A 288,358-nucleotide genomic window follows, 5' to 3' on the forward strand; every position below is an offset into this window, starting at 1 on the left:
CACTGAGACTTATAAAAGTGGCTTCAAACAATGTACATTTGTGATTTCTAGATATACAAATACAATGATTTATTGATAGCTTTGAAACGAGGTCTAGTTGCGGCCACAACCTGACTATATTGTGTACGACTCTTGGAGGAATGCCCTCGGCTTGACTGCCGCAAAGGAGATTAGCGCAATATCGTTCGCGAACTGCAGCATCCCCCCCAAACGATTTGTTCTCGAGTTCGAGTGTTTGTGTTTGTTTTGGTTCTACAAAGCTGTGTCAATCAAAAACATTCAATAAATAAATTAATTGCATTAATTCTTGTACCATTCAATTAATTATGAGTTCTAAACATGCATTTTTCTTGGTCGAAATGTTCAAACTATTGCATTCCATGCCTTAGAAGGATATTAAGCAAAAGTGTTAGGCTACATGTGCCTATTTATGTGTTGTACACAAAAAACATGATCGACATGTTCGTAAAAAAGGTGTTGTCTGTTCTAACAGTATTGCAAACATAAGCACGACACAAACAGGCAGGTCAGTCAAGCGATTTCATGTTATTCTTAGCTGCTGAGTTACATGCAGCTATTTAGGCAAGCAGATCAAATGCAAGCAAGACACAGACAGGCAGTCAAAATAGCGATTTACTGTTCTTTTCTCATACTCAATGCAAACATTGGCTAAGCAGGAGGCAGACAGGCAGTCAAAGTAGTAGTGTTCTTTTTTCAGGAACACTGGCTAGTGGCTACGATATAGCAGCAACTATAATTCCATTTTTTCAGAGGGGACCCCATTTTTTCAACCACAATTTCTAGGGACCACATTTTTTCTCCATAGTTTCTCGTGACCCCACCCCAAATATAATGACACTACCATAAAATCTCTACATTTCGATTTTTACATGAACAAATAACATTACATTCATTACATTTTCATCTCTTATCAAAATGAAAAGAAATCAATAAATATATTTACTCAATTACTTTGTAATTATTATTATATTTCTCAAAAAAGTTTGTATATTGTCGCATACAATAATATGTACTCTTAATTTTTTGTTCCAAAAGCAAACAAAAAACAATATCTAAAAAAATGAAATAATAATTGACCCCACTGCAGTTTGGTCGCGACCCCGACATTCAATACCACTGGCCTACATCATCACACAAAACACTGATTGTTTTTGTGCATAAAATAACACATGCACAGAACGGATCAGATGCTAAGCTACAGGACTGTTTTGCTAGCACAGACTGGAATATATTCCGCGATTCTTCCGATGGCATTGAGGAGTACACCACATCAGTCACTGGCTTCATCAATAAGTGCATCGATGACGTCCCCCCCACAGTGACTGTACGTACATACCCCAACCAGAAGCCATGGATTACTGGCAACATCCGCACTGAGCTAAAGGGTAGAGCTGCCGCTTTCAAGGAGCGGGACTCTAACCCGGAAGCTTAGAAGAAATCCCGCTATGCCCTCCGACGAAACATCTAAAAGGGAAAGTGTCAATACAGGACTAAGATCGAATCTTACAACTGGCAAGTATCTTCACTGACATTTTCAACCTCTCCCTGTCTGAGTCTGTAATACCAACATGTTTCAAGCAGACCACCATAGTCCCTGTGCCCAAGAACACTAAGGTAACCTGCCTAAATGACTACCGACCCGTAGCACTCACGTCGGTAGCCATGAAGTGCTTTGAAAGGCTGGTCATGGCTCACATCAACACCATTATCACAGAAACCCTAGACCCACCAATTGCATACTGCCCCTCAGGGGTGCGTGCTCAGTCCCCTCCTGTACTCCATGTTCACCTATGACTGCATGGCCAGCCACGACTCCAACACCAACATTAAGTTTGCCGATGACACAACAGTGGTAGGCCTGATCACCGACAACGACGAGACAGCCTATTGGGAGGAGGTAAGAGACCTGGCCGTGTGGTGCCAGGACAACAACCTCTCCCTCAACGTGATCAAGACAAAGGAGATGATTGTGGACTACAGGAAAAAGAAGAGGACCGAGCATGCTCCCATTCTCATCGACGGGCTGTAGTGGAGCATGTTGAGAGCTTCAAGTTCCTTGTTGTCCACATCACCAACAAAATAACTTGTTCCAAGCACATCAAGACAGTCGTGAAGAGGGCACGACAAAACCTATTCCCCCTAAGGAGACTGAAAAGATTCTACTGCTGCACCATCGAGAGCATCCTGACTGGTTAAATAACTGCCTGGTATGGCAACTGCTCGGCCTCCGACCACAAGGCACTACAGAGGGTAGTGCGTACGGCCCAGTACATCACTGGTGCCAAGCTTCCTGCCATCCAAGACCTCTATACCAGGCGGTGTCAGAGGAAGGCCCTAAAAATTGTCAAAGACTCCAACCACCCTACTCATAGACTGTTCTCTCTGCTACCGCACGGCAAGCAGCACCGGAGTGCCAAGTCTAGGTCCAAAAGGCTTCTAAACAGCTTCTACACATTGACTCAGTGCCGGTATCCCCAGTACTGTATCCTGCAAGATGATCAGGACAGACGCATCCCCCGAGGGTGGACAGTGGTGCAGAGCGCATTACATGTCAATTACCTGGAGCTCCTAACGTTGTATCTGGCGCTCAGGCGCTTCTTCCTGCTTTTGTCAGGGTGGCTTGTGCTGGTCAGAACCGACAGTATGTCAGTGGTGGCGTACATCAACCGACGGGGAGAGACTCTCTCTCTCTCCTGACCTTGGCTCGCTCCCTATTGTTGGGGAGCAGTGCACGCATACTTTCGCTTCGGGCCACGCATGGCCCCGGTTGCCTCAAATGGGCCTGGACCCTGAGAGGGCGAATCTGATGGCTAGAGGTTTACCTCAGAACAATATTGCTACTGTTCCGTCCACAAGGGTGCCCTCAATGAGAGGGCTGTATGCGTATAAGTGGCAGGTGTTTGAGCTCTGGTGCCAAGATAAAGGACTTGTTCCTTTTCAGGGCTCTGTAAGAGACATCCTAATGTTCCTACAGGAGCTTTTTGAGCAGGGTAAGGCATTCACCACTTGGGGCATGATTTCCTTTCCCCATAGTTGTGTTGTACAGAGAGTACAAACTGAAAGGGAACGTAACGTTATGACTATAAATACTGTTTCCTGAAGGAGGAAAATGAGGTACAATACCTGGGCTGCGTTCAGTAAATGTTTACGTTCTGGAATGGTCAATTGAACGGAAACGGTGCTGTACTGAACAAACAGTTGAAAAATGGAAGGGGGTTAGTTTGTGGGTTGGGGAACACTGTCAGCATGGCCACTGCCCTTTAAACATGTCACTCATTGCTTCAAGCCACACCTCGCATCACACCTGTATTTTCAAATGTCCATGTTGACATTACTCTGCCATGCCTCATGACTTTAAATAGAGGACAAATGAACAAATGCACAAATTGATGATTGACATGTGAAATAAAGAAAATGGATACAAAATAAGCTACAGGGATGAGCAAAACATGTTGATTAGCCACATCTATTTATCTAAACAGCCTTTTTATTTGTTTTTATTCATATCCATAAGAGATCATCTTAAAATCACTTGAACAAATCCACTTTCTAGCTGCTCTCTTTTAGACCCCACCCCCGTTTGCCTTATTAGGCTTTGACCAAAGAGACACATGAAACAAAGTGTCATTGGAGAGGACCATGGGGGGACACATGGGAGCTGTATCACCCAGGTGGAGGTGAGGTCTCTCACTGAGGCTGAATGGAGTGGGTGGCGGGGTTGTCATCCACCCAGGTAGGAGAAGACATGGGCGGGTGGGGGCTGCAGGATCCAGGGGGAGCCAGTCAGGATGGGAGCGCCACATCACCTCTAGTGCCTCCTGATCATTTGTGATTGATTAGTAAGAGCGGACTAGCAGAGCTCCCAATGTCAGTCTCCAATTAAATAACTCTCACCACTGAACTGCTGCCGCCCCCTCTCCTGATCAACCTTCTCCTCTATCTCTCGCACTCTTCCTCTCTTTCCGACTTGGATTCTCTCTTACTATCAGTACATCCTCCCACTCTTGCACTAGCTAACGCCTTTGTTTCTCATTTAACTTATTACCCATCTGTCTATCCATAATATATCCATCAACTATTTCTCTCCATCCCTCTCTTCCACTCAACCTTATTTTTCTGCCTTCCTCCCCAGTTTCTATTTTTTCCACCAACCCTCTCTCATTTAAAGGTCATGAACAGTCAAAATCATGTTTTTCATGAAATTGAATGAGATTTGGATGAAACCAGATCAAAGTATGATGACCAAAGTATGAAAAATAACTGTTGCTTCTATATTTATAAAGCTTGATCATAAAGTTACTGGTCCCCTCCCCCATGTCAAACACTTGGATTCAGGAGCAGGATTATTAAGGGGATAGGGTGATATCACCCTAACTCTCATTTTAATACACCAATGGTAACATGATATTCTCTTACCTAATTTAAATAAGTACTGCCTTGTAACCAACATCGGGGAAGGTGTGTTTGTATAGGGACGTGGTTTATAAAGCTACATAGCTACTCTACTGGTGCCAAAATGACTGTGGGTGTCAGTAAATATAATTAAAATGTACACTATTGTAGCTCTCTTCACGACAACAGACACAGGTTGGTTCCTTGAAACGGACGTTTATTGCCTTGCACGTCTTTTTCTTCGATGCATTCACGTCACGCCGTGATAACTATATATTGAATGAACACAGTAACATTAATACATTATACAGTACTGAAACAAAAGAATACAAATGGCGCTCGGCGCGACAATACAAATGGCACTTGGCGCGACAATACAAATGGCACTTGGCGCCAATATAAACAAAGTTCTACAGGTTGAACAAAATACCTCGTTGGCTGCTTGTCCTGAAAATAGGTTATTGAATCCTTAAAGTCCCTTGAAAGTCCCTTTACTGTCTTTCTTGGCCTCTGCCATCAACAATTATAAAAAATAAATAAATAAATAAATAAAATAAATAAATAAATTATAACTCAGACTAAGATCTGCTTAAGTTAGATTGCACACAGTCAATTAACAAATTCCGTAGCAGTAAAACAACAGAGAACGTTAGTTCCGGGATGGAACATAAAAACACAAACAATGGCCTAACGTTAATTTTACCTGTTACATCACATTAACATTCTTACCTATACATTAATAAATCATTTATTTATTTACTACATCAAATAAACCATAATTATGTATTAATCATGCATCGTGAACACAGCATCTATGTAACACCACTTACACTCCCACCAAATCACTCATTAACTTGGAATGTGGGATTTTCTTTTAAACAGAAATTATGAAAATAATTAATAAAATGTTTTAAGTCTGAATGAACGTGATGAACGTATGTGATTTAGTTAGCCTCTAGTAAGGTAACTACCTTGTGAATAGGCCTTTCAAGGTGGACTGATCTAGTGTGTGGTTTTCCTTTACCAAGTGTAGTGTCACTGACTAGTAGCTTCAGCTTTCGCACCATGCTGTCTGCACTAGGATGAGCTTCTACAACCCTGGCACGCTTCCACTCGTTTCTTTGTGAGCTGTCATCTTGTAGAATCACAATATCATCTACTTGTGAGTTTTGTGATTTTCTTTGCCATTTCTGTCGTTGTTGGAGGTTTATCAGGCATTCTCGTTTCCATCTTCGCCAGAATTCATTGGCTAGGAACTGCACTCTTCTCCACCTTTTGCACAGATAGAGGTCTTCTTTGCAGAATTGTCCAGGAGGGGGCAGAATAATTGAAGATTTCATAGTTAGTATGTGGTTAGGAGTGAGAGGTTCTGGACCGGTGGGATCGTGAAGATGTTCAACACTTAGTGGCCTGCTGTTGATTATAGCCATTGTTTCGTAAAGGAATGTTCTCAGAGTTGTGGTGTCGAGTCTGCTTGCGGACTTGTCGAGCATGGTAGTCAGAATGCTCCGAATCGCTTGAATTTGGCGCTCCCAGACTCTACCCATGTGACTTGCTGATGGGACGTTCATAACGAATTCACAACCAATTGCTCGTTGATGTTCTTGATCCATTCCCTTGAACAACAAAAAAAAAACACTCTTTTAGCACCCATGAAATTTGTTCCCTGATCTCATCTCAATTGGCGTACAGGTCCTCTGATAGCTACAAACATTCGAAGTGCATTTATGAATGCGTCTGTTGTCAAGTCATCTAGTGTTTCAATATGCAGTGCTCTGGAGCATAGGCAGGTAAACAACAATCCATATCGTTTTAATTCCTTTCTTCCTTCCTTTACGATGAAGGGGCCAAAACAATCAAGACCGCAGTAAGTAAAGGGAGGGGATGTCTCTGTTCTCTCACCCGGCAGATCCGCCATTTGTTGAACTTCTGTAGTTCTTCTGTATCTCCTACATTGTGCTCTCACCACTGGTGTCCCCCAGGGCTCAGTTCTAGGCCCTCTCCTATTCTCGCTATACACCAAGTCACTTGGCTCTGTCATATCCTCACATGGCCTCTCCTATCATTGCTACGCTGACGACACACAACTAATCTTCTCCTTTCCCCCTTCTGATAACCAGGTGGCGAATCGCATCTCTGCATGTCTGGCAGACATATCAGTATGGATGACGGATCACCACCTCAAGCTGAACCTTGGCAAGACGGAGCTGCTCTTCCTCCCGGGGAAGGACTGCCTGTTCCATGATCTCGCCATCACGGTTGACAACTCCATTGTGTCCTCCTCCCAGACTGCGAAGAGCCTTGGCGTGACCCTGGACAACACCCTGTCGTTCTCCGCTAACATCAAGGCGGTGGCCCGATCCTGTAGGTTCATGCTCTACAACATTCGGAGAGTACGACCCTGCCTTACACAGGAAGCGGCACAGGTCCTAATCCAGGCACTTGTCACCCCCCGTCTGGATTACTGCAACTCGCTGTTGGCTGGGCTCCCTGCATGTGCCATTAAACCCCTACAACTCATCCAGAATGCCGCAGCCCGTCTGGTGTTCAACCTTCCCAAGTTCTCTCACGTCACCCCGCTCCTCCGCACACTCCACTGGCTTCCAGTTGAAGCTCGCATCTGCTACAAGACCATGGTGCTTGCCTACGGAGCTGTGTGGGGAACGGCACCTCCGTACCTTCAGGCTCTGATCAGTCCCTACACCCAAACGAGGGCATTGCGTTCATCCACCTCTGGCCTGCTGGCTCCCCTACCTCTGCGGAAGCACAGTTCCCGCTCAGCCCAGTCAAAACTGTTCGCTGCTCTGGCACCCCAATGGTGGAACAAGCTCCCTCACAACGCCAGGACAGCGGAGTCACTCACCACCTTCCGGAGACATTTGAAACCCCACCTCTTTAAGGAATACCTGGGATAGGATAAAGTAATCCTTCTATCCCCCCCCTTACCCCAAGTCCCCCCCCCCCCAAAAAAAAAAAAAAAAATTTAAAAAAAAAAATTGTAAAGTGGTTGTCCCACTGGCTATAAGGTGAATGCACCTATTTGTATGTCGCTCTGGATAAGAGCGTCTGCTAAATGACGTAAATGTAAATGTAATTGTACGCACTGTGAGGAGACCACATTTTCGCATCCCAAGATCCATATTCCGTTTGCACGCAACTTGTTCATAGTCATGCCTCTTCCTTGGTGGTGTACACGCACATGATGATGTTTGACGAGCAGGGCTGACACATGAGATTTCTTCGGAAGTATTGCGGGATGTTTTACGTCATGGTGCAATGCTGACTGGGATAATCGTCCTCCCACCCTGAGGACATTGTTCTTGTCCAAGAAGGCATTCAACTGGTGTAACTTGTTGCGCTTGTTCATGGTGTGTTCTTTCTGGAGCTTGATTTTACGGATGTCTTCAGCGAAGGCTTCTTCTTGCACCAGCTTGATAATGAAAATTTCCGCTTTTTCTTCTTTCTTCAAGGCTAGTTGCTTCATTTGTTCTTGGTTGTAGTCCTTTGAATTCCCTGATAAATTTCTGGAGCCTGGCGATGGCTCTCACTGCTCTGGACCAGTCAGAAAACTTAATGAAGCGATTCGCTATTGAATTCACTTATTTCGTATTGACTGCATGGACATGGGCCTTGCGAAACTCAGGGTCTGTTGTTTCTACTTCTCCCACCATTTCCTCTTCACGTGGAAGACTCCGCTGCCAAAGAAAGTCGGGTCCTTTCAGCCAGTTAGACTCTTTCAGCTGAACTGCACTCAGCCCTCTTGAGGCGTAGTTGGCTGGGAGATTAGGTTTGTCCGTCTTGAAAGGAAGTGGGAGTTCATAGTGGCCGTCTTCCTTCTGCCTTATACTTTCTTTCACTTTAAACAAGAAGAGAAGGTCTTCCTGAGAAACTGGGTTGTCATCTGCAGTGTGATCTGTGAAATCAGATTCGAGGACCTTGATTATGTCTGTTGGATTGATCTCTTTGACTTGAGTTTTGCACACAAAGTGTACTTCTCTCTTCAGCTCAACTGATGGCTGTACGGCAGGTGTCACTTGTCGCACTATGATTCTGTGACTGGTTCCTATTGCATCACCGTAGTCACTTGCTTGAGTCGAGCTGCCAACAATGCTCCAGCCGAGATCAGTTCGCTGTGCATATGGATGATTTTCTTCACCGGACAGGATCTCCCTTGGAAGAAGGGCTTGTTGACACTTATAGCCGATCAGAAGGCCTACTTCGCAATCCAGTGGTGGTGGAATCTTGTCTGCCAATTGTTCTAGATAAGGCCATTTTAGAGCTGTTTCAGCAGTTGGAATGTGCGACCTGTCTGCTGGAATGAATTCTCGTGTGAAAAGTGGTGGCAATGGGATCCTTTTCTCTAAGTTGTACCCTCTCACTTGTAGACTTGTCAGTTTCTGGCAGGGTATGACTGTTGACCTTGTAGACATTGTGGACAGCCGCAAACTGACATTCTCTTTGTTTGTGTTGAGGTCTTGAGCCACTTAATCTAGGATGAAAGTCGTATCGCTTTGCGCGTCTAAGAGCGCGTAGATGAGAACTTCTTAATCTGGCTGTTTTGTGGACGAGACCCAGACTGGTATGATTGAGGACGTTTGTGTGCTTAGGCCTTCTTGTATGACTCTGTTGGTAATTGCTGCTGCAGCTATTTCTTTGGTGTCTGCTCTGTGCTTTGAGTAGTCATTTACATTTACATTTACGTCATTTAGCAGACGCTCTTATCCAGAGCGACTTACAAATTGGTACATTCACCTTATAGCCAGTGGGATAACCACTTTACCATTTTTTTTTTTTTTTTGGTGGGGTGGGGTAAGGAGGGGGGTTAGAATGATTACTTTATCCTATCCCATGTGTTCCTTAAAGAGGTGGGGTTTCAAATGTCTCCGGAAGGTGGTGAGTGACTCCGCTGTCCTGGCGTCGTGAGGGAGCTTGTTCCACCATTGGGGTGCCAGAGCAGCGAACAGTTTTGACTGGGCTGAGCGGGAACTGTGCTTCAGCAGAGGTAGGGGAGCCAGCAGGCCAGAGGTGGATGAACGCAAAGCCCTCGTTTGGGTGTAGGGACTGATCAGAGCCTGAAGGTACGGAGGTGCCGTTCCCCTCACAGCTCTGTAGGCAAGCACCATGGTCTTGTAGCAGATGCGAGCTTCAACTGGAAGCCAGTGTAGTGTGCGGAGGAGCGGGGTGACGTGAGAGAACTTGGGAAGGTTGAACACCAGATGGGCTGCGGCATTCTGGATGAGTTGTAGGGGTTTAATGGCACAGGTAGGGAGCCCAGCCAACAGCGAGTTGCAGTAATCCAGACGGGAGATGACAAGTGCCTGGATTAGGACCTGTGCCGCTTCCTGTGTAAGGCAGGGTCGTACTCTCCGAATGTTGTAGAGCATGAACCTACAGGATCGGGTCACCGCCTTGATGTTAGCGGAGAACGACACACAACTAATCTTCTCCTTTCCCCCTTCTGATAACCAGGTGGCGAATCGCATCTCTGCATGTCTGGCAGACATATCAGTATGGATGACGGATCACCACCTCAAGCTGAACCTTGGCAAGACGGAGCTGCTCTTCCTCCCGGGGAAGGACTGCCTGTTCCATGATCTCGCCATCACGGTTGACAACTCCATTGTGTCCTCCTCCCAGACTGCGAAGAGCCTTGGCGTGACCCTGGACAACACCCTGTCGTTCTCCGCTAACATCAAGGCGGTGACCCGATCCTGTAGGTTCATGCTCTACAACATTCGGAGAGTACGACCCTGCCTTACACAGGAAGCGGCACAGGTCCTAATCCAGGCACTTGTCACCCCCCGTCTGGATTACTGCAACTCGCTGTTGGCTGGGCTCCCTGCATGTGCCATTAAACCCTTACAACTCATCCTGAATGCCGCAGCCCGTCTGGTGTTCAACCTTCCCAAGTTCTCTCACGTCACCCCGCTCCTCCGCACACTCCACTGGCTTCCAGTTGAAGCTCGCATCTGCTACAAGACCATGGTGCTTGCCTACGGAGCTGTGTGGGGAACGGCACCTCCGTACCTTCAGGCTCTGATCAGTCCCTACACCCAAACGAGGGCATTGCGTTCATCCACCTCTGGCCTGCTGGCTCCCCTACCTCTGCGGAAGCACAGTTCCTGCTCAGCCCAGTCAAAACTGTTCGCTGCTCTGGCACCCCAATGGTGGAACAAGCTCCCTCACGACGCCAGGACAGCGGAGTCACTCACCACCTTCCGGAGACATTTGAAACCCCACCTCTTTAAGGAACACATGGGATAGGATAAAGTAATCATTCTAACCCCCCTCCTTACCCCACCCCACCAAAAATAAAAAATAAAAATAAAAAATTGTAAAGTGGTTATCCCACTGGCTATAAGGTGAATGTACCAATTTGTAAGTCGCTCTGGATAAGAGCGTCTGCTAAATGACGTAAATGTAAATGTAATTGTACGCACTGTGAGGAGACCACATTTTCGCATCCCAAGATCCATATTCCGTTTGCACGCAACTTGTTCATAGTCATGCCTCTTCCTTGGTGGTGTACACGCACATGATGATGTTTGACGAGCAGGGCTGACACATGAGATTTCTTCGGAAGTATTGCGGGATGTTTTACGTCATGGTGCAATGCTGACTGGGATAATCGTCCTCCCACCCTGAGGACATTGTTCTTGTCCAAGAAGGCATTCAACTGGTGTAACTTGTTGCGCTTGTTCATGGTGTGTTCTTTCTGGAGCTTGATTTTACGGATGTCTTCAGCGAAGGCTTCTTCTTGCACCAGCTTGATAATGAAAATTTCCGCTTTTCTTCTTTCTTCAAGGCTAGTTGCTTCATTTGTTCTTGGTTGTAGTCCTTTGAATTCCCTGATAAATTTCTGGAGCCTGGCGATGGCTCTCACTGCTCTGGACCAGTCAGAAAACTTAATGAAGCGATTCGCTATTGAATTCACTTATTTCGTATTGACTGCATGGACATGGGCCTTGCGAAACTCAGGGTCTGTTGTTTCTACTTCTCCCACCATTTCCTCTTCACGTGGAAGACTCCGCTGCCAAAGAAAGTCGGGTCCTTTCAGCCAGTTAGACTCTTTCAGCTGAACTGCACTCAGCCCTCTTGAGGCGTAGTTGGCTGGGAGATTAGGTTTGTCCGTCTTGAAAGGAAGTGGGAGTTCATAGTGGCCGTCTTCCTTCTGCCTTATACTTTCTTTCACTTTAAACAAGAAGAGAAGGTCTTCCTGAGAAACTGGGTTGTCATCTGCAGTGTGATCTGTGAAATCAGATTCGAGGACCTTGATTATGTCTGTTGGATTGATCTCTTTGACTTGAGTTTTGCACACAAAGTGTACTTCTCTCTTCAGCTCAACTGATGGCTGTACGGCAGGTGTCACTTGTCGCACTATGATTCTGTGACTGGTTCCTATTGCATCACCGTAGTCACTTGCTTGAGTCGAGCAGCCAACAATGCTCCAGCCGAGATCAGTTCGCTGTGCATATGGATGATTTTCTTCACCGGACAGGATCTCCCTTGGAAGAAGGGCTTGTTGACACTTATAGCCGATCAGAAGGCCTACTTCGCAATCCAGTGGTGGTGGAATCTTGTCTGCCAATTGTTCTAGATAAGGCCATTTTAGAGCTGTTTCAGCAGTTGGAATGTGCGACCTGTCTGCTGGAATGAATTCTCGTGTGAAAAGTGGTGGCAATGGGATCCTTTTCTCTAAGTTGTACCCTCTCACTTGTAGACTTGTCAGTTTCTGGCAGGGTATGACTGTTGACCTTGTAGACATTGTGGACAGCCGCAAACTGACATTCTCTTTGTTTGTGTTGAGGTCTTGAGCCACTTAATCTAGGATGAAAGTCGTATCGCTTTGCGTGTCTAAGAGCGCGTAGATGAGAACTTCTTAATCTGGCTGTTTTGTGGACGAGACCCAGACTGGTATGATTGAGGACGTTTGTGTGCTTAGGCCTTCTTGTATGACTCTGTTGGTAATTGCTGCTGCAGCTATTTCTTTGGTGTCTGCTCTGTGCTTTGAGTAGTCATTTACATTTACATTTACGTCATTTAGCAGACGCTCTTATCCAGAGCGACTTACAAATTGGTACATTCACCTTATAGCCAGTGGGATAACCACTTTACAATTTTTTATTTTTATTTTTTATTTTTGGTGGGGTGGGGTAAGGAGGGGGGTTAGAATGATTACTTTATCCTATCCCAGGTGTTCCTTAAAGAGGTGGGGTTTCAAATGTCTCCGGAAGGTGGTGAGTGACTCCGCTGTCCTGGCGTCGTGAGGGAGCTTGTTCCACCATTGGGGTGCCAGAGCAGCGAACAGTTTTGACTGGGCTGAGCGGGAACTGTGCTTCAGCAGAGGTAGGGGAGCCAGCAGGCCAGAGGTGGATGAACGCAATGCCCTCGTTTGGGTGTAGGGACTGATCAGAGCCTGAAGGTACGGAGGTGCCGTTCCCCTCACAGCTCTGTAGGCAAGCACCATGGTCTTGTAGCAGATGCGAGCTTCAACTGGAAGCCAGTGTAGTGTGCTGGGAGGAGCGGGGTGACGTGAGAGAACTTGGGAAGGTTGAACACCAGACGGGCTGCGGCATTCTGGATGAGTTGTAGGGGTTTAATGGCACAGGTAGGGAGCCCAGCCAACAGCGAGTTGCAGTAATCCAGACGGGAGATGACAAGTGCCTGGATTAGGACCTGTGCCGCTTCCTGTGTAAGGCAGGGTCGTACTCTCCGAATGTTGTAGAGCATGAACCTACAGGATCGGGTCACCGCCTTGATGTTAGCGGAGAACGACAGGGTGTTGTCCAGGGTCACGCCAAGGCTCTTCGCACTCTGGGAGGAGGACACAACGGAGTTGTCAACCGTGATGGCGAGATCATGGAACGGGCAGTCCTTCCCCGGGAGGAGGAGCAGCTCCGTCTTGCCAAGGTTCAGCTTGAGGTGGTGATCCTTCATCCATACTGATATGTCTGCCAGACATGCAGAGATGCGATTCGCCACCTGGTTATCAGAAGGGGGAAAAGAGAAGATTGGTTGTGTGTCGTCAGCATAGCAATGATAGGAGAGGCCATGTGAGGATATGACAGAGCCAAGTGACTTGGTGTATAGCGAGAATAGGAGAGGGCCTAGAACTGAGCCCTGGGGGACACCAGTGGTGAGAGCACGTGGTGCGGAGACAGCTTCTCGCCACGCCACTTGGTAGGAACGACCGGTCAGGTAGGACGCAATCCAAGAGTGAGCCGCGCCGGAGATGCCCAGCTCGGAGAGGGTGGAGAGGAGGATCTGATGGTTCACAGTATCAAAGGCAGCAGACAGGTCTAGAAGGACAAGAGCAGAGGAGAGAGAGTTAGCTACCTTTGGAGGTGTTGACCTTTGATGTTCCTTGAACTTGTCATCATGCAAACATGTCGGGTGTCTCTTCTGACATCTTGTTATCACACATTCTTGAGTGATGACCAGTCTTCAAACATCCAAAGCAAAACTTTTCTGCTTGCACAAACTTGACACGATCTTGAACCGTCTGTTCACTGAACTTTCTGCACTTGACGAGGACATGTCCTGTTCTTTTGCAAAAAATGCATGATGGGATGTTGCTCTGTGTTGTGTTTGTGGACAGTGTCTTTGCTTGAATGGTTTGACTTCGTGGATGCTTTGGTTTCTCGCTTTTCACACTCTTGAGCGCTTGTATTGAGGATATAGGATTGCAAGCGAGATCTGCTTCCTTTGACAGAAAGTCTACAAACACTTTGAATGGTGGGTACCCAGCGTTTGCTTGTCTGACTTCCATCGTTTTGTGGTTCCAACTGGATACCAGCCAATCTGGCAACTTCAGCAGAATCTTTTGACTCTCATTGCAGTCATTGAGAACTTCCAATGTCTTAATGTGGGGCATTGCAGCCTCGCAGCTCTTGAGGAAGTCTGCAAAGTGTCTTAGTTCACAACCATCCTTAGAGCTTATCTTTGGCCATCCATGCAGCTTGTCTCTGAAGGACTTCCCAATTATGAATGGGTCTCCGAAACGTTTTTGCAAAAGCTGCCAGGCTGAGTCGTATGCTGCTTCAGTGCCTAGTAGGAAAAATTACTTTCTTAGGTAATACAGTTTTTCATTCTTTGGAATGTTTTTCTTGTATATTAATGTTTCGAAAGATAGCTGCCAGTCTTAGAATTTCAAAGGATCTCCAGTGAATAATGCAGGCTCTGGTGTTGGGAGACGATTGGCACTTATAGCTTCTGCTAGCATGTTGACCAGATCAGAGCTGCTCTGCACTTGATGCATGGACACTGAAGTTGGTGGAGCTTGAGGTACCAATTGTGGACTTTGGGGACTAGGAGCTTGACTTGTAACTGGTAGAGGTTGAGGAATGAATGAGGGACTTGAGGCATAGAGGGCTTGCGTTGTGACTGGTGGAGATTGAGGGCGGTCTGGAGGAACTGTGAGGTTAAGAACTTGAAGTTCTCCTGCTGGTTCAACATCATGCAGAAAGTCAGTTGTCTCAAAATTGTCTTCGACTTGATTGTAGACCTTTACTCAAGCTCTTGCAGCGTTCAACTTCTTCACTTCCTCTAGACGTTCAAGCTTTCTACGCTTGTCTTGCATTGCCTGTTGTCTGGCTAGGTTCTCAGATTCAAATTGTGTCAGCCGCTGTTTTCCTTCAGCCTCTAGCCTTTGAAGTTATATCGCTTCCCTTTCTTTTTCATCCAACACTGCCAAAATCTCCTTGGATGCGGCAGCTTCAGCTGCAGCCTCATTTCTTTTGACTGAGTGGATGCTAGAGTGGATAGAACCACATTTTGATCAACGAGACGGTGGCCTTGATAGAGAACCTGTTGAGTCTAGAATCGAGCCAACATCAGGCCAAGGTACTTCCTCCTCATCTGCTGTATGCCCTTTAAGTTGCCTTTCTGCCTTTTGAATGATAAATCATGAAAGCGAAATGCACTTGTCAACTCTGCGTCGCAGGTTTGGTTCAGGAGTTTGCATTCTACGTAACTCTTCATAAATGACCTGTACATCAGAACAGGTGCTTTTCATGTTCTCAATCAGCTCATTTAATTCGTCCTTGGAGGCCGAATCAGTCAATATTTCCTTGCCTATTCTTGCATGATACTTCCACTTCTCATGGATGATCCTGTACCGACGTTGTACACTCTTCAGCCTTTCTTCTTGAAGTTATTTTCCTTTCTCTGTTAGGGATCGGGTTCTTTCACTTCTTCGTAGCCTTTCCACTTATTCTGCAGACTCTGTGTCTGTCGCGTCGGGTTGAGCAGGTGATTTGGTAATTTCACGGCATGTCTCAGTGCTTGTGTCTGACATTTTGAGATGGATGTGGTATATGTGTCTCAACTTTTGAGCTTGAATTTGATTTATATTAGGCTATGGGTGAATGTAAGCTACAGTAGGCCTAAATGGGATTAGCCAGGAAGGTTAATAACTGTATGAATTCCTTAACTGTGTGAAGACTAGGTGGGTAGCCTAACTTCTAAATATAAACTTCAATATTGCATCAAGATAACTATCAGCATTTAAACTTAGCTAGACTTCAAGTTGACTTCGATTTCAAAATAAGACTGAAAATTACTTTTATTACAAATAAACTTAGTATAAACCTTAATCACAGAATGAATATGCGTATAATGCATTAAATCACGTATCACTTCACATAATAAAATAATTTCACATCAGTGGAGGTACCCTTTAAACTTTGCTTAAATTGCCCTTTAAGCTTGGCACCACTTTTCATAAAACACTAATCTTAATTTCAATTTATGATTATCTTTTATCTTTACTCAAAACGTGTTCACTTGCTTATGGAGTTAAGTTTCCCTTTAAATCTCGTAACATGTAACAACCACTAACACCAGCACATTCGATTTATCCCCAAAACATGTAGGCTAAGCACAGTATGTAAGATTCATAGAGCTGAGTCCTTAGTTGCAATTTCCAAGTTGAACCACTTCTCATCCCACCTTAACTTGAATGTTGTGGTAGAGTGCTTTTGGCCTGAAAAGTTGTGCTTTCAACACAGTCCAATCACCGTTGCTTGCAGTCGCTATGCCGACAATGTAATGGGCTTTGCTTATCTGATCTGCTGGATCTTCGTTGCGTCATTACCCGCGGTAGTCTTGTTGTCTCTCCTACCCGTGTTGAGCAGGCGAATTCTCACTGTACCTCTCTTCACGACAACAGACACAGGTTGGTTCCTTGAAACGGGTGTTTATTGCCTTGCACGTGTTTTTCTTCGATGCATCCACGTCACGCCGTGAGAACTATATATTGAATGAACACAGTAACATTAATACATTATACAGTACTGAAACAAAAGAATACAAATGGCGTGACAATACAAATGGCGCTTGGCGCGACAATACAAATGGCACTTGGCGCCAATATAAACAAATTTCTACAGGTTGAACAAAATACCTCGTTGGCTGCTTGTCCTGAAAAGAGGTTCTTGAATCCTTAAAGTCCCTTGAAAGTCCCTTTACTGTCTTTCTTGGCCTCTGCCATCAACAATTATAACTCAGACTAAGATCTGCTTAAGTTAGATTGCACACAGTCAATTAACAAATTCCGTAGCAGTAACACAACAGAGAACGTTAGTTCCGGGATGGAACATAAAAACACAAACAATGGCCTAACGTTAATTTTACCTGTTACATCACATTAACATTCTTACCTATACATTAATAAATCATTTATTTATTTACTACATCAAATAAACCATAATTATGTATTAATCATGCATCGTGAACACAGCATCTACGTAACACCACTTACAACTATTCATCTATGAAAATATATTTATATGTTTCCCCTTTCATCTACTGTATTTCTGGTGTTAGCTAATTACTGCCTAGCTAGGTCTTCAGCCAGCATGGAACAAAAGGGGGGGAAGGGTCGTTCAAAACTCTGTGAACCGCATGACAAGAGACATGCCAAACAGGAGATGTATAAAAAATAAATTGATATCATTGATGCAATTTCAATGTTGTTTGAGTTGCTTGAGATTATTTTATTACAACACTACTCACTGCATCCAAGTTTCTTGACATAGGTGTTTCAAAGAGCTGTCAGTCAAGGCGAGCTCATGAATATAAGCTCCCCGCCCACTCAGCCTGTTTTTTCAAACTTCCTGGTAGTTAGCCATGAGAGAAAAAGTACATTCTCTCAGATTTTCAGCATTTCTATCCCCAAAAAATATTATGAGTGATATTTTAATCACTCAAAAGGCTATTTTACCTGGGAATCTGAATGGCTGTTAGGGACATTTACGCTCTCTCACCTGCTTTTCCAATTCTGGCAGACAGAGGCTGCTCTTTCTATTGGTTTGGGTCACTTCTTCAGCTCTGTGCACTACGGTACACCTCAGAGGAGACAAGGATGGAGAGAATACCTAGATTCTAGCATGACAATTAATAAAGAAGCAAGCTTGTCCAATAATGCAAAAGGTAAAGAATAATAAGCACAGAACAAAAGACACAAGCATATAATTACCTAAAACGTCCTCTTTCTCATGTTTCTCTTTCTCAGGTTTCTGTCTTCAACTATAGTCTAAAGGGAGAATTTCAATAAGCATTTACGGCTGACCATGCTTTCCACCTGGCTACCCCTACCCCGGCCACCAGCTCTGCACCCTTCGCTACAACTTGCCCATGCCCCCCCCCCCTGCTTCTCCTTCACCCAAATTCAGATAGCTGATGTCCTGAAAGAGCTGCAAAATCTGGACCCCTACAAATCAGATGGGCTAGAAAATCTGGACCCTTTCTTTCTAAAATTAGCCGCCGAAATTGTCGCAAGCCCTATTACTAGCCTGTTCAACCTCTCTTTCGTATCGTCTGAGATCCCCAGAGATTGGAAAGCTGCCGCGGTCATCCCCCTCTTCAAAGGGGGTGACACTCTAGATCCAAACTGTTACAGACCTATATCCATCCTCTCCTGCCTTTCAAAAGTATTTGAAAGCCAAGTTAACAAACAGATCACCGACCATTTCGAATCCCACCATACCTTCTCCGCTATGCAATCTGGTTTCCGAGCTGGTCATGGGTGCACCTCAGCCACGCTCAAGGTCCTAAACGATATAATAACCACGATCGATAAAAGACAGTACTGTGCAGCCGTTTTTATCGACCTGGCCAATGCTTTTGACTCTGTCAATCACCGCATTCTTATTGGCAGACTAAATAGCCTTGGTTTCTCAAATGACTGCCTCGCCTGGTTCACCAACTACTTCTCAGATAGAGTTCAATGTGTCAAATCGGAGGGCCTGTTGTCTGGACCTCTGGCAGACTCTATGGGGGTGCCACAGGGTTCAATTCTCTGTGTATATCAATGATGTTGCTCTTGCTGCTGGTGACTCTCAGATCCACCTCTACGCAGACGACACCATTTTGTATACATCTGGCCATTCATTGGACACTGTGTTAACAAACCTCCAAACGAGCTTCAATGCAATACAACACTCCTTCCGTGGCCTCCAACTGCTCTTAAACGCTAGTAAAACTAAATGCATGCTCTTCAATCGAACACTGCTGGCACCCCGCCCACCCGACTAGAGTCACTACTCTCGGCGGGTCTGACTTAGAATATGTGGACAACTACAAAAACCTAGGTGTCTGGTTAGACCGTAAACTCTCCTTCCAGACTCACATTAAGCATCTTGAATCCAAAGTTAAATCTAGAATCGGCTTCCTATTTCGCATCAATGCCTCCTTCACTCATGCTGCTAAACATGCCCTCGTAAAACTAACTATCCTACCGATCCTTGACTTCGGCGATGTCATTTACAAAATAGCTTCCAACACTCTACTCAGCATATTGGATGTAGCCTATCACAGTGCCATCCGTTTTGTCACCAAAGCCCCATATACTACCCACCATTGTGACCTGTACGCTCTCGTTGGCTGGCCCTCACTACATATTCGTCGCCAAGCCCACTGGCTTCAGGTCATCTAGAACTCTCTTCTAGGCAAATCCCCGCCTTATCTTAGCTCATTGGTCACGATAGCAACACCCACCCGTAGTATCCGTTCCAGCAGGTATTTCTCACTGGTCATCCCCAAAGCCAACACCTCCTTTGGCCGCCATTCCTTCCAGTTCTCTGCCGCAAATGACTGGAACGAACTGCAAAAAATCTCTGAAGCTGGAGACACTTATCTCCTTCACTATCTTTAAGCATCAGTTGTCAGAGCATCTTACCGATCACTGCACCTGTACACAGCCCATCTGTAATTAGCCCACCCAACTACCTCATCCCCATATTGTTATTTACATTGTTATTTATTTTGCTCATTTGCACCCCAGTATCTCTATTTGCACATCATCTTCTGCACATCTATCACTCTAGTGTTAATACTAAATTGTAATTATTTTGCACTATGGCCTATTTATTGCCTTACCTACATAACTTACTACATTTGCACACACTGTATAGATTTTCTATTGTGTTATTGACTGTATGTTTTGTTTATTCCATATGTAACTCTGTGTTGTTGTTGTTTTTATCGCACTGCTTTGCTTTATCTTGGCCAGGTCGCAGTTGTAAATTAGAACTTGTTCTCAACTGGCTTACCTGGTTAAGTAAAGGTGAAATAAAATAATAATTGTTGTGTAAGTACATATAACTTTACATATTCCTTATTAACTTCCTCTCAGTTACAATGTTAGTCTCTAGTACAAGTGACACTACCAATCCCTAACACGAACATGCACAGTCCTCCCCTCACTTAATTGGACATGGCATGTGCGCATATATACAGTAGCTGCCCTCTCTGAGAAAGAACAATGTTCTGGATTTACCCAGCTAATAGCATTGTGATATGAAGAAACGACCAACCCTGATACACAGACACCATCGTCTTGGACTATTAGTCTACATCTGTGGGTTTGATAAGGGTGGTCTCATAACACAGCTTTAATTAGAGTCACTGACTACATCCCAAATGGCACATTGTTCCCTATATAGTGCACTACTTTCGACCAGAGCCCTATATAAGGAATAGGGTGCCATTTGGGATGCAACCATTGTGTAGCTAAAGAGCTGTGGAACAAATGGGTAATAACCTATTGGTTTGCTCCAGAGGTCTGTCAACATAGCATAGACAAGCAGTATGACTGTATTGGGTCAGTCTTTTACTGCACTCTTTGTTGCCTAAGGAGCTCAGTTAGTGGCTAATTGGATGAAAAACCTAACTTTCTGTAGATGGGAACCAAAATATGTATAGGTCATTGCGAAAAATGTGGATGAACGGTAAAACGATCAATTTAAAATCTTTGGAAATTGCACTGCAGGCCAAATTGGAGCAGCAATTAAGGCAAATATTTAAATAATGTAAAAACATATTGCACTGTTATGATTTTTTGGGGCTTACACATTACTGGCAGACAATTCAATATTTCAAGACCATAATTAAAATTCAGATTGAATGAACTATTCTAAATTTGATTCCCTTTTCTGTCCAATTATTTATTCATCTTCGAAACAAACCAAAACCAAATGCTCAATAGTGGGTTCAAAGTGAACCACAAGACGTCTAAAAGCTCATTTCAAATAAGCCTAGACAGAAAACATCTGAAAACATAGGCCTCAAAAAAGTACTGACAGACAATCAATATGAATAGCTACTGTACTGAAGTCTAAAAAAAGCTATTTGCGAGTTTAGGCCACCTGGATGGCTTGAAATGACATCAATTCCATGAGTCATCATAGCCCTATCTCCCTGTATCAGTGAGTGAACATATTTCTTTTAAGTTAGCTCAGAGTCCCATCAAAACCACAAACATTTAAAACACTTTAGATGGTGCCATCTGCCGCCACTATAAAACTGGTCAGTTAGCAGCACTGTAAGACTTTTCTGTAATTTCAACAGTAAAACACTGTAGAATACACAGTACAATACCGTCAATTTGTTTTACAGCACACTGTAAGACTTTTCTGTAATTTCAACATAAACCACTGTAGAATTGACATTAAAGGTCATGAACAGTCAAAATCAGGTTTTTAATTAAATGGATGATATTGGGATGAAACCAAATCAAAGTATGATGACCAAAGTATAACAAATGACTGTTGCTTCTACATTGATCAAGTTTGATCATAAAGTTACTGGTCCCTTCCCCCATGTCAAACATTTGGATTCAGTATGCAGGAATATTAAGGGGATAAGGTAACATCACCCTAACTCTCATTTTAATATACCAATGGTAACATGATATTCTCTTACCTAATTTAAATAAGTACCGCCTTGTAACCAACAGTGATAACCAACAAAGGCGTGTTTGCGGAGGGGCTACTCTACTAGTGCCAAAGTTTGACTGTAGGGTGTCAGCAAATATAATTAAAAGTTTACACTATTCATCTATGGGAAAGATACTCACATGTCTCCTCTTTCATCTCTGTCTGGTGTTAGCTAGTTACTGGCTAGCTAGGTCTTCAGCCAGCATGGAACAAAAAGGGGGGAAGGGTCGTTCAAAACTCTGACGCAGTTGTCATGTCAACACATCCGTCACCGCTGCTGTCAACCGCATCACAAGAGACATACCAAACGGGAGCTGTATGAAAAAACGGACATCACTAGCTAGGTTTCCATCCAATTTGCGACAGATTTGAATGTGAATATCCTAAAATGTGCATAAAATATGCACATTTTCCCACCAAAGATGTTTCCATCAAACTGACTTATTTTGGATAAAAGTCTGTGCGTGTTGACGTAGTGCACATAGAAATAACTTTTGCGGTAAAATTCTTACGTACTGAATGAAAATACAAGTTAAATGGGTTTCCATCGCATTTTCAAAGATGCTGATGGTTTTGACACACAAACTGTTGCGTTATATAGCAAACGTGCCCACTATGGTCTTGGCATATGCGCTCTAGCCAACAGCTCCCAGATACAGTGCGGGTAGGCTACTTACATGATGAGATTATCATGGATAAGTATGGAGGACTAAAAGTGCCACAATTAAATAAATAAATACACCATTAAATAATTACTTAAATGTGTCATTAATTAATTCAAATTAGAATTAAATACATAAATGTGTAATTAAATGTATCATTAATTAATTCAAATACCGATTCATTTTATGTAAAATACATATATAATTATTTCACTATTTACATTTACATTTCATGATCCTGCATTGCAGTGATTCATGAATTACTTAAAACTGTCAAACTGACCCATCAAAGTCAGTGGGCGGGGCTAACGCGAATCTAGTCTGATCCATTGCTTTGGTCTGAAGTAGAGTAGGCCAACCTGGATAGAGACAATGGAGGATCTCCGTGAACTTTCCAGGGAGTTGGTTAGAGACATTTTAAACTTAGCAGAGGATGTAGAAGCAGGACCTGCTGACATTATCCGGAATTGATTTGTCTTGGCTTGATGCAGAGGGTAACCAATCAGGCGTTAGGTTCCGCCTACCAACTTTTGATGGGTCAGTTTGACAGTTTTAAGTAATTCAGGAAGCACTCCAACGCAGGACCATGAAATGTAAATGTAAATAGTGAAATTATTATATATGTATTTTACATAAAATGAATCGGTATTTGAATTAATTAATGACACATTTAATAACACATTTATGTATTTAATTCTAATTTTAATTAATTAATGACACATTTAAGTAATTATTTAATGGTGTATTTATTTATTTAATTGTGGCACTTTTAGTCCTCCATAGATAAGAGCGATATTGTTTTTATTTGTCAAACGGCAGCCAAGTATCGATCATCATGTCACCAGAATAAGACCCTCGATATTTAAAGGACCATCAAGCATCAAGCTCATCAAGTGCACTTTCACCACCCTGTGAAGTTCATCATAATTTATATAATCTGTAGCTTAATAAACTGCATGGTTTCCCGAGTCTTAGTAGGACGACCACACAACATATCGCGTGACTCCAAGTTTACGTCGATATGATGGTTATTATATCAATAGTTGCAATTTCTTAATTATTATTTTCCCGACACAAAAAGATCTCACCATGTCGAACAAACAAATTGTCTGTATACATTGGATAAGAGCGTCTGCTAAATGACTAAAATGTAAATGTAAAAGTATTGCAAGGCAAGGATAAAACTGATTACTAATATATTGATCCACTATTGTTCCTACATTATCTTCTTCACACCACTGTTTATTTTCTTAGATCAGGCTAAGATCAACATGTGGTCTTCTATAAAACCACGGTGGCACATTTCCTATTGCCACAGATGGCCCTATAACAAGGTCCCTGAGTCTATATTCATCAACCCTTTACCCAGTCTCGGGACCAAAACCCCTCTTTTGATATCGTTCATATTCCCAGCAGTCTTCCAATACTGTCAGTGTAGGAGGATCTACCGTACTACCCTACAGTCTTGCCCAGTATACCAGGGCTAGCTTAACTTGTTTAAGGGATAGTGGCATTTCCCCAGTATCTACTTGTAAAGCCTCAACCGGTGTGGTTTTAAATGCACCATCGCACATCCTGAGTGCCCTCGCTGGTATCCTATCAAGGCGCAACAGTGATGTAAAAACCGCAGAACCATATACACCCATAATCTGTGGACGATCTCATCAAAGTACAATAAATAATCAGTAAAGATTGACTATCTGCCCCCCAATCATGCCCAAATATTGTCCTCATAAGATTGAATACTTTCTTACATTTAGTCTCAATGCATGTAATGTGACATCTCCATGTAAGCTTTTCATCAAACCGCAGCCCCAAATACTTAAATTCTGTTCACCTTTCCATTCGTTCTCCATGTAATCTTCCTTAATCTTTTTGTTAGTGAACAACATGTGGCAAGATTTAGATAAAGATAACTAGAAACCCCATGATAAGGAACATTCCTCTACTGCTACAACAGCACCTTGCATTTTCTCTATTACATAAGGAATATTCCTTCCCCTTTTCCAAATGGCACCTTTATCTGGATATAAGGCCGCCCCTTTACCCTTCTGATATCCCCTTCTGATATCATCAATCATCAACATGAGTAAGATAGGACTAATAGCACTACCCTGTGGAGTTCCATTTTCCACCTCATTCGCTTGATAACTCCGATCCTGGAAGGTTCGGTCAAACAAGAAATCCATAATCCAGTTGTACATTCTCCCACTAATACCCATTCCATTCCATTCAATTCAATTTCATTTAATCAGTAGACCTTCCCTCCACATTGTAATATATGCTTTTTGGGTGTCTTGCTTGGTTTACAGCAGCACTGACCGATGTGTTGACATGACAACTTTGTCAGAGTTTTGAACAACCCTTCCCCCCTTTTTGTTCTGTGCTGGCTGAAGACCTAGCAAGCCAGTAACTAGCTAACACCAGATATAGATGAAAGGGGAGACATATAAGTATCTTTGCCATAGATGAATAGTGTAAACTTTTAACAATATTGGCTGACACCCTACAGTTAACTTTTGGCACCAGTAGAATAGCTATGTAAGTATTCATGGGTTGCATGTTTCCTCACAATATTGTTTTGAATGTTTGTTTTGTACTGATGCCCAACTGAGCATTCTACTCAATGCATCGTCAATGAGCGCTGATGAAGATTTAATCTAAAGTCTAGTGGTTAGCGTTGGGCCAGAAACCAAAAGTTCGCTGGTTTGAATCCCCGAGCAAACTATGTGAAAAATATGTCAATGTGCCATTGAGCAAGGCGCTTAACCCTTATTGCTCTGGAAAAGAGCATCTGCAAAATATAAAATGAGGCAAATAATTTGTTGGAAAACCTTTCGTCATCATTTTGATGTATCCAGATTGACTTTAGATGCAGTATAACGTTACCTAGTTAGCTAAGATTGAGGGGAGGTCACCTGATTTTAGCTAGCTAACATTAGCAATGCTAGCTATTTTTGACTAACTTTGCTAGCTAATGACAACATTGCCATTTGCCTAAAGTAAATTTGATGACATGATAATGCTGGCAAAGTTGTTTCCTACTAAACATTTGACTGCTTTAGCAATGTCAATGTATTTCCAGGCACTATAGTGTCATTTACACTAAACAGTCATTAGCCTCTGTCCAGAATGACTGGGTTTATCACAACTTTAGGGCACCAGTATTGCGCCACCGGTAGAGTACGGCTTGAGAACGTTCATAACAATGGCATGACGCGACCGAGTGACGGAGGTGCAACCTATGAATATAAACCATGCCCCTCCGCAAACACACCTTCTCCGATGTTGGTTACAAGGTGGTACTTATTTAAATTAGGTAAGAGAATATCATGTTACCATTGGTGTATTCAAATGAGAGTTAGGGTGATGTAACCCTAGCCCCTTAATAATCCCACCTCCTGAATCCAAGTATTTGACATGGGGGAGGGGACTGGTAACTTTATGATCAAACTATATCGATTTAGAAGCAATAGTAATTTTTCATACTTTGGTCATCATACTTTGATCTGGTTTCATCCAAATATCATCAAATTGAATGAAAAACCAGATTTTCATGACCTTTAATTGATATATGGTAGTGGTTCCGTAACATTTTAATTTATATAGGGTATCAGAGTGGCAGCAAGTCCCAAGCCTTTAATGGTTGAGTGGCTAGCCATGTCTTTTTGATCTGTTTTTCCCTGTAGTCACTGTCAGTTTAGAAGCCTTTGTTAAGGCCTAAAGTGCAAGTGATGTAAACACCAAATATCAGTTGGTATGCTGTAATATATAATTGCATATTCACTATTTGCAATTGCTGAATAGCTTTTTTCATTACAATTCAACAATAAAGTACTGTTTTGCTGTATATTCACTGCAGCATACTGTAAATTGTAGAAATTGTAGATATTGTGGTATCACTGGCTCATTAACATACACAAATTAAATGTATATAGGAGACAGATCAGAGTGGTAGCGGGTCTTAAACCTTTAATTGATGAATATTTAACCCTGTCCATTTGATCTGATTTGTCCTGTAATCACAACCAGTTTGGAAGCCTTTGTTTAGGCCTCTAGAAGTACAAGTGATATAAAATACCTAGTATTCATTAATAATCTGTTAAATACAAATGCCTAGCAGCCAATCCCTTGTAAAAAAAAATATTACAGTTTAATAGTCACTTTTACAGTGTTGTACTGTGTTTCATTGCATTGAACTTATAGTAATTTACAGGAAGCTGGCATCAAGTTACCGGGATAATCTCAGTAATGTATTGGCATTATCCAGAGATAGTCAGAGATACAGTATATCATAAGATATCTTGTTGTAATTATAATTATTTTGAAGTCCAGTGTATGCTTAAATACAACAACCTGTTCAGCAGGCTAATGGGTACAGAAACGTTTTACTTGCTATGACTGTCATATGTGTTTTTTTTAAATCAACCTTGGTTGAATGCATCTACTAGTAAGTTGCTATGGACAAGAGCGCCCGCTACATGACCCAAATGTAGGCCTAAATGTAAATGTCAAAATGAAAACTTGCAAAGAACACTGAGTAATATGTCACTGGGTAATTAAAGTATAATGCTGTAATTGTAATTGGTACTGTAAATTAGATTACAGTGACTGACTTGGTACTGTATATAAGACTACAGTAACAGTTTTGGTACCGTAAAATGATTACAGTAGCTGTACTGTAAACTATTTTATTAGCTGTCAAAATCTGTTGAAAACCTGTCTCCATTTGGATAAGTAAAGAATGGGCAGATCTTAGTGGTCTGGTAGTCTTGCCCCAGCTCACGCCTGGCAGTGTACCTTGCGCCTGTTTGTGGGAGTACGCAAAACCCTTCGCAGCTGGCGAATCTCGAACGGAGCCAGCTCTGTTGCAGCCAGAGAGAAGGAGTAATAATCTGAATAATTTTCAGTCAGCGAAGGCACTTTCGTCTCTGTGCACGTGTGTGTGTGTGTGTGTGTGTGAAGAGAGAGAGAGAGAGAGAGAGAGAGAGAGAGAGAGAGAGAGAGAGAGAGAGAGAGAGAGAGAGAGAGAGAGAGAGAGAGAGAGAGAGAGAGAGAGAGAGAGAGAGCGAGAGCGAGAGAGAAGGGATTCGGGAATCGGAGTTGTACTGAGTTCCTCCGCCGCATCTCTTCCATGGTTCACCAGTGCGCATTTACGCGTTATGGTAGAGTTATTCTATTCACCTGTGCACGATCAGGAATACGTTTGTCTTACAAACTTTTCATATATTTTTTGTCATCATCACCTCTAGTGGTAGACAACACGGAAAGAGCTCAACTTTTATAACTTTCAACCTGCCAATACGAGGTGCGTTTTATCGAATCATTGAAGTTGTGAGTAAATTCAAACCTATTTTACATACATTTTCACCAGACTTGTTGCTTACATCAGTTGTGAACGATTCCACTGGGACCCGATGTTGGCTTATGGTTAATGCATGAAATTAAGTTATATGCCGCTAATTCTGTAATCAGTATGCAGTGGACACAGCTTTCCTGCAGCGGCTGTTCACTGAGATGTTTGTTGACCAAGGGTTTTGTGGTGAATGGTGCGTCATGGACATTTTAATGCCAGACATTTTCATCATTTGATTGAGATATCTCGTTTCCCCCGTTCCTGTCTCATTTCTCTCAACACAGTTGGAGGTGAGCGCTATAGGTGTCAGATCTATTTATGATATGCTATGGGATGTTTTTGGTCTTTAGCCTTCATCAGTTCAATGTTGGCTCATTGTAGCTATGAATGATGCGGCGCTGCATTTTGGCACGGATTTTGGAACAAGTGCATGCGCGGTGTTGTTTCAAAATAACTTTATTTGTGTAGCCTATTGCATGTGCGCATTTAACAGATTAATGTTAGGATTCGTTTTGGGAACGTATGGTATTTAAATATGAATAGCACGCCACGAACTACGGTATGTATACCGTGGTCACTTATGGGGTATTTGACAGAATGTACATTATAATATAAAAGGTAATATAAAAGTTATAACAATTAAGGCTATCAGCCTGCTTGTCTTGACAGTGTCCGGAATTAGAAATACACACATCATGCATTAAAACTTCTCAAGCATGAAATGCATCCTACTAATTGATAAAATGAAAAGTTATGATTGGCATGCATACCATGATGACAAGAACGTATTGGTCGTTTGTCACTGCACAGTCGAAACACCTATGTATGGTACTTTATAATATGGTAGATGGGCTATACAGAGCAACCTGAATAACGCTCGGACGATTCTGTCAGACTTCTCCTAGACCTTGCTAAGGTGGGGACTGATCGTGAATATTTCTATGGTGGGTGTTCCACATGGAATTCATACTTTAGATGTAATATTCATTTATATTATTTTCAGGTTCTCCACACTGTAATTTATGAAATTCTCATTCAATACAGGAGCGAATTAATAAGCAATGCTTTCATAATTTGAAAATTAATTTTATTAATTAATGTTGCTTGAGATTGGATTTGTTTTATTGCTATGAATCAGCCGTTTTCTTGCACAACACAAATTAATCAGCTAATCATAATTGGAGTGATGCAATTAATCCATTAGCTCTCTAATCAAATTGACTTTCGAAAAGTTTGTCTGCTGTTGCAGGTGGATACATTTTGCAATGCAGAAGACTGATTCATTAATTAAAACCTCTGATTAGGTCTGCCTAGACAGTTTTCGCAAAACAAGCCTATGCTTTCTTAGGTTTGTGGCCCCTCCCCATCTCAGACAGTAATACTAATATGGACTCCTTACATTGTCTCTACCCCACTATGGAGAAGTACTCTTACACTCTCCTCCTGTGATAGTGCATATTACAAACCTATAACCCACCCTATTTGATGGATTGCCTTGGCTATATTAAGGCTAAGAGGTGTGGAGCCAAGCAATTGGAGGCTGAGGCTTCATAAAACCCATAGAGATTTGAAAGGATATCTGCTCTCAGCCACTGGCAGGCTTACATAAATGAGAAGTCCTTACATTCCCTAGAAAAACACTTTTATGTGACCAAGTCACTGACTCACCTACATACAGTATCATGATTGCCCCATATGAGACCCATATTATGGGTATTTTTGAGGTACAGGCTCCTTTACTAATAATGTTGACAACTATGCTGTATGAAATTAAAGATAGTTGGGAACAGATTTTCTATGTCCCAATACCATGGCATTGGGTTTATGAACTAATATACAAAACAACAATTGACGCATCAATTCGTTCTTTTCAATTGAAGCTATTATATACAAATCTCGCTACAAAAATAATGCTCAGTATATGGGGTATTGAACAGTCAGACCGGTGCAGACTCTGCCATGTGGAAACAGAATCAATAGAGCATCTCTTTTGGTACTGTCCATTGGTGGATTGTTTTTGGAGTCAGGTCCAGGAATGGTTGTTATGCTATAATATCAGGGTGCGGTTGGACCTGCAAACAGTATTGCTGAGGGATTTGAAGGACCACAGTCGGTCAGTAGTAAATATCATTGTGCTCTTGGGTAAAATGTTTATTTTCTGGGCAATTTCGGCAGAAATGTTGTAGATGGGGAGGTTCAAGTCCCTAGTGAGACACCATGGAAGAATGGAAGGATGTATTGTCAGAGGAAATGGAAGAATGATTATTTACTGGGAAAGATGGACGATCTGTGGCTGTCTGAAGGTTGGAATTGATGAGTGTTGGAATAAATATATACACAAATGTACAGTATAAATGTTTGAGGTCTTCCAATCAGGGGTGAGGGTGGGGATGGGATTATTGTTTTGCGTTTCGCAATGGGCCTCAGGATCTCGTCACGGTATTTTTGTGCATTCAAATTGCTATCGATAAAATGCAATTGTGTTCGTTGTCCGTAGCTGATGCCTGCCCATACCATAACCCCACTGCCACCATGGGGCACTCTGTTTACAACGGTGACATCAGCAAACCGCCTACCCACACGACGCCATGCACATGGTTTGCGGTTGCGAGGCCGGTTGGATATACTGTCAAATTCTCTAAAACGACATTGAAGGCGGCTTATGGTAGAGAAATTAACATTCAATTGACTGGCAACAGCTCTGTTGGACATTCCTGCAGTCAGCATGCCAATTGCACGCTCCCTCAAAACTTGACACATCTGTGGCATTGTGTTGTGTGACAAAACTGCACATTTTAGAGTGGCCTTTTATTGTCCCCAGCACAAGGTCCGCCTGTGTAATGATCATGCTGTTGAATCAGCTTCTTGATATGCCACACCTGTCAGGTGGATGGATTATCTTGGCAAAAGAGAAATGCTCACTAACAGGGAAGTAAACGAATTTCTACACTAAATGTGCGAGAAATAAGCTTTTTGTACATATGGAAAACTTCTGGGATATTTTATTTCAGCTCATGAAACATGGGACCAACACTTTACATGTTGTGTTTATATTTGTGTTCTGTGTATGTTTTGGTTTCATGCTGTGAGAGGTGTGTGTGCTGGACCTGGTAGTTATGGGTGAGCTCGCTTCCATACCCGCCCAGGCATCGGGCGGGGCTTGGTTCTTCCCGCCCTTGGAAAATCCCTGCCAGCGTCTCGGGGTGGGTGGGGGCGAGCGCGCTCACTGACCAGAGCACCCACGGTGGGAGCGGCCATTCGTATTGTCTTTGTATTGTAGTTTTTAAGAAAATAGTATATACGGTCCAAATGGCCCTCCACACTGAACCCTTTCTGTGGGTTGTTCCACTTGGGTACACTCTTAAAAAAAAGGATTCATTGAGAAGGGGTAGGGTTCTACCAATAACCTATAGATGGGTCCATTATGCAGTGTTTATCACCAGAACCTTACAGTCCATTCTATGGCGATACGTGATTGGACATTGTGTTATCGGAGTGCTGCAGTGCAACTGGTTCCCCACAATTCACAGTGATTGGTTGAAAATCACTCCAAATCAGGTGAAAAACAAGCGTCTGTACTGTACTCCTTAGGGCTCCCTCGGTTTCAGTAAAACATCAGGATTATAAGATTCTGTTATTCTGTGAATATGGAGTTGTCTCAGTGGTTGCTTTGAACCCCCTCTCTCTGTTTACATATCGGAAAGCCAGTGCCTATATTAACCTTACTGAGCTTATACGAGGCCATAGCAATCAGACATGGGGTCCAAGATGGAGTAGTGAAATGCAAATGTGTACGGATTTTAACTACACAGAAAGCTGGCCAGTGTTGACTTTTCAGTGTTACATTTCTAGTGTTGATTCAGGAGTTAATTTCACTATGTAAGAGTGAAATTAACACTCAGTGGTGTAAAAGAAGCCCCAGTGTTGGTGTTAATGAGCATAGTTATTGTTTTACACTGTGGTGAGTAAAATAGTCCCATCAAAACCACACCCATCATTATCATATTTCCCAGCATGCTCTACTGCGGGTAGATTATTTTTCTAAACTAATCCAATCCGTTAGTTCGATTTATTGCACCCGTTACTGAAATGGTTGTTCCAGTTTAAATAGTTTAGGTAGTCTCCGTAAACCAGGAGATTCCTGACACCACTGAGTTAGGGTACATCAAAATAAGATCTTATGATATGTAGCGTATATTGTCATAATTTCTTTTTAATTATAACAGTTGCCTAAGAACTCGCTTGGTGAAATCCACAGGCCTTTAAACAACAATGTCTGTGTCACTAACAAATACATTAATGAGTGGTAACTCTATAATACGAGACTCTTGGGATGTCCTTACCCTTAACCCTAACCTTAACCTTAACCTTAACCCCTACCCTTACCCTAAACCTAACCTTAACCATAACCCTTACCTTAACCATTTAAAATGTTAACTTCAATGGGGTAGTGAAGTCCCAAGGATCCCAGATAGCATGGACCACTCTAAAATTCACTCAAAAAGAAAAGGCACCCTGGGAATTATGCAAATTAGGCTTTAAACCATTTAATTATATTTCAGTCCACTGTAGATGGAAATTGTGTGATTTTTTTACCCCACAGTAGAGAGACTGCATTTTATATTTCATTCCAGATTAGAATGAAATACTAATTAGTTCACTCCAGTGCATAGTGAAATGCCTATTACTTTACTCCAGTGTATAGTGAAATCCTTAATATTTCCCTCCAGTATATTGTGATTTTCACACAGCCAGTGTTAATTTTCTACTCAGTATAGGGTTATAGAAACACTGTCTAAATGTTAACAATTTTGAAAGTGTTAAAGTAACTCTGTTGAGAGTGGATGCATATACACACAGCAACCATGTTTAAATTAACACTACAGCGAGTTAGTTTAACACTACCGATTTTGCTGTGTACTTGTTGTGCCCCGGTAGACACTGTGAAACGTACAAGCTGCTCGCAGAGTATATGAAAGGGCGGAAATGAGTGATTGGTTACTAAGCACTTGTAATCCCATTGTGAGGCGGGCAAATGGGATTAGAGACCTCAGAGAGAGAGAGAGAGAGACAGAGAGACCGATACCCTTGGTACATAATGCAGATGAATATTTACTTATCACTGTCTCTCCAACACTCAAATTTCTCCCTTTTACTACTGGTCTTGTAAAGTAACTAAACACCTTCCAAGACAGTGATGTGTAAGGTGAGGCTTTTGTTATATCCTTTTGTTATATCATGAAGTGCAAATGCTGGAAAGACAACTTCATTCTACAAGCAAAACAAAACAGACATTTCTCCTGTACACTGAAGGTTGTAAACAGCTGCTCTTCCTCTCTCCATCCCTCTCTCTCTTGCTCCTTCTGTTTCTAATTGATGCACATAGCATAAGCGAGCCCTTGACTCTCACTACAATTCATTCCCAGTTCTGTTCTGTGGGGCTCTGGGTTAAGCACAATAAGAAGCATTAATTTGTCTGCTCGCCTCAGCCTGACCCTGCGCTGGGAAGATCCTCTCCAACACAATACCACAGTCTCAACCTGCCTGCTTCTGCCTCCACGGCTCTCTTGGTTCTGTCTGCCCTCCAGCCAGATATGTTCCGCTTTCCACCACTGCCTGCCATTAAATCGGATGCAGGAACTTTGTATTTACTTTCTCCCTCTGTGTGTGTCTGTGTGTGTGTGTGTGTGTGTGTATTCCATTCCCTACATCATTAGGATTTTCACATTCAGAACACAAACAGGTCACCTTGAGATGCTTGTCTGTTGGAGGGTCAAGTACTCTGTGTACTTTACACTCTAAAAAAGGGTTCTTGGGAGTTTCTTAGAAGTGAGCAATGGTTCTATGTAGCACAATTTCTACTCAAAGATTCCTTTCTCTTGGAAAGGGCTTTTCACTAGGTTATTCGCTGTCTGAATGGTTGCAAAGAACCTTCTTGCTAAAGGATGACTCCACTGAAACAACCATTGATGTAGCTAAATATGAGTTATCAGCAATTTCATCTATTTAATCTTCTCTTCTCTATCTCAGTTTATACCAGGTTTGAGCAGGACTAGCATAACCGTGTGAAGGTGCAAACAGGCTGATTTAAATTCTGTGAAGTGTCACTGCACTTTTTGCCTCCCCAAATAAAGCCGGAGCTGTGTAATGAAAACACTTCTGAAGCAGTGAATGATACCATCATTTATCTCTGTGTGTTAATTATCAGCACTTGATAATGACTTCGTTAAGGCACGAGTGGAGCGGAGCAAATGACTTCCAACAGGATGTGGTGTTAGCTGTTTTTATTTGGCTCCCGGGGAGGAAGAGGAGAAAACACAATGAGTGCTAGAGACTGTGTGGGAAGAGAGAGGTCATTGCATGCCAAGGAAATTATCTCCATTGGCCAAGTCATCTGCCTATAGTCTATGTATGGAGGAGAGAAAAGGGAAGGTCAGACATGAAACAGATGAACGCATGGTCAAGATTCTAGGTTTCTGTTTCTTAAGAGCTCGGTTTCAGTTTCAGCAGCCCTCTTGGAATGCTTTGTGGGATTTCTTCTGACTGACTTGAATTTGTAAGGCAAGTGATATCTGGTCATGTACCATTCTATACTAGTGAATGGACTGACTTTTGAGTGTTTTCACGCTCTCATTACAGCCTTTTATGGCTAAGCATGCTCAGCTCTCAACTTGATAACAAGTCACAGTATACTGCTCAGTTAATTCTCCAATGGTGGTGTCACTGGGATGTGGTGTGACATAGGCTTAGACAACAATATATCATAATAAGTCGATTTCACTACTTCCACTAGTTCCTAATGGCATGATTGGTAGTTGGTAGTCAGTCCCATGCAGCAGCATGATGGTGGCTGAGTGACTGAGGCAGAGATTGCGTTACATGCTCATATGGCGCTCCGTAGTCCTCACACACACAAACAGACTGCTGGGAGTAGAGGTCAGAACGCGAGCCGGTCCGTCATGTTGCTGACAGCTCAGATTTATTTTTAATCTTGTGGATGACGGCTTGCCAAACAGATCATGTGCCTTGTTAGAGTTGTGTGGAGAGCCATAGCGGTATTACTTTGTGCCCTTCTACAAAGAAAATGTGACAAAATAACGACCTTGGAAAAGGTACATCTGCAGTAATGTGAATTCAGCACGAAAGAAGGCTGAACGACACTTAATTGTTATTCCGACCACCCGCTATTGTTTCCCTGTATGTGGAAATCACTTTGTTTGTGTACGTTGATAAGCCAGGTTATTTTGCTTCAATATTCTTGTTAACATTTGACCTCACTCAATTTGGTTTTGATGGGAATGGGAATGTACAGTGTAGGTTAGTATGTAGAACTGTATGGGCCCCTGATGGATATTATGTTGATTGTATTTACCATATTTACTGTTTATTCATTTTTGGTCCATTTCTTTATCAGTGGTTGAAAAATGTAATTATCATTGCATCAGCAAGCACATTACTTAGTGTCTAAAGTGACTGCGGTCACTGAAGCAATTTCGCTGATGGCAGTTTCTCCCTCTCTCTCTCTCTCTCTCTCTCTCTCTCTCTCTCTCTGTCTCTTGCTCTCCTCATCCCTTTGTTCTGATAGGTGCCAATTACTCCACCCCTGTGGTGAAGAAGCAAGCTTCCCCGTCGCCATTGACCCTCAATCTACCCTCAATGTCAACCCTCTGTCTCCAAAGTGGAGGGAACTACCACAGCTTTTGTCTACAATCAAGACCAACGAACAGCAGCACCACTCCAATACCCAGAGCTTGACTTTTTCCATTTTCTTCAATCCAAGTACTCTCTTCTTCAGGGTTATATCCTCTGTCTTCTTCTTTTTCTTTTTGGCAAAACATTGGGTCAGGAGGACAGTGGGGATCAGGCCCTGAGGGTTTTGACATTTCTCCGCTGTGTGATTTTTCTCTCTCTCCTGGGCTTGTTGCTTGTTGGAGGGGGTCTAAATGAGGTGGTGTGGCTCAGGAAGTGTGTGGAGAGCAGGGGCTGTCCTGGCTCTGCTGCTTCCCCTCTGGGAGCTGGGCTGCTGTGGGTTGATATCCGCCTCTGGGGCCTCTGGGACACAGAACCAGGCCCAGCACACTGCTGGAGGCCCATGGGAGCTGCTTCACAGGCACAAACGCAGCTGGGTATGGAACCAATTCTTTGTCCTGGAGGAGTACACAGGCGAAGAACCGCTGTATGTTGGCAAGGTAAGTGTTTGGACTTCATGTATATTTATATAGCAGTTTCGATGAAAAACAAACAAGAGCTATTGTTTAACTGCACCATGTTTTTAGATAACAATTTACAAGATTTCATCACTCGGATCACTAGGAAAGAATTTAGAACATATCTAGATAATTCACTCTAATTGTTTATTTGTTTTGTTAAACACATCCATATCTATTTACAGAATTTGTCATTTTAAGCTCATGTTACAGAAATGTGTTGCTTGTCACTCAAGTTTATTGATCCAAACAGGTTGAGAAAAATAAACATAATTTTTTCAATAAGTAGCATAAGTGATCATTTGAACCATTAAACACACAATGCTGTTATTTTTTATTTTATATTTTATTCCATTCCTCTTTGGTTGTTCAGTGTTGAACTGAATGTTGCACTCTCTTGTTTAAACGGTATTAGTGTATCAGCAACTCACAACAGGTGCAAGTAACCATAGCTCATTTCAGCACCACATTTAAGCAGACAGCTCCCTTTCAGTGAGGGCCTGAGCTCAAATCGGCCAGATATGCCTCATTTGCGTTTCCTGGATTTCTGTTTTCTTTAGGAATTTTCTGGTCTTATAATCAAATCAGGTTTCAGCTTTCCGCTCATCTGCAGGATAATTGCTCTGGTCTGCATGTGTTTGCAGGCTCTGCACTCACAAACACACTTCGTGACAGTCTCTGAACTAGATTAATGGCTCCAGAAGCAGGAATTAGGATAGTTTTGACTCTCCTATTATCTCCCATTGAGTGCTGGAGTAATGTTATGGATAGGAAGCCAAATCACAATGTGTATCCTTAGTGTCAGTGAAACATTTATGCAGTATACTGCATATACTGGCCTCAGTGATTGTGTATTTACTATGGTTGTGACATGCATTTTATTTTTCTTTATTTGTAGTCTTTGTTAGTCATTTTATTGGTTTCTTTGTACAATGTTGACCTTTTAAAGTTGGAACAACGGCGGTGCAGAAGATCAATCTGGGCTACTGAGTTGATCCTGAGATTTGTGTGCGTAAAGTCAAAGTTCCTTCTCTGACTCATACAACTCCAGTACGATAAAGTTATGTGAATAAAAACACCTTTTTTATTCTACTCCAAGCACTCACAAAAAAACTGTCTTTCATACAATCAAGTGGTTAAGAAATACAAATGGTTTATAGCCTTAATATTGATTGAGGATAAGGGCCTATGGAGAATATTTTTTGTGGAATTCCAGCATTTTTTTAAATGCTTTGTTTAGGCAGATTAGAAACAGGAGGAGACAGAGAAGGAGTCAAAGTGGGACAGGCAGAAGCGGGAATTGAACCCCCGACTTCTGGGGCAGTAAGATGGTACATTTCATTGGAGTCTCATTGGAATATTACACACTCAACGACACAGCCACAATGTAAAAAAAAAATCTGGGGTGAATTGAAATTGACAACAACAACAACAACAACAACAAAAAACATACACTTAATAAAAATGAATACAAGTTGTTTCAATGATTTGTTAATTTCATTCATTTTCCGGTAGTGCTCCCAGTCCCTGACAAGGTGTCACACAACACTTAAGAGGTGTTACAACACACCATGTAATGTTTCAAAACATCTCAGGTTGATGTGTTTCAATACTCCAGCAAAGTTAAGGTTTTGTCTCCTTCGCATTGGTGGCAGCTCAGTTGCCACTAGTTTTGGTTTTACAAAGCACTTCATTTTAACAGTGTACAGTGTCAACGGATTCAAGGTCCACAGCTTTTAATAGGAATCTTTTGTAGGTATTTAAGAAGCATGGGCAATTATTCATCCATTTGAGTAATCTTTCAGGATACAAGAGGGTCTGAGATTTTTGCCTGCCTTATGCCTTGTATCCTCCCAAACCTTAACCTCTCACCCCCTCGCATGGCTGACCAATCAGATCTGTTGATTCCTAGAGGTGACGCATGTTGCCCAGGAGCAAAAGGGCCTGTCACGTTAGGTGTCATGATGCTGTGTCTGACATGACAGGAAGTTCTGACCTCGTGACTGAGGTCAGAACTTTGCATTCATTCGTTTTTTGACTTATGGACTTCACCAAGTGAGAACGTAAGTGAATATGTTATCATAAATAATATATACAGTATATATATATTTAACGCAATACCGTATGTATTTCATAAGGCCTTAGTTTGAGGGCCTAGTTTTACCATAATACAGGGTCCTGAAACTCATACGCATCACTTTTGAACCAAAACCATGACCATCATTATCATACTTCCAAGCATGCTCTACTGCAGGTTGATTTCCATATATTTTTTTATGTGTTTTTGCTTGTACATTGATTGATTAATCTTATGCTAAAAAATGATAAATAACATACATTTTTCTAAACTAATCCAATCAGTTAGATACACATTTTTGAACCCTGTTACTGAAATGGTTGTTTCGGTTTGAATGGCTTAGGTAGTCTCCTCACAATGTTACTAACCCTGGCAGTCATTCTGAATACAAGTTGTAGGTTAATAAGAGCGGCAACTGTTTGATAGCCACCACTGGGTGGATTCCGATAGGATTTACACATCACTTTGCAAGACAGCAAATATTCTGGGAACTTTCCTACAATTCCCAGGTTTTCCAGAACTCCTGGTTGGAAGATACAGTGGGTTGCGAAAGTATTCACCCCCCTTGGCATTTTTCCTATTTTGTTGCCTTACAACCTGGAATTAAAATGGATTTTTGGGGGGGTTGTATCATTTGATTTACACAACATGCCTACCACTTTGAAGATGCAAAATATTTTTTATTGTGAAACAAAAAAGAAATAAGACAAAACTATTCACCCCCCCCAAAGTCAATACTTTGTAGAGCCACTTTTTGCAGCAATTACAGCTGAAAGTCTCTTGGGGTATGTCTCTATAAGCTTGGCAAATCTAGAAACTGAGATTTTTTCCCATTCTTCAAGGCAAAACTGCTCCAGCTCCTTCAAGTTGGATGGGTTCCGCTGGTGTACAGCAATCTTTAAGTCATACCACAGATTCTCAATTGGATTGAGGTCTGGGCTTTGACTAGGCCATTCCAAGACATTTAAATGTTTCCCCTTAAACCACTCGAGTGTTGCTTTAGCAGTATGCTTGGGTCATTGTCCTGCTGGAAGGTGAACCTCCGTCCCAGTCTCAAATCTCTGGAAGACTTAAACAGGTTTCCCTCAAGAATTTCCCTGTATTTAGCGCCATCCATCATTCCTTCAATTCTGACCAGTTTCCCAGTCCCTGCCAATGAAAAACATCCCCTCAGTATGATGCTGCCACCACCATGCTTCACTGTGGGGATGGTGTTCTCGGGGTGATGAGAGGTGTTGGGTTTGCGCCAGACATAGCGTTTTCCTTGATGGCTAAAAAGCTCAATTTTAGTCTCATCTGACCAGAGTACCTTCTTCCATATGTTTGGGGAGTCTCCCACATGCCTTTTGGCGAACACCAAACGTGTTTGCTTATTTTTTTCTTTATGCAATGACTTTTTTCTGGCCACTCTTCCATAAAGCCCAGCTCTGTGGAGTGTATGGCTTAAAGTGGTCCTATGGACAGATACTCCAATCTCCGCTGTGGAGCTTTGCAGCTCCTTCAGGGTTATCTTTGGTCTCTTTGTTGCCTCTCTGATTAATGCCCTCCTTGCCTGGTCCGTGAGTTTTGGTGGGCGGCCCTCTCTTAGCAGGTTTGTTGTGGTGCCATATTCTTTCAATTTTTTAATAATGGATTTAATGGTGCTCTGTGGGATGTTCAAAGTTTCTGATATTTTTTGTTATAACCCAACCCTGATCTGTACTTCTCCACAACTTTGTCCCTGACCTGTTTGGGGAGCTCCTTGATCTTCATGGTGCCGCTTGCTTGGTGGTGCCCCTTGCTTAGTGGTGTTGCAGACTCTGGGGCCTTTCAGAACAGGTGTATATATACTGAGATCATGTGACACTTAGATTGCACACAGGTGGACTTTATTTAACTGATTATGTGACTTCTGAAGGTAATTGGTTTGGGCCAGATCTTATTTAGGGGTTTCATAGCAAAGGGGGTGAATACATATGCACGCACCACTTTTCGTTATTTATTTTTAATACTTTTTTGAAACAAGTTATTTTTTTCATTTCATTTCCATTACATGAAATCCAAATAAAAATACATTTAAATTACAGGTTGTAATGCAACAAAATAGGAAAAACGCCATGTGGGATGAATACTTTTGCAAAGGCACTGTACCTCGAAACGGGAGCGAATTATCAGGAAATCCAGAGTCCTTCAACCAGGATATCTGGGAAGTTTTGATAAGTTACTGGAAATTTGCAAACTCTACTTGCAGGCCTGATATGGCCTGTAAACAATCAGTGTGTGATATGTCATTTATTGTCATAAGTTTAATTTTAATGATAACATTCACCTAGAAACTAAATTTTTGAAGGCCACAGGATTGGAAAGGAATGAATTCAACAACCATGTCTCTGTCACAAAAAAATATAGTCATGGGTGGTAACTCTAGAATTCACTCAAAAGGTAAGGCACTCTGGAAAATATTTGAGTAGGTTTTTACACTAAGTAGTGTATTCATTTAACACTGGTTCCAATGTGTATATTGTCCCACACTTTCAGTGTTGATTTAACACTCTGTGTTAATTTAATACTGGAGAATTTGCTGTGATAGTCCTCCTAGTCATGTAATGAAGAAGAACTTACTGTGTCTCCATATTGATATGTATACATGCTCTCAAAGAAAAAAAGTGGCCACTACTAGATGCAACATATTTTGATTGATTGGTGGAATTGCATTTTATCAGTCTGTATGTGAATTGACTAAATGAATAACAGCGATAATCCCAAAATAATGTAGTGTGATTTACATAATCATCTTAATCATCATCATTTTGGACATTTCTGTACCTGCAATGCTTGAGTAAGAATATCTCTACACTGGTCGGCTGTTGGTTATTACACAGTAAGTCCCTCTTAATAATGATGTATACTGAGTCAATAGTGCCACTGTGCCAGCCATGGATAGCCGTAATTTGGCATCTGTGTGCAAACAATCCGACAGACCCCCCTAGTTGGATCTGGTCATTTGTCTAAGCAGAAGCAGGGGGATATATGATATAATGTGGGGGAAATGGGAAGTCATCACTTTGGCCTGGCTGATCCCGCCGCCGCTGCATCTGCTTGGCTTTAATGAATTCTGTCAGATTGTGAAATTCAGAACCAAATGTCTCATTATGCCTTGGCACTGTGCCTGGGGTAAGTGCACTGGCCTAGAATCAGCTGCAGACACAGCAAGCCGGCGAAAAGCATACATTAAAGACTCAAAACTACACTGTGTCGACTGAAAATTGGTGACGCATATTTAAGCAAGTGGGAATGGCGTCGTCGGAGTAGCGCTTACACTTAACAGATGCTCGGCGGTAAACATGACATAATTGCAGTGATTATGCGCGGTGATTATCGTTTTGTGCACAGGGTGTTTGAGTGACTAAATATTTGCAAGTACCAGTGTGGAGTCTGGGCTGAATTAGTGATCTAAGTAGGCATGCAATTTGCTATCACTTTTATTCCTAATTAGTTGAGTCAACTTTTATGTGTAAGCTTTCGTTTTGTGTCTTGCCTGCGTTTACCAGAACGTGTACAGAAATAATAGTTTTGGAGCAATTTTACAAACTTCTGAAAAACTTTATACTGACTCTGTTGACGAGCTCCTGCCACGGCAATGTCCTCCTTTCCCATAGGTCTGTTCACGTTTCAGTGGCTACAGTGCTTTTCCCATCAACCCTCAGGGCATGCAGAGCGCCCACTCACATCAAATGGACCATCGTACTGCACAACAGACAGGACCGTTGTGCTGCGGCTCGCTTATTTTTAGAGCCTGTTTCCAAAAACTGAAAGCCTGAATAACCATCCAATTAATGGATGGACTTATTTCCCTTTTCTTCCATTAATGGCTGCTTTCATGGCAGTATTATGAAGCCTTTTTCCTGCCAAACACCCAACTATGGCCCTTTGTCCATGTGAATAGAGAAGCACAAGGAGAGGCAGGAGATCGGGAAACATCTGTGGATGAGCAGCTGGAAATTTGAGCTAAAGCAGACTTGGACTGAGTTCACGAAGTACAACGTACACATGCTCTATCAACATGTAGTCTGTAACTTGAAAACAAGTGGAACTGCAACTTGGGTTTTACTGATCACCACCAGTTGCGAGATGTTTTTCCCTCTTTAGTTCTTGGCTGAATCATTCCTACTCTGGTGACAAATAAACTTCAATAACTAAGCCTATAGCAACAGTCATTACATTTTTGAAGAAAACTCACACTCACTAAGACACACGTACACACGCACACACGCACACACGCACACACGCACACACACACATACTCAGGATCATGTGTCAGGGGAATTAAGAGCAGCCCTGTGGATGATGATATGAGAACAGACTGATCATGGAGCCATGCTATCTCCCTCATTAGCATTCTGTTAGAGGTTCCCTTTCAAATGGATTAGTGTCATAGAGCCCAGCGTGCTACGCCATGCCTCCACTGAGGGGTCAGTCCCAATCTTATCTACTCACTAGCTCCACTCATTTACCACAAACAGGGAGGCAAAGCTGGCTAGTGGAAGGGGCAGCATGGGCTAGCTAAAGAGGAGGGGAGAGGAGGGAATTCGAGCTGATGGGGGGGGGTCATCATACCCTAGGAACTACCCCAGGGAGAGGGTCTGGGAGTGGGGGAGCTCATCGTGGAGCCTGGGGCCTCTGGGATTGTTGTGGTGGTGGTGGTTTGGAAGGCAACACTATGCTATGATCCAGGGAATCAAAATAGATGACAATAGTGGTGTATCTTCTAAAGGACTAGTTGTGGCAGAAAAATTATATTCTGTTAGGACTTGTTTAGATAGTCTTTTCTCCAACGGTGCAACATCCAGTATAAAATGCAGATACTCTTTCACTTCACCCTTTATTTGTGACTGATGTGTCAGTGTACACACTATAAGAAACGATTTAACTTCTATTTGTCTTGAGAGATGGGGCAGAAGAACTAGTCAGACCTTGAATTTTTGATAAGGTATCCTCAGCCTTTTGTTGAAAGTATTGTATGACAACAAAGACAAAGGGAATGTACATTATGCTTCGATTCAAGTTCACACACACACACACACACACACACACACGCACACACACACACAACCTGTACCTTGTACATGGTCTTGCCTGTTTTCTTCCGAAAAATTGACAATGTTGGCTCAGGAGAGACTTTGGATCAATCAGCTTGAACAGTTATGATTTTTTCTATAGCTGTTGGGCCGCAAGAAAATAAGTTATTTGAATGATTAAAATATACAACATTGTGGCTGACTGGTTCGATTCAGTCTTATGTAGCAACATTTGAAATTGTGTTTTTTACGTTGGATAGAAAGTAATTTTGCTTTGAAAGTCGATAAACTTCTAATCCCACTTTTGAGAAAATGGCCTTGAATGTTTTAAGTACAGCTACTGGAGAGCTCTTCTTTGTCTACAACCATTCAGCATCGTTCACACCCTCTTAAGCTTTAGCCCCACCCATCTCTTTAAAGATTCACATGTGAGGCCATGTGCTAAACAGAGTGAGTACGGGAGTGTACTAAACAACCAAAGATATCAAGGCAAAAGGCTGGTTTATACTACGTCTACTCACATGTCGGTATACAGTTGTCGCAGTGACATCATGAACATTCTATAGTCGTCCGACATCAAACTGTCGTTTTGAAAATGTATGAACACAAAAACAACAGAATGCATGACATCAGCAGCTTGGTGGTCAAAAATAGCATAACTGGTGTATTTTACACAAATAAACTCAATCAGGCCTTTATGGTAGAGTGGCCAGACAGAAGCCACTCCTCAGTAAAAGGTACATGAGTTTGCCAAAAGGCACCTAAAAGACTCGCAGACCACGAGAAACAAGATTCTCTGGTCTAATGAAACCAAGATTGAACTCTTTGGTCTGAATGCCAAGCGTCACGTCTGGAGGAAACCTGGCACCATCCCTACGGTGAAGCATGTTGGTGGCAGCATCATACTGTGGGCAGTGGCGGCTCCTGAAAAAATTCTCAGGAGGGGCAATTTTTCTGATGATTTAGGTGACCTACACACATTTTTAAAAAAGATATGTCCAGCAACAACATGAAGACAGGGGCAGCATATAAGTCAATACCAGAAGCATTTATTGACTGATCTCAAAAGTGTTGGCTTACCAGGGTTGGTGGAGCCCTCAGTTTCATCTTTGCCTCGCAAAGCTAACTCAAACACTCCGCAAAACTTCACACACTGGATTAGCCGGCTGAGGATGTGGCGGTTCTTGCTAATGTCGTAGTAAATATATTTGTTATAGTGAATATGGAATATGATATGTTGAGTAAAATGTTGTGCTAAGATCTATTTAGGTCAGGAGCTGGTTATAAGTTCTGTTCCTATCCAATAACAATGGACAAAAGGGTCCTATCTTGTCAGCCTTGTCAGCAGGTGGCCAAGGACAACACCCACGCCATAGGCCTCTCAGTTCTTCCAACTCACGAGTTCTTGCTCTGAGGACACACACACACACAAACACACACACACACACATCATCACTGTTAAACACACACACACACACACACACACACACACACACACATCATCACTGTTAAACACACACACACACACACACACACACAAAAATCCCTCTCTTAGGCTGAACATTTGAAGACAGAGAACCCGACTCAGAGCCAATGCAACAGTGACAGTAGCCTGGAGGGGACCTCGCCCAACTCATCAGGACCAATCAGAAGATCAGAACTACTAGATTCAACCTACTTCATTTATTGCATAAAATGTCTGCACACAATGTTTCGGGGCTCTCTTCAGATAATAATAATAATATGCCATTTAGCAGACGCTTTTATCCAAAGCGACTTACAGTCATGCGTGCATACATTTTTGTGTATGGGTGGTCCCGGGGATCGAACCCACTACCTTGGCGTTACAAGCACCATGCTCTACCAGCTGAGCTACAGAAAGTGGATACTCATGGATGCGCATCGCAATTGTAAAATGTCAACACAATTGGAGACACCACGTCATTTTTGGAGACATGTTATTGACAGTAAACTATTGTAGATGCGACTGCTAACTAAATAAAACATTTTAGCTGGCTAGCTAATCATCTTAGCTAAATGTGGGGCAAACAATTCAGTTATTTACCGTTAATTTGAGGGATTGGGGTGAAAGAAATCGAGTTACATAGTGATACTTTACGATATACTGTATTGACAATATCGCAATATTTTAGCGCTAGTTGGCTGTACCTGCACCAAAACACCATTATTGTTCCTTCATAGCTTGTTCTCAATCTTTTCACATTGGGAGCCAATTTGTTTTCAGCACTTTTATTTCCATGACTGATCAAAACTCGTTCTCATGGCTTTCTGATCCCTCTGCAACAGACATATGGTGCGCAATAAAATCACAGTATCGAATCGCAATACGTATAGAATCATGAGACTCGCAATGCTGATGCATATATCTTATCATGAGGTTCCTGGCAATTCCCAGCCCAAGTTCATTTGCCACAACAAATCTCTTCGCTAGCAAACGCGATGTCTTCTCCAAAACGGCAATGTGTCTCCAGCAATGTTTACTTTTTTTGACGTTCTATGGCATCTCCACTTTCCAAGCATATATGACCACATGTAATATTTTGGTAAGTGATGCAAATAGTGAACTATGTAGGGCCAGGATGTAAAATATATGTAGCTGCAGCAATTTCTCTTATCTGATATGGTAAGTAATGGGGCTTAATTTATAGCTCCCTAAGAGTTTGACGAACGGGTCCGTGAACGCGATTCCAGATATCTTTACCTCTGAATAAACTGCCTTTATTATACCATATCCACCCTGTCCAAAGTCTCTACTTGGTCTCAGTTCTCCAGTAAACTTGTGATTATCAACACTAACCTCATCGTTGTGGCGGCGGACAGCTAGCCTGTATCCCTCATCCAGTTGAGTGAGTGGCAATGTCTTTTTTCGTTCGTACCAATTTTTGGAAAATCCTCGGGTGTAGGACTTTCCGCCTTTAGTAGAAACCTGTTGAATTATTAAATTTGGTCTGGGAGGTCCTAATTGTTTCGTTGCCAATTTATCTTCATTTGTTCGCCGACAAAAAGGAACTTCTTTCAAACAATCCGCTCTTTTCTCAGTTACGTTCATGGTTACGTAACGTATGACGAAAGCGCGTAAGTGCAAGCCCACAGACACCCATTGAGATTGTATTGAAGGCTCTGAAATTTGAAAAAATAGATTTTACATGGGAGTCTATGACAGACTTCTGGGCGATTTTCAACCTGACTGAAATCGCCCCAAAAGGGGGGGGGAGCCATTTGAAGCACGACTTTAGCCTGATTCGACATTTAGTGGCAGTGTGGCACTGTGGCAGATCAGACGTATAGATTACAACACTGATAACTACTGTTGCCGTGATATAATTGATTAGAAAAAAAATCCCTTCCTTTTCCCGTTTGGCAGTGCGTCGCCCATATCGCCCTATTGAACAGGCCGCCCCTGACTGTGGGGATGTTTTACAGCGGCAGGGACTGGGAGACTAGTCAGGATCGAGGGAAAGATGAATGGAGCAAAGTACAGAGCGATCCATGATGAAAACCTGCTCAAGAGCGCTCAGGACCTCAGGCTGGGGCAAAGGTTCACCTTCCAACAGGAAAACGACCCTAAGCACACAGCCAAGACAACGCAGGAGTGGCTTCGGAACAATCTCTGAATGTCCTTGAGTGGCCCAGCCAGAGCCCAGACTTGAACCCTATTGAACATCTCTGGAGAGACCTGAAAATAGCTGTGCAGCGATGCTCACCATCCAACCTGACAGAGCTTGAGAGCGTCATACCCAAGAAGACTCAAGGCTGTAATCGCTGCCAAAGGTGCTTCAATAAAGTACTGAGTAAAGGGTCTGAATACTTGTGTAAATGTGATATTTCCTATTTTTTTTCATGTCTAAAAACCAGTTTTTGCTTTGTCATTATTGGTTATTGTGTGTAGATTGATGAGGGGGAAAAAAAACTATTTAATCCATTATAGAATAAGGCTGTAACGTAACAAAATGTTGAAAAGGTCAAGGGGTCTGAATACTTGTAGCTGGCAACGTCTTAACTCTAGCTAATTCGTATTCATTATTACAGGAAAATAAACTCACAACAAGATCATTATTATTACAGAAAATACCTTATGGTTATGAGTGTGACGAAATAAAAGCAGGGTATTCTATCAAAGAATATTAGAACATGAACACTGTCTTGTTGGCCTAACATTATATCCTAATTTGACTTTGGTGCAGGTCATATTGTCCTTCACATTACCATCTCTGGTAGACACACACTATATCAAATAAAATCTAAGTTAATTTGTCACATGCAACAGTACAGTGAAATGTTTACTTGCATAGTGGAGTCTTTTGTTTAGACATGTAGCTAGCTAAACAATGAACCATAATCCTAACTCATAATATTACTTCCCTGCATGAATCTACAGGTAGCTAAAGCTAACCAACTAGGTTCATTGTTAGCTAGCTAACATTAGGCTATAACTAGCAATGCAAATGGCTCTGAGATACAAATAATATTACTACACAGATGATACACGTAACGTTATCGAGCCAGCCAGCTAACATTAGCTAGCTGGCTAACAGTACGCTTTAACTTGCAATGAAAATGACTTTCTGACAAAATTAGAAACGTATAAATGAAAATGTAGCTAGCTAGACACTCTTACCCGCATACATGGATGAACGCTTCTCCCTCTCTGTCACGGATGCCATGGTTGCCCTTAGCTTGAAGATGTAATCTGGAGGCAAGTGTTTTATGCAACAGCCTTCTGTGTGTTCTCTTATCTACTCCCTCCGCATATTTGCAATGAAACGCCTGAATTTTCTCCATCTCGTTAGCTATCATACTCTGCTTCCACCGAGCATTCCACTGATTTCAAAACTCGGTCCTCCAGAAAGTGGAGAGCATTAGCAACACTTTTGCAGTTCTTTGTGATATCTTTCAAAAATAGAAAGCTGCGTTAGAAAGGATTACCTAGACGTACTGAGCAGCTCAAGTTATAGAGAGAAGCTTGCTACATGGCAGACCAATCCGAACTCATCTCTCGGCATGTCCAGCCCATCCATTTTCTCAGCCATGGCTAGCGGGAAGGTTCCTGTCTTTTTCCGTGGCCAAACCAAACCAAGTGATCCTCTGTAGCTCAATTGGTAGAGCATGGCGCTTGTAAAGCCAGGGTAGTGGGTTCGATCCCCGGGACCACCCATATGTAAAAATGTATGCGCACATGACTGTAAGTCACTTTGGATAAAAGCGTCTGCTAAATGGCATATTATTATAACTAGGCTCATAATTTAACAATTGTATTCATATTTACAGATGGCATACATCTGTTATGAAGGCACATGAAAGTTCACATGTTCCAGAAGGCATTTCTGCCACAATTTATTTTAAACAAATGTCTACGTTCAAATGCCTCTCCTGTGAAGTAGTGACGCGTGACATACGCCTCGTTTCCTGAAACGAGTCACAATTACACTATAGCTTGAGGTGAATAGGAGTCAATTTGCCCTGTCATTAGCTTTTTTCCCTCTAAATAGAATTAGACAATGAATGCGGGGCGGTCATTTTTCATGGAATGACTAATCAGATTACGGTATCGACATTCATTTTCAGACGAGTGTCTGTTTGTAATTAAACAAGTTTGATCTGGGTGTATCATATGCCAGACCACAAAGCCATATTGTCTAATGCACTATTAAATAGAAACCATTTTGGAAATTGATCTACATCGTCAGTGAGTCTTTCAGGTATATGCTGGCAGCCTGTCACATAATATTTTCTCTCTTTAAAATTCACAAGTTGTGAATACTTTGCTATGGTTTTGACAGTTCTGTGTTGTTTTGCTTTGATATTGCGGTGATATAAGGTCAGACTATTTATTTCATTTCACTGTCAATAGGTATTATCCTAGTTGTGTCCTGAAGTGGTTTGTTGGAAAGAGTTTGTGTGAAGTCATCCTATTCTTGGAATGAGGCCCATTCATTTTCAGTGGAGGTGATGAGTCCATTCTCTGGCAGTAGTAAATTATGCCCTGGGCTGCAGCTAGCTATGCAAAGCAAAGACTATGGGATGATTCAGAAATGGATTGGGCTATGATCTAAGGTTCTTGTTGAGTTCTGTGTGATTGTTCCTGATATCCCACAGAAGGGATGTTTAAGTCGATAGAATGATTTACTGTGTTTCTTGGGCAGGGGATAAATGCATTCACTTCTGCAGGGAATGTGTTCCCTCCCAAAGGACAAGGCCGTCTCATGTTGAGGTTTAAGGTATTTTATTGTTTGAAGTGGTACTGCTTGTTTGAGTTGGTTATAATCCCCTTGGATTGTAGTGGTATGGTAGACTATGTAAATGAACATTTAATTAATATCCCCTATGTTCTCTTTCAGTCACAGGTATCAAGTTTCACTCACACATTTTTTTTGTAACAATGAGAGTGAGTCACAGAAGTCATATTCACTTTAATGCCTGAGCTATCCACATCCACAGAGAATATTACTCAGGTATTTTGTGTATGCTGAATGGTTCCTTGAGCCCTTTTCAATGGAAAACAGGTAACCGAGATAAAAAATACCATTCTTCCAACAGCGAGAAGCAAGTTTGAATTTAAATGTGGTTGGCGTTCCAATTGTTTCACACTGCCATTCTTCTGTTCAGGACATGATTCCAAACATACACTCTTGAACCCCAAGAAATACAACGTCTTTCACACATGCTTGCGTTCAGTATATGGGGATAGATTTCTGCCAAAACCTACAGTTGAAGTCGGAAGTTTACATACACCTTAGCCAAATACATTTAAACTCAGTTTTTCACAATTCCTGACATTTAATCCTAGTAAAAATACCCTGTCTAGGTCAGTTAGGATCATCACTTTATTTTAAGAATGTGAAATGTCAGAATAATAGTAGAGAGAATTATTTATTTCAGCTTTTATTTCTTTCATCACATTCCCAGTGGGTCAGAAGTTTACATACACTCAATTAGTATTTGGTAGCATTGCCTTTAAATTGTTTAACTTGGGTCAAATGTTTCGGGTAGCCTTCCACAAGCTTCCCACACAAAGTAGATGTCCTAACCGACTTGCCAAAACTATAGTTTGTTAACAAGAAATGTGTGGAGTAGTTGAAAAACAAGTTTTAATGACTCCAACCTAAGTGTATGTAAACTTCCGACTTCAACTCTACATATAAACTCAGTTTTTCACAATTCCTGACATTTAATCCTAGTAGAAATTCCCTGTCTTAGGTCAGTTAGGATCACCACTGTATTTTAAGAATGTGAAATGTCAGAATAATAGTAGAGAGAATTATTTATTTCAGCATTTATTTCTTTCATCACATTCCCAGTGGGTCAGAAGTTTACAAACACTCAATTAGTATTTGGTAGCATTGCCTTTAAATTGTTTAACTTGGGTCAAATGTTTCGGGTAGCCTTCCACAAGCTTCCCATAATAAGTTTGGTGAATTTTGGCCCATTCCTCCTGACAGAGCTGGTGTAACTGAGTCAGGTTTGTTGGCCTCCTTGCTCGCACACGCTTTTTCAGTTCTGCCCACAAATGTTCTATAGGATTGAGGTCAGGGCTTTGTGATGGCCACTCCAATAGCCTCGGCTATGACTTTTAGCACTGATCACATTTCAGAGTGGGTGATATACATATTAAAGGGGAATTTCACCCTGGCTCTGACACGGCATATAGTCGTTACTATATTAACAACATTATGTTTTTATCATAAACATCACAATTATCCAAACCACAAGCTAGAACTAGCACATTTTCATTTCACTTGTAGAATCAGGAAGTTTCGACTCCCTGTGTATTTATCTGCTGAAAGTGAACCACAAAGTCCAGCATTCATAGCGAATGCTGATACCGCCCGCTAGGTAGATGGGGCGTGGCCACAAACTAGAATAATGCCGCTGTTTACTTAGAACGACCAACACACATTCATTTCAGAATTTCTATAGGCAAGATTTTTTTGAAAACGTTTGTTTTTTACTGTTTGTCATCATGCCTGTGTGGTGTTCTGTGCCTGGTTGTGCTAATTACAAACAAGCACAAAAAATAGCTGTCTTTTACCATTCTGCCTACCAGAGAATCACCCTGATTCTGCCAGTGGGTTGCGGCTATCAAGAATGATGCGGTGACCAAAGATTATCGGAAGGATTTTCAGGCTGAACTGATTAGGAATACATTTCGACGACAGCTGAGAAGTGATGCGATACCATCATTTTTTTTCTTCACAACAAAATGGAAGATTCTCAATTAGAGGTAACCTAACATTAGCTAGGTTGATAGCCTAGCTGGGTAATTTAGCTAGCTAGCTAAAGTTACAGTCCTGTATTGAACTCTGAAAGACATCAGCTAAATCATATAGCTAGCTATCTTTTGGTATACACACTGTCAATCAATTTCGCCCATGCCATGGTTGTCACTGCTTGTCTGGTAGCTACCTTCAGCAGAGTAAACATGTTTGTTTGTTCGTTCTATCTTTGACTGATGTTAGCAAAAGTAAGCTAGCTAATGTTACCAAATAAGAGTTCTAAATTTGGTAGACCATCTATTCCACCCTTCTCTGGAAAACAATCCGTTACTAAAAATATAATTGTTGATATAGCTAACTCACTCTCTGTGTGTGTTGGTAGCAATGATGAATGTGTATAACTCGTCTGGTTGGTTTGTTGGTTCTCAGCCAGTCTCAGCTGGCTAGCAATCTTGCTTCCAATTTAGAAACTAGTTAGCTAACAGCAAGCTGATGACAATATTGAAATGTCCATGTTAGGTATGCTTAGCTAGCCTGTCTAATAGAGATCAATACAATTAGTTGGGTGATTAAATTGTGTATTGTTGTGTAATTTGTTGTAGGTGGTACAGAATCTGATTCCACCAACATACAATTCCTACCCCTAGCTCTGCACAAGGTGAAAGTAAGTTGGCCAAAATATTTCAAGCTGATGGCTAAGATAGCTAAATTTACAGTAAGCATGGTATAAACAAATTGGGTAGTGTTTGTATTGTTTGTGTTTGTGTTATGGGGTTACCGGTGATTAGAGGTAGCTTGAGGACCACAGAGTACCTTCCAGACCATGTCATCAATTTAGTCTACCCCTCTTCTCTTTTTACATTTTCTTTTTGTAAAACTCAGGTTATCTGGAGTCATTCCACAGTGCACTGCTGAGAAATACCCCAAAGCGGGGGCATTTTGGGTACACAAGCATGAGGAAGCGGACACACCTTGCGGTTATGGAACACATAAAGATTGTGGGACAGAAACCAGCAAGGGACACTGAAAGGTATACAATCAAGACTACAACAGTCATGACACAACCACCTCATTCTTCTCTGCAGATTTTCAAAACACAATGCAAAGACATGTCTACAACATTCCCTTACAAAGGGCAACTGTTGACAAGAACGATCTGTCAAAGTCAATGGGCTGTACTTTGAGATGAAGAAGGGGTTTTTGGTTGTGCTTAGACAGTAAAAGTAAATGTATTCTGTATGAGAGCAATTGAGGTGCCTTTTCTCCTCATGGCACCTCATGGTACCTTCCACAAAAAGTGTAAAATGCTAACACCACAACCATGTCGTTCCAGGAGACATGCAGTACCAGCAAATCTTCTGCAGGAGGACCAAACAGTTGGTGGTTAAGAAGCCCTACACCACTTTCGGCAGAGTCTTATCCAGCTGGACATTCACTGCAGATTGGACACGCCCATCGCCATAAGCAAAAATAGTCTCAGCTTCCCCAGCCCACCATTGCCAGCGTACCGAAGCCAGATAAAGGACTATGGCTGCGTTTACACAGGTAGCCTAATTCTGATATTGTTTTCACTAATCAGATCAGTTCTAAAAAATATCTGATGTAATTAAGACCAGTAAGTGGAAAAAATATAATAATTGGGCTGCCTGTGTAAACAGAGCCAGAATGGCTCAGCATAAGACTATGTAGAACAGGGGTCTCCAACCCTGTTCCTGGAGAGCTACCCTCCTGTAGGTTTTCGCTCCAACCCCAGTTGTAACTAACCTGGTTCAGCTTATCACCTAGCTAATCATTCGAATCAGGTGTGCTAGATTAGGGTTGGAGTGAAAACCTACAGGACGGTAGCTCTCCAACAACAGGGTTGGAGAGCCCTAAATAAATATGGATATTTCTATCAATCGAAATTTTTCTGGCCTTATGGATTCACAGAATATATTTATATAAGCTGTATATGGCTCTGTAGCATCAAACAGATGCTAGACATTTAGATATCCAAAGAATGTTTGTTTATTTGTAAAAATCATGTATACGGGAGAGTGTACACTATTTAATGCTAACTCAAGAGAACTGGGTATTCAACAACAATGTTATATGGTAAAAGTAACATACCAAAAAAAAAATTATGAACAGTGTAGTACAGTTCAGTGTGTCCGAATGTGTCTCAGGTGTAGAGACACACAAGTGCAGAGAACTATACTTACAGATTGTTACACCAGATAATGTGATATACCCAAAGAATTTTCCCGACATCTTGTCTACTTCAAGTCTTCTCTCTTTGACCGAGACAGGTGGGTGTCCACCCCAACGTGCTGCATGTCATGATGACAGAGATCTGTCTTGATCAGAGAGTGAGAAGACATTAAATAGATATGATGGCGGCACACATATTGTTGGATTACTTTATGGAGCAAAAAAGTATAACGGAGCATTTTCTAAATTTAAACTGACCCCCTGCAACTGGACACAGACATTTTATGAGACTCTTGTTTCCCCGAATTGAGGACGAAGATGGCATCGCTAAGGTTGGTCAAAAAATATCAGTGCTACACCAAACAGTACCTATCCTGTAACACCCAGTAACAGATACCAAAAATCTTTGGTTAAATCACATTATCTGGTGTAACAATCTGTAGCTAAGAGACCTGGTGATCAGCAGATGATGGGAGTCGTGGTCATGATGAAATGGCCATTCCAAGAAACATACAGTAAGTTCAGGGAATACTTGTAAAGCTGTGGGAGGAGTGTTGTCATGATCAAACTGCCATTCAGCTCCTCATGAGTCATCTGCTTGAAATCCAGCACAATGTCTAATACCTCGAGAGGGATACAGTTCACAGGATACAGTTCTGCTACAATGACACACGCAGGCAAAGGAATTATGTTTCTGTAACTAGAATACACTCCAGGAAGAAGCCCAGGCACCACACGGTATTGTCTGTAAGACAAAAAAACTAAAAATGATACAGTTTGAACAACAGTTGAACCGTGCCAACATAACAGCAACATTAGGGTAGACTAGTTGAACATGCATACATATGCACAGGTACAGAGATGACATGTACAACAATATCTAGCCTAATAGAAAGATCAGACCGCACTAATGAGCCTAGGTAGGTAGGCAGACAGTATCTACCTACAGTCATGTCTATCAGACATGCTTAGGCCCATTTTTTATAGTAAAACTAGCTTCAGTTTTAGAGATTTACGACAGTAAATTGTTGTATTATTGTTTCTCCTCACTGTTTGCTATGCTAGCTTGCTGGATATGCAATACTTGCTATTTACATCTGTTTGGAATCCTATCTTGTTTCATGCTTATAATTTTGTGAGATTGAAATGCACCCAAGGTCATAATCATAACCAATGTCAACACTCGTTAGTAAAATTATTTACAGTTGCTAACAAGTTACAAATGCAAGGTGTGGCGCATAACAAGTTAGCAGGCACCAGACTAACTAGCTAGCCAACCCCAGCCATGTGCTAATGTTTGCTGGTAAACTTAGCTTTAGGTAGCTGGTTGTAACATTGTAGCTTGCTGTTTAGTAGCTAGCCATGTCTACGACTAAAAAGAGAAGAGGTTTTACAATCGAGATACAAAAGATCTTGGATTGTAAAATCTCTTCTATTTTTAGTCATAGATATGGCTATTTATAGTTGTTTAGCTAGCTAAGTTAGCAAACATAAAAACTATTTTGATTTCCCCCCACTGTAACACAGTAGTATGCTAGCCAGCAATACACAATATGGGTTTCAGTCGATAAAATAAAGTTAGCTAGGTGGCTTGCAGGAAAAATAACTTACTTAGCTAGGCACCGTATTTGTCATCTGCCCTCTTGGTGCTGGCATCAGCTGTATGTTTCGAATCCTCTTTGCTGTATTCCGGTTTAAACATGTATGGCTGAATGTCACCATGTAGCTAATAGATGCTCCATTGTCGAATTCGTGTTGATGAGAGGAATCACTTGAAGGCATTTTGTCTGGTCAGTTCTTTCAGTTTTGCCCTAAGGATTGTTGTTAGTGCCTGCCTCCTTTTCAAAAAAGGCCACCTTGGGGGAGGGATGGGCCAGAGTACGAAGCACCACCCCAACACAAGTTGTAGTCTTTCAAAGGCTGGATTTTTTTTTTCTGCTTGTATATTTAGCAATGAATCCGCCGATAGGAACATTGCTGAAAGACGTCCAATGGCTCTATCGAACAAGGACAACCATATCTACACCCACAAAAACGTACAGTGCGATCAGTATAACATAGAACCTTCGCAAAATGCCACAAAGCAGGACTGTATTTTTAGATCTCGCTTCCACCATCAATACACCGGAAGCCATCATACGGTGTATCATTCAGCGCACAAAGCCCTGACCTGCCTTCCTGCTGGGCAATTATGTGTGAAACACATCTCACTGTCCTAGAAATGCCTCAGACATGATGAAAGCAAGCCCAGATTCCCCCAGGGTGAAATTCCCCTTTAAGGTTGCCATTACCCTAGAATTACCAAGGGGGACGATTTGGAAGGTGTTTCAAACAAACGGAGTGTATCCCCAGTTACCCAATATGTTCATTCAGTCGGGCCTAGTTTTCTGTAGCTGAGATTTCTGTCTTGGGTTGTGTGCACATTTCTGCCCAGCAAGTTTGTGATAATGTGTATACTGCGTAGATCTGACTTCATGATGAATTCCAGTATGATCAATAAATTATGATATTGCTGTGTTGTAGTCTGAACTTTGAGACTCCATGTCAGTGACTGAATGAATATGTTTTGTACCTCTACTCCTTGTGACTCCGAGGCTGTCCTAATATGGACACCGTACAGAGGGCCTGTTTATTTACCTCGTGATAAGTCACAGTGGTTATTTTCCATCCTTTGACTGGAATGGATCAGTATTTCAGGCTCTATGGCAGCTGCAGTCACATCACTGGGGATCCTCTAGTCATAGCCTTCTCAACTAAACAAATAGAGACACTTAGCTCCACACTCTTCTGCACTGTTAGCATAGTCTTATAGGTTTTCATTGTGATGGGCTCTTGGCGGTGGTGGAGTGTGTGTGGATTTACATGTGGACAGTAGATGTATATCATAACTCAAGGCTGTCTGTTGTAAGAGGTTATTTGTCTCTTTTAATCTCTGACTCAGCCTGTGTCCCAAATGGCACCCTATTCCAGAGCCAGCTCTAGCCTTTTGGGGGCCCTAAGCAATAGCTGAGTGAGAGTGACTAGCAAAATCAATGGGGGCCCACTGGAGGTCAGCTCAGTTTTAAAGCTAATTTCCTGCAATTCTACACATTTTGCCATGACTTATGCCATGTTAATGATATCTGAGTGAGAGTGACAAACAAAATCAATGGGGGCCCCTGGGCACGTGCTCTGCGTGCCTGGTTCGGCCATGATTACAATGAGTTTAGATACCTGGCAACACTAACTTACCAATCTAAAATTTTTTAGCTGGCATGGCTAATTGAGTGACTGACATAACAAGAGAAAACTGCTGATGCACAACCAAATCTCGAAGTTGCACCCTTTGTATTCTACTACTCTAACTCTCAACAGTAAGTTGAGACCCTGACTGAGTTCCAAAAAATGAAAAAAATGTAATGTTGCAGTTTTAACCCTTTGACACGTACCAACAAGCGGGTGTGATCATTCTACAGTGGTCCCTGGAGCGTATGCTCAAACCAGTGTGATTAGAACGCTTATTTAGAATGTCCAGTTTCGATTGACGCAACAGTCAGCGTTTGAGCTGTTTTTTCACAGAAACAGTTTGCACAAACACAGTCAAAGTTATGTCCTGTTCAGACATTCACAGAAGTAGCGACAGCATAACACAATCATCCAAACCGGAAAATGTAGGCTACATTAGTCCAAGTGCTAACTGAGCAAAGATTGACGTAACACAAGCAGTCATATTTAGCTAACTCTGATAGAAACCACAATATAAATTAGCTAATAGCAATTACTATTTACAATTCATCACATCACGGGTGTGCTCACCATTGATCAAAATAATTGAGTAAAACACTTTCTAAATATCGAAAGTAATCCAAAGATGGGTAGGTTGTTCGCGCCACCATGTTTGTTTTTTCACGTCAACCAAAGATAAGAAGAGGAGACAAGATGAGTTTGGTATGTTTGCAGTATGCATGTTGAAGGGGGTGAGTTGTCTACGATCATTCACTTCCATTCATTCACTTCCGGAAGTTTACTCGAAAGATGAGTGAACCTCATTATAACATCTTTGGTCTGATAGACGTTTACTTGACACCCAGAATGCATTGTATAATGACAACAAACATGGCTAAATATGGGGAAAAATGCACAAAATTATTTTTTAATCTTCAACATAGGAATGCTACCAAAAAGAACTTAATGAAACTGGTTACAATTGACGGAGTCACCCATAATTCACCAAATGATATTTTGAAGGAAGAAATAAAGTACTTTAAGTATATGTTTTCTTTTCAGTCGCCTCCATCTCCTCTAACTGAAGCTAATTGTAGAGATTTTTTTTCTATTGATAATGTCAAATTAACAGCCACACAGAAAGACTCATGTGAAGGTGAAATTACAGCGGAGGAACTTCTGGATGCAATTAAAGACTTTAAGTCCGGGAAAACTCCAGGGTTGGATGGCATACCAGTCGAGGTATACCAAACCTTTTTTGATATACTAAGAGGATCGTTATTAGCATGTTTTAACCACTCCTATGTAAATGGTAGATTATCTGACACTCAAGAAGAAGGTCTGATCTCATGATTACTGAAACAGGATACAAGTGGAAAATATAAAGATCCACTCCATTTACAAAATTGGAGGCCCCTTACACTTCAGTGTTGTGATGCAAAAATCCTAGCAAAATGTATAGCGCATAGAATTAAAAAGGTATTGTCGGATATTATTCATTCTAATCAGACAGGTTTTTTACATGGAAGATACATTGGAGATAATATAAGGCAAGTATTGGAAACAATAGAACACTATGGAAAATATGGGAAACCAGGCCTGCTATTCATAGCAGACTTCAAAAGGCATTTGATAAAGTTCGACTGGGGTTTATATATAAATGCCTGGAGCATTTCAATTTTGGAGAATCTCTTATAAAAATGGGTCAAAATCATGTATAGTAACCCTAGGTGTAAAATAGTAAATAATGGCTATTTCTCAGAAAGTTTTAAACTGTCAAGAGGAGTGAAACAAGGTTGTCCACTATCGGCATATCTATTTATTGTGGCCATCGAGATGTTAGCTATTAAAATCAGATCCAATAATAATATCAGAGGATTAGAAATACAGGGCTTAAAAACAAAGGTGTCATTGTACGCTGATGATTCATGTTTTCTTTTAAATCCACAACTAGAATCCCTCCACAGCCTCATAGAGGATCTAGATACATTTTCTAACCTCTCTGGATTACAACCAAATTATGACAAATGTACTATATTACGTATTGGATCACTAAAAAAATACAATTTTTACATTACCATGTAGTTTACCAATAAAATGGTCTGATGGTGATGTGGATATACTCGGAATACATATCCCAAAGGAAATAAATGATCTCACTTCAATAAATGTTAATTGAAAGTTAGCAAAAATAGATAAGATCTTACTACCATGGAAAGGAAAATACCTGTCAATTTGTGGAAAAATCACCCTGATTAACTCTTTAGTATTATCCCAGTTTACCTATTTGCTTATGGTCTTGCCTACGCCTAGCGAACAGTTTTTTAAATTATATGAGAAAAAAATATTCAATTTTATTTGGAACGGCAAGCCAGACAAAATTAAAAGGGCATATTTATGTAATGAATATGAATTCGGAGGACAGAAATTATTAAATATTAAAGCATTAGACCTATCACTAAAAGCTTCAGTCATACAAAAGTTATACTTAAATCCGAACTGGTTCTCAAGCAAATTAGTAAGATTGTCTCACCCAATGTTCAAGAAAGGCCTTTTTCCCTTTATTCAGATTACAACCTCTCACTTTCAGTTATTTGAAAAGGAAATAATCTCCCAAATATCACTATTTCTAAAACAAGCCATAGAAAGTTGGTTGCAATTTCAATTTAATCCTCCAGAAACGACAGAACAAATAATGCAACAAATATTGTGGTTAAATTCAAATATACTAATTGACAAAAAAACTTTATTTTTTGACAGAATGTTTAAAAAAGGTATAATCTTCGTAAATGATATCATCGGTAGGACTGGTGGAGTTATGTCGCACATGCAGCTAACAAAAACATATGGAAATGTCTACCCAAAATTACAACCAAATAATTGCAGCCTTACCGCAAAAGTGGAAGAGGAAAGTAGAAGGGGGAGAAAGTAAGGAACTTGTCTGTCGGCCTAAATAAAAAAGTATATCAGTTTCACTTAAGGACCAAAGGATTGACAGCCGTCCCATATAGATTGCAAAATAGTTGGGAAGAGATCTTTGACATACCGATCCCATGGCATAGTGTTTATGAACTGACACGCAAAACGACACCGGATTCAAAAATTTGAATCTTTCAATTTAAATTATTATATAAAATTCTTGCTACCAATAGAATGTTATTTATATGGGGGATACAATCTTCCCAGCTCTGCAGATTTTGCTGTGAAGAGACAGAATCATTAGCTCATTTGTTTTGGTTCTGTCCATTTGTAGCTTGTTTTTGGACACAGGTCCAGGAATGGCTAAAGGATTGCAATATTTACCTGGAGCTAACCTTGCAGATAGCATTACTGGGTGATCTGAAAAGTCATAGTCAATCAATCAATAATATAATAATACTTTTAGCAAAAATGTTTATTTTTAATTCACAATCTGTAGAAGCAATGAGAATAGAAAGGTTCAGAACTTATGTAAAACATCACAGTACGGTTGAAATATATTTGGCAAATAGAAATCCTATATGGATGGTGTTAAGAGATAGATGGGAGGTATTGAATAGAGTTGAAGGATGGGACTAATAACAAATAACAACAAAAAATAACAAAGATAGCTAATAATGTAAGCATACTGTGTCCATAATAAGTATATAGGTTGTATGTTGGGAGCTTTTGGGAAAGAGCACAGTTAGAAAGATATGGCATATAGAAGCAAACCGGATGGACATCATGAAAATGATCGGAGAGGTTGAGAGTAGAAGAAGTTCAGGAGCAAAAAAAAAATATATATATATATAATAGAATTATTGTAAAATTAACTCTGTCCATAAGGTGTAGATAGTAAGTATAGACCGGAAGTAGAGGCCTGGGCATTGTTGTTCACTAATTTACTCCAAGTAGGGAAAGGATGGTGGGGTTGAAAAGTAATAAAGGGGAGTATATATATAAATAAAAAAAACATGGGGGATTGGAAGTGATGCAGACAATTACATTGATAGAAGATACAATCTATCTGCAATAAGCTGATCCATTCCCCCCCCCCCAAAAAAAACAACAACAAACAAAACAAAAAAAACACTGGGGAAGTGCTTGGGCTCTCCTCGAAGAGAGAACTTTGTCCGGCTCAGTAAAGCCTCAAACATAAATTGTCCACAACAGTGAAATGGGCTACTTCTATGTGAATTAACACACCTCAATTCAAACTGTTGTTAGAAAAAAAAACGTATTAGAAAATAATTTTAAATTGACAAGTTGAAACATAGCCAATAGATAATTAGCAGGCAGAGCGGGTTTACTATCCTGTTGCGTAACAATCACATTTTGGAACAGTGAGTGCATTCTGACATCACGTGCATAAAACAACTCACGCTGGGGCGACCGTTAGAGATATTTGAAACTCATGCATGAAAAGGTTAAAGTACGTTTTCTGCAGTTCTACACATTTTGCCATGGGGCGGAGAGAAAATTGTGCAATTTTATAAAACTTTTCCTGCAATTCTACCCATTTTACCATGGGGTGGAGAGATTTTTTGTTTGTTTTAAAGCTCATTTGGAGGTCAGGGCCGCTGGGCACTTGCCCTGCGTGACTGGTTTGTATTCGGCCATGATTACTACAAGTTTAGATAGCTGGCTAGACTAATTTACCAATCTAAAAATTGAAAGCTGAAATGGCTAATTGAGTGATGTCAGTGACTGACATAACAAAATAAAAATTGCTGATGCACAATCACATTTCGAACTTGCACCTTGTGTATTCTACTATTCTAACTCTCAACAGTATGTTGAAACCCCAACTGAGTTCCTTTTGGGTTGTGGGCCCCCTAGTGGCCTGGGGCCCTAAGCGACTGCTTATGTTGCTTATGCCTGGAGCCGGCCCTGCCCTATTCCCTATGTATATGGTTCCTGGTCAAACATAATGCACTATATAGGGAATAGGGTGCCATTTAGGATGGTGACTCAGTTTTCTGCTGACCTCTCTCACCAGGGCCTCTTTGACAGTCTCCATCCAAGTATATTAAGTGAATACGTCCTAAGTAAGAACTATTGATATCATCTTTGTGAAGTGGCCACTTGAAAGTGCTCGAAGTGATGAGCACCCTTAAACCAACAGGTTTTTAATCAAAATAATGTATGTCAAGCTCTACTATTTAAACACTTTAGTATTCATGAGGGCTCGAGTGTGTTTGTGACAACAAGTGTAAACAAATTCGAGCAATTATATTTTTCCAGTGTAACCCCTAGTAGACTAGTGGGACGCGTACTAATATCACATTTATTTATGACATTCAATTATTTATTTAAATCACAAAGGCTTCAGTACATATTCTTGAAACAATCAGTAATGACATATACACACAATATTTCGAGAACTTGGGACTATAAGGTTCTATGTTCTCTACCTACAGTGGGGAGAACAAGTATTTGATACACTGCCGATTTTGCAGGTTGTCCTACTTACAAAGCATGTAGAGGTCTGTCATTTTTATCATAGGTACACTTCAACTGTGAGAGAAGGAATCTAAAACAAAAATCCAGAAAATCACATTGTATGATTTTTAAGTAATTAATTTGCATTTTATTGCATGACATAAGTATTTGATCACCTACCAACCAGTAAGAATTCCGGCTCTCACAGACCTGTTAGTTTTTCTTTAAGAAGCCCTCCTGTTCTCCACTCATTACCTGTATTAACTGCACCTGTTTGAACTCGTTACCTGTATAAAAGACACATGTCCACACACTCAATAAAACAGACTCCAACCTCTCCACAATGGCCAAGACCAGAGCGCTGTGTAAGGACATCAGGGTTAAAATTGTAGACCTGCACAAGGCTGGGATGGGCTACAGGACAATAGGCAAGCAGCTTGGTGAGAAGGCAACTGTTGGCGCAATTATTAGAAAATGGAAGAAGTTCAAGATGACGGTCAATCACCCTCGGTCTGGGGCTCCATGCAAGATCTCACCTCGTGGGGCATCAATGACCATGAGGAAGGTGAGGGATCAGCCCAGAACTACACGGCAGGACCTGGTCAATGACCTGAAGAGAGCTGGGACCACAGTCTCAAAGAAAACCATTAGTAACACACTACGCCGTCATGGATTAAAATCCTGCAGCGCACGCAAGGTCCCCCTGCTCAAACCAGCGCATGTCCAGGCCCGTCTGAAGTTTGCCAATGACCATCTGGATGATCCAGAGGAGGAATGGGAGAAGGTCATGTGGTCTGATGAGACAAAAATAGAGCTTTTTGGTCTAAACTCCACTTGCCGTGTTTGGAGGAAGAAGAAGGATGAGTACAACCCCAAGAACACCATCCCAACCGTGAAGCATGGAGGTGGAAAAATCATTATTTGGGGATGCTTTTCTGCAAAGGGGACAGGACGACTGCACTGTATTGAGGGGAGGATGGAAGGGGCCATGTATCGCGAGATCTTGGCCAACAACCTCCTTCCCTCAGTAAGAGCATTGAAGATGGGTCGTGGCTGGGTCTTCCAGCATGACAATGACCCGAAACACACAGCCAGGGCAACTAAGGAGTGGCTCCGTAAGAAGCATCTCAAGGTCCTGGAGTGGCCTAGCCAGTCTCCAGACCTGAACCCAATAGAAAATCTTTGGAGGGAGCTGAAAGTCCGTATTGCCTAGCGACAGCCCCGAAACCTGAAGGATCTGGAGAAGGTCTGTATGGAGGAGTGGGCCAAAATCCCTGTGCAAACCTGGTCAAGACCTACAGGAAACGTATGATCTTTGTAATTGCAAACAAAGGTTTCTGTACCAAATATTAAGTTCTGCTTTTCTGATGTATCAAATACTTCTGTCATGCAATAAAATGCAAATTAATTACTTAAAAATCATACAATGTGCTTTTCTGGATTTTTGTTTTAGATTCCGTCTCTCACAGTTGAAGTGTACCTATGATAAAAATTACAGACCTCTACATGCTTTGTAAGTAGGAAAACCTGCAAAATCGGCAGTGTATCAAATACTTGTTCTCTCCACTGTATATAGTGCTCTAAATACCCAATTCATGTTGTTAAGTTTAAAAGAACACTAGTGTGTATCTGTGTGTGTGTAAATGTAAATGTAAAATGTGTGTGTATGTGTGTGTGTGTGTGTGTGTGCCCATGTGTGTATATATGTGTACTTAGTACAATCCCCTCTCTATTGCTCGTCCAACAACCTTCAAATACAGAAATTACATTTAATCGAATTGCTCATGTAATTCACTTTGGCATCATCAGGCTCTCTTTGGAGTCGCCCTTGACATGTGTTTGTTAATTAAAGACATGCAGGAGTACCTCCCAGGCCTGTTTTGTCAGCCTTGCCACCATGGCAATTTGTCATCGACTCAGATGAAAGTCATCAAGCTGGTAATCAGGACAGCCTTTTCGCATTTTTCTCCCCCCATCCCATCCCATCCCAGAGATGCACAGCACACAGAATGGCAGCATGAATAGGCATCCCCCTTTCAAAGAATTATGGGGGAGGGAATCAAAGCTCTTTTCCCCACTAACAGGTTCCTTAGATACAATCGCTGGGTGACCTTTTTTTCCTCTGGGAAGTAATACAGCCCACCACTGACAGCTCACAGCTCACTGACAGTCACTTTGGACTAAAATAAACCCTGTAACGACACCGCGAGAGAGCGGACATGCATTTTCCATGAGTCGGAAATACAATACAAGAAGATAGAATTTGCATTTATATAATTTCCTTCCATTGACTAGCCTCCATGCTAGCCCCAACAGCAGCAGGGTGGTGTCATAGTGTTGAAGTGTATTAGGTAGAACTGTGTTGAGCCAAACAGTGAGCTTGACACACATCACCAAACATCCAACAAACCATTCATACTAATTAGATTAACAGCTAGACCTGGTGACATATGGCTAATTCAAAACCCTGGGCTTCGTTTTTATGGCGGTCATTTCTGTCACAAACTGTTTAGCGGATTCATATGTCGTTGTTGGTTAATCCTCAGGCATTTGGGTAAGTGGGCAACTCGTCTCATATACTACCAACGCTTTTAGTCGTGCTAATGTTAATGGGTCGGTAGAGTAAGATGTAGGTGCTCTAATTAAGGTGGAGAATGTTCTAGTTGTTCCCATCCAATTTTCTTCCCCTGTGGTAATTGGGATTGATTTCCGAGGCATTAGAATGACTTGGCGGGCAGGTGCAGATATGAAGTCTCCCTGACGTTGAAGAAAGACAGAATTCCGAAAATCATTTCTGACTTTGATGGGAAGATGATTCGCTCATGTGCGCACCCAGAGAGCAGCAAGGCTTGCTTTATCCTCGCCGAGGCTGTCTCTGTGTAATTTTTTAATTGGTCTGAATCTAAAAAGGGAAATGTTATCTCCTATACACCCTTACAACCAAGCAAGAGACACTTTTCTAGACCCGCTATAAAGCTTTCAATATTTCTCTCCTCGCACCAAGTAATTTGATTTGAGAGTCTAATCAGTATTTGCCACCATTCAGTCATGATAGGGGAAACAGACAGATTAACTGTAAATGAGTTGGAAATAAAACCACCTGCTCATATCCTGTAGTGTTTTGGCGGCAGAACTGGGTACAAATACTATTTAACATTTTTGGTTCAGTTGCGCCAGGCAAGCTCAAGCCCAGATACAGTATTTGAAATGGTTTCAAATTGTATTTGAACCCCCTATTTAGTTATTGGCTGCCTCAAAGAGCTCTAGACAAACGGCACATCTCTGAAACAGCGACCTAATAGCACTTCCATTAATTTACTTTATATATCACAGGGCAATGTGTTCTCCATGATAACCTTGATGTTACCACGGTGATGGATATGGCCAGCACCTGGCACTACCATTCTCGCACATTGTGGCATCTCAAATAACCTTACCTGATTGTCTCCTATGACAGGTCACTTTATTATGGTATTAAGCTAATTTACCATGAGATTCTATGGGATGATCAGTCAACATTAGAGAGAAAGCCCACGTTGCTCACTGTCACCCAGATATTGATGTGAAAATACCAGGGGGGAACGACTGCCCCCTCTCATTGAATACAGGATGATGGCGCTGCAGTGGATAGCAGCCGGCTCCTGACCAATTCTGCTATTTTTTGATTATTTTTTTTACACTGATCTTAAAATGTTTTGTACATAATGTCTCCGCCATCATTTCCTATGACTAAATAACCTCGATTTGGACGAACATTTCCACTTCAATGAGTCGGCAGCTCTGGAAGTTCTGCTTACTCTGGACCAGGCCCTAATCCCCTGGACTCAAAAGAGGAAGCGGCGGCAAAAGAGATGTAGGTGATGCGGCCTCTTGACGAGACTACTTCGATGAGCAAATAGACCACCATTGCCCTCTGTTCTATTGGCGAACCTGCAATCACTGGAGAACAAACTGGATGAGCTCCGTTCGAGACTATCCTATCAACGGGACCTGAAAAACTGTAATATCCTATGTTTCTCAGAGTCGTGGTTGAATGAGGACATGGATATATACTGTACATGATCGCTGGTTTTTCTAAGCATCGTCAAGACCGGACGGCAGTCTTGGGTAAGACGAAGTGGAGGGTTGTGTCTCTTTGTTAACAACAGCTGGTGCGTGATCTGTAATGTTAAGTCTTGAGTTTTTGCTTGCCTGAGTTAGAATACCTTGTGATAAACTGCAGACAATACTATTGACCAAGAGAGTTGGCATCTAGATTTTTCGTAGGAATCTATTTACCACCACAAAACAATGCTGGCACTAAGACTGCACTCAATGAGCTGTATAAGGCTGTAAGCAAACAAGAAACGGACATTTGTTTTACCTCATTTCAAGGTGACAAAACTCTAGCTTACCTTTACTCACACAGAAACTCATACAAGGCCCTCCCTCGCCCTCCCATTGACAAATCAGACCATAACTCTATCCTCCTGCTTACAAGCAAAAAATCTAACAGGAAGTACCAGTGATGCGCTCAATACGGAAATGGTCTGATGAAGCGGATGCAGGACTGTTTCACTAGCACAGACGTTGAGGAGTTTACCACATCAGTCTCTGGCTTCATTAACCTCCTAGAGTCGATTAACGCATCGGTGCGCAAGTTACATAACAAATCTCCATTAAAATCTGTCAGTTTAAGCTAGCGATATCTGTTTTTTGCATTGGATGCGTCTCAATCCATTGCATCCGCCAGTGTGACACTTCCACATCTGCGGTGAAAGGTGACAGAGCTAGAGCGGTGTTTGTCATACCATGAGAACTCCCAAAAATCGGTCTTCTCATATAAACGTCTGTAGCCTACGAATGGTTGGACCTACAATCTACACTGAACAAAAATATAAACGCAACATGTAAAGTGTTGGTCCCATGTTTCATGAGCTGAAATAAAAGATCCAAGAAATGTTCCATAGCTTATTTCTCCCAATTCTTTTGCACACATTTTATTTTACATCCCTGTTAGTGAGCATTTCTCCATTACCAAGATAATCCATCCACCTATCAGGTGTGGCATATTAAGAAATGGATTAATTAGCATGATCATTACACAGGTGCACCTTGTGCTGGGGAAAATAAAAGGCCACTCTAAAATATGCAGTTTTGTCAAACAACACAATGCCACAGATGTCTCAAGTTTTGAGGGAGCGTGCAATTGGCCTAATGACTGCAGGAATGTCCACCAGAGCTGTTGCCAGATAATTTAATGTTCATTTCTCTACCATAAGCCGCCTCCAATATCGTTTTCGAGAATTTGGCAGTATGTCCAACCGGCCTCACAACTGCAGACCACATGTAACCACACCAGCCCAGGACCTCCACATCCGGCTTCTTCACCTGCGGGATCGTCTGAGACCAGCCACCCAGACGAAACTGTGGGTTTGTCCAACCAAAGAAGTTCTGCACAAACCAGAGTCTTGACCTGACTGCAGTTTGGTGTCGTAACCGACTTCAGTGGGCAAATGCTCACCTTCGATGGCCACTGGCATGCTGGAGAAGAGTGCTCTTCACAGATGAATCCCGGTTTCATCTTTACAGGGTAGATGGCAGACAGCTTGTGTGGGCGAGCGGTTTGCTGATGTCAACGTTGTGAACAGAGTGTCCCATGGTTGCGGTGGGGTTATGGTATGGGCAGGCATAAGCTACGGACAATGAACACAATTTCATTTCATCAATGGCAAATTGAATGCACAGAGATACAATGACGAGATTCTGAGGCCCACTGTCGTGCCAATCTTCAGCCGACATCACCTCATGTTTCAGCATGATAATGCATGTCCCCATGTCGCAAGGATCTGTACACAATTCCAGGAAGCTGAACATTTCCTAATTTTTCCATGGCCTGCATACTCACCAGACATGTCACCCATTGAGCATGTTTGGGATGCTCTGGGTCGACGTGTAAACAGCGCGTTCCAGTTCCCGCCAATATCCAGTAACTTCGAAAAGTCATTAAAGAGGAGTGGGACAACATTCCACAGGCCACAGTCAACAGCCTCACTAAGGAATTAACATGGTCAACAGATGCCAACACAGTTGTGAAGAGGGCACGACAGCACCTCTTCCCCCTAAGGAGGCTGAAAACATTTGGCATGGGCCCTCAGATCCTCAAGAAGTTATACAGCTGGACCATTGAGAGCATCTTGACTGGCTGCATCCCTGCTTGGTAAAGCAACTGCCAGGCGGTGTCAGAGGAAGTACGTGTAAACAGCGCGTTCCAGTTCCCGCCAATATCCAGTAACTTCGAAAAGCCATTAAAGAGGAGTGGGACAACATTCCACAGGCCACAGTCAACAGCCTGATGAACTCTATGTGAAGAAGATGTGTTGCGATGCATGAGGAAAATGGTGCTCACACCAGATACTGACTGGTTTTCTGATCCCCTCCCCTACCTTATTTTTAAGGTATCTGTGACCAACAGATGCATATCTGTATTTCCAGTCATGTGAAATCCATAGATTAGGGCCTACTGAATTTATTTCATCTGACGGATTCCCTTATATGAACTGTAACTCTGTAAAATCTTTGAACATGTTGCGTTTATATTTTTGTTCAGCTTATTATCATCACTCTAAGGTGAGACTCTCACGAACACAATGGTGCTCTCCGTTTTGCTCTACGATGACGTTGTCCCCACAGTGACAGTATGTACGTACCCAACAAGAAGCAATGGATTACAGGCAACACCTGCACTGAGCTAAGGGCTAGAACTGCCGCTTTGAAGGAGCAGGACACTAATCCGGACGCTTATAAGAAATCCTGCTATGACATCCGACGAGTCATCAAACAGGCAAAGCATCAATACAGGGCTAAGATCGAATCCTACTACGCCGGCTCTGACACTCGACGGATGTGGGGTGGGCTAGTAAACTATCATGGATTACAAAGGGAAACACAGCCGCAAGCTTCCCAGCGACGCAAGCCTACCAGACAAGCTAAAAAAACGTCAATGCTCACTTCGAGGCAAGCAACACTGAACCATGTATGAGAGCACCAGTTGTTCCCGACGACTGTGTAATCTGGCTCTCAGTAGCCAATGTGAGTAAGACCTTCAAACAGGTTAACATTCGCAACAGACGCGTACTAGAGCATGCGCTGACTAGTTGGCATGTGTCTATCATCGACATTTTCAACCTATCCCTGACCCTGTCTGTAATACAAACTTGTTTCAAGCAGACCACTATAGTTCCCATGCCCAAGAACGCCAAGGTAACCTGCCTAAATGACTATCGGCCTGTAGCACTCACATCTATAACCATGAAATGCTTTGAAAGGCTGGTCATAAACACCATCATCCCAGACACCCTGGACCCACTCCAATTCGCATACCGCACCAACAGAACCACAGATGACGCAATCTCTATTGCACTCCACACTGCCCTCACCCACCTGGACAAAATGAATATCTACAGTGGGGAAAAAAAGTATTTAGACAGCCACCAATTGTGCAAGTTCTCCCAATTAAAAAGATGAGAGAGGCCTGTAATTTTCATCATAGGTACACGTCAACTATGACAGCCAAAATCAGAATTTTTTTCCCAGAAAACCACATTGTAGGATTTTTAATGAATTTATTTGCAAATTATGGTGGAAAATAAGTATTTGGTCAATAACAAAAGTTTCTCAATACTTTGTTATATACCCTTTGTTGGCAATGACACAGGTCAAACGTTTTCTGTAAGTCTTCACACGGTTTTCACACACTGTTGCTGGTATTTTGGCCCATTCCTCCATGCAGATCTCCTCTAGAGCAGTGATGTTTTGGGGCTGTCGCTGGGCAACACGGACTTTCAACTCCCTCCAAAGATTTTCTATGGGGTTGAGATCTGGAGACTGGCTAGGCCACTCCAGGACCTTGAAATGCTTCTTACGAAGCCACTCCTTCGTTGCCCGGGCGGTGTGTTTGGGATCATTGTCATGCTGAAAGACCCAGCCACGTTTCATCTTCAATGCCCTTGCTGATGGAAGGAGGTTTTCACTCAAAATATCACGATACATGGCCCTTTTCATTCTTTCCTTTACACGGATCAGTCATCCTGGTCCCTTTGCAGAAAAACAGCCCCAAAGCATGATGTTTCCACCCCCATGCTTCACAGTAGGTATGGTGTTCTTTGGATGCAAATCTTCAATGCCCTTGTTTTATCACCAATCTACACACCCCATAATGACCAAGCAAAAACAGGTTTTTAGAAATTGTAGCAAAATTCTTAAAATTAAAAAACAGAAATACCTTATTTACATAAGTATTCAGACCCTTTGCTATGAGACTCTAAATTGAGCTGAGGTGCATCCTGTTTCCATTGATCATCCTTGAGATGATTCTACAACTTGATTGGAGTCCACCTGTGGTAAATTCAATTGATTGGACATGTCTATATAAGGTCCCACAGTTGACAGTGCATGTCAGAACAAAACCCAAGCCATGAGGTCGAAGGGATTTTCCGTAGAGCTCCGAGACAGGATTGTGTCGAGGCACAGATCTGGGGAAGGGTACCAAAAAATGTCTGCAGCATTGAAGGTCCCCAAGAACACTGTGACCTCCATCATTCTTAAATGGAAGAAGTTTGGAACCACCAAGACTCTTTCTAGAGCTGGCTGCCTGGCCAGGAAGTGACCAAGAACCCGATAATCACTCTGGCAGAGCTCCTGAGTTCCTCTATGGAGATGGAAGAACCTTCCAGAAAGGCAACCATCTCTGCAGCACTCCACCAATCAGGCCTTTATGGTAGAGTGGCCAGACGGAAGCCACTACTCAGTAAATGGCACATGACAGCCCGCTTGGAGTTTGCCAAAAGGCACCAAAAGACTCTCAGACTATGAGAAACAAGGTTATCTGGTCTGATGAAAGATTGAACTGTTTGGCCTGAATGCCAAGCGTCACGTTTGGAGGAAACCTGGCACCACCCCTACGGTGAAGCATGGTGGTGGCAGCATCATGCTGTGAGGATGTTTTTCAGCAGCAGGGACAGGGAGATTAGTCAGGATCGAGGGAAAGATGAATGGAGCAAAGTACAGAGAGTTCCTTGATGAAAACCTGCTCCACAGCGCTCAGGACCTCAGACTGGGGCGAAGATTCACCTTCCAACAGGACAACAACCCTAAGCACACAGGCAAGATAATGCAGGAGTCGCTTCGGGACAAGTCTCTGAATGTCCTTGAGTGGCCCAGCCAGAGCCCGGATTTGAACCCGATCAAACATCTCTGGAGAGACCTGCAAATAGCTGTGCAGCGACACTCCCGATCCAAACTGACAGAGCAAACTGACAGATCTGCAGAGAAGAATGGGAAAACCTCCCCAAATACAGGTGTGCCAAGCTTGTAGCATCATACCCAAGAAGACTAAATGCTGTAATTGCTGCCAAAGGTGCTTCAACAAGGTACTGAATAAAGGGTCTGAATACTTATGTAAATGTAATATTTCATTTTTTTTTTATACATTTGCAAACATTTCTAAAAACCTGTATTTGCTTTGTCATTGTGGGGTATTGTGTGTAGATTGATGAGGGGAAAAAACAATTTCATCCATTTTAGAATAAGGCTGTAACGTGGAAAAAGTCAAGGGGTCTGAATACTTTCCGAAATGCACTGTATATACAAAGGTATGTGGACACCCCTTCAAATGAGTGGATTTGGCTATTTCATCCACATCCGTTGCTAACAGGTGTATAAAATCAAGCACACAGCCATGCAATCTCCATTGAGAAACATTGGCAGTAGAATGGCTTTACTGAAGAGCTCAGTGACTTTCAACGTGGCACCGTTATAGGATGCCACCTTTCCAACAAGTCAGTTTGTAAAATTTCTGCCCCGCTAGAGCTGCCACGGTCAACTGTAAGTGCTGTTATTGTGAAGTCGGAATGTCTTGGAGCAACAACTGCTCAGCCGTGAAGTGGTAGGCCACACAAGCTCACAGAACTGGACTGCCGAGTGCTGAAGCGCGTAGCGAGTAAAACTAGTCTGTTCTCGGTTGCAACACTCACTACTGAATTCCAAACTGCCTCTGGAAGCAATGTCAGCACAATAACAGTTTGTCGGGAGCTTCATGAAATGGGTTTCCATGGCTGAGCAGCCGCACACAAGCCTAAGATCACCATGCGCAATTCCAAGCATCGGCTGGAGTGGTGTAAAGCTCGCCGCCATTGGACTCTTGCGCAATGGAAACGCGTTCTCTTGAGTGATTAATCACGCTTCACCATCTGGCAGTCCGACAGACTAATCTGGGTTTGCAGTATGCCAGGAGAACGCTACCTGCCCAAATGCATAGTGCCAACTCTAAAGTTTGGTAGAGGAGGAATAATGGTCTGGTGCTGTTTTTCATGGTTTGGGCTATGCCCCTTAGTTCCGGTGAAGGGAAATCTTAACGCTACATTATACAATGATATTCTAGACAATTCTGTGCTTCCAACTTTGTGGTAACAGTTTGGGGAAGGCCCTTTCCTGTTTCAGCATGACAATGCCCCTGTGCACAAAGCGAGGTCCATACAGAAATGGTTTGTCGAGATCGGTGTGGAAGAACTTGACTGGCCTACACAGAGCCCTGACCTCAACCCCATCGAACACCTTTGGGGGGAATTTGAACAACGACTGCGAGTGAGGCCTAATTGCCCAACATCAGTGCCCGACCTCACTAATGCTCTTGTGGCTGAATGGAAGCAAGTCCCCGCAGCAATGTTCCGACATCTAGTGGAAAGCCTTCCCAGAAGAGTGGAGGCTGTTATAGAAGCAAAGGGGTGACCAACTCTATATTAATGCCCATGATTTTGGAATGAGATGTTTGATGAGCAGGTGTCCACATACTTTTGGTCATGTACTGTATCTCATTTACATAATTATTCACACCCCTGAGTCAATAGTTTGTAGAAGTACCTTCGGCAGCGATTACAGCTGTGAGTTTTTCTGGTAAGTCTCTAAGAGCTTTCCACACCTGGATTGTGCAACATTTGCCCATTATTCTTTTCATAATTCTTCAAGTTCTATCAAATTGCTTGTTGATTATTGCTAGACAAACATTTTCAGGTGTAGATTTAAGTCAAAACTGTAACTAGACCACTCAGAAACATTCACCATCTTCTTGATAAACAACTACAGTGTAGATTTGGCCTTATGTTTTATGTTATTGTCCTGCTGAAAGGTAAATTAATCTCCCAGTGTCTGGTGGAAAGCAGACTGTACCAGGTTTTCCTCTAGGATTTTGCCTGTGCTTAGCTCCAGTCCGTAACGAATACAAGCATACCACCACTATGCTTGAAAATATGGAGAGTGGTACTCAGTAATGTCTTGTATTGTATTTGCCCTAAACATAACACTTTGTATTCAGGACAAAAAGTTAATTGCTTTCCACATTTTCTGCAGTATAACTTTAGTGCCATGTTGAAAACGTGATGCATGTTTTGAAAAATGTGGATTGGGTACAGGCTTCCTTCTTTTCAATCTTTCAATTATGTTAGTATTGTGAAGTAACTACAATGTGGTTGACCCATCTTCAGTTTTCTCCTATCACAGCCATTAAACTCTGTAACTGTTTTATTGTCACCATTGGCCTCATGGTGAATTCCCTGAGTGGTTTCCATCCTCTCTGGCAACTGAGTTAGGAAGGACACCTGTATCTTTAGAAAGGGTTTCTTCTTTGTCTGAAAGCAATGGCTAGCTAGTATGCTAACTATTCTAGCTAACTAACTGGCTGAATAAGTTGACGACGGACTCGCTCAAGCTGTCGGGACTAACTCACAACGTTAGACACGGACACGAATGATCTGCTAAGAGCGTCTGCTAAATGACGTAAATGTAATATATGTAATGTGACTGGGTGTATTGATACACCATCCAAAGTGTAATTAATAATTTCACCATGCTCAAAGGGATATTCAATGTCAGCTTTTTTTATTTTTGTACCCATCTACCAATAGGTGCCCTTTTTTGCGGGCATTGGAAAACCTCCCTGGTCTTTGATGTTGAATCTGTGTCTGAAATTCACTTCCTCGACTGAGGAATAATTGTATGTGTGGGGTACAGAGATGAGGTAGTCATTCAAAAATCAATCATGTTAACCACTATTATTGCACACATAGTGACTTGTTAAGCAAATGTACAGTGGGGAAAAAAAGTATTTAGTCAGCCACCAATTGTGCAAGTTCTCCCACTTAAAAAGATGAGAGAGGCCTGTAATTTTCATCATAGGTACACGTCAACTATGACAGACAAATTGAGAAAATCACATTGTAGCATTTTTTATGAATTTATTTGCAAATTATGGTGGAAAATAAGTATTTGGTCACCTACAAACAAGCAAGATTTCTGGCTCTCACAGACCTGTAACTTCTTCTTTAAGAGGCTCCTCTGTCCTCCACTCGTTACCTGTATTAATGGCACCTGTTTGAACTTGTTATCAGTATAAAAGACACCTGTCCACAACCTCAAACAGTCACACTCCAAACTCCACTATGGCCAAGACCAAAGAGCTGTCAAAGGACACCAGAAACAAAATTGTAGACCTGCACCAGGCTGGGAAGACTGAATCTGCAATAGGTAAGCAGCTTGGTGTCACGGATTCGGCCGAGGCTGCTCCTCCTCCTTGCTCGGGCAGGCTTCGGCGTTCGTCGTCCCCGGAGTACTAGCTGCCACCGTTGAATGTTATCGATGTTTGTTTGGTTTTGTCTTCCTTGTACACCTGTTTCCATTTAGTGTTCATTATGTCCCCTATAAGTTTCTCGTTTTGTTTGTAGTTAGTTGTGTGTTATTGTTCCGCCTGTCCGTTGGTGCTTTTTATTTTGCTCTTGTATTTAGAGTACGGACTCACTATTATCGTATCCTTTTGTATTTTGTGTATTTGCGCACTGTTTGCGTAATCGCTCGCCTCCGTTGGTTTTGAGGCCCGTTACTTTGTATTGACGTGTTTCTCCAATGTAAAGTCTGTTGGACTAAGCCTCTGTGTCCTGCGCCTGACTCCAACACCACATCCACATCAGCCCTTGACAGAATAACACACCACTATGGAGTCAGCAGGAGCAGCAGCAGCACCCGAGTCGCTGGAGGATCGAGTCAGCGGTCAAGACGCAAGGATCCATCAACTCGGATCCGCCCTGCAGGAGGTGATCAACACTCTGCGCCGATGGGAGACCGGAGGAGTGCGCACACCTTCTCCAACCTTACCACCACCATCGGTCAGTCCTCCCATCCCAGCTCCGGAATCCAGTGGGGTTCGGTTCTCGCTCCCGAGGGCGTATGATGGCGCCACAGCCGGGTGTCAGGGGTTCCTCCTGCAGGTGGAATGCTACCTGGCCACCATACACCCGGCACCCTCGGGATACGAGAGCGTTTCCGCCCTCATCTCCTGTCTCTCCGGCAAGGCGTTGGAGTGGGCCAACGCCGAATGGAGGGGAATAGACGCCACCACCATCACCTACGCGGAGTTCTCCCGCCGCTTCAGGGCAGTGTTCGACCATCCACCTGAGGGGAAAGCGGCGGGGGAGCGTCTATTCCACCTCCGACAGGGGAAGAGGAGCGCACAGGAGTTCACCCTGGAATTCCGGACTCTAGCGGCGGATGCGGGGTGGAATGAGCGGGCCCTCATCGACCACTATCGATGCAGTCTACGGGAGGACGTTCGTCGAGAGCTGGCCTGCAGGGACACCAACCTATCGTTCGACCAGTTGGTGGACATGTCCATCCGTCTCGACACCCTGCTGGCCACCCGCGGACGTCCCGAGTGGGGGCCGTCCATTCCACCCTCCAGCACCTCCGAGCCGAGCCCTATGGAGCTCGGGGGTGCTGGCGCTAGAGAGAGGAGGAGAGGCACCAACTGTGGCCGTGGAGGGCACACTGCGGCTAGGTGCTGGGGAGGGTCTCCAGGGGGAGGGGACAACAGGCCACGCACTGGGGAGTCATTTCAGGTGAGTAGGCGCCCCACTTACCCAGAGCTCTCTGTTGTTCACTTATGTATACCTGTAAGATTTCCTCAGGTTGCACCTCATTCCCAGCATAAGGCGCTAGTCGATTCAGGTGCAGCTGGGAATTTTGTTGATCTGAATTTTTGTGTAAGGTTAGGGATTCCCCTCCTTCCTGTTGATGCTCCCTTCCCTGTCCATGCACTAGATAGCCGCCCGTTGGGATCGGGGTTGATTAGAGAGGTCACAGCGCCACTGAAGATGAATACGCAGGGGGGTCATGAGGAAACTATTCAGTTATATCTGATCGACTCTCCTGCGTATCCTGTGGTGCTGGGGCTTCCCTGGTTAAATACTCATAATCCCTCCAACAGAGGGCTCTCAAGGAGTGGTCTGCCCAGTGTGTAGGGCGACGTCTAGGTGTTTCCGTGGGGGCGACCTCGGTGGAGAGTCCGAACCAAGTGCCCGCAATGCACATTCCCCCTGAGTATGAGGATTTAGCACTCGTGTTTAGCAAGACGAGGGCGACGCGGTTGCCTCCTCATAGACAGGGGGATTGTGCGATAGACCTCCAGACAGGAGCAGCGCTTCCGCGGAGCCATGTGTATCCTCTGTCTCAAGAGGAGAAGATGGCTATGGAGACATACATAGCCGAGTCTCTGAGACAGGGATACATACGGCCCTCCACTTCCCCTGCGTCCTCGAGTTTCTTTTTTGTGAAGAAGAAGGATGGAGGGTTGCGCCCGTGTATTGATTACCGTAGTCTCAATCAGATCACTGTGAAATACAGTTATCCACTCCCTCTGATTGCGAGTATGACGGAATCATTACACGGATCGCGTTTCTTGACAAAACTGGATCTCAGGAGCGCCTACAACATGGTGCGCATTAGGGAGGGAGATGAATGGAAAACCGCATTTAGTACCACCTCGGGTCATTATGAGTATCTCGTCATGCCATACGGGTTAATGAATCCTCCTTCAGTCTTCCAATCCTTTGTGGACGAGATCTTCCGGGACATGCATGGGCAAGGTGTGGTGGTGTACATTGACGACATTCTAGTGTACTCTTCTACCCGAGCCGAGCATGTAGCCCTGGTGCGCCGAGTGTTGTGGAGGCTGTTGGAGCACGACTTGTATGTCAAGGCAGAGAAATGTCTGTTTTTCCAGGAGTCTGTCTCCTTTTTGGGTTATCGGTTGTCCGCGTCAGGGGTGAAGATGGAGGTTGACCGTGTGTCAGCCGTGCGTAATTGGCAAACCCCAACCACGGTTAAAGAGGTGCAGCAGTTTTTGGGTTTTGCCAATTACTACCGGAGGTTTATCCGGGGTTTTGGACAGGTGGCAGCTCCCATAACTTCCCTGCTGAAGGGGGGCCCGGTGCGTTTGCAGTCAGCTGAGGCGGACAGGGAATTTGGGAAACTGAAGGACCTGTTCACTTCGGCTCCGGTGCTGGCGCATCCGGACCCCGCTTTACCATTCCAGGTAGAGGTGGACGCGTCAGAGGCCGGTATTGGGGCCGTACTGTCGCAAAGGTCCGGCACGCCACCTAAACTACGCCCCTGTGCTTTTTATTCCAAGAAGCTCAGCCCAGCGGAGCGAAATTATGACGTAGGGGACAGGGAGCTGTTAGCCGTGGTACAGGCCCTAAAGGTGTGGAGGCATTGGCTTGAGGGGGCTCAACACCCTTTTCTCATTTTGACTGACCACCGTAACTTGGAGTACATCCGGGCAGCTAGGAGATTGAACCCTCGTCAGGCCCGGTGGAACATGTTTCTAACCCGGTTCGTATTGAAAATAACTTACATCCCTGGGTCCCAGAACGGTAAGGCAGACGCCCTGTCCCGGCGGTATGACACAGAGGAGAGGTCCATTGAGCCCACTCCCATACTGCCGGAGTCTTGTCTGGTGGCACCGGTGGTATGGGAGGTCGATGCAGAAATCGAGCGGGCGTTGCGTACCGACCCTAGTCCCCCAGAGTGTCCTGTGGGTCGGACGTACGTTCCGCTTGAGGTTCGGGATCGTCTGATTTATTGGGCTCATACGTCCCCCTCCTCTGGACATCCAGGTATTGGCCGGACAGTGCACTGCCTTAGCGCTAAGTACTGGTGGCCAACGTTAGCTAGGGATGTGAGGGTTTATGTCTCCTCCTGCTCGGTGTGCGCCCAGTGTAAGGTGCCTAGACACCTGCCCAGGGGGAAGTTACAACCCCTGCCCGTTCCACAACGGCCATGGTCTCACCTCTCGGTGGATTTCGTTACAGACCTTCCCTCCTCTCAGGGGAATACCACTATACTGGTCGTTGTGGATCGGTTCTCTAAGGCCTGTCGTCTCCTCCCAATGCCGGGTCTCCCTACTGCCCTACAGACCGCTGAGGCACTGTTCACCCACGTCTTTTGGCACTACGGGGTGCCCGAGGATATAGTGTCTGATCGAGGTCCCCAGTTCACCTCCAGAGTCTGGAGGGTGTTCATGGAGCGCTTGGGGGTCTCGGTGAGCCTTACCTCGGGGTACCACCCAGAGAGCAATGGGCAGGTAGAAAGAGTGAACCAGGATGTGGGTAGGTTTCTGAGATCTTATTGCCAGGGCCGGCCGGAGGAGTGCGCGAGGTATATCCCCTGGGCAGAGATGGCACAGAACTCTCTCCGCCACTCCTCCACCAACCTAACCCCTTTCCAGTGTGTGTTAGGGTATCAGCCGGTTCTGGCACCATGGCATCAGAGCCAGATCGAAGCTCCTGCGGTGGATGAGTGGGTGCGGCGCTCGGAGGAGACGTGGAACGATGCACACGTCCATCTGCAGCGGGCCATCCGTCGACAAAAGGCGAGCGCCGATCTCCACCGCAGTGAGGGTCCGGTGTACGCACCTGGAGATCGAGTCTGGCTCTCGACTCGAAACCTGCCCCTCCGCCTGCCCTGCCGGAAGCTGGGTCGGCGGTTTGTGGGGCCATTTAAAGTCCTGAGGAGATTGAACGAGGTGTGTTACAGGTTACAACTGCCTATTGATTATCACATTAACCCCTCGTTCCATGTGTCTCTTCTCAGGCCGGTGGTAGCTGGTCCACTCCAGGACGATGAGATAAGAGAGACTTCTCCGCCCCATTTATATTTACATTTACGTCATTTAGCAGACGCTCTTATCCAGAGCGACTTACAAATAGGTGCATTCACCTTATAGCCAGTGGGATAACCACTTTACAATGTTTTTTTTTAAATGTTTTAATTTTTTTTTTTTTGGGGGGGTAGAAGGATTACTTTATCCTATCCCAGGTATTCCCCCACTGGACATCGAGGGGGCTCCGGCGTACACAGTTCGGTCCATCTTGGATTCGAGACGTCGGATGGGGGGTCTCCAATATCTCGTGGAGTGGGAGGGGTACGGCCCGGAGGAACGGTGCTGGGTGCCGAGGAGGGACATCTTAGATCCATCTCTCCTGACTGAGTTCCACCGTGGTCATCCCACGCGCCCTGCTCCGCGTCCTCCTGGTCGTCCCCGAGGCCGGGGTGGCGCACGGCTGGAGCCGCGCGTCAAGGGGGGGGTACTGTCACGGATTCGGCTGAGGCTGCTCCTCCTCCTTGCTCGGGCAGGCTTCGGCGTTCGTCGTCCCCGGAGTACTAGCTGCCACCGTTGAATGTTATCGATGTTTGTTTGGTTTTGTCTTCCTTGTACACCTGTTTCCATTTAGTGTTCATTATGTCCCCTATAAGTTTCTTGTTTTGTTTGTAGTTAGTTGTGTGTAATTGTTCCGCCTGTCCGTTGGTGCTTTGTATTTTGCTCTTGTATTTAGAGTACGGACGCACTATTTGCGTATCCTTTTGTATTTTGTGTATTTGCGTAATCGCTCGCCTCCATTGATTTTGAGGCCCGTTACTTTGTATTGACGTGTTTCTCCAAGTAAAGTCTGTTGGACTAAGCCTCTGTGTCCTGCGCCTGACTCCAACACCACATCCACATCAGCCCTTGACACTTGGTTTGAAGAAATCAACTGTGGGAGCAATTATTAGGAAATGGAAGAAATACAAGACCACTGATAATCTCCCTCGATCTGGGGCTCCACGCAAGATCTCACCCCGTGGGGTCAAAATGATCACAAGAACGGTGAGCAAAAATCCCAGAACCACACGGGGGGACCTAGTGATTGACCTGCAGAGAGCTGGGACCAAAGTAACAAAGCCTACCATCAGTAACACACTACGCCGCCAGGGACTCAAATCCTGCAGTGCCAGACGTGTCCCCCTGCTTAAGCCAGTTCATGTCCAGGCCCGGCTGAAGTTTGCTAGAGTGCATTTGGATGATCCAGAAGAGGATTGGGAGAATGTCATATGGTCAGATGAAACCAAAATATAACTTTTTGGTAAAAACTCAACTCGTCGTGTTTGGAGGACAAAGAATGCTGAGTTGCATCCAAAGAACACCATACCTACTGTGAAGCATGGGGGTGGAAACATCATGCTTTGGGGCTGTTTTTCTGCAAAGGGACCAGGATGACTGATCCGTGTAAAGGAAAGAATGAATGGGGCCATGTATGGTGAGATTTTGAGTGAAAACCTCCTTCCATCAGCAAGGGCATTGAAGATGAAACGTGGCTGGGTCTTTCAGCATGACAATGATCCCAAACACACCGCCCGGAGTGGCTTCGTAAGAAGCATTTCAAGGTCCTGGAGTGGCCTAGCCAGTCTCCAGATCTCAACCCCATAGAAAATCTTTGGAGGGAGTTGAAAGTCCGTGTTGCCCAGCGACAGCCCCAAAACATCACTGCTCTAGAGGAGATCTGCATGGAGGAATGGGCCAAAATACCAGCAACAGTATGTGAAAACCTTGTGAAGACTTACAGAAAACGTTTGACCTGTGGCATTGCCAACAAAGGGTATATAACAAAGTATTGAGAAACTTTTGTTATTGTCCAAATACTTATTTTCCACCATAATTTGCAAATAAATTCATAAAAAATCCTACAATGTGATTTTCTGGATTTTTTTTCCTCATTTTGTCTGTCATAGTTGACGTGTACCTATGATGACAATTACAGGCCTCTCTCATCTTTTTAAGTGGGAGAACTTGCACAATTGGTGGCTGACTAAATACTTTTTTCCCCCACTGTATACTCCTGAACCTATTTAGGCTTGCCATAACAAATGGGTTGAATACTTATTGACTCAAGACATTTCAGCTTATCATTTCAAAAAAGATAATTTCACTTTTACATTATGGGGTATTGTGTGTAGGCCAGTGACAAAAACATCTCAATTTAATAAATGTTATATTCAGGCTGTAACACAACAAAATGTGGAAAACGTCAAGGGGTGTGAATAATTTCTGAATTGTAATTTGTTATCGACTGTGTATTTATTCCACTTGTCACTATTTAAATGTTTTATTGATTTTTTAAAATGTTTAACTCTGCATTGTTGGGAAATGACCGGTAAGTAGGCATTTCACTGTAAGTCTACACCTGATGTTTACGAAGCATGTGACAGATTTGATTTGATTTGATTGAAGCCACAGAAGCTCAAGGCCGACCGTGGTACTGCAGGCATTGTTAGCAGAAAACAGGATCCCCATTATAGTGAATGGTAAAATGGCAATCTTCGTCATCAATCTTCTTGTAAACAAAACCATTTTTGGAAGACAGTCATGGTACCAATTATTGCTTCTAATACACCAGATATATGCCCTTGAACCAATTATGTTTTAAATCGCACACAGAACAAGTTATAAGAATAATTGAGTTGCCAATGGCAGCCTACAGTACCCTGCCTTCAACTTGAGTTACTCAATGAGAGGAGGCAGCACTGAGCTAGCCTGCAACGTCACTTCCTGGAGTAGCTCAAACAGTGCATGTTATGTCTCCATGAGACGGCATCTTAACCGACTTCATTTGGCTTCAATGCACTGTTGAGTCTTCACATAGGAATGAATGGTGTCACATGATAGATGGCTTGATCGAAGGCTTTGTCCATTCATACAGTATGTACAGTCATTGGTAAATACAGTCGCACCGACACCGCGGTATGCTCCATGCTGTTTAGTTACAATTTACACCAGCTTGCTATTGTTAGAATATGCTGTAACTAACCTGTTACCCCTGGTAGATTGCTTTCTTTTTCTAGGGTTTTTGAGTGATCTATAGTTGCTTTCTGTATTGTAGTTTTTTAACATGGTTAAACCTAATTGGTGACACATCCAATGCACAAACACTGCAATGAGTACCTATAAATGAATGCCAATTACATCTAAGGATTTGGCACTTACAGAGTACATAAGAAATTATATAATGTAAGACTAATTCCAGTATCGGCTCCCCTTTTCCCAGAGCTTATTGGTGCTCCCAGAGCTGATCCATTGCACATACAAGTCTAAGGAGCCAGAATGCTACCTAAATGAATGCATAGTCTAGCTTTTACATGACATGTTTTTGTTAATTACCATCCATATACCAGCTCTTCACTGGCTGATATAAATGTTTCCTATATGTGTATATATATACTGTATATACAGGTACATTGCTAATGAAGCAGATGTTGGCTGTGAAATGATCATTATGAGATCATTCATGCAGTAATTATGTGTTTCTCAACCAATTGGCCTTTGGACACCAATGTTTGAAAATACATGTATGTGTTTTATTTACATGTGTGCGTGTGGTGTGTGTGTGTGCGTGCATGCGTTTCTAAGCAGAGGTATGGTAACTACATAGCTAATCCCGAACAAAGGCTTTCTTGCCATGCCTAGCAAAGGGAACTGGAGAGGATCATGGTCTCTATGCTCCTCACCCCCCCCACCACAAACACACATACACAAACACACACAGACTCAGACACACACACACTCCCTCTGATTTGGGGGGTGAACACACTGAGGCCCTCTCAGAGTAGAGGCAGGGATCACCATGGCTACTCACCAGAACCAGGGGTGAAGTGAATAAATGAAAAGCTCAGCACAGCAAGAGCTGGAGTGTGTGACAGCTGCATTGATGCTCTCTCGCCTGTGTTTTTAGCTCCTTTTGTGCAGCAAAATGACCTCTCTCCCTTTCCTTTACACTTTACAGTTTTTCTTCACCCTGAATATTATGTTTGGTAGTGTAACGTGTTTTACTTCACAATCAAATCCCCGTTGGGCTTCATATATTGTTTTAGGCATTGCACAGGCAGAAGCAGTTGCTTTATTGTTGCAATTATGTATTGATAAAATAAGAAAGAGCATAGTACTGCACTCAATAACATATTCCTTATACATTCCTACTAATGTAAGAAAACAGTGTTGTAAGGACTGCCCCCTGATAATTATACAATTTGATACATTTCAGTATCTAAATTAGTTTGATTTGGTAGCCTACAACTAAGGCAGCATTTCTTTACAGCATATACTTCCTTCTTTACTTCCTCACAACATAAAGAAGTGTATTACAGTAGCCCACAAGCATAAAACACAGACAGATCAACCAATGCAGTTTCTTTAAGGGTTTTATTTTGGTCTATTTGTGAACCATGTTACCGCCTTCGTGGAAACCCCATTACACTTGACCATTCAAGCCGCGGCGCTCCTGAGCGGCAGCAGTAGCCAATAGGCTGTTTCGGTGTACCAGAGCAGTGTTGCTCACAGGACGCTTCTGGGTATCGACTTTGTATTTGCGCCTGACTCAAAGCTGTGTGTACACAGTCCGTTGAATAGAAGAAAACTCTCACTCTCCTCCTGAATACAAAGCTTGAAACATGTATCTGGGATTTCATTTATTTATTTATTTAAAAATATATATTATTTTCTTCTTCCAAGGCCTCCAGTCGTCTTTGCCATTTTCTACAAAGTATGTCAGTGTCACGACTTCCTCCGAAGCTGCCTCCTCTCCTTGTTCGGGCAGGCTTCGGCGGTCGTCGTCACCGGCCTTCTAGCCACTGCCGCTCCTCATCTCATCATTCCATTGGTTTTGTCTTGTTTATTACACACACCTGGTTCATATCCCCTCATCAGTACCTGTATACGTGTTTCCCTCTGCCCCCTTGTCTTTGTGTGTGATTGTTTATTGTGGAGGATAGTTAAGCTGGAGCTCCGTGTATTTTGTATTGCTGGGATATTTCCCCGTGTGCCTTGTATTTTCCACTGGAGTGTTTTTTGAAGCATTACTGCGTAACTCTGTATTTTCAGAATAAAGCCTGTTATTCTGTGATATACCCTCCTGCGCCTGACTCCTTCGACATCACCTCATCACAGTCAGTCAAACAGGGAGGAAGAAAAGAGACATGGCCAGTGCAATAATAAGTGCTAACACACTGTGATTGGACAGCACAGCAAAGATTAAAACCCTAATAAGCAGATCCAGAACCATCCAAAACCAAACAGCCTCTTAGTGATTGTGATGGAAATGTGCCATACATCGTAATGTGTATAATAACAGGTGAGAGATGGCCTTGGTGTCGCTGTTTCTTCTTAAAGTTTGGCCGTTTGCAGTCTTTTTAACGCTCCGAGGTAAACAAGTAAACACAAAGCAAACGTGATTGCCCCAGGAGGACTGTCTGCATACAAAGTGGCGATAAGTGTCAGCATTGATTTCACTGGAGTTTTTCTGCTCTGTTCCGCTCACCCTCTCATACTCTCGCTGTGTCGCTGCCGGCAGTGTTTCTTTAAGTTACGCTGCTGTACTGGGCTGTGCTGCACACTGTGTTCTGTCCACCTCAAGGGAGGCAAAGATAGGAATTATGCAAAGGGTTATTTACATTTTGCAAGAGAAGCAACTATGGTGCTTGATAAAAGTTCAGCATAATAACAGTAGAAGTTTGAAATAGCACCTGAAAATGAGCAATGACGGTTCAAAAACGGGTTAGATTAAAGGAAGGAAGTGGTATTCTACAGGGATACACTTTTTAACAGGACCTACCGTGTGTCACGACTTCCGCCGACGCTGCCCCTCCTCCTGGTTCGGGCAGGCTTCGGCGTTCGTCGTTACCGGAGTACTAGCTACTGCCGATCCCATTCTCATCACTCCACTCCACTTGTCATGTCTTGTCAATCACACACACCTGGTGCTCATTCCCCTAATTAGTATGTGTATAAGTGTTCCCTCTGTTCCCCTTGTCTTTGTGAGTGATTGTTTTGTTGTGAGAGCGTGTAGCTCGGTTGAGCTACATGTCACTGTGTTATTGCCAAGGTGGATGTTTTCCCTTGTACAGTTTCGTTTGACGCTTGGGGCGTTTGATTTATGCAAACGGATTAAACTCTGGACTTCGGTATTTTACCTCCTGCGCCTGACTCCTTCTTTCACACCTCGTCACACCGTGGCACACATATTTTATGTAATATACTCACTTCTGAATAGATTTAAAGTGAAACACACGAAGCCCATTGGGCAAAAAAAGTCAAGCGTAAAGCTAACAAACCAGTTTTGAGAGAGAGACTACATACTGCATTTAGTTGACCTCTGACCTTCAGTTTCATGCTTTGTGGGCTGTCAGCTTTGTCCTTCCTGTCCGTGGTATTTACCGGAACACACTGCCATGGATGGCTTGCTCAAGATTAAATGTTGACTCTCCACTGCAGTTGACAATTTACCTCAAGTTTGCCCCTGACAGCAGGGGAGGGTGAATAACAAACGGCTTCCCTATTGGATTGTCAAGAGGCGCATGCTGAGGCATGCCCATGCAACCAATACCATCATTATGCCCCAGACATGCCATTCATCAACAGCCTGATGGAATCCATTAATAAAATACATTTGGTGTCATTTTGAGGCTCTATTGGATATATAAAACATACATTAAGCCCGCAGCGATAGCCAGGCAATCATTTGATACACCTATTGACTTGGAAACAAAAATGATACTGCCAGACACCTGCTGGGATACAACATGCATCTGTAAAACCTTTGTTGCATTCCAAATGGCACCCTATTCCCTACATTTTCCACTACTTTTGACCAAAGCCCTATGGGTCCTGGTCAAATGAAGTTGTTGTTGTTGTTTTCTAAAAGTGAAGTGGTTGGGAAATAACCCTGTTTCAAATGTAACCACACTGTAATCCCTGGGCAGCTCTGGGCTTCATATCCTACAGAATTGTGTTAACACTATGCAACACTCTCCATATTCCCACCAGACTGCTTATTAGAATGCATTTATGTGCACTTTGTTCACTTGTTATTTGTAAAAATATTCAGCACCATGTTTCTGCCCAGGAAAACCCTTGAACCTATTTTAAAATGATACAGATATACATAATGGATCGATCATAATGGTATGTCATTGGATTTGTTTTTATAAATCACCAATCCTTTTGAACATCTCCCTTCCACTGACTGACATTATCTCTGGTCTCCAATTACAGCTCCACTCGGACGTTGACAAAGGGGACGGCAAAGTGAAGTACGTGCTCTCCGGGGAGGGCTCCACCTCCATCTTCACCATCGACGAGAACACGGGGGACATCCACGCCACTAAGCGTCTGGACCGGGAGGAGCAGGCCTATTACACCCTGCAGGCACAGGCCGTGGACCGGCTCACCAACGTCCCTGTGGAGCCCAGGTCAGAGTTTGTTGTCAAGGTCCAGGACATCAACGACAACGAGCCCAAGTTCCTGGACGGACCCTACATGGCCGGGGTACCAGAGATGTCAGCACTGGGTAAGCCTCTTTCTCTGCCTCTCTCTCTGTTTGTTCGTCCCCAGTCCTCTGTCTTCGTCGCTGTCTGTCTGTCTGTATAATAACATTTGATTAGATTTTTGATTTGATTTTGATGTCTGCCTGTAGTCTCTCACTCTCTCTCTCTCTCTCTCTCTCTCTCTCTCTCTCTCTCTCTCTCTCTGCATCCACCCACCACAATCTACAATATCCTACATTTATCTGTCTCTCATCTCTCTCGCTTCCGATATTAATGAACATAGCCTACGCTTTGTTATAAACATGAAACTGAATCTGCGGCATTCATTTGTCTGTCAGGCTGTGCATGATTGTCATAGCCACAACTGAAGAGGGTCCTTTTCCACACACAGAGGTTTTCTCTCTAGTGTTTTCATTAACTGTTGCGGTTTCAAAACACTGTGGTTTTAAAAGCTCCAAAATCTAATCTGACCCTCTACAAAGTAATTACTACAACTGGTTAGTTCCTTTAAGTGGTTCCCATTGTTCCACAGTGTACATTGTTTAGATGCGGTTTTATCCCTAAAATAGTGAACAACCTCATGAGCCCCCCCAAAAAGATAATTGCTTAGTTTGAACGATGAAAGCAATGAAATATCTCCTTATACAAACAGACCCGAAACCCCAATGTTGAGCAATGAATCTACCGAGTTCAGAGATGACAGATTATTCAAATCCAACAGGACATGTAATGGAGCACCTCACGAGGTGCTTCGCCACGGAAACAAAAGCTTACCGCACAGTGCCTGGGGACACTGTGAGCCAATCCTGTTGGAATGGGAAATGTGGATTAAGCCTCCATTTAAAATTCATATGACAATCTGCCAGGGAGAGGAATAAGAGGCTCCACACGCCAAGCGGCAGACAATGTCTCCCAATCTTCAGGGTTAAGTGATATGACAGGACAAACACACCAGCCTCAATATTCTTATCATGTAGACCCAGAGACAGCAGAACATTGCATCTATGTGTTTTATCTTCCTCAGGCTGATAGGCAAAGATGCAAACAAGTGGATACATGGAGAGACTGTTTGCTGTGAAGTAAAGTCAAAATGGAGCCTATGCTAAGCGTTAACTGGCAGTGATAGGAGTATTTTCCAGGCCAATGCAGTGCTTTGCTCATAACATTCATAATCGGCACTGAGATCTTATAAGGATTAGGCAGCCCAGAGTCAACGGGGGGTACAGTACAGGGCTCTAGCTTGAGGAACTAGAGGATTCCACTACAAGGGCTTGGTGTCTCGTGTCCAATGGGAGATAAGAGAGATAGAGCAACTGAGCACATCATCTGCAGTAAAGGAAGCGCTCCGAGTTCACAAACACCATGAACACCAATACGCCGGGTCACACTCTCTGGCTTATTTACATCGCCAAGGTCTTCATCTGAAGTTGTTAGAACAGCATGTGAATAATACATCCCGCTCTTTGTAAATATCTGTTCAGGGCAATTTACAGTACAGGAGCGGGCCAGGCACCTCTTGTCCTCCATAACACCTTTATAGATGTGTTTAAATCATTAATGGACGTAGACTGGCTGCCTGTAATGAATGGGTTCAATTTAGAGGAAATCATGAATTTAATTAATTCAAGCAATTAGACGGTGGTTGCTAGTCCCGTACACATGGTAGACCTTATGGCCCTAGGATCTAGGAAGACTTTGTCTTAATCACACCTCGGGATGTCAAATAAAAGACAAGAGGGGCTTGAAGACATTTGGATGTGTCAACCTCTGAGCAGCCGAGGCACAGGTCTCAGGTCTACACGTCAGACAGACGTTCCCCGGGAGCTGATGGAGGGCTTAGGGAATGTAATGTCAGACCAAGGCCACTGCCTCGTTGAAATGTACCACCCACCACCCCTTTATCCACCTGTCATTGTTCATGTCTAATTCATGAGCTCCCAAGATCAAGGATGGAATAGTCAGTTAATTACGGAAGAGAAAAGGAAAGAGGTACTCTGGTTTCAGGTGACATGGATATACAGTGGGGGAAAAAAGTATTTAGTCAGCCACCAATTGTGCAAGTTCTCCCACTTAAAAAGATGAGAGAGGCCTGTAATATTCATCATAGGTACACGTCAACTATGACAGACAAAATGAGAAAGAAAATCCAGAAAATCACATTGTAGGATATTTAATGAATTTATTTCCAAATTATGGTGGAAAATAAGTATTTGGTCAATAACAAAAGTTTCTGAATCATTTGTTATATACCCTTTGTTGGCAATGACACAGGTCAAACGTTTTCTGTAAGTCTTCACAAGGTTTTCACACACTGTTGCTGGTATTTTGGCCCATTCCTCCATGCAGATCTCCTCTAGAGCAGGGATGTTTTGGGGCTGTCGCTGGGCAACACGGACTTTCAACTCCCTCCAAAGATTTTCTATGGGGTTGAGATCTGGAGACTGGCTAGGCCACTCCAGGACCTTGAAATGCTTCTTACGAAGCCACTCCTTCGTTGCCCGGGCGGTGTGTTTGGGATCATTGTCATGCTGAAAGACCCAGCCACGTTTCATCTTCAATGCCCTTGCTGATGGAAGGAGGTTTTCACTCAAAATCTCACGATACATGGCCCCATTCATTCTTTCCTTTACACGGATCAGTCGTCCTGGTCCCTTTGCAGAAAAACAGCCCCAAAGCATGATGTTTCCACCCCCATGCTTCACAGTAGGTATGGTGTTCTTTGGATGCAACTTAGCATTATTTTTCCTCCAAACACGACGAGTTGAGTTTTTACCAAAAAGTTATATTTTGGTTTCATCTGACCATATGACATTCTCCCAATCCTCTTCTGGATCATCCAAATGCACTCTAGCAAACTTCAGACGGGCCTGGACATGTACTGGCTTAAGCAGGGGGACACGTCTGGCACTGCAGGATTTGAGTCCCTGGCGGCGTAGTGTGTTACTGATGGTAGGCTTTGTTACTTTGGTCCCAGCTCTCTGCAGGTCATTCACTAGGTCCCCTCGTGTGGTTCTGGGATTTTTGCTCACCCATCTTGTGATCATTTTGACCCCACGGGGTGAGATCTTGCGTGGAGCCCCAGATCGAGGGAGATTATCAGTGGTCTTGTATGTCTTCCATTTCCTAATAATTGCTCCCACTTTTGATTTCTTCAAACCAAGCTGCTTACCTATTGCAGATTCAGTCTTCCCAGCCTGGTGCAGGTCTACAATTTTGTTTCTGGTGTCCTTTGACAGCTCTTTGGTCTTGGCCATAGTGGAGTTTGGAGTGTGACTGTTTGAGGTTGTGGACAGGTGTCTTTTATACTGATAACAAGTTCAAACAGGTGCCATTAATACAGGTAATGAGTGGAGGACAGAGGAGCCTCTTAAAGAAGAAGTTACAGGTCTGTGAGAGCCAGAAATCTTGCTTGTTTGTAATTGACCAAATACTTATTTTCCACCATAATTTGCAAATAAATTCATAAAAAATCCTACAATGTGATTTTCCGGATTTTTTTTCCTCCATTTTTCTGTCATAGTTGACGTGTACCTATGATGAAAATTACAGGCCTCTCTCATCTTTTTAAGTGGGAGATCTTGCACAATTGGTGGCTGACTAAATACTTTTTTTCCCCACTGTAAACTCGTAAGAAATTTTATTTGAAATGATTATTTCCCTGTGATTTGAGATTTGGGGAAAGCCAAAGGAAAAGTAAGCTGGAATTATAGAGCACATTGATTACAGTACCAGTGTGTCTCAGTGAGATTGTATGGTTCAGAGCATTGGCACCTACCTATAGGCACATCCTGGGCACAGCAGGGCAATTATGGGTTTGTCTTTATTAGAATTTTGTCATTCATTGTCACATGCCAATTACAAATAAAGTTGAACTAGTCTCCGAGGAACAATCCCAGCTTATCTCAAGCGGAGGGGAGCAGGTGTGAACGTGCATGAATATAATCAACTTAATCATGGGCACCAATGTTGAATACTCATCAAGGCGATGCAAAGTTGGTGAGCTCAAACTGCAGGTTTTGAATATTGCTTTTGTAATATCTAATCATCAGTCATACCCACACTCAAATCCATTTTGTATTAGAGATTAACAGAGTTGCTATAAACGTTTCTCACCACTCTCATACTTTGCAGCTTATGTTACCTTTGTCAGCATGTTGCACTAACATACAGTACGCCTACCTTTTGAAATGTTTAAGCTTTGCTGGTGAAAGTGTACTCTAATGGTAATTCTTTAGTATATGTTACGTTAAGTAGAAGAGAAGTAAATACTTATCTTCTGTCTCATACACATTTTGTTCAACTAAGTATAAAAAGTTGCAAGCCATAACAATGCAACACATATAGCTTATAGTTTGAACATTTGGAACTTGGATCATGTTTACTTGGAGATGAGTATTCATGGTGGCAGTTGGATCCAGTCTTGTGTCTGTAAAGCTTTGATGAATACCTGTCGCCCATTCAAATTAGACATGCTGCTACATTTATTTTCATTACTGTCAGATGACAATCGCTCACCCCGAGATGCAGACTTGATTAGGAACCCCTGTTTTGTCCGGATTCACTGGAAATAAATGAAAATATGAGAAATTGATCAATCACACAAATGAAGACAGACAAATAGTGAAGTGACACAGACAGGCAGAAGACAGCTGCATCGAGAGGAACCGTGTAATATATTCTGATGTGAGGATGTTTATCCGTTTTGGACAACCACTCTTGAAGGCTGGCTATTCTTATTCGTGACCTTGACTGCTATAAATATTACAGTGTTTCGCTACCAATTTCCTCTAGCCTGGGTATCACTACAGATACCACAGAAAACACAAAATAGAAATCTGAGAGAACCATTTTACACATCAGAACCATTATTGAGGGATAACCTAAATCAGTTTTAGCTTACTGCAACTGTAACTGCAACTGTGTAGTGATAAGAATTGTGAATACCATAGCACAGCACTCTAACGTAGTGGCATTGATTGACCTTGTTTTTTTTATGTTGTAATATAACCTGCCACGACTAAGAGTTGATGATATAATCTTGGGGGTCCACATAGAACTAGCTTGATTATAACATCTCAATGTCCACCGAGCCATTTTCTATTATATTGCTCAAATTCAGGACCAGCGCCTGTTAATTCTGGTTTATGACTGGAAATTGTGCGGTCTAATCTTCCATTTCCATGATCACGTCATTCTGTAAGAGTACGTAAAATATGGCCCATGCACGAAAGTGGGCTTTTTATAACGGTGTTTGCTGCAAAATAAAATATAACCTACTTTGTAAGACAGGCACTTTCCTTTATGTGCTACAGTATGGGCCTAAGACACCGCCAGAGATGCATTGCTATTAAAGTGAAATATACATACATAAAATGTGTCTCCCGAGTGGCGCAGTGGTTTAAGGCACTGCATCGCAGTGCTAGCTGTGCCACTAGAGATCCTGGTTCGAATCCAGGCTCTGTTGTAGCCGGCCGCGACCGGGAGACCCATGGGGCGGCGCGCAATTGGCCCAGCGTCTTCCAGGGTAGGGGAGGGAATGGCCGGCAGGGATGTAGCTCAGTTGATAGAGCATGGCGTTTGCAACGCCAGGGTTGTGGGTTAGATTCCCACAGGGGGTATGAAAAAATAAATAATGTATGCATTAACTGTAAGTCGCTCTGGATAAGAGTGTCTGCTAAATGACTAAAATGTCAAATAAAACAGCCTATTCATCTGACCATGCTCAACGGCAAAGGGAACACTTATGGGAAACAATGGTTTTTATTCCAAGGTTACGTCTCCTACGTCAACGGTTGATTAATGTAATGTTTGTCAAGTCAGAAATGGGCCTCAGCTTCAAGATCACCAATGACGCAAAGTCTGAGACTTACTTTCCTTGATGGACGTTCATCCTCACACAAAAAATACAATTTAACATCCCAGAAAATATAACATTCATTTCAGTGTGTATTAGTTTTTGTGATAAATTCACCCTAGAATGGCAGTGGCTCTCCTAGTAGCTCTCCATTGAGGTCCAGTTGTTTTGCATGGTAGATTACTGGCTCAGTACACTTGGTTCTGTATGTTACAGATAAAACGCTGGTCTCCATCAGGGGCCTGACCATAGTTCACAACAGAACAATAGAGGTAAATGGTCTAATTAGCGATGATTACTGGACCTTTATGCTTTGAAACTCTGGTCCCTTGACCAAAGCACTCCTTCCAACAAGCTCTCACATTGTCACGTCAGATTTAGATCTTAATCCATTTTTCTCAAACATCAAATTTCAAAGTTGTTCCAAATGTTGTTCCAAAACGTCAGTTTAGGCATTAACCCCCGAAATCTTAAGGTTAGGCAATTAACTCTGAATGGTTAATTGGGATAGGCATAAAACAAAAATCTCAAAAACAACTTTCTATCACTAGATTCAAACATGCAACCTTAACCACCAGAGGCAGATGCTGCATTAACTCCGAATGGTTAAGGTTTGGGATAGGCTTAAAACAAAAATCTCAAAAACGACTTTCTATCACTGGATTCAAACATGCAACCTTTACCACCAGAGGAAGATGCTGCATTAACTCCGTAAATGAAAATGTAACTCCGAATGGTTGAGGTTTGGGATAGGCTTAGAACCTCTACGGGATCGGTGTCCCTTATAAGGGACGGTTGATGCTCAACATGCGATATGTGACTACAATGGTGTTGTAAACAACAGCCAACTTTCCGGGACATAGACATGTCTTATATGGGCAGAAAGCTTAAATTATTGTTAATCTAACTGCAGTGTCCAATTTACAGTAGCTATTATAGCTAAAAAAATACTATGCTATTGTTTGAGGATAGTACACAACAACAAAACACTTTTATTACGGCAACTGGTTTGGTACATTCACCTCTGAAGGTAAATAATGTACTTACATTCAGTAATCTTGCTGTGATTTGTCATCCTTAGGATCCCAGTGATAAAATGTAGTGTAGTTTTGTTTGAAGAATCAATTTTTATATTCAAATGTAGGAACTGGGTTCTACAGTTTGACCTCTGACTCCACACCCTGGCCATCTAGATGTGTGAAGGTTAGTGTATTTTCTGTAGGCAAGCTAATGATCCATCATTTATGACATTCCTGGAAGTGTGCAAACTTAATTATGTATTACCATAGCATTTTCGTATGTTCTCTATAGTTATGTACTTGAAAACCAATTGAGCACATTTGGGAAAAATCCTGGCAGACTTGAAACAAAATATTGTGTAGTGATATAATTCTTCACTGGATCAGTCTGAAACTTTGCATACACACTGCTGCCATCTGGTGGACAAATTACATCTAGAATCCTACATCACTGTCTGGCCTTTCTCTTGCATTTCAAAGATGATGCAAAAAATAAATAATAGAAAACACATGTTTTTTTGTTTGTATTATCTTTTACCAGCTTGAATGTGTTATATTCTCCTACATTCATTTCACATTTCCACAAAGTGTTTCCTTTCAAATGATATCAAGAATATGCATATCCTTGCTTAAGTTCCTGAGCTACAGCCAGTTAGATTTGGGTCATTTTAGGCGGAAATTGAAAAAAAGGGTCTGATCCTTAAAACAAAAATCTCAAAATGACTTTCTATCACTGGATTCAAACATGCAACCTTAACCACCAGAGGCAGATGCTTACGCCCACCCCCATCCATCATGCCTACTCCCATCCACCACGCCCACTCCCATCCCCCACAGCCACCCCCATCCACCACGCCCACCCCCATCCACCACGCCCTAGCTAAACTGAAACCTACTTAAAGGTAACAGCACTCACTGTTGGCCCTAGTGGCTAGTTTCCACGTCATCTCCCGACATCCTCAGAGATGGCTAAGGTCCAGCTGTGTAGAGGCTAACTGCATTAGGAAATATGGAATATCAACATGCTAACAGTGTCATTAACAATCACTTTAAAATCAAATGAATTGTGTTAGTTCTAAGAACGGCTATTCATTTTTCAACCTCTGTTGCAAGTTTCCAAACTATTGGGGCCCCTACACATATTTCCAAACTAGAGTAGGCCCCTACATACAATGGGGAAAAAAAGTATTTAGTCAGCCACCAATTGTGCAAGTTCTCCCACTTAAAAAGATGAGAGAGGCCTGTAATTTTCATCATAGGTACACGTCAACTATGACAGACAAATTGAGGAAAAAAAATCCTGAAAATCACATTGTAGGATTTTTTATTAATTTATTTCTAATTTATGGTGGAAAATAAGTATTTGGTCACCTACAAACAAGCAAGATTTCTGGCTCTCACAGACCTGTAACTTCTTCTTTAAGAGGCTCCTCTGTCCTCCACTCATTACCTGTATTAATGGCACCTGTTTCAACTTGTTATCAGTATAAAAGACACCTGTCCACAACCTCAAACAGTCACACTCCAAACTCCACTATGGCCAAGACCAAAGAGCTGTCAAAGGACACCAGAAACAAAATTGTAGACCTGCACCAGGCTGGGAAGACTGAATCTGCAATAGGTAAGCAGCTTGGTTTGAAGAAATCAACTGTGGGAGCAATTATTAGGAAATGGAAGACATACAAGACCACTGATAATCTCCCTCGATCTGGGGCTCCACGCAAGATCTCACCCCGTGGGGTCAAAATGATCACAAGAACGGTGAGCAAAAATCCAAGAACCACACGGGGGGACCTAGTGAATGACCTGCAGAGAGCTGGGACCAAAGTAACAAAGCCTACCATCAGTAACACACTACGCCGCCAGGGACTCAAATCCTGCAGTGCAAGACGTGTCCCCCTGCTTAAGCCAGTACATGTCCAGGCCTGTCTGAAGTTTGCTAGAGTGCATTTGGATGATCCAGAAGAGGACTGGGAGAATGTCATATGGTCAGATGAAACCAAAATAGAACTTTTTGGTAAAAACTCAACTCGTCGTGTTTGGAGGACAAAGAATGCTGAGTTGCATCCAAAGAACACCATACCTACTGTGAAGCATGGGGGTGGAAACATCATGCTTTGGGGCTGTTTTTCTGCAAAGGGACCAGGACGACTGATCCGTGTAAAGGAAAGAATGAATGGGGCCATGTTTCGTGAGATTTTGAGTGAAAACCTCCTTCCATCAGCAAGGGCATTGAAGATGAAACGTGGCTGGGTCTTTCAGCATGACAATGATCCCAAACACACCGCCCGGGCAACGAAGGAGTGGCTTCGTAAGAAGCATTTCAAGGTCCTGGAGTGGCCTAGCCAGTCTCCAGATCTCAACCCCATAGAAAATCTTTGGAGGGAGTTGAAAGTCCATGTTGCCCAGCGACAGCCCCAAAACATCACTGCTCTAGAGGAGATCTGCATGGAGGAATGGGCCAAAATACCAGCAACAGTGTGTGAAAACCTTGTGAAGACTTACAGAAAACGTTTAACCTGTGTCATTGCCAACAAAGGGTATATAACAAAGTATTGAGAAACTTTTGTTATTGACCAAATACTTATTTTCCACCATAATTTGCAAATAAATTCATAAAAAATCCTACAATGTGATTTTCAGGATTTTTTTTTCTCATTTTGCCTGTCATAGTTGACGTGAACCTATGATGAAAATTACAGGCCTCTCTCAACTTTTTAAGTGGGAGAACTTGCACAATTGGTGGCTGACTAAATACTTTTTTTCCCCACTCTATATTCAAACCTAGCATTATTCATAGTCATCACAGTACATTCTCAGTAATGGCCATGTGTTTTCATTCACGGTAATAGCTATGCCGTTTTTAACCAATACCTTACACAGGTTTCTACAGACCAAAGTTGCACCTTAATTATAATAAACTAACCTGATAACAAGTAGCAATCATAATATGATGTAGAATGGTAACAGTGTATGGTATTCATAGGTGAGAGTGTTCATTGTGCAGCAGTGTCTGTGTCTTCTAAACTGACACATGGAATTTTTTTAAGAAGGTCATACCATGGAGAATTTAGCTATTTCATTTTGGATTTTAGGACCCCTTTAGATATATATATATATAAATATATATAAAACAATTGACCTTTACTACTATAGACCATAGAAATGCATTAAATAACACATTCATCAATGACAAAAAAGACAAAAAAGACAGTCAAAAAATTAATAATAAGGAATAAGGTTTGAAGTGTCTTTCCTATATCTAGGAGATATAAGAAAGCTCATTAAGTATACACACTACCAGTCAAAAGTTTGGACACACCTACTTATTCAAGGGTTTTCTTTATTTTTACTATTTTTTACATTGTAGAATAATAGTGAAGACATCAAAACTATGAAAAAACACATATGAAATCATGTAGTAACCAGTGTTAAAAGTGTTAAACAAATATATTTTATATTTGAGATTCTTCAAATAGCCACCCTTTGCCTTGCCTTGATGACAGCTTTGCACACTCTTGGCATTCTCTCAACCAGCTTCATGAGGTAGTCACTTGGAATTCATTTCAATTATCAGGTGTGCCTTCTTAAAAGTTAATTTGTGGAATTTCTTTCCTTCTTAATGCGTTTGAGCCAATCAGTTGTGTTGTGACAAGGTAGGGGTGGTATACAGAAGATAGCCCTATTTGGTAAAAGCCCAAGTCCATATTGTACTCCTGAGTGGCGCAGTGGTCTAAGGCACTGCATCGCAGTGCTAACTGTGCCACTAGAGATCCTGGTTCGAATCCAGGCTCTGTCGCAGCAGGCCGCGACCGGGAGACTCATGGGCGGTGCACAATTGGCCCAGCGTCGTCCAGGGTAGGGGAGGGAATGGCCGGCAGGGATGTAGCTCAGTTGATAGAGCATGGCGTTTGCAACGCCAGGGTTGTGGGTTCGATTCCCACGGGGGGCCAGTATAAAAAAAAAAGATTTAATCACTAACTGTAAGTCGCTCTGGATAAGAGCGTCTGCTAAATGACTAAAATGTAAAATATTATGGCAAGAACAGCTCAAATAAGCAAAGATAAACAACAGTCCATCATTACTGGAAGACAGAGTTACATCTGCTGCAGAGGATAAGTTCATTAGAGTTACCAGCCTCAGAATGCAGCCCAAATAAATGCTTCACAGAGTTCAAGTCATAGACACATCTCAACATCAACTGTTCAGAGGGGACTGTGTGAATCAGGCCTTCATGGTCGAATTAATGTCACGAACAGAAGAGGACCCAAGAGCGCAAGTTCAAATTCAGAGTTCTTTATTCAAGGTTACAGGCGGGAAGAGGAGTCCCAGGGGTGTCAGGGGTCTTTCAGGGTCCTCCTGTGGGTACCTGTGCTCCGGGGGTCACCAACTGTCCGGGGGTGTCCAGTCCAAGTGCTTAGTGTGTGTGTTCCCCAGTGATGGAGCGGCGTATCGGGCTGAGGGTGGTGAAACGTCTGGGCACGCTCATCTGGTGGTCGGAGACCGGAGGGGCTGAAGATCGGAGAGTAGTCGAGGTCCAGAAGGCAGGTTGGGATAGACGGGGCAGTAGAACAAGGAGGCAGTCAAGAAAGGATCGGTATCACAAACAGGAGTCAGAGCGCAGACAGGCAGGTTACTGGTCCGGGTTTGAAGACGATCTGACAGGGCTTGGCTGAAAACCAGGGCTTGATATACTGGGAGAGGTAGTGGGGAAATGCAGTTCAGCTGGCAGAGTAATTAGAACAGAGTGAGGCAAGGTGAGGATGGTGAGTGGGAAATGCAGTGCAGCTGGCCAGGTAACAAGAGCAGAGCAGGGCAGGTGGAGCTAGTTAGGCTGAGTAGAGAGAGGGAGGTGAGCAGAGTGGAAGATAATTGAATGCAATTAATGTTGCTACCAGGGAGAGAGAGTGCTCATGACAGGACCCCCTCTCAAGGGACGGCCCCAGAAGTCCCAAGAACAACATCATGCCGGGAGGGTGGAGGGGAGCAGGCGGCGGGTCAGAACTCCTCCCGAGCGGTCCGAGTGAATCTCCTCATCCTCAGAAGGAGCTGGAGGGTCACGGTCGGGAGACAGGACAGGCACTGAGACAGGAGCAGGGCGGGCCGGACGGCTAGGAACCCCTCTTGGACGGCCCCTACGGATTGCAGGCTGATCAGGATGTAGTCGGTGGAAGTCAGTGATAAGGGTCCGGTCCACTATCCTCCTGGCCGGGATCCAGGTCCTCTCCTCTGGACCATATCCCTCCCAATCAACGAGGTACTGGAGACCCCTACCCCTTCGCCTAGAGCGGAGCAGCCGCCGGACGGTGAAGACAGGACCGCCATCTACGAGGCGCGGAGGAGGTGGCGCCGGAGCTGCAGGGACCAGGGGACTTTCATGGACCGGCTTGACCTTGGAGACGTGAAAGGTGGGGTGGACCCGCATGGAAGCGGGCAACTGAAGTCGGACCGCCGTTGGACTGATGACTTTCTGCACAGGAAAAGGACCAATGAAGCGAGGGGCCAGCTTTCGTGATACAACCCGCAGCGGCAGATCCCGGGCAGACAGCCAGACCTTCTGACCAACCCGGTAAGTAGGTGCTAGGGGTCCTCCGTCGGTTGGCACCGACGGCGTAGCTGGTTCCAGACTTCAGGAGCACAGTGCGAGCCTGGGCCCAAGTGCGGCGGCAGCGGCGGGCATACGCAAGAGCAGACGGACAGGTGGCATCCGCCTCCTGGCTGGCAAACAGTGGAGGTTGATACCCGTAGACACACTGAAAGGGGGGAGAGCCCGGTGGAGGAACTGGTGAGTGAATTATGGGCATATTCCACCCAGAGCAGGTGTTGAGCCCAGGCCCGGGGATTTTGGGAAGCCACACACCTCAGTGCCTTCTCCAGCTCCTGGTTCATGCGTTCAGTCTGGCCGTTTGACTGCGGGTGGAATCCAGACGATAGGCTGGCGGTGGCCCCAAGGAGATGACAGAACTCCTTCCAAAAGGTTGCTGAGAATTGCGGGCCCCGGTCTGACACTATATCCTGGGGTAGGCCATGGATACGAAACACATGTTCCAGGACCACCTGGGAGGTCTCTTTAGCAGAGGGTAGTTTGGGAAGGGGCACGAAGTGGGTCATCTTACTAAAGCGGTCAACAATGGTAAGGATGACTGTGTGTCCGTCAGAGGGCGGAAGGCCCGTAACAAAGTCCAGTGAAACGTGGGACCAGGGCCTCTTGGGTATGAGTAGGGGTTGCAGCAACCCAGCAGGAGGCTGGTTGGGAGTCTTGTTTCGGTTACAAGTGGGACAAGCTCGGATGAATTCTCGGACATCCCGTCTCATCCCCCGCCACCAGAACCGCTGGCGGACCAGATGAAGGGTGCGAGTGATGCCGGGATGACAGGCCAGACGGGATTCGTGCCCCCACTGAATCACAGGTGACCTGAGATTTGCTGGAACAAACAGACGGTTGGGGGCGCTGGTGCTTGGACCTGGCTGGTCCCGAAGAGCCTCCATGACCTGCTTCTCGATCTCCCAGGTGAGGGCCGCTACGACCAAGTGGCTGGGAAGAATGGGAGCTGTCATGGCGGTGGTCTCGTCCTTCTGAAACATCCGGGAAAGAGCATCAGGTTTGATGTTGCGAGATCCCGGGCGGTAGGAGAGCGTGAAATTGAAGCGCGTAAAGAACAGAGACCACCGCTGTTGACGGGAGTTCAGCCTCCTGGCTGTTTGGATATACTCCAGGTTCTTGTGGTCTGTCCACACTACGAATGGTTCCTTTGACCCCCTCTAACCAGTGCCGCCATTCTTCAAGGGCGAGCTTGACAGCCAACAGCTCGCGGTTCCCAATGTCGTAGTTGCATTCGGCAGGGGTTAGCCGACGGGAGTAGAAGGCACAGGGGTGCATCTTGCCATCCTCAGCTGCTCTTTGAGAAAGCACTGCACCCACTCCCACGTCCGAAGCATCTACCTCCACCACAAACTGCCTTGCTGCATCTGGCATCTGGAGGATGGGAGCAGAAGTGAAACATGTCTTGAGGATATTGAAGGCCTTATCAGCAGCTGATGTCCATTGGTACGGTTGTTTAGTGCTGGTTAGCGCCGTGAGGGGTGCAGCCACTGTGCTATAGTTTCTGATGAATCTCCTATAAAAGTTGGCAAAGCCCAGGAACTGTTGCAACTTCTTCCGAGACTCAGGAACTGGCCAGGAAGTGACAGCCGACACCTTCGTGAGATCCATCTGAATGCTGCCCTCGGTCACCACATACCCCAGGAATGAAACGGTCTTGGCATGGAACTCGCACTTCTCTGCCTTCACGAAAAGAGAGTTCTCCAGCAGGCGGCGCAGGACCAACCGGACGTGGTGCGTGTGTTCTGACAGAGTCTTTGAGAATATTAAAATATCGTCAAGGTACACAAATACGAACGTATTTAGCATGTCCCTGAGGATATCATTCACTAGGGCTTGAAAAACTGCTGGGGCATTGGTGAGGCCGAAGGGCATGACGAGATATTCATAGTGGCCGGTTGGTGTGTTGAACGCTGTCTTCCATTCGTCTCCCTCCCTCATCCGCACCAGATGGTAGGCATTGCGAAGGTCCAGCTTAGTGAATACAGTGGCTCCCTGCAGCAGTTCGAAGGCAGACGAAAGTAAGGGCAGTGGGTAGCGATTCTTAACCGTGATGTCGTTCAGACCCCGGTAATCTATGCATGGACGAAGAGAACCGTCCTTCTTGCCGACAAAGAAGAATCCCGCTCCTGCGGGGGAAGACGACGGTCTAATTATCCCGGAGGCAAGAGAGTCATTAATGTAGTCCTCCATGGCCTTTCTTTCCGGGGCTGACAGTGAATACAGACGACCCTTGGGAGGTGCTGTGCCAGGCAGGAGATCAATCGCGCAGTCATAGGGTCTGTGTGGGGGTAGAGATGTCGCCTTGGATTTGTTGAACACCTCTTTCAGGCTGTGGTAACAGGCCGGAACATTGGATATGTCGGAGGTAGCGCTAGATCCTTCCCCGGTGAACGGGCAGGGTGGCCCCCTTAAACAGGTCTGGTGACAACTCCTTCCCCACTCACGGACTGTTCCTGTCTCCCAGTCGATGTGGGGGTTGTGCTGACGGAGCCACGGGTATCCAAGAATGAGTGGTTGGCCAGGTGAGTGTAGGAGGTGAAACTGGATGGACTCCTGGTGGTTTCCTGACAGCAGGATTGTCACAGGGGCGGAGATATGAGTGACAGTGCCAAGATGATGCCCATCCAGGGCTCGTGCAGGAATGGGTTGTGTCAGTTGATGATGGTTCACGCCCAGTTGCTGTGCAAGCTCAGGGTCCATGATGTTTGCTTCGCTCCGGAATCCACAAGGGCGGCCAATGTATGAGTCTTGTCAGAAAGCTGAAGGCGGAGATGAAGCAGGGTCTTTCGGATGGAGGGAGACTGAAGGCTTGTTGAGCTCACCCGGATCTCCCCTACACCTGGTGAGCTGCGGCTTTTGCCGGACAAGTAGCGACACGGTGATTCTCGCCACCACAGTAGAGGCAAAGGTTGGAGCTTAGACGGCGCCCGACGCTCCTCGGGAGTCAGAGAGGCACGGCCAATCTCCATGGGCTCAGGCTGATTGAGTTGGCTATGGGACTTGACAGGCAGGGGCTGGACAGAAGCGGTATCGACCCGAGTACGGATGGCAGGTTGACTGAGACGGCCCTTCTCCCTCCTCCGGGTCTGTATACGGCGGTCAATGCGAACGGCAAGGTCAATGGCGGCATCAAGCGTTGAGGGCGGGTCATGGGAAACAAGCTCGCCCTGATATAGTCCGCCAGGCTATGGAGGAAGGCTTGCACCAGTGCCTCTGGGTTAAACGAGCTTTGACTGGCCAGGGTACGAAAGTCAATGGAGAAGTCTGCCACTGTCCGATTGCCCTGACGGATGGTGAGCAGAGCTTGTGACGCTTCGGCTGTTGGCGAGCCTAGGTCAAAGACCTTTAACATCTCCTCCTCAAAGGCACTGAAGGAGGCACAGGCTGGGGTTTGCCGGTCGAATTCCGCCGTTCCCCACAACCGAGCTCGACCGGTGAGATGTGTGATGACATACCCCACCTTGGCTCCCTCTGTTGAGAAAGTCCTGGGCTGTAGTGCAAACTGGATTCGGCAGCTGCTCAAGAATGGTCTTACTTGCTTCTGGTTGCCATCAAAACGTTCCGGGTTCCCAATCCTTGGTTCAGGAGCGTGGGGATCTGGTGGCAGCACTGCCGGGCCTGCAGCATTGGGACCTCCAGCGGAGGGATGAAGGAGTATCGGTGGTACAGGAACAAAAGGACCAGGGGGGTGCAGGTGGAGTAGCCGGGCTTGAGAGTAGTTGCAGGGCTTGGGCTAGCTGTTGTTGCTGCAGTTGGAACTGTTGTTGCTGCTGGTTGAATAGCTGGAGAAGGGAAGCGATGTCGCCAGCCATCCGATTTATGTCTCCCTCAGAGCGTTCCAGTCGCTGTAGGGCAGTCCTCTCTGGCTCTTCCTCCATCGTGGTCAGGGAGTGCGCTGGGTCCATGATGGTCAGATCGTTCTGTCACGAACAGAAGAGGACCCAAGAGCGCAAGTTCAAATTCAGAGTTCTTTATTCAAGGTTACAGGCGGGAAGAGGAGTCCCAGGGGTGTCAGGGGTCTTTCAGGGTCCTCCTGTGGGTACCTGTGCTCGGGGGGTCACTAACTGTCCGGGGGTGTCCAGTCCAAGTGCTTAGTGTGTGTGTTCCCCAGTGATGGAGCGGCGTATCGGGCTGAGGGTGGTGAAACGTCTGGGCACGCTCATCTGGTGGTCGGAGACCGGAGGGGCTGAAAGATCGGAGAGTAGTCAAGGTCCAGAAGGCAGGTTGGGATAGACGGGGCAGTAGAACAAGGAGGCAGTCAAGAAAGGATCGGTATCACAAACAGGAGTCAGAGCGCAGACAGGCAGGTTACTGGTCCGGGTTTGAAGACGATCTGACAGGGCTTGGCTGAAAACCAGGGCTTGATATACTGGGAGAGGTAGTGGGGAAATGCAGTTCAGCTGGCAGAGTAATTAGAACAGAGTGAGGCAAGGTGAGGATGGTGAGTGGGAAATGCAGTGCAGCTGGCCAGGTAACAAGAGCAGAGCAGGGCAGGTGGAGCTAGTTAGGCTGAGTAGAGAGAGGGAGGTGAGCAGAGTGGAAGATAATTGAATGCAATTAATGTTGCTACCAGGGAGAGAGAGTGCTCATGACAATTAATGCAAAGAAACCACTACTAAAGGACACCAATAATAAGAAGAGACCTGCTTGGGCCAAGAAACACGAATAATAGACATTAGACCGGTGGAAGTTTGTCCTTTGGTCTGGAGTCCAAATTGGAGAATGTAGGTTCCAACCGTCTTTGTGAGACGCGGTGTGGGTGAACGGATGATCTCTGCATGTGTAGCTCCCACCGTAAAGCATGAAGGAGGAGGTGTTATGGTGTGGGGGTGCTTTTCTGGTGATACTGTCTGTGATTTATTTAAAATTCAAGGCACACTTAACCAGCATGGCTACCACAGCATTCTGCAGCGATACGCCATCCATCTGGTTTGGGCTTAGTGGGACTATCATTTGTTTTTCAACAGGACAATGACCCAACACACCTCCAGGCTGTGTAAGGGCTATTTTAACAAGAAGGAGGGTGATAGAGTGCTGCATCAGGTGACCTGTCCTCCACAATCCCCTGACCTCAAACCAATTGAGATGGTTTGGGATGAGTCGGACGGCAGAGTGAAGGAAAAGCAGCCAACAAGTGCTCAGCATATGTGGGAACTCCTTCAAGACTGTTGGAAAAGCATTCCAGGTGAAGCTGGTTGAGAGAATGCCAAGAGTGTGCACAGCTGTCATAAAGGCAAAGGGAGGCTATTTGAAGAATCTCAATATATTTGGATTTGTTTAACACTTTTTTGGTTACTACATGATTCCATTTGTGTTATTTCATAGTTTTGATGTCTTCACTATTATTCTACAATGTCGAAAATAGTAAAAATAAAGAAAAACCCTTGAATGAGTAGGTGTGTCCAAACTTTCACTGGTACTTTATATATATATATATATATATTTTTACACATATTTAAAACCTTTTTTTAGGGTAGGCACAAAACTACTTCCATACTTCCATACGCTTTTTAAACCTGTACTGGTTACCTTCAGAGGAGTCAGGTGACACTTGTGGGGGTCATAGAGCAAAATGGAGAACACCATCGTGTTCGTGAGAGTCTCATTTTTTCATAGAGTGGGCCAAACCGTTCGGACGCTACAGACATTTTTGTGAGAAGACCGATTTTCAGGATGTCCCATGGTCTGACAAACACCGCTGTAGCTTGGCCACCTTCCACAGCAGATGTGGAAGGCTGCCATAGGTGTATGCAGTGGATTGAGACACAGCCAATGCAAAAAAATAGATATCTCTAGCTTAAACTGACAGATTTTGATGGGGATTTTTTTATTATGTTACTTAGACTGACACACCGGTGTTTAAAATGTTATTGTACACCAGGGAAGTAGTATTAAGTAGTGTGTTTACCCTGCACTACAGTACATTACTGATTGTGGCCCATATAGAATGTGTGATTTATACTGAATATATAACATTGACATTTGTAAGCTTGTATAAATGCCGTCACACATGCTGTTGAGGTGAGAGCTGCGTCTCTACAGATGGCTGATGTTGTCTTAATAACTAATTGGATGCTATCTGTACAGGAACAACGGTGGTCCAAGTGGCGGCCACAGATGCAGATGACCCCACATACGGGAACAGTGCCAGGGTGGTCTACAGCATCATCAGCGGACAGCCTTACTTCTCAGTCGACCCGAAAACAGGTAGGCTGCTGACTGTTGGGAATAAGAATTGGCCATGCAGTCTGCCCCCCAGACATACTGTATCACTAAATGCTATTAATTGAATTGTTGAAGGTATTTGTTCAAGAAAGCGTCAAACTGCTCTAATCACATGGAAATATTGTAGCGGTTTCCATGCTTTGCCAAAGTCAGTTCACATTGTAACAGATACAGCATGATCTAAACTAGCCAACCAACTCTTCATATTTCGGTGCAATTGTAGACAAAGAAATCAGTATGCTATCATACATTTTCTCTAAACACAATAATCGTTTTTTGAGCATTCAACAAATATAAAGCAAAGGAGCTGCACAACAATGCTGGGATGTGAGGTGGTTGTTCTTGCTCATTAGCCACTGCCCCGCTGTGGGGAACGCTGGCCTCATGCAAATCACTGGGAAGAAAACAGACAATTGTGGGTAGTTCCATCATGTTTGGCTTATCACCATATTTTTCTCCCAGTAACACATCCAGGGGATATCTGCTTACATGCTGAGGTTTTATAAGTCTATCTATGAGTAAACTCACTGACTTATTAAAGTCAATGGAAACTTTTCCCTCTACACTCTTAGAACTAAAGGTGCCTTTTGGGTTACCACACCGGCAGAACCTTTCCAGTTTAAAAAGGTTCCTTGAGGAACCCCTGTGTAAAGGTTCAAACCGGAACCTTTTTAATTACATATTGTAGAGGTGGCAGCCTATCAGATTGGAGGCATGGCTTTCAGATAGTTGTTTTTGGCAACCCATTAGTGTAAATGTCAATCCTGTTCATCATGTTACATTTGTACACTGCAAATTTAAATTTTACTTGAATATTTATGCATATTCTAATATAATATCAATACTATTAACATTGCTGACTACATATAGTAATAAAGTGGTAATTATTGCCACTTTGGGATTTGCATAGGCTCTTGAGGAACTCATACACCTGTGTTCAACATTAACATGTAATGACAATACAACAGAACAGATGAACCGGAATGACATTTACTCTAACAGGTAGCCCCCACAAAAATATTTCTTAAAGCCACGCCCCTACTAAGCCATGTCTCCACTCCAGGCTTCCTCCAGGAACCTGTTAATACATTAAACCATTAAAGGTTCCTCCAAGAACCCCTCAACTAACCAAAGGTGCAAATATGAACCATTGACTAGCAATGGTTCCTTGAGGAACTCCAGGGGTTTCTTGAGGATCTCCAGGGTTCCTCAAGTCACAACTAATTCTAAGTGTGTACTTTGGATGAAATGTACTTATATGTCTAGAATAACAGAGTCCATGACACTGGGTGGGCAAGTAGCATCCAGCCAGTCCCCTGATTCAAAACGATATGCGTTTCAGGAAGTGCTTGCAAACTAGCATACATTGGCAGCATTGTCAAGTCAAGCCATGCTGTGAAGCCTGGCACATTAGCCTGTGTGGGGAACAAGATTGATAGAGATTTGACTACTTGAATGCATCCTCACAATGATCTTTAACAAAGTTAACGAAACCACTTCAGCTCAGCATTAAGTCTCAAGTGAGAATTCGTGACATCAATACTAATCAGAGCGAGAGCCAACATTTGCTTGAGTGATGTTTAAGCAGCATGTCTGCCCATTACTCCATCTGCATAGTTATTTTATAAAGACTCACATGCTAACAGCAGCAAACTATAATGCATGTTTCATTAGCTAAGTAGGCTCTTTAAATCTTTAAATCTGATCTTTCATATTGTTTTAAAGAGGTTGTGATTACTGAAGTGGCTACATAGTGTACAGTAATTGAAGAAAAAGTACTATTCAGGAGGTCCAATGGTGCTCTTTAACTTCCTGGAAAGCCAGATGGACTATGAGAAGGTCTTACTGAGAAAAACTTCCAAAATGACTAATTCAAGGCAGAAAGGAGTTGGAGTACTCAACGAAAAAAGTAGATAATTATTTATTTTGGCTCACGTTAATCCATTGTTAATCCATTGGATGAGAACAGGTTTTCCTCAGAGTTTTTGTCGTTGTTGTTGAGCACCACTCCTTTCCTTTGTTTGCTGAAGCGCGAAGGCCCACTTGTATGCCAGACGGACTATGTTGAATGTTTTTGCTGTTTTTGCATGTTTCTGTGGTGAAGTTTTCTGTGAGAGAACTCCACAGGAGCCTTCTCTTTCTTGGAACTATTCATAAACCAAGTTGTTTACCAGGCTGGTCAATACTGTTATCAGTAAATGTAAGAAGTTTTGAAATTGTACATTCTGTATTGCTTGGCGGTGCAGTCTCTTGCAATCAGTGTAGTGATATCACAAATGTCTTTTGAGGGACACCTTAACTTTGCATATTTGAACAGAATTTGTATTACATTTGCAGACAGAACATGGATGAATACATATGGCAAAACTGAATCAAACAAATTGTGTCTGGCGCAGGAAACAAGAACATGGGTTTACTTGCCAGGTTAAGAAAGGCCATATGGAATAACAGGACAAATTCCTAGTTTGACAAGAATATGAATCCATTTAAATGCAGCTACCTGTGACGAAAAGGCCAAAGGGGAACGCTGTTTCTATGTCTCTGTAAGCTACTAATTAGGCTCATTTGTTGAAAAAGGCTGCGCCTTAGCGAAAGGGTGACTTTGACAAAGTGCTTGAGCTGAAAGGCACTCCTTAAACTCTAGCTACACAGGAACACTGCACCATCAGCGATTAAGTGGTTGAGGAGTAGTGGGCAGGGAGGTGGACAACGTCACGTGTGACCTGGACTTGGAAGGTTTTCATCCTGGCTCACTTTGGTCCAGCAAGTCCCTTTACTGGGTGTCTTAATCCCAAATTGAATCCTCAAGGTGCCCTTGGGAAAAAAGTGGTTAATCCTGAATAGCTCCAATAACTTCCAAGCTGTAAATGTAATGCATAATATGGGCAAAATACATACGTTGCTGTGGGTGAGGGTGGCCTATTAAACCTCACTTTTGTAATGTAGCTCAGGAAATAGCACACTTGAGTTTGAAGGTGAAAATCTAAATGTGGTGTGCTGCAATGCGTTAAGGACTGTGTGTCTGTGTGTGTGTGTGTGTGTGTGTGTGTGTGTTTATGAGTGTTAACTGATGAAAGACTCAATGAATAAATGTAGCTATGAATGAGTGTCTAGTCTGTCTACTGTTTGTTATGATACTCATTAGGCATTTTTGAATGGCATTAGTAGAAATGGACCATGACTAACAGGGATTAATAACGCACTCCTCCCTGCAAAACACACACACACAAAGTAAGTATGCAAGTACGCACACACCGACACGCGCACACACACACACACACACACACACATACACACACACTCACATAGTTTCATACACCTTAGAGGCAGAGATGGGCACTCAAGCACATCAGCGATGCCAGCCATGTCTGCTTGCCTCAGACCTCCGTGTCCTAACTACGGGATAGAGCAGAAAGACCAGGAGTTTGCGCGAGGATTAATGATGTTTAAAGGGGATATTTAAGATGGGCCTGCGTGCATTTCAATTTGAGGTAGGCGCTACTTCTGCGATGACAGCGTTTAGAGCTTCACCATCATCTTTTTCAGCTCCTCCGGTCATGAGGAAGGAGATCATTTCATTAAATGTAAAATGCTCAAATAAAGGAAAAGGCCAAGGCCAGTCTAGCTGCTCCCCACCTGTTCTTTCAGTTCATTGTATGTCAGGGCTAAGATACCAGATACCGAGCCTGAGAGATGGTTCCGAAACCCGGTAATCCTGTTCTGATTAAGATATTGGCATGGCCTTTTGGGAGCTTTCTACTGTGGGTGTTCTCTAATCTGTTCGAATCATGACACCCACACATGCACACGCACACACGCACACACACACACAGAATTGTGCATCACCTCAGGGAGATTGTTGTACTATCCACTCCAGTGACTGGAGGACATTACAGCTCAGGGTAGATATAAATCTGGCCTCCCACCATTCTGCCAGGTAATGTACAATACAACCTGGCTCTATCTTTGGCATTATACTCAGAAAGAGATACCCTTGGCAAAAATCCTTTATCTCACCCCTGCACAGCAAAATTTGATTGGTAAATTGAACACTGTGGGTTTTCAATTTAACACTTTTGAAGTGTTTATATGAGAACCACCAGAAAGTGTTGAATTTACACTTTTCAAAGTGTTGCCCTTTTAACACCGATACTTTCCAACACCAGTGGCATTAAAATGTTACACAAACTCCATGTTAAAGGTAAACTGTTATGGTGTTCACTGATACCTTGTATTTAACACTTTAGTATTACATTTTTACACTAGGTCAGTGTTAAAGGCACGCTGATATAGTGTTCACTGATACCTTCACTGCAAATTCTCCAGTGTTAAATCAACACTGAGAGTGTTACATTTAACACTGGTCAAGTGTCTATATGGATCCACATTTTCAGTTTTAAATGAACACACTGCTTAGTGTAAAGCCTTATTTGCATATTTCAAATCAAAATCAGATCAAATCAAGCTTTATTTATACAGCACATTTCAGACATGGAATGCAACACAATGTGCTTCACAGGAAAAAAAGAATAAAAACTATGAAAAAAAAAACATAAATATTTGCTACACAACAAACATAAGAGGATAAAAAACAAAATAATAACAATAAAAACTGAACGACTAAAAAGCACCCTTAGGAAAAGCAAAGCTAAAAATATGTGTTTTAAGATCTTATTTAAATATGTCCACAGTTTCGGCCCCCCTCAGGTTCAGTGGCAGGCTATTCCAGAGGCAGGGGGCAAAGTAATTAAAGGCTGCCTCTCCATGCCTCTTAAGGTCATCTCGTAAGGTTACATAAATGTTACATAATTGTTGAATGTTATACCACATCCAGACCACCAAGAGATGGGACATTTACAGTATCAAGTAGAGTCAAGGTGGAGAATGATGCCCAGGAGACCTCAGCCGATAGTACACTGCTCAAAAAAATAAAGGGAACACTTAAACAACACAATGTAACTCCAAGTCAATCACACTTCTGTGAAATCAAACTGTCCACTTAGGAAGCAACACTGATTGACAATACATTTCACATGCTGTTGTGCAAATGGAATAGACAACAGGTGGAAATTATAGGCAATTAGCAAGACACCCCCAATAAAGGACTGGTTTTGCAGGGGGTGACCACAGACCACTTCTCAGTTCCTATGCTTCCTGGCTGATGTTTTGGTCACTTTTGAATGCTGGTAGTGCTTTCACTCTAGTGGTAGCATGAGACGGAGTCTACAACCCACACAAGTGGCTCAGTTAGTGCAGATCATCCAGGATGGCACATCAATGCGAGCTGTGGCAAGAAGGTTTGCTGTGTCTGTCAGCGTAGTGTCCAGAGCATGGAGGCGCAACCAGGAGACAGGCCAGTACATCAGGAGACGTGGAGGAGGCTGTAGGAGGGCAACAACCCAGCAGCAGGACCGCTACCTCCGCCTTTGTGCAAGGAGGAGCAGGAGGAGCACTGCCAGAGCCCTGCAAAATGACCTCCAGCAGGCCACAAATGTGCATGTGTCTGCTCAAACGGTCCGAAACAGACTCCATGAGGGTGGTATGAGGGCCCGACGTCAACAGGTGGGGGTTGTGCTTACAGCCCAACACCGTGCAGGACGTTTGGCATTTGCCAGAGAACACCAAGATTGGCAAATTCGCCACTGGCGCCCTGTGCTCTTCACAGATAAAAGCAGGTTCACACTGAGCACGTGACAGACGTGACAGAGTCTGGAGACGCCGTGGAGAACGTTCTGCTGCCTGCAACATCCTCCAGCATGACCGGTTTGGCGGTGGGTCAGTCATGGTGTGGGGTGGCATATCTTTGGGGGGCCGCACAGCCCGCCATGTGCTCGCCAGAGGTAGCCTGACTGCCATTAGGTACCGAGATGAGATCCTCAGACCCCTTGTGAGACCATATGCTGGTGCGGTTGGCCCTGGGTTCCTCCTAATGCAAGACAATGCTAGACCTCATGTGGCTGGAGTGTGTCAGCAGTTCCTGCAAGAGGAAGGCATTGATGCTATGGACTGGCCGGCCCGTTCCCCAGACCTGAATCCAATTGAGCACATCTGGGACATCATGTCTCGCTCCATCCACCAACGCCACGTTGCACCACAGACTGTCCAGGAGTTGGCGGATGCTTTAGTCCAGGTCTGGGAGGAGATCCCTCAGGAGACCATCCGCCACCTCATCAGGAGCATGCCCAGGCATTGTAGGGAGGTCATACAGGCACGTGGGGCCACACACACTACTGAGCTTCATTTTGACTTGTTTTAAGGACATTACATCAAAGTTGGATCAGCCTGTAGTGTGGTTTTCCACTTTAATTTTGAGGGTGACTCCAAATCCAGACCTCCGTGGGTTGATCAATTTGATTTCCATTGATAATTTTTGTGTGATTTTGTTGTCAGCACATTCAACTATGTAAAGAAAAAAGTATTTAATAAGATTATTTCATTCATTTAGATCTAGGATGTGTTATTTTAATGTTCCCTTTATTTTTTTGAGCAGTGTAGTTCAATCTGTGTATCTTTCACAGTATGAGTGAGATAAATTGTTATTCAAATACGTATCTGTGCTCTGGATTGGAATCTTTCAAAAGATAAGAGTTAGATGTAGAGAATGTTTGTAAGGTGGCTTTTCATGGACAAACTAAAAGGCAACAACCTGGCTTGGAGGTTGTACTATTCCCAGTGTATATGGTCTGTTTTCCTGTTACATCTTACATGGATCAATTGGGTGGAAGTGGACCCCCAGAGGTTGAGGAAATCACACCACTCTTATTTAAGTTTCAATCACCTTAATCATTACCTTTCATAGCCACACGGATGGTAGGCCAGAGGGTTTCCTACCCTAGCAAAGCCCTCCAGTCCCCACACTTTTATTTCCTCTTCCCAAGACCAATGTCAAGGATCCATGTCTTTTTGCAGGGAGAGTGGCCTACCCCTCTGCCTTCAGCACTGGGGAGAGGGAGACAGCTAGATAAATGCGCGGCGGCTACGATGCGTCTGCTTCGGCAGCACCGGAGGCTGAGGGAGTCACGGTGCGATGCCGATGCGGGGCCATGCCGCGTTAGCGACAGAAGGATTTTAATCATCGCCTCTCCCCAGGAATGACACGGGTGCAGCGCAACAGAGATATAGAGCGAGGGGGGCTGGCACCCAGCAGACAAACAACAGCCTGGCGACATAGCCGTGTGGATTAGCACTGTCGCTGTGTGAGAAATATGTGTGCTGCTGGCCAGGCGGGCGGCAGGCGGCAGGGGGAGAAAACACATTGCCGTTTTTTTTTTTTACCCCCACACGCCGGAATAAGGATTCATGGCATCATTAACCACAGCCTATATCTCTCGGGCACCAATGCACAGAGCTGATATTAAATAAGTATATCAATTGTATGTGAAGCCTATCTTTGTTTAGTGAGATCATTCACTTGGTTTACTGCCGGCTTCACACACTTCACATATTTTCTTATGGGCTTCATTTCAAGGTTTTTGGGGGAAGCCATTGTTGTTGTTGTAGTTGTTGTTGTTTGAATGTAGCCATTAGCCAACTTTTTCTAACAGACAACTTCTTCTTCTCCAGAATTCTTTAAGACTGTTTTGTTCTTTCAAGTTAGAACTTAATTGTTTTCCATCCCTGTTGTGGTAGTGCTGGATAGAGTTGAGAGAACAGGGAAAGTTTTGTTTGTTTTGTACCTAGCCTGGTTTTGAGGGACCTCTTTTGGATTGAAGGCTTGAAGCAAGCTCTCTGATGCATGTCAGCAAACAGGGTTCACAGGTGTCACAAAAGCTGACACTGGGGCGCTGTTGATCCTCTTTAATTGGCTACAAGGTTACACAGTGGGAGAAACTAGCAGCAAACCTGATGAATCTATGAATAGATGGATGTATGGATGGATGAATGGATGGAGGCAAGGGGGATACAGCTAGGAACAGGAGAAGATGGATGTATCCGATCCACACATCCACACATCCAGTAGCTCCATAGACATGCTTTGATGAACATGAAGGCATCAGGCGTTAAAAATAAACCAGCTTCTTGGCTGACATGTTCTGACTCCTCGTCTTAAACTGGGAACCAAAGCATTGAAACAGAGGCAGCTGTGGTTTTCTCCCAGTAGGAAAACTTCACCCACTATTCATTAGTTTGTGCTGTATGGAAAGTGACATGTTGTAACTACTTGGCTTTATTGACCATTGTTATGTCCTGGTGAGAGCATGGCAGAGGCCTCAGATAAAGAGGTGGACAGTGTCGTAAAATGTTGAAATGTTGCTAATTTAGTCATTTACTTAGACTGGGCCAATAACAGACTCGCTGATTTGTAAGCATAACAAAGATTCAGGCAGTTGGTCTAAATATCTCAAAACACTGTTTTTCCTCAGCAAACCCAGGTTTCATTTGTGAGATGTATGCATGTTTTTGTCAAGTCTTCAGGCTGCGTTCACAATGTTGCTATGAGTGTGTATGCTTGTGGGTGGTCATCGGGTGTAGAGGTGCACATACAGGTAAATAAGCATTTTCCAAAGACAATAGCAATAATGTCATATTCTTTACATTAGAGGCTAGTGGACCCATCTATTCAATCTCTGGATTTTTAGGAAAACTGTCACGCTCGTTGAAGGACGGGTCAGACCTAGGCGCAGCGTGAAATGCATACATGTTTATTACAGAGATAAACACACTAACAAAAACAACAAACCAACGTAACGTGAAGTCCTCAGGCTAAACACAACACAAGCCTCTACACGGAACAAGATCCCACATCTAATGATTGCAACCAGGCTACTTAAGTATGATCCCCAATCAGAGACAAAGAGCGACATCCGGCTCCGGGCGTGATGACCACATTCTCTCAGCCTCCCCGTTGCGCCCCTGGTCTGGTCTGGACCTCAGCGCGCTGCTTCCCCTCTCCTTCCTCCCACGATGTACCAAGCCCTGTCTGGACCCTGGTGTGGGAGACCCCGAACCTGGAGAGGGGCTGACGTCTGGGTCTGGACTGGAGCCGCTGACCGGAGCTGGACTGGGCACCGGTGGAGCGGACTGCTCTGGCTCCGGACTGGAGCCGCTGACCGGAGCTGGACTATGCACCAGTGGAGCGGACTGCTCTGGCTCTGAAGTGGAGCTGCTGACCGGAGCTGGACTGGGCGCCGGTGGAGCGGACTGCTCTAGCTCCGGAGTGGAGCAGCTGACCGTAGCTGGACTGGATCCCGGTGGAGCGGAATGCTCTGGCTCCGGAGTGGAACTGCTGACCAGAGATGGACAGGGCACCGGTGGAGTGGACTGCTCTGGCTCCGGAGTGGAACACGCACCACTAATCTGGTGCGAGGAGCAGGCACGGGCCGTACCGGACTGGGGACACACACCACTGGCTTGGTGCGAGGAACAGGAACGGGCCGGGCCGGACTGGGCACACGCACCACTAGCTTGGTGCGAGACGCAGGCACGAGGTGTACCGGACTGGGAGCTGACGTTAGAGATCTCCGACTGTACCAGTCTTTCACTCTCCATGCCCAGTCCTCCTCCCGTGAGGACTCCTCCCTGAGCCCCCACGAGTGCAGTGGTCGGGGTTCTTCTCCATCTATCCCCGACCACACTTTTAGCCCCCCAAATTTTTTTTATTGGGGCTGTCTCTCGGGCTTCCTCCTCAGCCGGCACCTTCTGTGTTGCCGTTGCTCCTCTCTAAACCGGGCCTCCACTGTCTCCTCCCAAGGACGGCGATCCATCCCAGCCTGAATCTCCTCCCATGTCCAGGATCTCCTTCCATGTCCAGGATGTCTGCTCCTGGGCACGCTGCTTGGTCCATTTTTGGTGGGATCTTCTGTCACGCTCGTTGAAGAACGGGTCAGACCAAGGCGCAGCGTGAAATGCAAACATGTTTATTACAAAGATAAACACATAAACAAAAACAACAAACCAACGTAACATGAAGTCCTCAGGCTAAACACAACACAACACAACACAACACAACACAACACAACACAACACAACACAACACAACACAACACAACACAACACAACACAACACAACACAACACAACACAAGCCTCTACACGGAACAAGATCCCACAACTAATGAGTGCAACCAGGCTACTTAAGTATGATCCCCAATCAGAGACAACGAGCGACAGCTGCTTCTGATTGGGAATCACACCCGGCCAAACATAGAAATACAATAACTAGAATGTGAACATAGAAATAATGACATAGATCTCCACACCCTGACTCAACATACTAGAGTCCCATAAGTCAGGGCGTGACAAAAACATGTCTTCAACCCCATGCATACATACTTACTCTACTTAACCTGAATTTGGGAGGGACAGAGCAACACAGTTTAGCATCCCCTCATTGTAGGCAGTTGCCTCTTTGCTTTGAGACGAGATAACTCAATCAATACCCTTTTTTCATTCACTTCAAAAGAGAGAAAGTTTAGTTTCCCATTAAGTCAAAAACTCATTTATTTGCACGATTTAACCAAATCAATGTTTGGATCATACATGGCAAGAATGTGTGTCCTACAATAGCCTGCCTAGTTCTTGAGTAGTTATGTTCAAATTTGGTCCAGAACACACAGCTACCGTTTTTTCAACATTGTCATCCTCTGGTCCTCTATTTTATTAAGGTCTCTTAAGGTCAAGTCCCCTGAGATATGCTTCTGTTAATTAGAAATTTCTCGCACATCCCATTGATATCAATGTTTGATTAAGTGGGAGTTTGATTCAGCCCATAACCACTCAGTTTGATTATTTAATATTCACCAAAGTCTAATTAAAAACTCATATTTCGGGAATGAAAACTGAAGAGGGGTTGAAAAGGCTACCCAGTTATTCTTATTTTTTCTGAGAGTCACAGTGTATCACACTTACATGACAAATGCAATGTATCTTGACTTAAAGAATTGCAATAAACCAAACTTAACTCAGGCTGACTTCATCACCGTGATTATTTGATTAGTTAATTCTGTATCAAGCTCAAAAAGAGAGACTCAGGGGCTATTCTTATTGACAAACATTTAAGGAGAGGCAGCACGACGAGATTTCAATTGACATAATATGTACATACACTTTTCAATTGACATTACATTCTTGCCTTACCTTTCGTTGTGGCTGGCAATGTGACATTCTTGCTCTGCAGCTCCAAATTTACTGTAAAAATCAGTATCACAGTAGCCAGTAAGCTTGAAAAATAAAAATACAACTTTTCCACTAAAACATACACACATTAAATGTAGCTTGCAAGACAATAACAAGGCTAGCTAGCTATGCTAGCTATGCTAGCTAGTAACGTTAGCATATCAAACATGAAAGTTTACCCCCCTCATAGAAAGTTTACCCCTCTCGAGACGTGAGAAATACGTAAGTTTACGTTACAGTAATGTCTCTCGAGAATCGATACCCCTCGAGAATCTCTCAAAGTTCTCCTTAATTCTGGTCAATGAAAATAAACCCTTAGAGAGAGCAAGCAAACCTACGTGATCCAAACTGTGTTTCTCGGCTTCCTGAACTAGTTACTCAATGAGTAATCTTCCATGTTCAGCAGGAATCCCCAATAAGTGCCTTTGAATTTTTTATTCTGTGCTGTAAGTCATTAACCATGAATGCAACAGTAATTGCTTCATAACGATGAGGACTTTTTGCCATTAAAGATTTGTGGTAATTTTGTGGGATTATTACGATTTTCATCTTTAGAGTCAGGAGATAAAATGCTGATTTCAATTTCATTAGTTGGTGTATTCTTTCAAAAGCAATTACCATTAAGCAACTGCACAGGGCCACAGGCCTTTGCTATAGACAATATTTTACTCAGCACCTACAGAGATATAGTGTATAAAGTTGACCATAGAAGTGTTTTCACTTTAGTGTTAGGATTGGATTCTTGGGGAAAAAAATGAAAGATTATATGGTATGTGACACTTTGAGTCCATGTTCCTTCTCACAAAAGGGAACCATCAGCAGTGCCAATAACTCAGATAATAAAGTGCATAACAACTATTTTCAAGTGTGAGTTAGGCATCTTTGGAGGCATTGTCATCAGGTACATTTCATTAAACTGACCACATTTGCTTTTTTTCTCTGCTCCTGTCATCCCCCCCGCCCCCCTCTCTCTCTCTCTCTCGCTCTCTCTCTCTCTCTCTCTCTCCTATTGTGTTTTCTTTCTCTCTTTCGCTCTACTCTGGTCATCCCTCTCTCTATCTCCTCTCATGTCCCCCCTCTCTTTCCACTCTTGTCATCCCTTGCAATCTATCTCTCTCTCGTCTCCCATCATCCCCTCTCCCTTTTCACTCTTATCTTCCACTCTTGTCATCCCTTTCTCTTCTTTCCTGTCATCCCTTTCTCTTTCTCTCTCCCTCTCTATCTCTCTCCTCTCCAGGCGTCATCCGGACGGCACTGCCCAACATGGACCGGGAGGTGAAGGACCAGTACGTGTTGGTCATCCAGGCCAAAGACATGGTGGGCCAGATGGGCGGCCTCTCCGGCACCACCTCTGTCACGGTCACTCTCACTGACGTCAACGACAACCCGCCACACTTCTCTCGTAGTAAGACTGAGTCCTATATGCTTTGTACGTCACTAAATCTGACAACATGCCCTCTATCTATTTCCCTCAGACAAAGCACTGAACCCCTCCATTCATTGTCATTGCAGTCTCACTGTAGTGGAGGTTGGACATACATCTCTACAATACCTCTCATTCACAATGACAGACGTGTAGCGGAGTTTTGAGTGAAAATGTAGGCTATACTTGATATTGCAGATTCATTAAATCACTGTACCCCTTTCAAGCGTATATGTAATTTTGCTGTTCGTCGGGGGGTTCACAGCCCCTTTCTGACTAATGGTCAAAGGCTTCAAATGCAGTTTGCCCTAGGAGGTATAAACCTTTCTCCCTCTCCCCTCACTCCACATCAGAGCAGATGGATTTCTGCAAACGTGGATACCAGGATCAATCAGGCTCCATTTTTTTTGTCATCAGCCTATTTCACGGCCCGCTAATGGGTTCCTGGCCAGGCCTTGGGATTCAAAGGCATGAGGTGCTTCTCATGATAATCTGTGGCCCCGGCAATTGCTTTACCGCTGATAGTCCCACAGACCGCCGCTGCCTAGGCTGTTACACTCACCGCTGGACTGCCATGAAGTCAAGTCAATTTGCTAGAACCCGGGGGGTGGGGTAGAGGAGAGACAGGTTCAAGTTTGCACAACAAGTCGTCAATGCCGTTTTAACCCAGCGCTGTTTTGCAGGGTGTGCTGGGTAGAAAGATGCTTTAGGACCAGGCTGGGTGTGAAGTCATCACCCCCACCACCGCCCCACCCCCCCACCCCCCGCCCCTCTGTATCCCCCTCACCCCCCACCCAAGGTCATGGGTCAGAATCAATAGAGTATTAAAGAGCACCACAGCTGATAGAGTCTAGAAGCACTAGCCCTTGGAGGAGAGGAGAGGAGGGAAGCGAAGGCTGGAGGCACAAAGACAGAGAGGAGGGGCGGTTACCAGGGGGTAAATTGGGGCGTACACAGTACGTAGGGAGGGGAAGAAAGGAATTTTTTGGGGTCTTCCACAGCGAATTAAAAAGCCATTACAAAGATTACACAGCGGCAAACAATGTCAAGCAGATTAGCATTTGGAGCGCAATGTTGGGAACCACTGGGGTGAGGAACACGGAAAGGTCTGGTAATGAGCTCCGTCATGGTGATTGGGGAGATTATGATTATGAATATGATTCCCTCCTTTTTTTCTTATGAGAGTGCTTTAAGTCAGGGAGTTGCAGACAAAGACACTGGGAACACAATGGAAGAGTTTGCGTCTAATAGAATCTTCCAGTGAACATTTCATCCCACCAAAGCATATTCCGCAGGGATCGGTGATTCTCCCATTCACTTTGGTCATGTAAAGTGGAGTGGTCAGAATATGTAATACATTTTCATATGAATACAGACAACTCCATTGTTATAAAAATGTTAAGGTTCAATAATTAAATATTTGCCCTATCCACCATAAATGTCTTGAATTGTAAAACTAGTCATTTATTATTATTTACAGTGGGGAAAAAAAGTATTTAGTCAGCCACCAATTGTGCAAGTTCTCCCACTTAAAAAGATGAGAGAGGCCTGTAATTTTCATCATAGGTACACGTCAACTATGACAGAAAAAATGAGAAAAGAAATTCCAGAAAATCACATTGTAGGATTTTTAATGAATTTATTTGCAAATTATGGTGGAAAATAAGTATTTGGTCACCTACAAACAAGCAAGATTTCTGGCTCTCAGAGACCTGTAACTTCTTCTTTAAGAGGCTCCTCTGTCCTCCACTCGTTACCTGTATTAATGGCACCTGTTTGAACTTGTTATCAGTATAAAAGACACCTGTTCACAACCTCAAACAGTCACACTCCAAACTTCACTATGGCCAAGACCAAAGAGCTGTCAAAGGACACCAGAAACAAAATTGTAGACCTGCACCAGGCTGGGAAGACTGAATCTGCAATAGGTAAGCAGCTTGGTTTGAAGAAATCAACTGTGGGAGCAATTATTAGGAAATGGAAGACATACAAGACCACTGATAATCTCCCTCGATCTGGGGCTCCACGCAAGATCTCACCCCGTGGGGTCAAAATGATCACAAGATGGGTGAGCAAAAATCCCAGAACCACACGAGGGGACCTAGGAATGACCTGCAGAGAGCTGGGACCAAAGTAACAAAGCGTACCATCAGTAACACACTACGCCGCCAGGGACTCAAATCCTGCCGTGCCAGACGTGTCCCCCTGCTTAAGCCAGTACATGTCCAGGCCCGTCTGAAGTTTGCTAGAGTGCATTTGGATGATCCAGAAGAGGATTGGGAGAATGTCATATGGTCAGATGAAACCAAAATAGAACTTTTTGGTAAAAACTCAACTCGTCGTGTTTGGAGGACAAAGAATGCTGAGTTGCATCCAAAGAACACCATACCTACTGTGAAGCATGGGGTTGGAAACATCATGCTTTGGGGCTGTTTTTCTGCAAAGGGACCAGGATGACTGATCCGTGTAATGGAAAGAATAAATGGGGCCATGTATCGTGAGATTTTGAGTGAAAACCTCATTCCATCAGCAAGGGCATTGAAGATGAAACGTGGCTGGGTCTTTCAGCATGACAATGATCCCAAACACACCGCCCGGGCAATGAAGGAGTGGCTTCATAAGAAGCATTTCAAGGTCCTGGAGTGGCCTAGCCAGTCTCCAGATCACAACCCTTTAGAAAATCTTTGGAGGGAGTTGAAAGTCTGTGTTGCCCAGCGACAGCCCCAAAACATCACTGCTCTAGAGGAGATCTGCATGGAGGAATGGGCCAAAATACCACCAACAGTGTGTGAAAACCTTGTGAAGACTTACAGAAAACGTTTGACCTGTGTCATTGCCAACAAAGGGTATATAACAAAGTATTGAGAAACTTTTGTTATTGACCAAATACTTATTTTCCACCATAATTTGCAAATAAATTCATAAAAATCCTACAATGTGATTTTCTGGAGAAAAAAAATCTCATTTTGTCTATCATAGTTGCCGTGTACCTATGATGAAAATTACAGGCCTCTCTCATCTTTTTAAGTGGGAGAACTTGCACAATTGGTGGCTGACTAAATACTTTTTCCCCCACTGTATGTCACTATTATAAAAAAACTCATCCTGGACCATTAGTTTGCAGTGTGACGAGTCATTGTGAGAGAGGGATCTCAAAGGCAGCAGTAGTGCACCATAAATCTGAGCTGCTAAGGAGTAAGGAAACCACCTCATCTCTAACTACTACTTGTCTCACCTCCAGAGAACTATCAGTACATGGTGCTGGAGTCCTTGCCCGTGGCGTCCGTGGTGGCCAGGGTCAAGGCTCTGGACAATGACATAGGCCCCAATGCAGAGATGGAGTATAGGATCATGGAGGACGGACCTGGGGTGTTCAACATCACTACAGACGAGGACACGCAAGAGGGCGTCATCATCCTTCAAAAGGTACACATGCTGTATCCTTATATGCATGTATCCTTTTAGGCTGTGGCCCCAAGCCAGCTTTGTCACAGGGTCCAATCTGATATTCTGTTTGTTTTTGCCGTCACCAGTCATAGACGAGTGCCACAGAGTGGAAAGTCACACAGACAATAAACACAGACAATACATGTGTCACATCAATGGCTACAACTGTGCGCCCAATAAGCCAAACAGATGACAACATATCTTCTAAACACTCTTATTTAGAAATGTATTTCACCGTGATGTGTTGTGTGCCTTTTCTCACAATCAATAGTTTGCTTTCACACTGCACAGTAAGTCAATATAAATATGTCTGGATGAAAGATGTATTTGTGAGAGAGAGTCTGATTATGTGCAAGGTTGCATAGGGTCGTTGGACTCTAGCGCCTACATTTCTTCAATCTACTGGTGTAGCACAAGGCCATGTTGCCATGAGCGATACACATAGAAATATCTTTATGGCTTTGCCCTCACCATTTACAGCAAATGTGGCCAGTGCAGTGTGCTTAGAATCCAGCCAATTAGGACGGGCTCCACCTTGACTGGAAGGTTACTGTCGATTTCTGGGCTCCGACCTATACAACTTTCAAGTGACGTTTTATTTTAACGAAATGTGAAATAGCTATATACAGAACCAGTCAAAAGTTTGGACACACCTACTCATTCAAGGGTTCTTCTTTATTTTTACTATTTTCTACATTGTAGAATAATAGTGAAGACATCAAAACAATGAAATAACACATATGGAATCATGTAGTAACCAAAAAAGTGTTTAAAAAAAATGCATATATATTTGAGATTCTTCAAACAGCCACCCTTTGCCTTGATGACAGCTTTGCTGAATTAGTAGGTGTGTCCAAATGTTTGACTAGTAGTGTATATATTATTTTTGTCTCTTTACTTGGTTTGTCTCAGCCATTAGACTTTGAGACCAGGAACAGCTTTAACCTGCGAATCGAAGCCACCAATCGGAATATCGACCCAGCGTTCGTGCACCTGGGTTCATTCAGCGACACGACGTCGGTCAAGGTTACGGTGGAGGACGTGAACGAGCCGCCCGTATTCTCCACACAACTTAGCAAGATGGTGGTCTCCGAGGATGCCAGAGTGGGCACCTCCATCGGGAGGGTCTCCGCTCACGACCCTGACTCCTCTAACAGTGCCATCAGGTAGAACTCAGCTCTCCAGATATTATATGCCATTACATGCAATCCCTCTGTTGTCCCAGCCATTTTCTTAAAATAACTTTGCCCCATTCAACAGAGTCGCGAATTCAAGCCATATAACCCATTTCTTTCAACATGTTGCCACACCGTAAGGTTGACATGAGGTCCAAACACCTTTAGAGCAGTACTGTACACATTCTAGTGCCTCAATAGCACCTCACTGACAGAGTTCTAAACTCCCTCTGTGACTGTGTGACATGCACTAAAGCCAGATGGTGTGCGTTCGAGGGACTGCAACATTTGTAAATGTGAAATGCCATCTAAAATGAGCGAAGGGCATTCCCCCAGGAGGGTCAACAGTCTGTACCAGCTCCATTGCATTTATAACACAACACAACCACTCAGAAAGGCAATCTGCCCCATGTCACTCATGAGACTCCCTCTCATTACGCATTAATTGAAAATAAAAATGTTGTGTGGTAGTATTCATGCTTGGGGTGTTAGAATTGTTAGTAATCTTAATCAGAAAATCTAATTACACCGCCATTGTGGGTGTAAATTGCCTCTTTTTGCTGCTGTGGAGGCTTTCAGCGTCTGCAATAATATGGCCCTACCTCTGTTGAAATTAGAATTATTGTGGAACTAATGCAGCCACAAGAGTCAAATTACATTTAATAATACCCTTTGGATATAGGCTAATTGAAGTTGTCATTTTGTCCAGAAATATAAGCTGCTGTATAGAAATTGATAGTGTTTGTTCTGTGTTCAGCATTAATGTATTGCTGTCCAATTTCACATTTCTATCTTAAAAACTTTGATTGAGAGCAGTTCTCGTCAAAATTTAAAAGTTGCAGAAACCTCTCATTCATAGTTCAACATCATGATAGTTTAATCATGCATTAAAAATGGATAAGAAAACAACATAATTGCACTTGTTGACACAGCTCAGTAATGTTCTATGCCAATGGACTGAATCCAGAAGCACTCTTAAATTGTTCATTTGGCACGTTTTGAAGGTAGAAAGTTATGTCTGTCTGTCTGTCTGTCTGTCTCCAGGTACTCCATAGACAGAAACACAGACCTGGAGCGTTTCTTCAACGTGGATGCTCTGAGTGGTGTCATAAGCACAGCCAAACCCCTGGATCGAGAGGTCAACTCTGTCCACAACCTCACCATCCTTGCCATGGAAAGCCGTAAGTACATGTGCGCATACACACACACGTCTGCCACATCAACGCCTTCCACATCTACGCCTCAAAGTGTGACTAGTTTGTTTTATGAAGGCCCTGCATAAAGTATCGTTGTCCCTTCTATCTTGTCATGTAGCCAACCCTCCCCCATATTCAACGCCCCGCAATGCCACTGCGTCGGCATGGCTACATTAACGTGACGAGGCGGGGCTGTCAGGCGAATCTTAATTCTGACGTAAGGCGGGCGCTGCGACCTCCGGGTCTCTTTGAGTCGTGGTGTGTGTGAGGGGCAAGCTGCTAACTAAGGGCAGGCGCAGGTGAATTATGCTAATGTGACTTGGGGGGAGGAGAGGGGAGAAAGGAGAGGTGCCGGGGTGCCTTTGACTCATCCTTCCATGGCTTTAAGGACAAAGAGGCTCTCGCATTCCTCCCCTTACGTGTCTTTTTGTAAAGCAAAACTTTTTGTGGAAGGTACTACGCAGAGCACAGACCCCATCGCACACTCAATGTTGTCAAAAATGTTGAGTTTCCTTGTAGGCCTATTTGGCGGGGAAACGGTGAAGCCAGCTCTATAGCCTATTGCCTGTTTCTGTTAATTAGTATTTTATTAAAGAATGTGAAACAATGTTGTTTCTGTTTGCTGCTTTTCATTAAATCATGCATAGCTGTTCTTTATATGGCCTTAAAAAAAAAAAAAACATATGGCCAGAATATTATCTATAGGCTATTGCATACCGAATTTTTATAAGTTATGAAAATAGAACATTTCATGCAGGAAAAATCAATCTGGTAAAAAAAAAATCACATGACTATAGAAACTAAAACATTGTGATTTTAGAGACACAAAGTAACAGCCTATGATTAAAGGGTTAGGCTATACTGGGCTCTCACCATCATCACCATCATTATTCACATCATTCCTATTCAATCAAGTCACAATTATCAGATTTGGTATTGACATCAGTGAGCAGGCTTTCCGAGTGAGGAGACACATGGGTAAGCCTGCCAACGGAAAACATCTGAAAACAAAAATTATTATGAAATTTGGACCACAAAAATCCAATGTTCATATAAAATGTCTGCCTTTCCCCCTACTTTTTAACAGTCAATAAGTCCATTTAATATAGAACAACATCACAAAATATTTTAGTCTCAATATGATGCAGAAAATGTTGGTTATTTCAAAAGAACAGAATACAATATTTTTAGTTGACTGTTTAGGCTATTATACTAAAGATTTATCCAAGGTTCAACTATAAAGGCAAGGGCATTTTTTAAAACTATTTTGATACTTATCTCATGTCTTGATAATATGAATGAGATTCATATTTAAATCAGTATTTGTCAATTTCTCCCATAGTTCCTATTTTCAATAAAAAAAATTGACATACAGTATATGCATGACAGATTCACAAGACTATAACATTTAAATCATGCATAGGTGTTCTTTATACGGCCTTAAATACATTTAAACTCAGCATAAAGAAACGTCCCTTTTTCAGGACCCTGTCTTTCAATGATAATTTGTAAAAATCCAAATAACTTCACAGATCTTCATTGTAAAGGGTTTAAACACTGTTTCCCATGCTTGTTCAATGAACCATAAACAATTAATGAACATGCACCTGTGGAACAGTCGTTAAGACACTAACGGCTTACAGACGGTAGGCAATTAAGGTCACAGTTATGAAAACTTAGGACACTAAAGAGGCCTTTCTACTGAAAAACACCAAAAGAAAGATGCCGAGGGTCCCTGCTCATTTGCGTGAACGTGCCTTAGTCATGCTGCAAGGAGGCATGAGGACTGCAGATGTGGCCAGGGCAATAAATTGCAATGTCCGTCACAGGGAGACAGGACGGACAGCTGATTGTCCTCGCAGTGGCAGACCACATGTAACAACACCTGCCCAGGATCGGTACATCCGAACATCACACCTGCGGGACAGGTACAGGATGGCAACAACAACTGACCGAGTTACACCAGGAACGCACAATCCCTCCATCAGTGCTCAGGCTGTCCGCAATAGGCTGAGAGAGGCTGGACTGAGGGCTTGTAGGCCTGTTGTAAGACAGGTCCTCACCAGACATCACCGGCAACAACGTCGTCTATGGGCACAAACCCACTGTCGTTGGACCAGACAGGACTGGCAAAAAGTGCTCTTCACTGACGAGTCGTGGTTTTGTCGAAGGAATGAGCGTTACACCGAGGCCTGTACTCTGGAGCGGGATTGATTTGGAGGTGGAGGGTCCGTCATGGTCTGGGGCGGTGTGTTACAGCATCATCGGACTGAGTTTGTTGTCATGGCAGGCAATCTTAATGCTGTGCGTTACAGGGAAGACATCCTCCTCCCTCATGTGGTACCCTTCCTGCAGGCTCATTCTGACATGACCCTCCAGCATGACAATGCCACCAGCCATACTGCTCGTTCTGTGCGTGATTTCCTGCAAGACAGGAATGTCAGTGTTCTGCCATGGCCAGCGAAGAGCCCGGATCTCAATCCCATTGAGCACGTCTGGGACCTGTTGGATCGGAGGGTGAGGGATAGGGCCATTCCCCCAAAAAATGCCTTGGTGGAAGAGTGGGGTAACATCTCACAGCAAGAACTGGCAAATCTGGTGCAGTCCATGAGGAGATGCACTGCAGTACTTAATGCAGCTGGTGGCCACATCATATACTGACTTTAACTTTTGATTTTGACCCCCCCTTTGTTTAGGGACACATTATTCAATTTATGTTAGTCACATGTCTGTGGAACTTGTTCAGTTCATGTCTCAGTTGTTGAATCTTGTTATGTTCATACAAATATTTACAGATGTTTTGTTTGCTGAAAATAAACGCAATTGACAGTTTCTTTTTTTGCTGAGTTTAAATCATTTTCACCTCTCATTGCTCCCGTTGTTCCCATTTTCAATAAAAAAATATGCATGAGAGATTCACAAGACTATAACATTGAAATGTTGTAAAGTTCTGCCTTACCCTGGCTGGTGAGGACACTCATGTGAAGACATTGAATAAAATGAATTACAACCATTTGAAAAATCAGCTCATGGGTTCAAGTTCAATGTCTACTTTCACAAATAAATGCTTATTATATTAATAGGTAAACACTGCCATTAATACAAGGAACGAAAAGTGTTTTATGTCACACGATTTTGGACAAGTAAAATGTTATTAGAATGTATAAAAATAAACTAGAGTCGATGTCCACACCCTGCTGAAAAATAATTAGCATAATAATAGAAAAAAACATACAAATATGTCAGTTTAAGCTAGCGATATCATTTGTTTTGCATTGGAGATGCGTCTCAATCCACCACATCTGCCGATGTCGCACATCCACATCTGCAGTGAAAAGTGACAGAGCTAGAGCGGTGTTTGTCAGACCATGTGACATCCCGAAAATCTGTCTTCTCACAAAATAGCGTGGCAAAACAATTCACTTTTTGTCCTGAATACAAAGTGATATGTTTGGGGCAAATCCAATACAACACAGTGCAAAGTACCATTCAAGCATAGTGGTGGCTGCATCATGTTATGGGTATGCTTGTATTCGTTAAGGACTGGGGAGTTTTTCAGGATAAAAAATAAACGGAATGAAGCTAAGCACAGCCAAAATCCTAGAGGAAAACCTGGTTCAGTCTGCTTTCCACCAGACAGTGGGATATTAATTCACCTTTCAGCAAGAAAATAGCCTAAAACACAAGGCCAAATCTACAATGGAGTTGCTTACCAAGAAGACAGTGAAGAACAAGCTAAACACCTTCTCTGCCCCCTTTGAGGAAAACACAGTGCTGCCGACGCGGGCCACCGCCTCTCATGAGGACTGTGAGCTCTCGTTCTCAGTGGCCGAAGTGAGTAAGACATTTAAGCGTGTTAACCCTCGCAAGCGTGTCAACCCTCAGAGCATGTGCAGACCAGCTGCCTGGAGTGTTTATAGACATATTCAGTCTCTCCCTATCCCAGTCTGCTTCAAGATGTCCACAATTGTGCCTGGACCCAAGAAAGCGAAAGTAACCACTAAATGACTATTGCCCTGTATCACTCACTTCTGTCATCAAGAAGTGGTTTGAGAGGCTTGTTAAGGATCAATCACCTCCACCTTACCTGACACACTAGATCCACTACAATTTGCATACCACCCCAACAGATCCACAGATGACGCAATTGCCATCGCACCGCACACTGCCCTATCTCATCTGGACAAGAGGAACACCTATGTAAGAATGCTGTTCATCGACTACAGCTCAGCCACGCAGTCGTGGGTGAACACAGAGTACAGGAGGGGAGTAAGCACACACCCCTGAAGGGCCTTCGTGTTGATGGTCAATTTGGCAGATGTGTTGTTACCTACCCTCCCCACCTGTGTTGAACGCTGAGCTGTATTCAATTAACACTATTCTCACATAAATGTTCCTCTTTTCCAGGGGAGAAAGGGCAGTATGGAGTGCAATAGAGATTGCGCCATCTGTGGGTCTGTTGGGGCGGTATGCGAATCAGTCTTCTCCTCTTTGCACAAATAGTCACAAAACCAAACATGGTAATCATCATCACTGAAGGAAATGCCTTGTGATTCAACAACAAATATAGGCCTAACACGAATGCTCAAATAATACTTATTCCTCTTGTCTCGATATAGTAACACATAGGGAGTAAACATCTTTAATAATAACTTTGCTAAATGTCATAACAGCCCTTCACTAAGGAGTCGTTGGCCAGACTTCTATTATCTTCACAGTGGAAAGCGAGAGCTGTAGAATCAGGCATCCAGGCAGTCTCTCTCAGAGCCCAGGACGCCTTTTTACACTATTTATAGTAAATGGGCTTTTTGTGACAAAAGAGGGCAGAGGAGCAGTTCTTCTGGCTAAGGGATCTTGTTCATTTGAGCCGAGTCGGTCAGCGCTCACATTTCATCTGCACTCCGACTCTGCTCGGAACATGTCAATGACAACAAATCTGTGCCCCGGGGTGCCACGCGTCCTTTTTACTACTGTCAAATCAGCCGCTCCCGAATGTCAGCCAGAGCGCCATCTCTCCTGTCAGTGTGGCTGCCGACGCCAGGCTAAATCATCGTCCATCCAGGCTCTCAGACGCCAGCCATTTATATTCAGTGCCACATTGGTGTCAGAGAGGGGAGCCAGTGGTGGAGCCTGTGGCGCCAGATGCTCTGTACTACAACTACACAGTCACCTGCATCTGAAATGGCATCCTATTCACTACTTTTAGTAGAGCTGGGTTCTATATAGTGCACTATATAGGGTGTAGGATGCCATTTTGTTTGCATCCCTAGCCTTTACCACCACAGCTCTTGCTCCACTCCAATCATAATTAGCTGCCTGATCATGTTGGCTGATCCTCACCAGAGCAACTAAGGATGCCAGTTCACAGAGAAAGCCTTGTATATTTGACTAGAATTAGCTCATTTTGCTCGCATCTTTGTGATTCATTAAAAAGACATGAGAACGCTTGATAGTAGGGAAAGTGGATGAGGATGACAAAGTTAAGACAGGGTAAAGTATTGAAAGTTAGCTGGAATCAGCTATGATATGAACTTGTTCTCTCTCTTTCTCTCTCTCTCTCTCTCTCTCTCTCTCTCTCTCTCTCTCTCTCGCTTTCAGATGATCCAACCCAGATTGGAAAAGGTTTTGCAGTCATTACAGTGCTGGACATCAATGACAACTCTCCAGTATTTGCCATTGAGTATGAGACCCTCCTGTGTGAGAATGCAGCTCCTGGACAGGTGAGAAACTGAAGATACTGTACATTTTCTGATGAGGAAGGAAATGATTGGTACGGTACTGCATCAACCAACCTTTTTGATTCAGTTCATATTTACTATCCATTGCTTATATACTTTTAACATTTCAGATATTTAATAATTTAGTGTGCTCTTCACACACTGTTTGATTCCCATTGGCAGCCTACTGCCTTTGGAAACCAATGTTCCCAATAAAACTTGAATCGGCCCCAGACTGTGTCCTCTTTCAAAGCTTGAGGAAATTTCAGGGAGACACTTTTAGATCAAATTGCAGGTATTGTTGGTGTTTGTATCCTTCATTAGCGATGTTACAGTCATTTCTGCTGCTGCTGCAAGCTGAATTAATGACAGTGTTTGAATTTGCCCGTGGCTCTACAATGATATCATAGAGTAACATAATATTTCATGCTGGGGTGGAGTGGGTGTCTGGCCGAGTCTGATTCCTCATTCACAGTGTGTGTGTGTGTGTGTGTGTGTGTGTGTGTGTGTGTGTGTGTGTGTGTGTGTGTGTGTGTGTGTGTGTGTGTGTGTGTGTGTGTGTGTGTGTGTGTGTGTGTGTGTGTGTGTGTGTGTGTGTGTGTGTGTGTGTGTGTGTGTGTGTGTGTGTGTGTGTGTGTGTGTGTGTGTGTGTGTGTGTGTGTGTGTGTGTGCGTGCATGTGTGTCTGCGTGTGTGTGTGTATAATTAGAGGATCAGTGTGGCGGGCACTGGAGCGGAAAATGTATCACAACATTATGCAAATGAAACAGGGGAAGGCTGGAAGTTAGTTTCAGAAAGGCGTGTCAGGCGCTTCAGCCGTGCAATACATTCTCTCTGTGTTTAGCATTTGGCCTCATTGTCGCCAAATGACTGCTGCGATGGCGATTTGTCTACTCCTGGCATTTGGAAAATACAATCAGAGGGGGGAAAAGGCAAGCATGTAGAACTGAATAAGTACGATTGATCAAAATGATGCATTGATTTGGGAAGGGCTATTAGGCCTGTTTAAATATGTTATTTGCATTCCCCTTGATCACAGGGGGATGTACAAGAATAGCAAAATGATTTCATTTGGAAAGTGAAAGCAGTTTTATGTAGCCTACACATTCGTCCTGTGACCACAGTATGGTATAAATCTGTTATGCCATGGGAGCCAGTTAACTCTTTGGGATCGTTAAAGGCTATTTCTGATATTGGTCGTTTGGTAGTCCCTTTGACGCAAAACTGAATGAATAACTTAACCAGATCCACAGACTTCTGTTGCCCATCTCTGATCAAGTAGATTGTTCTGTCAATTAAGAGTTTCACCTGAAATCAGGCAGTTCAGTCATGTTCACTGTGTTGACATTTCTTGTTCTGACTTGTTTAATGATCTCACTCCACAAATGAGGCATTACCTAGGAGTGAAATTATAATTTTCTTGATTGAGGTATTACATTGTTGTGTTGAGATGTTGGACTATATTGTAGAGCATTCCATCTCCAGTCCATGCCCTTTGAAAAGCATTATTTTTAAGACACTTTGCTTTTTCCCTTTTAATAAAAAGCTCTCTGCTGCACTTTAACCTAGCCTAAACATCACATGCATTTGTCCTTGTCACACCATGATACATGAGGAAATTGCTTTGCCTTTACGTGCCATCACCCTCCAGGGCCTGACTCAGAGTAGGAGTGCTGATCTAGGATCATGTCTCCCCTGTCTGTGTAATCTTATTCATTACGATCTAAAAGGCAAAACTGATCCTAGATTAGCAGTGCTTGAATCGTTTTCTTTCAAATCCTTGATTGAGCTTGCCTGGCAAAATCTGACTAATGGAATACTCCCAAATCTTCAAACCACCAGTCTCTCTGGCTCTCCAGGCAAGATCAATCAAACACTTAAAGGATTTTAAAGTAAATACTATTTGAACCCAGGTCTGGTCAAAGCAATGGCCTACTTACAGTGGAGGAAAAAAGTATTTAGTCAGCCACCAATAGTTATCCCACTTAAAAAGATGAGAGAGGCCTGTAATTTTCATCATAGGTACACGTCAACTATGACAGACAAAATGAGAAGAAAAATCAAGATAATCACATTGTAGGATTTTTTATGAATTTATTTGCAAATTATGGTGGAAAATAAGTATTTGGTCAATAACAAAAGTTTCTCAATACTTTGTTATATACCCTTTGTTGGCAATGACACAGGTCAAACGTTTTCTGTAAGTCTTCACAAGGTTTTCACACAAGGTTGCTGGTATTTTGGCCCATTCCTCCATGCAGATCTCCTCTAGAGCAGTGATGTTTTGGGGCTGTCGCTGGGCAACACAGACTTTCAACTCCCTCCAAAGATTTTCTATGGGGTTGAGATCTGGAGACTGGCTAGGCCACTCCAGGACCTTGAAATGCTTCTTACGAAGCCACTCCTTCATTGCCCGGGTGGTGTGTTTGGGATCATTGTCATGCTGAAAGACCCAGCCACGTTTCATCTTCAATGCCCATGATGATGGAAGGAGGTTTTCACTCAAAATTTCACGATACATGGCCCCATTCATTCTTTCCTTTACACGGATCAGTCGTCCTGGTCCCTTTGCAGAAAAACAGCCCCAAAGCATGATGTTTCCACCCCCATGCTTCACAGTAGGTATGGTGTTCTTTGGATGCAACTCAGCATTCTTTTTCCTCCAAACACGACGAGTTGAGTTTTTACCAAAAAGTTATATTTTGGTTTCATCTGACCATATGACATTCTCCCAATCCTCTTCTGGATCATCCAAATGCACTCTAGCAAACTTCAGACGGGCCTGGGCATGTACTGGCTTAAGCAGGGGGACACGTCTGGCACTGCAGGATTTGAGTCCCTGGCGGCGTAGTGTGTTACTGATGGTACGCTTTGTTACTTTGGTCCCAGCTCTCTGCAGGTCATTCACTAGGTCCCCTCGTGTGGTTCTGGGATTTTTGCTCACCGTTCTTGTGATCATTTTGACCCCACAGGGTGAGATCTTGCATGGAGCCCCAGATCGAGGGAGATTATCAGTGGTCTTGTATGTCTTCCATTTCCTAATAATTGTTCCCACAGTTGATTTCTTCAAACCAAGCTGCTTACCTATTGCAGATTCAGTCTTCCCAGCCTGGTGCAGGTCTACAATTTTGTTTCTGGTGTCCTTTGACAGCTCTTTGGTCTTGGCCATAGTGGAGTTTGGAGTGTGACTGTTTGAGGTTGTGGACAGGTGTCTTTTATACTGATAACAAGTTCAAACAGGTGCCATTAATACAGGTAACGAGTGGAGGACAGAGGAGCCTCTTAAAGAAGAAGTTACAGGTCTGTGAGAGCCAGAAATCTTGCTTGTTTGTAGGTGACCAAATACTTATTTTCCACCATAATTTGCAAATAAATTCATAAAAAATCCTACAATGTGATTTTCTGGATTTTTTTTCTCTCAATTTGTCTGTCATAGTTGACGTGTACCTATGATGAAAATTACAGGCCTCTCTCATCTTTTTAAGTGGGGGAACTTGCACAATTGGTGGCTGACTAAATACTTTTTTCCCCCACTGTATTATGTCTTCCCTCACTCCTGTAAAAGGGCCAGGCCAATGTGTCATGGTTGACCCGTTGAAACATATGTACCACACATGTTTTCTTTAGACAGAACTCGTTCAAAAGCTCCATCTTGTTTTTTTTAGTGTCTACACTCTGAAAAATGCTGGGTTGGAAACAACTCAGCGCTGACTAAATAGTGGACAGAACACACATTGGGTAATTTTTTTTAACTAGCCTCGTCACGAATCAGGCTTCTCTAAAACGGGAAACCTGGGGAAGTTCCATGGCAGAAATCAGCTAAAGAGGGGTCGGAAACCCGGTGTAAATCAGTGACGCCTAGCGTCAAAGGTGCTCACCAGATTAATGCCGTAGGAGCGCCTGTCAACAAAACAAGTACGGGTGACAAAACATTTTAGAATGTTTGCAGCACACTGGTTTTCACAGTATTTTTCTGTTATTTAGAGATAAGCTAAAGTTGCAGCAAGAGGGGAGAAATGGTCTACAATGCCGGCCATATCAATATTTTTAATTCTGACATTTCTGAAGTGATATTTGGCTGTAAAGGCTAGCATGAGGGACTAGAAGTAGCTAGCCACAATGTGGTTTGTTTTTAGAAAAGTCAGCTAACCTTGTAAGCTACTTAGGTATAGCTAACTAGCTAGCTACTCGCTAGTGAAATTTCTCTCATGATTATAAAGCCAACAAAATGTTAAGAAAAACAGCATATTAGTGACCTAAAAGGTTAGCTATGTTAGCCCAGTCGCTAGCTTATCCAAGGTCAGTGATACATAGAGCAACCATGTACTGTCTATCTATGGGAACAACAGCAATCATGTTGCAAGCAATATTGCTAAAATGAATGAATGAAATAAAATAAACCTCATCCAATGTTACCTGTAGTGCTCACCTTCTGTAGCCTAATTGTCATCTCCTTATTTTCATATTGTACCTAAATTACAAGGGTTAGATTTACACTAAACAATTTTGTCAGCACTTAAAAGGTGTACAAAATCTTGTATATGGTTTGCCTCATGTAGATTGTCTACTGGTATAATTTTTTTAAATTGAGAACATATAGCTCAACATGTGTGAGTTTAGCTATTCCAGCTTCAGATGACAGAGGCCCATAAGGCCAAGAATGCCTTCAGACTGTAGGCCTATGGCTGCATTAGTGTTGCATGCCATGTGATATGCTGCAAAATGGATACACATACTGTAGCTGATAGACTGACAGTGACAATCAAATAAAACAGATTGGAGAGCTTACAACTAGACAAAAAGGAAATGTTCATTTGAGAATATAACACATCTCCTCTTTATTGCAGGATTGTGATGGATGATTAATCCACATTGACACTAGTTCATTTTAAATAATAGTTTAACAATTAAAACAAAATTTTAATGTGGTCCTCTGTAGCTCAGCTGGTAGAGCACGGCGCTTGTAACGCCAAGGTAGTGGGTTCGAACCCCGGGACCACCCATACACCCAAAAAAAAATTATGCACGCACGACTGTAAGTCGCTTTGGATAAAAGTGTCTGCTAAATGGCATATTATTATTATTTATTATTAAAACTTAACTTCAAAGAATCAACACTTCATCATTTAAAAATGTACAAATAACTCATATGGAAAGAAACAACAATAGATAATTGAGTAGTAACAAGTAGGCTAATATTACTAAAGCATGATTTCAGGTGAGAAGAAAAAAAACTCCATGCCAACGTTGCTCCACTGATCCCTGATCTACTGGGTGAGCAGACTTATTTTATTCCAGCTCAGCAATAGCACACTTGATTATCAACTCATTACATTTGCTAAGTTGAATCAGGTGTGTTATTTCTGGGCTGAAAAAAAAATGTGTTTACTTAATTGAATAGGATCTCCCACTGCCTGTTTTTTGGGTCCTTACAAAAACTAAATAATGGGCATTTTTCACGATATTTTAGGTGTAGCAAAGTGCAGCCAGCAGCCATGTGTACGAATAGAGACATGGAAAAAAGTCTGTCAACAGAGGAGTTTAGAACATGTTGTGACATTTGACTTTACCAGCATAATCCACTTCCAATTTCAATAAATATAAATCGCAGATTGACGGCCACACTTGATTACTTGAAAATTAGCAGCGGACCATTCAAACCGTTTTTGTAATAAAAAATTCTCCAGACCTCCAAGGGAGGCGTAACAACGATGTGATTTTGGAGGTATGGCAATGCAAGACTATTTTTGACCCAACCAGTTGGGCCACTTCGTTGGGTTATTGAGCTAGGATTCACAAGGTCAGATCAGAAGAATAGAGGCATGGCTTAGTAGGGCCGTGGCTTTCGGATAGTTGTTTGTGGCCACCCGTGAGAGTAAATGTCATTCCAATTAATCTGTTCTGTTGCATTGTCCACATATGTTAAGGTAGAGCACTGACACATGAGGCGTACACAAGTTGAGTTCCTCAAGTGCATATGCGTATCCATTTGTTATAAGTATGTACATAATGTTATTAATTTTGTATATAAATATGTAATGTGCAAAAATATTGACCTTAAGTTTATATTTGCAGTACACAAACATAACGAACAGGAATTACATTTACTCTCACAGGTGGACAAAACTTACAACATTGTTACTTCAATATTATAACTAAGTAGTAACATTGGGATATGCATAGTCACTTAAGGAACTCACACACTTGTGTAAAACTTAAAGCTACAAAAGTGTCAATGCTCAACCTTAAAATGTGCTGACAATACAACAGAACAGGTTAACTGGAATGATATTTACTCTTACGGGTTGCCAAAAATAACTATTGGAAAAGCCACACCTCTACTTAGCCACGCCTCCAGTCTTCTCATCTGACCTTGTTGAATCATAGCTCAATAACCCAGCATCAACAACCCAATTTAAAGAAAACAATGGGTTGTTTGTGACCCAACTGGCTGGGTCAAAATAACCCAATGTATGTTCTGTCCAATATTTACCCAAATTGGGTTGTTTTTAACCCATCATTTTATTGAGTGTACTGCCTGTGGCATTATGCAAATGTACCAAAAAAAAAGAAAAGAAAAAGAAGGGGGAAAAGTTGACATTTGATAAAAACCCTATTTGAATAAGAAGGAGCCATCAAACTGTCTGTTCAGTATCAGGATGGGTGGACATGTTAGCCTTGCAGCTGTACAATGCAAAGCAGAGCCTCCCTATCTTTTTAATGAATGTGTTTCTCTCTATACGGCCACCCTTGGGTATGGAACAGCAGAGAGCACACAAACATACTCCTATAGACTCTATCTGCACATGGGCGGCCGCCTTCCCACTTCCCAACAAGCTTAGTTAAAACCTACAGCCGCCCACTGTAGAACTTCTCCCCCATTGGCCTGTAAGATTAAAAAATAATGTTTGCCGTTCGGCTCGGGCACTGTAGCTCTGTGTGGCTCTGTAGCACAGATTAGCCGGGAGCGCGGTGGTTGGAATAACCTGCCATCGTTCAGGCCTAATTAGGGTCCGTCTCGTGGCACTGGTTCTCTCCAGAGACGCCACTTGTTACGGATCATCGGTGCGTCTGTCTTCTGCCATATATTAATTTATATTACAAGGAGAGGAGGGGGAAGAGGGAGAGAGCAGAGAGGTCACACGCTTACAATCATTTCCATCAGTGTAGCCATTATGTAAATGAGTGGACTTTCTTGGCATTCTGCTGCCCCCAATCTGCCACCCTGCTCCCCACCACACCCCACCCCACCCCACCCCTTCCCTCCCCTCCCCTCAACACACAGCCCCCAATAGACCTTGTCCCACCAAGTATCCCCTTACTTTGTTTTGTTTGTTTTAGTTTTCTGTTGGGTTCCTCTATTGATTGAAGAAGGAAAACGAACAGAAGTTAATCATGGCTACCAGAGTGAGGTTGATATTTTTTCTTCATTATTTAAATCTGTTGCTCAAAGGTGTAAATATTTGTCATTATTTTATAAGAATTTCTTCTATTAAAATAAGTGTGTTTTCACGTATTGTACTTCTTCCTGTTCTAATTACAATTCATTATAGGTGTTTCTTGAAGATGATAGTCAGAAACAAAACATTTAATTGAAGGGGGGAGTCGGAAACAACAATGTCATGACACACGTGTCAGGAGAGGGAGAAACAGGGACAGTTCAGTTTAATCTATAAAAAGGGTGTACCACGATTCAAAATAGTCTATATGGTTACCCTCAACAGCATCTTAGCTCAGGTGTTCAATGTTCTCAGACAGACGGGTAGTGTCAGGTACACTGAGTTTCTCTCTTTCTTTATACATTTTCCAATAACCCCGGGTCTCTTTTTCAAATGACCCCCGCAATATACAAAAATACACATATTTAGCAGGTGTCACGGTACTGATGTGGATGCAGTGGTGAAGTCAGGCGCAGGACACAGCGGATAAGTCAAAACGACTTTACTGAAGTAATTGAACAACATACAAAATAAATGGCCTCGAAACACCGGAGGCGAACTAATACGCGAATTGCGTAAAAACACTCATAAACAAAAGTACCGAGCCTCGAAACAAACGACAGGCGGACAATAACACACAACCACAAAACATAACACAGGGAAACTTATAGGTGACATAATCATGACAGAATACGAAACAGGTGCACTAAACTAGACATGACAAAACAAACATCGAAAACATCAAACGGTGGCAGCTAGTACTCCGGGGACGACGAATGCCGAAGCCTGCCCGAACAAGGAGGAGGAGCAGCCTCGGCGGTATTCGTGACAGTACTCCCCCCTTGACGCGCGGCTCCAGCCGTGCGCCGACCCCGGCCTCGGGGACGGCCAGGAGTACGCAGAGCAGGGCGCGTGGGATGATTACGGTGGAACTCCGTCAGGAGGGAGGGATCTAAGATGACCCTCCTAGGCACCCAGCACCGTTCCTCCGGACCGTACCCCTCCCACTCCACAAGATATTGTAGAACCCCCATCCGACGTCTCGAATCCACGATGGACCGGACTGAGTACGCCGGAGCCCCCTCGATGTCCAGTGGGGGCGGAGGAGTCTCTCTTATCTCACTGTCCTGGAGTGGACCAGCTACCACCGGCCTGAGGAGAGACACATGGAACGAGGGGTTAATGTGATAATCATTAGGCAGTTGTAACTTGTAGCATACCTCGTTCAATCTCCTCAGGACTTTAAATGGCCCCACAAACCGCCGACCCAGCTTCCCGGCAGGGCAGGCGAAGGGGCAGGTTTCGAGTCGAGAGCCAGACTCGATCTCCAGGTGCGTACACTGGACCCTCACTGCGGTGGAGATCGGCGCTCGCCTTCTGTCTACGGATAGCCCGCTGCAGATGGACGTGTGCAGCATTCCACGTCTCCTCCGAGCGCCGAAACCACTCATCCACCGCAGGAGCCTCGATCTGGCTCTGATGCCATGGTGCCAGAACCGGCTGATACCCTAACACACACTGGAAAGGGGTCAGGTTAGTAGAGGAATGGCGAAGAGAGTTCTGGGCAATCTCTGCCCAAGGGATATAACCCGACCACTCCTCCTGCCGGTCCTGGCAATATGATCTCAGAAACCTACCCACATCCTGGTTCACTCTCTCCACCTGCCCATTACTCTCAGGGTGAAAACCCGAGGTAAGGCTAACCGAGACCCCCAAACGTTCCATGAACGCCCTCCAGACTCTAAAGGTGAATTGGGGACCTCGATCGGACACTATATCCTCGGGAACCCCGTAGTGCCAGAAGACGTGGGTAAACAAAGCCTCAGCGGTCTGTAGGGCAGTAGGGAGACCCGGCATTGGGATGAGACGACAGGCCTTAGAGAACCGATCCACAACGACCAGAATAGTGGTATTCCCCTGGGAGGGGGGTAGGTCAGTGACAAAGTCTACCGAGAGGTGAGACCACGGCCATTGTGGAACGGGCAGGGGCTGTAACTTCCCCCTGGGCAGGTGTCTAGGCGCCTTACACTGAGCGCACACTGAGCAGGAGGAGACATAAACCCTCACGTCCCTAGCCAATGTTGGCCACCAGTACTTAACACTAAGGCAGTGCACTGTCTGGCCAATACCTGGATGTCCAGAGGAGGGTGACGTGTGAGCCCAGTATATGAGACGATCACGGATCTCGAACGGCACGTACGTCCGCCCCACTGGACACTCCGGAGGAGTAGGGTCGGTGCGTAACGCCCGCTCGATTTCCGCATCGATCTCCCACACCACCGGTGCCACCAGACAAGACTCCGGCAGTATGGGAGTGGGCTCAATGGACCTCTCCTCTGTGTCATACCGCCGGGACAGGGCGTCTGCCTTACCGTTCTGGGACCCTGGGATGTAAGTAAGCCTAAAAACAAACCGGGTCAGAAACATGTTCCACCTAGCCTGACGAGGGTTCAGTCTCCTAGCTGCCCGGATGTACTCCAGGTTACGATGGTCAGTCAGAATGAGAAAAGGGTGTTGAGCCCCCTCAAGCCAATGCCTCCACACCTTTAGGGCCTGAACTACGGCTAGCAGCTCCCTGTCCCTTACGTCATAATTTCGTTCCGCCGGGCTGAGCTTTTTAGAATAAAAAGCGCAGGGCCGGAGTTTAGGAGGCGTGCCTGAGCGTTGAGACAATACTGCCCCAATACCGGCCTCTGACGCGTCCACCTCCACTTGGAACGCTAAAGCGGGGTCCGGATGCGCCAGCACTGGAGCCGAGGTGAACAGGTCCTTCAGTTTATCAAACGCCCTGTCCGCCTCAGCCGACCACTGCAAACGCACCGGGCCCCCCTTCAGCAGGGAAGTGATGGGAGCTGCTACCTGTCCAAAACCCCGGATAAACCTCCGGTAGTAATTGGCAAAACCCAAAAACCGTTGCACCTCTTTAACAGTGGTTGGAGTCTGCCAATTACACACGGCTGACACACGGTCAATCTCCATCTCCACCCCTGACGCGGACAACCGATGACCCAAGAAGGAGATGGACTCCTGGAAAAACAGAAATTTCTCTGCCTTGACATACAAGTCATGCTCCAACAGCCTACCCAACACTCGGCGTACCAGGGCTACATGCTCGGCTCGTGTAGAAGAGTACACTAGAATGTCGTCAATGTACACGACCACACCCTGCCCATGCAAGTCCCGGAAGATCTCGTCCACAAAGGATTGGAAGACTGAAGGAGCATTCATTAACCCGTATGGCATGACGAGATACTCATAATGACCCGAGGTGGTACTAAATGCTGTCTTCCATTCATCTCCCTCCCTAATGTGCACCAAGTTGTAAGCGCTCCTGAGATCCAGTTTTGTGAAGACACGCGCTCCGCGTAATGATTCCGTCATACTCGCAATCAGAGGAAGAGGATGTCTGTATTTAACAGTGATCTGATTGAGATTACGGTAATCAATACACGGGCGCAACCCTCCATCCTTTTTCTTCACAAAAAAGAAACTCGAGGACACAGGGGAAGTGGAGGGCCGTATGTATCCCTGTCTCAGAGACTCGGCTATGTATGTCTCCATAGCCGCCGTCTCCTCTTGAGACAAGGGATACACATGGCTCCGCAGAAGTGCCGCACTCCTTGAGAGCCCTCTGTTGCCACGAAATGGTGGGGTCATGGGCGATTAACCAAGGAAGCCCCTGTACCACGGGATAAGCAGGGGAGTCGATCAGATACAACTGAATAATCTCTTCATGACCCCCCTGCGTCCTCATCTTAAGTGGCGCTGTGACCTCCCTAATCAACCCAGATCCCAACGGACGGCTATCTAGGGCATGGATAGGGAAGGGTGCATCAACGGGCAGGAGGGGAATCCCTAACTTCACACACAAATTACGATCAATGAAATTCCCAGCTGCGCCTGAATCGACTAGCGCCTTATGCTGGGACTGAGATGCAACCTGAGGAAATACTACAGGTATACAAAAGTGAACAACAGAGAGCTCTGGGTGAGTTGGGCGCCTACTCACCTGGAATGACTCCCCAGTGCGCGACCTGTTGCCTCGAACCCCTGGAGACCCTCCCCAGCACCTAGCCGCAGTGTGTCCTCTACGACCACAGTTGGTGCAGGGGACGGCCTCCCTCGGAATCTCTCTCCTCCTCTCTCTAGCGCCAGCACCCCCGAGCTCCATAGGGCTTGGCTCGGAGGTGCTGGGGGATGGAATGGACGGCCCCAACTCTGGACGTCCGTGGGTGGCCAGCAGGGTATCCAGACGGATTGACATGTCCACCAACTGGTCGAAGGTTAGATTGGTGTCCCTGCAGGCCAACTCTCGTCGAACGTCCTCACGCAGGCTACACCGATAGTGGTCGATGAGGGCCCACTCATTCCACCCCGCATCCGCCGCTAGAGTCCGGAAGTCCAGGGCGAACTCCTGTGCGCTCCTTTTCCCCTGTCGAAGGTGGAACAGACGCTCCCCCGCCGCTTTACCCTCAGGGGGATGATCGAAAACAGCCCTGAAGCGGCGGGAGAACTCAGCATAGCTGATGGTGGCGGCGTCTATTCCCCTCCATTCGGCATTGGCCCACTCCAACGCCTTGCCGGAGAGACAGGAGATGAGGGCGGAAACGCTCTCGTATCCCGAGGGTGCCGGGTGTATGGTTGCCAGGTAGAGTTCCACTTGAAGGAGGAACCCCTGACACCGGCTGCGGTGCCATCATATGCCCTCGGGAGCGAGAGCCGAATCCCACTGGACTCCAGAGCTGGTATGGTGGGGCTGACCGATGGTGGTGGTAAGGTAGGAGGAGGTGTGGGCAAGCCTCCTCTCTCCCATCGGCGCAGGGTGTTCATTACTTCTTGCATGGCGGATCCGAGTTGCTGGATCCTGGCGTCCTGGCAGCTGACCCGATCCTCCAGCGACTCGGTTCCCGCCGCTGCTCCTGCTGACTCCATAGTGTAAAGGTGTGTTATTCTGTCACGGTACTGATGTGGATGCGGTGGTGAAGTCAGGCGCAGGACACAGCGGATAAGTCAAAATGACTTTACTGAAGTAATTGAACAATATACAAAATAAATGGCCTCGAAACACCGGAGGCGAACTAATACGCGAATTGCGTAAAAACACTCATAAACAAAAGTACCGAGCCTAGAAACAAACGACAGGCGGACAATAACACACAACCACAAAACATAACACAGGGAAACTTATAGGTGACATAATCATGACAGAATACGAAACAGGTGCACTAAACTAGACATGACAAAACAAACATCGAAAACATCAAACGGTGGCAGCTAGTACTCCGGGGATGACGAACGCCGAAGCCTGCCCGAACAAGGAGGAGGAGCAGCCTTGGCGGTATTCGTGACAGCAGGTCACAAATTAAGATCTTAAAAATACCATAGTGGACTAAATGTTCCAACTTCAGCCTGCACTCAAAAAAAAATCTGGGTTAAAAACAACCCAGTGCTGGATAGAACACACATAGGGATATTTGTTACCCACCAGTTGGGTCACTTAAAGGCTCTGCATGGTCAATCCGAAGTCTGCAGCGGCCTTAAAATACAGGACCTTCTGCCCCCACCTACCGTCAACCAATCATGTCAATGAGGAGCTATACGAAGCAATACGGAGCTATAAGGAGCCCTCTGCATTGTTAAAACATTTGGGAGGTGCACAGTGATGCGGTACAGAGCTCAATTTGGCCGCTGCATGCCTCTGGAGGCTCTGCAATTGTGTCACACCCTCCATACGGAGCCTCCGACCACATTTTCGGATCAAGCATAAATTGGCTTTTAGTTGGGTTATTAAGCTATGATCCACCGGGTCAGATCAGAAGACTGGAGGCGTGGCTTAGTAGGGGTGTGGCTTCCAGATTGTTATTTTTGGCCACCCGTGAGGGTAAATGTATTTCCGGTTAATCTGTTCTGTTGTATTGTCAAAACACGTTTAGATTGAGCTCTGACACTTCTGTAATTTATTGAGGCTTACACAAGTTCAGTTCTTCAAGTGCTTATGTATATCCAAATGTTGGAATAGTAACCACTTTGTTAGGATATTTAAATAATATTGTAAGTTGTGTATTAAGATATTTAATGTGTTAAAGTATTGAAGGGACATTTGTATTTGTAGTGTATAAATGTAACATAAACAGGAATGACATTTACTCTCATGGGTGGCCAAAGATATCTATCTGAAAGCCACATCCCCAATAGGCCATGCCTCTTGAAAATAACCTATGGATTACATTAAAAAAGACCCATCATAAAAGTGAATAAAAACCCAACTGATGGTTAAATTAACCCATGTTTGGGTAATCCAAAGGCGTGGCCAATTGAGAGTAAAAGTCATTCATGTTCATCATGTCAAGTTTGTACACTGTACATTTAAATGTTCCTTCAATATTTTTACACATGATATACACTACCGTTCAAAAGTTTGGGGTCACTTAGAAATGTCCTTGTTTTCGAAAGAAAATAAGAAAAAAAAGAACATCAAATTGATCAGAAATACAGTGTAGACATTGTTAATGTTGTAAATGGCTATTGTAGCTGGAAACGACTAATTTTTAATGGAATATCTACATAGGCGTACAGAGGCCCATTATCAGCAACCATCAGTCCTGTGTTCGAATGGCACGTTGTGTTTGCTAATCCAAGTTTATCATTTTAAAAGGCTAATTGATCATTAGAAAACCCTTTTGCAATTATGTTAGCACAGCTGAAAACTGTTGTGCTGATTAAAGGAGCAATAAAACTGGCCTTCTTGAGACTAGTTGAGTATCTGGAGCATCAGCAATTGTGGGTTCGATTACAGACTCAAAATGGCCAGAAACGAATAACTTTCTTCTGAAAATCGTCAGTCTATTCTTGTTCTGAGAAATGAAGGCTATTCCATGCGAGAAATTGCCATGAAACTGAAGATCTTGTACAACGCTGTGTACTACTCCCGTAACAGAACAGCGCAAACTGGCTCTAACCAGAATGGAAAGAGGAGTGGGAGGCCCCGGTGCACAACTGAGCAAGAGGACAAATACATTCGAGTGTCTAGTTTGAGAAACAAATGCCTCACAGGTCCTCAACTGGCAGCTTCATTAAATAGTACCCGCAAAACACCCGTCTCAACGTCAACAGTGAAGAGGCGACTCCGGGATGCTAACCTCCTAGCCATATCTCAGACTGGCCAATAAAAATAAAAGATTAAGATGGCCAGTCTGAGATACAGCTTTTTCTTTGCAACTCTGCCTAGAAGGTCAGCATTCCAGAGTCACCTCTTCACGTTGAGACTGGTGTTTTGCGGGTACTATTTAATGAAGCTGCCAGTTAAGAACAATATTTAAATACTATGACAAAGTGACAACTATCCCAACGTTGGGAGATGCATATGCACTTAAGTAACTCATACTCTTGTGTAAGCCTCATTAAAGCTACAAATGTTTTAGTGCTCAACCTTAATATGTACTGACAATACAACAGAACAGGTTAACCGGAATGACATTTAATATCATGGGTTGCCAAAAATAACTATGTGAAAGCCAAACCCCTACTAAGCCACGCCTCCAGTCTTCTCATCTGACCCAGTGGAGCATAGCTCAATAACCCAGCATCAATAACCCAATTTATAGAAAACAATGGGTTGTGTGTGACCCAACTGGCTGGGTCCAAATAACCCAACGTGTGATCGGTCCAATATTTACCCAAATTGGGTTGTTTTTAACCCAGCATTTGTTTTGTGTACCCACATGAAAAAATACTATAGTATACTATGGTATAAATACTATAGTATTCACTGTAGTGTTTTTGCTGACTAAAATCTGCAAAAACACTACGGCGAATACTGCAGTATTTAATGTAGTATACTGTAGTATTTACTATAGAATTTTACAGTATACAGTTGTGGTCAAAAGTTTTGAGAAGGACACAAATACTAATTTTCAGAAAGTCTGCTGCCTCAGTTTTGATTATGGCAATTTGCATATACTCCAGAAAGTCATGAAGAGTGATCCGATGAATTGCGATTAATTGAAAAGTCCCTCTTTGCCATGAAAATTAACTTGATCCCCAAAAAACATTTCCACTGCATTTCAGCCCTGCCACAAAAGGACCAGCTGCCATCATGTCAGTGATTCTCTCGTTAACACAAGTGAGAGTGTTGATGAGGACAAGGCTGGAGATCACTCTGTCATGCTGATTGAGTTAGAATAACAGACTGGAAGCTTTAAAAGGAGGGTGGTGCTTGAAATCATCATTCTTCCTCTGTTAACCATGGTTACCTGCAAGGAAACATGTGCTGTCATCATTGCTTTGCACAAAAAGGGCTTCACAGGCAAGGATATTGCTGCTAGTAAGATTGCACCTAAATCAACAATTTTTCGGATCATCAAGAACTTCAAGAAGAGAGGTTCAATTGTTGTGAAGAAGGCGTCAGGGCGCCCAAGAAAGTCCAGCAAGCGCCAGGACCGTCTCCTAAAGTTGATTCAGCTGTGGGATCGGGGCACCACCAGTGCAGAGCTTGCTCAGGAATGGCAGCAGGCAGGTGTGAGTGCATCTGCATGCACAGTGAGGCGAAGACTTTTGGAGGATGGCCTGGTGTCAAGAAGGGCAGCAAAGAAGCCACTTCTCTCCAGGAAAAACATCAGGGACAGAGGGTACAAAAGGTACAGGGATTGGACTGCTGAGGACTGGGGTAAAGTCATTTTCTCTGATGAATCCCCTTTCCGATTGTTTGGGGCATCCGGAAAACACCTTGTCCGGAGAAGACAAGGTGAGCGCTACCATCAGTCCTGTGTCATGCCAACAGTAAAGCATCCTGAGACCATTCATGTGTGTGGTTGCTTCTCAGCCAAGGGAGTGGGCTCACTCACAATTTTGCCTAAGAACACAGCCATGAATAAAGAATGGTACCAACACATCCTCTGAGAGCAACTTCTCCCAACCATCCAAGAACAGTTTGGTGATGACCAATGCCTTTTCCAGCATGATAGAGCACCTTTCCATAAGGCAAAAGTGATAACTAAGTGGCTCGGGGAACAAAACATCGAAATTTTGGGTCCATGGCCAGGAAACTCCCCAGACCTTAATCCCATTGAGAACTTGTGGTCGATCCTCAAGAGGCGGGTGGACAAACAAAAACCCACAAATTCTGACAAACTCCAAGCATTGATTATGCAAGAATGGGCTGCCATCAGTCAGGATGTGGCCCAGAAGTTAATTGACAGCATGCCAGGGTGGATTGCAGAGGTCTTGAAAAAGAAGTGTCAACACTGCAAATATTGACTCTTTGCATAAACTTAATGTAATTGTCAATAAAAGCCTTTGACACTTATGGAATGCTTGTAATTATACTTCAGTATACCATAGTAACATCTGACCAAAATATTTCATAACACTGAAGCAGCGAACTTTGTGAAAACCAATACTTGTGTCATTCTCAAAACTTTGTTGTGGGTTCGTTTCCCACGGTGGGCCAGTATAAAAAAAAAAAAAAAAAAAAAAGTATGCACTCACTAACTGTAAGTCGCTCTGGATAAGAGCGTCTGCTAAATGACTAAAATGTAAATGTAAACTATAACATTATGTAGTAAGCGCTACACGTGATCGAGGGATACAACAGTGTGTAGTATAGTATTCTACAGTATACTACAACATTTTATAGTAAGCACTACACGATCAAGGGATACTACAGTTTGTAGTATAATATTCTACGGTATACTAAAGTTTACTACATAGTTCTATAGTAAGTACTCTGGGTACACTGGAGTTCAATCCATATCTGCTTAGTCTATGTCTCTTGGCTGAACAATACCATTTGAATACACAACAGTCCAGAGTTGAGCCGGCTGACTTATATAAATGAACGGAGATTGAAACATGGTATTTGTTGACTGTTGTGAGTATCGATTGCAATCAAACCCCAGCGTATGTCAGAATTAGGGCCTCAGTGTGGTTGTTAGCGGTGGGTGGATAGTTAAGAAGCGCGGGGGTGTGAAGTCTTGTCGATTTGGGGTAGTGATGTTACGTTTGATGCTGGAGCTCCGATGCATGTGTCTAAATCGCTAAGCAGTTTACTTCGAAGCAGTGTGCCGATGCCTGTATCACTTCATCAGAAGCACATGATCAATGACATCCGAAGATTTGTTTCATCAAACAACCACCTGATTGGTTTGATAGAACACAAAAAGGCTATGCTTTTTGACACAATTGGCTGAAAAACCTCAATGCTACAGGAAGCTTCAATCCCCATCACTAATTTGGGGCAAGCTGTCCGTGCCGCGTGTCACTGATGTGGGTGTTGTTTTCGGTGTGAGAAGCAAGGGGTGTGAAAACCATGGGCCCTGCCCCCTCCTGGTGACAACACCACCCCATGGTGACAACCAGCCATCTACCCCCCCCCCCATCTCCCGTAGCCATGGTAACAGTCCATGTCTTCGCACATTTGGAGGCAGATTATTTGAACTCTGGATTCAACTTTCAATACCACCCTTTATCTTGTTGTGTAAAAACATTCTCATCATCTGTAAATGGAGAGCCTGACTGATGTAAATGACAAACGTTGGCCAATCAAATTAATGAGCCGGATTGTCTGTCCATGCCGACGCGTTGAGTGCTGCAAACGTGTAATTTCACCTACGTATGATGAAACTTTTGACAGTGTTATTTGTGCCCACTCTAGAGACAAGTGATGATAATTAAATCACGACTAGAGTTAGGTGTCAAGTTGCTGTATGGCCGTCATAAAGAGAGGCAGCAATCACAGTTGTTGTCGCAGTTAAAAAACAAATGGTAAGATATAAAATCGAGATCTCGTTCTACAGCCCTGTCTAAACCCAGACACTTTGAAAATGATCATTTGTTAGGTTTTCTTTTGCCTTATCTTGTGTTAGCTCAGACAAGTTAGGAGGCCATCTAACTTTATAGAGGGGCAATTTATCTGTAATCTATCTCTAATCAGGTTGTGGAGCAATAGGACCGGCAGAGAGGGGTATGTGTGGGTGTGTGTGTGTGTGTGTGTGTGTGTGTGTGTGTGTGTGTGTGTGTGTGTGTGTGTGTGTGTGTGTGTGTGTGTGCGCGCACTTGTGTGTGCACACTACTCTGAATGAGCAAACATTCCCTGCCTTCCTCTGTGTTTATCCGGTGCCGACGTAAATGCACAAATGAAGACATGGTCGCCCTTTTATATCTATTTGATCTGACAACCAGCCGTGTGTAAACTCAAAATCCCTCTAATTCTGTGATTTATTTGACTCCTCAGTCTTGCCTCTGACAGGCACCGTTCGACTGTTAATGTCTCTCTGTGTGAATTTATGTCTACATCCATGTCTTTCCCCTTCTGTCTCCTACTCGAAACCATTAGAGGATTTGTCGCCGAAGAGCCTACGAAATGGTTTGCATCACAGCCTTGCTAATGAAAGGCATTATACATACACATTCCCTCTTCCTGCGAGTCATGAATTAAATTGATTCCTTCATCAAGATAAGCTTATTGCAATATTCAAAGAACATCAAAAAGTTCCCATATGCTTCATTATTAGGAGATAAGGCAAGCCACATACAGTGGGGAGTACAAGTATTTGATACACTGCCAATTTTGCAGGTTTTCCTACTTACAAAGCATGTAGAGGTCTGTCATTTTTATCATAGGTACACTTGAACTGTGAGAAACGGAATCTAAAACAAAAATCCAGAAAATCACATTGTATGATTTTTAAGTAATTAATTTGCATTTTATTGCATGACATAAGTATTTGATACATCAGAAAAGCAGAACTTAATATTTGGTACAGAAACCTTTGTTTGCAATTACAGAGATCATACGTTTCCTGTAGGTCTTGACCAGGTTTGCACACACTGCAGCAGGGATTTTGGCCCACTCCTCCATACAGACCTTCTCCAGATCCTTCAAGTTTCGGGGCTATCGCTGGGCAATACGGACTTTCAACTCCCTCCAAATAATTTTCTATTGGGTTCAGGTCTGGAGACTGGATAGGCCACTCCAGGACCTTGAGATGCTTCTTACGGAGCCACTCCTTAGTTGCCCTGGCTGTGTGTTTCGGGTCGTTGTCATGCTGGAAGACCCAGCCACGGCGAGTGGAGTTTAGACCAAAAAGCTCTATTTTTCTCTCATCAGACCACATGACCTTCTCCCATTCCTCCTCTGGATCATCCAGATGGTCATTGGCAAACTTCAGACGGGCATGGACATGTGCTGGCTTGAGCAGGGGGACCCGGCGTAGTGTGTTACTAATGGTTTTCTTTGAGACTGTGGTCCCAGCTCTCTTCAGGTCATTGACCAGGTCCTGCCGTGTAGTTCTGGGCTGATCCCTCACCTTCCTCATGATCATTGATGCCCCACGAGGTGAGATCTTGCATGGAGCCCCAGACCGAGGGTGATTGACCGTCATCTTGAACTTCTTCCATTTTCTAATAATTGCGCCAACAGTTGTTGCCTTCTCACCAAGCTGCTTGCCTATTGTCCTGTAGCCCATCCCAGCCTTGTGCAGGTCTACAATTTTATCCCTGATGTCCTTACACAGCTCTCTGGTCTTGGCCATTGTGGAGAGGTTGGAGTCTGTTTGATTGAGTGTGTGGACAGGTGTCTTTTATACAGGTAACGAGTTCAAACAGGTGCAGTTAATACAGGTAATGAGTGGAGAACAGGAGGGCTTCTTAAAGAAAAACTAACAGGTCTGTGAGAGCCGGAATTCTTACTGGTGTCGTAGAAATATTTGACTAAGAGATAATCAACTCAAAAATATCTCTCAAGACACAGGAGCTTGTGAATTCAAGAATTAGACTTTATTGCATAACAAAGCCAGAGTTTGCTCCATGGAGCAACTGTCTCCCTCTGGCTAAGAGATCTCTTATATACACACATATGAAAAAAACATGCATACATTCCTAACTTTTTTTTAGTTCTGCACTCTGCACCACCCCTCTTTTTCAACGTCCAGCTGTTACACATTATCCACTCCAAAATGTCATGAATGCTTTTTTCTATATGAAGCCTCTCATTCTATCATTCTATTGGCTGCGTGGCTTAGGCCCCTTCTTAAAACCCTAATGTACTGCACACTGTTTAAGAGCCTCTGTGAAATAACACATGCATTCATTTAAAACACAGCATATACTTCATCCCTATATTCCTTATTTAAGCATGTATCTGAATTATAAAATATCAAACATGTTTATTATATTTTACCTTTGGCATCTCCCTACATGTGCCATAATGATACATAAAATAATCCTATACTGGTTGGTAGGTGATCAAATACTTATGTCATGCAATAAAATGCAAATGAATTACTTAAAAATCATACAATGTGATTTTCTGGATTTTTGTTTTAGATTCCGTCTCTCACAGTTGAAGTGTACCTATGATAAAAATTACAGACCTCTACATGCTTTGTAAGTAGGAAAACCTGCAAAATCGGCAGTGTATCAAATACTTGTTCTCCCCACTGTAAGTATTTGATACATCAGAAAAGCAGAACTTAATATTTGGTACAGAAACCTTTGTTTGCAATTACAGAGATCATACGTTTCCTGTAGGTCTTGACCAGGTTTGCACACACTGCAGCAGGGATTTTGGCCCACTCCTCCATACAGACCTTCTCCAGATCCTTCAGGTTTCGGGGCTGTCGCTGGGCAATACGGACTTTCAACTCCCTCCAAATAATTTTCTATTGGGTTCAGGTCTGGAGACTGGCTAGGCCACTCCAGGACCTTGAGATGCTTCTTACGGAGCCACTCCTTAGTTGCCCTGGCTGTGTGTTTCGGGTCGTTGTCATGCTGGAAGACCCAGCCACGACCCATCTTCAATGCTCTTACTGAGGGAAGGAGATTGTTGGCCAAGATCTCGCGATACATGGCCCCATCCATCCTCCCCTCAATACGGTGCAGTCGTCCTCTCCCCTTTGCAGAAAAGCATCCCCAAAGAATTATGTTTCCACCTCCATGCTTCACGGTTGGGATGGTGTTCTTGGGGTTGTACTCATCCTTCTTCTTCCTCCAAACACGGCAAGTGGAGTTTAGACCAAAAAGCTCTATTTTTGTCTCATCAGACCACATGACCTTCTCCCATTCCTCCTCTGGATCATCCAGATGGTCATTGGCAAACCTCAGACAGGCCTGGACATGCGCTGGCTTGAGCAGGGGGACCTTGCGTGCGCTGCAGGATTTTAATCCATGACAGTGTAGTGTGTTACTAATGGTTTTCTTTGAGACTGTGGTCCCAGCTCTCTTCAGGTCATTGACCAGGTCCTGCCGTGTAGTTCTGGGCTGATCCCTCACCTTCCTCATGATCATTGATGCCCCACAAGGTGAGGTCTTGCATGGAGCCCCAGACCGAGGGTGATTGACCATCATCTTGAACTTCTTCCATTTTCTAATAATTGCGCCAACAGTTGTTGCCTTCTCACCAAGCTGCTTGCCTATTGTCCTGTAGCCCATCCCAGCCTTGTGCAGGTCTATAATTTTATCCCTGATGTCCTTACACAGCTCTCTGGTCTTGGCCATTGTGGAGAGGTTGGAGTCTGTTTGATTGAGTGTGTGGACAGGTGTTTTTTATACAGGTAACGAGTTCAAACAGGTGCAGTTAATACAGGTAATGAGTGGAGAACAGGAGGGCTTCTTAAAGAAAAACTAACAGGTCTGTGAGAGACTGAATTCTTACTGGTTGGTAGGTGATCAAATACTTATGTCATGCAATAAAATGCAAATTAATTACTTAAAAATCATACAATTTGATTTTCTGGATTTTTGTTTTGCAAAATCGGCAGTGTATCAAATACTTGTTCTCCCCACTGTATATAGTGGATGTCTGTATTTGTATTGAAATGTATATATGCACATGCATGTTATACGAAATAATAAATATATATTGCACCATGTGAAGAAATTATGTATTTCATGTTGCACAGATGTGCGTACAGTGCATCAATGTTCAGGCTATAATGTCCTTTTTTGTAGCTGTATCTCACTGTACCTACCATGACACACAAATCTAAACCAATGAGTGAATTTGATCTATTTGCCAATAGATCACTTTTATTTTTGTCTAGTTTTAATCTCAGCGCCAGGGAGTAGTATGCATGTAATATTCATGAAATCACATATGATGATAAAATCTCACTGGGTCTGCCAGTCCTAATTGGCAGGGTGTCTTTCTCCTCCTCTAGTTTCTAATACCTGACAGCTTGTAACTACAAGCATTTAATCAAAGATGACAACTGATAATCCATGTCTCAGCCATGAAGGATCGTTTGCTGCCTTTGTGTTACTTTGTGTTTTTGTCTGTGTTTATTTTAAATGGATCCCTCAATGTGGTGGGTAGTAGGTGATAATTTAGCGTGAAGTGTTTTTAACCTTTTACTGCAGTGGGCTAAATCAGGGTCACACAGAGTGTTTATTGGTAGTCTTAAACAAATCTACTTTGAAACAAAAGTATACACCTCAGACACATGGTTATGGGTTTAAAAAAAGAAGACACCTGTACCATGTCAGATACAGAGTTGAAATCTATTCAATTCGGAGTTTGCATCCCAATATTACACTTTATATACATCACAGAAGACAGAAATATAACAAAACCATTTGACATAGAAACACCGGAATTTAACGCGTTTATGTATTGCTGGCTTCAAAAGTGGATGACTTGATTTGAAGCAGTGGAGACAAAACACTCTGCTAGACTGTAGATGTAGGAATGGCAGTGTATATAATCCACTATGATGGCCCTTGGATTGCGTTCCAAATGGTACCTTATTGGAGCCTCATAGGGCTCTGGTCAGAAGTAGTGCAATATATTCAGGGGCGTCATGCACCCATTATTTTAAAGGGGGCACGAAGTGAATGGAGGAGGTGGTGGTCCAGGAGAATTTTGCAGTTTTTAAACACCAGAAACAGTTTTTTCCTACAATCTAGAGCCATAATCAATATATATTATATTTGTCTGCATAGGATATCTAAGCATACCGCTTTACCTTTTCAGTTGTCATTTTAATGAGGGTGTCATTCTGACTGTTGTAAGTCACACATCTCAATATACTGCACTAACGTGCCTAGGATTTTACATCCAAATTACAACACAGTCAGGGTCATACCTACAAATGAGGACAACGATGTCCGGGCATCGATAATTTTTCTGCATAAAAAAAACTAAACAAAAAACTCAGGACATCAGTCAGGAACTCAACTTACTATTGAGAGTTATATAGTAGAACACACAAGGTGCAATTTCAAAACTTGTTGTGCATCAGCAGTTTTCCTCTTGTTATATGTCTCACTAACAGTCACTCAATTAGCAGTCAGTTAACATTTTAGATTGGTAAATTAGTGTAGTTAGTCTAGCCAGCTATCTAAACTTTTAGTAATCATGGCTGAATTACCAATCAGGCATGCAGGGCAAGTGCCCAGGGGCCCTGACCTCCAGGAGGCCCCCATTGATTTTGTTAATCACTCTCTTTTTTTCAAATAAAGTATTTTTATTATTTTTCAAAATACAATTACACATACAAAACATTTGTTTTAAAGGGAATGGGTATCAGTGTTATATGTAAACAAGTAAGTGTTTGTGAATTCACAAAAATAACAAACCGATACCAATCAAAAGCGACCAACCAGACAAAAACAAATAAAAAATTGACAAAAGAGAGAAATCCACAAACGGACAATTACAAACTATGACATTAAATACACCCCCCAAAAAATTGATATAAAGATAAAAAAAATAAAAAAATATTACTTAGCTTAATTCCATGAACTCTATATGAGGTTGCCAGATTTTGTTAAATTCATCAAGTTTACCTTTGACGTAGCAGTAGATCTTGTCTAATGGACATGTAACTTGCAAATTAATTAAACCCGAAACGATAGAGTTGATTTCCAGTTAATTGCTATAATTAGTCACCCTCACTCAGATATCATAAACCCAGCAAAAAAAGAAACGTCCTCTCACCTTCAACTGCGTTTATTTTCAGCAAACTTAGCATGTGCAAATATTTGTATGAACATAACAAGATTCAACAACTCAGACATAAACTGAACAAGTTCCACAGACATGTGACTAACAGACAGGAATAATGTATCCCTGAACAAAGGGGGGTCAAAATCAAAAGTAACAGTCAGTATCTGGTATGGCCACCAGCTGCATTAAGTACTGCAGTGCATCTCCTCCTCATGGACTGCACCAGATTTGCCAGTTCTTGCTGTGAGATGTTACCCCACTCTTCCACCAAGGCACCTGCAAGTTCCGGACATTTCTGGGGGGAATGGGCCTAGCCCTCACCCTCCGATCCAACAGGTCCCAGACGTGCTCAATGGGATTGAGATCTGGGCTCTTTGCTGGCCATGGCAGAACACTGATATTCCTGTCTTGCAGGAAATCACGCACAGAACGAGCAGTATGGCTGGTGACATTGTCATGCTGGAGGGTCATGTCAGGATGAGCCTGCAGGAAGGGTAGCACATGAGGGAGGAGGATGTCTTCCCTGTAACGCACAGCGTTGAGATTGCCTGCAATGACAACAAGCTCAGTCCGATGATGCTGTGACACACTGCCCCAGACCATGACGGACCCTCCACCTCCAAATCGATCCGGCTCCAGAGTACAGGCCTCAGTGTAATCCTCATTCCTTCGACGATAAACGTGAATCCGACCATCACCCCTGGTGAGACAAAACCACGACTCGTCAGTGAAGAGCACTTTTTGCCGGTGGGTTTGTGCCCATAGGCGACCTTGTTGCCGGTGATGTCTGGTGAGGACCTGCCTTACAACAGGCCTACAAGTCCTCAGTCCAGCCTCTCTCAGCCTATTGCGGACAATCTAAGCACTGATGGAGGGATTGTGCGTTCCTGGTATAACTCGGGCAGTTGATGTTGCCATCCTGTACCTGTCCCACAGGTGTGATGTTCGGATGTACCGATCCTGTGCAGGTTTTGTTACACATGGTCTGCCACTGCGAGGATGATCAGCTGTCCGTGCTGTCTCCCTGTAGTGCTGTCTTAGGCGTCTCACAGTACGGACATTGCAATTTATTGCCCTGGCCACATCTGCAGTCCTCATGCCTCCTTGCAGCATGCCTAAGGTACGTTCACACAGATGAGCAGGGACCCTGGGCATCTTTCTTTTGGTGTTTTTCAGAGTCTGTAGAAAGGCCTCTTTAGTGTCCTAAGTTTTCATAACTGTGACCTTAATTGCCTACCGTCTGTAAGCTGTTAGTGTCTTAACAACCGTTCCACAGGTGCATGTTCATAAATTGTTTATGGTTCATTGAACAAGCATGGAAAACAGTGTTTAAACCCTTTACAATGAAGATCTGTAACGTTATTTGTATTTTTACAAATTATCTTTGAAAGACAGGGTCCTGAAAGAGGGACAAGTCATGGCAAAATGTCAAGTCATGGCAAAATGTGTAGAATTGCAGAAAATGTGCTTTTTCAACTGCAAAAATCTCTCCCCATCCCATGGCAAAATGTGTAGAATTTCAGGAAAGTAGCTATGAAACACAATACATAGGATCATAACACACATCATAAATACAGGCACATTTCATGGCATCATAATTAATACACAAATATCATAATATTATCATAAGATGCCAGATTACATTTAAACCAAGTATTGTTCTGCATACAGTGGGGGGGGGAAAGTATTTAGTCAGCCACCAATTGTGCAAGTTCTCCCACTTAAAAAGATGAGAGAGGCCTGTAATTTTCATCATAGGTAGACGTCAACTATGACAGACAAAATGAGGAAAAAAAATCCAGAAAATCACATTGTAGGATTTTTTATGAATTTATTTGCAAATTATGGTGGAAAATAAGTATTTGGTCAATAACAAAAGTTTCTCAATACTTTGTTATATACCCTTTGTTGGCAATGACACAGGTCAAACGTTTTCTGTAAGTCTTCACAAGGTTTTCACACAAGGTTGCTGGTATTTTGGCCCATTCCTCCATGCAGATCTCCTCTAGAGCAGTGATGTTTTGGGGCTGTCGCTGGGCAACACAGACTTTCAACTCCCTCCAAAGATTTGCTATAGGGTTGAGATCTGGAGACTGGCTAGGCCACTCCAGGACCTTGAAATGCTTCTTACGAAGCCACTCCTTTGTTGCCCGGGCGGTGTGTTTGGGATCATTGTCATGCTGAAAGACCCAGCCACGTTTCATCTTCAATGCCCTTGCTGATGGAAGGAGGTTTTCACTCAAAATCTCACGAAACATGGCCCCATTCATTCTTTCCTTTACACGGATCAGTCGTCCTGGTCCCTTTGCAGAAAAACAGCCCCAAAGCATGATGTTTCCACCCCCATGCTTCACAGTAGGTATGGTGTTCTTTGGATGCAACTCAGCATTCTTTGTCCTCCAAACACGATGAGTTGAGTTTTTACCAAAAAGTTCTATTTTGGTTTCATCTGACCATATGACATTCTCCCAATCCTCTTCTGGATCATCCAAATGCAGCACTGCAGGATTTGAGTCCCTGGCGGCGTAGTGTGTTACTGATGGTAGGCTTTGTTACTTTGCTCCCAGCTCTCTGCAGGTCATTCACTAGGTCCCCTCGTTTGGTTCTGGGATTTTTGGTCACCCATCTTGTGATCATTTTGACCCCACGGGGTGAGATCTTGCGTGGAGCCCCAGATCGAGGGAGATTATCAGTGGTCTTGTATGTCTTCCATTTCCTAATAATTGCTCCCACAGTTGATTTCTTAAAACCAAGCTGCTTACCTATTGCAGATTCAGCCTTCCCAGCCTGGTGCAGGTCTACAATTTTGTTTCTGGTGTCCTTTGACAGCTCTTTGGTCTTGGCCATAGTGGAGTTTGGAGTGTGACTGTTTGAGGTTGTGGACAGGTGTCTTTTATACTGATAACAAGTTCAAACAGGTGCCATTAATACAGGTAACGAGTGGAGGACAGAGGAGCCTCTTAAAGAAGAAGTTACAGGTCTGTGAGAGCCAGAAATCTTGCTTGTTTGTAGGTGACCAAATACTTATTTTCCACCATAATTTGCAAATAAATTCATTAAAAATCCTACAATGTGATTTTCTGGATTTTTTTTCTCTCAATTTGTCTGTCATAGTTGACATGTACCTATGATGAAAATTACAGTCCGCTCTCATCTTTTTAAGTGGGAGAACTTGCACAATTGGTGGCTGACTAAATACTTTTCCCCCCCACTGTATCTAAGCATACCTCTTGAGCTGTCTGTATCCTCCTGACTGGTGGTTCTTTTTTTAAAGAAACAAAATATGCTTCTCTGCATCTCTGCTAAAATCTGAATAAAAGATTGAAAGGAATGTGTCTTATTCAGTACATTTAGTAATTGCTTGCGTAATTAATTGCAGGCATGCCAGCTAAGACAGTTAGACAAGCTACTCTAACTTGATTGATAGCCTGAAATGGCTTTGTACACTCTTAGAAAAAAGGGCTCCAAAAGGGTTCTTTGCGGAGGGATAGGGTTCTACCAAGAACTGTTTTGATGAGAAGAACCCTTTTCGGAAGACAGTGGTTCTTTGTAAGGCAAATGGTTCTACCTAGAACCTTAAACATCTTGGAAGAAAGTTTTATTTTATGGTTCTTTGGAAGGCAAGAAGGATTATTTGGAAGGCAAGAAGGGTTCTACATAGAACCATATATAATATTTCCCAGCATGCTCTATTGCAGGGAGATTTTCAAAATTGTTTGTTTTACTGTAATAATAAAAACTATGTTTTTGCGTGTACATTGCTTAGTTGATTAATTTTATGCTACACAAAGATAAATATCATTCCGTTTTCTAAACAAATCCAATCTGTTAGTAATTGGATTTATTGTACCAGTTACTAAGATGGTTGTTCCAGTTCAGATGATTGAGGTAGTCTCTGTATTCAGTCTTCCTTACCCTGGTGGTCATTCTGAATGCATGTTGTAGGTGATTAAAATGTCCACTTGTTGGATATCCTAACTCTGGCTGGATTCCAATAGGAATTACACATCACTTTGCAAGCTAGCATAATTTGACTTGCAGGCCTGATGTAGCCTGTAAACCAGGAGATGTCTAACACCGCTGTGTTAGGGTATAATTAAGCCTTCAAATAAAGGCCTTATGATTTACGTAATGCATTGTCATATAATTTTAAAGGCTAATAAGGCTGATGGAACCTTTCATAGAGGGTTCTAGGAAGAACCCTCCAAAAATTAAAGGGTTCTCGGTAGAACCCTTCACAGACCATTCTAGGAAGAACCTTTAGATAATATGGTTCTTGGTAGAACCCTTCATAGAGGGTTCTAGGCAGAACCCTATATAGGGGGTTCTTTGAAGAACCCTATATAGGGGGTTCTTTGAAGAACCCTACATAGAGGGTTCTAGATGGAACCCTCTGCAAAGGTTTCTGCCCAGCACCAAAAAGGGTCCCCTATGGGGAAAAAACAAAGAACACTGTATGGTTCTACACCTTTTTTTGTGTAGCTAGTTATGAGGTTGGGAGATTGGAAACCTATCTAACTGGCTAGTTAAAGCCAACTTCATAAAATTGCTAGGTGGCTAGTATTACAGAGAAACAACAAAACATTATGTTTTATTTATTCATCAATAAGGAATCAATTGGCTATATACACCACAAAAGTATGTGGACACCTGCTTGTCGAACATCTCATTCCAAAATCATGGGCATTAATATGGAGTTTGTCCCACCTTTGCTGCTATAACAGCCTCCACTCTTCTGGGAAGGCTTTCTTTGACGAACTAACTTGTTGGAAAGGTGGCATGCTATGACGGTGCCACGTTGAAAGTCACTGAGCTCTTCAGTAAGATAATTCTACTGCCAGTGTTTGTCTATGGAGATTGCATGGCTGTGTGCTCGATGTTAAACACTTGTCAACAACGGGTGTGGCTGAAATAGCCAAATCCACTAATTAGAAGGGGTGTCAACGTACTTTTGTATATATAGTGTAGCTTGATTAAATAAATTTACAAAACATACCTCCTGCGAGTCCTGTCCATCAACGGCAGCTAAAATCAAATCAAATGCTGGGGGGGGGCGTACACCTTGCCTGGTCCAGTCAGTGTGCCCTCTACGCAAAATACCACTGACAGATATTTTTATAAATAATTATCAAATAAAATGTTATTTGTCACATGCTTTGTAAACAGGTGTGGAATAACGGTGAAATGCTTTAATGCTTCCCAACAATGTGGAGAGAAAGACAATAGAGAAATAATATAAAAGTAAAACACGTAATAATAGATACACAATGAGTAACGATAACAGTAGTAGCAGCATGTGTGATGAGTCAAAAAAACAGTTTGTGCAAAAAGGGTCAATGCAGATAGTCCGGGTAGCTATTTGATTAACTATTTAACTAACTACTGTATTTAGCGGACTTGCGGCTTTGGGATAGCCTATGTTCAGGGTCCTGTTGGTTCCAGACTTGGTGCATCGGTACCGCTTGCCGTGTGGTAGCAGAGAGAACAGCCTATGACTTGGGTGGCTGGAGTCTTTGACAATTTTTAGGGCCTTCCTCTGACACCGCCTGGTATAGATGTCCTGGATGGCATAGACATCGGTCCCATTGATGTACTGGGCCATCCTCATTACCCTCTGTAGCGCCTTGTGGTCGGATGTCAAGCAGTTGCCATACCAAGCTGTGATGCAACCAGTCAAGATGCTCTCAATGGTGCAGCTGTAGAACCTTTTGAGGATCTGAGGGAACAGTTTCCATTTTTGTGGCCTCTTCACGACTGTGTTGGTGTGTTTGAACCATGATAGATCCTTAGTGCTGTGGATACCGAGGAACTTGAAGCTCTCGACCAGCTTCACTATAGCCTCGTCGATGTGAATGGGGGCGTGCTCTGCCTTCCATTTCCTGTAGTCCATGATCAGCTCCTTTGTCTTGTTGACGTTGAGGTCTCTGACCTCCTCCCTATAGGCTGTCTCATCGTCGTCGGTGATCAGGCCTACCATTGTTGTGTCGTTGGCAAACTTAATGATGATGTTGGAGTCGTGCACGGCCACACAGTCATTGGTGAACAGGGAGTACAGGAGGGGACTAAGCCCTGAGGGGCGCCTGTGTTGATGGTTAGCGTGGCGGACGTGTTGTTGCCTACCCCCACCTCCTGGGACGGCCTGTCAGGAAATCCAAGATCCAGTTGCAGAGGGAGGTGTTCAGTCCCAGGGTCCTTAGCTTAGTGATGAGCTTGGAGGGCACTATGGTATTGAACTCTAAGCTGTAGTGAATGAACAGCATTCTCACATAGGTATTCCTTTTGTCCCAGTGGGAAAGGGTAGCGTGGAGTGCAATAGGGAGCCTCTGACTATATTAGGAATAGGGTGTAGTTTGGGATGTATCCTAGCTCTCACAGAGCAGTTGGATCTCATATTGCAACTGGACATGGGGATGTGGCCACTTAGAGAAGCACCAGACATAGACTGCTACATAATGCTGGTGTTTACACAAGTCTGTGTCGAGTTTGTTAAGCTAAATGTTAGTTTATTGTACTTAGATATAAGCATAGCCACGGGAAGTAGGGGTGCTGAGGGTGCTGCAGCACCCCCTGAAAAATCTAAATCAACAAATAAAATAAAACATTTATTTAAAAATAATAATAATTCACAAAAGTAGTGCACTGGGCCTTTACTAGTCCTGTATTAGCGGACCAATATAGTTGTCTGCACCCCCACAGCACCCCCACCTCCAAACATCTTCCTGTGGCTATGGATATAAGCAGATATTTTACATGTCAAATGTTGGTTTATGAGGAGTTATGCTAGTGGATATAGGTTTATGTGGCAATGTGTTTTGCTTTATTGACATAATTCAGTATCTGGTACAACAGATAACACATTTTCCCTCCATCCTCTTCAGCTAAAGCTGTTTTTATTCTCAATGAAGAAGAGATAGGAGGGTAAAACCTACAAAATGTTTCTTCAAAAGATCCGTTCGGAGGGCCACACTGAAAATGTGTTATGTTTCCTCGGCATCAACATACACATTTTTAAAAATCCTCTATCGATGCTCCCTGACTGTCTAGCTTTCATTTTGGTGATTATTCTCACATAGGTATTCCTTTTGTCCCAGTGGGAAAGGGCAGTTTGGAGTGCAATAGAGATTGCGTCATCTGTAGATCTGTTGGGGCGGTATGCGAATTGGAGTGGGTCCAGGGTGTCTGGGATGATGGTGTTGATGTGAGCCATGACCAGACCTTCAAAGCATTTCTTTGCTACAGATGTGATAGTCATTCAGACAGGTTACCTTGGCGTTCTTGGGCACAGGGACTATGGTGGTCTGCTTAAAACATGTAGGTATTACAGACGGTCAGGGATAGGCTGAAAATGTCAGTGAAGACAAGATGAGACACATTGGCTTAAAAAGAGACAGTCAATAAATTGTATTAATGTAGGTCCATTATAATTTCTACACAGTTTCAATTTGGTTTTAGTAATTTTTGTATATTGAGTTTGTTTTCCGCCAAAATGTATTTTCTTCCAAAAATGTAATATATATACAGTATATATATATAATATTCAACTGTTTTACTCAAAACACCCGCGGGCCAGATTGGACCTCCTCCTGTTTGACACACCTGGCATTGGCATTGCTAAGTTGTCCCTACATTGTAACCTGAGAAGAAAATAGACTATATGATTTGTTTTACTGAGAAAATCGATTCCATAGCTTTTTTCTCATCCCTAAAAAGCTGCAGTAGCTCCTCTTGCCAAATAAGCACTTACTGCAAGTGATAAGTGATGTAAAACCATAGCCAACATTATAAAATAAATATTTCATAAATCTAAATCAAGTTTATTTGCACCAATTTACTCACTCTATTGCCTTGGCCTTGTGTTAAGAGAGATTTATGCTAGTTTGTAAATTAATCCAAACATGTGAAGGCATAGCAATTCACCATGTTCAACCAGCACAGTTAATTATTATGGATATTCCGGAATAAAACAAAGAAACGGTGGCTATGGACTTAGCCCCAACCAATTAATAATTTGCATTAATCAATCAATCAACCAATCAGCTTCACAATTTGGGGTTGTCATTAGGGGTCCAGCCAATCAGAGTGGTTGTGTGTTCCATGTACCGTACAATCATAGTAACACGACTCAGGATAAGACCCAGATCCAGACACAGGAGGCAAACCATTTGAATCTCAGATGTTTATTACAAGACAGGGGGCAAACAGCAGGTCAAGGGCAGGCAGAGGTCCATAGTCCAAGGCAGCGTGAATAAGGGACAGAACGGCAGTTAGGATCAGGGCAGGCAAAATGGTCAGAACCAGGAGGACTAGAAATCAGAAACTAGAGCGACTGGAAAACGGGAAACCACGCTGCTAAGACTTGGCAAGACAAGACTAACTAGCAACAGACAAACAGAAAACGCAGGTATAAATACACAGGGAATAATGGGGAAAATGGGAGCCACCTGGTGGGGGGTGGAGACAAGCACAAGACAGGTGAAACAGATCAGGGTGTGACACAGAGTGGTTATGTGTTGTACAGGTCATCCAGACCATCAGTGCTGTGGACAAGGACGAGCCTCCCAGTGGTCATCGCTTTTACTTTGCCTTGGCTGCATCTGTGGCTGGCAACTCCAACTTCACACTCAGAGACAACAAAGGTAGGTGTTTTCTCCTCGTCAAAGTACACCAATTAACTCACAACAGAGAAGAATGTGAGGAAAATGTTAAATCAAAAGGGATTAGAGTGTAAGGTCTGTAAATCCAGGGTCAACCATGGCCATAACAGTACTGCAAGTATGGATTGAGAAGTTTTTCTTGTTTTCTTCACATTTCAATACCTTTTCGATTGATAGTACATTTAAGTCATTTAGCAGACGCTCTTTTCCAGAGCGACTTACAGTTTGTCAGTGCATACATTACTTTTTTAATTTTTCATACTGGCCCCCCGTGGGAATCCAGCCCACCTACCAACTGAGCTACATCCCTGCCAGCCATTCCCTCCCCTACCCTGGGCCAATTGTGCACCACCCCATGGGTCTCCCGGTCACGGCCAGCTACGACAGAGCCTGGATTCAAACCAGGATCTCTAGTGGCACAGCTAGCACTGCGATGCAGTGCCTTAGACCACTGCGCCACTCAGGAGATAGTAGTTGCTGAAACAAACTTTCTGAGAATGATTCTGATGGCTTATTCATGTTTGTTTCACCTTTAAATCCATTTTATGGATAGGAATATCCATGAATGTTAATGCAGGTTTAGAAGTGTGGAGGCAAAAACAGGTTTTGAAATGTCATGACCCAATTTGAAAGTATAATTTAATCTTTAATGGTTTCATGCCCATTTGCACAAAATATTTTCCTCCTCTGTAAATATTGTCTGGACTTCTATTCCTCACTTGTTATGATTCATATTTCATTGCTGGTCAACTAAATTTGTAAATCAAACCAACAATGTAATTTCTCAACAGGTGGCATAGAAGAGAATGGAATATCTTTGATATCTTACTTATATTAATTATTGGCTCCATCTGTTGATTTTCTTGTATTCTCTTTGTGAATGAAAAGAGAACATAATGGCACATAAAACAAACTACAAAACTAGTCGCTGTAGCTGGTGCTGTACCATATGTATTCATGCAAATGACCAATTGACAACGTCATCTGTGAGATACAGCATTTCATATATACTGAACAAAAATATGCAACAATTTCAAAGACTTTACTGTTCATAGAAGGAAATCAGTCAATTGAAATAAATTCATTAGGCCCTAATCTATGAATTTCACATGACTGGGCAGGGGCGCAGCCATGGGTGGGCCTGGGTAGCTAGGCCCCACCATCCTGCAGGTGTTTCGAGAAAGGTGCATGATAATGGTCCATTCTAAATCAAAACAAAATTCACACATATATTATTTAGTATATGTAAAGACAAGATTAAATCAAGAATAGTGTGATGGGTGACAATATTAGCCTATCACTTGTGAATGATATATTATCACTTGTGAATGATGCCCAGCTGTTGCCATGCCTTTTTTTTTGTGACATTTTCCAAATCATAGTCACACACCTCATGTAGCCTAGCCCATAGGCCTATATGTTTTGATAAGGTTTATATCACAACTAAAGTAGCCAAATAACTTACACATACATGTGTTTAGCAGATGTTATTGTGGGTGTAGCGACATGCTTGTGCTTCTAGCTCCGACAGTGCAGTAATATCTAACAAGTAATATCTAACAATTTCACAACATATACCCAATACACACAAATCTAAGTAAGGAATGGAATTAAGAATATATACATGGACGAGCAATGACAGAGCGGCATGGACTAAGATACAGTAGAATAGTATAGAATACAGTATATACATATGAGATGAGTAATGCAAGATATGTAAATATTATTAAAGTGACTAATGTTCCATTTCTTAAAGTGGCCAGTGATTTCTAGTCTATGTCTATAGGCAGCAGCCTCTAATGTGCTAGTGATGGCTATTTAACAGTCTGATGGCCTTCAGATAGAAGCTGTTTTTCAGTCTCTCGGTCCCAGCTTTGATGCACCTGTACTGACCTCGCCTTCTGGATGATAGCAGAGTGAACAGGCAGTGGCTCGGGTGGTTGATGTCCTTGATGATCTATGTAATGATCATGCTGTTCAATCAGCTTCTTGATATGTCACACCTGTCAGATGGATGGATTATCTTGGCAAAGGAGAAATGCTCACTAACAGGGATGTAAACAAATTTGTGCACAACATTTGAGAGAAATAAGCTTTTTGTGCGTATGGAAACTTTCTGGTATCTTTTATTTCAGCTCGTGAAACGGGACCAACACTTTACATGTTGTGTTCACATTTTTGTTCAGTGTATATAGTAACAGTATACACTGATTGTTATACCACAGTTAATGAAATACTGTATGTAGATTATATAAATCATTCAGTCTGTATGCTGTCCTAATATAGACAATGTACTATATCAGCTTGTATCAGGACTGTGCAGGATTTGATCTCATACTCTTCCCCTTCTTCCTTCTTCCTGACTGATCTGGTTCATCATGCTCCTCCCTTCCAGACAACACAGCGTCCATCGTAACGAAACGTGGAGGGTTCCGGAGACGGGAGCAGGTGCTGTACCAACTGCCTGTGTTGATCGTAGACAGTGGAAGCCCCGCACTCAGTAGCACCAACACCCTATCAGTGAGCGTGTGTGACTGTGACTCGGACGGCGTAGCCCAATCGTGTGGGGTCGTGGCGTACACACTTCCTGCCGGCCTCAGTACAGGGGCCCTTGTCGCCATTCTGGGCTGCATCATTACACTCCTGGGTAAGAACAACCATAATGTCAACTACTGGAGACAGTGTGCATGTTTGAGATACACAGATTCTTCACAGGTCTACATAGGTCAACATATCTTCACCATGCCTGGAGCAATGTTTAACCTATCAATTTGCTATGCAATCCTATATTCTGTGCAAACCTGCACATATGCACATTCTTATGTTGTCTTCAGTTCTTGAATGATCATAAAAATAAAAATAAAGAACTTACTAATGTGATTGTACATTTTGTGTGTAGATATGGTAATGTCTTTGTGGGTATAGGGGCAGGATATGGGTATAGGATTCTCAATTTTGGGCTGGTTTTGACTGTACCTGGGTTTTTGATGTGTGTCTCTCATGATGATAACACTAGTCACATTTGCTATGAGCGTTTGTTATTAATGATTCCACTTAGATTTAATTAACTTAGCAACAAAGAAAATGCAGCAGCGAACCCTCACAAATGATTGCCCATGAAGTCCAGAGACAGGGTTTTTATACCACATCAGAGCACAGTCAGAAGAATACTTTAATGCGCTGGCAAACTTAATTAAACGTTGAAATGGAGTCTAAATAGGATATACAATAACAAACATTTTGGTTTTTTGATAGGGTCAGCCAAAACTCACTTTCATTTAAATTCGCAAAAATTTGCTTAATTTGTATTGCTAAGGAGAATACTTTTTGTAATGAATGAGAGATTGAAAAGAGCAACACGGGAAAGACGTAGTGACGGGGCTCTGAACCCAGCATTGCTAATGAAAAGACTCCATGGCCCCAGGCCTCAGGCTTAGAATGAATGGCCTCCAGTCCAAGCCTGTTTCTGTGTCTGTGTGTGTGTCTGCGTGCATGCGCTGTCCGTGGGCTCACGTGTCCTTGTCTGTGCTGCTTAACTTAGTCTCCTTCTACTCCATTCTCTCTATCATCCACTTCTCCTTCTCTTCTATCCCATTCCCCTTCTCCCTGTTCGACCCTCCTCCAACCCCCTTGCATTAACACCCTGTGCACAACCCTTCCCGTCCTGGCTCCCAGATCTTGTGTGCCTCCATCAAGGCCTATTTCAATCTGCGCTGCTGTAATTGGGGATGTGATTGCGTGTGATTGCATTGTTTTGGTTGAGAGGAGAGCTCAGAAAAAGACCAGAGGTGCTGCTGCTGTCATCCTCAGGTGCTGTCAGCACAGGTGTCCTCCAGCCGTAGTAGAGCAGAACAGACTTCACAATCTCTCTTTCTCTCGCTCTTCTCTCTCTCATCAAAGAAAAGTAGGGACTCCATCCCCACACCAACAACTTCTATTCATCTTTCATCACTGAGTAGAGTAGCTATAATGACGGGTGGCTAAGATCGCATGTGAAAATTGAACAGCAACTCCTTGAGATGTACCAACCTGTTTTCTTTGTTGATTGATAAGAGCCCTCTTCACAATGTCCATGAGTTTCAACCACTCACCAGCTCACTTACCTACCATATGGTTATGTGTGACTATTGTGTGTGTGGTTGTGGGTGGCTATGTACTGTTTTTCTATTAAACTGGACTGTCATTAATTTTAGGTCCGTATGACATTTAAGTAACACATCTACTGTTATCATTTAGAAGACATGTCCTCTATGTCTTCCACTAAGTTGTACAGCCTCAAAATATTATATATTTCTTCCCACATATTTTTTGCCTTAATCTAAATCCTTTTTGGAGATGAATGTCCCCATGGTCATAGTCACATTGACACTGCAAAAGAAAGTTGGCAAGTCATTATTTGAAACGATTTAGCAACTTTTTATTTTTTGCGGTGCGGGTCAGGTGATGCGTACTGTCAGACACGACCAATTATGGCTTTTAAGTAGCACCCCCTCAGCGCCAGACGTCTGTTGCCATGACTATTGTCACTCAAACCGAATGATTGTCTCACTACCCTGGCCACTCTGTCTGAATTTGCCTGAATATGAAAAAGTAGAGGACCACAGTCCCAGCTACTCGTGTATATATGACTTACTGATTGATTTAGTGATGATTAACACAACTACTGTTGTGTTAACAGTAGTTGAGTATAGGCAATACACCAAATGTATAATTTTATTGACATAAACATTATTGTCTCCATAAGACATATTGTCCTCATAATGATGTGTCCATTAGTCCTTTTGTCATCAGAATGTAGTTGTCTTTATAATTATGCAGAAATATGGGAGGTTTGTGGTTTGTAAGTGACACAGGCAGTGAATAATCAGCCTGAGGTTTTGACAGAGCTAAGCAAGCTAGAGGAGAGGCAGAGTGGTGATGATGAGGAGGGGGCGTTTTGCTTCAGTTCATTATAATGATGTACACTACCAAGGAGAGCCAGGGCAGCACAGAAAACTCTGCTTGCACAGTATTGATTGTGCTTGATGGATCTTTTAAACAATTGAATTACAGCAAATCCAGGTTGTTTTTGATTTGCCATCTGCATCTATACAGTGTAGATCCACTATAAAGAGGGTATTTATTTATATGAAGGCTGGCTGAATAATGTCCAGTGTGGTGGTCATTGTATTGAAGCCACTTGATGACTGTCACAGTGGGTTCTTTTGTATGCTCAGCCATCTTCCTACAGCCACTCGTAAGGCATGATTGGCTCCTGGCCAACACCCAGTATGTGATGATGACGCACAGCATAGCGTCTTCTAGGTATTCAACCCTAAAAGCTTTGCTGGAAAGCAATGAAGATATTCTCTTTCAATGTGCCGCCATATCATGATTAATCTGGAAAAGCATTACCGAAATGAATGGAATCTGGAGAGCTTTAAGCAACTATACAATCAGAGGCAAACCAATATACTATTCACCTCGTAGATTCCAAGGGATGTGTCATCTTTCAACATAGAATTTCACAAAAGCTATACAATTACACGCATAGAAAATGATATCAACATTCCAAATCATGGCCAGCGGTAGTAGCAGTAGTGAGGGCAACAGACCAGTGGTATTGACAGATTAAACCATGGTTGAGTAGTAACACACTGTAGCTATTAGAGCCATGCATTCAGAAAGCCAGTCACCAAACAGCAGTCAGAAGGCTCTCCATTCATCAGCGTCTCCCCGAGCCATTTATGTAACAGCCCCACCCCTTCCATCTTCTCCATTTGCTCTCTTATTACGAGGTGTGAAGCGGTGTTTGCCTTCGCTTTCCCAGGCCATTCTCTCTAGCCTGCGGAAGCCAGACGCAGCAAAGGGAAGAAATATGGTCCCACAGTGCGATATTTCACTGGCACCAGTGCGACATTGATGGATGAAGGATCATTAGACATTTGCCAGTTTGCTTCGGTGTGGAGAGTTATTTTCAGCAATAATATATGGGACCAGGGATTGGAGAGGGGCGCCTGGAAGTTCAGAAATTCCGGTTACGGGAAGTTTTCTGTCATTTTGGAAGTGGTGCGCAAAATGGAGGATGTAGGAGAGAAATGTATTGATGCAAGGACATATTCATCTGAACTGTTTCAACATTTTAATTTCACATTCATCAAATATGGGCTATTATTTTACGTAGATGTATCATCCAAATGTACTGTGCCTTTATATTGAATAACAATAGGTCATTGCAAGTATGCTAATGCTGATGGTGAATAAACATTGACCCAGACTCTTCTCTTCCCTTGTTCAGTGATGGTGCTGCTGATTGTGTCGATGCGTCGGAGGAAAAAGGAGCCCTTGATCCTGGAGGAGGAGAGGGACGTGAGGGAGAACATCGTCCGCTACGACGACGAAGGTGGAGGAGAGGAGGACACGGAGGCCTTCGACATGGTGGCCCTCCGCAACCTCAACGTCATCAGAGACCCCAAGGTCCGGCGAGACGTCACCCCTGACACCCCCAACTTCTTCCCCTACCCGACATCCTCCTCCTCGCTTCCCGTCTACAAGACCCTGCCGGACAACGTGGTGTTCCGAGAGTTCATTTGGGACCGGCTAAAGGACGCAGATGTTGATCCGTCAGCTCCGCCATATGACTCTTTGCAGACATATGCCTTCGAGGGGAATGGTTCGGTAGCTGAGTCGTTAAGCTCCCTGGAGTCACTAAGTACAGACTCAGAGCAGAACTACGACTATCTCAGCAACTGGGGGCCGCGTTTCAAAAAGCTAGCCGACCTGTACGGCGACGGCAACAACGTGTTCTCATAGCCAACATTTTCCTGAACAAAAATCAACAATAGTAATGTATTGTGATAAAAAAATTAAAATAACAACTAATCTGCCAAAGTCAAGGGTGTGAGAGTCTGAGAGAACAAAAGTGAGAAAGGAAAAACATCTTGACTTAAAAGGTTTGGTTTGTTTACTTGCCTTGGATTTTGGATTTTCAAAAAGGGTGACTTGGCAAGTTTTGACTGAAAAGGAAACCTTGTGAGCAAAAACATTAAAAGGTTTCAAAGTTGGGCTGGGGTCCAGCAATCGACTGTGTATGTGGTAGGCTACAGTATATTTATGTGGAGGCACCTGTTCTCTCATTCCTGTGATGGGCACAGACCCAGCAGTCTTGTTTTGATGCATTCCCTTGCTCTTTTTGTAAAAATAAAATAAATTTAAAAAAAGACACTTTCTGCTAAAGTGCTCGGTCCCCGGCGGCTAATCAGTAGAGTAGTCACTCAACTATTCATTTGAAAGTCCTCAAGAGTGTCAATGTTTTTGTTTGGTGTTTTTCAGATTACGGAGGAAACTCTTATTAAGTCACAGACTCGCGGAGAAAAAACAAACCAAGAGAAATCAGTCAGTCATATCTTTCAGTGCTATATGTGACAAGTAGTGTACAGATTGGTTGAAGGGGAACCACTACTGTTAAATTCTTGCGAGAGGTTTGAAATCTGACCTCGTGTCTACAAGAAATTGTGTGTACTGTGGTCTGAGAAAAATAATGCAACTGATCTGTGTGTATCCTTCGATTGGTGCAGGAAAGTGTTTACCTTCTCCTCTTAACATAGCATTTTACAGCTGTTACATTGTGGTGTTTGCCTTTGAGTCTATTTTCCTTAGGCCTGACTCTTTCTATTGACAAGTCCAATTTTATGTAATACTGATGTAATAACAATGATGTAACATTATGGTTGAGATGGAAAATCCATATCTGGATTGAACCTTCAAATAAAGTATTTTCCATTATTTGCAAAGGAATTTGGAATTCACGGTCCACTCTTGCCCAAGGAATTTAGTTGACGTTGTGTTGGACCGTGCAATATACTTGCAACTTAGACTTGAGTAAAGTGAAGGCTTGTTTGAATGGATTTTTGTCCACGCTATAGACGGCTATATCGGTCCGCTAATACAGGACTAGTAAAGGCCCAGTGCACTCATTTACTTTTTATCTATAGATATCTATTTTTTATTCCGATTTTTCAGAGGGTGCTGCAGCACCCTCAGCACCCTACTTCCTGCGGCTATGGTTACATAACAACAACAACAACAACAACAAATATTTCACAGTAACTGCAGTAAATCCGCTTGTCCCAAAATGATTCTGCAGAATGAAATCAAGTCCGCCCATGGCAGACATTTTGTTCATTGATGATAAAGGACACACTGTATGGCAGGAATACGGGAGGCAAAGGAAGCATTTTCTTTCAAACAAAATGCCTTTTGAACTGTTCCCATTGGAAGTCAACAAGTTAATCAAAAAAGTATTCATATTTATTTTGAAGAAGCAGAACTATGTGATGGTGGCAGATGTTTTTATCCTTTTTGCTGACAATAAAAAGGACATTCAGTTCCTCAAAAGACTGAGGGGACGTCTTTCAGTTCTTTTGAACATCAAATCTATGATATGTCAGTGTTTCATTATATTATCAAGGTGAACCACATATGCTTTGAGAGAAATAAATGATGGGCTGTTTGAGGAGATGGAGATGCAGAGCTGCAGAGCTGCATTTCTGCCTGGCATGAATATCAGCAGGCATCTCACACACACACACACACACACACACACACATTTTCTTTGCTTTTGCACAACTCTGGGATCCAGATGGGGGGGATAGAGAGGGAGGAGGAGAACGAGGGATACAGAGGGAGGAGGAGAGAGAGAGTTTTCTATTTTTTTCACGTCTCCTCTCGATGAGGCTTTGTACTTGAAAGGCCCGTCGGAGACAAAGCGGCAGACTTGATGCTTTGCAGAGGCGTGTGTGATGAATGGCTCGCACACTGTCGACCCTCTTAAAGAGCCTTTTGCAAATTAGCCAGGCGCTCCTCCTGTGGTGGGATCAGCCTCTTATCTGTGTGTGCAAATAGTTCTGGGCAGTCGCATTCACACACATTTTTGCAGGCCCTATGATGTGTGTGTGTGTGTACTCTGTGTGTGTTTGTGTCTGTGTTGAGCGAGAAAGAGAGAGAGACCAGGGGGTTGTATATTGCTCAGTCATTAGTTATAAAGGCATTACCTACAGTGCTTACCACGATTTCCCTTTTAAAGTAATTATTTATCAAACCATAAAGATATAGGTTTGACCTAATCAGTAATGCAATTTCTTTATTAACTTATAAGGAGGAATTCATCCAATTTACTTGCAGTAAAGATAATGGAGATTTTACTGGATTTTCTGATCATAAACTACTGAATATGAGATGTCATATCTGGTTGAATGATTGAATGTTATCTTCAACTCCAGTGTCAACCTTACCTTGGCCTCTGGAACCTTCCCTTTAATCAACTAAATATGGAACAGAGAGCTTTATAAGCCAGCTCTATAGTGAGAAATAGCTGCACTCAAATGCCCAGCGCCCCAAACCCATCTATTTACAATGAATAGTTAATCAGACCAGAACCTTAATAGAAAGTCTTAGGGAATTAAAGGCAATGTTCCTGTGGTCGCGAAGACTGCATTCACGGAAAATGCTGTATATGTAGGCTCAATCTTAAATTTCCTTTAAATTTCTAGCACACAATCTGTAATGCTTCAGCCCTTAATAAGATTTTGTTGTTGTTTTTAATCATCGTTATTACCGAATTTCGGTAATTGACGATGATTTGACACAGGAATAATTTTGCGCATGAATAGCTCACTGCATGGTTTCCTCTGTATTGATAACGTTTTGTGATGCAATATGGAGAAGAGGCAGCTTCTCGGGCTCTTTCTCGACAGTTCGCCGAGGTGCATGAATAAAATTGACAGTACCGTAATTCACTGTGATGCAACAGCATGCAATGAGGTTGTTATGCATCTTCACTTGGGCCGGTAAATATGCTCAGTCTCCTTACAGGTATTGACATAGTTTCTGAAGCTTTGAAGAAAAGCAAAGGGTTGAACATCTGAGGAATATGAACCATGAGCCATGAAAAGCGAAGATAAGCATGTGTATTCCTTTTGGTGCTGCTACTGACAGTACTTTGTCGTATTGGCCACTCAAGAGTTGTAATGCGAAGAGCCACTGATTGGTGAACTTTTTTTCACAATCCAATTAACTAATTTAGAAAGATTTGTTCAAAGACTGTACCCAACTGTTTGAGTTATAAGCAGTCAAATCTGCCCTTGAATATGTGTTTTACAGTACCATACCATTTGACAGACAATAAATCCTTTCAGAAATGTGTAATTTACATAAAAGTGCTACTCCATCACTCCAACATACATATTCTTGTTGATCTAAAGATTATGTTTGGATTCTTATTACTAGATGCTTGAACTCATTGACTGAGGCAGACTCATAGTCTATTCCAAACACTCACCACATACCAAACACCACTCACACACAGTACCATCCTGACACCCAGCCCATTTGCATGTGGAAACAGGGATGATTAATTGTCATGTCACATACGTTCATAATCAGGCTGTCTTTCGTCTTCCTCAAACCCCCCTCTCATAGTCTCACAATGAAAAATTAATTATATTTGAGTGTCATACTGTACTGTAGATCCGTCACTTGGTAATCCATCCACACCCATTATATTTCTCATAATCCTGCCATTGTAATAAAACCTTACTCTTGGACATTCATACTTACTAATGATACTAGTATCCTTATGTTTTTTGACAGAGATGGTATTGAGTTTCTACAGTAGTTTCAAATAGCATCCTTTAATGCAGTGTTAATGGTTGATAATGACCAGACTGCACCTGTCAATCAAAATCAGGAAAAGGTGTCTCCAGAGACCTGAGCCTGGGGGCACTGAAGAGCATTCAGGGACACGCTGTTATCAGGGACTCAATCTGTACCGCGGCAGATTACACCCTGCTGGTCCCTGAGGCTTGGTGGGGTATCTTCAGGCCCTTGACGTTCCATGTTATCATAACCCTTTATCACCAACAAATTGCTTTGATGAGGAGTGGGCAATATTTAGAGACAAGGGAGGGTATTATTTCCATTGGAACACTGCTCCATTGGAACACTACTAATGGAGTCTAACCTCTTGACTGCCTGCAGTTGCAATCATTTTCTGTAATGGTAAAACAGGTTTCTCAGTATAACATTATAATGCTCTATGGGGTTGTGTATGCTCTATATTTTCACCTTAACATTTCTCCAATAATACAGTATGTTTCCCAAATCCTCAGAGACTGCTGTTTCTGGCTGGCTCTTGAACCACGGTAAGATGGTTTGGCAGAAGGAAGGACACAGAGTTGGATATTCCTTGGTGTCACTCTTGGTGAGTTTTAATTTATTCAGCATGTGCTGGAATGAAAATCAGAGAACAAACAAACAATCAACAAAATGCCATAATGCATAAATGTAATTATCATAAAGATATTTTCACATGATTCAATAATGGCAAATATAACAATCAGAATTCATCTTAGGAATTTCAACATCTCAATTTATCTTAAAGGGGCAGTGCAGTTAAAAACGTGAATTTCCTGTTTGTTTTATGAGATGTCCACACTATGAGGTTGAAAATGATGATAATGCCCTTTTTGTGTAAGAGCTCTTTGAAAAAAATGCCTGGAATTTCAGCCTATTCAGGTGGGATGGAACTTTTGGCCCACATCATGACATCACAACTTGATTTGATTATATAACAAAATCAATGACTGTTCATCTCGGAAAGTGGGTGGGCTCTAGACCATCCTATCAGCCAATATCTTCCAATTTGTTTCCTAATCCCCAAACGATCAGACTGAGCATTTCAAGGGCCAAAAGAGCTTAAGGAAAATCCCCAAAATATTTTTGGGAGTTAAAATTACAAAGACTGCAGGGGGGCTTTAAGTAATTTCATAACTCAGACCGGCAATATCAAGCACTAATTAACAGAATTCGTCATATATTATTACAACCAGATTTACCCGCCAAAAGAACAAAGGGAAATGCACTCAAAACAAACAAAAAATATATTTACTCACGTTTGCTTCTTTGACACACACAAATCAAAGAAAAGGATTAACTGCTGCTGGAGAAGTTGGCATGTGAGAGGTTTTTAGGGTCATGGCTAGAAGGGATACAGCTTTTGTCAAATTAAAGTCAAAGGTGGATATTTTTTTACATTTTAGCTAACCATAATCATCACCTTTTTCCTAACCTTAACCTAATTATCCTAATCTGCTATGTTAATTTCCCTAACCTGCTGCATATGTTCTCCTAACGTGCTATGAAAAGTCAAATCTGACAAAAGCTGTATCCCATCTAGTCAAACCCAATTTTTATGTCAGGAGAAATTGTCTATTATATTGACAGGAAATTTGAGTCGCCGCTTTAACAATGGAAATACATGTTCACAAAGATGGAAGGCAGGCGGGAGGATGTGAGACCAGGTGGGACCATTGTAGCCAATGAAGGGTATATAACCGTGTGAACAACAGGCCAACGTGCCATTATCACATCCGTGAAAGTTTTGGCAGTGCCATTGAGTCTATGTCCATTTTAAAGTAATCCATTTTCTCCTTCTTCATTGGCTGATTGCTTCCAACTCATAGGAATCCCCACCCAGTTGACTACTTTAAAATGGTGGAAGCCCTCAATGGCAATGTCTATGCTAAAATGGGTTGTATCCATGATGAGTCCTCTATCTATCTCTATGATGCCAACCTTTCCAGATAGACATTTTTAACTCCCAGGGGCACTAGCAGCTCTTAAAGGGACAGTACCCCATTTTGGCCTTTTCAGTACAAGTTTTTTTTTACAGTAAGGATAAGCAACGTGTCAATGCATGCCGCATTTGTTTTCCTCCAGTGCCACTCGCTCAACAATGTAATGAATGCAGAGCAAGCGAACCTATCAAGTCAAGTTGACATGTAATTAAAACTCTGCAGCTATCTGGGGAGTCAGTCCTCACTTATGTAAACCAGTGAATATTTATTTACAAGTTCACCCATCATGAAACAAAACTTCATAGCTGAAGTCTTCTACTTTTTTCCCTTTTCACAGACAAAACTCCCCACCTAGACCTCTGGCCGTCCGTCCCAGGGTGCTCTGCGTTAGCAGGGAGACGGCCTCCGCCTCGACTGTGACTTTTCTCCCCTCGCTGCTGGTCCTTTGAACAAGAGAAAATGGGGGAAAGTAAGATCAAAGGGCCTTGCAGCACTATGTTTTATTCTCTGTTTCTCTCAATGCCTCTCACAGTGCCCGGGCCTTCAGCGAGAGACATGTCAAGCCTGAGGGCTGTGTACGGTTCCATCCAAATTAGACTGATCCCAGACCTGCACAATATAAATAATTCTCTTGTGAGGTGTGAGTGCAACAGATTACTCCTTGGGCACCCCGGGTATTAGAGAGGATTCCAAAAGTAGGCCAAAGACGTAGAAGAAGCGAGAAAATTAGAAAGAAATTCTACAAGAATTTAAATAGAATAAGAAACTTCAAATGAATTCAAATTTGATCCATTATCGAAACATGATTTTCTGTGTAACATGAGGCCTTGTAGCAAGTGAGGATATAATGACTTATCACAGAGTTGTGTTGAGAGGGTAATAAAAACGGGAGCAGGCCAGCTGGAGAAATTAGAAGCCTTTTATTAGTTAAAGGGTAATTCCACCACTTTTCAACCTCAAATTCATTATCTCCAGCACCATACCAATGTGTACATATGTGAAAACGGCGCATTTCTATGATCTGTGGTTGAAAAAATGAGAAGAAAGGTTTTTTTTAAAGAAGTAAAAGTAAAAAACAGTGATTTTCATCTGGCCTTAATAGCCATTCACCCTTATAATCTCTACCCGGCACAGCCAGAAGAGGCCACCTCTCAGAGCCAGATTCCTCTCTAGGTTTCTTCCTAGATCCCTGCCTTTCTAGAGACCTTTTCCTAGCCACCATACCTCTACATTTGTATTGCTTGCTCTTTGGGGTTTTTGGGGTTTTAGGCTGGGTTTCTGTATAAGCGCTTTGTGACAACTGCTGATGTAAAAAGAGCTTTATAAATACATTTCATTGATTTATTTTCAAATCCTGCAACAAGTTTTTATGCCAGAGGGAGGGTATTTTCTTGCTCCCCATGTCACCTTGAATCTCAAAGTGCTTGAAAATCAGTGTTTTTCAATTGTTTAACTTTTGATGATGTCATCATTGATGATGTCATTCTGCGATAGAAATGTAAAAGTACACTACCGGTCAAAAGTTTTAGAACACCTACTCATTCAAGGGTTTTTCTTTATTTTTACTATTTTCTACATTGTAGAATAATGGTGAAGACATCAAAACTATGAAATAACACATATGGAATCATGTAGTAACCAAAAGAAGTGTTAAACAAATCAAACTATATTTTATATTTGAGATTAGCCAGCCTTTGCCTTGATGACAGCTTTGCACACTCTTGGCATTCTCTCAACCAGCCAACCAACCATGCTTTTCCAACAGTCTTGAAGGAGTTCCCACATATGCTGAGCACTTGTTGGCTGCTTTTCCTTCACTCTACGGTCTGACTCATCCCAAACCATCTCAATTTGGTTGAGGTTGGGGGATTGTGGAGGCCAGGTCATCTGATGCAGCACTCCATCACTCTCCTTCTTGGTCAAATAGCCCTTACACAGCCTGGAGGTGTGTTGGGTCATTGTCCTATTGAAAAACAAATGATAGTCCCACTAAGCCCAAACCAGATGGTTAAGTGTGCATTGAATTCTAAATAAATCGCAGTTTCACCAGCAAAGCACCCCCACACAATAACACCTCCTCCTCCATGCTTTACGGTGGGAAATACACATGCGGAGATCATCTGTTCACCTACTCTGCGTCTCACAAAGACACGGTGGTTGGAAACAAACATCTCCAATTTGGACTCCAGACCAAAGGACAGATATCCACCGGTCTAATGTCCATTGCTCGTGTTTCTTGGCCCAAGCAAGTCTCTTCTTCTTATTGGTGTCCTTTAGTAGTGGTTTCTTTGCAGCAATTCGACCATGAAGGCCTGATTAACACATTCTCCTCTGAACAGTTGATGTTGATGTGTCTGTTACTTCAACTCTGTGAAGCATTTATTTGGGCTGCAATTTCTGAGGCTGGTAACTCTAATGAACTTATCTTCTGCAGCAGAGGTAACTCTGGGTCTTCCATTCCTGTGGCGGTCCTCAGGAGAGACAGTTTCATCATAGCGCTTGATGGTATTTGCGACTGCACTTGAAGAAACTTTGAAAGTTCTTGAAATTGTCCTTATTGACTAACCTTCATGTCTTAAAGTATGTAAGTAAGTTTCTCTTTGCTTATTTGAGCTGTTCTTCCCATAATATGGACTTAGCCCTATTTGGTAAAAGACCATCTTCTGTATACCCCCCCATACCTTGTCACAACACAACTGATTGGCTGAAATGCATTAAGAAAGAAAGAAATTCCACAAATTAACTTTTAAGAAGGCACACCGGTTCATTGAAATGCATTCCAGGTGACTACCTCATGAAGCTGGTTGAGAGAATGCCAATAGTGTGCAAAGCTGTCATCAAGGCAACAGGTGGCTATTTGAAGAATCTAAAATCTAAAATATATTCCATATGTGTTATTTCATAGTTTTGTTGTCTTCACTATTATTCTACAATGTAGAAAATAGTAAAAATAAATAGAAAGCCTTGAATCAGTAGGTGATCTAAAACTTTTGACCGGTAGTGTAATTTCCGATTGAGCCGACTTATGCAGCTTTTCCTGTGAATGCAGTCTCCGCTAAAGCAGGAACTGTGCCTTTCATTTTCAATCACACTGTAAAGCTGAACTATGCAGATTGAATAGAGCCCTTTATACTTTTTACCACAAAACATAGAAACATGTCGTTTTCACATATGTGACCGACCGATAAAAGCAGAGAAACAGAGCTACGAAATGGTATACACTGAATTTAAGGGAACAATGGGAAAGTAATTCTGCCTTGAAAGTTGATAAACTTTTAATCTCACTTTTGAGAAAATGACCTTTGAATATTTTGGTACCTATTGAAGAGCCCTTCTTTGTCTACACCCATTCAGCATCGTTCACACCCTCTTAAGCTTTAGCCCCACCCCATCTCATTTCGCTCTCGAAGCGTTTAGAGCACACACTTGACGCTCTGGCCGATGAGTAGGGTTGATCCGAGCGTTCTAACCTCACAACGGCAGTCAAGCACCCCAGCTAACTGGCTAACATTGGCTAGCATGCTGGCTACTTCCAGACACAAAATTGGGATTATGGTTCATTGTTTATTTCCGGATAACATGAAAACAGCCTAACCAGCTCTGCTAGGGCAAGTAAAATTGTCATTTAATGAGAGAACACCACACTGACCATTTTACTCGCCCTAGCAGAGCTGTTTAGGCTGTTTTCATGTTATCCAGAGCGTTGGTGATTGTAACTGTGCTGCTGGCAACAATTTAATTACTCAGACTGAATTTACGAACGCACCCGAAATGGTTACTTGCATAGTGAAGTCTTTTGTTAAGATATGTAGCTAGCTAGCTAGGTAAACAATGAACCATAATCCCAACTCATGACATTACTACCCTGCATGAATCTGCAGGTAGCTAACCAACCAGGTTCAATGTTAGCTAGCTAACATTAGGCTCTAACTAGCCAAGCAAAGCCAAGCTAAACAATTAACCATGATCCCAACTCATGACGTTACTAACCTGCATGAATCTGCAGGTAGCTAACCAACCAGGTTCAATGTTAGCAAGTAAATGGCTCTGAGATACGAATAATAAGCTAGCTAGCTAACAGTACACTTTAACTTGAAATGAAACCACTTTCTGTCAAAATTAGAAACATGTCATATCTGAAAATGTAGTTAACTAGACTATCTTACCCGTATACATCATGCATGATGGATGCGTCTCCCTGTCACGGATGCGATGGTTGCCCTTAGTTTGAAGATGTAATCCGGAGACAGGTGTTTTCTCCATCTCTTTAGCTATCATATTCTATTTCCACTGATTTCAAAATTCGATCCTCCAGAAAGTGGAGAGCAACATGTCACGCCCTGGCTCTGGGACTCTGTTATGTTGAGCCAGGGTGTGTGGTTTCTATGTGTTTTGTGTGCTAGGGTGATTATCTAGTTCATTTGTTTCTATGTTGGCCGGTGTGGTTCTCAATCAGAGGCAACGTGTATCAGCTGTTGCTTGTTGTCTCTGATTGGGAACCATACTTAGGCAGCCTGTTTTCCACAGTGTGTTGTGGGATCTTGTTCCGTGTTTGGTTAGTGTCTATTGCCAAGGACGTCACGTATCGTTTTGTTGTTTTGTTCGTGTGATCATTAAAAATAAAAGTATGTTCGCATTCCACGCTGCGCCTTGGTCCTCTGTGTTCGACGATCGTGACACAACAGTTATGCAGCTCCACTACACGATACATTTTTTAAAAAGCCACGTTAGACAGGATTACGATTACCTATACATAATGACCAGCTCAAATAGACAGAAGCGTGCTATATGGCAGACCAATCCGAACTCCTCTCTCGGCATGTCCAGCCCACTCATTATCTCAGCCAACCATGGCTAGTTGGAAGGTTGCTGTCTTTTTCTGTGGCTTAATAATAGAAAATAATATTATGCCATTTAGCAGACGCTTTTATCCAAAGCGACTTACAGTCATAAATTTTTTTTTCGTGTATGGGTGGTCCCGGGGATCGAACCCACTACCCTGGCGTTACAAGCGCTGTGCTCTACCAGCTGAGCTACAGAGGACCACTAGGCTCGTAATTTAACAATTGTATTCGTATTTACAGATGGCATTCAAGTTTGTTATTAAGGCACATGAAAGTTCACATGTTCCAGAAGGCATTTCTGCCAAAAAACACATTTGGATTTTAAAAAAAAGTTTACGTTCAAATGGCTCTCCTTTGAAGTAGTGACCCGCGACATACGCCTAGTTTCCTGAAACGAGTCACATATATTACCGACCACCTCAAATCGGTCCTTAATCATGGCATTGAATTGTTCAGCAGAATTTTAGCCCTCCACAACTAGCTATGAGGCTATTGCAGATCTATGGGTGTAACATTTATTGACAATTTTGATACCTTCTGGAAACAAAGCTCGTTTTATAAGGAGGAGGGGATCCACCCAAATCATTTGGGTTCATGGATCATTTCACAGCATTATAAGGCTGCACTGAGACAATGACTTATCAATGACCCAAGCCCAGCTCATTTAATCCCTTCCATTGTGTCGCTAAATTGTCATAATGCTTCAACAAATGTACATTATCCCAGGGGCGTTGGAAGACACAATGTAAGTAACCTAATTTATGTCCCTTTTAGTGGCCTGAATGCCTCTGCTGATCCTACAGCTATTGTATGCAGTAATCATATGCCTACGAACCAGAGTTATACTGTTAGCACTGAGGTGGTGTGCCCTAGCAGGAAGTCCACTGTGTGCAGCTCACCCTGCACTAACATAAATAACTTGAGCATGTCTACCTTTGCTAAGCTTCCCAGTAAAGCAAGAACAACAATCAAGCATCCCAGAAAAGTGTTAAAAATAGCCCACGTTAACATATGTAGCTTAAGAAACAAGGTTCATTAAATCAATAATTTGCTAGTAACAGATGACATTCATATTCTGACAATCTCTGAAACTCACTTAGATAATACATTTGATGATACAGTGTTAGCAATACATGCTTATAAGATCTACAGAAAATACAGAAATGCCAAAGGTGGAGGTGTGGCTGTTTATATTCAGAACCACATTCCTGTAAAGCTTAGAGAGGATCTCATGTTAAATACTGTTGAAGTAATATTGTGCTAGCTAGCCAACGTTTAATTATTGCTGCGTTATGAAAGGAACTAGACACGGACACGAATTATCTGTTTAGTGTGTTAACACACTATTTGTGGTTTGTTGTGACTAAGTGTTGGTGCTAAACTGTGTGTTATTGGATGCTAGCATGCTAGTTAGCTATGGTGTCATAGTTAGCTAGCTGAATAAAGTGGGTTGAGTCTATTCCTTGAAACACTGAACCGCTGTGGTTCACAACAATTCTGATTTCTAAAGGTGGAAGTTGGGAGAGTTTTTGTTCGGGTGGTTCAGTGAAACAATTATAGTTTCTGAGGTGGAAGTTTTGGTGAGGGAGGCCCTGCTCTCTCCTCTCCCAGATGTTCAGTTCATTTCATTCCGATCTCCTCTGCATTATTGTAGCCATTTGCTACAGCCTGTCAACTATGCCTCTGCCTATCCCTGTTCTCTCCTCTCTGCACAGGCTACACAAACGCCTCACACCGCGTGGCTGCTGCCTCTCTAACCTGGTGGTCCCTGCACGCACCCCACACCTGGAGTTCCAGGTCTCAGGCAGCCTCTGGAACTGCCGTTCTGCTGCCAACAAAGCTGACTTCATCCCAGCCTATGCTAACCTCCAGTCCCTCGACTTCCTGGCGCTGACGGAAACATGGATTACCACTGAAAACACTGCTACTCCTACTGCTCTCTCCTCGTCTGACCATGTGTTCTCGCATACCCCGAGAGCATCTGGTCAGAGGGGTGGTGGCACAGGAATCCTCATCTCTCCCAAGTGGACATTCTCAATTTTTCCCCTAACCCATCTGTCTATCTCCTCATTTGAATTCCATGCTGTCACAGTCACTAGCCCATTTAAGCTTAATATCCTTGTCATCTATCGCCCTCCAGGTTCCCTTGGAGAGTTCATCAATGAGCTTGACGCCTTGATAAGTTCCTTCCCTGAGGATGGCTCACCCCTCACAGTTTTGGGGGATTTCAACCTCCCTACGTCCACATTTGACTCATTTCTCTCTGCCTCCTTCTTTCCACTCCTCTCCTCTTTTGACCTCACCCTCTCACCGTCCCTCCCTACTCACAAGGCAGGCAATACGCTTGACCTCATCTTTACTAGATGCTGCTCTTCTACTAATCTCACTGCAACTCCCCTCCATGTCTCCGACCACTACTTTGTTTCCTTTTCTCTCTCGCTCTCCTCCAACACTACTCACTCTGCCCCTACACAGATGGTAATGCGCCGCCGCAACCTTCGCTCTCTCTCTCCCACTACTCTCTCCTCTTCCATCCTATCATCTCTTCCCTCTGCTCAATCCTTCTCCCTCCAATCTCCTGATTCTGCCTCCTCAACCCTCCTCTCCTCCCTTTCTGCATCCTTTGACTCTCTGTGTCCCCTATCCTCCCGGCCAGCTCAGTCCTCCCCTCCAGCTCCGTGGCTTGATGACTCATTGCGAGCTCACAGAACAGAGCTCCGGGCAGCGGAGCGGAAATGGAAGAAAACTAAACTCCCTGCCGACCTGGCATCTTTTCACTCCCTCCTCTCTACATTTTCTTCATCTGTTTCTGCTGCTAAGGCCACTTTCTACCACTCTAAATTCCAAGCATCTGCCTCTAACCCTAGGAAGCTCTTTGCCACATTTTCCTCCCTGCTGAATCCCCCCCTAAGTAATGACACTGCTGGTCCTACTTACACTGCCCTACCCTATGCTTTGACTTCTTTCTCCCCTCTCTCTCCAGATAAAATCCTGCGACTTGTGACTGCAGGCCGCCCAACAACCTGCCCGCTTGACCCCATCCCCTCCTCTCTTCTCCAGACCATCTCCGGTGACCTTCTCCCCTACCTCACCTCGCTGATCAACTCATCCTTGACCGCTGGCCATGTCCCTTCCGTCTTCAAGAGAGCGAGAGTTGCACCCCTTCTCAAAAAACCAACACTCGATCCCACTGATGTCAACAACTACAGACCAGTATCCCTTCTTTCTTTTCTTTCCAAAACTATTGAGCGTGCCGTCTTTAGCCAACTCTCTTGCTATCTCTCTCAGAATGACCTTCTTGACCCAAACCAGTCAGGTTTCAGGACTGGTCATTCAACTGAGACTGCTCTTCTCTGTGTCACGGAGGCTCTCCGCACTGCTAAAGCTAACTCTCTCTCCTCTGCTCTTGTCCTTCTAGACCTGTCTGCTGCCTTTGATACTGTGAACCATCAGATCCTCCTCTCCACCCTCTCCGAGCTGGGCATCTCCGGCGCGGCTCACTCCTGGATTGCGTCCTACCTGACCGGTCGCTCCTACCAAGTGGCGTGGCGAGAAGCTGTCTCCGCACCACGTGCTCTCACCACTGGTGTCCCCCAGGGCTCAGTTCTAGGCCCTCTCCTATTCTCCCTATACACCAAGTCACTTGGCTCTGTCATATCCTCACATGGCCTCTCCTATCATTGCTACGCTGACGATACACAACTAATCTTCTCCTTTCCCCCTTCTGATAACCAGGTGGCGAATCGCATCTCTGCATGTCTGGCAGACATATCAGTATGGATGACGGATCACCACCTCAAGCTGAACCCCTGGCAAGACGGAGCTGCTCTTCCTCCCGGGGAAGGACTGCCCGTTCCATGATCTCGCCATCACGGTTGACAACTCCGTTGTGTCCTCCTCCCAGAGTGCGAAGAGCCTTGGCGTGACCCTGGACAACACCCTGTCGTTCTCCGCTAACATCAAGGCGGTGACCCGATCCTGCAGGTTCATGCTCTACAACATTCGGAGAGTACGACCCTGCCTTACACAGGAAGCGGCACAGGTCCTAATCCAGGCACTTGTCATCTCCCGTCTGGATTACTGCAACTCGCTGTTGGCTGGCCTCCCTGCCTGTGCCATTAAACCCCTACAACTCATCCAGAATGCCGCAGCCCGTCTGGTGTTCAACCTTCCCAAGTTCTCTCACGTCACCCCCCTCCTCCGCACACTCCACTGGCTTCCAGTTGAAGCTCGCATCCGTTACAAGACCATGGTGCTTGCCTATGGAGCAGTGAGGGGAACGGCACCTCCGTACCTTCGGGCTCTGATCAGTCCCTACACCCAAACGAGGGCATTGCGTTCATCCACCTCTGGCCTGCTGGCTCCCTTCCTCTGCGGAAGCATAGTTCCCACTCAGCCCAGTCAAAACTGTTCGCTGCTCTGGCACCCCAATGGTGGAACAAGCTCCCTCACGACGCCAGGACAGCGGAGTCACTCACCACCTTCCGGAGACATTTGAAACCCCCACCTCTTTAAGGAATACCTGGGATAGGATAAAGTAATCCTTCTACCCCCCCAAAAAAAAAAAAAAAAGAAAGTGTAAAGTGGTTTTCCCACTGGCTATAGGGTGAATGAACCAATTTGTAAGTCGCTCTGGATAAGAGCGTCTGCTAAATGACGTAAATGTGCCCTTGAGCAAGGCACTTAACCCTAATTGCTCCTGTAAGTCGCTCTGGATAAGAGCGTCTGCTAAATGACTAAAATGTAAAATGTAAATGTAATATGGCTAAAGGTTCATCTGCCTCACCTAAAACCCATTCTGGTGGGAAGCTGCTAAAGACAACCAAGTGCTAACAGTCAGTATCTGGATAACATGTGTGAAATGCTTGATAATGTATGTGATATCAGTAGAGGAGGTATATTTTCTGGGTGATTTAAATATTGACTGGCTTTCATCAGGCTGTCCCCTCAAGAGAAAGCTTCAAATTGTAACTAGTGACTGCAACCTGGTTCAGGTTATCAATTAACCTACCAGGGTAGTTACAAACAGCACAGGAATTAAATCATCAACATGTATTGATCACATCTTTACTAATGCTGCAGATATCTGCTTTAAAGCAGTATCCAAATCCATTGGATGTAGTGATCACAATATAGTAGCCATATCTAGGAAAACCAAAGTTCCAAAGGCTGGGCCTAATATAGTGTATAACAGGTCATACAATACGTTTTGTAGTGATTCCTATGTTGTTGATGTAAAGAACATTTGTTGGTCCGTGGTGTGTAATGAGGAGCAACCAGACACTGCACTTGACACATTTATGAAATGTCTTATCCCAGTTACTAATAAGCATACACTGATGAAAATGATCGGAGAGGTTGAGAGTAGAAGAAGTTCAGGAGAAAAAACAAACAAAATATAATTATTGTAGAATTGACTGTGTCCATAAAATTTAGATAGTAGGTATAAGCTAGAAGTAGAGGCCTAAGCGTTGTTGTTCACTAGTTTGCTCCAAGTGGGGAAGGGGTGGCGGGGTTGGAAAGTAATGGAGGGGAATATATATATTTTAAAGGATAGGTGTGTGTATGTATGTATGTATGTATGTATGTGTGTATGTATGTATGTATGTGTGTCTGTGAATGTGTGTATACATGTATGTGTATATATACAGTGGGGAGAACAAGTATTTGATACACTGCCGATTTTGCAGGTTTTCCTACTTACAAAGCATGTAGAGGTCTGTACTTTTTATCATTCAACTGTGAGAGACGGAATCTAAAACAAAAATCCAGAAAATCACATTGTATGATTTTTAAGTAATTAATTTGCATTTTATTGGATGACATAAGTATTTGATACATAAGAAAAGCAGAACTTAATATTTGATACAGAAACCTTTGTTTGCAATTACAGAGATCATACGTTTCCTGTAGGTCTTGACCAGGTTTGCACACACTGCAGCAGGGATTTTCGCCCACTCCTCCATACAGACCATCTCCAGATCCTTCAGGTTTCGGGGCTGTCGCTGGGCAATACGGACTTTCAGCTCCCTCCAAAGATTTTCTATTGGGTTCAGGTCTGGAGACTGGCTAGGTCACTCCAGGACCTTGAGATTCTTCTTACACTCCTTAGTTGCCCTGGCTGTGTGTTTCGGGTCGTTGTCATGCTGGAAGACCCAGCCATGACCCATCTTCAATGCTCTTACTGAGGGAAGGAGGTTGTTGGCCAAGATCTCACGATACATGGCCCCATCCATCCTCCCCTCAATACGGTGCAGTCGTCCTGTCCCCTTTGCAGAAAAGCATCCCCAAAGAATGATGTTTCCACCTCCATGCTTCACGGTTGGGATGGTGTTCTTGGGGTTGGACTCATTCTTCTTCTTCCTCCAAACACGGCGAGTGGAGTTTAGACCAAAAAGCTCTATTTATGTCTCATCAGACCACATGACCTTCTCCCATTCCTCCTCTGGATAATCCAGATGGTCATTGGCAAACTTCAGACGGGCCTGGACATGCGCTGGCTTGAGCAGGGGGACCTTGCGTGCGCTGCAGGATTTTAATCCATGACGGCGTAGTGTGTTACTAATGGTTTTCTTTGAGACTGTGGTCCCAGCTCTCTTCAGGTCATTGACCAGGTCCTGCCGTGTAGTTCTGGGCTGATCCCTCACCTTCTTCATGATCATTGATGCCCCACGAGGTGAGATCTTGCATGGAGCCCCAGACTGAGGTTGATTGACCGTCATCTTGAACTTCTTCCATTTTCTAATAATTGCGTCAACAGTTGTTGCCTTCTCACAAAGCTGCTTGCCTATTGTCCTGTAGCCCATCCCAGCCTTGTGCAGGTCTACAATTTTATCCCTGATGTCCTTACACAGCTCTCTGGTCTTGGCCATTGTGGAGAGGTTGGAGTCTGTTTGATTGAGTGTGTGGACAGGTGTATTTTATACAGGTAACGAGTTCAAACAGGTGCAGTTAATACAGGTAATGAGTGGAGAACAGGAGGGCTTCTTAAAGAAAAACGAACAGGTCTGTGAGAGCTGGAATTCTTACTGGTTGGTAGGTGATCAAATACTTATGTCATGCAATAAAATGCAAATTAATTTCTTAAAAATCATACAATGTGATTTTCTGGATTTTTGTTTTAGATTCCGTCTCTCACAGTTGAAGTGTACATATGATAAAAATTACAGACCTCTACATGCTTTGTAAGTAGGAAAACCTGCAAAATCGGCAGTGTATCAAATACTTGTTCTCCCCACTGTATATAAAACATGGGGGATTGGAATTGATGCAGACAATTACATTGATGGAAGTTACAATCTATCTGCAATATTAAGCTGATCTACCCCCCAAGAAAAAGAAAAAATGAAAATGACTGTAAAAACTGTTAAATACCCATGGATTGATGAGGAATTGATAAATGGTATGGTTGAGAGGGATGAGGCAAAATAAATGGCAAATAGGTCTGGCTGTACAACCGATTGGCAAACATATTGCAAACTGAGAAATCATGTGACTAAACTGAATAAAAAGAAGAAGAAGCTACACTATGAAACAAAGATAAATGATTAAGCTGATCCACCCCCCCCCCCCCAAAAAAAAAGAAGAAAAAAAGATAAATGACAAAGAATGATAGTAAAAAGCTTTGGAGCACCTTAAATGACATTTTGGGCATAAAGGCAAACTCCGCTCTATCATTCATTGAATCAGATGGCTCATTCATCACGAAACCCACTGATATTGCCAACTACTTTAATTATTTTTTTTATTGGCAAGATTAGCAAACTTAGGCATGACATGCCAGCAACAAAACGCTGACACAACACATCCAAGTACTGTATATCAGACCAAATTATGAAAGACAAGCATTGCAATTTTGTATTCCGTAAAGTAAGTGTGGAAGAGGTGAATTTGTTGTTGTTGTCTATCAACAAAGACAAGCCACCGGGGTCTGACAACTTGGATGGAAAATTACTGAGGATAATAGCGGATGATATTGCCACTCCTATTTGCCATATCTTCAATTTAAGCCTACTAGAAAGTGTGTTCCCTCAGGCCTGGATGATGTCAGTATCTGGATAACATGTGTGAAATGCTTGATAATGTATGTGATATCAGTAGAGGAGGTTTATTTTCTGGGTGATTTAAATATTGACTGGCTTTCATCAGGCTGCCCCCTCAAGAGAAAGCTTCAAATTGTAACTAGTGACTGCAACCTGGTTCAGGTTATCAATTAACCTACCAGGGTAGTTACAAACAGCACAGTAATTAAATCATCAACATGTATTGATCACATCTTTACTAATGCTGCAGAGATCTGCTTTAAAGCAGTATCCAAATCCATTGGATGTAGTGATCACAATATAGTAGCCATATCTAGGAAAACCAAAGTTCCAAAGGCTGGGCCTAATATAGTGTATAACAGGTCATACAATACGTTTTGTAGTGATTCCTATGTTGTTGATGTAAAGAACATTTGTTGGTCCGTGGTGTGTAATGAGGAGCAACCAGACACTGCACTTGACACATTTATGAAATGTCTTATCCCAGTTACTAATAAGCATGCACTGATGAAAATGATCGGAGAGGTTGAGAGTAGAAGAAGTTCAGGAGAAAAAACGAACAAAATATAATGATTGTAGAATTGACTGTGTCCATAAAATTTAGATAGTAGGTATAAGCTAGAAGTAGAGGCCTAAGCGTTGTTGTTCACTAGTTTGCTCCAAGTGGGGAAGGGGTGGCGGGGTTGGAAAGTAATGGAGGGGAATATATATTTTTTTAAAGGATAGGTGTGTGTGTGTGTGTGTGTGTGTATGTATGTATGTACATTGGGGAGAACAAGTATTTGATACACTGCCGATTTTGCAGGTTTTCCTACTTACAAATCATGTTGAGGTCTGTAATTTTTATCATAGGTACACTTCAACTGTGAGAGACGGAATCTAAAACAAAAATCCCGAAAATCACATTGTATGATTTTTAAGTAATTCATTTGCATTTTATTGCATGACATAAGTATTTGATACATCAGAAAAGCAGAACTTAATATTTGGTACAGAAACCTTTGTTTGCAATTACAGAGATCATACGTTTCCTGTAGGTCTTGACCAGGTTTGCACACACTGCAGCAGGGATTTTGGCCCACTCCTCCATACAGACCTTCTCCAGATCCTTCAGGTTTCGGGGCTGTTGCTGGGCAATACGGACTTTCAGCTCCCTCCAAAGATTTTCTGTTGGGTTTAGGTCTGGAGACTGGATAGGCCACTCCAGGACCTTGAGATGCTTCTTACGGAGCCACTCCTTAGTTGCCCTGGCTGTGTGTTTCGGGTCGTTGTCATGCTGGAAGACCCAGCCACGACCCATCTTCAATGCTCTTACTGAGGGAAGGAGGTTGTTGGCCAAGATCTCGCGATACATGGCCCCATCCATCCTCCCCTCAATACGGTGCAGTTGTCCTGTCCCCTTTGCAGAAAAGCATCCCCAAAGAATGATGTTTCCCACTCCATGCTTCACGGTTGGGATGGTGTTCTTGGGGTTGTACTCATCCTTCTTCTTCCTCCAAACACGGCGAGTGGAGTTTAGACCAAAAAGCTATTTTTGTCTCATCAGACCACATGACCTTCTCCCATTCCTCCTCTGGATCATCCAGATGGTTATTGGAAAACTTCAGATGGGCCTGGACATGCGCTGGCTTGAGCAGGGGGACCTTGCGTGCACTGCAGGATTTTAATCCATGACGGCGTAGTGTGTTACTAATGGTTTTCTTTGAGACTGTGGTCCCAGCTCTCTTCAGGTCATTGACCAGGTCCTGCCGTGTAGTTCTGGGCTGATCCCTCACCTTCCTCATGATCATTGATGCCCCACGAGGTGAGATCTTGCATGGAGCCCCAGACCGAGGGTGATTGACCGTCATCTTGAACTTCTTCCATTTTCTAATAATTGCGCCAACAGTTGTTGTCTTCTCACCAAGCTGCTTGCCTATTGTCCTGTAGCCCATCCCAGCCTTGTGCAGGTCTACAATTTTATCCCTGATGTCCTTACACATCTCTCTGGTCTTGGCCATTGTGGAGAGGTTGGAGTCTGTTTGATTGAGTGTGTGGACAGGTGTCTTTTATACAGGTAACGAGTTCAAACAGGTGCAGTTAATATAGGTAATGAGTGGAGAACAGGAGGAATGAGATGTGATGCATATATTTGGGCTGCAATTTCTGAGGCTGGTAACTCTAATAAACTTATCCTCTGCAGCAGAGGTAACTCTGGGTCTTCCATTCCTGTGGCGGTCCTCATGAGAGCCAGATTCATCATAGCGCTTTATGTTTTTTGCGACTGCACTTGAAGAAACTTTCAAAGTTCTTAACATTTTCTTAAAGTAATGATGGACTGACGTTTCTCTTTGCTTATTTGAGCTGTTATTGCCATAATATGGTATTTTACCAGATAGGGCTTTCGTCTGTATAACCCCCCTACCTTGTCACAACACAACTGATTGGCTCAAACGCATTAATAAGGAAAGAAATTCCACAAATTAACTTTTAAAAAGGCACACCTTTTAATTGAAATGCATTCCAGGTGACTACCTCATGAAGCTGGTTGAGAGAATGCCAAGAGTGTGCAAAGCTGTCATCAAGGCAAAGGTTGGCTATTTGAAGAACCTCAAATATAAAATATATTTTGATTTGTTTAACACTTTTTTGTTTACTACATGATTCCATATGTGTTACTTCATCATTTTGATGTCTTCACTATTATTCTACAATGTAGAAAATATTAAAAATTAAGAAAAACCTTTGAATGAGTAAGTGTGTCCAAACTTTTGACTGGTAGTGTACTGCATTGTTGGAGCTAGAAACACAAGCATTTTGCTACACCTGCAATAACATCTGCTAAACATGTGTACAGTTGAAGTCGGAAGTTTACATACACCTTAGCCAAATACATTTAAACTCAGTTTTTCACAATTCCTGACATTTAATCCTAGTAAAAATTCCCTGTCTTAGGTCAGTTAGGATCACCAATTTATTTTAAGAATGTGAAATGTCAGAATAATAGTAGAGAGAATGATTTATTTCAGCTTTTATTTCTTTCATCACACTCCCAGTGGGTCAGAAGTTTACATACACTCAATTAGTATTTGGTAGTACTTTGCTCAAACGTTTTGGGTATCTTTCCACAAGCTTCCCACAATAAGTTGGGTGAATTTTGGCCCATTCCTCCTGACAGAGCTGGTGTAACTGAGTCAGGTTTGTAGGCCTCCTTGCTCGCACACGCTTGTTCAGTTCTGCCCACAAAGGTCAGGGCTTTGTGATGGCCACTCCAGTACCTTGACTTTGTTGTCCTTAAGCCATTTTGCCACAACTTTGGAAGTATGCTTGGGGTCATTGTCCATTTGGATGACCCATTTGCGACCAAGCTTTAACTTCCTGACTGACGTCTTGAGATGTTGCTTCAATATATCCACATCATTTCCCTTCCTCATGATGCCATCTATTTTGTGAAGTGCACCAGTCCCTCCTGCAGCAAAGCACCCCCACAGCATGATGCTGCCACCCCTGTGCTTCACGGTTGGGATGGTGTTCTTCGGCTTGCAATGACCCCCTTTTCCTCCAAACATAACGATGGTCATTATGGCCAAACAGTTCTATTTTTGTTTCATCAGACCAGAGGACATTTCTCCAAAAAGTACGATCTTTGTCCCCATGTGCAGTTGCAAACCGTAGTCTGGCTTTTTTATGGCGGTTTTGGAGCAGTGGCTTCTTCCTTGCTAAGTGGCCTTTCAGGTTATGTCAATATAGGACTCGTTTTACTGTTGATATAGAATTTACTGTGGACTGGAATTTTCCAAGCTATTTAAAAGGCACATTCAACTTAGTGTATGTAAACTTCTGACCCACTGGAATTGTGATACAGTGAATTATAAGTGAAATAATCTGTCTGTAAACAATTGTTGGGAAAATTACTTGCCTCATGCACAAAGTAGATGTCCTACTGACTTGCCAAAACTATAGTTTGTTAACAAGAAATTTGTGGAGTGGTTGAAAAACAAGTTTTAATGACTCCAACCTAAGTGTATGTAAACTTCCGACTTCAACTGTATGTGGCAAATATAATTTGAATTGGTTTGATTTTGATTCATTAGTTAGCCAGTGGCTTAATTTAGTTATTTCAAAGTGGTGACACATACAGGGTGTACTGTATTTCTATAATAAAACCGTTGGGAACAATGAAAAGGAGGAATTATCCTGGTCCTATTTAATTGAGTTTGACCAGGTGCCCGGCTCTGTGTCGGCCTAATCTCCCTGCAGTGGTGCTGTCTCGCTCTCTCCCTGGGAGACAGCGGAGGCTGATAAACTTTGCAGCTCCCTCGTACCTGCACACCGCACCCTCTGCATTATTCATGGGTAGGGACTAGAGCATCTTCAAATGGCCTGTCATTTCCTTTTACCCTCCATCACAATGGCCATATGCCACAGACACTAGAGAGGACTGGGGGAGGCAGTCTGAGGGTGAGCCTGAATTTCCTTCACAGACACTAACATGGAAACATATACATGTTTTAGCATGTAGGACGCTTGGGAACTCAAAACCTGCCATGGCAGATTTCAATCTTTTACTGTTTCGCTATCTCCTCCCACGGTTGACACCCCCACACAGCAAAATCAATTGTGTATATTTAACTCTGAAAGTGTAAAATGTACACTATTTTCAGTAAACATATGAGTCCCACTGCTTAGTGTAAAGCCTTATTCAAATATTTCCCAGAGTGCCTTGACTTTCGAGTAAATTGTAGACTGCATTTGTTAGTGATAGAGACATTGTTGTTGCATTCATCCATTTTTGGTCTTAATGACACCGCCAAGTGAGATCCTGAGCAAATATATAATCATACACAAAACCATGCCCATCATTATCATATTTCCCAACATGCCTCTTGTTTCAATATCTATGTTTGTGCATGAGATTGATACATTTTATGCCACACAAAGAAAATAACATTCATTTTTCTGAACTAATCCAATCAGTTATGTAGTGTTCTCACAATATTCCTAACCCAGAAAGTCATTCTGAATGCAGGTTGCAGGTGAATACAAATACCAACTGTTGGATCTGGCTGAATTCCAATAGGAATTTACACATCACTTTGCAAGCTGGCATAATGTGACTTGCAGGAAGGGTTGCAAAATTTGGGTAATTTTCCCAGATTTTCCAGAAAGTCTGGTTGGAGCTTTCCTGGAAACGGAAGCAGGAAATCTGACATCCTTCAACCAGGATTTGGGGAAAATCTGGGAATTTGGGGAAAGTCATTGACATTTTGCAACCCTACTTCCAGGCCTGTTGCCTGAGGTATGAACTGATGTACAATTATGCACTTATAACTAAAGGTACAGAGGATGGCCTTACACTAAGTGTTTGTACCCCTTTAGGAACAAATCTAAACCTTTTTATCTGAGTGTGTAATACAATGGCCTGAAACATCTGGCCTGCAAGTCACATTATCCTGGCTTGTAAGGTGAAGTGTAATTCATTTCTGAATGCAGCCAGTGTGGGGATATCCAACTTTCAGATTTTTTTATGACCCGCACATGTATTCAGAATGACTGCCAGGGGTGGGAAGACTAAACTATGCGACTACCTAAAGCATCTTCTTTTTCTTCGGGATTGGGTTGGCAGATCGCATTCCATCTTTTAGGTAGCTACACCTCAACCTACTGTACTGGAGTGTGAGGCCAGTCACGGTCTACCTACATAAAATTCCAGTAATACAAAATTGGGGAAAAGGAAAATTACCCTGCCAACTATTAACCCTCACTAAAAAACCCACCACCCCATTTCACTATTTAACCCTATTTAATCCTACTCCAGGCCAACGGTATGGGAGGACAGAACACTACCATTCAACACACCCTGCAACTCTTTTTCAGTAAAACCTCGCAATCCCAAGTACTTCTCTGCAGCTGCCACCACAACCTCTATTTTCTGTGACTTACATTCCATTTCTGCAGTACAGTTGACAACCATGGCTATGAATGCTAAGAAACCCACCTTACTGAAGCACATATTATTCCCATCCCTCTCCATTGGTCTCTGCCTGCTCACAGGATCCCTCACCCTGTACCCATCTGTACTACCTACACATTCTTTACTACTATGACCCTGGCAAGCTCAACCTGCATTTCTCTCACCGGACACCTCCAATCTCCAGCTCAATGGGCACCCCCACAGCTAACACACAACATTCTCCACTGATACTGCACATTCCTTCGTCTCATGCCATCCTGCACACTTCTCACATCTAGGAATCTCCCTCCTACACACTACTGCAACATGACCATAAGCTTGGCACCTAAAACACCATGGTATTTTTACCTAAAGCATCTAAACTGGAACAACCATTTCAGTAATGTGTGCAAGTCCAAGTAACCAGTGGTGTATAGTACTTAAGTAAAAATACTTGAAAGTACTACTTTACTATTTATATTTTTGACAATTTTTACTTTTACTTCACTACATTCCTAAAGAAAATTATGTAGTTTTTACTCCATACATTTTCCCTGACACCCAAATGTACTCGTTACATTTTGAATGCTTAGCAGGACAATAAACTGGTCTAATTCACACACTTATAAAAAGAACATCCCTGGTCATCCCTACAGCCTCTTATCTGGTGGACTCACTAAACGCATGCTTTATTTGTCAATTATGTATGAGCGTTGGAGCATGCCCCTGGTTATCCTTAAATAAATAAAAACAAGAAAATGATGACGTCTGGTTTGCTTAATATAAGGACTTTGAAATTATTTATACTTTTAGTTTTGATACTTAATTACATTTACTTTTGATACTTCAGCATATTTAAAACAAAATACTTTTAGACTTTTAATCAAGTAGTATTTTACTAGGTGACTTTCACTTCTACTTGAGTCATTTTCTATTAAGGTATCTTTACTTGACAATTGGGTACTTTTTCCACCACTGCAAGTAACATATTGGATTAGTTTAGAAAATGTTTGAAATGTATATTTTAGTAGCATAAGATTAATTATTAATCAATCAATTAATGTACATGCACAAACATACAGTTGAAGTCGGAAGTTTACATACACTTAGGTTGGAGTCATTAAAACTCGTTTTTCAACCACTCCACAAATTTCTTGTAAACAAACTATAGTTTTGGCAAGTCGGTTATGACATCTACTTTGTGCATGACACAAATAATTTTTCCAACAATTGTTTACGGACAGATTATTTCACTTATAATTCACTGTATAACAATTCCAGTGGGTCAGAAGTTTACATACACTAAATTGACTGTGCCTTTAAACAGCTTGGAAAATTCCAGAAAATGATGTTATGGCTTTAGAAGCTTCTGATAGGCTAATTGACATCATTTGAGTCAATTGGAGGTGTACCTGTGGATGTATTTCAAGGCCTACCTTCAAACTCAGTGCCTCTTTGCTTGACATCATGGGAAAATCAAAATAAATCAGCCAAGACCTCACAAAAACAATTGTAGACCTCCACAAGTCTGGTACATCCTTGGGAGTAATTTCCAAATGCCTGAAGGTACCACGTTCATCTGTACAAACAATAGTACGCAAGTATAAACACCATGGGACCACGCAGCCGTCATACCGCTCAGGAAGGAGACGCGTTCTGTCTCCTAGAGATGAACGTACTTTGGTGCGAAAAGTGCAAATCAATCCCAGAACAACAGCAAAGGACCTTGTGAAGATGCTGGAGGAAACAGGTACAAAAGTATCTATATCCACAATAAAACGAGTCCTATATTGACATAACCTGAAAGGCCGTTTAGCAAGGAAGAAGCCACTGCTCCAAAACCGCCATAAAAAAGCCAGACTACGGTTTGCAACTGCACATGGGGACAAAGATCAAACTTTTTGGAGAAATGTCCTCTGGTCTGATGAAACTAAAATAGAACTGTTTGGCCATAATGACCATCGTTATGTTTGGAGGAAAAAGGGGGTAATTGCAAGCCGAAGAACACCATCCCAACCGTGAAGCACGGGGGTGGCAGCATCATGCTGTGGGGGTGCTTTGCTGCAGGAGGGACTGGTGCACTTCACAAAATAGATGGCATCATGAGGAAGGAAACTTATGTGGATATATTGAAGCAACATCTCAAGACATCAGTCAGGAAGTTAAAGCTTGGTCGCAAATGGGTCTTCCAAATGGACAATGACCCCAAGCATACTTCCAAAGTTGTGGCAAAATGGCTTAAGGACAACAAAGTCAAGGTATTGGAGTGGCCCTCACAAAGCCCTGACCTTTGTGGGCAGAACTGAACAAGCGTGTGCGAGCAAGGAGGCCTACAAACCTGACTCAGTTACACCAGCTCTGTCAGGAGGAATGGGCCAAAATTCACCCAACTGAAACGTTTGACCCGAGTTAAACAATTTAAAGGCAATGCTACTAAATACTAATTGAGTGTATGTAAACTTCTGACCCACTGGGAATGTGATGAACTATATATTAGCCTGTATTAGGGTAAAACTAGGCTCTCAAAATAAAGCCTTATGAAATACATATATTATTGTGTTAACCCTCTCAGTGTTAATTAGTTTTTTTTTTTTTTTACACTGCAGAATTTGCTGTGTACATCTTATTTTATAGCAATTAACCCAAGGACAGGTATTGCATATGATGTGTTAAAACATCAATGTCGAATTAAGATGATTAGACCATGAAAACATAAAGATTTCAATGTAGAATAGGTATTACATGTAACACATCAGCTGTTATATAAAAGGAAAATACAGTGCAGTAAATGAGAAGCTACATTAGTTAAACCTTGAGGTAAAGTACACTCATATGATATTTTGTGCTGCTTCAAATTGGGCACACACTGGTTGAATCAACATTGTTTCCATGTCATTTCAATGAAATTACATTGAACCAACGTGGAATAGACGTTGAATTGTCTGTGCCCATTGGGTATTTTCATTTGCAGCTCCTTGACATCTTGTCAGCTACCTTCGAGACTTACCTTCCAGGATGGCGTCCCTCGTGTTATTTGTATTTACTAAGTTTATTTGCATGACGAAACCCCACAAGGCATTTCCCTTAGAGGTAATTGGGATTGCTGTCATTGTGCCTCCCTAATGTCTCAAAGTCAACATTAACATATCATTAGCTCTTTCTGGGACCGTTCACTCAGAAAATTACTGGCCTCCAAAGACCTTCAGCTGCATCAACATGAACATAACGTTGAGATGATGACGTCTGCTTCTTGTATAGTAGCCTAACTCTTTGAGCTTATTTAGAATCCCACCTAACTAAAAGGGGTAGATAAACTTTTAAATGCACTGTAATAAGGAATTTTCACGAAATATTATTGTATATTATATTATTAATAGGACACCTGCCAAATGATTGCCAAGTACAAATAAATGAGGGTTCCTCAAGGGTTCTTGGTGAAGGGTGATGGTTGTAAAACTGAAAGTGTGAACCACCGCATTTAACCATGGTTAGGTGACTTGGAATATGGCAGAAAACAAACAGTGTAGCTATTCACTCCTCAAGGCAATCAAACAGGCAAAACGTCAGTATAGAGATGAAGTGGAGTCGTAATTCAACGGTTCAGACACGAGATGTATGTGGCAGGGTCTACAGACAATCACGGACTACAAAAGGAACACCAGCCACGTCGCAGACACCGACGTCTTGCTTCCGGACAAGCTAAACACCTTCTTCGCCCGCTTTGAGGATAACACAGTGCCACCGACGCGGCCCACTACCAAGGACTGTGGGATCTCCTTCTCCGTGGCCGACGTGAGTAAGACATTTAAGCGTGTTAACCCTCACAAGGCTGCCGGCCCAGAAGGCATTCCTAGCCGCGTCCTCAGAGCATGCGCAGACCAGCTGGCTGATGTGTTTACGGACATATTCAATCTCTCCCTATCCCAGTCTGCTGTCCCCACATGCTTCAAGATGTCCACCATTGTTCCTGTACCCAAGAAAGCAAAGGTAACTGAACTAAATGACTATTGCCCCCTAGCACTCACCTCTGTCATCATGAAGTGCTTTGAGAGACTAGTGAAGGATCATATCACCTCTACCTTACCGGTCACCCTAGACCCACTTCAATTTGCTTACTGCCCCAATAGATCCACAGACGATGCAATCGCCATCGCACTGCACACTGCCCTATCCCATCTGGACAAGAGGAATACCTATGTAAGAATGCTGTTCATTGACTATAGCTCAGCATTCAACACCACAGTACCCTCCAAGCTCATCATTAAGCTCAAGGCCCTGGGTCTGAACCCCGCCCTGTGCAACTGGGTCCTGGACTTCCTGACAGGCCGCCCCCAGGTGGTGAAGGTAAGAAACAACACCTCCACTTTGCTTCTCCTCAACACTGGGGCCCCACAAGGGTGGGTGCTCAACCCACTCCTGTACTCTCTGTTCACCCATGACTGCGTGGCGAAGCATGCCTCCAACTCAATCATCAAGTTTGCAGACGACACAACAGTAGTAGGCTTGATTACCAACAATGAAGAGACAGCCTACATGGAGAAGGTGAGGGCTCTGGGAGTGTGGTGCCAGGAAAATAACCTCTCACTCAACATCAACAAAACAAAGGAGATGATCGTGGACTTCAGGAAACAGCAGAGAGTGCACCCCCCTATCCACATTGACGGGACCGCAGTGGAGAAGGTGGAAAGCTTCAAGTTCCTTGGCGTACACATCACTGACAAACTGAAATGGTCCACCAACACAGACAGTGTGGTGAAGAAGGTGCAACAGTGTCTCTTCAACCTCAGGAGGCTGAAGAAATTTGGATTGGCACCTAAAACCCTCACAAACTTTTACAGATGCACAATTGAGAGCATCCTGTCGGGCGGTATCACCGCCTGGTATGGCAACTGCACTGCCCGCAACTGCAGGGCTCTCCAGAGGGTGGTGCGGTATGCCCAACGCATTACCGGGGGCAAACTTCCCGCCCTCCAGGACACCTACAGCACCTGATATCACAGGAAGGCCAAAAAGATAATCAAGGACATCAACCACCCGAGCCACTGCCTGTTCACCCCGCTATCATCCAGAAGGCGAGGTCAGTACAGGTCCATCAAAGCAGGGACAGAGAGACTGAGAAACAGCTTCTATCTCAAGGCCATGAGACTGTTAAATAGCCATCACTAGCACATTAGAGGCTGTTGCCTATAGACATAGACTAGAACTCACTGGCCACTTTAAGAAATGGAACACTAGTCACTTTAATAATGTTTACATATCTTGCATTACTCATCTCATATGTATATACTGTATTCTATACTATTCAACTGTATCTTAGTCCATTGCGCTCTGTCATTGCTTGTCCATATATGTATATATTCTTAATTCCATTCCTTATTCAGATTTGTGTGTATACTTGTTAGATATTACTGCACTGTCGGAGTTAGAAGCACAAGCATTTCGCTACACCCGCAATAACATCTGCTAAACACGTGTATGTGACCAATACAATTTCATTTGATTTGATTTGGTTCTATGTGGAATCATACTGACCAAAATAACCCGTTGAGCCCTTCAATGGTTCTTTGCAGTTCAAAAAAAGGGTTCTTTCCTCTTTTAGTGATAATTAAAATGTAGGGGATGTGGCTCATTAGAATATTTTTAGGCATGGTTTGTTCACAGCGCTTTTTGTTCAGAGTGAGAGTGTTATTCATGTTTATCTAATCTGTTGTGTTATGCTTTAACATGTTATACAGTGCATTCGGAAAGTATCCAGATCCCTTCACTTTTTTCGACATTTTGTTACGTTACAGCCTTATTCTAAAATGGATACAATTATTTTTCCCCCTCATCAATCTACAGACAATACCCCATAATGACAAAGCGAAAACAGGTTTTTAGAAATTTTTGCAAATCTATTAAAAATAAAAAACGGAAATACCTTATTTACATAAGTATTCAGACCCTTTGCTATGAGACTCGAAATTGAGCTCAAGAGTATCCTGTTTCCATTGATCATCCTTGAGATGTTTCTACAACTTGATTGGAGTCCACCTGTGGTAAATTCAATTGATTGGACATGTCTATATAAGGTCCCACAGTTGACAGTGCATGTCAGAGCAAAACCCAAGCCATGAGGTCGAAGAAATTGTCCGTAGAGCTCCGAGACAGGATTGTGTCGAGGCACAGATCAGGGGAAGGGTACCAAAACAGTTCTGCAGCATTGAAGGTCCCCAAGAACACAGTGGCCTCCATCATTCTTAAATGGAAGAAGTTTGGAACCACCAAGACATCCTAGAGCTGGCCGCCCGGCCAAACTGAACAATCGGGGGAGAAGGCCTTGGTCAGGGAGGTGACCAAGAATCCGATGGTAACTCTGACAGAGCTCCAATGTTCATCTGTGGAGATGGGAGAACATTCCAGAAGGACAACCATCTCTGCAGCACTCCTCCAATCAGGCCTTTATGGTAGAGTGGCCAGAAGGAAGCCACTCCTCAGTAAAAGGTACATGATAGCCTGCTTGGAGTTTGCTAAAAGGCACCTAAAGGACTCTCAGACCATGAGAAACAAGATTCTCTGGTCTGATGAAACAAAGATTGAACTCTTTGTCCTGAATGCCAAGCCTCACGTCTGGAGGAAACCAGGCACCGCTCACCAACAAAGTACTGAGTAAAGGGTCTGAATACTTATGTAAATATCGTATTTCATTTTCTAAAAAACTGTTTTTGCTTTGTCATTATGGGGTATTGTATGTAGATTGATGAGGGGAAAAAACAATGTAATCTGTTTTAGAATAAGGCTGTTATGTAACAAAATTTTGAAAAAGTGAAGGGGTCTGAATACTTTCATAATGCACTGTATATGACTACGGCCAGTGATGGTGTCTTGCGGAAAACTCATATATGTCCTTGTGTCACTTGAGAATGTTGACTAAGTCAGTAGTTTTCAATTCTCTCGTAAGGGACCTCCAGCCATTCCAGAGCTAGCACACCTGATTCAACTTCTTAATAAACACAATAACAAAAACTATGGATTTTTGGCTATCAAACCAGAACAAAAAACCTCTATGGTTTACATTTACATTTACATTTACGTCATTTAGCAGACGCTCTTATCCAGAGCGACTTACAAATAGGTGCATTCACCTGTTTACAAAGAACCTTTGAGATTGAGAAAGGTTCTTTATAGAACCATTCTCCATAAAGGTTATATAAATAACCATAAAAAAAGGGTTCTACTGTACATTGCCCCAAAAAGGGTTGTAACCATAGCAGAACCCTCTTTTGATGGAATATAGAACCTGTTTTTAATGGTTCTTTACAGAACCTTGGGAAAGAGTTCTTTATAGCACCAAAAAGGGTTCTGCTATTGTTATAAGCCAAATAACCATTTTTTGTCACTATATAGAACCATTTGTTTTTAGTGTGTATACGTTATTTTACATATATATATATCAAAAGTAATTGTCTCATTTGGATATCCAAATTGCTTATGTACTCATCTTCCAACAAAATGAAATAAAAACAACTCCACTTGCTGGTTATGTGCATAAGGTGGTAATAACATGGTAAATGTTTTAACAAAGATAGGATACAGGGATTGAACTGTTGAACTGTTGTTGCTGTTGATTTCTGTCATTCCCTGAATACAGCTCATAATAGGACAAGTGTCTCACAGTGTGACTCTTGTTTAAAGGCTATTGTATGCCAGCCAGAAGGAGGAATACAAGATACTCTCAAATGACATTCTGGACCATATAAAAGAAAATCATGATGTATAAGTAAACACATTTTGTGCTTTCTTCTATCAATGGATTTATCAATGGAGTCTGAATATGTTGTGCAGATGAGGGACAAAAAGTAATATTTAGAACTTTTCAATCATTAAAATGGTTTGATAATTGTTGATTGTATATAGACTCCCTACTCTTTTTTTCTGAACACTTTTTTGTTGTTGTTGTTTTATTTTACTTTTTTATTAAGAAATAAATGCATTGTTGGTTAAGGGCTGTAAGTAAGCATTTCACGGTAATGTCTACACCTGTTGTATTCGGCGCATGTGGCAAATACAATTTGATTTGATTTGATTCATGCCCATGCAAAGGTGACATTGCTGGCCTACCTACATGTTATCTCTCCACTTAGGTTGGAGTCATTAAAACTAGTTTGTCAACCACTCCACACATTTCTTGTTAACAAACTATAGTTTTGGCAAGTTAGGACATCTACTTTGTGCATGACACAAGTAATTTTACCAAAAAAAATTTACAGACAGATTATTTCACTTATAATTCACTGTATCACAATTCTAGTGGGTCAGAAGTTTACATACACTAAGTTGACTGTGCCTTTAAACAGCTTGGAAAATTCCAGAAAATGATGTCATGGCTTTAGAAGCTTCTGATAGGCTAATTGACATCATTTGAGTCAATTGGAGGTGTACTTGTGGATGTATTTCAAGGCCTACCTTCAAACTCAGTGCCTCTTTGCTTGACATCATGGGAGAATCAGAAGAAATCAGCCAAGACCTCACAAAAAAGATTGTAGACCTCCACAAGTCTGGTTCATCCTTGGGAGCAATTTCCAAATGCCTGAAGGTACCACGTTCATCTGCACAATTAATAGTACGCATGTATAAACAACATGGGACCACGCGGCCGTCATACCGCTCAGGAAGGAGACGCGTTCCGTCTTCTAGAGATGAACGTACTTTGGTGCGAAAAGTGCAAATCAATCCCAGAACAACAGTAAAGGACATTGTGAAGATGCTGGAGGAAACAGGTACAAAAGTATCTATATCCACAGTAAAACGAGTCCTGCTCTGTCAGGGGGAATGGGCCGAAATTCACCCAACTTATTGTGGGAAGCTTGTGGAAGGCTACCCAAAACGTTTGACCCAAGTTAAACAATTTAAAGGCAATGCTACCAATTACTAATTGAGTGTATAGAAAATTTCTGACCAACTGGGAATATGATGAAAGAAATAAAAGCTTAAATAAATAATCTCTACTATTATTCTGACATTTCACATTCTTAAAATAAAGTGGTGATCCTAACTGACATAAGACAGGGAATTTTTACTAGGATCAAATGTCAGGAATTGTGAAAAACTGAGATTAAATGTATTTGGCTAAGGTGTATGTAAACTTCCGACTATACTTTTAATAAAACTATGAAAAGCTACTATGGACTAAGGCGCTATGCTTTATCAGGAGTAAAAAAGGGCCCCTTTGATATATATCCCTTTGAGAGGTACAGTGGGGAAGGTATGCCTGATCTCTCTGCAGCTGCATTTCAAAGTCGACTAGGAAACGTATCTATTTCCCCGCATCCTGCAGGACATGGATCTGCATTTGCTCTGCACTTTGATAAAGCAACAGCCAGCCAAGCTGTCAGCCTCCATTAGCAGCCTCTCCACCATGCACTGACAACTTCTGTGTGTATGTGTATGTGTATGTGTGTGTGCATACGAGAGCAGCTTGATTTTGGATACTTTTTGGACAGTCTGAAGGATTTGAGAAGAAATAAATATCTGCGTAGAGGGCCACATTTTGATAACCTTACCTTCTTTAAAAGCAGACATCCTTCAAATACCCATCACATTTTCACTCACTTCAATGTAAACTCATACTGAACATACCATTTAATTTGCATTGGAGTGGTAATTGGTGTTGTCAATGTCACAGCTTCAATGTAGCAAGTCTCTCTCTCTCTCTGCATGGCCAGAACACACTCACATACAGTCGTGGTGAAAAGTTTTGAGAATGACACAAATACTAATTTTCACAAAGTCTGCTGCCTCAGTTTTGATGATGGCAATTTGCATATACTCCAGAATGTCATGAAGAGTGATCAGATGAATTGCAATTAATTGCAAAGTCCCTCTTTGCCATGAAAATGAACTTAATCCCAAAAAAACATTTCCACTGCATTTCAGCCCTGCCACAAAAGGACCAGCTGCCATCATGTCAGTGATTCTCTCGTTAACACAGGTGAAACTGTTGACGAGGACAAGGCTGGAGATCACTCTGTCATGCTGATTGAGTTAGAATAACAGACTGGACGCTTTAAAATGAGGGTGGTGCTTGAAATCATTGTTCTTCCTCTGTTAACCATGGTTACCTGCAAGGAAACACGTGCCGTCATCATTGCTTTGCATAAAAAGGGCTTCATAGGCAAGGATATTGCTGCTAGTAAGATTGCACCTAAATCAAAAAAAATTCGGATCATCAAGAACTTCAAGGAGAGAGGTTCAATTGTTGTGAAGAAGGCGTCAGGGCGCCCAAGAAAGTTCAGCAAGCACCAGGACCGTCTCCTAAAGTTGATTCAGCTGCGGGATCGGGGCACCACCAGTGCAGAGCTTGCTCGGGAATGGCAGCAGGCAGGTGTGAGTGCATCTGCACGCACAGTGAGGCGAAGACTTTTGGAGGATGGCCTGGTGTCAAGAAAGGCAGCAAAGAAGCCACTTCTCTCCAGGAAAAACATCAGGGACAGACTGATATTCTGCAAAAGGTACAGGGATTGGACTGTTGAGGACTGGGGTAAAGTCATTTTCTCTGATGAATCCCCTTTCCGATTGTTTGGAGCATTCGGAAAACACCTTGTCCGGAGAAGACAAGGTGAGCGCTACCATCAGTCCTGTGTCATGCCAACAGTAAAGCATCCTGAGACCATTCATGTGTGGGGTTGCTCCTCAGCCAAGGTAGTGGGCTCACTCACAATTTTGCCTAAGAACACAGCCATGAATACAGAATGGTACCAACACATCCTCCGAGAGCAACTTCTCCCAACCATCCAAGAACAGTTTGGTGACGACCAATGCCTTTTCCATCATGCTAGAGCACCTTGCCATAAGGCAAAAGTGATAACTAAGTGGCTCGGGGAACAAAACATCGAATGGCCAGGAAACTCCCCATACCTTAATCCCATTGAGAACTTGTGGTCGATCCTCAAGAGGCGGGTGGACAAACAAAAACCCACAAATTCTGACAAACTCCAAGCATTGATTATGCAAGAATGGGCTGCCATCAGTCAGGATGTGGCCCAGAAGTTAATTGACAGCATGCCAGGGCGGATCGCAGAGGTCATGAAAAAGAAGGGTCAACACTGCAAATATTGACTCTTTGCATAAACTTAATGTAATTGTCAATAAAAGCCTTTGACACTTATGGAATGCTTGTAATTATACTTCAGTACAGTAATCCCTCGTTTATCGCGGGGGTTACGTTCCGAAAATGACCCGCGATAAGTGAAATCCGCGAAATAGAAAACTTTTTTTTTTTACAATTAGCAACTATTACATGTATACAAATACAGTGACTCACGTCTTGAATTTATTGTTCACGAAGGCTTCTGCCTCAGCGGTATCCGCAGACGCCATCTCACCGTGCAGACAAACATTTTTAAGTCCAAAGCGTTTCTTAAACTTTTCAAACCAGCCCTTGCTTGCATTAAATGCGCTTGGCACTTTGTCAGCAGCACTTGCTGGGGGCCTGGCATCCTCTCCCACTGTGTCAGCAGCACTTGCTGAGGGCCCGGCATCCTCTCCCTCTTCCCCGTCACTGACAGCAAAGTTTTCATACAGCATTCTCGCTTTTGTGCAGATAACGTTTGTATCCAGGGTTATGTTTTTTTCCTGCAGTCATTAGTCCACAGAGCTAATGCCGTCTCCATCCGTACCATGGTCTTGTTGCGGACAGTTACAACCCTTTTTGCATTCGTATTAAAATTGACTGCTGCTGTCGTCCTTATGTTTTTTTCCTCCTTCTTTATGTAACGAACGGAAGATTCATTGATTCCGTAATGGCGAGCAACGGCTGCATAGCTTTTACCTTCCCTTAGCATGTCCAGAAGTTTAACTTTATCTGAGATAGGTAGCATCTTCCGCCGTTTGGGCCCATCCGCAGGTGCTTTTGTCGGTCCAGGCCGTTTCAGTCGACATTATGGGTTTAGGAGATGTTCGAAATTACAAGATAATTTGGCCAACTTAATGTAAATTTGCCAAGCTGTTTTATGTACGTACACATAACTGCACGAGACGACAAAATGATAGCACAATTCGTAGCATGTTTTGATACAAGAAGCGGGAGTGAGTTTTTAGCGAATCAGAATGCAGAGCACAATGCACCAAAAAAAAAAAAATGCATTATGAAAATCCGCGAAATAGCGAATCCGCGATAAGTGAACCGCGAAGTGGCGAGGGATCACTGTATACCATAGTAACATCTGACAAAAATATCTCATAACACTGAAGCAGCGAACTTTGTGAAGACCAATACAAACTTTTGACCACGACTGTACATGGCAATAAATCAATTTGACAAAAATAAATCGTTGCTACAAGAATCTAGACAACAGCATGTTGTATATTTAGACTATGTGAGATACAGCTGTTGTAGAAAATGTTTACCTTTTTGGCTGCAGGGTTCCAGTCCAAACACAGCCAAGCCTTGGTGTGTGAAGAATGCATAATGACACCCGAGTCCTGTCACACTTTGTACAGCATAATGATTCAAATGTCTTGAAGGGCAGGACAAGAAATCCTCACAGTTTATTTTCACATTTTCAGTCCCTGTCGAAGTGTATACAGAGGATGGTTAAACCGCGATAAATTGGGCCGAAATATGGCAATGAGTTTCGACGCGCTTGTAATGTGGCTTAAATTGCATGCCCTTTAAGGCAAGGGGGACGAACCTCCTCAATGTCAGTGTGCTCCCCCACATGTTGAGTGCTTAGTTTGCAATGCAGTACAAGATCCCCCGATCTGCTTAGTATGCATCCACTTGAGTTTCCTAAAGGTTACCAAACCTAATTAGACATTTATGCAGGATCTTCAAAGGTCCCTCCGTTATTAATGATGTGCTAATTCTGAGGACTGCATCGACGGCTTGTTTCTGCCTGCGAGAGCATCCCCCCTCACAATATGTGCATACACAATGTGGATCGAGATGGCAGCGGAAATATTAGGCACAAGGAATAGATCAGATTGGTGGTCGGGTCTAAAAAACTGATTTGATATACTCTTTTGTATGTGACCCATAATGCTACACAGATCCATGGGTCCTGTTGTTGTGAATGGAAAGTTAGATCATGATAACCCTTCATAATCACTTCATCTTGCTTGCTTTGAAAGTAGACTAATGGAGAGTGAGAAAAGCAGCAAACTGAAGTTAGAGAAGTGATCAAAAACTCTGGTTAACACATTCACTATGGCTCTCACGTATGGATGTCCAGAGAGGATATATTAATAAAAGCATGATAACCACTTCATCAAGGAGCCCTGCGGCTGTGTTGATCACAATGCGGGGCATTAAATCCCTGAGTAATGCCTGACAGGCATCTCTGTCTCCCAGGCTGCGTGCCGCCCCCAAGCTACAGCCAATCGCATGCAAGGAACAACGCAGCTAACTTGGCTAGGCTTGTGTGCTAGCTAGTTAGTTAGCGAGCTAGCTTGTTATCTATGCTGGTTGTTAGCTTGGATAACTTATATGTGTATAATTATAAGGGACACCATGTTTTGTGGAGAATATTTACATTCACAGTGGGTGAGCTCCATTCCTGACAGGCTGATCAGATAACATTTCAGCGGCTGATAAGTCAGGATTCTGCCTTGTAGGCTGTTTCATAGGTTAGGATCCTTGAAGGCAGATTAGCTGTAAAAGTGTTTTATAGGCATATGCATATCTGATCCAGGGGGTGAGCTCTATTCCTGGCAGGCTGATTAGATTCCATTGCAGCCTCAGAGGCTGATATCAGGAGGCTGCCTTGTAGGTTATTTTATATGTACGGCTCCTTGCAGACAGCCTGTAAGGCAGCATCATGACTTATCAGCCTCTGAGGCTGCTATTGAGTCTGATCAGCCTGCCAGGAATAGAGCACGCCCAGTCTTGATCATATACATAATGCAGTGACTGCTAATCTGCCTGCAATGAGCTTTACCTATGAAACAGCCTACATAGCAGAATCCTGACTTATCAGCCTCTGAGGCTGCTATTGAATCTGATCAAGCTCTGAGGCTGAAATTGAAGGAAGATCACCCACTCTGTAAATTTTAATATTATCCATAAAACATGAAGTGTCCCTTAGAATTATACACATATTAGTTACGCAATCTAACAACAAGCATAGATAACAAGCTAGCTTGATCGCTCACAAGACTAGCCAGGTTAGCTGTGTTGTTGCTTGCATGTGATTGGCTGTGGTCTTGGGGGTGGCACACAGCCTGGGAGACAGGGCTTCCTGTCAGGCATTGTTCACGGCTTAAATGCCCCACGAGGGCTTAGATGCCCAAAGAGCTCTTAGCTCAAGGTAAGGGACATTTACCTTGTTAACATTCTAACTTATAAACTGATAATGAGCTCCAAACACAAATGAAAGCATGATGTTAGCATGAAATGTACCATCCCTCATATGTCCACTACTATTTATAGAATTTATCTCGTGATCTTGATAAAACAACTTTTGTTATGTCGTGATCATGAGAAAATGATCTTGTGATCTCGACAAAACAACTTTTGTTATGTTGTGATCATAAGATAAATAAGATGTGATCTCGACATAACGAGGGAATAATTGTTTTATTCACGTCCTCTCTGGACTTCCGTACTCATGCCCTTTACCGTAATTAACTAAATGGGATTGGCAAATTACTCTGCAAGTACAGAGGCATCTTTGCATCAAGCCTGAACAGTGCCTCAGGTAACTGTAAATGACAAAACATCCTAAATAAAACTACATTTCCATTTATTTATAAATTATGAATGGCAGCTAATTAGTGATATGCCAGAATCATTTTCTCCCTCAATGTCAAAGCTGGAATTGCAGCAGTTTATAATTTATAACACATTATGACAAAATCCCTTTCCCCACTTTACAAAGATTTAGGTGTCTTTTTAGTACTGGGAGTGGGACGCAACTGATCGAATGTGATCTAGTGCATAAACATGCATAAACATTGCAATTTCAGGTTTGATCGAATTCCAGTGCGTTTATGTGTCACCTGCGTGTGTGTGTGTGTGTGTGTGCGTGTGTGTGTGTGTGTGTGTGTGTGTGTGTGTGTGTGATAATAATAATTCAAATTGTAAGTGGAAATGAAGAGGGGGTCAAATTTGTGAGAGTAATTTCTAATTTCTCTGCTTCACTGCACGTCAGCGGAAAGCTCTGCATTTTGAGTGATGGCCCAAACAAGAAAAAGTGAACAACAAACCCTGTGGCGAGGAAGCGAGAGAGAGGGAGAGAGAGGGAGAGACAGAGAGAGAGAGAGAGAGAGAGAGAGAGAGAGAGAGAGAGAGAGAGAGAGAGAGAGAGAGAGAAAGAAAGAAAGAAAGAAAGTCGTAAAGATAGAGAGGGCGAAAGCAGGAGAGAGAGAGAGAGAGAGAGAGAGAGAGAGAGAGAGAGAGAGAGAGAGAGAGAGAGAGAGTATCCAACATCAACACCTTTATATGGCCATGGCATAGACCCCTCGAATTCAAATCTGGACCTTGAAACCAGTTCCACTGCTTTTCTTAAAATGAATACATCTAATAAGGGACTGATTTAGACCTGGACAACCAGGTGGGTGTAATAAAGTATCAGGTAGAACAGAAATCCAGCAGTAGTTCGGACCTCATAGATTTGAATACCCCATGCAGAAACCATGCCTAGAAAGTGGGAAAAAATACCAATGAAAGTAACAGTTTTGTAAGGACCTTTCAGGGGTGAATTTAATGAGAAAGTATCAATCCTTTAGCTGAGAGAGAAAGCCCTGACAGCAACACAAAGTAATCTCTTCTTTATTAAAAAGACTATTCACATTTGACTCTGTAGAGCCTGTAGTATTCCATAATAGTATTCTCATAAGAACCAAAGGTAAGAACAATATTAAATTAGATCAAGGAGCTGCGGTATGAATGATGATTGGACTACACAAATTTCCCATATTCAAGGACTACTCTCAAGAGAAAATTATGTTTCAATGACTTCATCTCTGATTGAGTAAAAGCTTGTGTGGACAACTTTCGCTGCTTCAAATGCAGCTTGAAGGACCTTGACAAATAGAGGGCAAGCCAAGAGAAGTAGGTGCCTTTGGCAATTCAACAATTCACCAGGACCAATAGCTGTCGGCTAGTGCATGCATCATGTTTTAGTAATCTGTGCAAAGCCAATGTTCTCTTGCAAGACATTTAAAAATGGTCAAATATTGCACTCAGAGGCCTAAGTCAGTGGTAACTCTCTACCAAATGTGTTGCAGAATGCAGTTATGAGCCAAAAAAGGGAAACATAGTTTTTTATCGTGTTATGATGTCATGTCATAGTATCGTGGGGACCAGGTTAGAGTTACTAGATAATTGGCTTGGTGCCACGGAGTCTACATTCCATTATGTCAAAGGAGATTACTGATGTTTATTTTAACATGATTGATGGACAGGATATACTGACTTGGGGTAAAGAGTAATAACATCAAAGAATGGGAGTGCCCATGATGATTACCAGATGTTTGTGGAGAGACTTGTAACCAAGTGTATATATAGAGAGAGTGGATCTTTGTTCTGGAGTGAGGGAGATGATAGAGGCAAAGCTCTGTCCTTCTGTTATAACTAACCGTGATACATTTTAAATATATTATATGAACTCCCCTTCAAAAGTGTCTAAGTACATCCTTACATTCGTAATCACTTGATACCCTAGAAACTCATCATAACACCCCCAAAGTCAATACTTTGTAGAGCCACCATTTGCAGCAATTACAGCTGCAAGTCTCTTGGGGTATGTCTCTATAAGCTTGGCACATCTTGCCACTGGGATTTTTGTCCATTCTTCAAGTCAAAACTGCTCCAGCTCCTTCAAGTTGGATAGGTTCCGCTGGTGTACAGCAATCTTTAACTCATACCACAGATTCTCAATTGGATTGAGGTCTGGGCTTTGACTAGGCCATTCTAAGACATTTAAATGTTTCCCCTTAAACCACTCGAGTGTTGCTTTAGCAGTATGCTTAATGTCATTGTCCTGCTGGAAGGTGAACCTCCGTCCCTGTCTCAAATCTCTGGAAGACTGAAACAGGTTTCCCTCAAGAATTTCCCTGTATTTAGCGCCATCCATCATTCCTTCAATTCTGACCAGTTTCCCTGCCGATGAAAAACATCCCCACAACATGATGCTGCCACCACCATGCTTCACTGTGGGGATGGTGTTCTCGGGGTGATGAGAGGAGTTGGGTTTGCGCCAGACATAGCGTTTTCCTTGATGGCCAAAAAGCTCAATTTTAGTCTCATCTGACCAGAGTACCTTCTTCCATATGTTTGGGGAGTCTCCCACATGCCTTTTGGTGAACACCAAACGTGTTTGCTTATTCTTTTCTTCAAGCAATGGCTTTTTTCTGGCCACTCTTCCGTAAAGCCCAGCTCTATGGAGTGTATGGCTTAAAGTGGTCCTATGGCCAGATACTCCAATCTCCGCTGTGGAGCTTTGCAGCTCCTTCAGGCTTTTCTTTGGTCTCTTTGTTGCCTCTCTGATTAATGCCCTCCTTGCTTGGTCCGTGAGTTTTGGTGGGCGACCCTCTCTTGGCAGGTTTGTTGTGGTGCCATTTCTTTCCTATTTTTAAATAATTGATTTAATGGTGCTCTGTGGGATGTTCAAAGTTTCAGATATATTTTATAACCCAAACCTGATCTCTACTTCTCCACAACTTTGTCCCTGACCTGTTTGGAGAGCTCCTTGGTCTTCATGGTGCCGCTTGCTTGGTGGTGCCCCTTGCTTAGTGGTGTTGCAGACTCTGGGGCCTTTCAGAACAGGTGTATATATACTGAAATCATGTGACAGATCATGTGACACTTAGATTGCACACAGATGGACTTTATTTAACTAATTATGTGACTTCTGAAGGTAATTGGTTGCACCAGATCTTATTTAGGGGCTTCATAGCAAAGGGGGTGAATACATATGCATGCACCACTTTTCCGTTATTCCTTTTTTAGAATTTTTTGAAACAAGTAATTTTTTTCATTTCACTTCACCAATTTGGACTATTTTGTGTATGTCCATTACATGAAATCCAAATAAAAATCCATTTAAATTACAGGTTGTATGTCACGGTTTCGGCCGAGGCGGCCCCTCCTCCTTGTTCGGGCAGGTTTCGGCGGTCGTCGTCTCCGGAGTACTAGCTGCCACCGTTCTATGTTTCTTGTTTGATTGGTTTTGTCTGTTTGTCACACCTGTTTTGTGTTATGTCTCATTAAGCACCCTATTTAGTTCCTTGTTAGTTAGGTGTTGTGTGTAATTGTTTTCTTGCCGTGTTGCTGCGCTACCTATTTTGGTGCGCTATTTAGTAGTTTGCCTCCTTGTTGTTTTAGGAGAGATTTACGCACATGTTTAGTGCGCCCGTTTGGTTACGCCTGTGCTCGCTTTTCTCGCCTCCGGGCTGTTCTTGGATTATTTTGTGTTGATCTACTAAAGACTTTGTTTGGACTTAACTTCTGCGTCCTGCGCCTGATTCCACACCACACCTACCTACAGCAACTCATGACAGAATTACACACCTTTTATGGAATCAGCAGGAGCACCCATCGACGTCATGGAGGAGCGTTTTCGTGGTCAAGAGGATCGAATCAACCAGATCGGGCACGCCTTGGACCGCGTCATGAACACCCTCCATCGATGGGAGACAAGCGGGGTACCCACACCCCCACCTATCGCACCATCACCATCGGACAGCCCGCCCGTCCAACTACCGGAACCCAGTGGGATTCGGCTCTCGCTCCCGAGGGCGTACGACGGCACCGCTGCCGGGTGTCAGGGGTTCCTATTACAAGTGGAGCTCTACCTTGCCACCATACACCCGGCGCCCTCGGGATACGAGAGCGTTTCCGCCCTCATCTCCTGTCTCACCGGCAAGGCGTTGGAGTGGGCCAACGCCGAATGGAGGGGAATAGACGCCGCCACAGTCACCTATGCGGAGTTCTCCCGCCGCTTCCGTGCTGTCTTCGACCATCCACCAGAGGGAAGGCGGCGGGGGAGCGTCTATTCCACCTCCGACAGGGGGATGAGGAGCGCTCAAGAGTTTGCGCTGGAGTTCCGGACTCTGGCGGCAGATGCAGGGTGGAATGAGAGGGCCCTCATAGACCACTTTAGATGTAGCCTTCGGGAGGACGTCCGCAGAGAGTTAGCGTGCAGGGATACTACACTAACATTTGACCAGTTGGTGGACATGGCCATTCGGCTGGACACCCTGCTCGCGACCCGCGGACGTCCCAGGTGGGGGCCTCCCATTCCACCCTCCAGCGCCTCCGAGCCGAGCCCGATGGAGCTTGGAGGTGCTGGCGCTAGAGGGAGGAGAGGAAGGAGCCCGAGGGGGGCAGTCTCCTGCACCAACTGTGGCCGCGGAGGGCACACCGCGGCTAGGTGCTGGGGAGGGTCCCCTGGTGAGGGAGATGGCAGGTCACACATTGGGGAGTCCTCCCAGGTGAGTAGGCGCCCTACTTACCCAGAGCTTTCTGTCGTACACATTACATTACCTGTTTGTTTCCCACAGGTTGCACCTCGTTCCCAGCATAAGGCGCTAGTCGATTCAGGCGCAGCTGGGAATTTTGTAGATCGTAAATTCTGTGTTAAGTTAGGGATTCCCCTCCTTCCAGTCGATAAGCCCTTCCCTGTACATGCCTTAGATAGTCGTCCGTTAGGATCTGGGTTGATTGGGGAGGTCACAGCGCCACTTAGGATGATGACGCAGGGGGGTCATGAGGAGACGATTCAACTCTATCTGATCGACTCTCCTGCGTATCCGGTGGTACTGGGGCTTCCCTGGTTGATTACCCATGATCCTACGATTTCGTGGCGAGAGAAGGCTCTTAAAGGGTGGTCTGCTCAGTGTGAGGGGCTATGTCTGGGTATTTCCGTAGGGGCGATCTCGGTGGAGAGCCCGAACCAGATGCCAGCACTGCACATTCCGCCTGAGTATGAGGATTTGGCACTCGTGTTTAGTAAGACCAGAGCGGCACGGTTGCCGCCTCATAGACAGGGGGATTGTGCGATAGACCTCCAGATAGGAGCTGCGCTCCCGCAGAGCCATGTGTATCCTTTGTCACAGGAGGAGAAAGGGGCAATGGAGACTTACATTGCCGAGTCTCTGAGACAGGGATACATACGGTCTTCCACTTCTCCCGCGTCCTCGAGCTTCTTTTTTGTGAAGAAAAAGGATGGAGGTTTGCGTCCGTGTATTGATTACCGCGGTCTCAATCAGGTGACTGTGAAATATAGTTATCCACTCCCGCTGATTGCGACCATGACGGAGTCATTACACGGGCACGGTTCTTCACAAAATTGGACCTCAGGAGCGCATATAACTTGGTGCGCATTAGGGAGGGCGATGAGTGGAAGACAGCATTTAGTACTACCTCCGGCCATTACGAGTATCTCGTCATGCCATATGGGTTAATGAATGCTCCATCAGTCTTCCAATCGTTTGTAGGCGCAGGGAGTAGTGGTGTACATAGATGATATTCTTGTGTACAGTTCTACTCGGGCCGAGCATGTAGCCCTGGTGCGCAGGGTATTGAGGAGACTGTTGGAGCATGACCTGTATGTCAAAGCCGAGAAATGTCTGTTCTTTCAGGAGTCAGTTTCCTTTTTGGGTTACCAGTTGTCTGCGTCAGGGGTGAGAATGGAGGTGGACCGAGTGTCTGCCGTGCATAATTGGCAAACCCCAACTACAGTTAAAGAGGTGCAGCGGTTCTTGGGTTTTGCGACTTACTACCGGAGGTTTATCCGGGGTTTTGGACAGGTGGCAGCTCCCATAACGTCTCTTCTGAAGGGGGGTCCGGTGCGCTTGCAGTGGTCGGCTGAGGCGGACAGGGCCTTTGGGAGACTGAAGGACCTGTTTACCTCGGCTCCGGTGCTGGCGCACCCGGATCCCGCTTTACCCTTCCAAGTAGAGGTGGACGTGTCTGAGGCCGGTATCGGGGCAGTTCTTTCACAACGGTCCGGCACACCACCTAAACTCCGCCCCTGTGCTTTTTATTCTAAGAAGCTCAGTCCGGCGGAGCGGAATTATGACGTAGGGGACAGGGAGCTGTTAGCCGTAGTACAGGCCCTAAAGGTGTGGAGGCATTGGCTTGAGGGGGCTCAACACCCTTTCCTCATTCTGACCGACCACCGTAACCTGGAATACATTCGGGCAGCTAGGAGACTGAATCCTCGCCAGGCTCGATGGACTATGTTTCTCGCCCGGTTTGTGTTCAAGATCACTTACATCCCTGGGTCCCAGAACGGGAAGGCAGATGCCCTGTCCCGGCGGTATGACACGGAGGAGAGGTGCGTGGAGCCCATTCCCATACTACCGGAGTCTTGTCTGGTGGCACCGGTGGTGTGGGAAGTCGATGCGGAGATCGAGCGGGCATTACGCACCGACCCCAGCCCTCCGCAGTGTCCGGTGGGTCGGACGTACGTCCCGCTCGAGGTCCGGGATCGGCTGATTTATTGGGCTCACACGTCACCCTCCTCTGGACATCCAGGTATTGGCCGGACAGTGCACTGCCTTAGTACGAAGTACTGGTGGCCAACGTTAGCCAGGGATGTGAGGGTTTATGTCTCCTCCTGCTCAGTGTGTGCCCAGTGTAAGGCGCCCAGACACTTGCCCAAGGGTAAATTACAACCCCTGCCCGTTCCACAGCGACCCTGGTCTCACCTCTAGGTGGATTTTGTTACCAACCTTCCCTCCTCACAAGGGAATACCACCATCCTGGTCGTTGTGGATCGGTTCTCGAAGGCCTGTCGTCTCCTTCCCATGCCGGGTCTTCCTACTGCCCTACGGACCGCTGAGGCTCTATTTACTCACGTCTTCCGGCATTACGGGGTACCCGAGGATATAGTGTCCGATCGAGGCCCCCAGTTTACCTCCAGAGTCTGGAGAGCCTTTATGGAACGGTTGAGGGTCTCGGTGAGCCTTACCTCGGGTTACCACCCGGAGAGTAATGGGCAGGTCGAACGAGTCAACCAGGATGTGGGTAGGTTTCTGAGGTCATATTGTCAGGGCCGGCCGGAGGAGTGGGCGAGATATGTGCCCTGGGCCGAGATGGCACAGAACTCTCTCCGCCACTCCTCCACTAGACTAACCCCTTTCCAGTGTGTGTTAGGGTACCAGCTGGTTCTGGCACCTTGGCATGAGAGCCAGATCGAGGCCCCTGCTGTGGATGAGTGGGTGCGGCGCTCGGAGGAGACGTGGAACGCTGCACACGTCCATCTGCAGCGAGCCATCCGTCGACAGAAGACGAGCGCCGACCTACACCGCAGTGAGGGGCCAGTGTACGCACCTGGAGATCGAGTCTGGCTCTCAACCAGAAACCTGCCCCTCCGCCTGCCCTGCCGGAAGCTGGGTCGGCGGTTTGTGGGGCCTTTTAAAGTCCTGAGGAGATTGAACGAGGTGTGTTACAGGTTACAACTGCCCATTGATTACAAGAATATTAACCCCTCGTTCCATGTGTCTCTCCTCAGGCCGGTGGTAGCTGGTCCACTCCAGGACTTTGAGATTGAGGAGACTCCTCCGCCCCGTTGGACATCGAGGGGGCTCCGGCGTCACACTGTTCGGACCATCCTGGATTCGAGACGCCGGATGGGGGTCTCCAATATCTCGTGGAGTGGGAGGGGTACGGTCCGGAGGAGCGGTGCTGGGTGCCGAGGAGGGACATTCTGGATCCGTCCCTGCTGACCGAATTCCATCGTGGTCATCCTACGCGCCCTGCTCCGCGTCCTCCTGGTCGTCCCCGAGGCCGGGGGCGGCGCACGGCTGGAGCCGCACGTCAAGGGGGGGGTACTGTCACGGTTTCGGCCGAGGCGGCCCCTCCTCCTTGTTCGGGCAGGTTTCGGCGGTCGTCGTCTCCGGAGTACTAGCTGCCACCGTTCTATGTTTCTTGTTTGATTGGTTTTGTCTGTTTGTCACACCTGTTTTATGTTATGTCTCATTAAGCACCCTATTTAGTTCCTTGTTGTTAGTTAGGTGTTGTGTGTAATTGTTTTCTTGCCGTGTTGCTGCGCTACCTATTTTGGTGCGCTATTTAGTAGTTTGCCTCCTTGTTGTTTTAGGAGAGATTTACGCACATGTTTAGTGCGCCCGTTTGGTTACGCCTGTGCTCGCTTTTCTCGCCTCCGGGCTGTTCTTGGATTATTTTGTGTTGATCTACTAAAGACTTTGTTTGGACTTAACTTCTGCGTCCTGCGCCTGATTCCACACCACACCTACCTACAGCAACTCATGACATTGTAATGCAACAAAATAGGAAAAACGCCAAGGGGGATTAATAGTTTGCAAGGCACTGTAGTGCTGGGATCAAAGTAGTGGTACAGTACAAGAGCTTTCTGATAGGCACACATTGCTCTGGGTGCCAGTTTAGCAAAGTCTACGCCAAGTCTAGTTAGGTTGAAGAGATAAATATTTTAATGCTTCTTGCCATTGACATTTAGCTTCAGACCTTTTTAAGTCTCTGATCAGCCTTATTCAATTTAACGGTCAACTGGGATCTTCTGATATCACAAGCAGAAGTATAATTTTTCTTACACTTATGTATCATTATTCAATGCAGACATTCTCATATTCAATTAACATGGCAGACACTGCATAGTGTCAAACGTTCGTTAGAATCAATCAAATCCAAAATCATTCAGACACATTCATTCTCACCCTGGTTCCTTTTATAAGAGGAATTCCAACCCCAAGCACTGTGCTTCATGCTGTTGCATTGTTCACATTTAATGTCTAATAGATAAAGGCCCAATTTTTTTCATTAAGCTAAGAGCTTTTTCCATCCATCTACAATCTCATCCGTATGCAGATGTCATCTCTGGTCATTACCATTCATTTCAAGCTACATTTCTGAGAACTGTGTGTCACCTTTATGGCTCGGAGTGAAATTTGAGTAATGACGCTAATACGTTAACATCAGCTCTTCATCCAGATCTCATTACACATATGAACATACAGTAGTGGATATACCATGTTATTATGAGAAGAGGATGATGAATGTAAATATCTCTCCACTCAATCCCAAACCACGATTGAGACAATCCTACTTGAAAGTTTTCCCATTTGAAGAACTTTTATAGTTTTTCTTTAAAGAGGATTGGACTGGCACCGCATTTTCTCAATCAAACAGCTCTGGTCTCTCCAATGAAAGCTATAATGTTAAAACACCTTTTGACTTTGACACATTGCTACTTTGATGCGATTGGCACTTCCTTTTGAAAGAAGAGCGGAATTGATAACCTGGCTGTAGCAATGGCAGCAACAGACAGATACCGTTGACATTGTGGAATGGACATGTTCGTTAAATGGACATCTTACATAAAGAAAGGGAGCATTGGGTTAAATTAGCCAGGATATGCAGCATGGGTAATGACAAAAAAAAAATGGAAGTTTAAATGGCCACATGAGCTGAAAGGCTTTAGAGGCTAAGGCACTTCGGAAAAATGACTTTACAAGAGAGTATTCTCTGGCAAATCCAATGTGCCAGATATTGAATCGTAGTGAGGTGTTTGACTTGAAAAGACTTGGAAAATGACACGTTGCGTCACCTGCACGGTCTGCTGAATACCATTGTGAGACTCGACTTAAATTGGAATTTTGTCCAATTGTCCAATACTGTTCATAGACTCCTGCAAAATGTGTATTTCCAGGCTCCATATGAGCAGTAAGACAGTAAAAACAGTTAATAAATCAGTTTGAGGCCCTCTTTTGTCCCACAACTATTCTGAGATTAATATAAACAATCAAAGCTTTTACAGAGGGCCTTCTCTCCACCCTCTTGCCACAACAAAGGTTTGATTTCAAAATTCCATTACATCATCTAGAGTGAAACAGCTCCTGTGAGTTCCACATTGACCTTCTTAGACAGAAAACCGTCCAATTAGTTGATGAGGAGGAAGTGGTAGAGAGAGAGACCTTATCACCTGGATTTTGCCTCGAACTAACCGCTGCTGCAGCATTCAGCATTCACCCACACAACAGCTCCTAGCAGCAATGTTTTACTCCAAACTATAGAACGTGACTGTCTCAGTATTTCACATGAATTTGAAGTGAATCCCTCAAGCAGATATCAGGACCTCAGGCTTCGAGAGGGCACTCGCAGATGTTTTACTTTCTCCTTGAGACATTTTGTCCATCTTTTCAATGCTTTTTTTCCAATTACTTTACCACTACTTACGGTGTATACATGTTGTCTAAAGGGTGTAGTGAAGAGTGCTGTCTGTCTGGCCCACTCCTGTCCTCTGGGTTGATGACAGGGCAGTGATGAGGTGTTGGATGACTCACCAAACAGCACAGAGAACTATTACACATGCCATGTATGCATGTCTCACATTTCTGATGGGGACTAGCTTGATCTCACGCTTCTCAGGGGAGGAATTTAGGGGTGAGGCCTTTGAATAGAAGTGAATACTCATATTTCTGAATAGATATTTCAGAAAGATAAACAAACATTTAAAGGCTGTATTGAAGTTTGCAAAGTAAAACTACCACTTATTTGTTTAAGGCTGTTTTATGGTTATAAATTCATAATACAGAACACAAATGCACAGCTTGTATATAAAGGTAATGACAGGTAGGGTTTCCCTGTATATTATAACACTATACAGAAAATTCTCAAGCATTGACAAAAAACTAAATGAACACTGAGTGTTGAGTCTGTGGACCCATAGGGACACCAGAACAGTGTATAGCCTTATTCAAATATTTCCCAGAGTGTCTTTCAAGTACATTGTAGAGTTACCACCCATGACTGTATTTGTTAGTGACAGAGACATGGTTGTTGCATTCATCCATCTGCGCTCCTATAGACCAAGTGATATATATATATATATATATATATTTAACACAATACCATAAGTTTTTCATAAAGCCTTATTTTGAGGGTGTATATTTACCCTAATACAGGGGCCGGAAACTCATACACATCACTTTGATCCAAAACCACACCCATAATTATCATATTTCCCAGCATGCTCTATTGCAGTTAGATTTTTTTGTATTGTTTCTTTTGCATTGATTGATCAATCGTATGCTACACAAAGATAAATAACATCAAGGACCATCCTCCTCAGTGAATTTCTGAAAATGTAAATAGTGAAACAATAAAAAAGTGATAATTGTTAGATAAAACTATACTAAATATATTCACATCACCAAATAATTGATTAAAATACACTGTTTTGCAATAAAGGTCTATAGTAGCCTCAACAGCACTCTGTAGGGTAGCACCATGGTGTAGCCGGAGGACAGCTAGTTTCCGTCCTCCTCTGGGTACATTTACTTCAATACAAAACCTAGGAGGCTCGTGGTTCTCACCCCCTTCAATAAACTTACACAGTAATTATGACAACTTCCGGAGGATGTCCTCCAACCTATCATAGCTCCTTTGTACCTTTAGTTATAAGTGCATAATTGTACCCCAGTTCCAGTCGGTGCAGTTTAAGATGAGGGAAGACGATTATGCTTTTAATGAACATGGACTTATTTCTATTGCAGCATATTGGAAGACTGTCATTCATATTCCATTCACCCAGCTCAATGTAACGTTGATAGGTTTAGGCCAGGGTTTCCCTCCTGTGGGTGCACACTTTGTTTTTTTTCCTAGTACTACACAGCTAATTCAAATAACCAACTCATCATCAAGCTTTGATTATTTGAATCAGCTGTGTAGTGCTAGGGCAAAAACCAAAACGCGCACCCAGGGGAGGCCCCAGGTCCTCGGGACCTACACAGCTGATTCAAATTATCAAAGCTTGACGGTTAGTTTATTATTTGAATCAGCTGTGTAGTGCTATGGCAAAAACAAAAATGTGCACGGAGTTTGGGAAACCCTGCCTTACAGGGTTCAGCTATAGCACGTGTCAAACTCAATGTCTGCAGGTTTTCGCTCCTCCCTTGTACTTGATTGATGAGTTAAGGTCACTAATTAGTAAGGAAGTCCCCACACCTGGTTGTGTAGGGCTTAATTGAAAGGAAAAAAGAAAAACCTGCAGACACTAGGCCCTCCATGGAATAAGTTTGACACCCTTGCACTATAGTGACAACCTTTTCTGAGCTTGTAATACAATGGCCTGAAACTCATGGTTTACAGGCCACATTAGGCCTGCAAGTCACATTATGCTGGCTTCCAATGTGATGTGTACTCCTATTGGAATCCAGCCAGTGTGGGGATATCTAACTATTGCATTTTTTGGTCACTCTCAACATGTATTAAGAATGACTGCCAGGGTTGGGGGGAAACTAAACTATGAGACTCCCTAAGCATCTAAACTGGAACAACAATTTCAGTAATGGTGCAATAAGTCCAAGTAACATATTGGATTAGTTCAGAAAAATGTATGTGGTTTTATATTTGAGTAGCATAAGATTAATGAATTAATCAATCAATCAACCAATGTACATGCACAAACATAGATATGGAAACAAACAATTCAAAAACATCTACCTGCAATAGAGCATGCTGGGGAATATGATAATGATGGGCGTGGTTTTGATTCAAAGTGATGTGTATGAATTTCAGGCACCTGTATTAGGGTAAAACTCTCAAAATAAGGCCTTATGATATATGTATGCTATTGTGTTAATATATTATTTTTGTATGATAACATATTCGCTTAGGATCTCACTTGGTGAAGTCCATAGGACCAAAAATGGATGAATGCAACAACCATGTCTCTGTCACTAACAAATACAGTCATGGGTGGTAACTCTACAATGTACTCGAAAGACAAGGCACTCAGGGAAATATTGAAATAAGGATTTACACTAAGCAGTGTGTTATTTTAACACTGTTCCACAGACTCAACACTTTCAGTGTTGATGTAACACTCTCAGTGTTCATTTAGGTTTTCTAACACTTGAATTTTCTGTGTAGCTACAGGTCCTATCTAATTCATCTGCCAAGAATGTAAAGTTCTGGCATGTGTCAAGAAACTTATGATGTGCTTATGACACTGTCATGAAGGTTGAAATACTAGAATGTGTTACCCATCTTTTGAACCAATGCAGAATGAGGTCATGTATAGAAAGTTATGTTGCTTTAAATACTGTTAAAAAATAATTAAGAAACTGCCTGTTCAACAAAAAAGTATAACTGTCATAACACTGATAATAATTATTACAGCTAGCTCCACTGTTTTCAACCATACAGCGGAAGAAAACATACTTATTTGTCTCTTCCATCAGGATGTCCAAATTGAGTTCATGGATGTGCAGTACTATTATGTATGTTATTATGTTAGCAGTTCAGAAGGTTGTCTCCTCTTCCGCTCCCCCGTGCCAGAGAGTCAGTCTGACAAGGCGTGATCCGGGATCCCGTGGACATTGGTCAGAGTCCACAAAGTCCCATGACTCCAGGGAGCTAAGGGACCCTGTGGCTGACCCTGTGCCCTCGAAGGCGTAGGTCTTCAGGCAGTCAAATGGCGGCACGTAGGGGTCCTGATCCGCTTCATCCAGCCTGTCCATGATGAACTGTTTAAAGACATCGTCCTCTGGGCCGATGAGGAGGGAGTGGCGGAGGGACATGGACATTCTGATACTGGCCGCCACCTCCTCTCTGCGGAGCCTCCTGTCCCTCCTGCGGGGGTGGGGACGGAGGGGGACAGCAGGCTGACAGAATCCCCCCACGTCACCCCCTCCTCCGCCTCCTAGTTCTCCGTAGTGCAGCACCTTCTCTGAGACCCTCTTAGGCAGCTCCAGCACCTTCTCCGCTCTCCCCAGTCCCTCCTGCTGTTTCCTTCTGTGTCTCCTCAGCATCAGCATTACAATGGACAGCACTGGAGACACAAACCAACAGGAGATCATTATGTTTTAAACACACAGGCTGGCAAACTGAGAAACAAGCATTTCAGGTCTGGATTGAGTATGCACACTCTTTAATGACATGTGCACTGCAAATAATAGGGTGGGCTTAGATGTTACTATTATTTGGGTTAATGTGGAAATCTTTAAGGGGAAACATTGAGAAGAAACAAGTGGGAAAATTAGATGCATATCTTAATTATTTTATTTCTGAGAATTTTCCTGAAAAGCAGGAAATGCAAACTTGTAGTGTATTTGAGTTTTAAAAAAGCTTCTAAAGTTTGAAGTTTCCACTTGAAAATGTCAGACTTGATTTCCCTAATGAAAATTTACCAACCCCTACAAAAATGTCCATTAAAGGTAGTGATATGACGTAGATGCAGAAAGTTAACAGCATAGTAGCTCAACTTCTCCGCTGTTTCAGTGCCATGGCTACCACGCTTTGAAAAGCATAAAGTGAACCCGTGCACATGCACAGATACTGTGTGTGACTGTGTGAGAACAAAGTATTGCATCTCGCTCATCTCAATATCTGTGGTGCTGCTCATGGCAACTTCATTTCGCTGAGTCTACCTGTAATTATAATCCACATAATAATTCACATTTCCTGTTGCTGCAGGATTATTCTCCTGCTGTAGCAAACTGACTCAAATTAAGATCCTACATCTGTACCATCATTTCTGCTAATACTGTAAAATAATATTTGATCTGAAATCATCATTCATATTGTATCCTTATACAGTATCCAACAATTATTTTGTGTGCTGTTAAGCCTAAGGGAGTAGTGGAGTAACCTTGTACAACCATCCGGAAGTCTCGCGAGCAAGCACTGGAGTGCTAGTAGCGGATTGCTTATTGAGGCTAGTATTGGAGTGCTTATTGTCTTGTTTTCATGGGGTATTGCACTCATGTGAGGGGATGTTAGCCCAGTAAGCATAGCTATTCATATTTAATGTGATGGGCATAAGGATTACCCAAAGCAACAGAGGTCATTATAAAGCTCTATACTATTGCAATCCCATCAATGTCCCATGATGGCATTGGTATTGATGCATTGCCACAAATAAGCACATTACTAGCTGAAAAAGCACACCATTATTTAGCTTTGCTAAGCACTTAGAAGTTTTACATTTGTGTTAAGGGCACACTGGTGAGTTTGAGTAAAATATTACTATTATTAATGAGAGTGGGATACGTTTCAGAGACATCCAACTATATAGCCACACACTTCATACTTGCCCAGTTGATTTGAAGTGGAACTGCACTAGCTCACACTAACACAACCGGTCTGTAACTTGTAGATCTGAAACAGTTTATTTTAATCATGATATGTTTCCATGTAAACACATTCAAAATGAAGCCATAATATCGGATCCAAGGCATTTTAATGCAATAACGCATGAAAAAGAAAATCCCAGATATGCCCATTCCAAGGGTACAGTGTCACTGACCTGTGAGTGTTGCCAGGCAGACCAGGAAGCCCAGCAGTGTCTGGAGGCTGACCCCCATGGAGAGGGCCAGGGCCTCCACCCCGCCTGTGGGGCAGTGGCCGGCGGGCTGACAGCTGCACACGCTGATGGTCAGAGTACTGGTACTGGAGAGGGCTGGGGAGCCACTGTCCGCCACCACCATGGGCAGCAGGTACTGGGTACGGTCCCTACGGGTGAACGAGCTCCGCCGTGCCAGGATGCTAGCACTGTTGTCTGTGGTGGATAGGAAGGATCTATTTGAGGAGCGAACCTGATTTTAAAGCTTTAAGGTATGTATGGTGTCCATGTTGAGACAGCATCACAGGTCTATGAAAGTTGCTTTGAACATGTGATGATGTCCTAATATGAACACCGTAAATATCAAAGCTTTTCTATCTTTTCTTTCAGTGCATAGCTACACAGATGCTTAAGTGATGTCAGATTGTATTCATAAATAGTTTGAATAACAGTTAGAGGATCTATCTGTACTCAACCTTGGTTGTCCCTGATGGTGAAATTGGGGTTAATGTGCTTCTCAGGGACCATGGAGAAGTAGAAATGGTGTCCCTCCACAGGGTCGTCCAGATCCACGGCGTTGATCAGTTGGATGAGCTCCAAGACACACAGACATAGCTGTCAGACCATTGTTCTGACTGACAGTGATTCTCATTGAGCATCGGAAAATAACAATAGCATTGATAGTCCTACCTAGGGCATATCCCCACATTTAATTAAGACAGTCAATACAAGGTCACTGACAAACTAACTGAGATAGCCTGTGATTGTGATATAAAACCTGCAATTCAGCATTGTCCTCTCTGAGATACAAACCTTGTGATTCAGCCTATAGCCCACATACCTGTACAGAAGTCAAATGTTGCATTATTCTCAGTGAAAATAGTGAGGTGTCCATCCTACCTCTCCTGACTGTGTGCCCTCACAGATATATGGCTGGTAGTCTCCGGCAAGCATTGGCGCATTGTCGTTTATGTCCAGCACTTTGATGAACACCACAACAGACGAGGATAGATGGTTCTGCTCTGCAGTTGTCAAGATAGACATTTGTTGGAGTCCGTTGGACACATGTATCATAAATGCTTTGGAAAAGCTCTGTCACAAAGGCAGTTTAACGTGATAAATGTTACTGCAATAGTCACATCTCCTTGAATTACAACAGTGGCACAAATCATCACTCAATCCCAAAGCAGACAGGATATTGGACAAAATGAAAGCTATAAAAACAGTTTAGAGCTTTTCAGGAGAGTTGAACATTGTGCTTCCCTTGAGGTTAGATGAAGATGGTTCAGTATACCAGTAAGCTATTGCCAGTCATAGTGCATGTTTGCCATCATAGTGGATATAGATGTGCTTTTCTCTGTATTATCTATACTTTATTGTATTGTATATGAATGAGAGAAATTCTCCTTACTTGTTTCCTTGGCGTTTAAGGTTAGATTGTGCCAGGCTGCTTCCTCACGGTCCAAAGGTTTCGCAACAGTTACGGTCCCATTCTTTGGGTCTATTTTGAAAGCTTTTGTGATATCACTGATTTTGTCAATGGAATATCTGGAAGAGAAATCACCAGGACACACAGTTAGCGAGCAATGCAAACATTGGTTTCTCATAGCTGAGCAGACAAAGCACAGCGATTCCACCGAGAGATCCTTTGAGGAAACTGTTCAGTTTTCTGTTTCCACCGACACATATTCAACGGGCTCGAACAAAGCCCAGTATGACAGAACAGCAATTCAACAAAACAGTATGAAGAATTGTTGAGAATGTTATTGTCAGGTGAATGTTTCTCACAATGCTGTGTATCTGAATAAAATACAATTTCAAAACATCTGAGTAAGGTCAAAGACAGATAGTATTTTTTTCTCCAACTTGCCTTCCTGTGAAGGCCTCCAATAGAAGCTACAGTATACTGTGAGTGATATGCAGCACCTGCCACTCTTTAACACTGCTGGGCTACAGGCAACAGCGCTGTCTCTGCAGCAACGTGCCCCACTTGCAAATGACTCTAAATCTGAATTCCACATGCCACCTCATACGTCTCTTTATTACATTTCTAGCTTCCTCTGCGAGTCGCTTTGTGATAATACCACAGTAATAGATAGAAAAGCCTGTGAGGTATGAAGAATAGCCATGATTTATTCAACAGGCCTCATTTCCTACTAAAGTAATATGAGGTAAATATGACCACGTACGGGCTATCCACCGAAATCAAGGGTCAAATTAAAAAAAGTCAGTAAGCACGTTTCCAACCACAGTCATAGCGTATAAAAAAAATCATGACAGCTGTAATGAAAACAGGAAGTGTTGGTATAATTTCAGAAATGTTGACAGACAATTTGTTAGTTCGTCATGGTGGGATCTTTTTGTGTCGATAAAATGAATTGTGACAAAGGTAACGATTTCTTTCGCAATGGTTGATATAATAACCATCATGTTGAGGTTCATTTGCAGTCATGCGATGCTATGTTGTGTGGTCCTCGGACTACGATTTGAGACAGCATGTACTGTTTATTAGGCTACAAAAAGTTATAACGAACTTCACTGTGTGGTGAAAGTGCACGGTGATGAGTTTGATGTTCCTTTGCTATAAATATTGAGGGTCTTAATTTGTATGATGATCGTTGCTTAGCTACCAATTAACAAATAAGAATGATCTTGCTCTTATCCATCTCATCCAGTGGATGATGCTGAGGGGAGGACGCTCATAATAATGGCTCATAATAATATATTTGATACCATTTCACTCATTCCGCTCCAGCTATTACCACGACCCCGTCCTCCCCAATTAAGGTGCCACCAACATCCTGTGATCTCATTATATAACCTAACCTGTCAAGTTTATCAGTGAACAGTTGTCTAGAGAGAGAGTGTGAAAACCAGATTGGGCAAGTTTGCCATTAATTGCAATAGTTTGTGTGACAAAACCATTGATAGAGTGGAAAATGCAATGGAAACATCTGTTTTTTATTTGGTACACTTTAGCGCAAAAGTGTTTTTTATGTGCACTATGTCATCACGCACAGCCTTTTATTCGCAACAAGTCAGTTTTGATGAAAACAAACCTCTGGTGGGAAAATGTGCTTATTTTGTTAATGCTGATTTTATCATATTCGCATGAAATTCTGTCGCAAAATGGATGGAAACCTAGCTAGTGACACTATTAGAAATAATGATTGTTTTACTCCAAGGAGGCATCCGTCTACCTGTGAACAGCTTAGACTGCTAACTTAGCAGTGCTAAGTGCAACCTATTGCTGGGGTTAGGAGGCGGGACATCTGTCCAGGTTATCTCCTATTTGACAGTCATGGAGGGTCACTTTACCTGATTGGGTTGTTGATTGCATCAGTGTCTCTGGCGCTAACAGTGCCAACCACAGTCCCTGCCACCGCATTTTCCGGAACCTTCCACTCATAATCGGGCGCCATGAAGATAGGGGGCTCATCCACGTCCTCGACGACGATCTTTAGGGTCGTCCTGTCCCGAAACTCGTTGTAGCTCAGAAAGCGGGTGTCTATGTGATCGTTGACAGCCTCCGCAGCCATGATGAACCGTCGCTTGCTCTCATAGTCCAGAGGCTAAAAAAGTTAAAAAATCAATAACAGCTCTTTGTAGCTAAGCTCTTACTTGAAAGCACATTTTGGTACAGAACTTCTAAAATACCTCTTTTGTTGATCGATTTTCCAGCAGTGTGATATAGTATGCCACTTTAGATTAATTGGCCAAAATAATGTATTATGAAGACATAACAGTTTCACAAAACCTGAGAACCAGCACACTGCTCTCTCCTTTCAAGTCCCCTTTCCCCCCAATTCTATCAGATTGGACGAGGAAAATGCTTCATTCGAAGTCAATGAGCCACCAGCTGTGGTCTTGCACTTAACTGATGCAGTATTTAGATTGACAGTCAATGATGAGCCAATGATTTTTATAACAATTATTTCAGCTCCATTCAGTTCCCCTGTGTCTTGAATTGAATAAACAGCATATCGAGAAGAGCCAAAAGACAAGTCTACTGTAAATGAATTGCGCAATAGAGGAAAAGGCCATTCAAAGACAGAACTAACCTAAAAATAATATTCTATAACCATAGACAATATGAAAAACACAAAGCATAAAGAAGTCAAAAGATGTAAGTACGGTGTCCATATTAGAACAGCATCACAAGGATGTAACACTTTGCATTGGTGGCTAAAGTACAGTAAAGTATAGTGTTTAATCTGTGTTCACCTTGGCCAGGAGGACCACCCCTTCCTGTGTGACTGGATCCGTTTGGATCTTGAAGGTGGCGCTCTCCTCCAGGTCCTCTAGACTGTAGTTCATCCTGGAGTTGATGCCCACGTCACCATCGTCTGCCATGATCCTGCCCACCGTGGTACCCACCGCAGCAGACTCCAGAACAGCAAAGGTGTACATGTCTGGGGAAACAAGAGCCCAAGGAAAGTCCAAGGAAATAGATGAATAGTTACATCTGTTCAATTGATTCTGCTACCAGATAAGGAACTTTTGTGAAAACATATAATATGTAAAATTACATTTTACATAGCTTTTCACATTTCACATGCCTGCAAGAAATTAATAAGGACTGTCCTTTTACTTATTGTATGCAAAGTTTCTAGTAGTTTCCTGTGCGGCTGAAGAAGTGTGGCGATTAAGTTGTGAATAGCCAGTCAAGGGTGTCTGCAGTAGTGTGGAAAAATATCAACAGAAATCATTAGAGGTCCATAGGAACCAATTGTGGTGAGGCATAGATAAATCATAACAGGTGATGGGTCTATATAATCCTGGCCCAACTCTAATAAGATGATGAGAAAATGTGATTGTGTCTTTAAGTGAGTCTATTTGGATGACTGCCACATGTTGTGGACGCTCAACAGACTACCCAAAACAAAAACAACAAACAACTACTCACTGATAATAAATGTCAAAGGTTCCAAACCATCTTACACATAACAGTGTATTGGTCAGTGTGTGAGATATATAAGTCATAAACATGTAAGTAACTATTGGAAGCACACTGCATCTCAAATAGCATAAGAATGACGTACTTTGTTAAAAGTGCTGTCCCTGTTTTCCCATTTGAGAGAAATTGATTTCTTCCCTTGGCATTCATTTAGAGAGGTTTATCTCAGAGGAAGCCAGGTTTGTTTCCAAAGGTCATGACAAATGTCCTTTCATGTGTGAATGATTAAATTCATCCAGCGGGCTCACAAACAGACACACACACACGCAGTCGCGCCACACACACACACACGCACTCGCGGGCACACACACGAACATACACACGAACATACACACACACACGCTCGCACTCTCTCTCTCTATCTCTCTCTCAGAATATACATATGCTTGTGTGTTTAAACTGCAGTCTACAACAAGGAGTAAGAGCAGAATACAACTGTGTCATACAAACTAAAGAGGCTGAAAATACTCATACTCACTTCCTCTTTTGTGATGTGAATCAGCATGTGCGAGAGGATTTGAAGTGGCACATTGACTGTGTGGAAGTGACTGATGTGACTCACTGTGCTGGAAGGTGGGTCCGTTGTCATTGACGTCCGTCAGGCTGATGGTGACAGTGGTGGAGGCAGAGTAACCACCGCTCAGTCCCAGCATATCTTTCACCTGCACCACCACCAAATACTGGTCCCTAGCCTCCCTGTCCATGTTGGCCATCGAGGTCATGATGATGCCTGATGGTGGGGGAGGGAGAGGAGAGAGAGAGAGAGACAGAGGAAGGAAGGAAGGTGGAGACAGAGAGAGAGTGAGAGCGAGAGAGGGGGGGTAAAGAGAGAGATACCACCCAGAAAGAGAGGGGGGAATTCACACAAATCTATCTTATGTTCAATAGTTTGATAATCAATTAAATCAAGTACTTGCTCTTTAAAGATCTTGAACACTGAACATGACATATTTTGATATATTCATGGTCCCATGTGAATGTCTCTACAGTATACACTGCATGGCCATAAGTATGTGGACACCTGCTCCTCGATCATCTCATTCCAAAATCATAGGCATTAATATGGAGTTTGTCCCCCCTTTGCTGCTATAACAGCCTCCACTCTTCTGGGAAGGCTTTCCACAAGATGTTGTAAAATTGCTCCGGGGACGTGCTTCCATTCAGCCACAAGAGCATTAATGAGGTCGGTCGATTAGGCCTGGCTTGCAGTCAGCGTTCCAAATCATCCCAAAGGTTTTCGATGGCGTTGAGGTCCGGGCTCTGTGCAGGTCAGTCAAGTTCTTCCACACCGATCTCGACAAACAATTTCTGTATGGATCTCGCTTTGTGCACGGGGGCATTGTCATGCTGAAGGGCCTTCCCCAAACTGTTGCCACACAGTTGGAAGCACAGAATCATCTACAACGTCATTGTATGCTGTAGATTTAAGATTTCCCTTCACTGGAACTAAGGGGCCTAGCCCGAACCATGAAAAACAGCCCCAGACCATTATTCCTCCTCCATCAAACTTTACAGTCGGCACTATACATTCGGGCAGGTAGTGTTCTCCTGGCGTCCGCCAAACCCAGATTTGTCCGTTGGACTGCCGGATGGTGAAGCGTGATTCATCACTCCAGGGAACGCGTCTCCACTGCTCCAGAGTCCAATGGCGGTGAGCTTTACACCACTCCAGCCGACGCTTGGCATTGCGCATGGTGATTAAGGCTTGTGTGCGACTGCTCGGCCATGGAAACCCATTTCATGAAGCTCCCGACAAACAGTTATTGTGCTGACGTTGCTTCCAGAGGCAGTTTGGAACTCGGTAGTGAGTGTTGCAACCGAGGACAGATGATTTGTACGTGCTACGCACTTCAGCACTCGGTGGTCCCGTTCTGTGAGCTTGTGTGGCCTACCACTTTGCGGCTGAGCCGTTGTTGCTCCTAGACGTTTTCACTTCACAATAACAGCACTTACAGTTGACCGGGCAGCTCTACCAGGGCAGAAATTTGATGAACTGACTTGTTGCAAAGGTGGCATACTATGACGGTGCCACGTTGAAAGTCACTGAGCTCTTCAGTACAGGCCATTCTACTGCCAATGTTTGTCTAAGAGATTGCATAGCTGTGTGCTCAATTTTATACACCTGTCAGCAACAGGTGTGGCTTAAGTATCCAAATCCACTAATTTGAAGGGGTGACCACATACTTTGGTCATGTAGTGTATCTCTCAACTATACCTGTCTTGGGCTCCACAGAGAAGTATGGCTCCCCAAGTAGGATGGAGTAGATGAGCTTGGCATTGTTTCCAAACAGGGGATCATCAGCATCTGTAGCTGTCACCTGGGCCACGGTGGTCCCTGTGGAGGGGGGAGAGGATCACACAGGCAGGCTTGGCTCAGGCTGCAGCCTTCCAGCCACCCTCCAGCAGCCAACGGGGAAATAAAGTGATTATGCCACATTCCTACAGGGTCTGTCTGTCTGGCTCAGGGGTGCAGAGGGAGGCGGTGTGCAGGGGAGGGATGGGATGGGGCTGGGTGCCCAATGCTCACTGTGGCCTTTCACTAGGCACTGAGGCTGGGCAGGTGTGCGTGACAACCTCTCCACCCTCCGCCGTGACATCTCTCTTTCTCTCGCTCTCTCGCTCCCTATCGTTCTCTCTTCTCGTTTCTCTCTCTCCACCACTCTGTCACTATCTTTCTCTGTCCCTCTCTTTCAGTCTACATGTCTATCTCTGTTTCTTCTAGCGACCACTCTCTCTCTCTCTGTCTCTCGCTCTCTTTTTTTCTATCTCTTAGCCGGGGTATTACTTTCTGTATCTTTCATTCTCTATGACCACCTTTTCTCTTTTCCTCTAATTCTCTCTCTCGCTTCTTCTCTTTCTCTCTCTCTATCCAAGTCAAATGCATTATGATTTATTACAAGAAAGATATTATTCTGCAAAGGCAGATTACATATAAATTGAAATGGTTATGCTTGCTCTATGAAATGACACTAGTAATGATAACATTATTTACATAAAATAAATAATATGAGGGATTCAGAGGTATGATACACAAACCAATACTTTCAACTTCCTGAAAGGGCAACAGAGGACAGATACAGTGGGGGAAAAAAGTATTTAGTCAGCCACCAATTGTGCAAGTTCTCCCACTTAAAAAGATGAGAGAGGCCTGTAATTTTCATCATAGGTACACGTCAACTATGACAGACAAAATGAGAAAGAAAAATCCAGAAAATCACATTGTAGGATTTTTTATGAATTTATTTGCAAATTATGGTGGAAAATAAGTATTTGGTCAATAACAAAAGTTTCTCAATACTTTGTTATATACCCTTTGTTGGCAATGACACAAGTCAAACGTTTTCTGTAAGTCTTCACAAGGTTTTCACACACTGCTGCTGGTATTTTGGCCCATTCCTCCATGCAGATCTCCTCTAGAGCAGTGATGTTTTGGGGCTGTCGCTGGGCAACACGGACTTTCAACTCCCTCCAAAGATTTTCTATGGGGTTGAGATCTGGAGACTGGCTAGGCCACTCCAGGACCTTGAAATGCTTCTTACGAAGCCACTCCTTCGTTGCCCGGGTGGTGTGTTTGGGATCATTGTCATGCTGAAAGACCCAGCCACGTTTCATCTTCAATGCCCTTGCTGATGGAAGGAGGTTTTCACTCAAAATCTCACGATACATGGCCCCATTCATTCTTTCCTTTACACGGATCAGTCGTCCTGGTCCCTTTGCAGAAAAACAGCCCCAAAGCATGATGTTTCCACCCCCATGCTTCACAGTAGGTATGGTGTTCTTTGGATGCAACTCAGCATTTTTGTCCTCCAAACACGACGAGTTGAGTTTTTACCAAAAAGTTATATTTTGGTTTCATCTGACCATATGACATTCTCCCAATCCTCTTCTGGATCATCCAAATGCACTCTAGCAAACTTCAGACGGGCCTGGACATGTACTGGCTTAAGCAGGGGGACACGTCTGGCACTGCAGGATTTGAGTCCCTGGCGGCGTAGTGTGTTACTGATGGTAGGCTTTGTTACTTTGGTCCCAGCTCTCTGCAGGTCATTCACTAGGTCCCCCCGTGTGGTTCTGGGATTTTTGCTCACCGTTCACTTGTGATCATTTTGACCCCACGGGGTGAGATCTTGCGTGGAGCCCCAGATCGAGGGACATTATCAGTGGTCTTGTATGTCTTCCATTTCCTAATAATTGCTTCCACAGTTGATTTCTTCAAACCAAGCTGCTTACCTATTGCAGATTCAGTCTTCCCAGCCTGGTGCAGGTCTACAATTTTGTTTCTGGTGTCCTTTGACAGCTCTTTGGTCTTGGCCAAAGTGGAGTTTGGAGTGTGACTGTTTGAGGTTGTGGACAGGTGTCTTTTATACTGATAACAAGTTCAAACAGGTGCCATTCATACAGGTAACGAGTGGAGGACAGAGGAGCCTCTTAAAGAAGAAGTTACAGGTCTGTGAGAGCCAGAAATCTTGCTTGTTTGTAGGTGACCAAATACTTATTTTCCACCATAATTTGCAAATAAATTCATTAAAAATCCTACAATGTGATTTTCTGGATTTTTCTTTCTCAATTTGTCTGTCATAGTTGACGTGTACCTATGTTGAAAATTACAGGCCTCTCTCATCTTTTTAAGTGGGAGAACTTGTTCAATTGGTGGCTGACTAAATACTTTTTTTCCCCACTGTATATAGCCTTTATATTATTTTATCATTTCAAATGAGATTATAATAATATAATAATAATATGCCATTTAGCAGACGCTTTTATCCAAAGCGACTTACAGTCATGCGTGCATACATTTTTGTGTATGGGTGGTCCCGGGGATCGAACCCACTACCTTGGCGTTACAAGCGCCGTGCTCTACCAGCTGAGCTACAGAGGACCACCAGATTAAACAATTTATTTAATTAAAATGCTCTTCAAGGTACATTTCAAACCTGTATGAAATCTCCTGTAGCATGTGAGGGACCTCAACTCACAAATCACAACTCCAGTGCTCAGTAAAATACATCCATATGCGTAATTTAAATGTTTTCATTTCAAATGCTCTTCAAGGTACAGGTTCAGGTAACATTTCAAACCTGTATGTAATCACCTCTACCATGTGACTTGAGGGACTTCAAATCGTAACTTCATGTGCTCAGTAAAATTCAAAAGATCCCTCAACTAAGATTTCTCATCATCCATATGCATAATTTAAATGTAATTTACTGTGTCACTGCCCATACTAGGAGAGTCTTCGTCTCAGCAGGAGTTATTTCAAACTTCTGCATAGACTGTGGCTGTCTTAATATGGACCCGTAGTTTGTGCAACATTACCCATGGGACACATCTCAGGGATGCTGGAGACATAGGGCTCGTTCTGGAACTGGGGGATGTTGTCGTTGATGTCTTGGACCTTGATGATGAACTCTGACTGGGGCTCCACGGGTTCGTTGGACTTCCGAGCAAGGGCATGAGCCTGCAGGAGGTAGAAGGCCTTCTCTTCGCGGTCCAGCTTCTGCAATGTACGGATCTCTCCTGAATATTCATCGATCTCAAACATCTCCCCAGCACCTTCACCCGACAGTATATACTTGATAGCGAAATCCCCTCTGTCGTAGTCTGATTTTAGCTGAGGGAAAGGAGAAAAGGAAACACAATTATTTTTTTCAGAATGGGTTTTATTCAAGTCCTGTCAACCTAGAATTTAGTCAAAAGCCATTGACTGCTATAATGTAGGACATTTTCATTCAGGGCATAACTGGTACCTGGCCAATCACGCTTGGAGTGGGGTCCTCCTCTGGGACAAAAAGCTGTTTCCAGATCCAGCCCCGTCTGAGTCTCTGGTGTAGGGCAGTGGTGGGAGACCCCTGGCCCAGCTGGTGGTTGGGCTCCAGACTGTGTGGAGCTCTCACCTTACTCAACATGCAGCATGATGTCAAGGACAAGATAATAACTAAGTCCAGCAGACAAAGATACCGCATTGTGTTAGTCTGTTGATCCGTTTTCTGATCAGCCTCTCCCCGTGGTTAGCGCACAGAGATACAGATGTCACTCATTCATTAAAAAGGTTCCTCTGAGCGTCAGAGAGACACAGTGATATGGCGAGGACCTCAGAGAGGTGGCTGGCCACCCTGCCGTTGGCCTGTTGCTGTAGACAGTCATTCTGCTGTGGAAGGGACAAGGGTGGTTGGAATGGATGACTTGTTTCAGAAGATGAATATTCCAACATATTCATAAGATTTTGTAACATTTATCAAAATGGAGATGATGGGTGAATTAATTCTGGTCAAAGCAATTTGACCACATTGAGAGATGGAATCCTCATCTGAACAATACAAAACCGAAATCAATTTTTAATAAGAGGAGAAGCAAGTCATCTTTCATATTTGATTGTTGTTTATCTAGCTGACAAGATGAAAGAGTATTTTTACCAGGCTTTCACACAAATCTAAATACCAGCCGTGGCCTCTATCAACCCCTAGTCAAACACTGTATTTAGAGACATGAAAATACAATTTAAACAGTGCAGCTTCAACAGAGATATCCAAGAAAAATATATTAAGTTGTTGTGTTTCTGCTGCTTGGAAGGATGCTCTAATGCTGGGGTTTTGACTTTAACTCCTTTGAGGATAAAAAGCCTCCTCTGTTTTATGAGGAAACAAGGCCATGTATTGTATTCCATGGGCAAGCAGTAGGACCCAAACATCATTCCTTCAGCATGAGACAGCTCTCTGCAGCTGACTAATCAAGAATTGGTCAGACATTGACAATAGAGACACATGCGCCTGAAAAGCCCAAATCAGAATGGATGTCCAAGTCCAAGACCATAAAATGTCTTCCTCGGAAAAGTGGAGCTTCGGTCAAGTATAGGACATTTCAGGATGACTACATGTCTAATAATAGTTCTGGAAGGGGGAGTTTAGGGAATGTGGAAACCCAGCTACAGGCCTGGTCAATATTAACAATGGAAACAAAGAGATATGAACTGTAGAACATATTTGACTAATCTTATATTAATAAAATGTAAAACATGTTGTGTTGTACACAAAAACTGAACTGATAATTCTAGTGCATTTTAGTGGTTTTAATTCTAGTGCATTTTAGTGGTTTTCTGTTTGAGCTGATAAATCTTTATTTTTTATTTTTTTATAAACTTTTTGACAGTGCCATAATGACAACCATGCAATATATCTGCTGGTCGCTTCTGCCATTGACAGAGAAACCAATATGAAATCATATCTTTGTTGGTGTCTCTGTCATTACAGAGATGGCTTGTTTCTATTTTAGCGTCTTTCTAATCTACCGTTTCCCTCAGATTGTCTTCATGCTATTCCCAATTTAAATCTTGTCTCATAGAGATGTATAACTAAGTCAAATAGTTGCTGTCTGACTGTTCTCTCCTGATGCAAACATTGCCACACAATTCCTTTTGTGTCTCCTGTTCAGAGAAACTCTCCAAATTACTTTGGGATGAGAATGGCTTAAAGGCCCAGTGCAGTCAAACACGTGATTTTCCTGTGTTTTATATATATTTCCACACTATGGAGGTTGGAATAATACTGTGAAATTGTAAAATGATGATGATGCCCTTTTAGTGTAAGAGCTGTTTGAAAAGCCTGCATGAAATGTCACCCTGTTTTGGTGGGATGGAGTTTTGGCCTGCCTGGTGAAATTAACAGGCGGTAAATTAATTACAAAAAGCTCTCACAGTCTCACCTCAGAATTAGATATTCATACATTTTTCTCAAACGTAAAATTTCTAAGTTGTTCCAAATGTCCGAAGTGTTTGGTTACTCTGTATCGTTCCAAGGTTTAGGCATTAACTCAGAATTCTTAAGGTTAGGCATTAACTTCGAATGGTTAAGGTAAGGGTTAAGGGTTGATATAGGCTCAAAACTAAAATATCTAAAACAACTTTCTATCATTGGATTCAAACATGCAACCTTTGGAATCAGATGCTTACAACCATCTGCCATCCCCATCCACAACACCCTTGCAAAACCAAAGCCTATTTGAAGGGGAAAGAGCTCACTGTTGCCCCTAGTGGCCGGTTTCCATGTCTTCTCCCGATGTCCTTAGACATGGATAGACGTAGAATACTGACTTTTATGATGGATGACCTGCCTGATTAATTAATAGAGCAATAAGAAAAATAGTTCCAAACCTCTCTGCCAATAACAGCTAGTTTTCAGTTTTTCCCTCCCCACTCAGACTACTCCCAGACAGTCCTAGCAAAATTCTAGCTTGGGAAATTGCTCTTTGCTAAGAAGCTATTTTTGTTTATTTTTAACCATTTTAATTGAAAATAATCACAGTAAGATACTTTAATTGTTATCCAGAAATGATTTGATATTGAGATTTTTTAAAAGGCTGCATTGGACCTTGAATTCAAGATATGAAATAGTAGTTTCATCAACATACCATCAAAATGAGAGTATTCTATCAGTGAAATGTTTGCAGTAGTTTAACATTTTGAATGTTTCTGTACATTCAGAAATATAGATCTTCAACGTCACCAGAGATAATGCTGTGTGCAATAATATTAAATAATACAATAATACTGTGTGCATTGTGGAATAAGTAGTGGTCGTCGTAGTAACCATGGAAGTAGTCTGACTGCCTAATGGTCATATTTAATCTCGTCAAGCTCCATACATTACAATGTGATGGTAGAAATCTATTACCAATGCCCAATTTCTTTTCAAAATTCAATTTGGTCGCACAATGTGAGTGAAAGTGTATATGTTTGTGTGTAAGTGCATCTTAACTGAGCATATTCATATCAGCACGAGCCTCGTAGAGTGACATTCCAATTAGTGGCCAGTGAATCATAAGGTAATGATGGGCCTTCATAGGGCTGCCAAGCAGGCTAACTGAACGCTGATGGCCAAAACTAGAAAACAGCCTCCGACGCTACTGAGGCAACTCCCAGTGTTTAACATCTCCCAACTAGTTACGCTAATAAATATCATTGCCAGATAAGTCACACACCACCGTGCTGGCTGACACACTGCCCAACAGATCTAGAGTAAGTTGGCTAACAAGATGCAATAGAAGATGGTGCATAGACTAGGCAGAAAAACAGCACCCATGGTTTTATACAAAGGCTCATAAAGATATGGTGCTATAGGCAGGTCTTTCACTGAAGTCTGTCCTAACTCATAAGTGCTGCGTCGTTTGTCTAGAAATACCTAATGCCATGACAACAGACTAATATGAATACTGCAGGTTTCCTTCCAATCCATATTGTATGCTGAAAATGCATGTCCATTAGCATTTTCTTTTGCAATAGCTTATTTCCATCATAATAAAACTGAAATGGGATCTGGCTCAACGGCATCAAGTAGCACAATGAAACATGGCGTGGATGGCACAATGAAACATGGTGTGGATAGTGGTGCAAATGACGCTGGGGTGTTGATCCGAGCAACCCCAAAAAGTGCTCTATTTTCCATTTGCTGCACCATTTGAATGTATTTTTTATGTATAGGATCAGTGAGTGTAGAACCTTGCGGTTGGCAGCCATTTTTTTCTGTAGTAAGCATGAACATGTACACTTCTCCACTACTCCACGACGAGTGAGAATGAGCTGGGGTCTCGCAATGTTAAGCACTAGATGCAGTGAGACCGTCACATTATTTTCCTATATGTGATCTCATTGAGATATTAAACATTCTCCACATCCCGCTTCACATACTGTTAAACTACTTACCTGCCATTTCTCAGAACTGGCTGCATTAAGCATGTGTGTAACGTGCCGTAAGGCCCATAAGTGTAACACAAGGTAGTCTATGTAGACAAAGATGTTATAACAGAGTAACTACAGTGTAATAAGACATGTAATAACATTATAACACTCCAGTAAGGGTATGCCCATCGCAGAGTACATTTTTTGTGTGTGCAGAGCAAGCTGTGGAAAATATTTACTCTCTGTACTTTCATCCCTGGCATACAATCAGCGGAACAAAGTAACAGTAAAACAATTGTGTAACTAGTAACTTTCAAAAAAGTTGTATGCCTATAGATAGCCAGCCTGAAATGTCACTTTAATACAAAACACTGCTGAATGATACCCCTTTGATTTCCAGCAGACAGATAGAATGGTTGATCTCCCTGTGAAGAACCAAACCATCATTGGATCACTTCACCAAAACTACATGCATTTTAATTGGTCATTTGGGAGCCCATGTTGGGACATGTTGTTTACTGTTCTGCTTCAGAAAGCAATGTCATCTACCTCTCCTAAATCAGGAACATGAATACCCCAAGCTGAACAAAAACAATGGCAGAATGTCACGCTACCTTGTACTACTTATTAGAAGTCTTACTGTATTTGCGTGTTGTTGTGTTAGTCATTAGTATCTACAATGTATCACTAACGTGGTGATTTTCTAGTGAAAAAAAAAGTTAATTGTTATCCTTTTTAGACATCCTTTGTACACTCACACTTTGATATTTCTATGAATAAATTGTTTTGTATTGTTAGTTTCATAACCAATTAGAATAATGCATCTTAATGAAGAATGACAATGTACACTATAGAGTTCAACATGTTCAGAGGAGTTCTTAATTAAGACAATAATATCTCCAAAGTTTACAATGTCATTCTTCATTAAGATACATTATACTAATTGATAATCTATTTCATACAGGCAACTGTAATGATATGTGTTAACCAGTAGAGACAAATGGGACTAACAGCTTAAGATGCATTGGGCAACAGTGAGGTCATTCTATAGCTATGACATCTGGGTGTTTAACCCTTGGCCTTCAATGGTCACACCCCTGTGGACATTAATTAACATAATATACAAATCCCCATCAAAGTCAGTCTGTTTAAACTAGAGATATGTGTTTGCAAGGGCTGCATCTCAATCCACCAAATCCGCCGATATCACCCTTCCGCATCTACGGTGAAAGGTGGCAGACCTAGAGCGGTGTTTGTCAGACCATGAGACATCCCAAAATGCGGTCTTCATACGAAAACGTCTGAACGGTTTGGCCTACAAACTATTATGACCTCTCTATTATGTTCACTCTATTGAACGCTGAGACTCTCACAAACACCATGGTGTTCTCCGTTTTGCCCTAGGATGCCCACAAACCTCACAAGACTCATCTGAAGGTCCCCGGTACCAGTTAAAAATATATATTGAAGTATATATGGAGATAGTTCAGTGCCTAAAATAAGGGGAGAAATACATGTAAAAACATGAATAATAATAGTTATCTGATCTTTCTTATATCGCTCAGATATAGGACAACACTTCAGAACAAATTTTCTTTAGATTTTTTGGGGGACTATCTGTTGTAGTGAATATGCTTTTCACTGTGTTTCCATTAGTTAATAGCAGTAATGCCAAATGTTTCATCCAATATTTTTTTTGTTAATTTTTTTTGATACCTTAAAGGGTCTTAAAATTCCAAATAAAATAGCTAAATGATCCTTTGTATGACCATCTTAAAACAATTCAATATGTTAGCTTAGAACCCCCGGCTTCTATCGCAATATTTATATTGTTAAAGGCTTCATAGAACATATGATGTACTCTGCGAGACAAGAAAATCCAGATTTTTATATGACCGTATATGAACAATGATGAAAGTATTTCTTCAAACAAAGTTTGTCTGGTCCCAGTTTCACATAATCCAGCATTAGTACTCAGTTACATGTAATAACTACATGTTAAATAAAAGAAACCATACCAATTTAGAATTGAATAATCTCTAGTAGATCTATCTCTATACCCTTTATTAATTTCACATTCTGAAAGAAACATTAGCTACACCCACCTTTATGCGTGATTGTCCTCTCTTTAAGCCACTCTTCAACAGCTGCTACCAACAGAGAGCATCATGGTGTGGAAGAAAACACACAGTCTGGTTAACTAAGGGCCCTGGTACTGCAGATACTGCTTTTTAGACCCAATAACAGTAGCACCAAATGGACATGGTTCTCACAATGCGCAATCCCTTCCACTGACGACCTCCCCCTTTCTTCTTATTTTCTCCCATTTTTCTCTCTTTCTCAAACTTCCTGTGAAAGAACAAACACTGGCACTATTGTCTGGGTGCACATCGGAACAGTGCTGAACACTCACAGCCTTCATTGCCATGCAAATAGCCCCAGCCTGGAGATACAACAGGATTTCTATCTTTCTACCAGGCTCTCGCTTGCTCTCCCTCTCTCTCGCTCCCTCTCTGTTTGCGAACAATCCGGCACTTATTAGAATCTTGCTGGTGCGGCAGGATGGCATCCAACGAGACTATTTCTGTGAGTGATAAGAGGGTTCAGTCTGTTTTTGACATTTAAGCCTGAGGAGAAAGATGGAGAAAGCCCTCGACATAGGCCTCGTATTGATATTGACACGAGTTTTGAATTCATGTGTGTTTGGACGTGAATCGTCTGTGGACACTGTGGGACTATTGTGGAGAGTTCACGCTACTCTAGCTGTTGTCGAGGAATGATTATCCCTAATGATAATGGTGCTCACTCCAATAACTAAAATATACTTTGCCCCTTAGGGCAAACGTAAATAACACTATGTTAAAAAAAGATTACACAATAGATTTTCTGCTCCCCGACCAATAAATTAGCACTGGCACTGAGGAGCAGGTTGGAAATCAGCTTCTTCGAAACTATGCATGCAGAAGATATCTGTAGATTTGCTCTGTGGCAGAACTTTCTTTCTTGGTATGTACACTAATTTGATATGCTAACTAACCTTAAAGGTAAAACATAATTAAAAAAAGAGTTGATTGACGCATCCGTGCTTTAAATAGCTGTGTTTATGCTAGAGACTTACCGTTTCTTTTAGTGTCTGCAACTCAATCCCTTCTTTCCGCAGATATAAAGTTTATGCCTATTCCATAACATGGGGCTTGTGAAAGCAGACTTTTTCTACACATGAGAGGATCTTGACAAGAAAATCATCACGAAATAGTTTGTAAAACCTGAACCGTGGGCGCTACAAACACATAAGTCACCACCATCGAAAGTTGAGACTCTCATGAACATGACAGTGTCGGTTGTTTGGCTCTACAACAGCCACAAGAGACTGAATTCTCTGTCACGGACGTCCTCATTTCGAAGAGGTCTTCTCACAAAACCGACTGTCCAGATCGAACCGTTAGAGCTACAAACTAATACCAATATCGAAAGGGGAGACTCTCACGAACTACAAACTAATACCAATATCGAAAGGGGAGACTCTCACGAACTAGAAACTAATACCAATATCGAAAGGGGAGACTCTCACGAACTACAAACTAATACCAATATCGAAAGGGGAGACTCTCACGAACTACAAACTAATACCAATATCGAAAGGGGAGACTCTCACGAACTACAAACTAATACCAATATCGAAAGGGGAGACTCTCATGAACTACAAACTAATACCAATATCGAAAGGGGAGACTCTCACGAACTAGAAACTAATACCAATATCGAAAGGGGAGACTCTCACGAACTACAAACTAATACCAATATCGAAAGGGGAGACTCTCACGAACTACAAACTAATACCAATATCGAAAGGGGAGACTCTCACGAACTACAAACTAATACCAATATCGAAAGGGGAGACTCTCACGAACTACAAACTAATACCAATATCGAAAGGGGAGACTCTCACGAACTACAAACTAATACCAATATCGAAAGGGGAGACTCTCACGAACTATAAACTAATACCAATATCGAAAGGGGAGACTCTCACGAACTACAAACTAATACTAATATCGAAAGGGGAGACTCTCACGAACATGAAGGTGTCGGTTGTTCTACACTATGAAGCACACAAGCTTCAGCAGAGTCTCTGAAGGTAACCCATTACTGGATGTAATATATATATATATATATATATATATATATATATATATATATATATATATATATATCTCAGATATAGGACAGCCACTTCAAAAACTTTTTCCTTTCCTTTATTTTTGGACTGTCTGTTTTGCCATGTACAAATGTGTTATTCAATGTGTTTCTATGGGCTATAGCAGTAAAGGCCAAATTCAATGTTTTATTCTTTTTTATTTTTTATACCTAATGGGGTCCTAAAATTCTAAATCAAATGGCTAAATGATACATTTTATGACCATCTTAAAACAATTCCATATGTTAGCTTAGTAGATATTGCGATCTAAGGTATTAGACCTACAGGGGAACATTCCTAAATGTTAATGGATACATCATTATAAAAGTAGAAAAGCCAGCATCATTAACAGCATTCTTCCCTCTGAGGCCGTAACACGATGATTTTGTTATTTTATAACCGCAGATTAGTTCAGTCGCTGTGAACTCCACGACTCCCAATTTTGATTCCATATCAAACACAGAAATGTCAGGACCTGTTCTGTGACATTTCCAACCTCCATTGTAGACTGGGTCTAATGGAGCCTCCCTCATTAGAATGACGGAGAGTGGGCCAACAACAGCACCATTTAAATGCTTGTCCAACACTTTTGTTTTTTGCTCTTGTTCTTTCACAAGATTATAATTAATACATCAATATAGAAATATGACCTCGTGGTGAGGGAAGAATTTAGAAAACGTCATTGAGATTCCATTCATTCCACTGCACTGAATTTGATGAGGACGTCACATAAAGAATGCGTGTTCCTCGTGTGTTTTTTGGCCTTTGTATCCAGCCATGGGAAACAGCAGACACGTATGACAAATAAGGACCGAGTGCTGATGCAGCCTAGGGGTCGTTCTCTTCATTGAAACAGTAATTGTGTTAGATGTAACATTTACAGTGGTACAACCTTAACAGCAATGCCTGTTCTAGATCACTCATAATGGCTATAGGCATGTCTTAAATTAGCCACCTGACCTTGTTAATGGTTAAATGGGATTATTAAATGTCACCAGAGTAAGAAACATACGGTAAAACATGAGTATAACAACATTTATGAAAAAGGCCCTATAGCAATCCAAGTGTATATCTACCTCTGAACAGGAAGGCCCCCCATCATATATGGTATAAAGCATTTGCAGTTCAAGGTTTAATCAATTTCACAAGGAGAATAATTTACCTCTTTCCATGTTCAATGTCGGTCTCACTGCATTGAAAAAGGACTATGGACAATAGTTCTCAAAAGTAGATGCAAGCAAAAAGCTATAGCTCTCTCTGTTCTCAGGGGAAATATTATTCAGAGGAGGATGTGGTAGTATCCATCATTGTGATGAAATACATAATTAATCCTCATAGTTTCCGTAATCCCTTCTCCAGACTTGACCACCTAGATTACTTTGTGGTTCTGTCACTCCTCCACTTCATATGTATTGTAGCTGTGTTGTCAGCTACTCTGTGGCACGGTGCGACTGTAGATGAGTCATGGATAAGGTTACAAAGTATTTACACAAATAAGTTGAAAACAATCGATCCAGAGCGGAGCACTGACATAGCCCAAAGGGATGTGCTTCCCCTTAAAGAATACACAATCCCCCTGGCCAGGGTTCAATTGAGACGCAGATTGTGTCTGATTGATCAATGAGAACCACTGCTGAGCCATCAATCTAACAGGACTGGAATAGGGAAAAGGGGACATTAACATGTATAAGCCGGCATGTCCCACCAATGCCCTCTACCTAATGTCTGAGAAGCAGCTATACCACAGGGACATAGCAGCTACAAAATAGCAGCTCTTCTGTAAGTGTGAGACCCCTGGACAAGTGTTATGTGGTATGTGTAATGTGAAGACAACATGGGGCTGTCAACATCTTGGGTACAATTTTGATCTTCCCTGACAATACAGTGTCACATTTCAGTGTGAGGCTCTGCTTGTGATATTGAAACTCAGGTTATGCAGGACTCCTATCATTCTTGCAGGTGCCCATTCAGTGTGATTTGTGTATGCATGAAAACAAGAGGTGAAGCATCAAAACACTTCCCATTTATTCTCGAATGGATATTCAATCATCACAATGAATTATATACATTCTATTTAGATAGAGTAGCATGTCCTAAGACTAAGTAGTTCATAAAAATCTTTCAGTTGCCTCAATGTATGCACTTTCATGCTCTTGACTATAGCCAGATATAGTCCTCATTTGTATAAATTATACAAAGAATGGTTATAGACCAAATTGATATAGGAAAACTTCTGGTGTGTTTGAAACTGAGGAGCATTTTATGCTAGATCAGCTTTAAAATAGTCAGTATAAATACACTATACCTGATTCAGCAATGTACACATTGAAATGATTTGGTTCCAGATATTATGCTGTAACTTTCAGAATATTTACCCAACTGGTGGGTTTAGCAGACTTGGACAAAATGTTAAAGAAAACAGGAAAGGAATAGCATGGATGTCCTTCTTTTTTCCCAGTGACTGTAGCGCCAGGACCTACACTTTGTGTCAGTCTGGACAATTGATACATTAAACCCAATTGGAGCTTTCAGTCATCCTCATACTGATAAGGCCAGACAGAGGGAGGTCGAGAGGAACTTTCTTAGCATACATTTTAGTTATTTAGCAGACGCTCTTATCCAGAGCGACTTACAGTAGTGAGTGCATACACTTTCATACTTTGTTTCATACTGGTCCCCCATGGGAATCAAACACAGCACCTAGCGTTGCAAGACCCATGCTCTACCAACTGAGCTAAACGGGACGACAATCTGGTGTCAGTAACTGAAGAATCTCCATTATGTTGAGACAGAAAACAATCAGTTGTGTTGTGACAAGGTAGGGGTGGTACACAGAAGATAGCCCTATTTGGTAAAAGACCAAGTCCATATTATGACAAGAACAGCTCAAATAAACAAAGAGAAATGACAGTCCATCATCACCATAAAACTTTGAACGTTTCTTCAAGTGCAGTCGCATAAACCATCAAGCAGTATGATGAAACTGGCTCTCATGAGGACCGCCACAGGAAAGGAAGACCCAGAGTTACCTCTGCTGCAGAGGATAAGTTCATTAGAGTTACCAGCCTCAGAAATTGCAGCCCAAATAAATGCTTCACAGAGTTCAAGTAACAGACACATCTCAACATCATCTGTTCAGAGGAGAATCAGGCCTTCATGTTCGAATTGCTGCAAAGAAACCACTACTAAAGGACACCAATAAGAAGAAGAGACTTGCTTGGGCCAAGAAACACGAGCAATGGACATTAGACTGGTGGAAATCTGTACTTTGGTTTGATGAGTCCAAATTTGAGATTTGTGGTTCCACCGCCATGTCTTTGTGAGACGCAGAGTAGGTGAACGGATGATCTCCGCATGTGTAGTTCCCACCGTGAAGCATGGAGGAGGAGGTGTGATGGTGTGGGGGTGCTTTGCCAGTGACACTGTCAGTGATTTATTTAGAATTCAAGGCACACTTAACCAGCATTCTGCAGCGATACGCCATCCCATCTGGTTTGGGTTTAGTGGGACTATCATTTGATTTTCAACAGGACAATGACCCAACACACCTTCAGGCTGTGTAAGGGCTATTTGACCAAGAAGGAGAGTGATGTAGTGCTGCATCAGATGACCTGGCCTCCACAATCCCCCGACCTCAACCCAATTGAGATGGTTTGGGATGAGTTGGACCTCAGAGAGAAAGAAAAGCAGCCAACAAGTGCTCAGCATATGTGGGAAGTCCTTCAAGACTGTTGGAAAAGCATTCCAGGTGAAGCTGGTTGAGAGAATGCCAAGAGTGTGCAAAGTTGTCATCACAGCAAAGGGTGGCTACTTTGAAAAATCTAAAATATACTGTATGTTGATTTGTTTAAGACTTTTTTGGTTACTCCATGATTCCATATGTGTTATTTCATTGTTTTGATGTCTTCATTATCATTCTACAATGTAGAAAATAGTTTAAAAAATAAAGAAAAGCCCTTGAATGAGTAGGTGTGTTCAAACTTTTGACTGGTACTGTACATCTACAATAGTCACTGTATTGTCTATTCACAAAAGATGAGGCAAGTAGGTAGGTTTCCTGAAGCCTTGCAGAGCGATTTTCACATCTAAGTAAACAAACTCCTCAACAGCTCTCAATCGGTGTTTATGATAAGTGGATAGATTTGATCTGTATTCACACTTGGCTTAACAAGATAGTGTAGATCAGAGAATGAGTTTAGTGGATGCTAAGTGGATGATATCCGGAATTTGATTTTAACAACATGCGCAAACAACAACATACTGTATTTAGGAATGTCCAGATAAGAAAATACTACTTTGCTACAGTAAGGTGAGTTGTTTGGGTGATCAATAGCGCGTACCCAATTATTTCAAATAAATTTAGGAGGCGTGGGAGGTGGTGTGGGGGTGGGGTAATCCTAAAAACAGTTAGGGGGCCACCCTGTCGAGTTCCTCCCCCATAGCTCTCAAAGGAGCCTGGGTCCATAAAACTGCTGGGCCTGCCCCTCATCTCAGTGTCATCAACTTATTGATCCAGAGACCTCATCAAGCAGTGTGTCTTAATCCAACAGGGTGGCAAGGATTGACTTTGCAAATCCCTACCCCCTTCTAACTTTCCTTTTGATCTGAGCCCAGGCCTCCTCTGTTCTCTGTTCTACATCTTGTTCACTCTCTTTGGTGGAGCAGCTCTTGGCTTGGGGTGTTGTTCTCTATGTAGGTAAAGACAGGTGGAAAGGTTCAACTGTACCATCAAGTATATGCCTTACATCATCGCTTAGGCTAGCTACATCACTTCAGTGGGACAAATTATGTGATTTCAGTGGTATGGGGTATATGGCTGTGATATTTCATAAAATATTCCAGATGAATTGAAAGACTGGTTGATCACAACATATGCATATTGCATATGGCCTGACAACACTAGCTAGAATACAGCAATATCCTAGTCAAATGGACAAGCACAGTTAATCACTGTGATATTTTATTCATGCACCTTTGCACCGTTGCATCATAGATGTCAAAGAACAAAAGGACAAAATAATAAAACATCACAATCATCAGACTAATTGTGATAATTGCAATAGTTGTGCTGTCGGTGTGGATTTTGGTGTTACCGAAAGTAACATAATGCCATTTAGAACGCTCTGATACGAACCCCATGATGACAAGGACTGATAACGAAGACAGCCAGGGCCTGTCTGCTACAAGCAGAGCACATACCCAAATGAAAGGGAAACTGCTCTGTGAAGATGATTTAAAAGATGATCTCTGTTCTCTTTCCTCTCCCACAGGATACAAATCAAAGTCAATAAGGCAGCACAGTGTCAGGATGCACATCGGAACGGGAGCCCATTGGGGTGCAATCAAATAGTGGTAGCACACATGAAACTGTTTATCCGCATCAATAGAAATGAATGTCATATAAAGTGTAGAGAGTGCCTGGAATTGGTTCCTTCATGAACCTTTCATCTTAATCTTGTACATTCCACTGTTTACAGGCTAAACACATTACATACCATCTCCTCCTATGCATCTTAGACATCATGTCCCAGATTTCAGGCTTATATTTCTTTATTTCTGAAGTTTTTACCCATGAAGTATTTATATTTCAATTGATATGTATGTTGACAAAATGCTTTTAATTCCAGCAATTTTTTATCAAAGGCCTCCAACATAAAGATAGGTTGGAAAATAAAGGACGTTTAAAAAGCTTGCAAAGCCTTGACATATCACTATTCAAACTGAGGATAGAAAATAAAACAGCAAACATTGTGACATTCTAGGATCCAGTGTGTGAGGGGGTGCTAGTAAAAAGCCAAAACTTTCCTCAAGGACAGCGGACTTAAAAGGAGAGAACTGGGCTGCTCAAAGGAAAGTTTTGCCCATGGCTGGACACACTCGCTAAAGTGTGTCAACTTCTGCAGCATCAAAGTTAGCAAAGAGGAGTTGAGCGTTATTCAACACTTAATATCCGACGGCTAGCTGTGAGACTTAACCTAACCTGGGGGATCATCTCAGACTGCAGTTAGGCCTAGATTCAATCTGGATCGCAGAAGATCCCCACTATAGCACGATAAAAAAACGTAAAGGCAATGTTCTCAAGTTCGCGGAGACTGCATTTACGGTAAACGCTACATATGTCAGCTCAATCGGAAATTACCTTAACATTTCAGTCGCGCTATAACATGGATCGTCTGCGGTCCGGATTTAATCTAGCCCTTTAGTCTTTGAGACTAAATGCGTCTTGCAGAAAATATAGAATCAAAGCAATGTTTTTCCTTGCGTCATGTGGGGATTCAACATAACTGTTCAAAATGGTGGCCAACACCATGCCAATAACTCTCCCCTTGTAAACGATTCATCCTGAATTGAATCTTTAGTAAGACTCTGCTAGCACTACAAAGGAAAGGTAGTGCTACACTGGTACTGCTATATGCCTCTACAGCACGGAGCACTGCACCGCCATGACGGCTCATGAGCTTGGTTCATTGACCTCATGGGGTCAATTAGGTTTGCCGCGAGGAGACGCAGACCGCCTCGGGTCTGCAAGAGCGTAGCGTCGGCACGGTGATCGATAGCGGCTTATCAGCCGCAGAGTGTGTTTCAGACACCTAATTGCAATTGATCCCCTTTGCTGTACCATTAATTGTAAATCCTCTCCCAATCACCGCGTCCGCACTGCACAGATTGTACTCTAATACTAAAACTAAATTAATCAGTGAGTTCCGCATTGGTTTCCGATAAGACGGCGGTAGACAGTAGTGGACACCACAAGACCTTAATGACAGGGTTTTAGCCAGGGGTGTTCAGATACTCTCTGCTGGTTGAAAGGCCAGTTGAAAGGTCAAGGTTGCAAGCCAAAGTGGAGCTCCTCAGTCATGGTGGTCAATAGGTTTAGGGCTGTCAAGACCTGCTTGATAAGGAGAGGAGTACACATTTGAACATTGATTTAATATGAACATGAAGAATCAATTATTTGATTCCACTGTTGCATTATCATTCAGAGTGCAAAATGGGTCTAGGCACATTCCTTATACATATATATATACAGTACCAGTCAAAAGTTTGGACACACCTACTCATTCCAGGGTTTTTCTTTATTTTAACTATTTTCTTCAAAGTAGCCACCCTTTTCCTTGATGACAGCTTTGCACACTCTTGGCATTCTCTCAATCATGAAGTAGTCACCTAGAATACATTTCAATGAACAGCTGTGCCTTGTTAAAAGTTAATTTGTGGAATATATTTCCTTCTTAATGCGTTTGAGCCAATCAGTTGTGTTGTGACAAGGTAGGGGTGGTATACAGAAGATAGCCCTATTTGGTAAAAGACCAAGTCCATATTATGGCAAGAACAGCTCAAATAGGCAAAGAGAAATGACAGTCCATCGTTACTTTAAGACATGATTTCAGTCAATCCGGAAAATTTCAAGAACCTTCGACGGTTTCTTCAAATGCAGTCGCAAAAACCATCAAGCGCTATGATGAAACTGGTTCTCATGAGGACCGCTGCAGAGGATAAGTTCATTAGAGTTACCAGCCTCAGAAATTGCAGCCAAAATAAATGCTTCACAGAGTTCAAGTAAAAGACACATCTCAACATCAACTGTTCAGAGGAGACTGTATTGCTGCAAAGAAACCACTACTAAAGGACACCAATAAGAAGAAGAGACTTGCTTGGGCAAAGAAACACGAGTAATGGACATTAGACTGGTGGAAAGTCCAAATTTGAGAATTTTGGTTCCAACCGCCGTGTCTTCGTGAGACGCAGAGTAGGTGAACGGATGATCTCCGCATGTGTGGTTCCCACCATGAAGCATGGAGGAGGAGATGTGATGGTGTGGGGGTGCTTTGCTGGTGACACTGTCAGTGATCTATTTAGAATTCAAGGCACACTTAACCAGCACACTTAACCAGCATTGCCTTGATTACAGCTTTGCACACTCTTGGCATTCTCTCAACCAGCTTCACCTGGAATGCTTTTCCAACAGTCTTGAAAGAGTGCATACATATGCTGAGCACTTGTTGGCTGCTTTTCCTTCACTCTGCGGTCCGACTCATCCGAAACCATCTCAATTGGGTGGAGATTGGGGGATTGTGGAGGCCAGGTCATCTGATGCAGCACTCCATCACTCTCATTCTTGGTCAAATAGCCCTTACACAGCCTGGAGGTGTGTTGGATCATTGTCCTGTTGAAAAACAAATGATAGTCCCACTAAGCCCAAACCAGATGGGATGGCGTATCACTGCAGAATGAACTCATCCTCTGCAGCAGAGGTAACTCTGGGTCTTCCATTCCTGTGGCGGTCCTCGTGAGAGCTAGTTTCATCATAGCGCTTGATGGTTTTTGCGACTGCACTTGAAGAAACTTTCAAAGTTCTTGACATTTCTCCGGATTGACTGACCTTCATGTCTTAAAGTAATGATGGACAGTTGTTTCTCTTTGCTTATTTGAGCTGTTCTTGCCATAATATGGACTTGGTCTTTTACCAAATAGGGCTATCTTCTGTATAACACCCCTACCTTGTCACAACACAACTGATTGGCTCAAACGCATTAAGAAGGAAAGATATTCCACAACGTTTGCATGAATCCTACACATATAATGGAAGAAATGTATGACCCTGTATTTCTTTTCAAGAGGACAATGTTTCTATTGAGGCATAATGTTCACAGTATAAAGGTGAATGGTGCACAATGTTTATAAAAAGACAGTGCACTTCATTTTCGATTAGCCACTCCTGCCCTTGCTCTCTCGCTCTAATATATTTAATGCAATGTCAATTTAACTATGCACCGAGCAACCTCTTTTGGAAAAACCTCTGCTTTCCTAAGCCTTTTTTCTTCCTCTGTTGCCTGTGTGTGCTTTTCCCTGGGACTTTGAAAAACCTGCCCAGAGTTATACCAGCATATACCTAATCACATTACAGTGGCAGTGGAATGTGCAACAATAAGGCTCGGAGCCATAAAGTAGTTCCCTTCCTTTAGAGACAGAGCATACATATCTAAACAGAGTTTTAGCAGCCCAGAGAGGCTCACCCAAAGGATAAGCTCCACTAGGAATCCCTTAAAACAAATTGGTTATTAAATAAGCTAGGCAGGGGATGAAGATGTCAGCAGTAATAATGCTTTTCATTTTGACCGTGATCTTATTTATTAGGAGAGGAGGGTGATGGAGCCAGAGCAGTCTCACCGAGTTGACATAAGGCTTTCTCCCAGGAAGAAGGAGAGCGGGAGAGAGACTGGAGCTGTGAGATTGATCCGTCAGCAGATCCGTGGGAATGCCGACTTTGTCACCCTGCCCTGTTGAGGACAAACTCATATAGTGTAACTGCAACGCTGGCACTTTCCATAGGACAGGCACCCTCACACACTCCTACAGTACATTTACACATGGCTGAGGACACGAGGAGAGAGAGGTTAGTCTGTACAGAGGCCAGGAGGCAAGATGTTCCTGTGTCCAGTGGTAAAGAGAGGTCATTCACACTGGAGACTCATGAGGCTTATGCCCAGACACAGTCAGAACCACTAAATCAAATCAAATCAAATGTTATTTGTTACATGCGCCAAATACAACACCTTACCGTGAAATGCTTACTTACAAGCCTTTAACCAACAATCCAGTTCTAAGAAAAAAAAGAGTTACGAAAAATATTTACTAAATAAACTAAAGTAAAAAATAAAAGAGCAACAATAAAATAACAATAACGAGGCTATATACAGGGGTACCGGTGCCGAGTCTTATGGCTTGGGGGTAGAAGCTGTTAAGGAGCCTTTTGGACGTAGACTTGGTGCTCCGGTACCGCTTGCCATGCGGTAGCAGAGAGAACAGTCTATGGCTAGGGTGGCTGGAGTCTTTGGCAATTTTTTGGGCCTTCCTCTGACACCGCCTGGTATAGAGGTCCTGGATGGCAGGAAGCTTGGCCCTAGTGATGTACTGGGCCGTACGCACTACCCTCTGTAGCGCCTTGCAGTCAGAGGCCGAGCAGTTGCCAATCCAGGCGGTGATGCAATCAGTCTGGATGCTCTCAATGGTGCAGCTGTAGAACTTTTTGAGGATCCGAGGACCCGTGCCAAATCTTTTCAGTCTCCTGAGGGGGAATAGGCTTTTTCAACCGCAGTCCCTGGGCAGGTTATTCAAAACAATTACAATAACAATACAGACAAACAATGAGGGGTGAGCACAGCAGAGCAACATGGGACAAGCAACACGTAGCACGCAGACAGAGAAATAGCACAAAAAGCAACAAAACAAAATACATAAAAGCAACAAAGTGTTTCCACACCTCACAAGCTACAGACAACAGATAACATGGAAACCGGCAATACACAGCTAGGCATTATGTTCACAAGTCTGATTGTCCTTAAGCCATGTCTTTATGTTTTTTGTGAAGGTGCGATAGGTGGTGCAGTTGTGTTTGTCTGATGGCCATGTGTTCCAGACATGGGAAGCTCTTCACAGAGAAAGCAGATTGACTAAAGGTGCTTCTCCTTAAGGGAGCTATACAGTCACCTCTCATGGCAGACCTTGTGGATCTGCTGCCATGGGTTTGGGTTTTCTGTTTGACAAAAGTACTAGGTGGATGGGGAGCCAGGCCATTTAGGATCTTGAATAAAAGACATGCGTCGGTGTATTGCACAAGATTTTCCCAACTCAGGAGCTCATGCTTTCTGAGGATGTAACATTGATGATGGCTATTGGGCTTTCTATCAAGCACTTTGAGAGCCTGTTTGTAGACAGACTGAATGGGTTTTAATGTTGTACAGCAAGCTTGGGCCCAACTAGTCAAGCAGTACGTTAAGTGGGGGAGTATCATAGCATTGAAGTACAGTTTTGCTACCTGTGTAGTCAAACAATTTCATATGAATCGGAAATGAGCTAGGTTGAATTTGGTTGTTTGAGTTACCTTTTTCACCTGCTTTTTAAAAGAGGGGTTGGAATTAAGTATGAAAATCGGATATGACCAAGAGCTTCTCCCCTGACACATGGACATTTGGCTCAGTAGCATCCGTTGCCCTCTTTGTGAAGAACATCCAGACTTTTTTTTTCACATTGAGATGCAAACATGAGTCACTGAGCCACTTTGTAACATGGACCATTACAGTAGTGAGTTCTTGTGCAGCTTGTTGTTTGCTCTTTGCATGCACATATACTGTATCACTGTATCATCTGCATACATTTGAACTTCAGACCCAGTACAGACAGAAGGCAGATCATTAATGTACAGGCTGAACAGGAGGGGCCCCAGTATTGACCCTTGGGGCACGCCCACATCATAGCTGAGAGTGGGCGACAGCTCATTGCTCACTCTGACACACTGGGTTCTGCCTTCAAGGTATGATTTCATCCATCTCAAGCCATCGGGCGACAAAGTTGAACTTGGACAGTTTTGTGATGAGAACCTCAGGGTTAACAGTATCAAAAGCTTTCCTTAGGTCTAGAAATACAGCCCCAACAACGCCCCCTTTGTCCATTTTGGACTTCACATTTTCCAGAAGAAAGCAGTTGGCCGTTTCTGTGGAGTGTTTTGCTCTGAAGCCAAACTGCATGGAGTGTAATGTGAAGGGGCTGTTGTTGAGGTGGGCAATCAGTTGCTCTGCTACACACTTTTCAGCAACCTTCAACACCACAGGGAGTATACTAATGGGCCTGTAGTTACTCACGTCAGCAGGGTCACCTGATTTAAAGATGGCAATTATTCTCTCTTTGTAGTTTTTCAGAAAGGTAGAGTCCAGCCCAAACACATCTTTGGCTTTAGACTTCTTTAGTGAGCTAATCACCTTGTTCACCTCTGACTCAGAAACCTCCCTTATGATGAAGACAGGTTGAGTGTCATTCACTGGCGCTGAGCCCAAGAAACCAGTGGAGGGGTACTGTGTCAGTACCTAGACAGAGTCAACAAAGTAGGAATTGAAGGCTGTTGCTATTTCCACTGCATCCTGTGTTAGACTGTCATTCACATTGATTTCTAGTCTTTTTGCAGGGTTACTATGGTCTTTCCCTGTTAACTTTTTTAGATTCTCCCAGATCAATATAGAATTTCCCTTTCCTTTACCAATTATGTTGATAAAAAAGTATGCCTTGGCCTGTCTGATTTCTTTAATCACCTTATGTCTCAACATGGTGAACCTACGTTTGTCATGCTCTAATTTGGACTTTAGGGCTGTTTTTAGAGCATGATCTCTTTCTTTCATCAGTTTCCAGATTTCTCCATTTAGCCAAGGAAGAGTGCTCTTTTGGCCAGGTTTGGATTTGATTTTCTTTGAGAAGCCATTTATTGTACTCTGGATTGTGGATAGAAAAACCTGACTATCAGCTTCGACATTTGTATAGGACAAGAGATCATTCTAGTTAATTCCCTTAATTGTGTTTTCAAAATCATTTAATTCACTCTTAGGTATTCTGACCTGACCAGGCTTTCTAACAGTAGAGAGGTTAAACCTGTTCTTGGAAAGCTTTCTGGCTAGATTATGATCAGACAGCCCAGTAACTATATTGAAGGATTTAGTCACTCTCTGGTTTATTACTGAACACAAGATCAATCTGTGTTTTTTAACAACAAGTCACCCTGGTTGGCCCTTTCACTAGCTGTGTAAGGTCAAGGGTATTAGTGATCCATTTGAGGGTTTTCCTACAATACTTGTCTTCATAATTAATGTTAAAATGTCCCATTAAGATGACCTCTTTCCCAAAATCACGTTCCTTAAGCATGTTATTAAACTGACCAAAAAACACGCTTTTGGTGGAAGATGGTCCTAACATTACAATAAGGTTAAGTAACATTTGGCGAGACAGTGTAACGTTTAGGCCAATACATTCTAGTTCATTATCACATGACCACCCAATTTGTTTATATCGGATATGTTCTTTAACCTCTTAAGGATCGGACCCTTTTTTTCAATTTTCGCCTAAAATGACATACCCAAATCTAACTGCCTGTAGCTCAGGACCTGAAGCAAGGATATGCATATTCTTGATACCTTTTGAAAGGAAACACTTTGAAGTTTGTGGAAATGTGAAATTAATGTAGGAGAATATAACACCATAGATCTGTTAAAAGATAATACAAACAAAAAAACATGCGTTTTCTGGACTATTTTGTATCAAGTCTGCCCAAATGTGCCAAATTGGTCAATTGATACATTTTCAAGTACATAACTATAGAGAACACACAAAAATGATATCGTAATACAAAATGTAAGTTTACACACTCCCAGGAATGTCATACATGATGGATCATTAGCTTATACACTAACTTTCACACATCTAGATGGCCGGACGGGGTGGGTGTGTAACGATCCCGGCAGTCTGAGTCGGGTCCTGTCTGTGGACTAGTTTTTCTGCTCGGGATCTCCAGTTTCCCGAGGGTTCTGGAACGCTCCGGGGAGCTCTCTTGATTTCCGCACCTGCATCCCATCAGCAATCTGCACACCTGGTCCTGATCATCACCCTTCTTAGGCTCTGGCCTAACATCCATTCCCTGCCGGATCGTTAGCCATGAACAGTAGGTTTACCAGAGTATCAGTCTTAGAGCTTCTAGCGTTAGTTTTGTTGTTTTTGCACCTTGTTGGTTTATTGTTTACTTACCTCCGTTTTGTTCCATCTGCAGTCACTCGTCCGGAACCTTCATCCAACCTCTGCCTGGTGGTCGGCGGCTGCCGAGCCATGATGGGATCAACCACTGCACCCCCAACAACTAATCAACGCCGCCCGCTCTGTTCCCTGGATTATTCAGCACCACTCTTGAATTTGTAAATAAACACTCACCTTCGTTTCAACTTACCTTGTCCTGGTCTGCTTCTGGGTTCTGGCTTTGTAACTCCTGACAGAACGATCCGGCCAGTAATGAACCCAGCGGACCTGGACTCTGTTCGCCATGCCATTACCCATCAGGAGAAGATGTTGGGCCATCATAGCACGGTACTACAGGAGATCGCGTTGTCAGTTCGGAACCTTTCTACCGGTCTGACGGAGGTCCAGAACCAACGCAAGTTTCCGGTGGAGGATCCACTACCGGTTTCACCCATCTCGCCTGCCGCTTCTGGAGCTGTGTCCTTCCGTGAGCCCAAGGTTCCGACGCCGGATAAATATGAGGGGGAGCTGGGAAGATGCCGTTCCTTCCTTATGCAGTGTGGATTAGTGTTCGATCTACAGCCCTACTCTTATGCCACAGACAAGGCTAGGATAGCCTTTGTGATTGAGTTGCTGCGTGGTCGAGCGCTGGAGTGGGCTTCAGCCGTTTGGGAACGACAGGATCCCTGCATGGCTTCATACCAGGGGTTCACGGCCGAGATGAGGAAGCTCTTCGACCATTCCGTCCGAGGGAGGGACGCAGCTAGGCGCCTGTTTTCGCCTCGCCAAGGAACTCGCAGCGTGGCCGACTTCGTGATCGAGTTCAAGACGTTGGCTGTGGAGAGTGGGTGGAATGAGGAGTCTCTGCAAGCGGCCTTTTACCAGGGTCTGTCGGAGCAGCTCAAGGATGAGTTGATCTCCTATCCGGAGCCTAGTGACCTGGACAGCTTGGTAGCCTTGTCTATTCGGGTGGATAATCGAGTCCGAGAGCGAAGGAGGGAGAAGCAATGGGGTCCGTCCAATCGATCAGCTTCTCAGTTCCCAGTCGGGTCGGGTGGTGGACCAGAACACGTCGATCATTCTCCACCACAAAGGATTAGTGGAGAGGTCCTCTCTCCCGATTCTGAACCCATGCAAGTGGGGCGGCACGGGTTAACCAAGGAGGAGCGTCAACATAGACGTAAGACCAACTGCTGCCTCTACTGTGGTAGCTCGGGACATTACATCTCCACTTGTTCCCGGCGGTCGTCAAACTGCCCGGCTTCGCTAAAGTTGGGGGGACTTTTAGCGAGCCAGTTTCAACCTCTCAGTACCTCTGTCAGACCCCGTTTCCCGGCTACCCTTGTGAACAGGAATCAGAGCTTAGCGATTAACGCTTTATCGATTCAGGTGCCGATGGGAAGCTTTCTTGATGCCGAGTTGGTGGAACAGCTGGGGCTTTCCAAGGAGCAATTGCCGGAAGCCATTGAAGCGACCACTCTGAACGGCAGTAGTCTGGCACGTATCACGATGAGGACTGAACCGGTTAAGATGCTGTTGTCGGGGAATCATTCGGAGATGATTTCATTCTTCATTCTGCCGTCTTCCCATGTTCCTCTGGTCCTTGGATACCCCTGGCTGAAGGAACACAATCCCACGTTCGATTGGGTGACGGGCAAGGTAACGAGTTGGAGCCTTGATTGTCATGCTAACTGTATCAAGACTGCCTGTTCCCATTCGGTTCCCAGTCAGGTGATTGAGGCTAAACCCCCAGATTTGTCCCTGGTTCCCGAGACATATCACGATTTGGGGGAAGTGTTCAGTAAGCAGAAGGCTCTGTCACTCCCTCCCCACCGACCATATGATTGTGCCATCAACCTGTTCCCTGGAGCTGTCTACCCCAAGGGAAGGTTATACAGCATCTCCCGCCCTGAACGTGAGGCTTTGGAGACCTACATCAAGGAGTCCCTAGCTGCTGGTCTCGTTCGTCCCTCGTCATCACCCCTGGGGGCAGGATTCTTCTTTGTGGGTAAGAAGGATGGCTCTCTTCGACCGTGTATTGATTATCGGGGGTTGAATGACATCACGGTCAAGAACAAGTATCCCCTGCCCTTGATGAGTTCTGCCTTCGACTCCTTACAGGGTGCTACGGTGTTCACCAAGCTAGACCCTACGCAATGCGTATCACATGGTCCGGATCAGAGAGGGAGACGAGTGGTTGACGGGTTTCAATACACCGATGGGTCACTTCGAGTATCAGGTGATGCCGTTTGGACTGACCAATGCTCCAGCGGTATTCCAGAGTATGGTGAACGACGTCCTGAGAGATATGATCGGTCTCTTTGTGTTTGTTTACCTGGATGACATTCTGATCTTCTCGAAGGAACCTTCCGACCACGTCCAGCATGTCCGGCAGGTTCTGCAGCGATTGTTGGAGAATCGCCTGTTCGTGAAGGCCGAGAAGTGCGAGTTTCACGCCCACACGACATCCTTTCTCGGGTACATCATCTCCAGGGGAGAGATTAGGATGGACCAGGAGAAGGTTAGAGCGGTTCTGGAATGGGCCCAGCCCGGTACGAGATTGCAGCTCCAGAGATTTTTGGGGTTTGCGAATTTCTACCGCAGATTCATCCGGGATTACAGCCGTGTGGCCGCTCCGTTAACTGCCTTGACTTCCAGTATCAGGAGCTTCAAGTGGAATCCGGAGGCGGATCGAGCGTTTCTGGATTTGAAGAGGCGATTCACCAACGCACCGATTCTCTCTCAACCGGACACGGCCCGTCAGTTCGTCGTTGAAGTGGACCGCGTCTGATGTGGGAGTTGGCGCCATCCTGTCGCAGCGATGCTCCACGGACAGTAAACTCCATCCCTGCGCCTACTACTCTCGTCGCCTTTCGCCTGCGGAGAGGAATTACGATGTGGGTAACCGGGAGCTTCTCGCGGTGAAACTTGCCTTGGAGGAGTGGCGCCACTGGTTGGAGGGGGCGGAGCAACCGTTTATTGTCTGGACTGACCACAAGAATCTTGCTTACGTGCAATCGGCTAGACGTCTCAACTCCCGTCAGGCCAGGTGGTCGTTGTTTTTCGGACGATTCAATTTTTTTCCTGACGTTCCGACCTGGATCTAAGAACGGCAAGGCGGACGCCTTGTCTCGGATGTTCTCCAAGACGGAGGAGAGTGGGTCCAAGACCGAGACAATTCTCCCCCGGAACTGCGTCGTGGGAGCTGTTAGGTGGAAGATTGAGGAGGAGGTGATGGCGGCTCTTCGGACGCAGCCCGGTCCCGTAACGGTCCACCCGGTCGGTTGTTTGTGCCTGAGTCGGTTCGTCCTCGCGGTCCTCAAATGGTCCCACGCCAGCAAGATGGCTTGTCACCCTGGCGTGGCTCGGACGATGGCGTTTCTTCGCAGACGTTTTGGTGGCCTGCCATGGCCGAGGATACTCGGGGTTATGTTGCTGCCTGTCCAGTGTGTGCGCAGAATAAGAGTACCAATCGGCCCAGCTCTGGACTACTTCACCCCCTTCCTATTCCCCGCGACCATGGTCGATCTGGCCCTGGACTTTGTCACTGGGTTGCCCGCTTCTGAGGGGAACACGGTCGTTCTGACTATCGTGGACAGATTCAGCAAGTTCGCCCACTTTGTGCCAATTGCCAAGCTTCCCTCTGCCTCGGAGACGTCCGAGATCCTGGTTAGGGAGGTTTTCAGGGTCCACGGGTTGCCCAGTGATATCGTTTCCGACCGTGGCCCTCAGTTTACCTCTGCTGTCTGGAAGTCCTTCTGTTTGGCCATTGGAGCTACAGTCAGTCTCACATCTGGTTTTCACCCCCAATCTAATGGTCAGGCGGAGAGAGCCAACCAGAAGATGGAATCCACGCTACGCTGCCTGGCCTCTTCCAACCCCACCTCCTGGGTCTCTCAGTTGCCTTGGGTTGAGTATGCCCACAATACTCTCCCCTACATCTGCCACTGGGATGTCTCCCTTCCAGTGCCTGTATGGCTACCAACCTCCCTTGTTCCCCTCTCAGGAGAAGGAGCTCTCAGTGCCTTCTGTTCAGGCCCATATTCGTCGTTGCCACCGGACCTGGCATCGGGCCAGAAAGGCACTCCTTAGAGTTTCGGACCGGTATCAGCTCCAGGCGAATCGTCGCCGGATCCCCGCTCCCACCTACACCATCGGAGATAGGGTCTGGTTGGCCACACGGGATCTTCCTTTACGGACTGAGTCTAGGAAGTTGTTACCGGGTTCATTGGTCCGTTTGTGGTGGAGAAGGTGATCAATCCGGTGGCAGTTCGACTCAAACTCCCGAGGACGCTCAGAGTCCATCCCACCTTTCATGTCTCCTGCCTCAAGCCTGTTTTCCTCAGTCCTCTGTTGCCTCCTCCGCCTCCTCCTCCTCCTCCTCGGATGATCGGAGGTGGTCCTGCCTACACGGTGCGACGCATCATGGATTCCAGACGGCGGGGCCGGGGTTTCCAGTATCTCGTGGACTGGGAGGGGTATGGTCCTGAAGAGAGGAGTTGGATTCCGCGGCGACAGATCCTAGATGCTGACCTCATCCGTGACTTCTACCGCCTCCATCCTGGCGCTCCGGGGAGTCCGCCCGGTGGCGTTGCGTCGGAGGGGGGTACTGTAACGATCCCGGCAGTCTGAGTCGGGTCCTGTCTGTGGACTAGTTTTTCTGCTCGGGATCTCCAGTTTCCCGAGGGTTCTGGAACGCTCCGGGGAGCTCTCTTGATTTCCGCACCTGCATCCCATCAGCAATCTGCACACCTGGTCCTGATCATCACCCTTCTTAGGCTCTGGCCTAACATCCATTCCCTGCCGGATCGTTAGCCATGAACAGTAGGTTTACCAGAGTATCAGTCTTAGAGCTTCTAGCGTTAGTTTTGTTGTTTTTGCACCTTGTTGGTTTATTGTTTACTTACCTCCGTTTTGTTCCATCTGCAGTCACTCGTCCGGAACCTTCATCCAACCTCTGCCTGGTGGTCGGCGGCTGCCGAGCCATGATGGGATCAACCACTGCACCCCCAACAACTAATCAACGCCGCCCGCTCTGTTCCCTGGATTATTCAGCACCACTCTTGAATTTGTAAATAAACACTCACCTTCGTTTCAACTTACCTTGTCCTGGTCTGCTTCTGGGTTCTGGCTTTGTAACTCGTGACAGGGTGTGGAGCCAGAGACAGCAGGGGTTCAAACTATAGGACCCAGTTCCTACGTTTGAATATAAAAATAGATTTTATCAAACAAAACTATGCTATATTTTATCTCTGGGACCCTTAGGATGGCAAATCAGAGCAAGATTACTGAATGTAAGTACATTATTTAGCTTCAGAGGTGAATGTATCAAACCAGTTGCCATGATAACTTTTTTGATGTTGTGCACTCTCCTTAAACAATAGCATGGTATTGTTTCACTGTAATAGCTACTGAAAATTGGATAATGCAGTTAAATTACCAATAATTTAAGCTTTCTGCCCATGTAAGAAATGTCTATGTCCTGGAAAGTTTGCTGTAAATCATCAGACCCCTTCCTCTTCCTTCAATCCTGTTTCTCCTGAAACATTTGTAGCCAGGCACAATCAAAGCAGCAGATGGAGAGCTTTTATGGAGCCATGTCTCTGAAAGGCAGAGGAAGTCAAGGTTGGAGTCTGTGAAAAGATTTTGAATTTGATCACTTTTTGGAATGACACTGAGAATGTTCAAGTGCCCCCTAGTAGTCCCTTAGGCTTAGCTCGTAGGTCCCAGATGATTAGAGAGTGATTGACACATTGAAAAAAGTCCAAAAAAAATCTGACGGCTGGGTTTAGGCTGTTTTGTTTCGTTTTGATTAGGGGCAGTTCGTTAGTGCAGCCTAGATGTATCGAGTGTCCACCTCCTCCCCTCCTCACCTCCTCATCCTCACCCTTTTGGTCTCTGTTTTTCTGTTGTGTGTGAGCGTAGTAAAGAGAGAATGTGTGTGTGTGTGTGTGTGTGTGTGTGTGTGTGTGTGTGTGTGTACGTGTCAGGGTTGGGTTTGGGGTCAATTTGAATTTAACTCAATTCAGGAAGTGATTCGAATAAAAAATGTGAAAGTGGAAAAAGGAAAAGATCCGGATTTGACTGATTTCAACTCAAATAGACCAAGTGAGATTGAGAGAGAGGTAAAAATATAAAACCGTTTTGGTGGACAGGGTTGTGGGAGTCTACATGCAATGTAGTACATAACCACAACACCAATATCTAGAACTGCTACGTTGAGTGATTTTTCGTTTTTGCACACAGATAAACTACACAGTAGAGATAGTTTACATCCTCTTAATTGTTGTGAAATATGAAAAAAAAATAATAATAAAAATGCACTCACTAACTGTAAGTCGCTCTGGATAAGAGTGTCTGCTAAATGACTAAAATGTAAATGTAAATAAATATAGTTCAAATGTGACTGACTCCCGGTGTCGCGCTGCCTTTTTGAACACACTAAGGGGTGACGCGTTTGGGCAAAGGTTCCTAGGCCATCACAGGAAATGTGCAACCGTTTCCATTTCCCTTTCCATTGGTTAGAAATCTATTTCCAGGTTGTCAGAGACAATGGAGTCAGAGACAATGGAGCTTAATTAAAAAGAACACAGTTATCCACCTCATTAAAGCTGGGAAATCAGGCAAGTCAACCAAGGCATCTCATTATTTAACTAGCTTTTAAAAGCAACGAAAAGTGATTCGTTCTGCTCTTTTTGCTCTAATGTCACAAGGACATAACACTGTTTCAATTGTATTATTGTAAAAAAAAATTTCCAAAATGGATCCCCATCAAGTAAATACACAAAGAACATACGGCATACGGCATTCACAATCTGTAGAAGCAATGAGAATAGAAAGGTTCAGAACTTTTGTAAAACATCACAGTACGGTTGAAATATATATGGCAAATAGAAATCCTATATGGATGGTGTTAAGAGATAGATGGGAGTTATTGAATAGAGTTGAAGGATGGGACTAATAACAAATAACAACAAATAATAACAAAGATAGCTAATAATGTAAGCATACTGTGTCCATAATAAGTATATAGGTTGTACAGTGGGGAAAAAAGTATTTAGTCAGCCACCAATTGTGCAAGTTCTCCCACTTAAAAAGATGAGAGAGGCCTGTAATTTTCATCACATTGTAGGATTTTTTATGAATTTATTTGCAAATTATGGTGGAAAATAAGTATTTGGTCACCTACAAACAAGCAAGATTTCTGGCTCTCACAGACCTGTAACTTCTTCTTTAAGAGGCTCCTCTGTCCTCCACTCGTTACCTGTATTAATGGCACCTGTTTGAACTTGTTATCAGTATAAAAGACACCTGTCCACAACCTCAAACAGTCACACTCCAAACTCCACTATGGCCAAGACCAAAGAGCTATCAAAGGACACCAGAAACAAAATTGTAGACCTGCACCAGGCTGGGAAGACTGAATTTGCAATAGGTAAGCAGCTTGGTTTGAAGAAATCAGCTGTGGGATCAATTATTAGGAAATGGAAGACATACAAGACCACTGATAATCTCCCTCGATCTGGGGCTCCACGTAAGATCTCACCCCGTTGGGTCAAAATGATCACAAGAACAGTGAAACAGAACCACACGGGGGGACCTAGTGAATGACCTGCAGAGAGCTGGGACCAAAGTAACAAAGCCTACCATCAGTAACACACTACGCCGCCAGGGACTCAAATCCTGCAGTGCCAGACGTGTCCCCCTGCTTAAGCCAGAACATGTCCAGGCCCGTCTGAAGTTTGCTAGAATGCATTTGGATGATCCAGAAGAGGATTGGGAGAATGTCATATGGTCAGATGAAGGCCTTGCCTACAACTTTTTGGTAAAAACTCAACTCGTCGTGTTTGGAGGACAAAGAATGCTGAGTTGCATCCAAAGAACACCATACCTACTGTGAAGCATGTTTTTCTGCAAAGGGACCAGGACGACTGATCCGTGTAAAGGAAAGAATGAATGGGGCCATGTATCGTGAGATTTTGAGTGAAAACCTCCTTCCATCAGCAAGGGCATTGAAGATGAAACGTGGCTGGGTCTTTCAGCATGACAATGATCCCAAACACACCGCCCGGGCAACGAAGGAGTGGCTTCGTAAGAAGCATTTCAAGGTCCTGGAGTGGCCTAGCCAGTCTCCAAATCTCAACCCCATAGAAAATCTTTGGAGGGAGTTGAAAGTCCGTGTTGCCCAGCGACAGCCCCAAAACATCACTGCTCTAGAGGAGATCTGCATGGAGGAATGGGCCAAAATACCAGCAACAGTGTGTGAAAACCTTGTGAAGACTTACAGAAAACGTTTGACCTGTGTCATTGCCAACAAAGGGTATATAACAAAGTATTGAGAAACTTTTGTTATTGACCAAATACTTATTTTCCACCATAATTTGCAAATAAATTCATTAAAAATCCTACAATGTGATTTTCTGGATTTTTTTTCTCATTTAGTCTGTCATAGTTGACGTGTACCTATGATGAAAATTACAGGCCTCTCTCATCTTTTTAAGTGGGAGAACATGCACAATTGGTGGCTGACTAAATACTTTTTTTCCCCACTGTATGTTGGGAGCTTTTGGGAAAAAGCACAGTTAGAAAGATATGGCATATAGAAGCAAACCGGATGGACATCATGAAAATTATCGGAGAGGTTGAGAGTAGAAGAAGTTCAGGAGCAAAAAAAGTATTATATATATATATATATATATATATATATATATATATATATATATATAATAGAATTATTGTCAAATTAACTGTGTCCATAAGGTGAAGATAGTAAGTATAGACCGGAAGTAGAGGCCTGGGCATTGTTGTTCACTAATTTACTCCAAGTAGGGAAAGGATGGCGGGGTTGAAAAGTAATAAAGGGGAGTATATATATAAAAAACATGGGGGATTGGAAGTGATGCAGACAATTACATTGATAGAAGATACTATCTATCTGCAATATTAAGGTGATCCATCCCCCAGAAAAAAAAAAGAATAATAAAAAAATAAAAAAGAACATACGGCATGAGTAGGATGGTTTTGTAAAGATGTCGGAAATAGTAATCTCTGGTCAAAATAACTATCTCCATACCCTGGTTTACCTATTTGCTTACGGCCTTGCCTACACCTAGCGACTTGTTTTAAACAAGTACTTAAAAAGGGGGGGGGGGTTCTACTATGCTAACATATGGAATTATTATTTAGCCATTTGATTTTGAATTCTAGGACCCCTGTAGGTATACATAAAAAAATTAAAATAATTTGAAAAAATATAGAATTTGGCCTTTGCCACCATAGCCCATAGAAACGCATTGAATAACACATTCATAAATGTCAAAACAAACAATACAAATAATAATAATCAGGAATAAGGTTTTGAAGAGTTTGTCTTATATCTAGGAGATATAAGAAAGCTCAGGAAATATTTTTGGACACATATTTAAAGGGATAGTTTAGGATTTTGGCAATGAAGGCCCTTTCTCTACTTGAGACCATTTTTATGTCTCTGTGTTCAGTTTAAAGGAAATTGCTAACTAGAGCTAGCGTAATTGCTAACTAGCGTTAGCGCAATGACTGGAAGTCTATGAGTTAGTGCAATGACTGGAAGTCTATCGGTATATGCATAGACTTCCAGTCATTGCACTAACGCTAGTCAGCTTTGATCACAAAATTACCTTCAACAATTGATCTCACTAAAATACATTTTTATATAAAGTTAGTAAAAATAGCTAAGATCTTGCTACCATGGAAAGGAAAATACCTGTCTATTTGTGGAAAAATCACCCTGATTAACTCTTTAGTCATAGCCCAGTTTACCTATTTGCATGTAATAGGCCTTGCCTACACGTAGCGACTTGTTTTTTAAATTATATGAGCAAAAAATATTCCATTTTATTTAGAATTGCCAGCCAGAAAAAATTAAACAGGCCTATTTATATAATGAATATGAATTCGGAGGTCAGAAATTATAAAATATTGAACTATACTATTTTGCAATCTGGAAATGTCTGCTCTACCCACAGCTGTCAATTTTTTGGTCCTTAAATGAAACTGGTATACTTTTTTATTTATCCAACAGACAAGTTCCTTACTTTTTTCCCCCTTCCACTTGCCATTTCCATTTTTGCGGTAATGCTACAATTAGTTGGTTGTAATTTTGGGTAGAGCAGACATTTCCAGATTGCAAAATAGTTGGGAAAAGATTTTTGATGCACCGATTCCATGGCACATGGTTTAAGAGCAGACACACAAAATTACTCCGGATTCAAAACTTCGAATTTTTCAATTTAAATTATTATACACATTTCTTACAACCAATAGAATGTTATATACAGTTGAAGTTCACATACACCTTAGCCAAATACATTTAAACTCAGTTTTTCACAATTCCTAACATTTAATCCTAGTAAAAATTCCCTGTCTTAGGTCAGTTAGGATCACCACTTTATTTTAAGAATGTGAAATGTCAGAATAATAGTAGATAGAATTATTTATTTCAGCTTTTATTTCTTTCATCACATTCCCAGTGGGTCAGAAGTTTACATACACTCAAATTAGTATTTGGTAGCATTGCCTTTAAATTGTTTAACTTGGGTCAAACGTTTTGGGTAGCCTTCCACAAGCTTCCCACAATTAGTTGGGTGAATTTTGGCCCATTCCTCCTGACAGAGCTGGTGTAACTGAGTCAGGTTTGTAGGCCTCCTTGCTCGCACACGCTTTTTCAGTTCTGCCCACAAATGTTCTATAGGATTGAGGTCAGGGCTTTGTGATGGCCACTCCAATACCTTGACTTTGTTGTCAAGTGGGGACCCACTTGTTGTCTTTGGAAGACCCATTTGCGACCAAGCTTTAACTTCCTGACTGATGTCTTGAGATGTTGCTTCAATATATCCACATAATTTTCCTTCCTTATGATGCCATCTATTTTGTGAAGTGCACCAGTCCCTCCTGCAGCAAAGCACCCCCACAGCATGATGCTGCCACCCCCGTGCTTCACGGTTGGGATGGTGTTCTTCGGCTTGCAACCCCCCTTTTTTCTCCAAACATAACGATGGTCATTATGGCCAAACAGTTCTATTTTTGTTTCATCAGACCAGAGGACATTTCTCCAAAAAGTACATCTTTGTCCCCATGTGCAGTTGCAAACCGTAGTCTGGCTTTTTTAAGGCGGTTTAGGAGCAGTGGCTTCTTCCTTGCTGAGTGGCCTTTCAGGCTATGTCGATATAGGACTTGTTTTACTGTGGATATAGATACTTTTGTACCTGTTTCTTACAGCATCTTCACAAGGTCCTTTGCTGTTGTTCTGGGATTGATTTGCACTTTTCGCACCAAAGTACGTTCATCTCTAGGAGACAGAACGCGTCTCCTTCCTGAGCGGTATGATGGCAGCGTGGTCCCATGGTGTTTATACTTGCGTTCTATTGTTTGTACCTTCAGGCATTTGGAAATTGCTCCCAAGGATGAACCAGATTTGTTGAGGTCTACACATTTTTTTCTGAGGTCTTGGCTGATTTCTTTTGATTTTCCCATGATGTCAAGCTAAGAGGCACTGAGATTGAAGGTAGGCCTTGAAATATATCCACAGGTACACCTCCAACTGACTCAAATGATGTCAATTAGCCTATCAGAAGCTTCTAAAGCCATGACCATTTTCTAGAATTTTCCAAGCTGTTTAAAGGCACAGTCAACTTAGTGTATGTAAACTTCTGATCCATTGGAATTGTGATACAGTGAATTATAAGTGAAATAATCTGTCTGTAAACAATTGTTGGAAAAATGACTTGTGTCATGCACAAAGTAGATGTCCTAACCGACTTGCCAAAACTATAGTTTGTTAACAAGAAATTTGTGGAGTGGTTGAAAAACAGGTTTTAATGACTCCAACCTAAGTGTATGTAAACGTCTGACTTCAACTGTAAATGGGGGATACAACCATCCCAGCCATGCAGACTTTGCTGTGAAGAGACAGAATAATTAGATATTTTGTTTGGGTACTGTCCATATGTAGCTTGTTTTTGGTCGCAGGTTCAGGAATGGCAGAAACATTTCTACATTTACCTGGAGCTAGCTTTGCAAATAGCACTGCTGTGTGATTTGAAAAGTCATAGTCAATCAATCAATAATATAATAATACTCTTAGCAAAAATGTTTATCTTTAATTTACAATCTGTAGAAACTATGAGAATAGAAAGGTTCAGAACTTTTGTGAAACAGCACAGTTAAAAATATATGGCAAATAGAAATCAAAATGGAATGGTCTTCAGAGATAGATGGGAGGGGTTGAGGGTAGCTGAAGGTTTGAAAACAAAAAAAAAGATAACTATTGTAAAATACATTGTGTCCGTAAAATGTACATAGCATGTATAAGCTGAATGTAGAAGCCTAAATGTTGTTGTCCATTAGTTGACTCCAATTAGGGGAGGGGTGGTAGGGTTAGGGAAACATCATAAAGGAAAATATATTTAAAAAAAATATATATATATATATATATATATATATATATATATATATATATATATATATATATATATATATATATATATATATATACTACCGTTGAAAAGTTTGGGGTCACTTAGAAATTTCCTTGTTTTGAAAGAAAAGCAATTTTTTTGTCCAGTTAAAGAACATCAAATTGATCAGAAATACAGTGTAGACATTGTTAATGGCGATTGTAGCTGGAAACGGCTGATATGTAATGGAATATCTACATAGGCGTACAGAGGCCTATTATCAGCAACCATCAGTCCTGTGTTCCAATGGCACGTTGTGTTTGCTAATGGATATCCATTTCATTTTACATATTAGTCATTTAGCAGACGCTCTTATCCAGAGCGCCTTACAGTTAGTGAGTGCATACATTTTCATACTGGCCCCCCGTGGGAAACGAACCCATAACCCTGGCTTTGCAAACGCCATGCTCTACCAACTGAGCTACAGGGGACTACTATATAGTATATATATACAGCTAATCCAAGCTGATCATTTTAAAAGGCTAATTGATCATTAGAAAACCCTTTTGCAATTATGTTAGTGTCACGATCGTTATAATGAGCGGACCAAGGCGCAGCGTGAAATGCGTACATCTTTTAATAGTACTTTTACAATACAACAAAAACAACAAAACGAAACGTGAAGTCCTCGGTCATACACACAAACCTACACGGAACAAGATCCCACAAAACACAAGTGCACAACTGGCTGCCTAAGTATGGTTCTCAATCAGAGACAACAAGCAACAGCTGATTCTCGTTGCCTCTGATTGAGAACCACCCCGGCCAACCTAGAAAACACATGAACTAGAAACTGAACATAGAACACAAAACATAGACCCTACACACCCTGGCTCAACATATAAGAGTCCCCAGAGCCAGGGCGTGACAGTACCCCCCCCCAAAGGCGCGGACTGCGACCGCGCCAACATAAACCCAACAGGGGAGGGGCCGGGTGGGCATTCCGCCTCGGAGGCGGATCCGGCTCCGGGCGTGACCACCACCCTCTAACAACCCCCCCGTAGCACCCCTGGTCTTGTCCCGCTGGCTGGAGCTGGACTGGACATCGGTGGAGCGGATTGCTTAGGCTCCGGTGTGGAGCAGCTGACCGGTACCTGACCAGGCACCGGTGAAACAGGCACGGGCTGTGCCGACTGACGACGCGCAACACAGGCTTGTGCGGGGAGCAGGGACGGGCCGGACCGGTTGATGTCGCGCACCACTGGCTTGGTGCGGGAGCAGGAACGGGCCGGACCGGTTGACGTCGCGCACCACTGGCTTGGTGCGCGGGAGCAGGAACGGGCCGGACCGGGCTGACGACGCGCACCACTGGCTTGGTGCGGGGAGCAGGAACGGGCCGGACCGGGCTGACAACGCGCACCACAGGCTTGGTGCGGGGAGCAGGAACAGGCCGGGCCGGGCTGACCAGGCCGGGCCGGGCTGACCTTCTAGGCAGAGTTGCAAAAAAAAAGCCAAATCATAAAGTTCTTTGTGCTGATACTCAACTAGTCTCAAGAAGGCCAGTTGTACTGCTTCTTTAATCAGCACAACAGTTTTCAGTTGTGCTAACATAATTGCAAAAGGGTTTTCTAATTATCAATTAGCCTTTTAAAATGATCAGCTTGGATTAGCAAACACAACGTGCCATTGGAACACAGGACTGATGGTTTCTGATAATGGGCCTCTGTACGCCTATGTAGATATTCCATTAAGAATCAGCCGTTTCCAGCTACAATAGCCATTTACAACATTAACAATGTCTACACTGTATTTCTGATCAATTTGATGTTATTTTAATGGACAAAAATATATATTTTCTTTCGAAAACAAGGACATTTCTAAGTGACCCCAAACTTTTGAATGGTAGTGTATATTTACCCAAAAAATATATGGGGGATTGGAAATAATGGAAGCTACAATCTATCTGCAATATTAAAGCTGACCTTTATCTTCCTTCAAACTGGTACCAGGTTACCTTCAGATGAGTCCCGTGACACTTGTGGAGAAGACAATTGTGTTTGTGAGTCTCATCTTTCCATAGAGTGGTCATATTAGTATACAGGCCAAACCGTTCGGACACTATGGACGTTTTCGTGAGGAGACAGATTTTTGGGATGTCTCATGGTCTGACGAACACCGCATTAGCTCGGCTACCTTCCACCACAGATGCGGAAGGCCAACATAGTATCCCTCAATCCATGTGGTACATTGAGACGCAGCTCATGCAAAAAAACATTTAAAGGTCATTTCCGATTGAACCGACATGCAGCGTTTACCAAGAAAGCGATCTCCGCGAATGGAACATTGCCTTTAAAAAAGCTGCATAACGGAAAAGGGGTGATCAGATTGAATCTTGCTCTTAACCTCCATTTGAACTTTTTGTTACAACGCCAACGCCTGTACACAACATACATGTATGTTTACTTTAACATAATACATCCAAGTGATTTGAGGCCGTGCTCGTTAACAATTACGTCAATGGTGCCATGACATGTCATATTCACGATGCATAATTACACTCACACAATGAGCACGCACCAGATAGAGGCTCCTTATTGATTAAAGGGTGTTTTCACACCTGGCCTTTTCAGCCTGTGACTCTCCCTGCCAGGGTTCTCGGGGTTGGCAATCCATTCTTGGGGGAAGATTAATCTTCACACCTCAGTGAGAGGTTAAAGCGACACGGTCTCCTCAGCCCTGTCAATGACCTCCCACTGCTTGACGGAAACTCAGCTCACGGCACCTGACAGAAGCTTTCAAGTCAGGAAATCGTTTCCCCCTTCCATATTATAAGAACTTAAATGAGCTGAAATGATTGTGGTGATTTAGTGTGTGGAGGCTTTTTTCCTAATTCTGAGAATTAGGATCTGAAAAAAGAGCAGCCTTGATTGTCCAGCATTCATTAACCTCTTAAGGATCGGACCCTTTTTTTCAATTAAAGCCTAAAATGACATACCCAAATCTAACTGCCTGTAGCTCAGGATCTGAAGCAAGGATATGCATATGCTTGATACCATTTGAAAGGAAACACTTTGAAGTTTGTGGAAATGTGAAATTAATGTAGGAGAATATAACACATTCGATCTTATAAAAGATAATACAAACAGAAAAACATGCATTTTGTATTTGTTAGTTTTTTCATCATCTTTGAAATGCAAGAGAAAGGCAAGAGAAAGGCCACAATATAATATTGCAGTTTAGGGTCAATTTAGATTTTGGCCACTAAATGGTAGCAGTGTGTGTGCAAAGTTTCAGATTGATCCAGTGAAGCATTGCAATACTGGACTATTTTGTATGAAGTCTGCCCAAATGTGCCAAATTGGTCAATTGATACATTTTCAAGTACATAACTATAGAGAACATACAAAAATTATATGGTAATACAAAATGTAAGTTTACACACTCCCAGGAATGTCATATATGATGGATCATTAGCTTATACACTAACTTTCACACATCTAGATGGCCGGGCGGGGTGGGTGTGGAGCCAGAGACAGCAGGGGTTCAAACTGTAGAACCCAGTTCCTACATTTGAATAAAAAAATTGATTTTATCAAACAAAACAATGCTACATTTTATCTCTGGGACCCCTAGGATGCCAAATCAGAGCAAGGTTACTGAATGTAAGGAAATTATTTACCTTTAGAGGTGAATGTATCAAACAGGTTGCCGTGATAAGTATTTTGATGTTGTGCACTCTCCTCAAACAATAGCATGGTATCTTTTCACTGGAATAGCTACTGTAAATTGGACAGTGCAGTTAGCTTAACACGAATATAAGCTTTCTGCCCATATACTGTGGCTTGCAGAAGTATTCACCCCCCTTGGGTGAATTGGCATTTTTCCTATTTTGTTGCCTTACAACCTGGAATTAATGTGGATTTTTTGGGTATTTGTACTATTTGATTTACACAACATGCCTATCACTTTGAAGATGCAAAATATTTTTTCTTGTGAAACAAACAACAAATAAGACAAAAAAAAAGAAAACTTGAGCGTGCATAACTATTCATCCCCCCAAAGTAAATACGTTGTAGAGCCACCTTTTGCAGCAATTACAGCTACAAGTCTCTTGGGGTACAGTGGGGGAAAAAAGTATTTAGTCAGCCACCAATTGTGCAAGTTCTCCCACTTAAAAAGCTGTATTTTGGTTTCATCTGACCATATGACATTCTCACAATCCTCTTCTGTATCATCCAAATGCACTCTAGCAAACTTCAGACGGGCCTGGACATGTACTGGCTTAAGCAGGGGGACACGTCTGGCACTGCAGGATTTGAGTCCCTGGCGGCGTAGTGTGTTACTGATGGTAGGCTTTGTTACTTTGGTCCCAGCTCTCTGCAGGTCATTCACTAGGTCCCCCTATGTGGTTCTGGGATTTTTGCTCACCGTTCTTGTGATCATTTTGACCCCACGGGGTGAGATCTTGCGTGGACCCCCAGATCGAGGGAGATTATCAGTGGTCTTGTATGTCTTCCTTTTCCTAATAATTGCTCCCACAGTTGATTTCTTCAAACCAAGCTGCTTACCTATTGCAGATTCAGTCTTCCCAGCCTGGTGCAGGTCTACAATTTTGTTTCTGGTGTCCTTTGACAGCTCTTTGGTCTTGGCCATAGTGGAGTTTGGAGTGTTACTGTTTGAGGTTGCACACAGGTGGACTTTATTTAACTAATTATGTGACTTCTGAAGGTAATCGGTTGCACCAGATCTTATTTAGGGGCACCACTTTTCCGTTATTTATTTTTTAGAATGATTTGAAAAATGTTTCATTTCACTTCACCAATTTGGACTATTTTGTGTATGTCCATTACATGAAATCCAAATAAAAATCAATTTAAATTACAGGTTGTAATGCAACAATATAGGAAAAACGCCAAGGGGGATGAATACTTTTGCAAGGCACTGTAAGACATGTCTATGTCCTGGAAAGTTTGCTGTTACTTACAACAGTCATGTTAATCACATTAGCGCATGTTAGCTCAACCGTCCCGTATACGGGACACCGATCCCATAGAGGTTAAGCTCCGTATTTATGATGTTACCTCTCTGAACCCGACCTTGTGTCACTGTAAGTATACAGTTGGTCTGTGTATATGGCACAGCAGCTGTGCACGGCCTCGTTGTCGTCCAAATGTGGGTCATCAGTGCTTGGTGTTATTTTCTTAATCTCAACTCTATTAAAGAGAGACAGGCTCCAGACAAGACAGAGCTCTACATCACCCAGTGGGGTGCCTGCCTGTCTGCAATAGCCACAGGGTTCAGTCCCAGTGATTTATACCACAATACCAATGGCTGTGATGGTAATATACCACAGGTAATTGAAAAAGAAAATTGAACTAGGTCAACAGAAACAGAGACAGAGTCATTCGGTGTTACACGGAGGCTCTTAAAACTACTGTATAACATCATCCACTACAGCCGCCCATTCTTTAAAACATTTCAGAGACTTCTAATATCTGGCACTGAATAATTGTCCCCATATTTCATTTAGACTTAATACTCCCTGGAATGGATGTGCGAGGTACTGTGATACAAACAGGACTGATAAGATGTAGTATAGAGATAGGCAGCTAGCTTATCTATTGAGTGCTTCTCAGCAGCTGCTTAAAGGGGTCTTTAGGTGAACTGACATGAGGGTGACATGAGGATCCCAATACACAGGACTATATTGTCATTTACATGATTAATCCGAATGATAACAGGGTTGATTTTTGTCATCATAAAGAGAGAGTATGATGACCAATGATCGTTGGCACATCCAAAGTCTCCATGTCAATGACCTTTGAGGCTTAATCCAATATTAGGCATGGTTTAAAATGCCATCCAAAATGTTATTTGGCAAACTGGGGGACTAAGCCATTATTCATCCGAACTGTTTCAAATGACATACAATGCAATTAACAGATAACAAAATGTATTAATTGAAATTTACTGCGACACCTTTTCGGCTTTCAACTTGTTTACCTGAAGAAAATACAAAATTGAACAAATAAGGCCTGTTACACTGTATCAGGTCGGACCATAAACAGAGCATAAAAGAGAAACAATTTAACCCTAAAAGCGCCAACATATTTATAACCCTAAAAGCACAACATTTTGTTATTTTCCCCCCAAAATTCGTAATGATTGATACTGTCTATCAAGCAGTAACCTTTTTTTAATTTTATTAGCCTTTTGTAATACAAGTAAATGGTTATAATCATATATTTTAAAATGTATATTCAAATTGATGTTTAAAAATATATGTTTTTGTACGTTTTTCATGTTTTTAACAGTTATTTTGATCAATTTAATCCATAGCAACTTGTCATGAACATGTTTCTGTTATTCATTCAAAGTCTTGTGTTTCTGTGAAACTCAGAGGGGGAGAAATTGGCCATTGAGCTAGCTCTGGTACTCATCCCCCTTGGCTGTTTTTTCCTATTTTGTTGCATTACAACCTGTAATTTAAATGGATTTTTATTTGGATTTCATGTAATGGACATACACAAAATTGTCAAAATTGGTGAAGTGAAATGAAAAAAATAACTTGTGTCATGCACAAAGTAGATGTCCTAACAGACTTGCCAAAACTATAGTTTGTTAACAAGAAATTTGTGGCGTGGTTGAAAAACAAGATTTAATGACTCCAACCTAAGTGTATGTAAACTTCCGACTTCAACTGTATACACCTGTTCTGAAAGGCCCCAGAGTCTGCAACACAACTAAGCAAGGGGCACCACCAAGCAAGCGGCACCATGAAGACCAAGGAGCTCTCCAAACAGGTCAGGGACAAAGTTGTGGAGAAGTAAAGATAATGGTTGGGTTGTAAAACAATATCAGAAACTTTGAACATCCCACGGAGCACCATTAAATCCATTATGAAAAAATTGAAAGAATATGGCACCACAACAAACCTGCCAAGAGAGGGCCGCCCACCAAAACTCACTGACCAGGCAAGGAGGGCATTAATCAGAGAGGCAACAAAGACACCAAAGATAACCCTGAAGGAGCTGCAAAGCTCCACAGTGGAGATTGGAGTATCTGTCCATAAGACCACTTTAAGCCGTACACTCCACAGAGCTGGGCTTTACTGAAGAGTGGCCAGAAAAAAGCCATTGCTTAAAGAAAAAAATAAGCAAACACGTTTGGTGTTCGCCAAAAGGCATGTGGGAGACTCCCCAAACATATGGAAGAAGGTATTCTGGTCAGATGAGACTAAAATGAGCTTTTTGGCCATCAAGGAAAACGCTATGTCTGGTGCAAACCCAACACCTCTCATCACCCCGAGAACACCATCCCCACAGTGAAGCATGGTGGTGGCAGCATCATGCTGTGGGGATGTTTTTCATTGGCAGGGACTGGGAAACTGGTCAGAATTGAAGGAATGATGGATGGCGCTAAATACAGGGAAATTCTTGAGGGAAACCTGTTTCAGTCTTCCAGAGATTTGAGACTGGGATGGAGGTTCTCCTTCCAGCAGGACAATGACCCTAAGCATACTGCTAAAGCAACACTCGAGTGGTTTAAGGGGAAACATTTAAATGTCTTTGAATGGCCTAGTCAAAGCTCAGACCTCAATCCAATTGTGAATCTGTGGTATGACTTAAAGATTGCTGTACACCATCGGAACCCATCCAACTTGAAGGAGCTGGAGCAGTTTTGCCTTGAAGAATGGGCAAAAATCCCAGTGGCTAGATGTACCAAGCTTATAGAGACATACCCCAAGAGACTTGCAGCTGTAATTGCTGCAAAAGGTGGCTCTACAAAGTATTGACTTTGGGGGGGTGAATAGTTATGCACGCTCAAGTTTTCTGCTTTTTTGTCTTATTTCTTGTTTGTATCTGTGCTCGGATTGCGTAATCTAGATTCAGCCCACTTGAAATACTGTACAGCAGGTACAGCGTGTAACTCTTTGAGGGAATTCAGCTGATGTTCATGTATAACCAGGAACTGAAATACACAATCTACCAAAAAACCCTCCAACTCAGGAGGAAATTGGTTAGTCAGAAATGGGTTCTTGACATGGTTTGATGCTCTGTTAGACGTATCAGGGTGTTTCATGTGGAATATGGGAGTTGTCTATAGCGAGAAAGTCTTAATGATGAAGCATGTGTATGTAAATAGGTAGTATGTTAATGATTGTTATGGTACATGAGACTCATGCTCAGCTAGAAATAATGAAATAAATGGGAATGTACTCCGGGAGCACTTCTCCTCTTCATCACTCCATTCTCTATGCCAATGTGAGAGAGAAGAGTTGTGTTTGACAGAACTGAGCCAAAATAAGAACATTATTTCCTTCATGCAGGAGGACGCAGGCTTATTAGAATGAGTTTAGCTCAGTCAAATGCACAGCTGCCATGATGGTAAATATAATATGCACTGCTTTTATTCACACAATTATTACTTCTCATGCGGATGATGGAAATGGGAAATGTTCTTATAACAGCTGGGTCGCCAGCCTTATTCGGAAGTGTGTTGCATATAGTCATGATCTGGCCAGCAAGATGCAAATGTGTCCCCCTGATTCCTTGGATCCACCGTGTTTAGTATTGAGCCGCATTAAGGGTGATTGACAAAGACAGTTTTGTCTGAGGGGGGAATAGAGTGGAGATAAGAGTGACACACACGACCATGAGAGAGAGAGAGAGAGAGAGAGAGAGAGAGAGAGAGAGAGAGAGAGCTTGTCATCACCAGCTTACTAGCCACTACTGCTCCATTTATCATCACTCCATTTGTCTTGTCTTGTCAATCACACACACCTGGTACTCATTCCCTCATTAGTCTGTGTATAAGTGTTCCCTCTGCCCCCTTGTCCTTTGTGAGTGATTGTTCATTGTGAGAGTGAGTAGCTCGGTTGAGCTACTCTTTCCTTGTATGTAACCAAGGTGGATATTTCCCTTGTGCTAGTTTCGTTTTGACGCTTGATGCGCTTAATTCATGTACACTGAATAAACTTTGGATTTCTGTGTTTTACCTCCTGCGCCTGACTCCATCATTCACACCTCATCACACCAAAGGATGTTAGGAACTGTCCCACAGTCCTGACTCCTGGCTGACGTGTTGCATAATGTCTGTCTCCTTTCTGCATGGCAGGGAAATAAAGCAGCAGCATTCATCCACAGCCTTCTATGTTCATCTGAGATTTAGTATCACATCCTCAAATGACAACAGTCATATGAATTGTCATGGGATGTACCTGGAATATATAGTACAGTAAGGTGGTTAAACAATATCTAAACTACTTCATGGTAAGTTTGTTCAATAAGGCTAACTAATGTATGTAATGTATTGTGTATTTGAGTTGACATTTATGTACAGTATAGAGCAGGGCTCTCCAACCCTGTTCCTGGAGAGCTACCGTCCTATAGGTTTTCACTCTAACCCTAATCTAGGGCACCTGACTCTAATAATTAGCTGGTTGATAAGCTGAATCAGGTTAGTTACAACTGGGGTTGGACCGAAAACCTACAGGAGGGTAGCTCTCCAAGAACAGGGTTGGAGAGCCCTGGTATAGAGGAACTGAAAAGGGCACACAAGGGCTTCATTCTATTCCATTCTGAAGTAGTGAAAACCGGAACTCAGATCAGAAAGCATCACATCCTAGCCGACTGCTACAACCTGTGGAATACAGTCCAATAGAGCCAGTCCTCAATTTCAGAGAGAGAGAGAGAGAGAGAGAGAGAGAGAGAGAGAGAGAGAGAGAGAGAGAGAGAGAGAGAGAGAGAGAGAGAGAGAGAGAGAGAGAGAGAGAGAGAGAGAGAGAGAGAGAGAGAGAGAGAGAGAGAGAGAGAGAGAGAGAGAGAGAGAGAGAGAGAGAGAGAGAGAGAGAGAGAGAGAGAGAGAGAGAGAGAGAGAGAGAGAGAATGGTGGTGGCAGCTGTGGGGATGCAAAAAAATATATACATGATCAAATGCAAATATTAGAATCAACTATTAAAGAGTACCAGAACCCACTGGATTCTCCAATTACATTGAATGAACTACAGGACAAAATACAAACCCTCCAACCCAAAAAGCCCTGTGGGGTTCATGGTATCCTCAATGAAATGATAAAATATACAGACCACAAACTCTTTAACATCATCCTTAGCTCTGGCATCTTCCCCAATATTTGGAACCAAGGACTGATCACCCCAATCCACAAAAGTGGAGACAAATTTGACCACAATAACTACCGTGAGATATTCATCAACAGCAACCTTGGGAAAATCCTCTGCATTATCATTAACAGCAGAGTAGTTCATTTCCTCAGTGAAAACAATGTACTGAGCAAATGTCAAATTGGCTTTTTACCAAATTACCGTACGACAGACCACGTATTCACCCTGCACACCCTAATTGACAAACAAACAAACCAAAACAAAGGCAAAGTCTTCTCATGCTTTGTTGATTTCAAACAAGCTTTTGACTCAATTTAGCATGAGGGTCTGCTATACAAATTGATGGGGTTGGGGGAAAAACATACGACATTATAAAATCCATGTACACAAACAACAAGTGTGCGGTTAAAATTGGCAAAAAAACACACATTTCTTTCCACAGGGCCGTGGGGTGAGACAGGGATGCAGTTTAAGCCCCACCCTCTTCAACATATATATAAACGAATTGGTGAGGGCACTAGAACAGTATGCAGCACCTGGCCTCACCCTACTATCTGAAGTCAAATGTCTACTGTTTGCTGATGATCTGGTGCTTCTGTCACCAACCAAGGAGGGCCTACAGCGGCAACCTAGATCTTCTGCACAGATTCTGTCAGACGTGGGCCCTGACAGTAAATCTCAGTAAGACAAAAATAATGGTGTTCCAAAAAAGGTCCAGTTACCAGGACCACAAATACAAATTCCATCTAGACACCGTTGCCCTAGAGCACACAAAAAACTATACATACCTCGGCCTAAACATCAGCGCCACAGGTAACTTCCACAAAGCTGTGAACGATCTGAGAGACTTGGCAAGAAGGGCCTTCTATGCCATCAAAAGGAACATAACATTTGACATACCAATTAGGATCTGGCTAGAAATACGGTCTGGGGTCCGCTCACCAACCAAGAATTCACAAAATGGGACAAACACCAAATTGAGACTCTACATGCAGAATTCTGCAAAAATATCCTCCACACCAAATAATGCATGCAGAGCAGAATTAGGCCAATACCCACTAATTATCAAAATCCAGAAAAGAGCCGTTAAATTCTATAACCACTTAAAAGGAAGCGATTCCCAAACCTTCCATAACAAAGCCATCACCTACAGAGAGATGAACTTGGAGAAGAGTCCCCTAAGTAAGCTGGTCCTGGGGCTCTGTTCACAAACACAAACAGACCCCACAGAGCCCCAGGACTACAACAACAACAACACAATTAGACCCAACCAAATAATGAGAAAACAAAACGATAATTACTTGACACATTGGAAAGAACAAACAAAAAAACAGAGCAAACTAGAATGCTATTTGGCTCTAAACAGAGAATACACAGTGGCAGAATACCTGACCACTGTGACTGACCCAAACTTAAGGAAAGCTTTGACTATGTACAGACTCAGTGAGCATAGCCTTGCTATTGAGAAAGGCCGCCGTAGGCAGACCTGGCTCTCAAGAGAAGACAGGCTATGTGCACACTGCCCACAAAATGAGGTGGAAACTGAGCTGCACTTCCTAACCTCATGCCAAATGTATGACCATATTCGAGACACATATTTCCCTCAGATTACAGAGATACACAAAGAATTTGAAAACAAACCCAATTTTGATAAACTCCCTTATCTACTGGGTGAAAAACCACAGTGTGCCATCACAGCTGCAAGATTTGTGACCTGTTGCCACAAGAAAAGGGCAACCAGTGAAGAACAAACACCATTGTAAATACAACCCATATTTATATTTATTTATTTTCCCATTTGTACTTTAACTATTTGCACATTGTTACAACACTGTATATATACACATAATATGACATTTCAAATGTCTTTATTCTTTTGGAACTTCTGAGTGTAATGTTTACTGTTAATATTTATTGTTTATTTCAGTTTTGTTTACTATCTACTTCACTTGCTTTGGCAATGTTAACATGCGTTTCCCATGCCAATAAAGCCCTTAAATTGAAATTGAATTGAATTGAATTGAATTGAATTGAGAGAGAGAGAGAGAGAGAGAGAGAGAGAGAGAGAGAGAGAGAGAGAGAGAGAGAGAGAGAGAGAGAGAGAGAGAGAGAGAGAGAGAGAGAGAGAGAGAGAGAGAGAGAGAGAGAGAGAGAGATAAATAGCCTAATTCAGAGTTGTTCCCCCAAATCTCTCACCCCCCTACTTTGTCCTGCTGAATGATGCAAAAATGTTTAGGCAGGAGGAGATGCATGTGGGAGCAGGATAGCCCAAATGTCACGAATTCAGCCGAGGCTGCCCCTCCTCCTTGCTCGGGCAGGTTTCGGCGTTTGTCATCACCAGCTTACTAGCCACTACTGCTCCATTTATCATCACTCCATTTGTCTTGTCTTGTCAATCACACACACCTGGTACTCATTCCCTCATTAGTCTGTGTATAAGTGTTCCCTCTGCCCCCTTGTCCTTTGTGAGTGATTGTTCATTGTGAGAGTGAGTAGCTCGGTTGAGCTACTCTTTCCTTGTATGTAACCAAGGTGGATATTTCCCTTGTGCTAGTTTCGTTTTGACGCTTGATGCGCTTAATTCATGTACACTGAATAAACTTTGGATTTCTGTGTTTTACCTCCTGCGCCTGACTCCATCATTCACACCTCATCACACCAAAGGATGTTAGGAACTGTCCCACAGTCCTGACTCCTGGCTGACGTGTTGCATAATGTCTGTCTCCTTTCTGCATGGCAGGGAAATAAAGCAGCAGCATTCATCCACAGCCTTCTATGTTCATCTGAGATTTAGTATCACATCCTCAAATGACAACAGTCATATGAATTGTCATGGGATGTACCTGGAATATATAGTACAGTAAGGTGGTTAAACAATATCTAAACTACTTCATGGTAAGTTTGTTCAATAAGGCTAACTAATGTATGTAATGTATTGTGTATTTGAGTTGACATTTATGTACAGTATAGAGCAGGGCTCTCCAACCCTGTTCCTGGAGAGCTACCGTCCTATAGGTTTTCACTCTAACCCTAATCTAGGGCACCTGACTCTAATAATTAGCTGGTTGATAAGCTGAATCAGGTTAGTTACAACTGGGGTTGGACCGAAAACCTACAGGAGGGTAGCTCTCCAAGAACAGGGTTGGAGAGCCCTGGTATAGAGGAACTGAAAAGGGCACACAAGGGCTTCATTCTATTCCATTCTGAAGTAGTGAAAACCGGAACTCAGATCAGAAAGCATCACATCCTAGCCGACTGCTACAACCTGTGGAATACAGTCCAATAGAGCCAGTCCTCAATTTCAGAGAAAAGGCGCCTCAGAGAAACTCACTCCAGGGTGTGGAGCCCTGGGCATCCAGATCTCTGGGGCCTACCACATGAGGAGTACAATGGGGAGCAGTTTCGGTTTCATCTCTCTCTTTCTCTCTGCTATTTATTAATGACAGCAGCATTTTAATTCACAATCTTCTGTACAGACCAGTGAAGATAATCTGATATTACCAGATTCATCTAATATGAACACATAGTATTATAATATGCCATATTATGCCTGTTTCTAATAGGCAAAGGAGGGGGTACATTGAAAGAAGTGCCACAAAAAAAAGGGTTGCGATATAAAGATAACATCCGTAATATGAGAATCTTCAACTGGTGTTAGGTCTAAAATTCACAATCTCAACAGAGAGAATTATTGATAGTATGAGCATATGAGCATCGCAAAGAAGCCAAGGCATTTTTGGAACAGCATGAGGGGGATCTTTAAATACACAGCATGGGTATTTCAAGGGGGAACTAGCGTCTTTGATCAGGGTTGACACAGCGTTTTGTGTGTGGGTTTTTCTTCCCCCTCTGGGATTCTGCTGTGTCTGGATAAACAAATGTCAGTTTGTATCAAAATGTTTCCCTACCTTTACTTCTGATGTGCACTCCTCTGCTGCTATCCATGGAGAATGTCTCCATCAGGTGATAAAACGGTTAACCTTTGTCAGGTGGAGGTTTAGGATTTTCACTTGTGTTGTGTGCAACTTGTGATGGATGGAAACAATGTTTCGGGAAAGCTGACAGAAAGAAAAGCACTCTTCTCTTTGTATTTCAATCATTCCAGTACATTCAAATATTTCAACTGAATTTGATTGAGCTTGAATGGCACAATGGAACAAATGGAATAATCCCAAAAGTGCAAACCCCTCCTACAGATCTGCTCTCTTAATATGGCCGGTTTTGTCAGAGCAGGAAAATAATCCTGCAGCAACAAGAAATGTCCATTATTATGTGGATTATAATTAACTAAATGTTTTGTAGGGGCTGATACATTTTCGCAAGGGCAAATCAAGTCTGACATTATTAAGTGGAAATTCCAAACTTTAGATTACTTTTTAAAACTCGAATACACTACAAGTTTGCGTATCATTCTGCGCATGAAAATTATCTGCGACGACAGAGTGATCAAATTAAGATCCTACATCTGTTGTGGAAAACAAGACCTCAGATTAGAAAGCATCACACCCTTGCTGGCTGCTACTGACTGTGGAATAGAGAGTCCAACAGAGCCAGTCCTCAACTTTACATCAAAAAGACGACTCAGAGAAACTCACTACAAGGCGTGGAGCCCTGGGCATCCAGATCTCTGGGGCCTACCACATGAGGAGTACAGTGGGGAGCAGTTTCGGTTTCATCTCTCTCTTTCTCTCTGCTATTTATTAATGACAGCAGCATTTTAATACACAATCTTCTGTACAGACCAGTGAAGATAATCTGATATGACCATATTAATCTGATATGAACACATAGTATTATAATATGCCACATTATGCCTGTTTCGGATAGGCTGAGGAGGGGTACATTGAAATAAGTGGCATTCCCGGCTGCACTGTAAAAAAGCCAACTTAACCAATGGCTTAATCAGCGTTATTATGTGAGATTAGTGGATTTCAAAAGGACAAGAATTGGAGCTATTTGAACCCAGGTCTATCAGCAATCCTATATATTTTGTATTAGGTACGGCTTTGAGAACGAGGGCACAGAGAGAGGCACAAACAGTGTACTTTATCAAAATTGATGTTTTGCAAAGGCCCAACTCTCGAAATAATTTGCATAGAAAACCTATCATAATTCACTACTGCGTTCTAACACTTCTTCTCCCATATACTTCCCATTCTAAAATACACTGTTTGCCATCGGTTATGAAGCCCAATAATCCCCAGGTCAATTTAACAGAATCTGCTCGCCTTAAGGGCAGGAATATTTTGCATTTAAATGCAGTGTTTACAGTGTTCCTGGGTTGAAGTTGCATGCAGAAACATGAAAAAGGTCTGTGTTTAGTGCCTCTCTATTGATCAAAGTTGACAGCTACACATGTTGGGTAAAGATAAACATCATGATGATGTATTTTTGTTGCATTATTTACTATGGCTGGCCTGGTAAGGCGACAGTCCCTGCAGTAATCTCTCCAGATACATTACATCACATTTGGTTTTAATTTTTTTCTTATGCCTTTTTTAACATTTTATTTAAGGTCAAAGAAGCTGCTTGTACTTTCGATTCAATTTGTGAATGATATGTCATTATTTAGACTAGAACATTATGCATGTTTTAAAGAAGGATGTTTAAACCTTGAGACAATTGAGACATGGATTGTGTATGAGTGCCCTTCAGAGAGTGAATGGGAAAGACAAAATATTTAAGTGCCTTTGGTATTAGGTGCCAGGCGCACCGGTTTCAAAAACTGCAACGCTGCTGGGTTTTTCATGCTCAACAGTTTACCATGTGTATCAAGAATGGTCCACCACCCAAAGGACATCCAGCTAACGAATTGAGGCTGATCTGAAGGCAAAAGGTGGGGTGCAACTCAATATTAGGAAGGTGTTCTTGTCTCACTATGTAGAACTGCTATCAAAACCATTTACAATAGACTGACAGCTCAAAGTAAAAAACACTACATCTGTTGGCTTTCAGATGTTCAACTTTAACCACAGTTTGGGTATATTAAGATAGAAAGAGAACTTTGCATGCAGATCAGAAAGCAGCACCTGAGGCAAGGCAACGTGGTGGCCAAGCTAATTGATCCTGCCAAGTTGCCTAGCTTCATTTCTGCCATCCCCTCATCTGGCCATAGTGGGGTGGATTTCTGTTTCTGACATATCGTCCCCTGCCTCAAAGACCAGACAGCCTCAATGATGAGTGAATAAGTAGCTCACCTTCAACTAATTACGCAAATGTGTTAGGTACGGATTGGCTTATCAACAATACTCCCAATTTAAAATCAATATGCCATCTCACCAGAAAGATATGCATCTATAGGACTGGTTGCACTAGCGCTGTTGTGGGTTAGCTTGATTCACTATGAGCTAGCTAACTTGATCAATTTTTCTGGTGGGTTTCTGAGGCTGTATTAGTTTGTTCTGAGGCGGTCGCCCACACCAAGCTTGGCGCTCTCTGATTAGCTGCTACAGGGACATTTGGAGATAAAGTATTGGATTTCTCTCAAGCGTCTGGAGAACCTGTGGCTCTGTATAGAGGAGAGTTTGGTGCTTTGGGCAGGGAATTAAGAGGTGTGTTTAGCAGTTCAGAAGTTGGATTAAGATGTTTTGGAAAGTGAAGAAATCACTGTCAAATCACTGATTGGAAAAGGTCTACTCATGGGATTTAGCAGAATGTAGGGGGCTGTGCTTTCATGCTTGTGCAGCTTTGTTGGTTTCACGTCAACATGGAGTGTCAGGACCCTCTGTCTTAATATACCAGAAACAATGATAAACAGTGATAAATGACAAACAGAGACAGTCATAATTTCACATTTAAATGTAAAAGTCCAATAGTGTGTGTTTTATGAACCTTGATGAATTCCCAATGACCAAATGTGCTACTGATACATTTCAAAATCACATCATTACCTAATTCCCTTATGATGGAAAGCAGCTCTTTTATACCACTGAAAGACTATAGCTTTGAATGCAAGCCTTACATACATATACTTTAGTCCAAATGTTTTACCTTTGCCCCTGTGATTCCAATACCCGATAGAGGTAACATACGATGTCGGAGCAGCATTGTACATATCAATTGGAAAATGATGATTTAATTATGATAATTTAGTTTTTTCCTAGTGAGTTCACCATCCCCACGGAGTATAATAATTAATCCATTACAAACAACACCTGTTAGTCAATATGGCGACACCTCTGAGCTAAAGAACACAATAGAACATCATCGCGTTACAACGCATCCACCATGTGCATGACTTGTAATTTGTAAAGATAAAAACTAATTATCTAGTTTGTTGATGTAAAGGACGACACGCTGCTTACTTAGCGAGTACCACTTCCTCCTGATTCGGCTCACACCGAGGCTCAAACCCAGGACCTCTGCCTTGCTGGCACTAGTGACCGCCCTCCTGAAGCGTTTTACCAGTCGGCGTCAGGCAAAAAGCTAGCTATTTGGTGGCGCAAGTGGGGACACTTCAGGCTGAGGAGTAAGTTTCATACATACCCATGTGCTTCATGACAGCTATGATTTTTTCTAATCAACCCTTCGCTTCACCTGTTATATTGAGCTCCCTTACAGATCCCTGTATATAAACCACACGCATCTTCCTCCGTAACGTGCCATTTCAAACATCTGTCGCTTTATTAGCCTGACATTTACACAGTATTAGTTGTTGTTCAGAACTGTTGATTGCGTCTCATTGTCTGATCTCACATTATTACATTCTTCCTCCATCCTCTATCAGTGCCAGCTGGAAATGACTTCAGACATTTCATTGCAGGAATTGTCGATATGTGATATTTAATTTGAAGAGGCCCATAAATCTGGTAGAATGTGAGACAAATCCATGCGAAGTTTAAAGTTTGAGTGTGAACAGGAGAACCCATATTTTTAAAGGTGACTAATTTGTTTTGTTTTGTTTACAGCACATCAGGACACAACATATTGTTTCTTTGTTGGTAGAAGTGAGAAGTTCAGACAAAGTAAACACTGTACACCTTTAGACCTTTCATAATAACCTATCATAAAATGGATTTTTTTTAAAGTTATTTAAAATGACTGCCAACCAAGAGTACATTATATGGTGATCTGATGGGTAACAGGATACTGTCAGAGCTTCAGTGTGTGGGTGGAGAGTACATCATGCCCTTGTAACCATAGCTATTACATTAAGGCAAAAACACATGTAGGTTGAGTTAGCAAATTAATAATTTCTCCACATAAATAATGAACTCCCTTTACTGTAGAAATTCAATGATAGTGCTCAGATCAAGTTTGCTGGGATAGGTCAAATGCTGAAGTTGTGTGTGAGGGTGGTAAAGTCAGCTAGAATCACAGTACAAAGCCTACTGAGATCCTTTTTAGGAGTGAACTGCATAGTTTAGATCAGTAGGTCCTGACCTTGCATGCATATCCATAATCAGTTCTCTGAACTCTCTGGCCTGACACACACACATATACTGTATATATCAAGGTTTAATGTTAGTTAGGCTCAGAGCTAAAAGCTGAATTGCAGTATACAGACCAAAGTTACTTGAAGAAGAATAAAAAATGGAGAGTGAACTTCACTAGTTTAATTTCACCCTCTTTGCAAATGCTGGTTGGTCCTTAGTACCATCCAACTCCGCTGCCAGCAGAATAAGAGGCCTTCACCAAGAGCAGGCACCATCCGAAGCTATCAAGACTACAGACTTCACTCAGTGAAGTCTGTAGTCTTGATAGCTTCGGATGGTGCCTGCTCTTGGTGAAGGCCTCTTATTCTGCTGGCAGCGGAGTTGGATGGTACTAAGGACCAACCAGCATTTGCAAAGAGGGTGAAATTAAACTAGTGAAATGAAACTTAGTTGATTCTGTGTCTTGATGAGTAACAGGTGAATGAGGTTTAAACAAATAAATCAAGTAATTCCCAAAAACACATGACACTATGAGGTTACAAGGAAACATCCATGTGCCAAATCTTACTTTTTCAATTTCTCCTTTAAGGTCCCTAGAAGATCCCTTTGCTTTAATTCTGCAGCTAGGTGACAAGCCAGTGGTCCTCTGCCGTGGCGGGCAATGTAAATGCCCAGCACAGGGTAATTGCTCCAGTATTGGGGGGCCGGGACAGAATTGGATTGAGTCTTGGAGGTCGGCACCACGTTGATTGAGAAGCAGCAGAGGAGGCGAGGGAAGGCTAGGGGAGGCGAGAGGCTGGCCGCCTCCGTGGGAGCACTGATAAGGAGGATGCAGACAAAAGAGCTGTGGAGACCCGGGCCTCTATTAGAGTTGTGTGGGCAATGCCACAGTGACTAGGGGTACGTGAGCATCAGTTGCCTGTGTAATGAGTGAGCGCTGTGCACTGGGCTCCGCTAGTAGGACTGAAGGAGGGAGAGAGCATGTGAGACAGGCCTGAAGAGGTATGCAGCTTTGGCCTTGGCATGGGCGGCTGTTTCCTTCTC

At 43.1% G+C, this 288,358-nt stretch overlaps 2 protein-coding genes across 2 annotated transcripts; one reads left to right on the forward strand and one right to left on the reverse strand.

Annotated features, from left to right (window-relative positions):
• Nucleotides 1–27,366: 27,366 nt before the first annotated feature.
• Nucleotides 27,367–170,705, forward strand: LOC121569930 (cadherin-7-like). Its single transcript, XM_041881275.1, has 12 exons — nt 27,367–27,625; nt 35,233–35,836; nt 86,243–86,537; nt 105,080–105,199; nt 117,569–117,736; nt 120,996–121,180; nt 122,114–122,367; nt 123,421–123,557; nt 129,171–129,292; nt 162,188–162,305; nt 164,719–164,970; nt 168,601–170,705. The coding sequence occupies exons 2-12, from the start codon at nt 35,591–35,593 to the stop codon at nt 169,113–169,115; spliced, it is 2,412 nt and encodes an 803-aa protein (XP_041737209.1). The 5' UTR covers nt 27,367–27,625; nt 35,233–35,590; the 3' UTR covers nt 169,116–170,705.
• A 49,953-nt stretch (nt 170,706–220,658) lies between these two features.
• Nucleotides 220,659–240,906, reverse strand: LOC121569929 (cadherin-7). The gene is made up of 12 exons (XM_041881274.1): nt 240,739–240,906; nt 234,711–235,111; nt 234,280–234,574; nt 231,179–231,298; nt 229,526–229,693; nt 228,231–228,418; nt 227,325–227,578; nt 225,418–225,554; nt 224,907–225,028; nt 224,483–224,600; nt 223,971–224,222; nt 220,659–222,494 (listed from the first exon to the last, which is right to left on the reverse strand). The coding sequence occupies exons 2-12, from the start codon at nt 234,924–234,926 to the stop codon at nt 221,965–221,967; spliced, it is 2,400 nt and encodes a 799-aa protein (XP_041737208.1). The 5' UTR covers nt 234,927–235,111; nt 240,739–240,906; the 3' UTR covers nt 220,659–221,964.
• Between the last annotated feature and the right edge of the window lie 47,452 nt (nt 240,907–288,358).

This window comes from Coregonus clupeaformis, chromosome 7, assembly GCF_020615455.1.
Source record: "Coregonus clupeaformis isolate EN_2021a chromosome 7, ASM2061545v1, whole genome shotgun sequence".
In the NCBI taxonomy this organism is placed as follows: Eukaryota; Metazoa; Chordata; class Actinopteri; order Salmoniformes; family Salmonidae; genus Coregonus; species Coregonus clupeaformis.

Excerpts from the sequence above, each read along its gene's own strand:
- LOC121569929 (XM_041881274.1), bottom strand. The coding sequence starts at position 234,926 with ATGCGGTATCTTTGTCTGCTGGACTTAGTTATTATCTTGTCCTTGACA. Across the intron at positions 229,694-231,178 it reads CTCTGTGGAGCCCAAGACAG|GCATCATCATGACCTCGATG; the intron begins GTATAGTTGAGA and ends CCCCACCATCAG. Across the intron at positions 225,029-225,417 it reads CTTAAACGCCAAGGAAACAA|AGCAGAACCATCTATCCTCG; the intron begins GTAAGGAGAATT and ends TGACAACTGCAG.
- LOC121569930 (XM_041881275.1), top strand. The coding sequence starts at position 35,591 with ATGAGGTGGTGTGGCTCAGGAAGTGTGTGGAGAGCAGGGGCTGTCCTG. Across the intron at positions 35,837-86,242 it reads AACCGCTGTATGTTGGCAAG|CTCCACTCGGACGTTGACAA; the intron begins GTAAGTGTTTGG and ends CTCCAATTACAG. Across the intron at positions 129,293-162,187 it reads AGAATGCAGCTCCTGGACAG|GTCATCCAGACCATCAGTGC; the intron begins GTGAGAAACTGA and ends TGTGTTGTACAG.